The 288358-nt window shown below is 41.8% G+C and overlaps 3 protein-coding genes, 1 long non-coding RNA gene and 1 pseudogene across 9 annotated transcripts; all 5 read right to left on the bottom strand.

Annotated features, from left to right (window-relative positions):
- Positions 1-72488: 72488 nt before the first annotated feature.
- LOC130208981 (Krueppel-like factor 15) lies at positions 72489-85562 on the bottom strand. Its single transcript, XM_056438457.1, has 2 exons — positions 84138-85562; positions 72489-75132 (listed from the first exon to the last, which is right to left on the bottom strand). Exons 1-2 carry the CDS (start codon positions 85373-85375, stop codon positions 74964-74966), a joined length of 1407 nt encoding a protein of 468 aa, XP_056294432.1. The 5' UTR covers positions 85376-85562; the 3' UTR covers positions 72489-74963.
- Positions 85563-86250: 688 nt separating this feature from the next.
- On the bottom strand, positions 86251-90771 carry LOC130208982 (Krueppel-like factor 15; annotated as a pseudogene).
- Positions 90772-99856: 9085 nt separating this feature from the next.
- si:dkey-156n14.3 (zinc finger protein ZXDC) lies at positions 99857-113005 on the bottom strand. Of its 2 annotated transcripts, XM_056438452.1 has the most exons (10): positions 110926-113001; positions 110534-110686; positions 109519-109597; positions 109126-109256; positions 108781-108951; positions 106584-107368; positions 106019-106103; positions 105755-105930; positions 105476-105577; positions 99857-102457 (listed from the first exon to the last, which is right to left on the bottom strand). In XM_056438452.1, exons 1-10 carry the CDS (start codon positions 112931-112933, stop codon positions 102371-102373), a joined length of 3777 nt encoding a protein of 1258 aa, XP_056294427.1. In that variant the 5' UTR covers positions 112934-113001; the 3' UTR covers positions 99857-102370. The 2 variants fall into 2 exon arrangements, 1 of the variants encoding a protein (XP_056294427.1); XR_008834511.1 differs by lacking the exons at positions 99857-102457; positions 105476-105577 and having other exon boundaries at positions 105843-105930; positions 106584-106650; positions 106749-107368; positions 110926-113005.
- A 1188-nt stretch (positions 113006-114193) lies between these two features.
- LOC130208980 (copine-9-like) lies at positions 114194-268240 on the bottom strand. 4 transcript variants are annotated; one of them, XM_056438456.1, is made up of 22 exons: positions 268164-268240; positions 253000-253040; positions 236044-236090; positions 226343-226446; positions 197658-197697; positions 195271-195278; positions 194692-194701; positions 194325-194401; positions 153796-153859; positions 152138-152241; positions 151511-151615; positions 147464-147505; positions 144199-144274; positions 143886-143939; positions 143684-143745; positions 142101-142147; positions 140308-140489; positions 133924-134051; positions 126088-126190; positions 124605-124662; positions 119512-119585; positions 114194-116700 (listed from the first exon to the last, which is right to left on the bottom strand). In XM_056438456.1, exons 1-22 carry the CDS (start codon positions 268238-268240, stop codon positions 116470-116472), a joined length of 1734 nt encoding a protein of 577 aa, XP_056294431.1. In that variant the 3' UTR covers positions 114194-116469. The 4 variants fall into 4 exon arrangements, with proteins under 4 accessions (XP_056294431.1, XP_056294429.1, XP_056294428.1 ...); XM_056438454.1 differs by lacking the exons at positions 194692-194701; positions 195271-195278 and adding an exon at positions 195038-195040; XM_056438453.1 differs by lacking the exons at positions 194692-194701; positions 195271-195278 and having other exon boundaries at positions 194325-194416.
- A 6485-nt stretch (positions 268241-274725) lies between these two features.
- Positions 274726-284335, bottom strand: LOC130208432 (uncharacterized). Of its 2 annotated transcripts, none has more exons than XR_008834415.1 (5): positions 283046-284335; positions 281398-281437; positions 281186-281273; positions 279018-279112; positions 274726-276674 (listed from the first exon to the last, which is right to left on the bottom strand). It is a non-coding gene; the product is annotated as an uncharacterized LOC130208432 (long non-coding RNA). The 2 variants fall into 2 exon arrangements; XR_008834416.1 differs by having other exon boundaries at positions 281398-281418; positions 283046-284334.
- Between the last annotated feature and the right edge of the window lie 4023 nt (positions 284336-288358).

Raw genomic sequence — 288358 nt, 5'->3', positions numbered from 1 at the left:
GTGGAGATAGGTACTCAGTGCATCCTAAACCGTCCCCCGGCAGCTATAAGCCTATAGCAGCATATCAAGGGGCTGGACCAGGGCAAACCTGATTCAGCCCTAACTATAAGCTCTGTCAAAGAGGAAGGTCTTAAGTCTACTCTTAAACGAGGTGACTGTGTCTGCCTCCCGGACTGAAATTGGAAGCTGGTTCCATAAAAGAGGAGCTTGATAACTAAAGGCTCTGGCTCCCATTCTACTGTTTAAGACTCTAGGAACTACAAGTAGTCCCGCATTTAGTGAGCGTAGCTCTCTAGTGGGGCAATATGGTACTACAAGCTCCTTAAGATATGATGGTCAGAATCAGAATCAGAATCAGAAACACATTATTTGAAAAGAAAGTATTTATAAAAAAAACAAACAAACGAGCGAGGAACTTTTTGGCGAAGACAAGCAAATCCGCAAGATAGACAACCGCCGCCGGCGCCTAGCTCGGAAAGGCAGAAAGGAAAATGAGGATGAGAGATGGGAGAAGAGGGCGAAAAAAGAAAACCCCGAAAAGAAAAGCCCCCTAGTGGGAGCAGGGAGCAGGAGAAACAAAAACACCATTGCACACAGCACATACACACACATCATAGACATGACTTGGGGAGGGGAGGGAGTAATCAAAGACAATCAAAGGGGCGGGCAGCCCCGGCCATTGAAGGTAACCAGCAAACAGCCAGCACGGTGCCAGCCCCCCGGTCCCCCGCGGACGCTGGCCGTCCTGTCACCTCCCTCCTGTCACCTGGGGGGCAAAGCAGGGGGATGGGGGGGGTGAGTGCATTTCAGTTTGTTTTAGGTGTGTGAAATGGTCTGTGTATTGGTGCATCACCAATCAAGGCTTTGTAGGTTAAGAGAAGAATTTTAAAAGTGATTCTTGATTTTACTGGGAGCCAGTGCAGAGCAGCTAGTGCAGGAGTGATGTGATCTCTTTTCTTAGTTTTAGTGAGAACACGAGCTGCAGCATTCTGGATCAACTGTAGGGACCTAAGAGATTTATTAGAGCAGCCTGATAATAAGGAGTTGCAGTAATCCAGTCTCGAAGTAACGAACGTGAACCATTTTCTGCATCTTTTGAGACAAGATGTGCCTGATTTTTGAAATATTACGTCGATCGGTCGATCGCGGCGATCGCGCGGCGTAGTATGGTAGATCGCATGATGTAAAAAAAAATTGGCCCGCCCCCCTGCCACTTTCTCTTTAGCGCCACATTACAGCAGAAGCCCCCCGTCAACAATCCTTCTCGGCTCGCGCGACTCTCACTCACCCCGTCGATCGCCTTGAGTTGTTCACATAATAAGTAGCTCGCATGCTGAAAAAGTGTGAGCACCCCTGCGTAGATGAAAGAATGCAGTCCTTGAGATTTGCTTTACGTGGGAGTTAAAGGACAAGTCCCGATCAAAGATAACGCCAAGATTCTTTACAGTGGTGTTGGATGCCAGGGCAATGCCGTCTACAGAATCCACATCACCAGATAATTGATCTCTGAGGTGCTCAGGGCCGATTAAAATTACTTGTTTTGTCTGAGTTTAACATCAAGAAATTGCAGGTCATCCATGTTTTTATGTCTTTAAGACATGCTTGAATTTTACCGAGTTGGTTGCTCTCCTCTGGTTTTATCGATAAATATAGTTGAGTATCATCTGCATAACAATGAAAGTTTATGGAGTGTTTCCTGATAATATTGCCCAAAGGAAGCATGTATAAGGTAAATAAAATTGGTCCAAGCACAGAACCTTGTGGAACTCCGTGATTAACGTTAGTGGTTATCGAGGCGTCATCGTTTACAAATACAAACTGAGATCGATCTGATAAATAGGATTTAAACCAAATTAGTGCCGTGCCTGAAATGCCAATCGACTGCTCCAGTCTCTGTAACAGGATGTCATGGTCAATGGTGTCGAATGCAGCACTAAGGTCTAACAAGACCAGGACAGAGAGGAGTCCTTTATCTGCTGCCATTAAGAGGTCATTTGTAATTTTCACCAGTGCCGTCTCGGTGCTGTGGTGTTTTCTAAATCCTGATTGAAATTTCTCAAATAAACTATTATGATGTAGAAAGTCGCACAACTGATTTGCGACCACTTTCTCAAGGATCTTGGAGAGGAAGGGGAGGTTAGAGATCGGTCTGTAGTTAGCCAACACCTCTGGATCCAGAGTGGGCTTCTTCAGGAGAGGTTTAATAACAGCCACTTTGAAGGAGTGTGGTACGTGGCCTGTAACAGAGACACATTGATAATATCTAATAGAGAGCCGCCAATTAAAGGCAAAACGTCTTTAAGCAGCCTCGTCGGGATGGGGTCCAAGAGACAGGTAGGCGTGTTCAAGTAGAAACCGTTGAAGATAATTGGTCACGGTTGATGGGAGAAAAGCCCTCCAAATATACACCAGGGCATACAGCGGTTTCCAAGGCCATTCCACTTGAGGACAGATTGGCACAGGTTATGGGCAAGAGAATATTAATCTTGTCCCTAATAGTTAAAATCTTTTCATTAAAGAAGTTCATAAAGTCATTACCACTGAGGTTTATAGGAATGCTCGGCTCCACAGAGCTGTGACTCTCTGTCAGCCTGGCTACAGTGCTGAAGAGAAACCTGGGGTTGTTTTATTTTGTTCTATTATTGATGAGTAATAGGCTGCTCTGGCATTACGGAGGGCCTTCTTATATGTTTTAAGACTATCTCGCCAAACTAAGCGGGATTCTTGAGATTAGTTGAACGCCATATGCGTTCAAGCTTCGTGACGTTGCTTCAGTTTGCGGCGTCTGAGGGTTATACCAGGAGCAAACCTCCTCTTCCTCACTGTCTTCTTCTTCAGAGGGCTATCGAGTCCAGTGTCATTCTCAGAGAGCCTATGGCACTGTCAACAAGATGATCAATCTGGGACGGACTAAAGTTAGACCAGGAGTCCTCTGTTATATTGAGACGTGGTATCGAATCAAAAACAGAAGGAATCGCTTCTTTAAATTTAGCTACAGCACTGTCAGTTAGACATCTGGTGTAGAAACTTTTGACTAACGGAGTATACTCCGTAGTATAAATTCAAAAGTTATGAGGTTGTGGTCTGACAGAAGAGGATTCTGTGGGAAGACGTTCAAATGCTCAATGTCAACGCCATAAGTAAGAACAAGATCAAGCGTGTGGCCAAAGCTGTGAGTGGGTTTCTGTACTCTCTGACAGAAGCCAATCGAGTCCAACAAGGAGATGAATGCAGCACTAAGGCAATCATTATCAACATCCACATGGATATTAAAATCTCCAACAATAATAACTTTATCGGTTTTAAGAACCAAACTTGATATAAATTCTGAGAATTCAGATATAAACTCTGAATATGGACCTGGTGGCGGTACAGAATCACAAATCGAATTGGCTGTAGTGTTTTCCAGGTTGGATGTGAAAGACTAAGAACAAGGCTTTCAAATGAGGTGTAGTGTAATTTTGGTTGAGGATTAATTAATAGGCTCGATTCAAAGATGGCTGCTACTCCACCTCCTCGACCGGTGCCTCGAGGAATGTGAGTATTAATATGACTTGGAGGAGTCGATTCATTCAGGCAGACATATTCTTCATGGCTCAGCCAGGTTTCAGTTAGGCAACATAAATCAATGTGATTATCTGATATTAAATCATTTAGTAACACAGCTTTAGATGACAGAGATCGAATATTTAGGAGACCACATTTAATAGTCCTGTTTTGTTGCACTGCTGAAATAATGGTGTTAACTTGTATAAGGTTATTGTGTACGACTCCTCTTCTGCTTACTTTTGATTTATTTAATTGAAGTGGCCGTGGGACAGACACAGTCTCTACTCTAAAGTCATGGGTGGGTAACTGCTCGAATGGAAGAGCAGAGAAGGGTGTTAAACTACAACTCTGCTCCCGGTTCCTGATCTGAACCCTGGGTTGTCATAGATTAAGTCCGGTGATCAACTTGGTCATATTCGCAGAAATGAGACGCGCTCCGTCCAACGTGGGATGGATGCCGTCTCTCCTCATCAGATCAGGTTTTCCCCAGAAAGTCTTCCAGTTGTCTACGTAGCCCACATTATTCGCTGGGCACCACCTCGACAGCCATATCTTGTTTATTTTATATTTTGGGGTGGAAATGTTTTTTATTGAATGTAATCTGGTCATTTAAATAAGTTAAGAAGGGCGTGTGTTTTTATTGCCACCATTCTACTGTCTTTCCTTTTTTCATACACAAGGGGGCAGTACCCCACCATAAAATTCAGGCTCCAGTTTATGGATCACAGGTAGCACTGATACACACATATAATTATGGAAAATATACCATCAATTGTTTTCTACATTTTTATTTATTAATTTGATCCAGCAAAGAACAATTATAGTTTCTTTTGAGTCCTCTAACTTAAAAGAATAGCAATACTAAATTACTTTTAGTCCACCTTCATGTGGAATCATACAATTCCTTTAAATGTCTTCCACATTTCTGATTCTGATTTATTTCACGTGTGCCTCACATTAAGGATCTAACTACATATAAAGATGTCTACAGATATTCAGACGATCATGGAGGAAAAATAAGTAATATTTTTGGGTTTTAAGAACTTGACCAAATGTAAAACTTGAACTGTAAAAAAAATACGCCTTTCGCTCGGTTTCCCCTTCCATCTATTTCAATGTGTTTGCCGTTTGTTCAGCATGTTTGCTCTACAGTGTGCCCAGGAACTCCGCATATCCATCATGCAGACTATAATTATAGGTTGTGTGTGTGTGTGTGTCCATCCTGATTGGCTGAGAGCACTCATGTGGGGTCACTGATATGTATCCAGGCGTCTGAGTGTATTTTCACACAGAACTCAGGCTCCACAGCTGGAGATCCACTATATATAAATACACGGTGTGCTCCATTGGCTTTCCTGGAATAACCTAAAACACCTCACCCCCCCACCCCCTCCACCACCACCACCAAACCCAACCAACTCGCACTCACGCAGTGATGAATGTATTTACAATATTAAGTCAATAAACCTAAATATCAATTTCAGTTGAAATCAGCAAAAGTGGAATTTCTCTCTACAAATCAAATTGTTCTTCTTCTTCCACATCGGGTGAACGGAGCCTCGTCTGCTCGTTGATTGCAGCATTTGGACAACTCGATGGGAACGCAGCCCTTTATGGAGTTTACAGGCATGAGTAAAGGAGGACATTACTTTGGTACTCTACTGTCAAGTGTGTGTGTGTGTGTGTGTCAATGTGCTGGCATCCTGTGACTGTCTGCCTAAAGCCTGCATGGTCCATGTTCACCTTGGCACCAGGTTCTGGGATTCGCAGTGCCGGGTGTCACTTTTCAGCACCGCTAGGTATAACAATAATACACAGTTCGGTTATAGAAAAAAATCCCAGACAAATCTCAGAATGCTGCCAGACCAACGACTCACCTAATCCTGCAGTGCGTAATGGAGACAGGGTGGGTGGGGGGAGGGGGCAACAAGGAGCAAAGCTTGAAAATTCGACTTGAACTGAAATGAGAAAACATGTAGAGTTGGAGTTTAAAGGGGCACTTTACCAATTTGAGTCCACCATGAGGACATGATGCAGGTCACGACTACTCTAGTGCTGTTGGAACAATGGTTCTTTGTTACCTGGACGCATAGGACATGGATGAATGACTGAAGCTGCATTAAATCTTGATGTGTAGTAACTCACCCTTGTTTCAACCCTGTTTGGTCAAAATGTATTGTCATGTCATATGTTCACCGCTGTAAAATCATCTCCACTAAATGATCAAACTTAAAGGGATTGTTCAACTTTAAAAAAAATAAGTTTTCCATTTCTTGCCCAAAGTGCAGAGTCGGCTCCGACCTTTTGGCCTATAGGCCAGATCTTAGCCAGTGCTCTTACATCTCACTTCCACCAACAATCACTGCGTTCATAGACACATAAACTGTTTATAGCTATATGTCTTTGAGATTAATTGACGTAGGTCACTCTTAAATTTTTTTAAATACCAAAATGATGTTGTTGGCTATTCCCCAAATACCAACTCTCCCTAATGGATTTAATGTGGAACCATAACTCTATTAGTATGACGTTGTGGGCCACACAGAACAAAGGGCATATAGGCTACATATTAATTTTGTTGTGGGCATTTATTTTTTTACATTATGAATTAACGTCAATTCACATGTGAAACTTCAATAATATCACAAACATACCAATTTAATTACATGTTTTTTATCAAACCCAGCAGGACGTTTTGTTCTCTTAACAAAACATAAAAATGTGTTTGTGTTTTTTTTCTCCAACGTTAGTCACATTTTTTAAACTGCAGCCAAGAATCTTGAACAAACATCTTCACCTCAAAACGTAGTTTTTCCGCATTATCTTTAAACCCCGTGTCACAATACTGCAATTGTAATCTGCTACGACGAAGACCTTCAGTTTGACAAAGCGGTCTCCACATCACACCGATGTTGCACAACGCACATCTCTTCTTCTCTGTAATGACCTCATGCCGTTATGCTGTTAAACCACGAGTATGTCACAATAAATCACGATATGAAAACACAATTTACACTCACTCATTCATACATGTTGCCACCACCGATTACCGAGGTCGAGACATTTAAACGCATCGTACATGTGAGCCCCGCCAATTTTTTGGCAGCCTGGATTTCACATGATTGAGCAGGTGTTTCTTCACAGGGCCCCCGCTGTGTCAGAGAGAAAAGCCTTTCACAACTTCTTTGGGCCCATTACTCTTTTATACGCCATAAATCTCCTCTGTCAGACCACGCAGGTGGTTATGAACATGAGCTACACATGTGTTACATTCAGCCTTTCTTACCTGCATACTCACCTGTTGAATATCAGCAGCTGGAGAAACCACAGTCTTTTAGAGTACTGCATGGATCAGAAACACATTGCGTCGGCTGTGTGTTGGGGTGGGAAGGGTTAGGCGTGCCAGAAACAATTCAACTTACTGTTAGAGGACTGAGCCAAGGAAAACCATTAGTGCCTGAATCTGATGAGGAAAAATGTATCCGAGGGAACATCTCCCACATGCAGAACATCCTTAGAGATACTGTGAGTAGTGCAGGCAGAATTACACCAGACACAGCATTGTGTGACAGTCATTTGGCAGGACAAGAAACGGAATGTAAATCAATATCTGTTGTCATATTTCTTCGTAATGCGTGATAAAAGTTGCAGAAACTCAACATCTTGTGTGCATTGTGCACTTCAATACTTTATTAGAGCCATTCCTTCTGATTCAGTGCAGTTTAATTACATCTCCAACTCCCTGAGAGGCGGCGAGTCATTTATTCGTTTCCCTTTCAACGGTTCTTAACGTGTAAGTCTAAACGATACATCCGACCTGAGGCTAGCGCTCAGTTCTCGGTAAGATTAATACATATTTATGTTGTGAATATGCATATCGTTTTCATAGCTTTTGGAACTGTGTACAATTGGATCTCCTCACTTGAGCCAATCGGGCTTTTGTGTTCCACACAGCTCGATGACTATCTGAGGGGAGCAAGCGTGAGGAAATGAGCTTTTCTCCAGCATTCTGGTGGTTCTGTGAAATCAAACCATTGAAGCGTGTCCAATTTCGTTTGTTGAGGCTTTTCAAGGAAATGCAATAAAAGCCATAACAGGCTATCAATGTGGCAATGAAGTATTTATGGGTTGGTCGGACACTTTGAATAGAAACTTGGGGCAAAGGGAAGCAGTAGCATTAACGTTGACATTTTAACACTCTGAAACCAACTTACATCTTACAGAGGCCTGTGCTTACGCATTTATGTGCCAATGAATGTAGATATAAGATGTGTGTTTCGACAACTATGTGCTGAATTGTTTATGAATTAATGGATATTTAAATTTGTAATGTGGACTCTTTGAAGATTACAAGTATTTATGATCCAAATAAAAATTCCATTTCATTATCCAAACCGCTTATCCTTCTTTAGGGTCGCGGGGCGCTGGAGACGATCCCAGCTGACATTTGGCGAAGGCAGGGGACACCATGGACAGGTCACCAGTCCATCTCAGATCAAAATAACATACAAAAAGATTCCATACACAATACATTGATACATGGAGAATGAATGAACACCAGCAACAGACATCCTCCTCCAACGTATCCCCATGCAGCGGTGAGGATGATATCTTACAAAAAAAGCGTTCCAACGAAAGTCCAGCAAGTAATGCCAATTTCTGCAGGTTATATGCACGCAGTCTTTTCAAAATAAACATCTCACAGTAAACCACTAGATTCAGGCAACACAACTACTTAGTTAGGTTGAGGAAAAGATCCTCCTCTGTTGCTCCCCTGAAGGTTTCTTCCATTTCTTCCCTGTGAAAGTTTTTTCTTCTATTTTTTGGGAGTTTTTCCTGATCCGATGTGAGGTCCTGGGACAGGGATGTCGTATGTGTACAGATTGTAAAGCCCTCTGAGGCTAATTTGTAATTTGTGAAGTTTGGCTGGATAAAATAAACTAAATTGAATTGAATTGTGAAATACTTGCTTAAGTTAAGGCAGTAAAACTGCTTCGTTAGGTTTGTTAAACTGGCAAAAGTGGAATTGAAAACTCCCTGAATGGACATGCGCCATACACTCTAGTCCACGCGCGATCAATCGTTTGGATCTGAAATCCTTTCAGTCGTATTCATGTCTCCTCAGTGTATTCTCTCCTCCAGGGGGGAGGAGGCCTGCTCGAGACACAGCAGATGAGCGTTCTTGGCTTGCATGATAACCGCTGATGAAACCCGCGGCCTATGCACTGCTTAGGGACACGCATAAAAAAATTCCTTCCTCTGTGCATGTTGCAATAAAACTGTCTCCTGACTGAAAGCAAAGCTCCCTCTAAAGTGAACTGTCTCTGAGCCCCATCAACAGGGTTTGTGTCAGGCTGAAACGACGAGGGCTAAACGCGTTACACAAATGACTTGTTTCTATTGACGTGTGTTCACCACTGTGTGCAATCTAAGATTAGTCAATCATTATTTTGGGGTCTCTTTTAAGATTAACTAAATCATTTGTTGTGTAAAGTAATATACAATGTATTTACTATTTTCGTAAATGACCTTTTTTACAAATAATTGCTGCGTCTCTCAGGAGTGCACGCTGACAGCGTTACATCGTCTGCATAGTCAGAATCTTTCATTTTGAATCTCTTGATACGTAGCCGAGCTGCAACGGTGTGGCTGCAGCTGGCAACGCGTTGAAATGGGACTATGGCTCTTCAAAAAAGAACAGAATCATGCATTTTTAAGAAGAGATAATATATCAACAGGTTAACAGATTCTGTTCTTGAATTTATTAAATAAAAGCAGTCCTCAATGTTTTTGACTAAAACGTATTCTTGACCACATCATTTCATGATGCTATTTCAGCAGCCTTTAAGAATGATTATTACTTTGACAACAGCAGAACATATCCAATAATTCACATTCTAGATACAGCTGTTAAATTCCTTTAACACTTTGCATAGAATTCAGCAATTTAGTGCAACCCGATATTACATTTGGACCTGGTCATGTTATGTTAAGTCTCAAAATGATCAACTGTACCTCTGTTCCATTTATTCCTACCTCTGTATCTCCATATCACCGGACCAGTACATGATGTTCTGGTGTTTTATGCGAATTTAAATGCGGTGTCATCCATTAAGATATCATAAATGCCCGTCCTGTGTTGGTGTTGACACGCAGTTAGAAAACAGCTTAATAAACGATGTGCCACACGCCTGGTTGGAAGCTGTGCGTTTCCAGAGCCTTAAATAACACAGTTATGACCGTGGTCAGCTGTTGGATGATTTCAGTCCACATATCTGCGGACAGAGGCTTTGCTTAGATCAGTTTTTGGACTGGAAAACCGGTCCCAAAAAAAATGCACTGAATTGAGCCTCGCCGCTGTGATGTGCTTCCCGTTTGTTTGCTTGGCAGAGCCCATGGAACCGCGCTCACTCTCAGGGCTCCAGATTTGACCAGAGATGTTTCTCCAACTCACCTAGGGGCTTGTTTTCTGACCCGATCCTCAACCACACTCTTAGCACGTGTTTATTATCGCGATGGAATGTATCATGACTCTGTTTGCGCATCTAAAAATGGGCCTCAGACGACGGAGAATGTAGTTTGAAGCGGCAACATTCTGAAAGCTGTGGCCGAGCTGGGTGTTGGTTTGAGAAATGTTTCCAGCGCTGTATTGTAAATCAACACCAAAGCATTAGTTGGGATGAGTTGGCAGGGATTCAAACCCTCAACTGCTCGGCTAGCAGAGTCCAGCAGGCGCGGGTTCATTTAACATCTCCTCACATGAATATGAGCCCTTGGGACATGACGCCTTCCTCTGGAAGCACTTTGTCAGGACTTTGAGGAGGCAGAGGAAAAGAAGGACAACATTTGTTGTCAATTTAGCTCAGCGCCCAGATGAAAGCAGCCCGGCGGATTTATGGCACCTTAGCTCCGGCCGCCATGTGCTGGAGGTATGCTGCATCGTGTGGACGTGTATATACTGCACCGCCACGGTTTCCTATTTCACATATCTGAGCTGTGCATTGAGTCTGGCTTTGCTATGAGATACCTGTCCTCTAAGCAGACTGACCCACTTGACTCACCCGGTCTTACGTGTCATCTGGGGGACTCATTCTGTCCTGCTCTGTGTTTCAGTACAACGTCTTTGAATCCAACAAATTCTCTTTCCCAACTTTCCAAATACCGAGTGGGGCTGAGCTTCAAACTATGATGGCTATAGGTGCCAGTTTTCAACATGTTAGCGACGCCGTGTGTGTTTCTGCTCGTTACATGCTCGTTACAAGTGTCCTTTCAAAATAAAGGTTTGCGTTCAACAGAAACATACAGTGTCCGTTTGTTGAATGTAAACAATTCTAGGTTTTATTTGGTCAGGTGGTGGTTGGGGATATGTTATGTATGTTTGTTTGTTATGTAAAATAAGTAAGCTTGAAGGTAACTTACGTACTTACTTAATGCCACGTACCTAAGTTACATAAAAAGTAACAAAAGTAAGGTGACATTGACTTTGTTTCACATGACACTAACAGCGGCTTCCTGTGTGAAAGTCTGTGTTTTTTTGACCCAACCAAAAAAACGGTATACAAGTACAGGTCCATATGACACTTAGTCTGTCGATGGTTAAGTCTATTGTCACGCCGTTGTTCCGAGGAACCATTTTTACAAACTCTGAAAACTCAATTTTTTTTACATTAGACCAAAAGCGAAATTTTCCGACAGCCCGTTATCTTCAAAACAAAGCCCATTGTTTCCGCACTGTGCAGGGAACAGAACCACATGGGTAATTGTTATGCTCCCATGGTGAATGCATGACCAGCCCGACACCGCTTCTGGTTGGCCGACTCTGATATTAACCTAAACCTAACAAATCTCTCTCCTCATGCCTAAGCCATGCCAATCCCAACGTAGGCAACCAGTGAAATGAGGCACCGTGTTTAGTCATGTCTTTGCCAGTGGGAAAAAATGTGGGAAAACATAAATGTTCACATTAAATTGCCATGTATTCTTTGTTGTAGGGAGTGTGTATTTCTAGAGCAATGGGTGTTTGTTTTTGGGATAACGAGGCTGTCGGACAGATGGGCTATGTTTTTTATCTGTTGGGGTTTCAGTGCCTGTTAAGTCATCGATTGCTACATCTACCCCAAAGCATATCATTCCAGCACACATTGAAGATGAAACACGCAGGACGTGGCAGGAAGTGAGAACATTTGATGCAATGAAAGGATCATTTGCTAATCATAAAACTAAATGTTCTACCCTTTACTTCATTCATGTCCAAACTCTGGGGCTCTCAAAATAATCCCTAGTGATTTGAATTTTTGGAAATCTCTCTGGATTGCATAACCTGACTTTGCAGTCAATTGTGCAGACCGCACTTGTGTGTCTTAGCGCCACAGATCTGCTGTATCTGCTGCCTTGAGCCTATGTTTAAAGTGTTTGCTGCATTTAAAATAATGACTTGTACATTCTTGTTCCATTGGAGACTTTATGTGCATGTTTAAAATGGCCAGCACTCAGATGTCAGCGGACCTCAAGCTGAGACGGAGCCAGGGGCCCGTGTTGGTTTCAATCAAGCCTGTAATCACTCACAAAGCACCAGCGCCGAACAATGAAATCCAAAATTACTTTCTGGCCTGTAAGAAGTTCACCAGGATCCAAGATACTGCACTTCATCACTGACGTTTTGTCTTCCAAGTTCTTTCTTACTAAGGCTCATTCAAGATGCACACAAACACATCTGTGGTGTATCAACATGAGCCGTTACACATATGTTTGCACTTAAAGCCTCTGCACTTTCACTGCTCCTGGCTTCTGTGTCCTTCTGGTGGCCATTTTACCTGAATCCAGTCGCTGGCTTTACCTGTTTAAAGAGTGGACATCATATATTGACATTCACGTCATCATTTTATCTTGTATGGGTAAAAGAGATTATCTGATAAAAGTACTATACAGATTTTATAGCAACATCACTCACCAAAGAATACATCTTATAATTGTAATCCCATCTTTGATACCATCTATGGTTGGTTCTATTCTGTAATCACTCTATACATCTATCTTTAAATACTCTATTCTAGTTTTCATTCCAGTTCTGGTTTCAAGTTGCCTTCACATGCACACGGGACCCAAAACATCAGTATCATGCGCTTCATTTATTCATTCATCAGCTTCACTGTTTACTTTGCGAGCTCAAGAGCGAATGAAGAAAAATAAAGAAGCCGTGAATAAGAAGAATAAAACATTATTCTAAACCAGTCAACACAACCACACCTCCACACAAACCTGCGGGTAGGTGCCGGATTCTGAATAAAGCCCGCTTCAACCTGCTGTGGCTCCGTCTCTGTACCTGTCTATGTGAGGTCTGTGAGGCTCAAAGCGTTGGTGTTTGACCTGGTAAAAAGGTCAAACACCCTGCTTATTGGCTGGGGGTCACACCCCGTAGTGGGCTCCAAATGCTCTTTCCTGATGCCCAGAAGAGTCCCTCAGACAGCAAGAGAAAAACAAAAGAGAAAAATGAAAAATGTCAGATACGTGACAAAGTAAATGTTTAACTGTGGTTTCACAGGACACAAACACAAGTCTTTTGGGTGAAAGTCCAGTTTTATTAGTCCCACCTGTGGCATGGCCCTGTTGACGCTCTGACCACTCCTCCTCTCTGCCTCCATCTGCCTGATGGACCACAGAGGTTTGGATCGTGGTCCATGCCGACTACCAACTATTCATACACTCTGTCATACTCATTGAATGTGTTTTAACTCCAATGTGTCCTTCTGTACACATGGCATCTATAGCACCTGTCCATCTGGGAGAGGGATCCTCCTCTGTTGCTCTTCTGAAGGTTTCTTCCCTTTTTTCCATGTGAAAGGGTTGTTTCCTCTACTCCACTCTACACAGACTTTGTCGCTCTTTACACCACGTCACCCGTTTCCTCTCAGGAAACACATAATAATGTGATATTATTTGCACTGAATATTATTATTAAAATCACTGAACTCGGCAACGTTAAAAATGAATCATGTCCAGCAGTGAATTATCTGTGGAAGTTATATATACTGAAGGAATGAATGCAAATGGCTTCTTCGGAAGGGAAGAAACACAGAGTTCTTACTGTGACATGGTTAACATTTCTTTTAAATATTTTCATTCGTCAACTGACATGTTTGTGTAAACGAATGCTGACAAGTGCCTATATGTTTACCATCTATTACTAACTGGTTAGAGACTCATCTGGTCATGTCAATCCCAGAGTAAAACCCGCCTTTCACTCAGACATGACCTCACGCCGAAGCTTTCCACGGTGAAACATACAAACTATCCCATAGTACACGGTACAGAACACAGTCTGTGTTCTACCAGACAGACTCTGACAAGCCGGCCTGCCTCCCGCCCAATTTGACCACGGACCAACATAAGTCCACTTTAGTTGTAGTTTTTTAACGCGGCGATTCAGCGCGGTTGCGGGGCACGTTGGGCCGAGTGCTCCCCAGTTGCAGGGCTGACTGGATGAATAAAGGGTGAACAGGAGAGTGCTTCTCTGCTGGGACAGAGAGCCCAGTCTGGTGGAAGACAGCCTGGAAGGGTTTTGATATCAGCGGTAGCTGGGGACGATCCCACCGCTCTGGCGCAAATAAATAGTGGGTTGATCTTGGAGTTGCATAACAAGCCTCCATCTGTTTCCTGAAAAGGTATCTGTGCATTTAAACCAAATATGTGACTGTATGTTATGTGCTGGGCAAAGCCACAGGTCTATCTATATGTGTATTGTACATCTACTTTGAGAAAGATTTGACCAGTGTACATTATTGGGTGGAACACTTTACTTATCCCAAAATGACTTCCTGTGGCTGGATGTACAAACACATAGCCCCATCTTAGCCATCACACAAACTACAGAAATCAATGGAGATTTTTTGTTTGAAGCTCTGACAAAAGCCATGAAAGGATTAATTGAGTTTTTTATAAAAAATTGAATTTAAGGGTGAAGTGTCAAGAGCTCATTACATACATAGTGTATTTTCAAATTAAACTTCCAATGTAGGTTTTTAGCTTTATGTGGTTAGGCATAGTGTCTTTTTGAAAAATAAACTCAGAAAAATGTAAAATGTCCAGCTTCCGCTCGGTACATGTTGTCTCAAATAAACTTGAGACTTTTGGGTTTGAAGAACTTTGTTTGTTTTGAAAATATTTCGTACCTAAAGGTAAGTCGGTGCTGTTTCACACGGGAAACAAAAGGTGAAACGGTGAAAGTTTGACCTTCTCATCCACCCTGACTTCATAAACCTGAGTAGATTTCCTCCTCTCATAACTACATCAGTTGCTCTAATACAGACGCAGATGGGTTTGCATTGGAGTTGTGATCTTATACAATACATGAGGAGTAAACTGGACAAAACAAAGACATATTTTATACAAACCTAGTTTAAACAGGCCCGTCCAGTCCATCACTACTCAATAACCAGCCTGAGGGCAACTTGAGTGCAAAGATCATAAACAAGCCCACCAAGAGAGTAACCATTGCAGAGAAGTGTAGTTTGTCATTGTTGTACACAGAAAGGCTCAACACATAACTGTAGATCCACCACACTTGGTAGTTTGAGCTGATATTTACCGTGTTCTTCATAAAATAAAACAAGATAATCCTTTATTAGTTCCACAGTGGGGAGATTTACGGGATTATAGCAGCCTCACCCCGGTTCGTATGGATGTGAATGAGTGTTGGTGGTGGTCGGAGGATTGGCTGCCGTCAGTCTGCCCCAGGGCAGCTGTGGCTACTGATGTAGCTTACCACCACCGGGATGACTGTGTGTGTGACTACTGGACTCTATGTCGGCATGCCTTGAGAAGCGCTATATAAAATAAATGATTATTATTATTATTATTAAAGTGCAAGAGATAAAAGATTTTAAAAAGTATCATAAATAAGGAATACACAATTAATGAATAAAAGAGTAAAGAATCCACAGTTATTTTAAATATTATATATAAACAGACAGAATAACTTATTGCACAGTGTATTTATATATTGCACAGGTTTTAAGTGTTTTGCCGGGCTGGTTGTGTACCTCTCCTCCCACAGGGGTGAAGCAGCCGGTGGCTGAAGGAGTGTCCTGCATAGGGTGGGGGGTGTTGTCCACGAGGGATGACAGCTTTGCCATCATCCTACTGTCTCCCACCACTTCCACTGTATCCACAGCACACTGCTGAAAAAACAGTTTGGGAACCCCTATTCTATTACATACAGGAATCAAACAGACGGACTGCATCAGGGATCACTTGTTATTTAATGATATTTGCTCTTGTGTATTATTTCTAGAACATATTTGCTGCTACCTGCCCATTTGTACTATTGCATATTCTATATTTGTGTTTTCCGAATGAGATGTGTTATTTGAATCGGGCTGTATATATTCCCTAGTGCTGCGGTCCCCTTTACCTCTCTAGTAGCTCTGTCCCGTATGCTGCATGGGTCAATTCACCTGGACTGGGTAAAGCAGCAGTAGCAGAAGAGGAGGGCGGTTGCAGGTCTTGCTGGCTCGGATGTTGTATTGTCTTGTTTGGATGTTTTCTGTTCATAAATCTCAGTGATTTGACTGTTTTAATTGAGTCTTGACTTGCTTCTCTTAAGAGTGGCCAAACACTAATGTTCAAGAATTTGGACAATCAATTCAAAACTGATCTAATATAATGCTGTTAAAGTAGAAAACACACACAATAAAAACAAACATACATTTAATTCAACTTGGCTTTACATAAAATGTGATGTGCTCAGGCAGAAAACATTAGCACTTTGAACACATTAGATACAGTTGGAAGTAGAGATCATCTTGGGATGGAATAACACCAGCCTCAATGCCAAATCGGGCCAGTGGCGTGAAGTTGGGGGTTGTCTAACCCATCCTCCCAGACTTCTGGCCTGCCCACTGGGACCTCATCCATCTTTGAACCTGGCTTTGGTTCTTGATCTCAACGACACCCCTGTAAAGTTTCATGACTTGCACAGTTGTGATGCTTTTTGCTTTGACAAAATGTGTCCACAGACAGAAAGACGCAAAACCTCTTCTGTGGCTTCAGTAAATCTCTCCTGGACCACATTTTTGCCAGCGATCACACACACACACACACACACACACACACACACACACACACACACACACACACACACACACACACACACACACACACACACACACACACACACACACACACACACACACACACACACACACACACACACACACACACACACACACACACACACACACACACACACACACAGATTCCCATGGGGAAAGCAATACCAGCGTCACTGGTAAAATAGTACATTTAACAAAAAGTCATCCAGTGTGTTTTTCTGCTTTTTTCATCAACAATGTGCTGCAGTCATTAAATGACTGAACCTCCTGTCTGGAGTCCTTAAAGCCAAGTTGATGTAAGTAGCATTCAGCTTTCGTAGAAAACAACTCCAGGACTGGGAAATGTTATTATGCATGTCCGGTCCATGTAACCCATGCCGCAAAGCAGAACTCTTTCAACACAGTAAAGCACATTTCCTGCTCTATATCAAGCTGACATTTATGCTTTACCCGATCTTGCATTTCCTCCAACCAAAACTAACAACCTGATTTCAACAACCTTTAATCTGCAGCCTTGCAATTATCAAGGGGGCATGAAAGGGAGAACTAACCAGAATATATCATCAAGCCAACGGTCTGGCTCCTTGTTTTTAAGTTCTCTTGGCTTACTTCGGTCAGGACTCTGCAGTCGAAAGTGACCGGACTAATCCAGCGAGCTGATCTTTAAACTTGTATCTTTATCAATGTTTAAATCATTGTTTTTGTTTTTCTTCCTGCAGATTTGACCTGAGTCGGAATTTCCATCGCACACGATGGACTCTCAAAACAGGAGGGCGATCTCACAATAAATCACTTATTACTTCCCAAGTCCAGCCAACATTACATAAGAGAGAAGCGAGACCAATACTCTCTCTATGCGAGTGCATATTATGGCTTTCATTTTACAGTCAGCCTTTCATTTGAGGACGTCAGGAGTTTTTTTTGAAGAACAACGTTTTTCTGTTGCACTGAGTGAGGCTGACTCACTTCATCCATCATCATGGAAAACTGATACAAATACATGCGGCTTCATCCTTTGATCCATGTCCACTGCCAGCAAGGCAAATACCCACACCTCCTGTCATGGCACCCTGTTGTAGTTAAAGGTTGGGGTGCCAGATTAGTGACGGACAAGGTGAGGTATTCGTTTAATTCACACCTGAGAATGCCATGCATTTACTGCAATGTAGAACCTTCAACATTGTACTTCAATACTGCTCTTTTACTTTTAAGCTTAGTTTATATTTCACTATATCTTTAAATAGTGTACTGTAGGCTGCTGTCAGCAGTAAAACAGATCAAATGTTGTTTGAGTGTTATGGGGACATTTCAGTTAGTCAAGGCGAATTTCAAAGCTCCACAAAAAGACATTTAGAATGCAGTAGCGTATGTTATGTACTTCTCCAGCTGTTTTGAACATACTATTTTTATGATTGGGCATGAACCATAGACCATTAGTATTTGTAATGTCACCAATTAGTTTGTATTACTGCTGTTTTGAAGACTCAAGTTTGGGGATTTCTCAGGTGTCATTTTGGATTACGACCATGGCCATGTGGTTTTATTTCGTAACCAATCCTAACTTATTTTTCGTAAAGAATAAAAGCTGTTTAATTGCTGGTGAAAAAGCGTTACGGTTCTCGGTTTCTCCAGGCATTGTCTGGAGTTCAATAGGTAGGGTCCCGTCTCCTCATTGCAGGGGGGCGGGGTCTATTTCATTCTACAAATATACAGGAACACAGGCTGGCTGTGTCATTTATTCCTTCAAATTGTTTCTCACGCTCACTATTCATATTTGTGAATAAATGTTTTACAGTTTAAGATTTTAGAGACCCCCGTACATTTTTGCTAATGAGGCTTTTAGGGGCTCTGAAGTGGGACCTCCCTGCCCCCCTATTTCTCACACATGGGAACATTGACCTTCCCCTAACGCAAGATCATACAATGGAACCAAGAAAAACTCAGAGCCAAGTAAGAAAAATCTAATTGACCAGAATTTACCTGAAAGACTAAAACATAGAGCGGGCTTACAGGAAAACCCAACAATGCTACAACAATCTTGTATCTATACATATTTGAGTGGCTTTGAATGATGCAGGACATAAACTGTCAACTCAGCATACGCATGCAAGGCATGCATACATTTAGGCTGCAGAAACACAGTAGTTAATTTATTTATATCGCTCCCTAACTTAAGACCTCATATTTCAAACTTTGGACGTGAACACCCAGATGCAGCTCTGTGTTCGCTCTCGAAACACCCACATCTGCTCACACACACAAATTAATATATAATTTTCAAATATATATTCGCTCACTGAACTGTGAAACGTGTATCTGGTTACTGTGATAATTCCATGCTACCCTTTTAAAATATATATTTGTGGTGTGTGTTATTGTGAGTCACATTTAGACACTGGTGTGAAGTTGTTCCATCCCAGAAGAGGAAATCATAACAATGACGGGAATATAAAAAAACTATGCATAATCCATGTGGGATGTTTGTGTTATTCTCTCACGCTGCTTCTGTTTTATGACCTTGTAACCGCACGCGTGTCCATTTAATGTCTTGTGGGAGATGAAAAAAACCTCACAGGCCAATTTTTCTTATTCCACACTAAAAATACCAAGCTGAGCAAAAACCTTCCCTCAGTGTTTTCACTGCGGCTGGAATACAGAGGAACACAGCGGAGGTATTCATACAAATACTGTAAGGTTCTGTTCTGTGTGTACTCTGTGTCTTCTCTGTGGCTACTGTGTCTTCTCTGTGTCTCCTCTCTCCTCTGTCTCCTTGATTGTGTCATTCCCTGCACCTGCCCTCAGCCACTCTCGTCTCGTTAATGTCTCATGTCATACACCTGTTTCCATGTCGTACACCTGTTTACCCCCTATATATTGTGCCATTTTTTCCCTTGTCTGTTGCTGGATTGTTGTCTTTTTTCCATCTTCCCGTCTGTCGTATCTGACCCTGCCTGCCTGCCCTGAACCCCGATTCTCTGCCTGGCCCGTTTTTGATTTTTTTTTTTTTTTTTTGTGTAGAAATTTTTGACTCATTAAAGAGCATCTGTGTGTTAATCTACACTAAATCCTCAATTCCTCTGCGCATGAGCTCCTGCACCTCGCTACCTGTGGCGTTAGCCTTGACAAATACTGCAGACGCATGTAGCGTGCCATGTATTTGGGCAACTTGGTCTCCTCAAAAGGTATTTTCCCATACAACAAAACTGCATTATCAATAACCTGCTGAGGACATATATTTTCTACAGGATTAGGTTTGTCTGTGACTAAATCAAAGTAATCAAAATCCGCATATTAAGGTGGTCGAGGTGGATGGATGGATAAAACCTTTCATTTTGAACCTTCTATTAAACCAGATGAATAATAAGGGACATATTCTCATTAAAAATGGCGACCTGGCAAACGTCAAAGCCTCTTGAGGGAAGGGGTATAAGGGCTAAAAGAAACATATACAAACATTTTAAACGCACCCATTGCTGGCATACAGTTACAACAAGCTCTTGCATTCTCAGCAGGGGGCGACTCCTCTGGTTGTATAGAAATCTATGGGAAAATGACTACATCTCTCGTGATTTATTTCTTGAAATAAACATGAGTGTATGGTCTCAATCTCTAGTTTCAAGTCTTCTTCAATACAGCATGATGTTAATTTAATAAATTATGGTCTATTTATAATAAATAAGACCATATAGCAGAATATGCTCATCTGTCCAGTGTTTTTTTCTCGTGGTCTTTTGTGGTATACTCCCTGGTTTGTGTTTACGTGGAATACGGAATTGGGATATCGAATTACAGCATTTTCATTTTCATTAATATAGCTATGAACACTTTTGGACCTAAACATTATTGAGAATATAGTTTCAAAACAGCAAAAGCATTGATTATGCACATACCTGGATATCAAACGGATTTTTGTTTCAACCTGATTTAACGTATATCTTTGGTTTGCAAAAAAATTATAATGCCGAGCATTGCATACTGGCGACCGGGTTGATGAATGTGTCGAGATTGATTTATTTATACGCATAGAAAGACTGGACAAATCTGCAGAAACAACACACACTCACAAATAGAAATCACTCTCACAAATCAGTCACATTCCTGCGGCAAGACTTTGGAGGCCCTAAACCACACATTTCAGTCTTGTGTGGCATTTCCCACTCATTCCATTCGTCCGTGTAATTTGCTTCCAGTTAAAGCCGAAGCGCAACGAAGAGACCCGTCCACGCACACTCGCTTTCGCCGCTGCATTTCTCCCTCGCGTTGACCTGTAGCTTCCTCAGCGGAGCCAGGCACAAACATCATTAACATCATGGTCCCAAGTCCTGGAGTGCACTTTGAGGAAAAGAGAGCTCCTTTCTTCTCGGGGACTGATTAATCTTCAGGCACATTTAAAGACGCAGCGCCAGGCAACCTGGGAAAACGAAAGCTTTGCACTTTAGGATATACTGGTGTCCTAATGGGCCTCGCCAAGGAGGGAACATGGTGACGGCCCAGTGAGCGATGGCGATTTCATTACATCGAAAGAGGTTCTGTTTCCTCTCCCGTTTTAGACTAATAGATAGTTTGAGTGTCTGAGATTGTTTATGCAGATTTAAATACTCTCCATTATTCTATAATCGAAAATCAAAGAGTTGTGTGGCCTTCACAGTGGTATGTGCGATCTGAGTGCTGTCGAGGAGAGGAGTTGTTGACCTCTAAAATGTGGTGAGGATGAATGATCATATTTGGCTCGTGAGTTAGTTCCACAGACACAGTTATGGCATGAATCTTTGACTTCAATAAATAATGCTGACCTGAATTGCTTTACATTTTCTCGGAAGTGAGTGAAAACTCACATTTAATTACTGCACAAAATCATCATATTGCTTATTAGGTATTATCTTACATGTCTCAGAGATGATACCTTTAACCCAAATAATCTATCATGCACACTGCAGTTCACGGAATTCAGCGCCTATTTACATAAAACATCCAACTGGGACTTGTACACAAGCGGGTTCTATTCAGTACATGTCCCCATAAGAGTATTGTGTAAGGATATAAACAGCTGGGAAACAATACGCAGTATCTTAAATTACATTTTGCAGTTCTACAGGAATTATAAAAGTTTATTGAAAATGTATATGTATTTGTGTATATTGGCATAGTGTGCAGCATTAAAATCTGACAAAAAAATTGTGTTCTCTAGTTTATAATTTCTTCATTCGTAATTGTTTTTCTTGTGGCATCCTCATCATTTAATTTTGAATTTGTGGACTGCTGTTATGAAGCCTCAAGTTCAGTGCCGTCGCCATCTTGGATTACGGCCGTCGCCATCTTGTTTTTTGCATCAGATGAACCAGTTGCGAGTGAAGAGTGACATGGAGAAATTCAGTTTATTTGGAATAGCCCGATATCACAAATTACAAATTGGCCTCAAATGGCTTTACAATCTGTACACATATGGCATCCTTTTCCCAGGAGCTCACATCGGATCAGGAAAAAAACTCCCAAGAAATTGAAAAAAAACCTTTCACGGGGAAAAAGGGAAAACAACTTTAGGAGAGCAACAGAGGACTTCGGTTCATCTGTTGTGAGTGAGTATATGGCTCTGAGACCTTTCAATCACAAGGTAGATGCCCTAAAGCATATTTTGCTTGACTCTAAATGGACCATCATTTACGAAAAGAACATCACGCTGTATTGAAGAAGACTTTAAACTAGAGATTGAGACCATAAACTCATGTTTACAATCTTTATTGAGGTAATAAATCAAGTGAGAAGTAGTCATTTTCTCAAAGACTTCTATACAATCAGATTGCTTTTTGCAACCAGAGGACTCACCCCTGATGGCCATTAGAAAGACACTATATTCACTACTGAGAATATTTGTGGGCCAGAAATGAATTGTGTAGATTTTGAATATTGTTTAAATAGTTTGTGAATCAAATATCTCAAGATAGTTGTTGAGACAACATGACTCTTTTTACCATTGGTTTTAAACTCACTAAAACTAATAGTCTCTAATATATAGGGAGATCTGTGTTGGTGGACTTACGGTGTGTAATTATTACTTTTACATATAGGCTATGTATAGTTTATGTGCAAAGTTCAGACGTGCAGTTCCCTCAAGAACCTCTTTCAGTAAGAAAAGGCAGTGTGGCTGAAATACTTGGCAGCTATTGCTCGGTTTTCCAACTTACCACGTTAAGTCGGAAAACGTAATGTGGTTTGCTCCAGCCAGGTTAGTCTTTCTTAAGCTATCGTTAGCCATTACTATCCATTGTTAGCCATTACTATCCATTGTTAGCCATTACTATCAATTATTAACCATAGTTACTAGCCATTGTTAACTCGTTAGCCACTGTAAGTGCACTCTAGCAACATGTCCACCGATGGAACTTGGACGGCACGATATACTGTACTGACACAAATAAGACAGAAGTGTCGGAGAGGTTGCAGCGTGAGTTGTGACTAGGGGGACTATATATACCCCAAGGCCTCAGTACAGCAGCTCTCCACCTCTGACCCCGACAACGACCTCAATAACCCTCAGCCCTCTCGAGTAAGTGTTATAACCTTGTTCTGGTCTCAGGGCAGCAGCCTCCCTCCTCCCTCCAACGCTCTCCGTCAGCATGCACCTCTTTTACTGTGTGTTACATAACCTTGTTATTCCCACAACTCTGTGTCCTTGTTTTTGTGCTGCGCTCCACTGTGAATGTTCCCAATGACTACAGTGTTTTAATAACAACCGATGTGGATACAACGATATTTTCGCTCATAAATGCAGTGTGTGTACCTTCCTGTTCTGTCAATCCTTATGATGACAAACTGTTAAAAACGAAAACATTCAAGGAACGGGTCTACTGCAAACTCTAGTTTAGGCTTAGGAGTTGGGTTAAGATTATAAAAAGGTTCTATTTGTCTCTGGTTGACCAATGGCATTCAAAATCAAAGTTCATGAGGAATTTCCGAAAAGTCGACCATGCTCACTGGCCAGACTTCTGACTAAAGGTACGTTCACACCAAAAGTGACCGAATTCATGAAAAGTCAACGCAATTTTTCCGGGCGGGGCGTTTTGGGCGACGCAATGTGGGCGACACATTTACAGTGGCGCGTTTTCAGCGGCGCAATTTTCGCCCCTAGTTGAAATATTTCAACTTTGAGGCGGTAATCTCGCAACTCGGGCCAATCAGCTCTTGAGTTGCTCCGCGCGTCATCGCTGTCTCGCCGCTGTTGAACCAGAACAAGACGGACAATAATGTTATGAAAACAATAACACGCGTTAGATGTTCCGCTCTCGTACCAGACGTAACAGTAACTTCATCGGTGAAAGTCACCGAGCTGTGTGAGCCTACGGGTGATGTCATGAACCAAAACACAAGGGCGTTAGTGTGTGGGATGTCCACAACAAGTATAAAGCAGAACTAGTGGTTAGTTATTCCGTGGTGGATGAAGGAAATGATAACGGTCTTTACGGAGACGAGACACGGAGATAAGCCCCTCCCCTCGCGGAGCGTCGCAACGCTTATGGCGTGAACTCGGCAAATGGTCGAGCGAGTAAACGCACGCGTTTTTGGTGCTTTTGGTGTGAACGTACCTTAACAAAGAGTCCAATCATAATGTTCTGTTATGTGAGCTGTCTCTTTTGAATGTGAACGTTCGTTTGAATGACGTTGGCCAGTCCAATGTGATGAATCTGAAATTATTCAAGCTCCACGATCTCATCTCGACATTTTGTCAATCAACTCTCTCACCGAAAAAAATCCTCAACAAGACTACAAGTCCAGCCACTCTAGTAGCTCTGTGACGCTGCACTGTTTTGAGTTAAATACTAACGTCAGTATGCTAATATGCTAGCAATGCCAACATGCTTATTTTTTGCAGATATATCATGTTCACCATCTTAGTTCCATGATCGCATGTTTAACGTTAGCTAAATAGCACGAAACGCAACGTAGAGCCGAGGCTGATGAGAATTTGGAGACATTTCATGAAAAAATACTATTTGATATTCAGCTGGTAACTGACAAAATATAATGGCAGTACATCCAATAGTCACTGAAGGCTGAATAATTTATTGGGAACAGTAGTTTTATGCAAACTTTAATCAAACAAGAGTGAATATTGCATTTGTTAGAGACTATTTTCAGCGGTCGATTGATCCACATTTGGTGCTCTAGTGAGTATTTGGGGCAGCAGGGTATTTGGGATTGAGTGAAAAAATAAAACTACATAGTATTGAAGGATCATGTCACCCAGTTCAACAGTGTGGCTCATTAATGTGTGTTTAATATTATTTCGAGGGAATTGAACCCGGGCCCGTCTTACTGTGAGGTGGCAGTGCTAGCCTTAAAAAATATATATATATTCATGTCAAAAATCAACAGTATCAACAACTATCAATTGGCACTGCATGACTAAAGTTAAAAAAAAGTGAATTAAACAGGAATTTTTTTCTCTCCAAAAAATGACATTGGAAGAGCCTGTGTGCCATTGAGGGCTGGCAGTTATGTAAGGAATGTTTTTGAGTCGTAAATAAAAGAAAGCCCGTTGTTTACACTGACTCAGCCTGGGTGTTGTGTTTGACACTCTCAATGTTTCTGTCTGTCTCTCTTCCTCTAACCAAAGTGTAAAATCGCCCTGATTCTCTAAATCTATTCAAGTGAAAACTCCACTAAACTTTGAGCTTCCCTGGATTCACCCGCGGAGGACCTTGACTGTCCCAAACCGCAGGCTTAGTGTTGACGTACAGCTTCTAGCATATTGTGCATGTGGGCATGTGCTTTCTGCAGCATTTCTACAGATCCAGTCAGTGGACCGATGATCTGCCTTCACACTTTGTTTAGAGACAATATATTTATGGGATGTTAAGGAGCTCTGTGAACACCACAGCCATCCGCTGTTAAACCAGAACAAGACGGACAGGTATATTGTTATGAACACAATAACACTTTGATGTTCCGCTCCGTGCGCTGGGCGAAGTCTTTCAGGCGTAACAGTAACTTCATCGGTGAAAGTGACCAAGCTGAGTGAGCCTGCAACGGGCTGCAATGTAGAACACTCCTGACTCACCATCCAAATTAGAAACATTTCTCTTTTAATTAATTGCAAAGTCTGTTATTTTATGTGATGAAACTCTTTATAAAATACAGATTTAGTCTTTCATTAAAAATTAAACCCTGTCTGGCATTGATTGTTTTAAAAAGGTAAATTTAAGGATATAAGTCCTCACTAAGCGCATGCCATAATGTTCCCATGCCCTCATCACAGAGACTACAGACCGTAAAATCCTGAAATGTCAACAGTGTTGGCCTGTGCCCAGTGACAAGGTAGCCATGCTAGTGAAAAGTCAAAAGAGGTCAAGAGATGTTGATGCCGAGGAAGCAGGTAAACTCAGTGTGAGTCGGCTGATAACATGTATATTAAGAGCAAAATAAATGATTTTACCGGGCAGTGAGATTCATTCAGTGCGAAACGGTCCTTTTTCCGTAAGGGACATGTCAAGTAGTCCGTTACTGCCTCACTTCCAGCGGAGCAATGCACATGAATCCTTTTTCCTTTTTCACGCATATTTCTCAATAAAAATGCTCATTGTGTCATGGAGTATGATTACCCTAAAAGTGACACTTCTATGCTTCAAGGGGGAAAAAATAACCCTTGAGATGACCAAAACCCCAAACTCTGTTTATCTACGAATCTGTCTTTAATGTTACCCCCAATTCAACTATTTTGAGGATCTTACATTTAAAAAATCTCCATCACCTGCATATTGTATTGTAAAGGACAAGGACAGGCCTTTCTTTTTCCAATTTTCGGAAAAAAGTAGAGGATCTATCTCGTACCTTTTCACTCACGCGGATACGATTTTAGTTATCAGTGGTCATCCACCGGAAATATAAAGCCTCTCTGGCACGTTTTAATACTTTTTGGCTTCACTCAGCTTGTGCAGGAACTCTCTACGCCTTTGATTTGCTATCAAGCAGAATCGATGTTACTGCTGCGATGGTCTCCGCAGCCCCATCTGTGATGTTGGATTGCTTTCTCAGGAAATCCGAAGCAACACTAACTCGTCTCTGTGATGTTGGCGCCGATGTATTCACCGTTCGCCACAGTGGTCTGCAAACTGGTTCTGGCTCCTTTCACTGCAGCAACAGGACATGTGGGAAATTAAAGAAGTGACTTGAACACAGCTCTTTCTAGACTTCTGCACATCTAGTTGCATCTCTTACTGCTAAAACCAGACACTCAGAGGCAGTGGCGTGCCGTGGGCCTGGGGCCTGGGCCTTCAGTGAGGTCATACACAGTCCCACCTGAATTAATCCACCTCTTATTACCATCATTATGACGTCATGACTCTAGACACTATACAGTTAGACAGAGACGCAGTATAACCAGGCGTTGCATCACCTTGAAATTGACATTTTTATTCAGAGAATTGCAGGGGAAGAGTACAAAACAATACAGTTCAACTAATAGGCAAGAACATAGTGGAGTGCAACAAAGTTATAATAATATTCGTCTTCTATCCATTTCTGGTCCACAAACTTTAAACTTTAAGTCCAACTTTTTTTTACAGTGTGTTCACTAAACAGCGCATTGTCACCCAAAGCAGTTTCACCGTGATGATGAAGATTAAAGTTCCTGTTTACCCAAACACATGACACAATTAATGAGTCTTTTCAATATGTCCCTCTTGTTCTTCACCTTTTCATTGTGCAGCTCCGTTGCCCTGCCGCTTGTTCGTTGATCTGTAGATCCGCTCCGTGTCCCCAAACGTTTTCAAAAGCACCGATGCTTGTAAGTGCCGAGCCGTACTCTGGTGTCTCGTTGCTGCCTCGGTTAGACAACTCAAGTTTGCAAAGCCAGTGTGGCTCCAAACACCAAATCGATCACTTGCAAATAATAGGCATTCCCAGCAGTCCAGTGTGCAGAGCTTCTCGGAGCCTGAGCCATTGGTAGCGCTCGGAGTTGGAACTTTGAAAGTGGCGAACGAACCCCTTCCCCGCCGCCTGTGACGGGCTTTGTAGCGTCGGCGTCGGTCTTAAAGTTCGTCGTGAGAATGGCGTTATAATTATATCCTCGACCAAATCGATATCTTCTCCTCCTTCCGCCATTGTGGGTTGAAAAAACAGCTTAGTAGTACGCGAATTAATTCGTTTATCAAATTCAGTTTCCTAGTTCTGAGGTTTTGCATCTACCTGCCCATAGGACCCGCCTCTCAATATTGGTAATCCAATCAAAAGACGTGCACGCCCTCCGCCTGCTCGCTGCTCCTGTGCCGGTTCCGGGGCCTTCTAGAAGGCCTAGAGGAGCCAACTCTAAAGCTGATTGGTTGACACAACATTTTCATTCCCATTCACTTTAAGCTACCAGCGCCCGCAATGTTGATTCTGAAGGCAGATGTTAGCCCCCTGGCAACACACGATGGCTGAATATGATTGGATAAAAGATCTAACATAAAGACCAGCCCTCCAAATCTCAACCTGGGGCTGGAAGCAGTGCAACCAAGAGGAAAGCTATGAAATGAAGAGTATAACTCTTATTCTGGGAAATAATTTAATACATATTTGTGAGAACATTTATTTAAGAAAAAAATTATATTCTGATGATGTTTAGGCCAGCAGAGAAGGCCTTGCTGGCCCTGACGGCCCGCCACTGCTCAGAGGTCTACACCAGAGTTTAATGATGAAACACATGCTCCTCAGCAGGCCTTTGAAAGATTGGATGGTGTAAATCAAAACTGGGACTTAACTGCCTCTCATTGCACAAGTTTGTATTAAATTACAATTGTGCTCTGCCCTCTGCCAAAGCAGCATAATTATCTTGCTTTTACAAAGTAATAATGAACTCAATGCTAGATTTTTTTTCGCCAAACTTACCGCAAAAACAGTGAACTTTCAGCTGCTAATGCTTTACGGGATTTATTATCTAATTATTTTTTATTATTTGCAAAAGACTCAAGGAGATTAGATAAAACAAATGTGTTATTCTTCTCAAAGCTGTATTTGTAACATCTGCAGTAAAACACGATACCCTTAAAGTAATGTATCTGGCCATTGACAATTTAGAAGAAGAAAAAAACTAAAAGAGTAAAAGTCTGTTCCATGCTTGAGAATCCTTCCACTCTGTCGAGTATGGGACCAGGAGGACGGAGAACTTTTGAAGTTCAAAGTTTAAAAAATTCATCGCACATCCAGTACAGCCCATTACCATGAACATGATACTTCTATGTCATGGCTTATACTTTCTGTCCACATCAGATATACCCAGCAGCTGGAGAAGACTGCAGCCAACGATAACAAATGCCCTCACGCTGCTTTTGTGTGTCTGACTGTGTGGGTAAAGTGACCTGAGGGTGTGCTGCTGGAGAGTGCATGTATTTCCAAGTCAAACACTCTCCCATATTGTTCTGCTTTGTTGGGTGTTGCTCTCTGTCATACACACACAGACACACACAGAAACACACAGACACACACGTGCATCACACTTGAAACTCAGAGGACATAGTTCATGTCTGATTGAACAACAAACACATGTGAATGACACATATACACCAGTTTACAGGAACCATGTTACGACAGTGCATGTGAATGTGTCTGTTAATCTGCAAAACCTGTTTTCTTTGAGTAACTTAATCGCACGTTATCCACGTAAGGTTGTTTGAGGCTTATAAAGGCACAGAAATATATCATACAAGCCTTTGTAAGAGGATAAGTTGTTGTATGAGGATACGTTATTTAATGACATGACATATCACTTCATAAAATTCATAGGACGAATGTACAAACTGCTCTTTAAACAGCAAGTAGACATGGAGAAAAGAAGATATTCATTTGTATTTGGTTTCGATCCAACTGAAGAAAGAAAGTCCAATATTCTCTCTCTTTGTTTCTTATCTCGGTGTTGGTCACCAACAACTCTTGAGAGAAATATTTAGCCTCTTCTGAGGGTTCTATGTTCCCCAGCTTAATAACCTCTCACTATGACATTAATGAGACTCTGTCAAAGAGGTTCATGTGCTTTTATTCTTTATGTTTCAAATGTTCAATGTATGTTTACAGGGATCAGCGATGTTGCAACATGATTTCATCCCTACTCGTTGAAGACAGCCTTCTGCATTGTAACTTGATGAAGACATTTGTGTGATGAAGACACCTTCAGTCCGGGAGGCAGACACAGTCACCTCATTTAAGAGTAGACTTAAGACTTTACTCTTTGACAGTGCTTATAGTTAGGGCTGAATCAGGTTCACCTGGTCCAGTCCCTAGATATGCTGCTATAGGCTAATAGGCAGCTGGGGGATGTTTTAGGATGCACTGACCAGTGAGCACCTCTCTCCTCTTTTCTCTCTCCTTATGGATGAATTTTCAGCTCTCTACTGCACATTACTAACTCTGCTTCCTCCCCGGAGTCCTTTTGACTTCATGGACCCTATGAGACGATGGACCCTATGTAAAAACATTGCTCCTGTGGTGTGTGTTGCACTGTCCGCTACTTTCCGATATATGGTCAACCTGATTAAAGTAGCCGTAAGTAGCTGTAACTTGCGCCACAATAACTGACGTGTCTTTGAGTAGTTGTAGTGAGTCTTGAAGGAAACGATAACAGTGCCCTGTTTGACCACAGCTGGTAAGCATTAGAAAGTTCTAGTTGCAGACCTATTCTCTATGTCAGTGGTTCTCAACTTTTTTTCAGTGATGTACCCCCCTGTGAATATGGTTACAGCCAAGTAGCCCCTAACCAACGCAACACATTTTGGGTTAAACATTTTTTTTAATACACAGCGCTGGGTCATCACTGTCTTGTTTAGAATAGAATATATCAAATATATATATTTAATTGAATATTTATTAAATAACTATTTTTAAAGGATTTTTTAATGAATACTATTTTAAAAAATATATTTTGAAAAATGTCACGTACCCCCTGGAGTGCCTTCACCTACCCACAGGGGTACACGCCCCCATTTAAGAACCACTGCTCTATTTTATTACAGGCACACACACACACACACACACACACAAACACATACAATTATTTCTTTTGGTGTCTCCTGGAGAAAATCTTCCCGGTCTGAACAAGCAGATCTCTAACATCGACTGACAGCGGCTCACTGTGGGTTCAGCCATTGAATCAGAAAATGAGATAATCATGTTTTTATCAAATATAAAATTCAGCACAACACGCTACCAGTCTCAGCTGTGGAGATACTGGTACAGCCGTCTATTTATAAAGCATGTGTAGTTCTTTGTTTGTTTTTTACTTGTGGTTTTGTATGTATTTTATTATATTTTAATGTTGTACTATCTGGACCTTGAGTCTGTAATAAAAGTTTGATAGATTGATTTGTGTCATTTAAGGTATGCTTATGTATACAACGAGATTTCACATAATATTTGGTCGTGGAAATTTTGTTTAAAGTCATGGAAATGTCATGGAAATCCATTGGCCAACATGTGTATGAATCCTGCTTTGATCATTTGATCATTATAGCAAAGTGCGCCGGCAAGATGTAGAAAAGCTTGTTCATGTTTTGGTTTGAAGAAAACAGCCATCACAAAACTACAGAGCGTTCAGAATACTGCTGCAAGGGTTTTAACAAAAACTATGAGAGATTATAAAGCTCATGTTTTTGGCAACCTAGACTGGCTTCCTGTATCTTTATGGTTTGATTTGAAAGTCTCTTAGTTTAGGACAAAATGGGCACGCAATGTCATCACATACTTCCTATAAATTTTATGATCCTCCGCAGCTATTCTTTTAACTATTTCAAAGTTACCCACAAATACCTATGTGGAATTTTAGCTGATATTGCTAAAAAATATGGAACACTGACATTAAATATTTATAGGTTCAGTTTTAAACGACAACGGCATCTTTAGAGTAGCCTATTTGAAGCACCTGCATCTGTGCATGAAAGGTGCTATAAAAATAAAGTTAATTCATCCATTAAACATTAATGAGATAATAAACCATTTGTCTGATTCAGTTTTAGATTGGCACCACGGCTTGAAATAATCTGTGGCATAGCTTTTTTAATTGCTTTGCAAAAATCCGGATTTCGCTCAGTGTACTGTAAAGCCCAAGCTATTAGAGTTCTTATTGTTCATGTGAAAGCAGTAATAACACTTTGATATCTCACATTGTGTAAAGACCAGCATTGGCATTGTTTAAAAAAAAGCTGTCGAGTAAGGACCACCACCTCTGGACAGTGCATTATGTATTCGTGGCACAGAATGAGATAAACCAGTAACAATTGAGGAAAAAAATTCTTGATTATGTTTAAGAAAGAAACATCACATTCTCACGTGGCATACAGAAGTTATAATAATAACATTTACTCGTTTCACACGGGACACACACAGACCGTTGTCCAGGGTGAGAGTCCCATGTTTGACCCGCCCATCCACGCAGACCTCACCCCTATGCAGACTTTAAGTCCAATAAATTTCATGGATCTGTTTCTCAAACTGAACTTCCTGGATCATATTTCCTCATCCCAACTGCAGTTAAAAACAAAACGCTCCAACAATCACAGGGCTGTACCCGGTTACATGGAACTCATAAAGGCCCGTCATGCTCCACGGCGGCATGGAGAGTGGACGTACATGCGTCGCCGTTGGTATCACCGCGATATGCGAGATTCACATGGCAATACATATACAGCCCGTGCAGTCATACTTTTCTGGCTGCATTCAGAACATTTTGTGGACAAGGACTGAAACATAATTTGATTTTAAAGGCATGCTCTGGATTTATTTTATAAACAAACAAAGTGACTTTATGTTTACATCCAGCATTTCTAACTGAAACAGATTGTATCCTTGAGGCCTAACTAACATGTTGAATGCATTATTTTTCTCTTAAAACATTAGAAAGCAGATTTTCAGTAGGCTAACAAACTTATTTTCTTCTTCCCTACCTTAGTTGGCACATTGCCATGCAGCGTCACAACAGTGTGGCGTGTCACGTGCAAATCAATGTATGAAACGGTTCATGTAACATCTCAGGAAGAGTGATATTGTCATTTGTGAGTTGTTCTTACAAATGACGAGGCAGCGAGGTTTAGTAAGAGATTGTGGTTTTGGTTAAAATTACTAAAATATTGACAATACTTAAGTACGCATTCTGGTTTCACAAGATACATAAACAATGTTCTCCTGGGTGAAAGTCCAGACCCAAACAATCCAACCCAACCCCTTCAAAGTGAAGACTTTATCGCTCATTATACGATGCCACGTGTCCTGGCTCACAGTATGCATTACATACGATGAGTTTTCTCACGAAAACATTGCTCATTAGTACTACCACAAATCCAAAACGCCACAGGGTCCCTTTAAACTTGATAGTACCTCGCAAGTTGAAAGCCACTGTGTCAAGCTTTTATGTGAATAAAAAATGCCATACATTTTTTGTTCTGTGATGCACTGTAATGCATTACCCCTGAGGTTGCCCCAATGTCAGAAATTTGAAAAATCTACCCTTGTGTAACAGTTTAGTTCCACATCTTCCTTTTATTACCTTCGCATTGAAAATGCCGGAAAGGTTATGTTTTGATGACCGTGTATTTATTTATTTATTTATTTATTTGTATGAGTGTTATTCGCAAAACTCAAAAAGTATTGAACCGAATCGCATGAAATTTGGTGGGATGATTGTTTATTATCCGGGGACCAGTTGATTAGATTTTGGGATCGATCGGGTCAAAGGTCATGAACAGGTCAAAATCTTTCGCAGAACTCAAAAAGTATTGAATCGAATCGCATGAAATTTGGTGGGATGATTGTTTATTATCCGGGGACCAGTTGATTAGATTTTGGGATCGATCGGGTCAAAGGTCAAGGTCAAAGGTCATGAACAGGTCAACATTTTCTTGAATCGCATGAAATTTGGTGGGATGATTGGTTATTATCCGGGGACCATTTGATTAGATTTTGGGATCAATCGGGTCAAAGGTCAAGGTCAAGGTCATGGAAAGGTCACTTTTTTTACCATAGCACGATACATTTTTGTCCAATTGGCATGCAACTAATGCCAAAATGTTCATAATTCAATTCCCAATCTTGTGATATGCGAAGGTATGCGCTCTACCGAGTGCCCATTCTAGTTATTAGTTGTTTTCATCCTGTCTCTAACTATCATGTCATTCCAGATCCTGCTTCCCATCTCGTCAGTCCAACTCCCTTCACCTGCCTCTGATCACTCCCTCGTTAGTCCCTCATTACCTTCACCTGGTCTTCATGCCCATCTCACCTGTTGCCCATTCCCTCATTAGTCCCTCTCTACTTAGGTTCACTCACTTCCGCTTGTCCTTTGCCTGATTGTCTTGTGTTTTTGTGCCAAGTTCTCCAGTGTTATTCGAGTATATTCCTGACCTGCCTGTTCTGACCCTGCCTGCCTACCCTGACCTCTGATTATCTGCCCTTCCCCTTTTTGGACTTGTTTGCTTCTTGGACTGATCTCCTGGTTTTGACCCAGCATGTTTTCAACCAAAGAGTCATCTTTGTTACTCCTGTCTGAGTCGTGCTTTTGGGTCCACTCTAATAGCACTGTGACACCTTGCACTTCAAACTCAGCGGTTTAGGCTCAGAGTGGCCCTTCGTTGTTTAGTTTGAATAAAGATGAAATGTAATTATAAGTCTGAGATGTGTACACGATAACACATCAGTGTAAGGCAGCATTTACAGTGTGCTAACGGAGTTGGACTCAAATCTAATGTCTATGGATTTATGGGCATTCCTTCACGCACCGTGGAGAAGAAACCCCCGCTTGTTCCCCCCCAAGCCCCCATCCAACTACCAACCCCGCCAACACACACAGACACACACTCACTCTGCTTTGTTTTACGTAACCGGAGCCCCATTATCACACAGTTTGTTTTAAAGCCAGGGGGTCCAGCTTTCCAAGCAGCACCGTCACTAACTTACCCAAACATGTAACACACATATGGAGAGTGGGTAATGTGTGTGTTTGTTTGTGGGAGAAAGCTTTCCTGCTCATCTTCCAGAAAGAAAGACACATGATTATGTGTTTCTTTACTCATGAGTTCCAACACAGCACACACACACATGTTCTCTCTCTCTCTCTCCCCCTGTTGTATTTCAATGACATCGATTTGTTAAAGTCAAATGTCTTTGAGAGTATGAAGTGCAGAGAAGCAGCCCCCCCACACACACACACACACATGCATTCACCCAGCAGCCTCTATTTCAGTCTTTTATATGAGCTGCAAACATATTTTCAGGCCCAGGAATGTGAAAGTCACCCAGAATAAGAAGAGACGTATGGTAAAAATGTTTGTGTGAGTGTGTGTGTGGGGGTGTGGAAGCCCAACAACAGCTTATATCTAGAGCTAGCAATGTCACCCTGAATTGTGTGTATGTGTGCAATAAGTGAACTTTGTGATGGTGACTTTGATTCAGGGCTCCAGACTTACTTTTTATTCTCCATTTTATTTCTCATTTCAAATCAGTACAGCATGGTGTTGAACAATGAAACTGGCTCAGTAACTTTAACCATAACTGTGTCAAAAATCTCTTGTCGTCTCTCGCTCTCCACATCAGCCTCCTCTCTCTTCTCATAAAATCTTTTAAAAGGATGGCAAGTAAATAATCTTAATTTTTCTGGAAAACGGTGACCACTAATAAATAGTTTTGTAATATGCGACGCTGCTTTCTATACTTGCATCACATGTACGGCGTTTCATTTATCTTAAAACCCATGAAGAAATCCAGGCCCCTGCACGCATTTCTGCTCTGTGTGCAAAGGAGTGGTGCTCGCAACTGCTCACTCTCCAAGTTGACCTTTGAGACTTTAGAGGTGGGGATGGAGCAAACAGTAGCAGATGACTCCATTTTGGCGGAGGTACCAATGATAATGATTGTCCAACAAGTCAATTAATTTTGGATCGACCAAAATCACAAATTGCCCATGGAAGGCTTTACAATTTGTACAACATACGACATCTTGTGTCCCGGGACGGCCCTCAAAAGTACCACCTACAAGTTGTCTACATTTCTAACGTGAAAAGTAAAGTAAAAGTAAAAATATAGTCTCGTATGGTTCAAGTCAAACTCAAATAACAAAGTAAAATAAAGATTTGAATGCAAAAAGGTCCTATCTGCCTATTTCCTCATAAAAGCAGCAGGGTTTTCACCACAAATTGAATGAAAGCAACATTTTCAGCTGTAGTTTGTGACAGAGGGAGGCTGTGCAGTCTAGTTATATTTAATTTGTTTGTCTCGGATATGCAAAGGCCATTTCATCTTCAATTGTACATATCGTGTCATTTTCTCAAATCTGATTTCAAGACAGACATTCTTTTGTGTTGCATACAAATGGTATGGGGCCTCTAAAGTCCAGTCTGTGGCTATTATAAGTGGGTTGCGAGGGACCGTGGAGCTGACTTGAGTTTGAAATAAAGGCCTCCCCACTCGTCAGCCAAGAGCTGAGGGCCACTGCAGGGTAACTCAGTGGGCAACAGCCTCGGACAATGAATCCAGTCCCTATATAGATTTATTGCTACATTGGGGACATTTTCAACAATCTGCGTTTAAATTGGCAGGAGAGTTAGTTAGCTAACGTTAGCTCTTAGCAGCTGGTGGGCAGCACAGTCAACTTGTAAGTTTAGATAAGATGAACCTTTATTAGTCCCGCAGCGGGGGAATTTATAGGATTACAGTAGCATACAGAAAGTGAAAACAAGAGACATAGTAAATTAAATATGATATAAGTAATACACAATACAGGATAAGTAAAAAAGCTTGTATTGAGTTTCATTAGAATGTGTCCAAGCTCTGTTCAGTAAAAATGAGTAGTAGGCAACAACAAAAATTCTAACATTGTCATGATGTTTAAATGTAATCTGGTAAAAATAAATTGGCCCCGAAACCTGAGTTTTAACTTGCTCAGCGTGTGTATATATTTGTTGTTTGTTTCACGGTCGTATTTTCTCCAGTATGGATTACTTTATTATTGATATCCTGACATGTCCATGTTGTTTAGACTTTATCGGCATACTGATTGGTTTGCATTGTCTATTGTTGAGAAGTGTAATAATAATCTGCTGAAATCAGTAATTGAAAAAAAAGCAGGAAGCCTTTTGATTTGCATTAGACGTAATCCCCTGCTTTAAATGGAAAACAGATGGCTAAATTGTAAACAATTAAAATTACAAACATAGGGAATTCTTATCTCATTTTCAGACATAAGCTATTTACTTTTAGTCAGTGTAGACATATATTAGTTATAGAAGTAGCAAAAGAGGACGTAGAAAGACCGATGTTTGAATACAAACCCAATCGTGTCATGATCCGGAGTTCTGTGTCTTGTTGAATGTCTTATTTTGAAGTCCTTGTCTCATGTGTCAACTGTTTCCCTGCATTTCCTGTCCCTGTGATTGTCTGCTCTAGTCCTGATTGTTTCCTTCTGTGTGATTGCTTGCCCCGCTTTCATTTTGTCCACCTGTTCCTCGTTCCCCAGTGTCCAATCACCTCCACCTCCCTGTGTATTTAAACCCTGTTTGTCTCATTCCCCAGTGTGGCTCCCTACTGTTTGGTTTGTTGTCCTGTTTAGTCTTGTATTACCTGTAAGTTGAGAATTAAATATTTCTCTGGAAGAAGTTGTCGGCATTTGGGTCCTCGCTCTCGCTACGACACCCTGACAGACAGAATGAAGCCACCAGTCATGGACCCAGCCCTCACCGGATGGACCTTGATTCCCTCTACAAGGCTTTCGCTTGGCCGGAGGACAACGACGTTCTTCTCCAGAACATGTGGGAGTCCCTCCGGGCCCTTGAGCCAAAGACCATGAGGGTTCCTGTTGCTGCCTCCGTTCCGCAGTCCCCGGCGAATCCCGCTGCCGTCTCCATATCCCAGCCCGGCTACCCGTCCGTCTACCAGCCCGGCTTTCCGACCGTCTACCAGACCAAGCCCCTGCAGGCCGTCGGGCCATCTACCCTGGCAGCCCCTGGCAATTCCCGCGGCTGTCGCTTGGCCGGAGGAGTGACATTCTACTCGAGAACATGTGGGAGTCCCTCCGGGCCCTTGAGGGTTCCCGCTGTTGCCTCTGTGCTGCAGTCCATACCGGGTCTGGCTCCCCGTGCCCTGTCGGCACCAAGGCTGCTCCCGGCGTCCCGCCGCCGGCTCCTGCTCCCAGGGTCCTGTCACCAGCTCTAGTTCCTCGTGCCCCGTCCCGGACGGTTCCAGTTCCCCATCCTCCGTCTCTTTCCCGGCCGCCTCTAGTTCCCCGTGCTCTGTCCCCCCCCCCCCGCCTCTAGTTCCCCATGCTCTGTCTCCATCCCGGCCGTCTTTAGTTCCTTCTGTCCCATCGCCGTCTTGACCGATGTTAGCTCCCCTTTTCCCGCTTCCGTCTCCGTCCTTCCAACTCCCGGTGCCCTTTTACTGTCCTGCTCTAGTTTCCCTTGCCCCTTCACCGTCCCACCTGGCCCCAGCTCCCCGTCCCCCTTTGCCATCCCGGCCGACTCCAATTCCCTGTTTCTTGTCGCCTGAGCCCAGCACCCCGTTCCTGTCCTCTGGCCCCCGCCTCCCCCCGGAGCGCGTCCTTCTGCCTGATGGTCGTCCGCCGGCCAACCCCCCTGACTGACTCATCCAGACAAGTCTGGTGGGTCACCTGGAGGCTCCCGTTGAGGGAGGGATATTGTCATGGACTGGGCTCGTCCCACTAATTGACCAATGCAGCTGCAAGCCATTCTCCGCTCAAGGCTTGATATTCGCCAAGCCTGCACTCACTCCTTGTCAGTTTGCGACCCTGAACTAACGCTACCGCTCGAACAACCTGTTAACCTCTCTGGTCTACCTCAGCCTGCCGACCATTCCTCCAGCCTGCTTGCCAGATACCAGCCCCTGGTTATTTCATAATATAATAACCTTCAATCTTATCTAGCGCTTCTCTAAGTACCCGAAGTCGCGTTACAGAGTCCAGTAGTCATACACACAGTCATACCGGTGGTGGTAAGCTACATCAGTAGCCACAGCAGCCCTGGGGCAGACTGACAAAAGCGTGGCTGAAATTAATAAGGTGCTCGGGTGTCAAAGCACCAAATGTGAAATAAAAAGTCCCAACAATCGGCATTGTTTTTGCTAACCATGGCTTTTATCTAACCTTAACCAGGTGGTTCTAGCTTCCTAAACTTAACCTCACACAAGCAAGGTGGCAGTCCAGTGAATCATTGTGAAAACACAAACAACACAAATTCCGCAGTGGGTCACTGTTTTATAGTCCCTTAAATGTCTGTCTGTCCCTTTCATCGTGTTACTGGTGGATCAGCTGTCAGGCATCACCACACAGGAATCTCACCTTGGCCATTTTTTTTATGTTTCACTCTTCTCTTTGTACTTACATCTAAGCAAACCGCTTTGCATGTGATTCACATACTGGTAAATACAGCACATAGCCAACACACACAAGCAATGCAGACGAGCGACATCCTCAAACTGCCTCTGTGATGTTATAGCTGTGACACCTGGTTCCGTCATCAGAAGCTGCCATCTGGGACCTATCTTTAGCATGTTCTCTTGTCCTGCCTCACATTCGCCTTCATGGGGTTACACGCTGCTGTACAAGCTGGAGCACATAATGCATTTAGGGTGTCACTGGGCAACAAAAAGCTTAAAGTAAAAGAAAAGAATATATTAAACAATCTTCTAAGACCAGACAAGATTCAATTCAGTTTATTTCATATAGCTCATTATCACAAATTTGCCTCAGAGGGCTTTACAATCTGTACACATACAACATTCCTGTCCCAGGACCTCACATCGGATCAGGAAAAACTCCCAAGAAATAGAAAAAAACCATTCCCAGGGAAGGAACCTTCAGGAGAGCAACAGAAGAGGATCTCTCTCCCCGGATGGACACATGCAATAGATGTCATGTATGCAGAAGGAATCATTACAGACTAACAACACATTCAATGAATATGAAAGAGTGAATAGTTGGTAGTAGTCATGGACCACGATCCAGATCTCCATGATCCATCAAGCATCAGACAGATGGAGGTAGAGAGGAGGAGTGAGCGGAGCATCAGCAGGGCCATGGCATCAGACCCAGCCAGGTCTAATGGACCCTATCAGATGTGAAGTCACAAGGACTCGGGGGAGGAAGCAGAGTTAGTAATGTGCAATGGAGAGATGAAAATGCATCCATAAGTAGAGAGAGAAGAGGAGATAGGTGCTCAATGCATCCTAAAACATCCCCCAGTCTCTGTAATAGGATGTCATGGTCAATGGTGTCGAACACAGCACTAAGGTCTAACAAGACCATTACAGAGATGAGTCCTTTATCTGATGCTATAAAGAGGAAATTTGTAGTGTTCTCCAGTGCTGTCTCGGTGCTGTGGTGTTTTCTAAATCCTGACTGAAACTCCTCAAATAAACTATTTTGATCTAGAAAGTCACACAACTGATTTGCGACCACTTTCTCAAGGATCTTAGAGAAGAAGAAGAGGTTAGAGATCGGTCTGTAGTTAGCCAACACCTCTGGATCCGGAGTGGACTTTTTCAGGAGAGGTTTAATGACAGCTACTTTAAAGGAATGTGGTACATGGCCTGTTCGCAAAGACACATTGATAATATCTAATAGAGCTGCCAATTAAAGGCAGAACGTCTTTAAGCAGCCTCGTCGGGATGCGGTCTAAGAAACAGGTAGACAATTTAGAAGTAGAAACCGTTGAAGACAGTTGGTCAAGGTTAATGCGAGAAAAGCCATCCAAACATACATCAAGGCATACAGCGGTTTCCAAGGCCACTCCACTTAAAGACAGATTGGCGACAAGAGATTATTAATCTTGCCTCTAATAGTTAGAATATTTTCATTAAAGAAGTTCATAAAGTCATTACTACTAAGGTCAAGATGAATGAAGAATAGTTTGCAATCTCAACTTACCCGCAAAATGTTGCAACAGCTATCTATGTGGTTTTCTTGGTGCATTTGTAATGGTAACGTAAACTTCACTGCATAAAGTGGCTTCACTTATAGCTAAAGCTCAGTGCAGACCGAAATATACAAGCAGCCTTGTTTTCCAGGAAATCAACCACTTCCCCACCAGTTTGGGACATTGTTGGACGTCATTCATCATTACTAACTTTCTTCCCTTTTTTCCCCATGAAAGTTTTTTTTATTATTTATTGGGAGTTTTTCCTGATCTGATGTGATGTCCTGGCACAGGGATGTTGTATGTGTACAGATTGTAAAGCCCTCTGAGGCAAATTCGTGATTTGTGATATTGGGCTACACAAAATAAACTGAATTGAATTAACTGAGCGTGACCACAAGCGGAGCCTTGAGGCACGTCGCCACCTCACCACAAACACACCCCCCGCTGTGAACTGTTCCAGTAAAACACATCATTCTAACAAACCAAAGCCGCCAAACAACAGGAGTCCCGCACACTCATCCGTACACACTTTCTGATGCAGTGTAACTAGAGATCCCTTTTTGTTCGTCACGCAGTTTGACAGAAGAGAGGACACGTGAACGTGTTTAATTCATGGGATGAGAGTGTAAACAGATCTCATGGTACACATGTTTTTACTTACGTGAGAGATTCTTACTTCTTAAAAGGGGATAATGAGACCATGATACGCTTTCTTCGATTAATGTGGGCTCATGGGTCAATGAATTATGTCGAACGTTAATAAATCAGCGCTGAAGAGAGAGAGAAATCAGTCGATGTAGAAGAATGTGAAGTAAAAGATACTTGACATAATGGTTGAGCCCTGAGCTTAAAAACCTCCAATAACTATAAAACTAGAAATTGCATCAACATACATGGATTTCTGGGAAGACAGAAATAGCCCACATTCAAGGACTAGGCTAACTAAAACCCATAGCAATAGATAGAAAAATGAAATAACAAATGCTGGTGAAACAATGGGCATGTGTGGCCACACAGATTATAAACTCCTCTGAGATAGATGGAGGGGAACTTTGCTGAGCCCTGACTGAAACCTCTCTGTCAACACTTTCTGACCGGGATAACAGTTTTCGGCGTTGGAAAATGCACATGTGCATCACATAAATATGTGGTGTTTGGTTGGTGTATGTGTGAGCGAGTCTTTTACATATTAGAACTAGAATGGGCACTCGGTAGAGTGCATACCTTCGCATATCACAAGATTGGGCATTGAATTATGAACATTTTGGCATAAGTTGCCAATTGGATAAAAATTGACCGTGCTATGGTAAAAAAATGATTTTGACCTATCCATGACCTTGACCTTTGACCCGATTGATCCCAAAATCTAATCAAATGGTTCCCGGATAATAACCAATCATCCCACCAAATGTCATGTGATTCAAGAATATGTTGACCTTTTCATGACCTTGACCTTGACCTTTGACCCGATCGATCCCAAAATCTAATCAAATGGTCCCCGGATAATAATCAATCATCCCACCAAATTTCATGCGATTCGGTTTAAAACTTTTTTTGTTATGCGAATAACACGCATACAAATAAATAAATAAATGAATAAATAAATAAATACACGGCGATCAAAACATAACAACAAAGCACTGTCTATACATGTACATTTGTTCATTAAAAAATCGTCTTGAAGCTCTATCTGACATGTGGCGAACATTGTGAACATGGCCCGGATTTTCTATGAGAGCGTATGTGTCAGTGTCTGGTTTCCATTTCTCTGTTTTGACCAAACCAAGTATGACCAGGCGTGGATGGCGTGGGAACACCATAGCAGCAGGGTTGAAAGAAACTTTGCAGCCCTCGTGAAAAAAAACCAACAACAGGAGGCCACAGACCGGTTGATTGAATCTCCTTCAATGTTCTGTACGTTGTTAAGTTGTAATAGTTCATTTTGAGTTTGCACTTGTACATAGAGGAAGTCTTATGCTTTAAATTAATACATATTGAAAGATATTATAATAGGAAATATTAGGGAGAATACTATTCTGACTATTATGAATTTATTGTGGAGCATTAGGGAAAGACACTATTACTCTATTGACTGTATGTGATGTACCGTTTGTACGTATGTTGCATGCGAATGAATGTTAGTATTTCAGAAATGTCGAAGCCGGTTGAAGCCCGTGGTGTTATTTTAATAAAAGCAGCCTGATTTCCATCATCTGCTAAATGCCCAGCTTCTGAACCTTTATAATGTCCAAAGGGATTTAGCCACTGAGATATTCACATACTGACTCTAATGTCATGATAGAAGGACATTACACAGGCCACGGACAATGGCCATTTACGTACCGCATAGGAGACAACACATGAGAGCATCCTCCTGATGTCGGGAAATGCTACACAATTAGGCAGTCCTAGATTTCCACACCATTAGAGTCCCCACCAGTGAGTCCTTTGTTTTCCTTTATCAGGACATCTCATTATCTTTCATAATGTGGACATTTACCAAAGAAACAGGGTAAAGCTGCGTGACAGTGATTCACTTTGTTTTTCAAATTTAGTCGACTGAGCAACAACATTTTGAAGCCTGTATTATTAAGTACAGTACATATCAGATACTTTAAGACTTTCACTCAAGAAGTATTCTCATAGGTGAATTTCTAATTTTACTGGAGTCATTTTACAGTTAGGTATCTTCACTTAAACTTAAAAATTGCTTTTGGGTATACCACTGCTTATTTACTGGTCTAACGTGACCGTCCCCTTCATTTCCCCAGACAAAAAAGTGGACGTAACACTTGTATCTGCCGGTCTAACATGACCGTTTCTTATTTCCTGGTACAACGTGTCAGGGTTGGCGTCATGGGTAGCGAGGTGCAGGAGATCATGCACAGAGGAATTGACAAGACTCGGTGTGGATAACAAAAAAGGCTCTTTAATGAGGCAAAAGTTCCAAAAAAAGGCAAAAGGGGAAAGGCAGAGAATTGGGCGTCAGAGCAGGGTCGAAACAGGCAGGAACAGGAACACGCACTAGTAACACGAACAACAGGACTACGGCCAAAAGACAATCCAGCAAGAGACAATGGAAAGAATGAAACAATATATAGGGGGGGGGGGGGGGTGTACGACATGAGAACAGGTGTATGACATGACAGTAACGAGACGAGAGTGGCTGAGGGCAGGTGCAGTGAATGAAACAATCAAGGAGACAGAGGAGACACAGAACAGAGCCTTACATAATGTGACTTATTAATTTCCTTGTCTAACATAAGCTTTTCTTATTTCCTGGTCCATCGTGACCTTTTCTTAATTTGTGGTCCAACGTGACCATTTCTTAATTCCTGGTATAACATGACCTATTAATTTCCTGGCCTAATATAAGCTTTCCACGCTGATAGCATCGGTCAAACCCTCGCGTAGTTCACGGCACATCTAGCGCTTCTGTGTATGACACAGTGTGTCCATTGCACATTTGGAGAAACACTCTTTACCAACGCCTGCAAGCCCTTCCTTTTCCCTGCCATGGTGTACGCACCATCTGTGACGTAACCTATTAACACGTAACCGTAACGTAAATATTTACACATACTTTTGTAATATGTGAGGTTCTGTGCACTGCCCCTAGCGCCCCACGTGTAATACCCCAGCGCCCCACTTAAGGGTCGCGACACACAGTTTGAGAATCACTGGAATGTCTCTTCTTCACGGAGTCCGCGATGTTGCACCGCCATGTTTCAAATCTAACACTGGCTCCAGATAATCTTTTAAAATCAGCAGCCTTCATGGATCTTTTGTCCAAGCATTGTTCAGAACCGACACCACGTCATTGTATACACATTAGCAGATCAGCAGCTTCAGGTTTCCATTTGTGTCTACACAGGATCAGTTCATGCAATTCACAACCACTGTAGATGCACCCAAAAAACAGAGGAACTTTAGGAGTGAAAAAAAGCTTTGGGTCAGCAGATTTGAAGAATGTCGGACAACGTGTGAAAAACGGTGCTGATGTGCCTTCTCCGCGGATGGCGTAAGATTTAACCAAACAAAGCAGAGATGGGTGATCATTTCGTGTGGGTTTGGCTTGTAACGGGGCCATTTGAGAAATCAAGTTATTCTAGAAAGTTGACAATTCACACAAGTGAATACACTGCTGATCAAGATTTCTTTGTGCAAATAGTTTGCACGTCAATAAAGGTACGTTTACGTACAACGTGAATGTTAAGCGGCAGAATGTTTATTTGAATTTTTTTGCCTGAGCAAATTTAATTGTTTTGAGCTTTTGCATCAGAATTAAAGGCATCAACCAATCCCGTTGTGTGGAACCGACATAATCAAAATGTGAACTTTAGTGGAGAACAACAGGGAGGCTTGGTAGTCCGAACCGAGATGGCACACTGTATAACTACTTTAAACTTTTACAAAGGATGCACAGACCAGAGCCACTCCTTAGGTTATTACCTTTACCAATAAAAGCCTGATACACCATATAACTGCTTACCAGGGGAACTGCAATTCACACACAGCGTTTCACGAGAAGGAAATGCAACAGAGAAGCGTAAGCTATAAAACCATTTACTTCAGAGTTCCAGATGCTGCTCTGGGTTAATAGAATCCTGGTAGCTGGTGCTCTGCCGACACAAATATATTCAAACTCAAACCAAAATTGCAACGCTGCCAGTATGAATAGTATTGATGTGAAATATTTGCAGGTGAGTATCTCACGTTTATATTCTTTTTATGCCCCTGAGCGTACACAATCGTATGTTTAGGTGGAGCTAAGGGCCAACTGAATGAGGCACTAATGTTGCAACTTGAACTTTCATTCTTAAAACTGAGGTATAGTCTCTAATTTAAGACCAGGGGACGGGAATGTTAGGACAAGGAAGTAACCCTCAAGTATCAGTCACACAATAGTGAGAGTTTATCTTTTCCTCCAACGTAATGCCGGCCATCGCACAACCAGGTCAAGTGATGTCATTTTTCATGGAAAATGCCTTTCATCATGCACAGTATTATTGACAACCAAAATACATTATGTGTGCTCTTGTTCTTGATCCCCATCTGGTTCCGTCCCTTTAATTTACGAACACCGTCCTGCTTGGCAAAACCACAGAGTGCTTTTACGACTGTAAAATATTGCACCAGGAAAAAGAGAGGCCAGCTGTACGACAGCACTCGTGTCCCAAGAGGCCTGCGAGAAAGAACTGGAACGAAGGACAAAAGCATCAGCACAACGTGCCGGTCTGTTTTAGCAAGTATCGCTGCCAGCCTCCTCTCGAAGGGTAACACTGGGTCACACGTACTTACATCTGTCCTGGATGTCAACTCTCTCTTGTTTCACTTGTTTCACATTATCGTGGAAGAATGCTGTGACGGCATGCATATATCCACACTGATAACAAAAAATATGAAAAAGCATTTTCATGTGGTATTATGAACATAGAAAATGGAGCATTTTAATATTCTCCAAAATACATGTCATTTTTTCCTGTACTTTACCTCTAAAACATATTTTAACCCTGTAGTTATAGCTGGAATTGTTAGTGTGCATATTTAGAACATCAATCGGCACAATGCCGAATCAGAGACTCGTAGGAATATATGCTTTAAAAAAATAGTCTCCCAACGGTTTTGGGAGGTTTGCTATCCAGACTCCAGAGGGAGTCACTCAAAATCGGACTAATTTCTTCAAGCGATGTAACTTCAGTGAAAATCGGTTGAGTCTGAAGACTGCACGTTTGAAAAGAAAACAATCTAGGGGTATAGAGTTAGAAAGCTAGCAGACCTCTGTAGCCCACTGCTCGCCTCTGTTGCAGGCTACATTAGCTGCTACTAGCATAACACACCATCTGACATGCAATCAGTCAATTTGCATTCTGGGTAATGTACGCACCAGATTTTGACAAGGAAGAAGAATGTCTGGTTCGACTGCATTAGTTTTTTATTTTTAAACTGTCCATCATGAGTCAGACTTTATGATGTGAGTGCAATAGGTGGAGTAGTTTAAATAAAAATGCTGATATGGTACTTCCATAGTTCTATTCGTTTTAGTACTCACCACTTTGATAGAGAGTGCCCTCAACACTCCTGATGTGGTACATGCAGCCACACTGTATGGGAATGATTCAACTGTAAACACTGAGTATATTTAACCTTTTCAAGCCTCATCTATTTGATCAACAACTTGTAAAAACAGCTGCTGACAGAGTTCCTGAGAGCAGTTAACAATTTCAGAAGGAACATGCTGATTTTAGAGCGTTGTTGGGAACATCTAGGCATTGTGATGCCAGTCGGTTGGTCGATCCACAAATTTAGTCCTGACTAATATCTCAAAAAACTATCAGATGGATTTTCCTGGCATTTTTTAAAGATACTTATGGTCCCAGAGGATGAATCCTAATGAATTTGGTGATACTTTAACTTTTCCTGTAATGCCACTGCGACCTGACATGTTTCAACATCTATTGGATGGATTCTCCCCCATGACTCCACACATGAATGCCAGTAGAACCCATTTAACTTCTTCTTTCAAGCCACATCTCATTCACATTTCTGTAATCCTTTTGAGCTCATATCTTTCTGCCTGACATACATCAGAAGTACAAAGTAGGACCATCTCCGATGCAGCAGCCAACCTTGCTGACATAGCATATCTCTGCAGCCTGACATGCCATCACATACATAAAAACACGACACCTCCCTTGAGACCTCATTAAGGCACTCTAAGCTATTCACATAGCACAGAATTGGGCTCACGCTTTATAAACTGGACTACACCACTATCTCAGGCAGGCGGAGAAGAAAAACTGTCCCGAGAATAAAGGTCCATTGTCTGATTCCTGCATCCACTCACTGTGTCACTGTTCATCCTTCAAACGCTAACCCTGCCACAACAAGCCCCATGCCAAATGTTCCTGGTCCATTGGGCCTGGGAATTTGGCAGCCGGTTTAGACTCTCAAAAATAGAGCCCTCATGAGCACAGATGTGAACCAATAATTCACAGACAATGACGTTTCAGACAGTTTACGGTTTGCATTGGTTCAGCCTCATCTAAATATACAGCAGTAATCCTCCAGCATTCAGTAAGCTCACTGTCATCTATTACTATTTGGCACTGAATCCTATCATGGTCATATAATGCAACACTGTTAACTTATAACAATTAATTTTACGATTACATTTTCACTTGCGTCAATGTTTTGTGATATCGGCCAATCCAATTATATAGTAGAATCTGAGCCTCCAAAAGGGAAGGGGGGGGGGGGGGAGAACTCTGACGAAATCTCTTTCACGAAACCTTTTCATTTAGATCAGTGAAGAAGATATAAAGTCAATGTACTTCGGGTCAGTTTGCAAGCATGGAAACAACCAGAACTATTGTTTTGAGATTTGCTGAAATGACAAATGAGACAAGAATTAGCGAGTTAGTGCACTCCTCCGCCTTACTCCACCGCCACATAAGAGATGGCCCTTTAGTTATGGGCTAATTCTTGTCTCATTTATGGTCTGATAAGGAAGTAAAATGTATTTATCTCGCACTTTTTACAAACAGCAGTCACTGAAAACTAAAAATAACACAATGTGAACATACAAAGGGGTCAATACATTACAATATCTTTTTAACACAAAACACGTATTTAAAAAGGCACATAAAAACAGATTATATTTAGGCCATAGAGCATCGCTTTTACTCAATCGTCAGCGTAATTATGTATGTATTTAGTTGGTTTCTAAACGACATCACAAAATTAACAAACATCATGGTGCAGTTAGAGCATTACATGCCTCAAAAGCTCTGTCGCCAAGGGTCTTAATAATGCAAGTGTGTGACAGTACATTTGACAGGTTTGACCTGGGATTGCTGGTCTGGTAAATAAGGGTGAAGTAATTCAGCCACATGTGCATGACGCTGTGCTCTGGATGTGATCTCTGATAAACAGGAGATTCATCAAATTCAGTGGCGCATCAAGTTTTTTTCCAAGCTATTGTCGCTGTTTTTAGGCCAACCTTTTGCTTCCAAAAGTCTGAAAGTCTGGACCTCACGATTTAGAGGTTAAAGAAACTGGAGTGACATATAGTATGTGTTCTGATTTGTTGAGTGAGTACCTCGATGGCATCGGCTTGAAGGAAACTCATTGTTCTGAGGGCAGGGTGATAGAAGTATAGTGAATTGCCTCCTCTGATATAATGTGGATGCAAATCTTTACTTACGTCACTGATTAACAGGGTACCTTTTCATATCGACAGTCTTAGCGACATGGTTTCTGACTCCAAAAGGAGTGTAAGAAGCCCTCGTATTGCCCAGCTGGACTATCTTGAGTTTCCAGCTCTGATGAGCAACACACTAACTGGGTTAGAAGGAAAATAGGGCACTCCGTGAAATAAAACAAAAGATGCTGTGTTAGAATCACTTAAACACTTCATAAAGGAACAGTAGCAGTTCCCTGTCTGGCACTTCCTCTGTTTAATGAGGGACTCGCTGGGAGAGAGACGCAATTGTTCCTGAAGCACTAAATTATGTTTTCCATTTTGTCTCTTATTTCCATGTAGGCACAGGGAATACGATAGCACCTATAAAGTGTCAAACGGCGCTGCATTGAAATGATATCTCTCACTCGACGACAGCAAGTGAACACACCGTGATATCCTGTTCACAGATACAAGCAGTAATCAGATCGCAATGCTCCAAGCACCACCGACGCGTTTAAGTCCCTCAGTTCTGATCAGACTGGATTTAAGGTTGCTGTGGTCAAAGCTAAAGTACTTATGCAGTTGTAGTCCACATTTCTATATCAATACAATCGTTATCATATATTTTTTGTCGTAGTATTAGCGGGGGAGATCTGTGTGTGTGTCTGAGTGAGAGAGGGAGACACTGTAAGAGAGGACAGGCAGGAACCTTTGGCTCGAAGCTTCATACCCTCAAGACAAAACTGTTTCTTGGAGCACGTCTGAGGGACTAAAGAGAGCTACAAGGGAAACAGTCACACACACACACACACACACACACACTTGGCCTTTACTAAAAGTACACAGTGCTTCTCTCAAAGAGAAGCCCAACTACCGTCTATGGTCCAGCAGCCTTTTTTGTGGAAAAGTCATTTCATTAGGATTCATAAGAAAACGTGCACAGTAGTATTTTATTACACAGTTAACTAAGGCCATATGCAAGAAGCTTCCTAGTACAAAGAGTTGCTCAAAGTGAGACAATTCTTGGAAATATGGAGTTTACGAATTACCCATGAAGAGTTTCTCAAGCAGCAACCTTTGCAGCTGCGGTTCATCACATGTGTTGCATTAACCAAACTGCTTGCCTGAATGAGAAGAAGGAAGTTTATTTTGACATAAATATGCATGTAACAAGGAGAAATTGACACAAGTGTTTTTGACTTTAGTAGACAAATGCACAAAAGGAGACACAATCTTTTTTTCTCAGCAATATTTCATTCTTGGCTGAAACAAACAAGGGTCAACTCATCAATCACCATCGGAATGACCATTATCTAATCATGATTGATTGGCAGTACCACTGCTGCTGGGCTAAACTGAGTTTAATTAACAACCATGTTCTGGATCAGACAACCTGTCCACAGTGTTTGGACACAAAGCAGACGGCCTTCCTGCTGCGCCGCTGCCGGTGGTTTCTTCATTGCCCTGTTGACACTCGACAGCTTTTAAAGCCTGTAATGGAAAGGAGTGTTTATCACCACAGCTGAAACGAGGTTCCTGTTGATGGAATGTTATGCAATGTGTTTACTTAACGCTCATTCTGAGCGACTGCGATATTCATATACTGTATGCAAGTGTGCTGGATGGTATCCCTAGATAGAGCAGCTGCTGTTACGGCTGAGGGATACTGTACATACTTGAGAAAGCGTCGAGTTCGCAGAGAGTGTAAAGCTCCAGTGTCGAGCGCTGGTGAGCGTGTGACATCCACCTCTGGGACGTGAGGGGCTGTGTGCGTTGCAGTGTTGGTGCAAAGCAAATTCAATTTCATGCCCTGTTATTGCATGACAGGCTTTTATTCATTTTATCTCTGGCAATCAAACCTGTTGGGAACACAGGAAGTATGAGCTCTACTTCAGACTTCTGGTTGTGCTTTTAGAGTCGGCTTTCCAAGCGTGAATGAGCACTGCTATTGGATGTCAACACCTTCTTCTTTTGAAGCTGAATCGTGCGTTTGGATTGGAAGTTTAAAAAGAAATCATGTCTTTGTATAAAGAAACCGTTACTGTATATCAAACTCAAACTAAAGGAAGAAACATAATTTAGAAATGCTGCTCTGGGTGTAAACAGACTTACTGTGGAGACGGTGGGGACATTCAAGCTTATTCTTGGCGGTGACTGGATGAACCATCTGTCAATCAAATTCACGCCAAAGTCAACCAGGAGAAGAAAAGCCTCTGTTAACTCATATGCTATGTAATGTAATTACTGAATCCTCGTTCACAGGGACCGCTTAACGTGGTTGTAAATTAAACTCTGTTTAGTTCATAACGACGCTCACAATCATTTGTTTTGGAAACAATTCCGTTCAGTTCATTGTATCAAGAAAAACATGAGCATGTTCACAGCGCATTCACAACACTGGGAACACTGTTCCCAGTACAGTAAGCCAGGGAGCCTTAATTGTACCATGTTTACTATGTTTGACCTTGTGTAGAAGGAGTCAAATGGGCTCAGGCTTCAGCTAGGTATGAGCAGCAGGGAGGCCACACCACTGAGATCACTGAGCATGTGATTCGGGAAGAGGTGTGATAAAGACTGCTCATCAGTGATAGAAATGTATTTTATAGAGTTCTTATACTCTAAAGCTTGGTATGAAAGGGAACATTTCTATGGCGGGTGGACCATAGACGAGAGATATTCTCCATATTTCCAAGAATTGTCATTGTGACATCAGCCATTGGTTTTTGGACGGTGGTTTTTGAAGCCTTAATTTTGGCATTTTGGCTGTCGCCAAATTCATGTTTTGCATCCAGTGGACGATAATGACAATATTTGGAATGCGGTGGAGTGACAGAGACACTGTAGACCGCTCTGGTAGCTGTCAATCACAAGGTAGGGTCGCCCCTAAAGCATACCCTGCTTTATGGTCTATTTGACTCTAAAAAAGGACCATCATTTACCAAATCAACGTCATGCTGTATTGAATAAGACTTTAAATGCGAGATTGAGACCATAAACTCATGTTTACAATATTTACTTAGTTAATACATTAAGAGAGAGGTCGAATCATTTATAGACTTCTATCGAATTATGTTCTATCGTTGTTCTATTATTATTATTATTATTATTATGTTCTATTAATTCTGTCGTTTATGGTATTTCAGCATTGGCTTCCATTTTCAGACCCGGAGTTTGCTTCCTGGGGCGGACTAGTGCTCCAGGGACCCGCTACTCTGGCTATCCAGCTTTGATAACGATAGGTTTTAAGTTCTTTAAGCAACACCTTGACCACAGCCTTTTCATGGTCATATTTCAGCATTGGAGATTCAAATCTTTATAGGACTCACCAAGTGTTTACATGTGTTGGGTACTTTACCCTCGTTGGTGAGGCTCTCAGGTAATTCTAAATGTGATGGGCATAGAACATTGACAGGTCAGATACAAAGTTGTTGCAGAGAGCAGCTATCACCTCCTACGACTGATTGGCAGGCTGGTATCATCTCTGCTGTCGTCATCAGCCGTTTACCTGTATTTGTTTTGTCCTTGCTTATCGATAAACAGCCGGACGCTGGGTCCTGAGGGGACTCTCTGGCAAACCATCTTCCTGCACAAATATTGACCAGAGCCCACAGCAGCTATCGCCATCATACACAAGCAGGTCAGTGGCACGGGGTTCGGTGTGCAGAGACACGAGTGTGGCATCATGTGTAGAATATTGCAACATGTGTGTGTTTACAGACTGATAACCAGCAGTGGAAAGTAAGTGAGTACATTTTATTATTGTACTTGATGTGCACTTGTGACGTACATATAGTACGCACCTTTAGTATCTTCATTTTTTACAGCTTCACAGCTCTACTCCACTACACGTCAAAATCAAAATCCATTTTATTCATATAGACTGTAATGGCAAACTTGCTAATTTATCTCAGATGTCTAAGAATAACCTGTGGCCACAAGTTAGCCGTACCACTTTTCCTAAAACACAGAATTTCTATTCATTCCACAATGTATATAAAAACTGAATATTAATCTTAACACTACCGAACTTGAATTCCGCATTCGCCCCCGTTTTATTTCTATTGCTCCAGCCACTTCTAGAGGTCAGCGTCGTGTTCTTACATTTGTATCTGGGATCAACCACATGTGTTTTTATGCAAATAATGCCATTCTTTATGCATATGCACCATTTGTGCAGCAAGGTGTGTCAAATAGTCCATGTGAATTTGACTGCATGCAGAAATACATATAAGACATCTAGGAACTTTAGGTTCTAAATGAGAATAAATGTATGCTATTTAAAAGGCCAAAGGATTTTTGTTCATGGCTCCTACTCCATTTGTTGGGGCCCGAATTGACATTTGGCTGATTGAGAAGCTTTCATTCAAATTACACCCTTGAGCTCACAGATAAGTTGATAATTTGATTGGAGGCTGAGACCGTCTTTAGAAGACAGAATCACAATTGTTCAATTAACTATACTGTTAAGTTTAGATTATGGGGATATAACTTCAATTACACAGAAAACACTCGATACAGTTTACCATAGAACTCTAGGTTTTATTCCTGGGGATAGTTTTAGAACTCACACTGAACTATACCAACATGTGGGATGGTTTTCTCTCAGTGATAGAAGTTAAAGACAAGGATTCCTTTTGCTTCCAATGCATTACTGAGCAAGTTACTATTTTATGTAACTTCTCTTTTTTTTAAACTCAAATCCCTTCGTCATTAAAAACTCATAGGAGTTTTAATCCCCAGAAACTCCTCAAATCAAGAGTTTGGTCAAACTTTTTTCCACACCAAATTACAAGATGTTTTTAAATTAGACAGGTATGTGTTTATAGATGCTATTTTTGTTTGGGAATTTGCAGACATTTGTTATATATTCTTTTTTTTAGTGCTGTTTTTTAATATTCTACCTTCTTATATATTGTATATCCATCCTATTGTATATTGTACATCCTTCATAGTAATTGTTTCCCAACCTTTACATATCCAGGAGGCTGATAATCACTGGTGATGGCAAATCTATCGCGAGTCTTCATTTTTAGTTATGTTATGAAATATATGATTCAGTGCTTTGAGCCTCTGATGTAACCTTTATAACATCAAGTGAATGCTTCCATTAAATGTCAGATATATTAAATTAAGGAAAGTGACAGCAGACTCAATACATTTTTGAATAACATTTATACTACTCTTATACTCGATTATTCCGGTTAAAAGTTAATCACTAAATTCACCACTGTTGTTTTAGAATCCATTTTATCATTGCAGGCACATCATTAAAGGAAAATCGGCATATGTTTCTGCTTTCATTATTTTACAGCCTAAATAAATAAGATTTCTTTCTTCACAAAAAAACTGTGCCTCTTCCAAAAGGCTGGTTTCAGCTTGAGTGTAATGTCTTTCAGATACACATTTGTCACTGTGAGGAATCGTTACATCATCAAGATTTACTTTCTCATGGCGAAAAAAAAAACTATGTTCTATTTACTGTTGCATAACTTCTATTTACTGTTGCATAACTTTTGGCTGTGTGGTATGACTAGGGATGGGTATCTTTTGGGCTTTTTCCGATACCGGTGCTAAACCGGTACTTTTAAAACGATACCGGTGCCTAAACGGTGCCTGAACCGATACTTTTTTTTTAACGCATAATGAGGACATTAAAAACCTCTTTGGCCATATTCCCGGTTATCATGGAGCACTGACAAACAACGGATATCGGACTGTTAACATACACAATATATGTTCTCCATTATATGATATATATATATATATATATATATATGTGTGTATGTATTGTCATGTGCAGACCTTATCGGGTTAATCCTGTCACTGTTTTGATGGGTAAAGAGAACAACCAATTAGAGGTACTGAAGATGACATGTGACACATAAAGTTTTGCTTCTAATAGCGAGAGTTACACTGAAACAAAGTGATGCCCCACGGTCTTTATACCTCCGTAATTATATTTCCGGATCGCTGTACATCAACACATCTGCTAGCAGACTGTCACGCTCGTAGCTCGTAGCTAGCGCTAGCTACCGGCCCCGGCCTCTCGCACGCCTCCGCTCTCAAAGTTAAATATGGTAGGCTATCGTAACCTGCTGACAGGGCGGAGTCACCAGAGAAGTTCAAACAATAGTTTTTAAAATTTCAATCGGCTCAGGCACCTAAAGGAAGCACCGAAATGTGTGTTGCGTTTCGGTCCGGGTAGCACCGGTTGTATTGGAACCGGTGCCCACATTGGCACCGGTTTTCGGCACCCATCCCTAGGTATGACTTGAAGTGTTTCCAAATATTAGGTCTGCACTATACAAAAAAGAACAAGCTGCCCCAGAAGCGAACATTCCGCATATGGGAATCTTTATCATCATTTTAGACCTTGTTGTATTCTAAATGTAATTGAAGACATACACGATTGTGCTGTTTACTGAGGTCTGATGTGGGCGAGGGGTTCATCTAAAGCAGGGCCACTCCTATCACAAACATATGTGACTGTTTGGGAGTTACTTACACTCAAATTGTTGCTTTCAATAAAACTCTGTTGGCTGAAGACTTAAAGCCACAGTTGGTAACTTTAATAAAAAAATGTTCTGAAACATGGGAAAGATAATCTGTCGGAGAAAAAAAAGTTCCTCTGCCTCTTTTTAGTTCTCGAAGTAAAAAAAACAATCGGAACCGAAGAGGCTCTAAGGCAGCTCTCAATAACTGCTGACAAAGTGTGTGAACTCTGATCTAACGGCCAAACTACGCACTGCAGCTCAGGTCTAGGCCAGAGGCATCTGGCCTTTCCCTCCTTCTGTTTCATGGATTGTGGAGGTCTGGATCGTGGACCAAACCTACTAATTATTCATACATTTCTGTCATATTCATTAAATGTTTATGTAACTCTGTAACACTGTTCCTTTTGTACACATGGCATCTATTGCTTATGTCCATCCGGGGAGAAGGATCCTCCTCTGTTGCTCTCCTGAAGGTTTCTTCCCTTTTTTCTATTTCTTTAAGAGTTTTTCCTGATCCGATGTGAGGTCCTGGGACAGGGATGTCATATGTGTACAGATTGTAAAGCCCTCTGAGGGGAGTTTGTAATATGTGATTTTGGGTTATACAAAATAAACTGAATTGAATTGAATATATCAATCAAGATTATTTTACTTTTTCTCTTTTCAAATATCTTCAAAAACATTTTAATGTACTGTTTAGCTGTAAAAATGTTTCCCGTGCTTGGTTTTGACTCTACATGGCGGCCGGGTCACACACTTTTAGCATTTTACAGCCATTGCCGTTCTGGTTTTATGTAGAAAATAAGCCTCGCACGTGTACATTTTATGTATGCTTAAGTCACGTGACGTACAAATGAATGTACAAATAGTTGAAGTTGTACCGTGGTGCTGAAAGATTGTATGTGGAGGTCAATGCAATCCAGCCAACATCAAAAGATATCAAAAGTCTCTGACTCATGCAAACACACACACAAACACTTTCACCCTTGAGAAATCCCTCCACAGACAGCTGACACTGCAAGTCAATGCTTTTGCATGTTATGCAATTGTCCTCTTCCCTCTGAGCCTATTTGATGCTTCATTACATAAGTGATTCCAGAGAGCCGGTGAGTCTGACCTGCTCATCTTGGCAGCCCTCGAATGATCCAACATTTCACGGGCAGCCGGGCTCACACCTGGTGGTATATGTAGATAGATTTATCAAAGGTAGAAAAACAAGGAGAACGCATCGACAGTCTAAAATGTGTAATGCAAAGATTCAAACTAAGAATTGAAATGGACTTGAATGAGTGAGCTAATTCTCAATTTACAGTTGGTAAGCACAACCATATTCTATACTTTAGTAGAATCAATGAATTTCAGAAAAAAAGCAACATTTTGACATTACGTAAAGCAATGCTTTTATTTTCAGGGGAGAGAGTGACTGGGAGACTTAACCCCATATACACCACACACAATGACATGACAGGAGGTAGAGTTGATTCTAATGTAGAGAAGAATGATGGCAACTTTATGTATTTTGTGCATCTGTGAAATCCCTGTGACACTTTTTAATCCCACTTCAGTGAAAGCTCCTCAAACCAGACTAAGGCCCAAATCACACTGAAACGCGTTGCCAGAACACCATTGTTTTCCTACGGTATGGCACGAATGGTGTGCAGTGCACTCCTCTCCTGTGTCAGACGTGTTTGAAGTGTTTTAGACGCGCATACAAGTCAAATACTCAGCTTTTCAGTGACAAGACACAGAGTCGCACCGCTCGCCAATATCACACTTGGCCCTGGCAGCCAACCAAATCAAGCAAAAAGTGGGATTTACCACTTCCTTCCTGTTTTGATGCCAGTAGAGTTGGTAAGAACAGTGGGACAATTGTAGCGATCAACGTGATTGCGACACACGAGTCTTGACGCTGTACTAAGGCACAACGATGCTATGAACTAAATGCTAATATCAGCATGCTAGCATGCCAACAATAACAACACTAACATTTGCAAACTAACACTGAATACCAAACACAGCAGAGGCGGGTGGGATCGTCAGCAGTTTTTGCAGGTTAACATAATGGACACATTATTTGTTGACCTGATGAGGGGGCTAGATTAAAAGCCAGAGGATAAATTACATTTTAGGGGCACATAAATGTCTGGACCCAATTATTTACTCAGAAACACAAATGTCAACCCAAACCCATAGTGACACTAAAGGAAAAGACAAGGGATTACCAGATGCAAAGGGATTCTACTTCTGGAGACCATCAGCATGTCAGAGCAATTCATCGAGTAGATGTTTACTTATTTTAGTCTCAACCAAAGTGGTGACACGACAAACCGACAACGTCAAGACCATGGCTTGAAATGCAAATACCTTTTCCAGCTTAATGATAACTGAGCAGATTCCATCTGCTGAGAAAGACAGGCAGATGTGGTGGGAAGCTGCAGGAAAAAAAGCCCAAAAGAGGGGACCTAGCTCCTATTTTTCTTTTTTTGGACTAAAATGAACTATTTTCCCGATTTGCTGACAAAGTGCCCTGTGGGCCTGTAAATTATGCCTGTTGTCTCCCAGAAGCAACGCTTAGCGATTGAGTGACCTCAGATCATAGTTGGTCCCATGTCAAAACAAAGGAAGTCGAGTTGCTGGTTGTACAACATGCCTGATTTTGACACTGGAGACTGTTTAGATGTCGTTTCCCAACAAAAAGCAAATGTTGGTTTCTTTTAATCATGAATATGATTGTTTCCTGAGCTCGTTACCAAATGGCTTCTGTTACTAAATCTCAACTAATCTTAATCAGTACTCTGTATACATATTACATCCATACCACTTATGTCCATCATGGGAGAGGGATCCATCCTCTGTTGCTCTCCCTAAGCTTTCTTCCCTTTTTTAAAATTCCTGTTAAAGTTTTTTTCTGGGGGGGGGGGCGGGTTTTTAATGTACCGATGTGAGGTCTAGTGATAGAGGATGTTGTATGTGTAAACATTGTAAAGCCCTCTCAGGCAAATTTGTGATTTTGGGCTCTACAAAGTAAATGTAATTGAATTGAATAGTAATGGTCGAGGAGACAACACTCAACATATTTTGTCATTTCTCAGTTAATGAAGCTGCTGTTGGGATCAGTCAGTTCCCAATTAAGGGAATCGTTCTAACCACCAGGGATCTAATACTTTCAGATGTAGGAAGTTCTGGCTTAAATCGAGCTAAAACCCAAGAATTATAACTTTTAAATCACACTGGCCAGTTGAATTGATTCTAAAATATCTGAGGATTCTTTTTAACGACTACGTCACATATTTGTTGATGGTGATGGTGATATACAACTTCTTCCGTATATCTTTTACTCAGGCTGTACGTCGTCCATTTACTTGGTATTGTGAAACATACCCGGTCTATTTGTTGACATCGTTCTCTTTGCCTTAACTTTATACTACTTTTTCTCTCGCAAGACGACTCCTACGCAGATATGCAACCTCGACTCTTTGGCAATTGTCTGTCCACTGAGACGTCTGCAGCGTCTATTTTCTCTGCTATTCTCTGTGGTGCTCAGAGGCTGCCAGTGGGGGCCACATGCTCTCCTGCTGAAACCACACAGGATGGAAGATTTACAGTAAACTGCTGGAAATAGTTATACATATATAAATATTATATAAACTACCGTTCAAAAGTTTGGGATTCACTTAGAAATGTCCTTATTTTAAAAAAAGCACTGGTTTTTTTCAATGAAGATAACAATAAATTAATCAGAAATACACTCTATACATTGTTAATGTGTTAAATGACTATTCTAGGTGGAAACATCTGGTTTTTAATGAGATATCTACATAGGTGTAGAGAGGCCCATTTCGAGCAACCATCACTCCAGTGTTCTAATGGTACATTGTGTTTGTTAATCTTCTGAGGTTAGAAAACCCCTGTGGTGCAATTATGTTAGCACAGCAGAAAACAGTCATGCTGGTAGGAGAAGCTATAAACCTGGCCTTCCTTTGAGCTAGAAGTTCGAACGGTAGAGAAAAAACTAATTAATATTTCAAATAAAAATCATTATTTCTAACCTTGTCAATGTCTTGACTATTTTTTCTATTCATTTTGCAATTTATTTAATAAATAAAAGTGAGAGTTTTCATGGAAAACATGACATTTTCTAGGAGACCCCAAACTTTTGAACGGTAGTGTACTATTTATAGAATAGACTACTGGCATTGCAATGTGCATAGATGCCAGGAGATTTTTTTATATGGGGTACCTGATGGGCTAACACGCCAATGTTAGGTTATGTACTCTTTCTGCCAAGAGAAATTATTATAAGAAATTTGTGGAGAAGGGATACGCTGGCAAAAAATGCATACCTCATTATTTCCTTAACTATGTGTCCACATTTTGGCCCATTGAATGTGATTGAAACCTTTATTAAAACCAGTTTTAACATGATGCAGTTATTATATGTATAGGGATGTTATATTCTAATTATAGCAATAAACAAAATATCCTTTAATACAAAAACATTTGTGTGTGATTTCCTTTCTGAGGGACCAAATATGTCTTCGTAGAGTCATAATGGAACTGGTGAACTAGCCTCCAGTAAGTAAACTCGCCAAAGTGATGATCAAATAGTACCATAATGCAACTTGGGTGTCAAATAACAGGAAAAGCTACATGTGTGACAACCCTATTCTCACCTGTGAACTGACTCCTTAAGTTACGAAAGAGTTATTGACCCTAAACACCAAATATCACATGATGTTTCATCAGATCTCATTCTTACCAAACGTATTGCCTAACAGGGTTTTCAGACCAAAAGTGTTCAACACTGTTCAACATTGCGTTATTTCCAATGGCGAGAGCGACTGAGAGAGTGGCCTAGTTCAGCTGAACTTTGGACCATAATACGCTGATATTCACAATGTGCAAAGAAAGCGTGACGTTGGCGGTAGCATTGATTTTACTGTAGAGTAGTATGTAAAGGATCTTTGAAATCTCAGAGTTCTTTCACTGTCACCTGTAATCTGTAATCATTTTGCGATCTAAGTTTGAAAATGTCACTCCCAGATCTCAAGAGAACTATTTTTTAAAACATGACGCGTTCTCACTCCCAACATAGATGTCAAACACAGACGTTTGTATTGAATGTGTAATAATTACCTTCGCATTGAAAATGCGGAAGGTTATGTTTTGATCGCCGTGTATTTATTTATTTATTTGTATGCGTGTTATTCGCATAACAAAAAAAGTTTTAAACCTAATCGCATGAAATTTTGTGGGATGATTGGTTATTATCCGGGGACCATTTGATTAGATTTTGGGATCGATCGGGTCAAAGGTCAAGGTCAAGGTCATGAAAAGGTCAACATCTTCTTGAATCGCATGCAATTTGGTGGGATGATTGGTTATTATCCGGGGACCATTTGATTAGATTTTGGGATCGATCGGGTCAAAGGTCATGGTCAAGGTCATGAAAAGGTCAACATCTTCTTTTTACCATAGCGCGGTCAATTTATATCCAATTGGCATGCAAATAATGCCAAAATGTTCATAATTCAATGCCCAATCTTGTGATATGCGAAGGTATGCGCTCTACCAAGTGCCCATTCTAGTTCTGTTATGTTGTTCATTCTGTACACATGACATCTGTCCATCCTGAAAGAGTGATGATCCTCTGTTGCGCTTCTGAAGGTTTCTTCTGAGGTCCCGGGATAAAGGATGTCATCTATTTATAAAGCTCTCGGAGGCAAATTTGTAATTTGTGATTTTTGGCTTTACAAAATGTATTTTATTTAAATTAATTGCTCAGCGGATCTCAACGTCTGATACCAACGCCCCCGTTAGCGTCTGTATGAGTCTTTCACCCAGCAGACCAATTCAATTCAATTCAGTTTATTTGTATAGCCCAATTTCACAAATTACAAATTTGTCTCGGAGTGCTTTACAATCTGAACACATAGACATCCTTGCCCCAAAACCTCACATCGGAGCAGGAAAAACTCCCAAATAACCCTTCAGGGGGAAAAAAGGGAAGAAACCTTCAGGAGAGCAACAGAGGAGGATCCCTCTCCAGGATGGACAGGTGCAATAGATGTAATGTGTACAGAAGGACCACTGTTCCTTTTCTGGTTCCTGTGTGAAACCAATGTTGAATTTTTCTGACTAATGCATAGAGAGACAAAGAGACACATATTGCTATAGAGACACACAAAACAACCACATAAAGAGCTTGAACATCTATAATTATTTTATATCTATGTAGTGGAGGTTTTGCAGCCTCTTGCATTTCTGGTAATTGTATCATGTCGCACCAAGGGCCCATAATGAGACAATAGGACTTGGTGCTATGATAAAATGCCTCTGATTTAAAGCCTCTTTTGCTCACTCTAATGATAATAATGTATCAAAATGCAGTGTAATGCAGTCAATATTTTTCTTTGTGGATATTTTGATTGATGATCTTGTGAGTTTGACTGGGTGTGAATTTCTGTTATAGGTTATAAATGGTGTCCTACGTGTCGGTGCAAGCTTTGTGTCAGACTTGCCTCAGCGGTAATGAGAAGGAAGTCACACAGTTAGAATCACACACACAGCCACGTGGTCGAATGCGTAATGGCCCGCAGATGTGTTCTCAGCCCTTGTGCTCTCCGGAGAGGATATCCTGATGACCGGCGGGAGGAGCTGCCAAAGCCTTGCAGTAACACAACAAAATAAATAATGCAGAGACAAGATACAGAACATTATTCACAGATGATGTTTCATTTCTTTTTTAAGAGAGAGAGAATTTTTCCAGATAGAAAATGGGACATGTTTTCTGGTGGAGCCGACATACAGTACATGATGTCATGTCATGAGATGGAGTACAATCCAGAGGGGAACATCTGCACAGATTGAGGAACAAACTAAAAGGTTTATGGTAAAAGTCATTACCTTCGCATTGAAAATGCAGAAGGTAATGTTTTGATCGCCGTGTATTTATTTATTTATTTGTATGCTTGTTATTCGCATAAGTAAAAAAGTATTAGACCGAATCGCATGAAATTTGGTGGGATGATTGGTTATTATCCGGGGACCATTTGATTAGATCTTGGGATCGATCGGGTCAAAGGTCAAGGTCATGAAAAAGGTCAACATCTTCTTGAATCGCATGAAATTTGGTGGGATGATTGGTTATTATCCGGGGACCATTTGATTAGATTTTGGGATCGATCGGGTCAAAGGTCATGGTCAAGGTCATGAAAAGGTCAACATCTTCTTTTTACCATAGCGCGGTCAATTTATATCCAATTGGCATGCAAATAATGCCAACATTTTCATAATTCAATGCCCAATCTTGTGAAATGCGAAGGTATGCGCTCTACCGAGTGCCCATTCTAGTTTTTTATTAACTTGCCATGAGTCAAAATATCCATTCACCTTTAACTGTTCTTTAAATTATGTTTCATTTGCTAAATATTGCATAGTATTTGTATTTTAAAAGCCACGCGCCAGTGTTTCTGGTAGCAGGTAGCAACAAAGTCAGTTCACTTCTGTGCAAAATAATTAAATAAATAAATTATACTTTTGCTGGCAACTGAGTGTGTGTTGAGCTCCGACTCTGACTGATCTCAGAACTCACCAGAAACTTCATTTATTTCTGTTATTTCTCCCCATTTTCGCTCCTGTTGTCGCTGTCTCTTATGCATGCATATATTTAGCACCTTCGCCTCAGTACAAATTCAAGCATCTAATCACGCCTACTCACATCTTTCAATTAACTTTTTATGCAATTGTTAGAATAATGAACCGTGGTTCTGGGACATAAATTCATGGAATAACTCAACAATTTGGAAAATAGGCTGACTATAGAAAATAGGCTTCACTTGCTCTCCCAGAGTAAGATGAGGAAATAGATACCGCTCTCTGTGCCTGTGTGTTGAATGTGTAGCTGGAGCCAGAAAGCATCTAGCCTAGCATAAAGATTGAAAGCTGGAAAAACAGCTATCCTGGCCCCCAAAGGGAAAAACAAGAACATTAACAAGTTGTATCTCATTGATTTAAGCTCAATACAAACAACTATGTAAAAAGAAACTTGGTTAAAACGAAAAAACTGCCCACAACTATATTTACCTTCGCATTGAAAATGCGGAAGGTTATGTTTTGATCGCCGTGTATTTATTTGTATGCGTGTTATTCGCCTAACTCAAAAAGTATTAAACCGAATCGCATGAAATTTGGTGGGATGATTGGTTATTATCCGGGGACCATTTGATTAGATTTTGGGATCGATCGGGTCAAAGGTCAAAGGTCAAGGTCATGAAAAAGGTCAACATCTTCTTGAATCTCATGAAATTTGATGGGATGTTTGGTTATTATCCGGGGACCATTTGATTAGATTTTGGGATCAATTGGGTCAAAGGTCAAGGTCATGGAAAGGTCAAAATCTTCTTTTTACCATAGCACAGTCAATTTGTATCCAATTGGCATGCAACAAATGCCAAAATGTTCATAATGCAATGCCCAATCTTGTGATAAGCGAAGGTATGCACTCTACCGAGTGCCCATTCTAGTTTATTTATTTATTTGTATGCGTGTTATTCGCATAACAAAAAAAGTTTTAAACCGAATCGCATGGAATTTGGTGGGATGATTGGTTATTATCCGGGGACCATTTGATTAGATTTTGGGATTGATCGGGTCAAAGGTCAAGGTCATGAAAAGGTCAACATCTTCTTGAATCACATGACATTTGGTGGGATGATTGGTGATTATCCGTGGACCATTTGATTAGATTTTGGGATCAATTGGGTCAAAGGTCAAGGTCAAGGTCATGAAAAGGTAAAAATCTTCTTTTTACCATAGCACGGCCAATTTTTATCCAATTGGCATGCAACTAATGCCAAAATGTTCATAATTCAATGCCCAATCTTGTGATATGCGAAGGTATGCGCTCTACCAAGTGCCCATTCTAGTTTCTTTATGTTTTGCTGGAGATGTTTTGCATTTCTAGCGATGCATGGTTTGGGTCCCAAGTAGAAATGTTTTATATTTTTATTTTTTTTAAACAGCATGTCTGCTACGCTAAGCTAACCATGCATTTTTAAAGGAAAAACCCTCGTTCCCTACAATTCACAATCCTTGTCTGGTTTCCCCCGTATTGCTGATTCATACCACTCAACCCAATGATTCACTGCAGAGTCCTTTTGCAGCTGGCATTGGTAAACCTTCTATTCTACAGCCCTTATGATTCAACATAAATAATAACCAGAATGTGTGCAGTGTTTCCATAAAGCTTGTTTATTTGCATTTGCTCCACAATCCTGGAATCCGCTCCCCGACTGAACTAATAACAGTAACGCAGCTGCAGCTTTCATAAACTGTGGATGCCTCGTGCGCGAGTGCATAAGGTGATGCGTTCAAAGCAAATGAGAAGGGAGGAGTGTGAGCAGCCCATTGTCTAACTGCTTCCCCTGCTCCAGGAAAACGTGGTTTCCTGGTGGAGGACTGCTGTGTCTGTGTAGGCGGAGGTGCCTCGGATCGCCCGGCAATCATATGGATATGCATGCGAGCGGAACACGTGGGCACACACGTGGGCACACACATGTTCCCACGGCCAGTGGAGTGCAGACCACTAATCAACCCTTTCCGTAACTATCACTGTGTCTATAGATTACAGAGCTTCTGTCAACCGCAGCTCTGTAATCTCCAAAACCAATTAATCAGCCCACAGCGCTCAATCCGGGCCCACTGATCTAAATTCAGACATAAAGCGCCTTCCGCCGAGCGTTCAGCGTGCAACCTTGAGGCTGTGTGAACACCATAAAGCCAGCGGGAACACTGATAAGATATTACATGTTTACGTACAGTGTGCTGTGCATGGCACTCGGGGTAATAGAACTCAGTGATGATACGGCACACTGACGGCAAATGCGTTCTCTGCACTCGGGCTAAACTAGTGTGTTGTGTGCAAAAGATTTCTCCTCAAAATATATCCAGACCACTCAGGGGCGATTTCACAAAGAATGGTATTGTGGCCATAGATAGGTCCACGCTTTAAGCAGCGGAGGACAGTTTGCCCGTTTCTTTGCATCTGTAATTACCTTCGCATTGAAAATGCGGAAGGTAATGTTTTGATCGCCGTGTATTTATTTATTTATTTGTATGCGTGTTACTCACATAACTCAAAAAGTATTAAACCGAATCGCATGAAATTTGGTGGGATGATTGGTTATTATCCGGGGACCATTTGATTAGATTTTGGGATCGATCGGGTCAAAGGTCAAGGTCATGAAAAGGTCAACATCTTCTTTTAGCACGGTCAATTTTTATCCAATTGGCATGCAACTAATGCCAACATGTTCATAATTTAATGCCCAATCTTGTGATATGCGAAGGTATGCGCTCTACTGAGTGCCCATTCTAGTTATCTATGTGGCAAAGTGTGAATGCACTCGAGGCCAATGCGTCGGTTGTGAGGGGTAAGAGTCAGTCTGAGCCGTTCCTTTCAAACCTCCTGGAAGCAGAGAGAAGGAAGGGGCACATGTCAGCCCAGGATTTGGCAAAGGGGTAAAATAAATGAGCTTCTTCGTTTACATAATAAGCTCATTTATCCAGAGATAAGCTGAAAAACCTTATTTTTGTTGATATGATGCTATAGGCTTATAGGCTGCTGGGGGAAGTTTTAGGATACAGTGAGCACCTGTATCCTCTTTTCTCTCTCCTATGGATGCATTTTCATCTCTTCATTGCACATTATTAACTCTGCTTTCTCTCTGGAGTCCTTGTGACCTCACGTCTCATAGGGTCCATTGGACCTGGCTGGGTCTGAGGCCATGGCAGCTGATGCCCCGCCCACTCCTTCTCTACCTCCATCTGCCTGATGGATCACGGAGGTCGGGATCGTGACTCATTGAATGTGTTGTTCGTCTGTAATGATTCCTTCTGTACACATGACATATATTGCATCTGTCCATCTGGGGAGAGGGATCCTCCTCTGTTGCTCTCCTGAAGGTTTCTACCCTTTTTTCACAGTGAAGGTTTTTGTCTATCTCTGGGGAGTTTTTCCTGATCCGATGTGAGGTCCTGGGACAGGGATGTCGTAGATGTACAGACTGTAAAGCCCTCTGAGGCAAATGTGTGATATTGGGCTATAGAAAATACACTGAATTGAAAAACTGAATTGAAAATTGAATTATCCATCTTTATTTTATTTATTTCAGAACAGCTGTCATTGCATTCTGTCAAAATAAATTAGTTTGAGCGGACACCCCTGAGAAATGCTCTTGGGTTACCACATGCAGGCTCTCTGAAGACATTAAACATTTCACTGTAACTGATCTTTATTCATTGAACCATTTATGCAAATGTTCTTTGGCATAAAAGGACAAAAGAGACACTATTGGCTTGCAGCATAGTTAAAGGTGCATTTCACCCTTTGTGGGTGCTTTGAAAACGACAGCTTTTTCCTTTCTTATTTGCGCAAGTTAAAGCGTAGCAATCCTTTTGTGAATTTTGTGAGCCTTTTTCTTCAAAAGTAAACGATAAATTGTGTCTTCATTGGTAATGTTTGCTCTCTAAGCTGCGTGTCTTGAGGAATAAGTTGTTTGTTAGTTTTTTGTCTTGATAAAAATCCCCCCAAAAAATCGAATGAACACCGGCCTTGTCCTTTTTATGCGTGACCCATTATGGAGATCAGTAGGAGCAGCATTGTGTTCATGAACACAGGCATATGATTGAATTAAATTCACATCAGTTTATTTTGTATGGCCCATAATCACACATTGACACCTCATATATTATTTGTCTTATATTGCGACACCTTGCAATAAATGAGAGCTTACTGTGCCTGTTTTATGGAAGTGTTTAGCTTTCATTCGCACTGGGTACTGGGGCAGCTGCACTGTCCATGTAAGGAAACCAAAGCAAGCTAAAACAAACAAGTTAAACACACTTCAATCATAGCAATGTGGACAATGTGTATTGTCAGTGGAAAGAAACAACAACTCTTTGAGTGCCCTTAAGTTGTGTGGTGGCTCGTGAGACGGAACCAGGTGCGGCCTGCGCAGTTTTGTCTGAGAGCTGTTGTCAAAATAAATGCTGCCGCTGTGGGACGGATCATATCGGATGAATTAGCTGTCACTTCCCCCACCTCCACAACCTGTTTCCCCGAAGTAATGCAAGTACGCACATCATTACCGATGATGTACATTACCAGGCCTCTGAACCAGACCCCATCATCGCCTTCATCAATTGCAACACGTGAGCAGCCTCCTTATGGAAGGGGAGTCAGCAACTTTAGAGGCAGAGGTCTGGTCCCTGTGTTTGTGTGTGTGTGTGTGTGTGTGTGTGTGTGTGTGTGTGTGTGTGTGTGTGTGTGTGTGTGTGTGTGTGTGTGTGAGTGTGTCTGACACATTCTCACTTTCAAAATGTAAAAAATAAACTTCCTCTCGGCATCTATGAAGACATTCTTTCATTTAGTGAACACAAAGTCCGATTTAGGAGAAAATCTGCGGACTTTCACCTAGGAGACCACTGTTTGTGTCCCGTGTGAAAACCAAGTCAACATTGACATATTTTATCTATACTTTTATTTAAAATCTTTTTTATTGATTTTGCAAACACAGGAATGAAGAATAATACGACCTCCAAGAAGTTTGGGTATACATAACTTAACATTCAGTTTTTTAGAGTTTGTACGACTGTGACAAACTGCTACTGTATACAAAGATTTAACATACAGTGAACAAACAACCACGATAACAGCAACTTTATCTATATTTTTGTTCCGTGACTTACGTACTAAACATGAGACACCTTTTTCATGCACTGGTGATGATTTTAATGATACTGGGCATTTTTGCTACCATTACATGCTTACTTTCAGATTACTACTTTGTCGGTTTGTGTCTGTAGATTTCTCACAGATTCACCAAAAGTTACCATTAGATAATGCCTCCTTTGCATATTCAAACAGAAAACTTTAGAAAACTAAAAATAATACAACATAATTGTCTTAATGTAAGTAGTAATCAACTGGAGAGGTTTCTTGTTGATATCTGTGTTTAGTTTTTTGACCCATTTCATCCGTTGTGTCTTCAAAATGTCACTTTACAAAACATCTCTTCAAAGGCTGTTCTCTCAACAAAAAAACAAAATCTCAGAATTATCCAAAAAACTCCACTCCAGCAGCTCTTACATCCAACAAATGTTACACTTTCATTCCTCTCTATATTCTGAAGGTTTTTTACGGAGGGGTTTGTTCAGATATTTAAATAATTTTATGGCTGTCGACAGTTTTTTGCAATTTATGGAGTGGCACAAAGAAATATCCAACATTCTCTCCTCTCTCAAACCTTTGCTTTATGCAATGTTCAGATTTCCTTCCATCCATTTCACCATTACAGCCTATCCTATTCAGGGTGGTGGTGGTGGTGGTGGGGGCTGGAGCCGAGCCCAGCTGACATTAGAAAAAACATAGGGTGCACAGGTTGCAAGGAATGTTCAGCTAACTCCTCACAGAAACTGAGTTTACCAACACGATACCCCTGGTATAAATTCATACAAACAGTACATTAAACATTCATAAATGCAAGCTTTTCAACTTTTTTGTTCAAATCTATAATTGATACAAAGACCGATGAGTGTCTGCCTTTTTTCTGTAGACTTCAACCAAGCCCTTTAGAAATTGATAATTTACGACGCTACATCTGTTCAACAGATGCCGTTTTACATTTGAGCTTTCCAGATCAAGATTCTACATAAAAACATATGGAGAGCTTATAAAATACAATGGATTCTTAAGCTTATTCTCTTCCAAACTTTTTGGCCTGTGATGTCATTTAAAACCACTGTGCAGTCGGAGCCCAGCTTTCCTCTCCCATTAATCACTTTGCAACCCCTCTCATCTTGTGACCCTTTGGAGGGGTCCGACCCTTTAGTTGGAAACCACTGGACTACACGACCTGACTGTCTATAAAGTAGTTCAAACTAGCTCCACACACAGCAGCTACAACAGTAAAAGGCTGTTTACACATTGATGCTTTAGCAAATGATAATTTAATGATGGGATGTATAATGATGTATCCGTCTCAGGGTACACACTGACTTGCATAAGGAGTACTTTTACTTATGCTACAAATATATATATTGCCATGATGTATATATATATATATGTGTTATATATATATATATATATATTTCTTTTTTTTTTTTTTGGATATTGTATATATTGTATTCATATTATTCTTTTTTTTTCTTTACTGCTGCTGGGTGTTTTTTTACATAAGAATTTTTTTCGAACAATATATACTATAAAAGGGGATGTGACAATAAAAACTTGAAACTTGAATATGATGAACAGATATGTACTTTTACTTACTGTACGTACTTGTTGCACGCATGGCATGCGGGTCTGTTGTTGTCTCTCTCTCCCCCCCTCTCTCGACCTGCTCTCTTCTCTGGGAGTGAAGTACCTGAGGGGAATGAATCATCAGGTAGAAGAGGGCGGAGGAGCACACACACACACACACACACACAGACTGGTCGTGTTTGCTTCTCCAAGGAACTTTCTTTTCCCCCCAATACATTTTTATGAGTTTTGACTACTTTTTAAGCTTTAGGGGATGAGCTGGGTGCGACGGCCCACTACGTGTCTGGCATCTTTTGTTCTTTTTGGATGTATCTTTAAACTTAGGTGACTGTTGTATACATACATGTATTGACACATGTTTTACCATATGAAGACATGCTAATACTAATTTGGAGATCTGTTTTGTCCATATGGACATTGCACCACTGTACTCTTTTAAATGTATTCCCTGAAGTTGCGCAAAGTGATTTCATTTTCTGCAACACTACTTGAGTCACGCACGGTTGTCTTTAACAAATTTCTCCCTGGGGATGAATAAAGTATATATCAATCTCAATCGCCCGTACTAAAAGACGCCTGAGAGATCACCGAGCCGAGCATTGATATTCCATCAGAATTAGGAATTGCAGTTACCCAATGGCTAGCCTCAGTGAATCTCACAATGCTAATTAATCCACATGCGCACAAAGGGCAAAGAACAGATTCAACTTTTTGGATCCATTTACTGGATGCTAAGAATTATCCTGGTCTCAATGATAATGTCGACTTCACACGTATTCTGAAATCATTTCTCTTTTTATCTGTATGTGCTTCTTTGATCTTTCAGCCTATTTCAAAACCAATGTGTGGCAGCTGTCGCTAATTTGGCCTCGGCTGCTGGTGATTTGCAATCAGTCAGCAGCCGAGGCCACGCGCATAAAAGCTCTCAGTGGAGAGTGGAGCGGGAGGGTGAGCAGAGGCGCAGGTTTTGCGGTCTGTTTGGGTGTGTGCGCTGCTGAATAAAAGATGTCTCTCGACCAAACCTCATGGTTCCGGGCTGATCCTTGGTGCTGGGGGGGGAAACCCACGGGTAACGGACGCGGTCTTGTTACACAATGTTTGGATATCTCCCATTCATACGCATACTATATGATCTTATTTTATATATATCATGTTACGTTGTGTTAATATCCAACTTCATCTCATGGTAAGGCATAAATAGTACGACATTTTAAAAACATTCCCCACGCGTGAACGCATTTAAAGCTTTTTGTCATGTTAGGTTGAGGCCACAAGACCACTTAGTTAAGACTGGGCCACACATGGTTGTGACCAAAATAAGTGTGTAAACTAGAACGGGCACTCGGTAGAGCGCATACCTTCGCATATCACAAGATTGGGCATTGAATTATGAAAATGTTGGCATTAGTTGCATGCCAATTGGATAAAAAAAGAAGATTTTGACCTTTTCATGACCTTGACCTTTGACCCGATCGATCCCAAAATCTAATCAAATGGTCGCCGGATAATAACCAATCATCCCACCAAATTTCATGCGATTCGGTTTAATACTTTTTTAGTTATGTGAGGAACACGCATACAAATAAATAAATAAATACACGGCGATCAAAACATAACCTTCCGCATTTTCAATGCGAAGGCAACTATGTCTAACGTAAACAATGTATGGAAAACACATCACTAACGTCACTTCAAATGAACACTTTGGGACATGAACACCGGTCTCCTAGTTGAACATCCTGTAATTGTTTGACCCATCTGCCTCTCATTCCACCCACCATGAGTAGTCTTCCTCACTTTTTATACGGCGTCACTAGCTCCGAGTGTGGCATATTTCGGTGTATTCGCTTACATTGCAGTCAGTACAGACTACATGATGGAAAAGGACAATGGCAAAAAAGGTATTTTTACTGTTCGCTAAATGACTTTTAAATTGTTCTGTCATTCAAGTGATTCAATTGAGAGTAATTTTCCAGACAGTTAAAAGATTTGACGAAGACCTAGTGGTCGAAACATGTTTGCTTTTAAAAAATTGATTTAGACACTACAATAAAGGACTTTTAATAGTTCTGCAATTTAATATTTCATGCCTAAATTGCAAACGTTTTTGATCTCTGAGTAAACACTGCATCTAGCCATCTGTCGCTCTCTGAAATAGTTTATTTAGTATTGACGTTTATTTGCAAGTTTTGTTAGGTGCGGGTAGCAGCAGAGTCGGCTTCTGGTTATTATATTCTGGACTTTTTTTAGAGCCTCCAAACCATTTAATAAAATGTCACGTCCAAACATCAGCACATTGCATGCAATATCAACTGGCAAAGCATTTAAAGCTCTGCATGAGTGAAACAAGTGTCCTCTGTAAGCTGCTGGGGGGCGTTTTAGGATACACTGAGCACCTGTATCCTCTTCTCTCTCTACTTATGGATGAATTTCCATCTCTCCATTGCACATTATTAACTCTGCTTTCTCTCCGGAGTCCTTCTGACTTCACATCTCATAGGGTCCATTGCACAAAGAATCCAAAGAATCCATGCACAGACAAACAAACACCAAAGGCCCTCTCATATAATGTGGACCTGTACAATACATACATTTTAACGTGATGGATCGTGGTCCATGCCTACTACCAACTATTCATACACTCTGTCATACTCATTGAATGTGTTGTAACTCCGTAATGATTCCTTCTGTACACATGACATCTATTGCACCTGTTCATCCTGGAGAAGGATCCTCCTCTGTTGCTCTCCTGAAGGTTTCTTACCTTTTTCCCCATGAAGTGTTTTTTGGGAGTTTTTCCTGATCCGATGTGAGGTTTTGGTACAGGGATGTCTATATGTACAGATTGCAAAGCACTCTGAGGTGAATTTGTAATTTCTGAGAATGGGCTATACAAAATAAACTGAATTGAATTGAAAAATGGTATGTCTTTCTCAGAATACAAGGACCTGAAGAGCAGTTTGTATTTTATTATCAAAAGTTACACAGAGGGTTTTTAAAAAGCCAACATTTCTTTTTACCTTGTGTTCTATCTGACCAACAAAAAAAACAAAAAAATACACAATACAAAATATTTCTCAGGCCGTTATTTAGTGTCTGATACTGTGGGGCTACGACCCTGGTGACATTTTACTTTGAATTTCCTCTTGGTTGTATTGTGTTGTCATTTAAACGAGGCGTTACTGTTTTGCCTCTTAAGCAAATAGAGGCTGATGAACTTCTTTTTGGATGAAATGTCGATGGATGTAGGATTCACCCTCAGAACCTCGATTTGCAAAAAATCTACCCACTCAATTTCAATGTACAACTTACTAAAGACAACATAGACATGTTTGTTTCTTTTCAGTTTTATTTGTAAATGCATCTTTGATAGAACAAAGAAAAAAATATATAATATATTCATATGTACTGAAACGTTAAGTCATGTACACATTTAGGGATTACACTAGAAATCTTCACAACCACTGATTTGTTGTAAGATATGGTATCAGAGTCGATCCGTGTTTCCTGGATGCCACAATGTACACTCCTGCATATTTACATACATTCATAGGATGCGATAAAACACCTGTGTTTACACAAGCATTAAAAATTCAAAAATTGAATGAAAGGAATGATGCGCATTGTGTGTCCATTGATGTCACATCAAAGTAACGTAAAATGGCCGGCTGAGGTCAAAGGCTGTCGGGGTGTCTCAGTAACCAATAAAGCAGAGTTGAGGCAGATTTTGTGTCAAGTCGTCAGCAAAATAACAGTCGAAATGATAACAGCAGACTGAGACGTTCAGCTCTGTGGCTTTGCACCGACTGTCACTTCAACACCCCGTTAAAATATGGATCACTGAAACGCCTGGTTTCTTTATGGTCCTGCTCTCCAGTCAGAACTCTGTGTTACAGTAAGGCCAGAGAAGCGATACGAATAGAAGACCAGCAAGTAGACACACACGACTTCATAAAACAACGAAACGAAGATCAAAAGGCCGAGTCAACAATCATCGTGCGCTTTAGGTGGATTTCCCATCTGGATTTTGTGTTGTGTTGCTGTGCCATTCTCTTCCTCGTGTCACAGCAGGTTTACAAAGTCAGCGGAAACGTTGTATGTTCAAACCCATTTGCGTTTCAGGAAATAAATAAGAGCACCTGTTTTTATAATAATTGTCACGCTGCGTTGCCAAAGTTGGTATTTTTACTTTTAAACTTTTAAAGTTGGTGTCTTTATGTAGGATCGGATACTTGCATGTGTCATTTTCTTCCATAAATCCAGCTCGAATGGAGCAGCTAGCTTTTTGAGGTTTTTTTTTGTCACTCATTAGAACGACTGCTGAGCCGCTGAGGTCACATTGCTAGCTAGCTATGCTGTTCCCCTCAGCAAACATTTGGATTTAAAACATCAGAGCTAAATTTGATAAACCGGTACGCTGCATAGTTATAGCAGCAAAGTCGGGGCCTGTAGTGCTTTAAAGCTCATAGAGTTCACCTGGGAGTTTCTAAGCCAACCAGAGGAGCGGTTGTGGATATGAAATGTGCCCAGCAAGCGCCGGCGATCCTTCCACACAGCCGTCTCTAAAGTTAAATCTCCCGGACAGACTGCTGTTAAGAATTGTTTCAATATTTTTAGTTCATTATGAAACTGTGAGGAACGGATTCAGACAAGATCACATCTTTCAGCTCTGCTCTTTTCAGGAACGAGGCTGGGTGGAGCTATGAGGTTTTGCCGACAGTTTGAGGATCCGATTGAGTCAAAAGATGTATTCATTAGCCCGTATTAACACTTTTCATTGGTCAAATATTTCCAATGACCAATAGAATTGATAAATATGGATATAGGAGGTTTCCGCCCGACAACGCCGAACCCAGGAAGACTACGGCGAGATTTCACAGATCTCTCCCTGTGCGTCAAAGGGTAACTGTACTGTCAATGAAAAACTATACTGGTAGTAGCTCATGAGAATCCCAGTGAACTTCCTCTGACTTCCTAAACATTGCATAAGACGAGGAATGTCCAAGACGTTGGCATCTTTCAGGAAGATAAAAGGCAGTTGTTTTGATCCAGGTCGCGCGGACTGTGACCAAAGATATCTCATAATTTAGACTGGATGAAAATAAACGTATCTTATCTTCTACCGAGGCATGCGATGAGCACCGAACAGACGTAAAGGAGTACGACATACCAAGGCACCATCAGCAACAACAACAACCTTCCGCTGATCACAGATTGGAGGATAACTGTGTCGGTTGACTTTTAAAACAATAAATTAGGACAATCGCGGACTGCTGAGACAAAAGCCGAGGCATGCTGCCACTCACATCATCAAACTGACAAGAGCGCAAATGAAAAGAAGAAAATGTGTGTTTCCACTTGCACCGTGCTCCAGCGGCCTAAGTCCGCATGAAATTGATCCCAGCGGTCCCAGAGATCCCAGCGTCAGTTTGCTGTGCGAACTGTCCGGCTGTTGCGTGGGAAACGGTGTACTTTGATGTGCTTCGACAGGTGGTCGCTGCGGGCGAACCTCTTCTCACAAACCGGACACTGGTAGGGTTTGACACCTGAGTGGGAGCGCCGGTGGCGAGACAGCTCGTCTGACCGGGAAAACCTGAGAGAAGAAGAGGAAGCAATGTTTTAATGTTCCACAAATGGGCAAAGTCAGAGGTGAACTGGTGTCACATGATGTGGACTCGAGGCACAAATCTGATGACCTCAGACTTAACTTGACAAAAATATGAATCAATAAAGACATGCAACTTGACTTTGACTTCAGCAAAAAATGACTTCGCCTAAAGCTAGTTTAGGCAATGTATTTTCGAAGAAGTTGTATTTGTTGAAATTGACTCTACATCCCGAAAGCAACCAATAAATCCAATACTCTGACCAAATAAATCAATAAAAAATCTGGTCTCTGTTGCTATTGCAGGAAGCTTATGGGGGAGTGGCCGTCGAGGTTGGATACTTTCAAAATGTTGCTGACTCTCGCTGGTTTCTCCAAATCTGCCCACCACAGCGTTGACGTTTGACTTTATATCTTTCCCAAACCCAAAGACTTTTTTTTCCGTCTCTCCTGACAACGGATATATTATATTGTAAGTTAATTTGACAGCGGCCAATCACGTAGTACAAGCGAGAGGGAAACCAGCATACCATCAAAATCTGACATCAAAACATCCAATTGAATTGACAAAGATCCCTTGAAATGTAATTAAGTGTAGCTCATCAACATTCATGACCATTCAATTGATCTGTCAAAATGGCAAAATGAAACTTGACGAGTAGACCCTCTCTCAGAGCAGACAAGGTCCTACTCTAGCAGTTTGAAAAGATGCTCACACTGAAAACCAGTTGCATAACACATCCAGAATCTGTCCAATGGATCCAAAAAAAACATTTACTTTCAGAGCAAACATCCCTTTGTGTTATAAGAACATTCAACAGTGCCAAACTTGAGTAAGTGCCACTAGCAGGTGATGCAATCAAAGACATAAACCTTGATTTTTCCCAGCGCCCTAGAGCTGTTATCTTCTATTTAGCTCTAGCAACTCTCTGTTTTTCCCAACATGGACACAACCCAGAGCCCCAAAGAGCAATTATCTGTCATGAGGATGAATGCTCGACATGTTGGTGCTACAACTCATTTGCCTGTAACTCATTTGGACCAGCAGATGAGACAGACGCTACTTGGCAAAGACGGCTACGAGGGCTTCTTCCCAGCAACCTAGTTCTCTGAAAATGGTTGTTCCCTGCCAGGCTCTGCACCAGATGTTGCTCTGGGATGCATCTTGTCAGGCGTAAACCTGACAAGATGATGAATATGTAATCAGGCCGCAACGCATTACCTTGTTTCTTTACTGCAGCTCCTTAGAAAGAAAAAAAGAAGAAAAAAAACTGTTGTAATGTAGATGCATCAAAAACCCAGGAAGGAACGTAATGTTTCTGCACTAAGACATGACTAATGACAACAAGCTGCTAAAGAGTAGGCAGTGACTTTGGGAAATGAGTCCGTTATTTTAGAGAGGTACATCTTCCAACCAGGGGATCACTGGTCCAATGTGATCCCATGGGAACCAACACATATATATGTGTTGGTTCCCATGGGATCACATTGTATGTATATATGTATGTATGTATGTATGTCTGTATGTATGCATGCATGCATGCACAGGGTATGTATATATATATACTGTATATATATATATGTACGTATGTATGCACACGGTATGTAGATATGTATGTATGTATATACATCTGTATGTATGTATGTGCACGTTATGTATGTATGTGTATGTATATATGTATTAGATTAGATATTCCTTTATTAGTCCCACAGTGGGGAAATTTCATGAATATATATATAGTATAAATGTATGTATGCATGCACACGGTATGTATATATATATATATATGTATATATATATATATATATATATATGTATGTATGCGCACAATATATTTAATTCCAGCATCATCCCCGCATGTGGGATGACATTTCACACAAAAGAGGCTCACGGCTTCAAACGGATGTTTCATATAATTCATGTCTGCCAGTGAACGGTGTGCATGCAAATCTGTTTGTAAGTTGTTTGTATAGATGGTCTCAATGTGTAAACAGAAATGCCAAATCACTGCCAATTCTGTAGTCTGACATTAGGCTGACATTATTGTACGATCACATATGTCACTCTTCATCACGTGACTGGGACAGGCCCGGTGAAAATCCACTCCTGTGGCAGTCTAGTTTCAACATCTGGTTTTGATCTGTTGCTAAGCGAAACAACAACGTATCAGAGAAGCATAACACATTCATGATGATTCTATCTGCTTCCAGTCCCACTTTGAAGCAGCTTTCTTTCTTTCATGGAATTGCATTTCATTTCATGTCAGCTAGAGCTGCGTTTAGTGAAACGGTTCAAGAACAGATATTTTTTTTTTTTTAAACCTCCAGGATGGCTAAACTGCAGAGGGATTAGAATACAACTCAATGTTGGATTGGATCTGTAGAGGCAGGCAAGGAAAAGCAGTCCATCCTGTGCAGACGTCTTCTTCTGCCCTTGAAAGAGAGGGGAGCACTGCATCCATTAAGCTCCGCTCTGGGTGTGTGGGCATATTACTCCCAGGAGTCCCTGCTTCAATCCTTCAACAGTCAGCCTGAAAGAGTTGAGAAACGCTGCCTGGGCTCCCCGACACCATGCTCTCTAGGAAGCAAACACAGGAACCCCAGCAACCGTTGTGCTGGACGGTTATAGCGTCTAAATGAATATAGAATTGCTCAATGATAACGCTGATATGCTTAAACATTGTCGGCCGTTATATAAAACGTAAAGATCAGAGCATCTTTCTTTGGGTGCAACGACTTTGATACTAACACAAGCTTCACAAGTCTGTGTGCTTAAAAACTCGCTTTAGGCCTCCCAGCCAAGTCACTCCCCAAATTATACTCATGAACCTTCATATAGAATAATGAATGTAAGCAATGAATACGGCTATCGTTAGTAGTCATAGCTGACAAGGTATAGCGGCTTGTGGAATATTCCGGTGCACTCACCATGAGTGAAGGGGCCTGAATGAAATGATTAGTGTGATGGTCACAGATAGCAGATTTATGTTCTCCTTTTTTCTTATTATAGAGCATTTTTTATTAATTTGTTGTGAGAATGTAACGAGAACTTCAACAAACCTAAAAAAAAATATGTTTTGAAAAACTACAAACTCTCGATGTAAAATCACTAAATGAAAGAAGAGTGAATAAGTTGCTGATCATTAAATGATTCCGTCAAAAGAGATCTGACTGTATCTGCCTGCAGAGCTGGGATCATGCCAGCTCCTCAGTACTAAAGTATGAGTAAAAAGTCTAAAAGTTACGACATAGTAATAACATCTCAAAATCAATTTCAAAAGTGTATTTATTTACTGAACTTAAATCATTAAAAGAACCTCACGGGAAGTAAGTGTCGACTTGCTGGGAATGAATAGTGTTTTAATTGATTCAGGAAATAAGTTGATCCGTAGCACACTTTTTAAATAACATACTTTTAAATATGTTGGGCTTGGGGGAAGATATCAAGTAATTGTTCTTAAGTCCAAGTGAAGTCCAGCTGCAAGTCTTTTTGACTCGAGTCCACGTCATGTGACTCTACTTCCCATCTTTTCTATCTGTTATGCTCAAGGCGGATAACCACCTGAGCTCAGGGCCCACAGCCCACAGGGGCCTCACGAGCACCAGTTACACTGGTTGTTATTTGTTTCCCCGTTTTTAAAATCTATGACTTAGGCCTTAATTATAGTAGTTTGTATTGCACAATTGTTGCACCAAATACCTCTGCATATAACAGGGTAGCACATGAGACATGAGGATGGTTGTGGTGTCTATACTTTCACAATACTAAATAAATTTTAAAAAGTGAAATTTGACATTTGGGTGAAATTGGTCTCCCTGGACAGTGTACATTTTGAATGTACAGTACCGTGCTCACTGGATCTTTCCATCCAGCCGTTCCCTCCCCGTCCCTCCCAGTCCATGTGAGGGAACCTTGACCGATCCCTCTCTGCCCTTTCATGCAGCGCGGCAGCCTGGACGTTCCTAGCCCACAGTCATGGTAACTATTCAACACTTTGTCTTTGTCCGCTCCACTTCCTCACTGCTGCTCCCTTCAAGTGATTGTGTGCAAAACTGAAACATGCCTTTTTCCCCCCCCTTCTATCAGCCTCTCTCAGCCCCCCCCCCCCCCCCCCACACACACACACACACACATATGCCACTACGAGCAGCGCCTTCTTCTTTTGTCTTAATAAACAAACAAATCTCAGTTACTTTCAGTTCCTTTTCTATTTGCTTGCTAATTTCACTACTTTTTTTCTCCTTTGGTTCCCCATTCCCCCTCATTTACCCCATCACATACAGTGGATTAGACACATGCACACGCACATGCATGCCCGCACACACACACACACAGGTTCCCACACACACACTTCACCAAACTACATCCTGCCTTGTGTGGACGGACAAGAGCCCTTTGTTAGTTGGAACACACAGCCTGGATTACTACCGCACAGAAATCTGCGGCTCCCCTCATTTGGACGCGCACAGCATTACAAGTACAGTACATGAGTGGTAGCGGGTTGCCAGGTTGGTGCTACAGTCAAATGGACCAACACAAAGCCTTTAAAGGGATATTATTGATCACTCAGGACATGCATGCAAACCGGGGAGCTATCAAAGAGTGGATGTATAAAAGAGAAGGCTCCTCCAAGACTAATCTCTGCAAGCTGTGACAGCTAGAAGCCAAATGACACAACAGCAATCTGGCTTTGGTTGGTTTTGACTAGTGTGTTCATGCAGGTAAATGTAAGCATTCCATATGGATAGACCACATGAAAAACACACACGCCATGTCAGTACATGTCACTGAGTGGTCTTAGTTCTGAGTGTTTGTGTGTGAGTGTGGTCTGTGCCAGGTTTCATATTTCTCCTTATTCATGAAGTAATGGTTTATATACAGGCTAACTCAACACGCCTCTGCAATCAAGGAAAATTAATTAAATAATAAGCTGCTGATTCTGGAAGTATCATCCCTACAGGCAACTCCCTATTCAGTTTCCTTTACTGTTCTGTGCATTGGTTAATAGCAAACAACCATGAGCCGAGAAAAGTTTTAAACTGTACGATTTCTAACACAATTTTCTATCTGTTTTGCTGATGATTCAAAAAGGAAAACTTCGACGCAGATGTTTTACTTTGAAAGAATGCAGCAATGACATGTGGTTAATGCTGTTAGGTGATTAGTTAGGCAACAAAACTACTTGGATAATGTTTGAATAAATATCATCGGTTGTGTTAAGATCCGAATGTAACATCGCAACGTAAAAATATAACAAAGTTTTGAACAACGGCGCGGACATACCTTAACTGAACAACTTCACGGAAACATGTAATGGGAGCGTTAACTCCACGTCTACGTCTCTTTGGTGACAGCCCGGTGTTTTAGACCCAACCACACACCTACCCACCCATAGGTATTAGTCCCACAGTGGGGAAATTTCATGAATATATATATAGTATAAATGTATGTATGCATGCACACGGTATGTATATATATATATATAGTATATATATATATATATATATTGTATGTATGCGCACAATATATTTAATTCCAGCATCATCCCCGCATGTGGGATGACATTTCACACAAAAGAGGCTCACGGCTTCAAACGGATGTTTCATATAATTCATGTCTGCCAGTGAACGGTGTGCATGCAAATCTGTTTGTAAGTTGTTTGTATAGATGGTCTCAATGTGTAAACAGAAATGCCAAATCACTGCCAATTCTGTAGTCTGACATTAGGCTGACATTATTGTACGATCACATATGTCACTCTTCATCACGTGACTGGGACAGGCCCGGTGAAAATCCACTCCTGTGGCAGTCTAGTTTCAACATCTGGTTTTGATCTGTTGCTAAGCGAAACAACAACGTATCAGAGAAGCATAACACATTCATGATGATTCTATCTGCTTCCAGTCCCACTTTGAAGCAGCTTTCTTTCTTTCATGGAATTGCATTTCATTTCATGTCAGCTAGAGCTGCGTTTAGTGAAACGGTTCAAGAACAGATATTTTTTTTTTTTAAACCTCCAGGATGGCTAAACTGCAGAGGGATTAGAATACAACTCAATGTTGGATTGGATCTGTAGAGGCAGGCAAGGAAAAGCAGTCCATCCTGTGCAGACGTCTTCTTCTGCCCTTGAAAGAGAGGGGAGCACTGCATCCATTAAGCTCCGCTCTGGGTGTGTGGGCATATTACTCCCCAGGGAGTCCCTGCTTCAATCCTTCAACAGTCAGCCTGAAAGAGTTGAGAAACGCTGCCTGGGCTCCCCGACACCATGCTCTCTAGGAAGCAAACACAGGAACCCCAGCAACCGTTGTGCTGGACGGTTATAGCGTCTAAATGAATATAGAATTGCTCAATGATAACGCTGATATGCTTAAACATTGTCGGCCGTTATATAAAACGTAAAGATCAGAGCATCTTTCTTTGGGTGCAACGACTTTGATACTAACACAAGCTTCACAAGTCTGTGTGCTTAAAAACTCGCTTTAGGCCTCCCAGCCAAGTCACTCCCCCAAATTATACTCATGAACCTTCATATAGAATAATGAATGTAAGCAATGAATACGGCTATCGTTAGTAGTCATAGCTGACAAGGTATAGCGGCTTGTGGAATATTCCGGTGCACTCACCATGAGTGAAGGGGCCTGAATGAAATGATTAGTGTGATGGTCACAGATAGCAGATTTATGTTCTCCTTTTTTCTTATTATAGAGCATTTTTTTTATTAATTTGTTGTGAGAATGTAACGAGAACTTCAACAAACCTAAAAAAAAATATGTTTTGAAAAAACTACAAACTCTCGATGTAAAATCACTAAATGAAAGAAGAGTGAATAAGTTGCTGATCATTAAATGATTCCGTCAAAAGAGATCTGACTGTATCTGCCTGCAGAGCTGGGATCATGCCAGCTCCTCAGTACTAAAGTATGAGTAAAAAGTCTAAAAGTTACGACATAGTAATAACATCTCAAAATCAATTTCAAAAGTGTATTTATTTACTGAACTTAAATCATTAAAAGAACCTCACGGGAAGTAAGTGTCGACTTGCTGGGAATGAATAGTGTTTTAATTGATTCAGGAAATAAGTTGATCCGTAGCACACTTTTTAAATAACATACTTTTTAAATATGTTGGGCTTGGGGGAAGATATCAAGTAATTGTTCTTAAGTCCAAGTGAAGTCCAGCTGCAAGTCTTTTTTGACTCGAGTCCACGTCATGTGACTCTACTTCCCATCTTTTCTATCTGTTATGCTCAAGGGCGGATAACCACCTGAGCTCAGGGCCCACGGCCCACAGGGGCCTCACGAGCACCAGTTACACTGGTTGTTATTTGTTTCCCCCGTTTTTTAAAATCTATGACTTAGGCCTTAATTATAGTAGTTTGTATTGCACAATTGTTGCACCAAATACCTCTGCATATAACAGGGTAGCACATGAGACATGAGGATGGTTGTGGTGTCTATACTTTCACAATACTAAATAAATTTTAAAAAAGTGAAATTTGACATTTGGGTGAAATTGGTCTCCCTGGACAGTGTACATTTTGAATGTACAGTACCGTGCTCACTGGATCTTTCCATCCAGCCGTTCCCTCCCCGTCCCTCCCAGTCCATGTGAGGGAACCTTGACCGATCCCTCTCTGCCCTTTCATGCAGCGCGGCAGCCTGGACGTTCCTAGCCCACAGTCATGGTAACTATTCAACACTTTGTCTTTGTCCGCTCCACTTCCTCACTGCTGCTCCCTTCAAGTGATTGTGTGCAAAACTGAAACATGCCTTTTTCCCCCTTCTATCAGCCTCTCTCAGCCCCCCCCCCCCCCCCACACACACACACACACACATATGCCACTACGAGCAGCGCCTTCTTCTTTTGTCTTAAAAAACAAACAAATCTCAGTTACTTTCAGTTCCTTTTCTATTTGCTTGCTAATTTCACTACTTTTTTTCTCCTTTGGTTCCCCATTCCCCCTCATTTACCCCATCACATACAGTGGATTAGACACATGCACACGCACATGCATGCCCGCACACACACACACACAGGTTCCCACACACACACTTCACCAAACTACATCCTGCCTTGTGTGGACGGACAAGAGCCCTTTGTTAGTTGGAACACACAGCCTGGATTACTACCGCACAGAAATCTGCGGCTCCCCTCATTTGGACGCGCACAGCATTACAAGTACAGTACATGAGTGGTAGCGGGTTGCCAGGTTGGTGCTACAGTCAAATGGACCAACACAAAGCCTTTAAAGGGATATTATTGATCACTCAGGACATGCATGCAAACCGGGGAGCTATCAAAGAGTGGATGTATAAAAGAGAAGGCTCCTCCAAGACTAATCTCTGCAAGCTGTGACAGCTAGAAGCCAAATGACACAACAGCAATCTGGCTTTGGTTGGTTTTGACTAGTGTGTTCATGCAGGTAAATGTAAGCATTCCATATGGATAGACCACATGAAAAACACACACGCCATGTCAGTACATGTCACTGAGTGGTCTTAGTTCTGAGTGTTTGTGTGTGAGTGTGGTCTGTGCCAGGTTTCATATTTCTCCTTATTCATGAAGTAATGGTTTATATACAGGCTAACTCAACACGCCTCTGCAATCAAGGAAAATTAATTAAATAATAAGCTGCTGATTCTGGAAGTATCATCCCTACAGGCAACTCCCTATTCAGTTTCCTTTACTGTTCTGTGCATTGGTTAATAGCAAACAACGGTGGGGGCGGATTTGGATATCAAGGCGCATGCTGTTGTTGCCCGCTCCTCTGAATAAACAAACCTTTTAAACAGGTTTTATAAAACCAGTCATAAATATGAGTCGAATCTTGTAAGATAACATAAACATAGAAAGCAGCAAGGTTCAAGTATGGCCATTTTTCAAGGGGAAGAGACCATCCCATCTGTGAGGTGAATGTTTGACGTCGTCACCCAGAGGCTTTTATATTCAAACGTAACAACAAATACATTCATTCAGTCAACACTCGTACCCACCTCCATCCACAGCCTTGCCAGTTGCAGGCGAAAGGCTTTTCCCCCGTGTGCCTCCTCAGGTGGGCCTTTAGATGGCTGCTCTTGGTGTACATCTTGGTGCAGCCAGGGAAAGTGCATTTGTGCATTTTGATAAGATCCGCCACCGGGTTCTTCTGGAACTTTTGACCTCCAACGAGTATGCCTGAGCCCTGGCCGGCTGAGCCGTCCCCGAGCGGCTTGGCCGCAATGGGGACGGGAGCAATGCGTACAAACTTGGATGAGACGTTAAGGCTGGTGCAGGGCACGATGTGGGGCACCAGGGCAAAGGTCTGACCTTGGATGTTGACCAGTAGCTGTGCAATTTTGATGTCGGCGGCTGGGGCAGGCGGCGGGGGCTGGACCACTGGGGTAATCGGCGCTACCGTGGGCTCCTGCTTGATCTGAAGGGGCTGAATCTGAAGGACAACCGGCATCCCGCTACCGTTTTTGCCACCATCTGATGATGACGATGTGTTGACTGAAGCATTCCTGTCCCCTGTGCTGGATTCATATGTGGGGTTAACTGCTTTAGTTGTGGTCTCACTGGAGGCCGCAGTGGCCAGGCCAGTAGTGCTGGCGGTGGGGACAGTTTGGTCTGAATACTTGGCCTCCGGCTTAGGCTCAGGGGAGGCTTCCCTGCACCACTCCAAGCCAACTTCTAGACCAAGAGCCTCCTCCATTCCCACTCCCAATCCTGAACAACCCTCTCGGATTTCCTGCTTCATCGTTACCACCTCCATATTCTCCTCCAGGAATTCTTCGATCTCTTCCAGTGTGGGCTGGAAACACCCTTCAAGTTGTTCCTCTGTGTCCACATTGGCCCAGGATAGGAAGTCAAAATGTTCCTCCTTCACAGGCTGGCGTTTGGGGGGCTCGTCTCTCCGTGAGTCCCAGAAGAAAGTGGATAATGGTAGAGGTGCAACAGACCCTGCGAGCACACTGTTGGCACCCCCTAAAGAGGCTTGGGACAGCAGGTGATCCAGGATGCTGTCCTGGCTCTCAGCACTAGAGTTGCTGCCATAGCTGGAGCTGAGCACCTGGGAGTCGGGGCTGGAACAGGAACGAGGGCTGGACGACTCGCTCCGGTCGTCCTCCGAAAATGGCGAAGGCATCACCTGGTATGAGCTCAGGTGCGTCACCATGTCAGACAGCCGGTAGGCCAGCGAGGAGCCACTGTAAGGAAGAAAAGTCCCCTCGCTAACTGGGAAGTTGTCCACCATTCCTGGGCCCTTCCAAGCGGCCGTCTCTTGTTGGAATCTGTGGTTCGGGTGATTTGTAATTCCTTCTGCTGCTGGGAAAGTTAGGCCATACAAACCCAGGTCACACCTGGTGTTTCTCTCTCAGGGGGGAAATAAAAGGTGTCACAGAAACACTCTTACAATCCAAGGTCTCCAGCCGGGAAACAGTGTGTCTAAAGAGAAACAAACAGAGACAGAGAGAAGAGATTCAAGACTTAATCCCATGGGTGCATATAGTGCTCAAATTTAAAAAAGCACAGTGCCTGACTTTAAACTGAGAGCATGAGGTGAGGAAATATGTACTGAAAAATGTGTCCTTTGATACATCTGTCAGTCCATATGACATGCTAGTTACAGTCTGTGTATGAAAATCCTAAAATGTAACTATTGATTTAAGAGCAGCCACACTATCAGCAAAGTGGAAAAATACCTTTATGACATAACAGAAATGATACGGTCACGTTTTGTCATCTGCTGTTGGCCTACTACACGTATTTATGAATGACATATATAATAACAATGTTATTGTTCAATAACCACATCGTATTTTATATTGGCCCATTTAAGTATGAGGCTATAAAGATCAGTAGGCTACAGTGGCTTTTCCACGTGGGTTTAAGAACAGTAAGAGTACATTGTGTATTTGTAATAATATGTCGGTCATTCTCAGCCCCCTCCCACCTCTATGCTCCCACCCTATGCAGGGGCCCCTCGCATGGTCTGAGTGACCGAGAGTAAACTCGACCAGAGGGGGAGAAAAAAACAAAAACTGTCTTTATTATTATCAGAAAACACCGCACGGGGCAGCTGGGAGCGGTTTCATATTTCTCCTTATTCATGAAGTAATGGTTTATATACAGGCTAACTCAACACGCCTCTGCAATCAAGGAAAATTAATTAAATAATAAGCTGCTGATTCTGGAAGTATCATCCCTACAGGCAACTCCCTATTCAGTTTCCTTTACTGTTCTGTGCATTGGTTAATAGCAAACAACCATGAGCCGAGAAAAGTTTTAAACTGTACGATTTCTAACACAATTTTCTATCTGTTTTGCTGATGATTCAAAAAGGAAAACTTCGACGCAGATGTTTTACTTTGAAAGAATGCAGCAATGACATGTGGTTAATGCTGTTAGGTGATTAGTTAGGCAACAAAACTACTTGGATAATGTTTGAATAAATATCATCGGTTGTGTTAAGATCCGAATGTAACATCGCAACGTAAAAATATAACAAAGTTTTGAACAACGGCGCGGACATACCTTAACTGAACAACTTCACGGAAACATGTAATGGGAGCGTTAACTCCACGTCTACGTCTCTTTGGTGACAGCCCGGTGTTTTAGACCCAACCACCACACCTACCCACCCATAGGTGGTAGTTGCAACAAGACTCTGAAGAAAACAAAAGTGAAACGGTTGTCTTTGTAACAGCGGCACCAGCGGAGGGGAGTCTCACTGGATGACCTGATGTCCTCAGGAAATAAGCCAACTCTGGCAACTCTGGGCTCAAGTCACACTCCGTCACACACACACACACACACACACACACTTTGAGACTGATGATATAAATAGGCCCTTAATTTAATGAGCAAAGAAATTGCCTTACTGATGGAGATATATAAGTTCGTTCTTCGCCTTTCTCCATTACACACAGCAGGTTCCAAATTAGATCTGGCTGCTTCAAACTGAGCATACACAAATACACAAACACCCACACACACATACTCGCACTGCCCCAGCAACCGCACAGCTGTCGAGCCTCAACAGGAGGTGGCCATGTTGTGCCCATGTGACTGCAGCCCACATGCTCCGTCCCAGATTTAGTTTGCCTCGTCAAAGAAAAGACACCAGGCTATTTTCGCACAGATCTCTCACTGCCTGACAAGAAGTGTGATTGTGCAACCGCCGCATCTCATCATTCCAATTAACACTTGGTAGGCTGCATGACAGCAATTAGGATCTATTCAGCTCCAGGGCTCGGAGAAAAGAAGAAAAAAAACCTTGCTCTGCTTGTCTATTACAGATCCTTGAATCACTGAGAGCGTCCTGTATCAAGGCTGCAGCATGTGGCTTGATAATCAACCCTATTCCAAATAATGACATTCATCTTGTTCTCTCATTTTTAGTAGCTTGAAGCTTTGGTAGGGTGGGGGGGGGCGGGATTTGGATATCAAGGCGCATGCTGTTGTTGCCCGCTCCTCTGAATAAACAAACCTTTTAAACAGGTTTTATAAAACCAGTCATAAATATGAGTCGAATCTTGTAAGATAACATAAACATAGAAAGCAGCAAGGTTCAAGTATGGCCATTTTTCAAGGGGAAGAGACCATCCCATCTGTGAGGTGAATGTTTGACGTCGTCACCCAGAGGCTTTTATATTCAAACGTAACAACAAATACATTCATTCAGTCAACACTCGTACCCACCTCCATCCACAGCCTTGCCAGTTGCAGGCGAAAGGCTTTTCCCCCGTGTGCCTCCTCAGGTGGGCCTTTAGATGGCTGCTCTTGGTGTACATCTTGGTGCAGCCAGGGAAAGTGCATTTGTGCATTTTGATAAGATCCGCCACCGGGTTCTTCTGGAACTTTTGACCTCCAACGAGTATGCCTGAGCCCTGGCCGGCTGAGCCGTCCCCGAGCGGCTTGGCCGCAATGGGGACGGGAGCAATGCGTACAAACTTGGATGAGACGTTAAGGCTGGTGCAGGGCACGATGTGGGGCACCAGGGCAAAGGTCTGACCTTGGATGTTGACCAGTAGCTGTGCAATTTTGATGTCGGCGGCTGGGGCAGGCGGCGGGGGCTGGACCACTGGGGTAATCGGCGCTACCGTGGGCTCCTGCTTGATCTGAAGGGGCTGAATCTGAAGGACAACCGGCATCCCGCTACTGTTTTGCCACCATCTGATGATGACGATGTGTTGACTGAAGCATTCCTGTCCCCTGTGCTGGATTCATATGTGGGGTTAACTGCTTTAGTTGTGGTCTCACTGAGGCCGCAGTGGCCAGGCCAGTAGTGCTGGCGGTGGGGACAGTTTGGTCTGAATACTTGGCCTCCGGCTTAGGCTCAGGGAGGCTTCCTGCACCACTCCAAGCCAACTTCTAGACCAAGAGCCTCCTCCATTCCCACTCCCAATCCTGAACAACCCTCTCGGATTTCCTGCTTCATCGTTACCACCTCCATATTCTCCTCCAGGAATTCTTGATCTCTTCCAGTGTGGGCTGGAAACACCCTCCAAGTTGTTCCTCTGTGTCCACATTGGCCCAGGATAGGAAGTCAAAATGTTCCTCCTTCACAGGCTGGCGTTTGGGGGGCTCGTCTCTCCGTGAGTCCCAGAAGAAAGTGGATAATGGTAGAGGTGCAACAGACCCTGCGAGCACACTGTTGGCACCCCCTAAAGAGGCTTGGGACAGCAGGTGATCCAGGATGCTGTCCTGGCTCTCAGCACTAGAGTTGCTGCCATAGCTGGAGCTGAGCACCTGGGAGTCGGGGCTGGAACAGGAACGAGGGCTGGACGACTCGCTCCGGTCGTCCTCCGAAAATGGCGAAGGCATCACCTGGTATGAGCTCAGGTGCGTCACCATGTCAGACAGCCGGTAGGCCAGCGAGGAGCCACTGTAAGGAAGAAAAGTCCCCTCGCTAACTGGGAAGTTGTCCACCATTCCTGGGCCCTTCCAAGCGGCCGTCTCTTGTTGGAATCTGTGGTTCGGGTGATTTGTAATTCCTTCTGCTGCTGGGAAAGTTAGGCCATACAAACCCAGGTCACACCTGGTGTTTCTCTCTCAGGGGAAATAAAAGGTGTCACAGAAACACTCTTACAATCCAAGGTCTCCAGCCGGGAAACAGTGTGTCTAAAGAGAAACAAACAGAGACAGAGAGAAGAGATTCAAGACTTAATCCCATGGGTGCATATAGTGCTCACATTTAAAAAAGCACAGTGCCTGACTTTAAACTGAGAGCATGAGGTGAGGAAATATGTACTGAAAAATGTGTCCTTTGATACATCTGTCAGTCCATATGACATGCTAGTTACAGTCTGTGTATGAAAATCCTAAAATGTAACTATTGATTTAAGAGCAGCCACACTATCAGCAAAGTGGAAAAATACCTTTATGACATAACAGAAATGATACGGTCACGTTTTGTCATCTGCTGTTGGCCTACTACACGTATTTATGAATGACATATATAATAACAATGTTATTGTTCAATAACCACATCGTATTTTATATTGGCCCATTTAAGTATGAGGCTATAAAGATCAGTAGGCTACAGTGGCTTTTCCACGTGGGTTTAAGAACAGTAAGAGTACATTGTGTATTTGTAATAATATGTCGGTCATTCTCAGCCCCCTCCCACCTCTATGCTCCCACCCTATGCAGGGGCCCCTCGCATGGTCTGAGTGACCGAGAGTAAACTCGACCAGAGGGGGAGAAAAAAACAAAAACTGTCTTTATTATTATCAGAAAACACCGCACGGGGCAGCTGGGAGCAGTGCGCGTAAATCACCTGCTCTGCTTGTTTACGGGTCAATTAAAGGGCGGCAAATCAGTCACTGCGCTGCCTCTGAAGACCGGGAGATGTTTTTGTTTATATATATATAGTCAGTCATTAGATTCATCATTACAACGTGCACCCTCGGCGCGTTATTGTCGCCTCCTGCGGGGCACATTTGGATTCATTTCACATGTGTTCCTCGAGAGGAAAACAACTGCTTTCTACAGCCGGGGCCTCGCGACTGTAACTACAACTGAACAATATATATATATTTTAAGAATATCAAAAATTGTAATCTTAACCATTAACACCGGACAGACAGGCGGCATGGGTCGCAGAACTTAAGAGAAAACCACACGCGCATCGGCGAGCAGGAAAAACAAAACTATTTTTTATTTTTTACGAATTTAAAGTGCGTTCTGCTGTTAATTAAACTGCCGCAATAATAAGTGCATCGACATTTGACCCTGTTTTCTGACCCGTCCTCTCGCGCCGTGCATAACGCATGAGTAGGCGCGCGTCTCCGCGGCTCAACGTAAACATGTTTTCGTCCAGCCCGCTGCAGCATATGGCACCGAGCGGATACACGCGCACGCTGCACACACTGTTTCATAACAAATAATACATTTTTTTAAAAACACTCATACCTCGTTCAATCAAAAGCAATATAATCCAAAAGCAAAAGGAGCGCGGGGAGTAATATGTGTGTATCCGTTGTATCCGACGCGGCAGTGTGTTGCCCTTGAGACTCGCCATGCAGCGGCGTTGCGACTGGACTGAGCGCTGACTGAGTTCTACTATATGACCGTCACATGACTGCCAGAGTGCGTTCTGGGGTTAGTCTACTGTAGTGAGAAATAAGAGGCTGCTGCTGAAGGCTCGTCTCCGCTCTGCAGCCCCATTGGTCGGTTGTGGTGGGATGGAGGCGGGCCCTGTGGCCCGTCACTCAGAGGTTCTGCTCGGTGGAACAACATGTGGGACGCCCCCCCCCCCCCGCGACCGAAGGCGCGCCTCCACGACAAACAACGATCACGTGGGGACGTGCGTTAAGTTGGTCAGATGGACACAGGGATACATGCTTTCATGCAAATCCACAGTTGTTTTTGTTGTTGTTTTTAAGTAGATTTTACAAGACAAAAACAGTGTATAACAGATTGCTTTATGTTTAAAATAAGATGTATTGCTTTCAATGATCCGACTGATTTTAGTTGTTTATGGGATTTTGTCCAGGGTCAGTTATGTTTAAGTTGTATTTATTTGCACAGGTTCAAATCAAAGACATATAAGTATATTTCCAACATAATAAAAAATGTGGTTAGACAGCACGTGCTGAACATCTTGAAAAATATAAAGTTCTGATTTGTATCTGACACTGAAAACAAAAATAAAACCGTGCACCATACTTTCTCCATCGAGTGTTACAGGAAGGAGTCCTAAATCCAATGGACATCTAAGAAGGAAGGGCCAAACATCACAGTTATAGAGCATCTTTGTTACCAATAAAGCCAACCTTTAGGAGGAGCCAACTCTCTAAATAATACTTCTTGATATTTTCATGCATTGAAGCTAATACAATATGCTTTTTCTAAATATGGACCTTTTCTAGCGATAATTAAAATTATAATGATGTCACGATGACATAATGACCCTAACTTGCCTGAAACCTGCAAGTGAGTCGTATTTTTGCACTTTGAATTCCCCTTAATTTCAGTCCAGCAGCTATGAACGATATTACTGGATGACATCATCGGAGAGCGTGCGTCAACCAAGCTTGACATTCATCCTAAAACAAAAAAAACAAACAAGAATCTGTTATCGGAACGATGAACTGTTAACAACCCAACAATTCTCGTGTTTGTTCCAAAAGAGAGAAGAAGACTTTGTCTTTCAGTGAACAGCATTTGGTGAATGAACTGCAGTAGCGTTGTGTTCATGGTGTTGTTTTTATTATATAGTTGATATCGTTCCTTCTGATGTGAATACTGTTGGAATGGCTCATGCTCTTGAGTGTGCCGTGCTTTAGTGCCGTAGTTGTGTTGGTTTGTGTTATTGTAATCAGTTGAAAGCTGGTCAGTGCTTTACTCATTACCCCTCGTCATTGAACTCGTTGTTATTGTTTTAAATGGTTTTACTACTTTTTAAACAGTGTATTATTTTACTTTAATGGTTTTGTAATCAGTGTTTAAATAGTATGTTCTTCTTACATTTAAAATGCTGTACTTTGCACTTTGCATTGTGTGTTTTTATTCTGTACTGTTTGTTATTGTGTTGTTTTTTCATGTTTGTGTTTGTAAGGTCTGTCAGGGCAGCTGCTGAAGCTGAAGCTACAGCTACACCTGTACAGTGCACATTTATGTTTTAACTGTACATGGTCCCTTTTAAATAAAGATAATAATAATACATTATTATTATTATTATTATTATTATTATGAATAAATGTGGTTATTGTGAATTTGTTCTTGTCATTGTGTTAACTACGTTGATGTGGACTACATGCATTGTCTATTAATGACCACAGCATCCCCTCATGCGCCTAAGTGTATTTATAGTGTGTGTGTGTGTGTGTGTTGCGCTTCATGTATCATTTTATTTCACAAGTGTTGCAGTGTTATGTGAATATGAGGTGTTTACACAAAACAAATAATAACTTACAGCTGTGGCATCATGATGAGTTATTAGGTTGTTCAGCTGTCGTAAGACGGCACGGAAGGCCCAGGTAGAAAATGCACGGCCCGCCACCAATCAATATACAGTCCAACGGTCGGGAACTTGAAAAACGAGATCCAACATGATATTCCAGTAGCTGCTTCAGAGGTGTTAGTAAGTGGATTGTGTTGCCCGTGACGAGCCATGCTCGCTGGACAGTCTAAACCAAGCTATGCCGCTGACATCTCCAGTTTCACGTCTGCTGTTGCCGTTTGCCAACATGGGCTTTGACTAACTTGCTCTGAGAGATCAGAAGTTTATCTTTAGTTTCTTTCCCAGACCGTAAAACCACAAACAGCTCAAGTAGTCAAAGCTTAAAACAAACTTAAAACAAGAAGATTGGCTTGCAGTCTTTCTCTCAGTCAACTTCCACATACACTCTCATACAACGCTTCCTACGATATCTTAGTTATTTCTCATTTTTTGTGCGTTCTCTTATGCAATTCCCGGCAAGAAGAGTGATTTGTGCACCTTCGCATGCCCCTGCAGTGCAGAACCTGTTGTACTTGGTTCAGTTTTGGAAAAGATTGTGATTTAGGTTATGTAAAAAAAGTGACAAAAGTACAGTAAAATAAGTCTTCTTTTCAAAGATTTTACACGAGACACAAATGGTGGTCTCCTGGGTTAAAGTCCTGTGTTTGTCAACCCATCCCTTCTGACCTCCTCCCTAAGTGGAGCCTTTATATCACTTCACCTTACTCTCCTCGTGGTGGCTCTGCACGTCCACGTTGGTCATAAGAAGTGCAGCGAATCATATTTTATAGGTGTAAGTATATATGATATATATACAGCCTGCGCTATAATGCCAAAACACCGGTTCTGTTCTATTAATCAAGCCACTGTCTTTCAAAGCTGTGTTTATTACGGTTCTACATCGCTGAGTGAGACTTTTAAAAGACTATACTTCACCTCCAGCAGGCGGGGTTTGCCCAGTTGTCGGGTTGTAGATGTTTAAATGTCCTTCTTTTTTTCGCCATAAGTTATAACAATATATTTTAATACTTTAAAACAGAATTCCGTGACATCTGGCAAAAACTCATGCAACATCATCAAACGCCCTAGAGTTTTGTCAACTGCTGTTTCAGGAGTCACAAATGAACTCTGGTGTAAATCCCTGATCCCACCCTGCTGCTACTGTGCCAGCATGATTACAACACAACATCAGCTTACTTGCTAAGCCGCCGGCCGGCCTATCGGAGGCGTTTCAGAGGTAAATGTGGGTCACTAGGGGTCAACGGCACTCGGAGACCATCAGTAACTGGCCCCACAGCACCAGGCAACACTTCCTTGCAAAGAGGAACTCTCAGGAACAATGTGGGCGAAGCAGGCGATCTGGACAGGAAGTCATTCCAAAGAAACAAATGAAGTTGCTCTTCAACGTGCCGTTTTGTTTGAGTAGTTACGCCAAGATTCAGAGTGACAACATGATCAGAGTTCGGTATTCTGGGAATGGCAGCTGTAATCAGGTTTGGCTGTGAGGTGGCAGACTTTTGTTCTACCTCACATTTCCACATTTTAACGCCTGGAGGAAGTGGCTGAAAATAGACTCTGGAGGCAGCGTTGTGTTCTGGATGCTTCTCTCTCGGTGATGGCTGTGTTAGTGATTACACAGAAAGTCAGTATGTTCTGATGGGCCTTTGTTCTGGAGTTCCTGTCGGGAAAGGGAGAACGCTGACGGATGATCAGGTTGAATAAACAAGGTACCAAGTACACATGTAAGGAAAGTGCTGAAAGCATTACGTAAAATGTACACCACGCCCAGTACAGAACATATGTTCTTCTTCACATACAAGTCTTTGGTTAACAACGATGCCACTGTGATCAAGTATTACATGCAAAATGCGTGATCAGCTTGTTGAACACCATACAGTTAGTTCAAACTCGACCCACCACCAATTTTTTTCAAAGCGTACATTTTTATTTTAACCGAGGCGACATATTAATCTGTAAACATGACACTGACATATTATAGTCTGAGTAAATTTAAAATTGCAAGTTCAAAGTAGCTGGGCTCTGTAGTTTTTAACTAACCATCACTCAAACAGCGATAAACATTTATTTGGCATTTGCGGCTCTGGTGAGTATTTGTGGCAGCAGGACGAATTATTTTGGATTGAGTCGGAGTAAACACCAGCGAGTGTTCATGGAACTTAAATGAAATGAAGCCTTCAGTCCCAACAGGAGCCATGTGCCCATTAATGTTTATTTTCTTCAGAAAAGCTGTCCGGAAACGACCAAATCTGATCAAAAACCATAAATATGTTTAAGCTCCTTGGGAACGCCTTCGCCGAATAAGTTCAAAGTAAACATCGAACTCATATGAGCTGTTTTCCGCTGTCAGATATTTTCAGGTGCATTGATTTGTCTTTGTGAAATATGATCAATACTAGCTGACATGAAAGAGAAAATAAAAGTCCTCAAGAACTCTTTTCATTTTTCCATTGAACATGAGTGAGACACAGTCGGATGACCAAGACAACGTCTTCTAGTTTTGCTGTTTGTGTTACTACAGCTAGCGAAGCCTTTAGTCCCAACTTCTGACCAAACCAGGATCCGCGTTGCCTGGTTTATTGGCTGCACACCTGTTGAAGGAAACGTGGCTAATTCCCATTATGTTTGTGTAACATTGAAAAATGCCACTGAACATTTGCTGAACAATTGAACGGAAATGAACTTGGATAACAACGTAGCTCTCTGTCACAGAGGAAGAGGTTGCATTCATGTCATACTCATTGAATGTGTTATTACTCTGTAATGATTCCTTCTGTCCATCCGGGGAGAGGGATCCTCCCCTGTTGCTCTCCTGAAGGTTTCTTCCCTTTTTTCCCTGTGAAAGTTTTTTTTCTATTTCTTTAGGAGTTTTTCCTGATCCAATGTGAGGTCCTGGGACAGGGATGTCGTATGTGTACAGATTGTAAAGGCCACAGAGGCAAATTCGTAATTTGTGATTTTGGGCTATACAAAATAAACTGAATTGAAATGAATATATCAATCAAGATTATGTAACTGCATTGCCTATTTCTCTTCTCAAATGTCTTCAAAAACATTTCCATGTACTGTTTAGCTGTAAAATATTTTCCGTGCTTAGTTTGGGCTCTACTGTTTTCAACATGGCGGCCGGGTCACAAACTTTAGCATTTTACAGCCATTGCCGTTATGGTTTTATGCAGAAAATAAGCCTCGCACGTGGACATTTCATGTATGTTTAAGACACGTGATCAGGCGTGTTAGTGGATCCATATACTAGTGGTTTTCATCTTTTCATGGGATATTCTGACAAAAAGAAAAATATAGATTATCCCCAGACATTATTGCTCCAAAAGAAAGGATTTTAAACGTGTTTATTCTGCAGTTTATCTCTCTTTTGATTCTTCTCCCCGTGTACCGTTACCTCCTGTCCTCCCCTCTGACCCCACAGTGTCTCCAATGGAGGATAAAGTAAAAGGCTTAACCCAGGCTCTCGACGGGGGCCCATAACGAACTCATTAGGCCGACCGTGTTGTGCGACAGGCACGTCTGATCCCACTTGCCCTCTTAATCCAGGCATCAAACAGCTGGAGCCAAAAGCCAAAAGCCAATGAGACGGTCCAGACAGGGTGGAGCTGGTCCACAGATTACAGACTCAGTCTGGAGGGACGGGAGCACCGCTGAATCACAGATGAGTCGCGTGCCTTTGCCCTACTTCTTCCTCTCTCTCTCTGCCCCCCCTCAGGGATGTGTACAGGCGCTAATTTCTAATTTTCAGATGGCGGATGTTGAAATCTGGTTGCTCTTTCCCTCCAGAGAAGTCTGATAGGAGGCCACATTACTGATAGTTAGATGATTCATTCACACCAGATGCATTTTTTCTGCCTTTGTATTTCAAGTGTGAATCACATTCAAGCCACGAGAGAAACATTTAGATCCCTGACTGCATGCGACTTTCACTTTTTAAGACATTCATTTACATATTTTCTTTCAATTAGGGCACAACTTCTCAGCACATTTCTCTTATCTTTGTCATATTGTGTTTATTCATACTTTTTTTGTCTGACGAACTCAAGACGCCCTTCAGACACTTGTCACGTATCGAATATGTTCACTTTAAGAGACTTCATTAATTTCAGAGTGAACGCCAAAAGTCAGTTGAGAGGAGAAGCCGGAGAGAGAGAGAGAGAGAGAGAGATTCGTGAAGAGTTTTCTTGATTGAACTTCCGCTAAGCTTCATTTGATTATACTGTGGAAGCTATTCACCACTGTTCATTAGAGACAAGTAGATATTCCTACAATCACTGTTTTTTAAGGCAGAGACGATTGGTTCAATTCAGGCATCTAATGTCCAGCACTGGCGACTCCTCTGGTTGTTTAGAAGTCTTCTTCTCTCTTTATATATTACCTCAGTTAAACATTGTAAACATGAGTTTATGTTCTCAATCTCTAGTTTCAAGACTTCTTCACTACAACATGATGTTCATTTAGTACGTGATGGTCCATTTAGAGTCAAATAGACCATCAAGGAGGGTATGCTTTAGGGCGGGTCTCCTGCTACCACGGCTTCATCCAATCTGGGAGTTATCCGCGTTTTGTTCTTACAACTTTAAGCCATTTAACCTTTTTTGGTTGCCTAAAAATGTGTTATTCAGCATTCAGTTGTCTGATGTCATCATATAACAAACCATATACAAATGTGATTGTATACTATGCCCTTAACAATTTGAGAAATTATGAAAAGGAAATAATTACATTTAAGGCGCCCTGATAACTATAAACCATGCATTCTAAATGTGAAGGTAACACATGTATGGATTATCACAAGGCAGCAGTAAGCAACCACCTGGGAGACAGTGGGTCAGCAGCTTCTGAGGTGTTCGCCTAAGAAACAGCAGAATGAGGTGGAAATATAAATATGATAACAGCAACAACTCTGCACAGACACATTACTTTGATGAATCTATAGTAGGAACTGTGTTGCATTAAACAATGCAACGATTAAGTGACAAGTTGATTCTTGCTGTGTACACACACACATATATATATATATGAATATTAAGCTTCCTGTAGTCACCATTGTCGGTAACATATCCAGGTTTATTTATTTTATTTATTAATATTCTTCGTTACCCTGCTATGTGTTTGCGTCATGGAACACTGTAAATATGAATATATATCACAGGCTTTTATTTTGACTTTCATTTTAAGCACTTCCGTTCGATCGTTTTTGGTTTCAGACAGAAACGGAATACACAAGTGTTTTTCCGTTTTTGGTTTCAAACGGTAAACGAAGAAACCACCTTATTTCCGTATTCCGTATTTTGAATGAAACGAAAAAACAGACGAACAAAACCTACACGGACCGACGAGGTCACCATGGAAACATTGTCACATGACATGTATGTTCTCTGGTTCTGTGACGTCGCACCGAACCAGAGTCTATATATAGAAGTGACTTCCAGCAGGAATTTGTTCTGTGAATCGACAGAAACCGCCACCACGACGTGTGGTAAGAGAGGTAATGGGGTGTGGGGCTCTGTGAGATTCACAGAAAGGGTGGGTGGGAAGGCGATTCTCGAATCGCCAAGGTCCAAAAGATAAAAGAGAAACAAAAATGGAATTAATTTCTGACATAAAGACATTAAAGAAATTAAAAACGTGTTCAAGTGCGTTGTCTTTTTGAATGCATTTTTATTCCTTTTTATTCCTTTTTAATCGTGGATGTATTCAAAAATGTATTTGCAGAAGTATTACAGTAATCATCCCCAATAGTGTGGTCTTTGTTTGTTAAAAATTGCAAATTTAGCGTTCTGACACAATTACATTATTTTGTTCCTCTTTTTTCTGCTTTCACTTTTGAACCGGAAGTCTTGGAAACAATAAATATGTCATTCTTGGACCAGATGAATCGACCCATATAAGCCACACACATAGGTCGTTTTAATTCTATTTTTAATTGTTTGTCATTCGTGTTGTTTTGTTGCTGCTCTTCCTACAGAGTGGGAGCAATCGTCCCCACATTTGGTCCAGAACATCCTGGACTTTTTGATTTGAGATGCTTCATTCAGTTTTGCTTTAGCTGTCCCTCTGAGTTTTTTTCTCAAATGCTGGGCTCAAGGATTACAGCATATTTACTTAGTGCTTTTGCGACCACATTAGATATGATGTCTGAGTAACCATGTTGTTTAGCCATGAGGTAGCGCTGCAGCATCTATACATTTATGAATCTGACTGAGAGGGATGCTACTGTCACGACACTATTAGAGTGGACCCAAAAGCACAACTCAGACAGGAGTAACAAAGATGACTGTCTTTCGTTGGAAACAGGCTGGGTCAAAACCGGGGGATCAGTCGAAGAAGCAAACAAGTCCAAAAAGGGGCAGGGCAGAGAATCAGAGGTCAGGGCAGGCAGGCAGGGTCAGAACAGACAGGTCAGGAATATACTCTAATAACGCTGGAGAACTTGGCACGAAAACACAAGACAATCTGGCAGAGGACACGTTGAAGTGAGTGAACCTAAATAGTGAGGGACTAATGAGGGGATGGGCTGCAGGTGAGATGGGCATGAAGACCAGGTGAAGGTAATGAGGGACTAACGAGGTGATCAGAGGCAGGTGAGGGGAGTTGGATTGACGAGATGGTGTGACAGGATGAAAACAACTATTACAAAAAGGAAGGCGTGGAGCTAAACTGTTACAGCTACAGCCAACTATGCATTACATTTGAACAATGTGACGGTGATGACTAATAATTAGCAATATCCTGGTCACGGTGGGAGTCAGCACGCACTAAGCTGCACGGTGCTGTCATAGATAGTTGCTCCAGAGATGGAAAAGTATTATTTTGTCATTGTACATTTCCAGGTTGTCTTTGTGTGCTTATTGTTGCAAATGTTGGATTGTTGTACATGTATTAACTAATGTATTAACATGTTTGAATTTGTTTTCAGCCCGCTGATGCATTTTGTTTTCGTATTTTTTTTTCAAGAATGCTGTTCAAATATTGTGTGTATAGGGCATTCCACACAGAACACATTTAGACATGTCACAGGAGGATAAGCGTTATATTTAGTGTGTGTCAGATGTCCAGTGAGCCAGCAGGCACAAATGCTGTGGAAAAAAACATAAATGGAACTGAGCCATATTGGATATGACTAATGTCACCTGTGTCTGTAAATCAGCATTATATGCAGATTGCCCGCGGGAATTACCCACAATTCATAGCAGTGTGACGTTATACAGAGGGTCACCAATGGAAGCGTGGAGAAGTAAACAAAGCAGACGGCACATGGTCATTCTGGCAAATGGAAACAAAGATTATATCTCAGATTTATTCATCAAACATTCATTATTGAAGCTGTTTTGACAAAAACAAATATATATATTTTTTAATGACCTCATCTCGTGAAAAAAGATCCTGGAAGATTTTCAAATCAAGGAGTAAAAAGTATTAAATACCCACAATTGTACATATCTTTTTAAGTTGTCATGGTAACACGGTATGTCCCTGACAGTCTCTCACACTCAACCATTCACCAGGTGACGTCAGTAAATCTCTGACTTGGTCGCCATCTACTGGTGAGCTCATGGTACTGTTAAAAGAGCTGCTTGCCCTGGCTTTGGGTGAACTGGCCCTTTAAAACAGGGCGCTGTTGTTCCTCAAACACAAACCAGACCATAATATTCAGGGCTTTTGGGAAGTGTGGCGGTGCTTGAATCATTGGGCAGCAGATCGGTGCTACCATGACAACAACAATGGTACTCTGTTAAAACAAGACTTAAGTTATACACCCTGTTTTTCATTTTATTTCTAGATACCAATTAATGTTATCGCAAGAACATTTTCTTGTAATAAACCATTTCATCTTATCTTTATGAGACCCAACGTCTTATTAAAAAGAGTTTTGTCATTATTATTACATGAGTTGGTGTATTATTGACATAAAACGTGCATATGTTGTGAGAACGGGAGAATCTCAGAACAGGGTTTTCCAAAATGTTTTTCTAGGGATCCATAAAAGTGAATTTATGCAAAAATGTGCATTCCATTTCTAGATTACAGTAGAAAAGGTAAACTAGTCATTGAGATAGATTTACTAAGTTTCCTGTATGTTAATGAAAACATATTCACATTAAATACTTTTTACATGCGACCAAAAAATAAGCATTTTCGTCAGTCAACACAACCTGTTGTTTCATTTGCCCTCATTTAATAAAACAGATCAGCTAGACTTTGTGATTGGATTCAATATTATATTTAGACTGAAATATGAACACGAGGCTCAAAGGGAAAAAAATGGAGCACATTTATTTGGGAAAAGCTGTTCTGGGGGGAATCATGCAACACAAGGCTGTCATCAAGGCTTCAGCTAAGGGTCCAAATACTTGTGTAAACATGAAAGCTGCATTTTTAATACATTTGCAAACATTTTAAAAACCCTGTTTTGCCAATTTGGAGATTTAAGTATGGCGTGAGGGGGGGGGAAATTAATTATACGGGGTCCGACTACTTCCTGGATGCATTGTTGATGTGGACAGGTGGCAATGCAACCATCCAGGGCATTCAATAAAACGTAAACCATATCCATACAGTCTCGCATACTTGGGCTGCGATCCCTCAAAGTTCTAATTTGAACATCCGTTTCTTGCCATTACAACACTTGCTTTAACAAGATACACGAGTTTTGTGATGTGGCAAGATAAAGTGATATGTTGTTCCAACAAATATTTATTGTGGAAACTGAATCATCCGGTATCTTAAATGGAATAAAACCGTAAGAGAATCTCACGGATCAAATTAACCGTCTGCCATGGTGGCAGCAACACGTTGCCGTAGAGACGCCACAAGTCTCTGGTCTCATTGGCTCCATTAAAATGGTCAAATGCCTTCCAGTGTTTACCTTCTCCTCTGAGGTACCGTTACCGGCAATAATTCAGCAAATCTTTTAACGCCTCATGTTGGATTGAGCTAAACTTTATATCTTAGATCCTCTAAAACATGTTTGGTATAAAAAAAAAAAAAATCCCCCTCCGTACGGCTGATTATATTCACGTGCTTTCCTTCATGCATCCTATGAATCCTCGAACATTTTCTGCCCGGACAAAATGAATCCATGGTTGTCATTTCATAAAACTAAAAAGGAATGAAGGCCTCCACACGACAGCGCTCCGATTGTGCTTTGATTCTTTAATTCATCTCTGTGTTTGGCTCTGCCATTATGTAAACCCACAGCTAAATAATAAATAACAGATACAATAACAAGAAGGTAGTAACTCATGACAATGCATACAAACACATGATCAAGCATGGTTTTCGTTTTTAACATGGGCTGCTTCCATCGAAACAAGAAAAAGAAAAAAATAGGACAAAAAGTAAGAAATCAAAAGTAGCCACAAAATAAAGCGGATGCCCCGCCAGTGGAGGAATGCAAGGCTGTAAGGCAACTGGAGCGTAGACAGCGCACTGTGTGTGTGTGTGTGGCAACGTGGAATAGAAACCGTTGCTATCAGAACCCCGAGCAGAGCGCCCTCAGGTTCCATTTTGGTACAAAGTGGACTTCAGAAGCAAACAAATCCTTGTCTCCTTTCGTCAAGGTGCGTTAACTGTGGACTCTTATCCACCCCCTTCGCGATATGAATATGTCCCAAAAGCCTTTCAAAGTCTTGGGGAGAAAAAAAGAAAAAAAAGATGAAGCGACCGTTTAATGGGAGTCGACCCTTCTCGGAGTACGTTTGTTGGTGGAAACTGTGGACGGCGACGAGGTCGACCGTTGCAGCGGACCTCTGACCTGCAGCGCCGTGATCGTCACTCCAGGTCCTGGAGGTTGATTGTGCTTCCCGTGAACTGGGAGTTGTCGGAGCCGTTGTCGTCCTCCGCCATCACCGAAGGTTCCTTTTGAATAAACAGGTCAAACGTGTCAGTTCTCGTATCCGGACGAGGGGTTGCAAAGGGACGGAAACATTTCCACGAGTGTTTTGGCACATTTCCAAAACAACCATCCATACCATAATAACACGACTAAAGGAGCAACAGAAGTCGGACAGCGGTACCAGTGTTGCACTCTGCAGCTCATCTTACTGTAGTTTCACTAAATATGCAGTCTTTTATTAATGCTCAGTGAGTGTAAATACACACACATATATATATATGCATATGTACAGTGGGTATGGAAAGTATTCAGACCACTTTAAAATATTCACTGTTTCATTGCAGCCATTTGCTAAAATCAAAAAAGTTCATTTTATTTTAAATCTGGACAGACAAAAACAGAAATGTCGAAATTTTTGCACATTTATTAAAGAAAAACTGAAATATAACAGTCATAAGTATTCACACACACATGTATGTATGTGTAATATATATATACACATATATACATACATACATATACATAGACACAGACACAGATACACACACTTGTATGGAGAAACTAGTCGCAAGCATTGCTCTGGTGTGATTTTGGCCGATTCTCCCACAGTCTTCAAATCTTGAAGCTTCTGTGAGAACTCTGATCTTTTGTTCTTTTCATAGCTTTTCTATTGGATTCACCCGTATTGTATTAAACACACTGAAGGCATTCGTTACAGAAGGATTTATAAACTTCTGAATGTTCCAGTGAGCACTGTCGAGGCCATATATCCTGGAAGTGGAAAGAACATCATTTCACCATAAACCGGCCATGGCCAGGTGCTCCTCGCAAGATTGAGTGAAAACAACCATCAGAAGAGTTGTCCAAGAGCCAAGGTGCATGCTCACCATCAAGACTCCACGACTGAAGAACAAGTACAATGAATGGTTTTAAAGTTTAGTGCACAACATTTAAACAAGCTTGTGAAATATTGGGAGAATATAGTCCGGTCAGCTGAGCACAATGAAACTCGTTGAATGCCATAATAATACACACCATGCTTGGAGGTCAAATGGGACTGCTCATCACCACAAACACACCAGACCAACAGTGGAGTCTGGGGGTGGGAACATCGTGGGGTGGGGCTGTTTTTCAGCATAACGCTGTGGCAAACTTCATAGAATTGAAGGAAGGTGAAATGGAAAAATGGATCGATAAATTCTCGTGATAAAATCTGCTGCCATCTACCAGGATGATGAAGATGAAACGAGGGTGGACATCTCAGCAAGACAATGATCGCAAACACAGAGCCGAGGAAACTCAATTGGTTTCAGAGAAAGCGAATAAAGCCAATCACCTGACTGGAATCCATGAGAACATCTATGGAATGAATTAAAGATTAGAGTTCCCACGGAAGCTTCAAGATTTGGCTGTTTGCGCGGAAGAATCACATGTGAGCAACGAGCGACTAGTTTCTCCATACAGGAGGCGCCTTGAAGTCAGAAAGTCTTAATGTTACAAGCATTACATTAATTTCACTCAGTTTGTTCAATACTTTTTCGCTGTGTCATTCCATTATATTAAACAAAACTTAATTTCTGAACTTATTTGTTCTGTTTTTTTTGTATGTATGGATCACTTGGGTTGTTACCAACATCTGGTGAATATTTCAAGAGCACCATTAGAAATATATTTACTGAGAGAAATTGTGACACGTTCAATACTTATTTTACCCGGTGTGTGTGTGTATATATATATATATTGAAGTAGCCAACAACTGTATTAACATCTGTATGTATTCAACAACTGACTGTCAAATCAAAGAAAAAAAGGGTTTAATTGAATAATATCTCAACAATATTTATTATTACAGATTTCAAATGAAACGAGGAATTATAAATAATCTAATAATAAATAAATGTTCCCTCCTTTCAAACTGGAATTAAAAATATAAACATTACAGAAGTACTTCATTTGAGAAAAATGTTCTTAACTGAATTGTCCTGCAGCTTTAAATTCAGTAATGTCAATCAAAAGAGCCACGGTATTAAAGTCCTCTCATCTTCTAAATAGAGAAAATGTGTGACGGAACTTTATCTGTAAACCTCTTTTTTCAGCTCTATTCTCCTCAGATTTGTGCTTTGTCCCGTAGTGGCGCTTCACATCGCTGCTTTAACCCTTGTGTTGCCTTCGGGTCAATTTGACCCGATTCAATGTTTCACCCTCCTGTCGCCTTCGGGTCAATATGACCCGATTCAATGTTTAATCCTCCTGTTACCTTTATATTTACTAACATATTTTACCCTTGAGGTCAATATGACCCCAGCTATTAAAATCTCCAGAAAACAAGTAAGTGTCAGGTACTTTATGTTTGTTTGTTGACTCCCGAAAGAACACCGACATTAAACATTGAATCGGGTCAAAATGACCCGAAGGCAACACAAGGGTTAATAACTGCTGCCACAATGTTGGCAAAACAAGCTAGCAAGCCCGTCAACTTAAAACCAACTAAAAGCCAATTTAACATGATTCAACCGTTTAGAACAAGCGGTGAGGAAAACCACCTTTTAATAAGTCCTCCGGCCTGAACGAGCTCGTTACCATGTGACAGACCTTGGGGGTGCGTTTACACAACATGACCAAAATAATCTCATCCATAAAGAGAAGCTCCGATAGATGTTGAACACATTGTCAAGGACATTTGACTTTCTCCATTTCCATGTGTTTTCAATGACTAGAAAATTAAACTATTTGAGGTTTTCTCTGAAGCACGGGAACCCAGGCGGTGCCAACACGAGCCGTGAAGTCAAACACAGCTTGGAAAGGTGTTCTGTTCAAAGGAAATGTCACCAATAACTAAATATGGGCTGTCGAGTGCAGGGGTTTGCATGTGTTCTTTAACAGGAAGGACTCAAAACATTTTAGATTCTCCTTTTTTTAAATATCTACATTTATCACCATCATTGTGTTCTTTTATTTCCATTTGTGGATGTATTCAAATAAAGATTTCACTGTATCACTTGATGGAGTTCTGTTTAAAAAGATAATTAAACTCTTCCCACCTGTAAAATGTTGACAGGCAGGTCGGCAGTGAGCTGAGAGTGGGAGCTGGAGGGTTGAGAGCTCAGCTGGAAGGCCAGGTCTCCATCACTGGCAGGGTCATCCTGCATGGACACACACACATCCATCAGCATGTCTTACCACAGCAGCTATGCTTTATTTTCTCAACACGGCTCTATGAAGTATTTGAATCAGGTTTAGTCGTGTGGTAATGTCATCAGAAACACACATGCACTGTAGTTGGGGGAGAAATTGTATTCTGAGATGTCTGGGGATCTCACCTGCAGCAGCTGAATCTGGACATACTGGGCCCCGGTGACGGGGTCACGCAGGGTCAGGCCCCCATTGGTTGCTGCTGCCGCTCCTTCACCATAACGAACACCAGAGGGAGCCATGGGTGTGGGAGACGACGCTGCCTTCACTCCTTTAGTTTTCCTCTGACTCGACCCTGAAACCCCTGGATTCAGCAGAAAGACGTCACTCGCTGTAGTTCAGTCCCTTTGGTCTCCTCTCCGTCTCGTCTTGGAGCATTAAATGCGTCTCACCAGAGGAGGCTGGAGGACCTCGTTGCTTCTTCTTTTTGGCCAGCTGGATGGCTCTGTAGTCAGTCCTAGCTGAGCCTCCACTCTCCTGAAGTACAAAACAGGACTGCATGAGTGACCACATACGCCATGTAGGCTTTTTATGGTTAATACCTACTAGTCAAGCAGAGTTACATCATAGAATACAACAAACACATAGCTCGTTGAAAGACTACTCCATTGAGTTAGCATTGTACTCCTAGAAAATGAGATTTAACGTTTTTGTCCGTCTTATTGCGTCCTTTAACATCAGACCGACGATGGATGGCTTTTAAAAAAAAGGTACAAATCTGTTTACTTTTGTGTCCCTCGTCAAAACCTGGAAAGCATAAGATGTGCGTTATGCTAGTAGTAGCTAATGTAGTCTGCAGCAAGGTGCGGTCACTTCTTTTTAACCAACAGTGACATCACACAGCTGCCTCTGGAGAAACGCATGGCTTCAGAGAACTTCACATCTGCAGTAGTCCGCCCCAAGTCCTGGAAAGCAGGTATAAAACCCTTTAAACCGCACGGCAGCATGAAAACTCACCAGGAAGCTGGTTGGTGACATGGCAGTGAGCTCCTGTTCTTTCTGTGGGCTGAAGCTGCTGCTGTGACTGGGGAAAACAAACTGGGTGAGGCCTTTCTCTCCCTCCTGAGGTCCCAGCGCCTCCACGCAGCCCAGCAGCGGCCCCGCTCCCTCCTGGCCACCCACCTCCACCACCTCCGAGGGCGAGGCCAGCGGCTCTGCGACAGGGGCCGCCGCAAGGGAGGCAGCGGGCTCCACACTCAGGGCACTGGAGGAGCTGAGTGGGTGCTGCAGAGCGGGGTCCACAGAGGCACCGGCGCCCTGCACGGTGAGAGCCGGGAGGGTCCCCAGGGCCTCCGGGGTGACCGTCTGCACATCGTCCAGATTGAGAGTGCCCTGTGGGGGCAGGACGTCGCCCACTGATCCTTCCAAACCGTGATGGGGGCCCATATCAGCACTGGCTGCCAGGATAAGAGGGTCCGCGGCTTTGGCCAACGTGGTACTAGTGCCGATCCCCATAGTGGTGCTGACCGAGGAGGGGTCAATGGTGAGGATGCCTGAGCTGACCAGGGAAAGGTCCATGGTAAAAGTGCCGTTACAGTCACTCTCAGCGACGGGAATCCCCACTCCGATGCCAGCAGAGGGTGCACCCCCACCCGGCACGGCGGAGAAAAGAGAGCTGAGGTCCAGGTTGGTCAGCTGGTCGCCCCCGGCAACTCCGGGCCCGGCCACTGTTGTTGGGGTGGAGCTGATGAGCTCGCTGCTGGGGGTCAGGGTGGGCGTGGTCTCCATCTGGCTGAGAACATCTGGGATGGAGAGAGGGGAAAGTCTGGAAATGTTATGGTACTAATGGACTAAATCCATCATGTTTCATACAATCGTATACCAACAAACCAAATCCTTATTTTAGTAAAACATAACAATCACAAATAACTGCTTCTAGTTTGCTGAATGTTCATGGGTTTCATAATTAGCTCCAATTTTGAAAATGTTCATTAATCCCAAGACAAACTATTTTCAAGAATAGTGAAGTGTACCTTTGGGGCTGAGACAGTAAAGTTAACATAGTATAGTGGTATTGTCTAATTTATCATCTATGTGCCATGAGAATGGACGTGTGTGTGTGTGTGTGTGTGTGTGTGTCCGTGAATGAGTGAATGTGCTCCTCTGTGCACAGCTAATCTCCCACCTGAATAATATTCTGAGAATTCAGTTGTTGCTGTGGTCTCAAGGACCTCTCGTGGTTGCGGTCACTGAAACGCCTTCCGTTCCGTTTCATACTGCCGTTGACGGCCTGCTGTCTCACTAACGTAGTCATTTCTTTGTCAGAGAAAAACGGGACAGTAAACAAGTCTGAGACCTTTTTTCAAATTTTCTATAGGTATTACGATAATATTGTAAATTCTTTTGATCATGATTGCCATGGAAACCTGACATTCCATAACATTATTCAAATTGTACAGAGACATAAGTAGGGATGGGTACCGTTTGGGTTTTTTCCAATGCCGATGCCTAAACCGATACTTGAAAAAAAGAGAAGCAGCGCAAAACGACGATTGAAAACGACGACATTAAAAACCTTTTCGGCCGTATTCCCTGTAAAAGCCGTTCTCATGGCTGCACTGACAAACATTGAATATCAGACTGTCACACTAGTAGCCCACGCGAGCTACGAGCTAGCTTGAATATAGTTATGCCTAATTTATTGTTTGTTGGCCTACTTTTTTTAAATCGGAGTTAAGGGACCGGTCTCCCCATCGCAGGTGCCAGGGAGCTCCCAGCCTGCCGAGCTGATGTGGTCGGCACGGCTTCACGCAGACAGTCAAACACGGTGCATGTCTCCGCTTTCAAATGGATGGCATGCGTTGCCAGATGCTTTATCAAACCTGACCCGTTTCCTCCACTCCACGCAATTGTTGTTGCATTTGCTGCATGTCACATTGTTAAACATTTTTTTGAGAAATACAGCTAAAATGTTTGACTGTTTACTTTTCTAGCCAGCTACTGTAGCTATATAAATGATAGGCTATCGTTTTTCAATTTCAAATCGGCTCCTCATGCACCGAAAGGAAGCACCGTAATGTGTGTTGCGGTTCGGTCTTGAAAACCGGTGTTCAGTCCCTAACCCTGGACATAAGTGGGCCGCCTATGAGCTGCACCACTCTGATGAAGGAGGAGGCATCAGTAGTGTTCATGCATTGCTGTGCTGGTCACTCACCAGGACTGAGGTGGTGGTGTTTGAGCATGTGGCTCTTAAGGCTGCTGCGGGAAGAGAAGTGCTTGGAGCAGTTGGCCATCGGACAGCGAGTCCTCAGGGTGCTGGCGTCCTGCTTATGCTTCTTGGAGTGGATGTACAGGCTGCTGCGTGCTGAGAACTTGGCATTACAGCCTGAAGAACATGAAAGAAACAAAAGTCAGAAATTATAAACTCTTCAGATGATGTGAAATGACTCGGTGAAAATAACTTTTTATTTTACTAGTGACAAAAAAACTCATTTGAATAATGACTTTCTCCCAGCAAAAGCGCCTTCTCCTATACTATATTTGTGGTACCTGTACATACCTTCCGCATGGCACTGGAAGGGCTTGGTACCCAGGTGGATGATACTGTGACCCTTCAGGTGCTCTGCCCGGGTGAAGGATTTCCCACAACCCTCCTCTGTACAGACAAAACGTCGGTCATCTTCGTGTTTCCTGATAAACACAGAGGAATATAGGTCAGTACTGGTGGACAGAGAATACATTAAGAAAATGGAAGGAAAGAATTGTCCATTTTGATTCAACTACATCAAAACTGATATAACAATAAGTAAGACGGCAGGGGGAACCAAAACTTCCCGTACAATGAAAACATACTGGTTCTCAACAACACTCACTTTTCCCAAAATAAAGCAGGACTGCAATGGTGAACTAAAGTTTAGTCAAACAAAATCAGTATCGTTGTATAAGCACTTACCGTTTATGTCGGAGCAACTTCGACATGCTGGTGAAGGACCAGCCACAGCCCTCCGAGTCACAGACAAACGGTCTCTCACCTGGAAACGGGACATTCGATTTTAATTTACCTACAACCAGTACGACCAAGATCAACGACTTGTGACTGGCTAACTTTGGGCTACGTTTACAGCTCGCGTCCACACTACTCCAGGGCTTTAATCCCCCAAAAAGGGTGGCATTTGAAAACACTACTGACGCTAGGTCAGTTTGAAAACTCCAGGGTTACCTCGTTGCGTAGACGGACAGAAACGTAGACCGTTGAGAAAATGATGACGGCGACCCCTGCATTCGCTACTCGATTGGGTCTTAGCAGTAACGTCCTGCCCTGACTGGCGGCGTGACTACGTGGCTTTGATTACTGATCGACTCGAGTGTTTAATTAAACATGGATAACTGAATACAGGCGTTGTCTATACTAAGCAGCTGTTGTACAGTTAAATTCAGAATTTTAAAAAGCCAACGTGCGGAGGAAGCAGCCGTTATTAGAGCGATTAGTGAGATGCGTGTCCAGCGGCGACGTACACAAAACTGAGGACTCGCCTTTTCTTACCAATGCTTTTTTTTCTTTCTGCACAACTTTTGTGAAGTACACAAAGAAACAGTCAAAGAACAAAATCATGAATGTTCTCCAGCACGACAGAATTCTGCCACCAGCGGTGGAAACGAGTGAGAGATGCGTTTTGACCAAATGCATTAGTATGCATTAGTATGGAAAACGGAGGGAGATCGTTTGTTTTGAAACCTTGCTTATTGAACAGAAACGTATTAGTGCCGATTGTGACAATATATTGTTTTGTAAAAATGCAAACAGCTGCTTACATCTGAACTAAGTGAATAGAGGGCAACACATAAGTAGCATCATGTGATTGGGGGATGACTTATTCTTTAAAAAAACCAGCCTCAACCATCCACACTCTGGACAGCGTTCCCTTAAATGCAACAACATCGAGTACTCTCATCTTGCATCGGCTCACCGGTGTGACTTCTCATGTGGATTTTGAGACGACAGGCCTTGTCGTACGTCTTGTCGCAGCCCGGGAAGCTGCAAGTGAAGTGGCCCGTTTCTCGGAAGTGAGTGCGATTGTGGGAGAACAGGGCACTGAAGGTGATGAAGGTTTTTTCACAGCCTGCACATGACAAGAGGGAAACGTGAAGGACGACAAGAGTAGATCGTCTTTGGGATAAAATACCAGATTTATAGAGAAGATAAACATGGTGGGGTGGGTACAGATTACTAGCATAATGTTCCACATGTGTGACTCCACTTACTTTGTGTAGAGGTCATCTGCTTCATAAGGGGGAGTGTTAATATGATAAAACACAAGCAAAGTATTGAGATACAAATCCAACATTCAGCTTGTGTTACCTGGGAATTCACACTTGTGCGGCCTCTGCGGCTCGAAGTGGACCCTCTGGTGATTGGTGAGTCGCGTCGCACTGCGAAACCTCTCGCTGCAGACCTCGCAAACGAAGGCGTTGTCCAGCTCGTGGACTTTAAAGTGAGCCTTGAGGTTATAGACCGTGGTGAACCGCCGCCCGCAGCCCTTGAACGGACAGGTGTGCGGCCGCTGCTTATCGTGGGACTGAAGATGCCGCTTCAGCTTGTAAGAGGTGGCAAACGCCCAGCCGCAGCCCTCGACGGTGCATTTGTAGAGGCGTGGGTCCTCGGCATGGTGCAGGAAGTGGACTTTGAGTTTCTGACGCGTGTTAAATACGCTGAAGCAGCCTGGTTCTGGGCACCCAAAAGAAGCCACGGCCTCCTTCTTGGACCGTATGAGCGGCACAGACTGGAAGTCCCGCCTGTCACAGTCTGCCGCAATAGTTTTGGGCGCCGGGGTAACCAGATCGGCCTCTGTCACAGCGTACAGCGTCCCTGGCTCCTGCTTCACTAAGGGACAGGAGTCCAGAGATGTCCCAAGCTCTGATAACGAGCAGTCATCCACCAGAGCCAGCTCGGAGTCACTCACAGACAAACCAGGCCTGGGCTCTTCCTGCTGGCTGGAGCTGGACACTGCCAGGGTGCTGATCTTCCCGATGGATTTAGTGCCACTGTCATAGTTGAGAAGAACAATGTCCTCATGGTCTTTCATGCCTAGGTGCTCCTTTAAGCTGACCATGTCGTCCTCTTTGTGCACATATCCCTCTGGTGGGGCAGCGAGAGTCAGTATCCCGTTTTCTATCGTCACTATGATGCTTTGGTTGTTTATTGTGATGGTACCGGAAAAGGTTTCACTCGCGGGCGGACTTGTGGAGACCGTGACCGGGTTTGCGTTGCCCTGCAGCCCCGCTGGCTCTGGAATAAAGTCCGAGGTGTCCATGGCTTCCGCGACACCAGAGCTTCCTGAAATCAAGGCTCCGCTCTCGTCAACACGGGAGTGCGACGAGAGCTCCCTGACCAGTTTACTTTCATTGTTTTCGGTGCAAATCTGGCCACATATCTTATCACCATATTTGTTTGTCAAAACAACATCCTCGACGGTGTGGTGATATCGAGTCTGTTTCGCGTTACCCACGGTGGCGTGGTCGTTTATCAAATTGAAAACATGGTCGGCTTTTTTCAGGGCCTGGGCATCAAGACAGTTTAAGTTGTCGTTAGATTCATACAGAATAACGTCACTGCTGTTTCCACCCTCCATGGAGCCATAGGGATTTGCATTAGAGCACGCTGGTCTTTTACCTTTCATTCGATCGCAACCCTCCGGGGACACGTCCGGCCGCTGTTTACTCGCTTCGCCGTTGCCATCCTCTTGCACGACATTAAAAACAACATACAATTCCTGGGTGGTTTTCTCAGTCCGATTCGCCGTGCTGAAGCTCCCCGGCAGAGTAGCGCTGTGGCTGGCGAGTGCCGGCTGCTTGTCCTCACGCTGTTGCCGTAAAACTGGAAACGGTAACGTTAACTGCCTCTGTGGCATCGGTTCCTCTTCCCCTTCAAACAGAGGCAGCGCCATTTGCATTACAGTATCCCCGCATTCTACCCCATATTTCCAGGCAGTCTTCACAAACTCCCGCGAACCGAGCAGCGCGTCGAGCTCATTGTCTTTCTCTGTGCTCACGTTATGAAGTCCGACATTCGGTCCGTTGATCGGTAAATGTGTTTTATCGCTCGGTTGTGGTTTGCTGATAGGCGAACAAGCCGCTCCGCTGCCATTTTCCGCCAGTAGGTGAAACGGTGAAGTCCTCGGCCTGGTGTTGTTGTTGTTGTTGTCACTGTGTGGCTCCGTCTGCCCCAGTAGATCATTCGCTTCATTTTCGTTGGAAATAAAATAAGGTATCGGGCCTGTCGCTGATTGAAGATGAGACAAAGTGGTCCCGTGGAGGGCGCCATGTTGAATGTGAATGTTTTGGGCACCAGAAAGCCCCTGCATTTCCATCTTGGTATCCCTGTAGCAGCGACACGGAAAGGGCCCGCCCTAGTCGAAGGAGGCGTTCCAGAAGCCACTACACGGTTTACAGCAGGCCGGATGCTGCCTTTCCGGCCAGCATGGAAATTATGCTGTCAAGGGTGGAGGTAAAAGTCCTCGGCGATTTATATAACGTGTATACCATTTAGTTAACTCCCAAAGACTTGTTGTCGGCCACCATTTTAATTAATCCCCAAAGACTTGTATTTTTAAAAAAAAGGATTTCCGCCAAACAGCCTTTAATGGTAGCTTTTTCTAAGTTTGATATGCCTAAATTGACGAACACACTAACCAAATCCCAAAAAGCACGTCTGCATTTCAGTTGACCATTTCAGTATATGCTAGCTGTAAGGAAGGAAACTCATTAGGCTCCAACATTTTATAAGAGGCTAGTTAATTTAAAAAAAGATCAGTATGCAAGGTCTATTAAACCTTGGGCTAGGATCTACGAGGAGTACCTGAAGGCAGCGTTAGTATCAGAGTTAAGGGAAACTGGAGTGGATTTTGCAGCAGTGGATCCGAGTTAGATTTAGATTTGTTATTACCAATGAGTAACACATGTAAATATACTTGTATGAACCATTCTCCTAATAATGCTTTAACTTTAAATGTTAAGCCAAATGATTTAATAATGTATGAAATAAACCTTCCAAATAATAGTTAGTGTTTTATTTTTCAACTGTTTTTCCACTGAGGGGCAGTGTTGTAATATGAATCATAAAAATTAAAATTCTCAGAAAAAACACCAGCTTTATTACCAATGTAAACCAATATTTAAAGAGCATGGCACCCTTAGGGTGCACACCACTTTTAAGATCCACATTTTGCTATTACAATTGGACTTCTGATTGTAATGGGATGATAATAAAAGTATGTCGTAGACTAGGATACTACATGCCATAGCAATTATGTTAAATACATTCAACATGATTTCTTCACCACACTCAGGGATATAATATTAAACAATGTAACAACTTTCAATAACATGTGGGCTAATAGCTAAAAAACCGAGCACGGAGAAACTCTGATAACACACAGGAGAGCGACTTTATTCTCTGCTCAGGTAGACCCCACTATATCTTTGTATAGATAAAGGTTTTTTGCTACTATATTAAAGCTCTAAATTTAGAATTTAGCACATTTAAGCTGTACAAATGCTCTACCCTTAAAACATGTTGTTCTGTCCCTAACATTACCCAACAATAACTGTAAAAAATCACAAACTATGGATGAGCTTTAAGCATCATCATTATTTTGGTTTCTAAGCAAAAGCTATAAAACACTTGACAAAACTAGAACTCAATTTTGACCGACACAAATGAAGACAATGAGATATTTAGAGAATCAAGAGAGGAACAAAAAGGAAGGAAGGAAGACTCACAAAATATTCTGTACATCACTTTCGATGTATTTACATTTCACCCGTGTAGGCTGCTTGGATCACACCGGGCGGGGGAAGAGGTGAGCGGTATGCCGTCAGTGAGTGTCATCAACTAATACTGTACACTGTATAGAAAGCTCCACATGCTTCATACAAAAGTATTCGATACATTTTTGTGACTGCGTGTTGGCATACTTCTTGATAACAACACACGCATGCATAAATGTTTCAAACACAGTATGATACAAATCTATCCTACTGTTGGTGTGGCTCCCATATGGTTGGGATCATCACATTGGTCCCTCCAAGTACACTGCACGCAATAAGAGTAGAAATAGAAATAACGCTCCTTCACAGAACTGTCAACACAAGTAGGAATGTTGTTGGAAGTCCTTTTCCAGATATGACTAAATATATAGTAAGTGTTTTTTTGTCTTTTTCTGAATGAGTACAATCAATGGCAGCATATCAGCCAAACAAGCATGCAAAACATCACATATTTCCTGTTTTGTCATATAAAAATAGAGTCCTCCCTCGTAACACACTTGTAGGATTATGACAGGAATAAGGCCACATATCCATTTCCTTTCGGATACAATACGACACATGCTTGATAATCCAGCTGTTATTGTTATAATTGGTGTTTCAGACCTTCCTGGACTGTTTGAACCCATTTGTTCACTGAGTGCCAAATGTCGGATGACAACAAGTTTGGACGTGACTGCACGATATGTGTGGATGTGAGAAAAGGAATCATGCATGCAGAAAGCAAAGGCAAAACCCAATTTTTTGATCACAAAACAAAAGATTTCTGAAAATAAAGTCAAATTGTAAATCTGTGTGGTTATACAACAGCTGGTGAGTTCAGACTGAGGCAAAATGATGCATACATTTTTCCAAAGTAGTTGGTCTGAGCAACTTTGACAGAGAACTACATGCCAAACCTCACTCTCTTTTGTCACTCTTTTTGTTGCCGCCTTGTCTCTGGTGAGAAATGAAAAGAAGACCCCTGACACTTTCACACATTCTCCGCTACAAACAAAGTATTCTGGGCCGTGAAATGCGCGCTGACCGAGTCTGCTCATTTTAAACAGATACGTGCTCCAGACAGCTCATGAATGATTCATCCCAAATGACAGCCCCAGCTGAGAGTTACAATTTAGAGGGCAGGGGGCCGGGGGCAAATTCATATTTAGTTTTGTGAGCAGGGCTGAAAAACCCACTCGATATTGTTAAATTGTATAGTGGCTTGGAGGAAGTGGAGGTGCTGGGAGTGGGGGGTATTTCAGCCTGTTCTCTATCCCGAGCCAATTTCATGCTCGTATACATATTTCCTGTTTACAGGGGGGCCTTGCAAGAGCCTTCCTTCTTGTCCAAGTGGGATTAGTTTCGACTCGCCAAGGCTCAGTCTCGGAATATCGACCTTGATATGTAGAGCACCCTCCACCCCCTTCTACATCAAAACATATTTGAATTTTACCTTTAGCAATTTCATGAAGCAATAAAAAAGCAAACCATTGGCTCGCAGATGGCACAACCAGGACCTCATTAAATTCCTGCCTCTCTATTCTCGGATCCACCGCATTTCCTGTCAAGCCTTCAAAATGCCATGAGGATAAAACTAGGAACGGCCACCGGCTCCAGCGCGGTCTTTCTTTACAACTTGTAGATATCAATGGGTCGGCTGATATCACTGTGAGAAGAGAAACTGGAGTGAGGTGGACGGAGCTGTGGACTCGCCCTCTGCGGGGGAAGTTGTGCTGGCAGATAAGTCCTTGGGTGGCTTTATTGATGACTGAGGAAAACGTACGACACTAGATTTGATTGAAATGCAGTTTCTAATTGAGTTGTGTGTTACAGGTGTGTGATAGGTGCAGAAATGTTTTTTCTACATTTCCAGTTCAGGTGTTGTTGGAGCGATCCATCCCCACCACCTCTTCTGGGAGGTGTGCCCTTCAATCTACTGCGGAAACGATGTTCAGAAGCCTGACTCGTTACCTGACCCTGAAAACCATGAAACAAACACACACACACGCACATCCACACACACATGCACACACACGCACACACACATCCCTTTGCTCAGATCTCGGACCACTGTTCTGCTGCTCTCGCTGCCCTCATCTCAGGCGTGCATGTTGCGTTCCTTGGGGCCAGGTTTGGTGGACGTGGTTGTGGTGGTGGACATTGAGGGGGAGTCTGAGCTTGCAGGCAGAGGGGGCCGGGGTTCGATCCCCCGGCTCTTCATGAAGGAGAGCAGCTGGTCGGGGATCTCAGCCAGGACATCTTTAGCGAGGCGAGCCATGCTCAGGACCTGGTTCCCCGACCGGTCGATGTAGTCCCGGAAAGGAACAAACTGGATGGGAGTCGGAAAAACAGATACCACAATAAGTGTTTTGCTTTGTGCTTGTTGTTGTGCAGTTACACACTCTGTTTGGTGTGGCATCTGAATACTATGAGTAACTTTCATTTTGTGTTCATTTTGGCAATCTATGTGGATAAAAGTGGTAGTCCCTTTAGAAAACAACAACAACATAATTCAGCTTTTAGGTTCCTTACAGATCATGAAATAAAACAGATTATACAATTCGCCATTATTTATTACAAAAACAAATAGTTCTGCTTCCTTTCGTTCGTCCAACAAAAACAATATGCCAAGAACTGGATCGTTTCAGAATTCATAAAAACTCCTCAAGCTGTCGAGGCAGTCTTTTTCCAATTAAGAACCCTAATAAAGGCTTTTGGTTATCGTTTGGATGCTGCAGTGTCACTGAGACAGATCTATGTGCTACAGGTTGTAATTAAACAAAATAAACTCCATGCAGATGTTTTCTGGTCACAAGGATGAACACCAGGAGTCTCATTTCTAAGTGTTGAGTACGTACAAAACCACTTCCCATGCAAAAATGTGTGATCTATAACACCAACAGACGGGAAAACGTGCAAACCTTTATGGAAACTCTGGCCTACAAACATCTTGGAAACAGATGGTGTGTCAGATTGTAATTCAATGTGAGAGGCATCATTACAGGTTGAATGGTATAATACTTTGTATTTATACACTACCGTTCAAAAGTTTGGGGTCACTAAGAAATGTCTTTATTTTTCAAAGAAAAGCACTGTTTTTTCAATAAAGATAACATTAATCAAAAATACACACTATACATTGTTAATGTGGTAAATGACTATTCTAGGTGGAAACGTCTGGTTTCTAATGAAATATCTCCATAGGTGTATAGAGGCCCATTTCCATCAACTATCACTCCAGTGTTCTAATGGTACATTGTGTTTGCTAATCGCCTTAGAAGACTAATATCTGATTAGAAAACCCGTGCAATTATGTTAGCACAGCTGAAAACAGTTATGCTGGTGATATAAGCTTTACAACTGGCCTTCCTTTGAGCTTGAAGTTTGAAGAACAAAATTAATACTTCAAATATTGATCATTATTTCTAACCTTGTCAATGTCTTGACTATATTTTCTATTCAATTTTCAATTCATTTGATAAATAAAAGTGAGTTTTCATGGAAGACACACAATTGTCTGGATGACCCCAAACTTTTGAACGGTAGTGTATATTCTTTTCATTAGAAACAGTCAAACCAGCAGTGTTATATGTGCTTGTGTGAGCCACAACTATGAGCAATGTCAATTCTAAAAGATATAAACGAACGAAAACCTAAAATCTGATTTTGCTTCATATTTAATCAGCGCTGTCTGCTCTCCTCAACCCAGAGGAGAGGCCGAACCCGACACTCAAGTTCATTTGTGGAGCAGCCGATGAAATTCTCATCAGCTGTAAAATTACTTCAACTAGCAAGTAAAAAACTACACAACAGAGCAACCATCTTCTAATACTGTGCATATATCACCAGTTATTTAGTTTTCATGAAGTAAATGGTAAATGGTCTGCACTTGTATAGAACTTGGCTCGTCTTTCGACCACTCAAAGCGCTTTAACACGACATGTCGTCATTCACCCCTGCACACCCATTCACACCCATGCATACACTGATGGCACAGCCTTTGTGGGCAATTTGGGGTCAAGTGTCTTTCCCAGTGACACACTGACATGGATTAGTGGAGCCGGGGATCGAACCACCGTGTCTGTGAGTAAAATCGCTGCAGTAAACACAATTGTATTGATCTATTTATGGTTTATTCCACAGGGACAGATAGAGAATACTGCACACAGACAAACTGTAAACAGCTCTCCGATGTGAGTATCAGAGCTCACTGGAGCAGAGGAGTTACCATGGTGACTGTCACACACCTACTCCAGTCACTTTACCTTCATCTTCATTACCTGCACATATGGATTGTGTAAATTGGCATCGAGTGGAAATAAAGCCAGCGACAGCTCTGGCACGATCACAGCATATCCTCATTATCAGTACGAATCATTGTGCCGAATAAATGTTGTTCAACTATCAAATTCCCTTTTTATTTTAAGGATAACTCCAATTGTCACCATCATTTTTACATTACATTACATGTCATTTGGCTGACGCTTTTATCCAAAGCGACTTACAGTAGTTACATTCATTCACTGTAGACACAGCTACAGGGAGCAACTCAGGGTTAAGTGTCTTGCTCAAGGACACATCGACTAGGGCGGGGATTGAACCTCCAACCCCCTGATGGAAAGACGGACCTGCTACCCACTCACCCATAGTCGCCCCAATTTTGAAAGGTAACGCTCTGATTCTTGAATACATAACTGTGGATAGGACTGTGAGGACTAAGGACTGTGAGACCTTTAAGGACTATGAGGACTAAGGACTAAGGACTAAGGACTGTGTAAATGGAAGAAATGGGAGTGAACAAGTGTTCCTCCTCTCGGTCGTCTCCGTGATTTACCTTAAAGACCCACGGATCAGCAGATCATCCCCATGCATCAACATTCATGAGATGCTTTGCATTGATGAGCATTTATGGGTGAATATGGGCGTGTAGAGGGCAGGACATGAGGCTGAACCAGCTGCACATATTTACAGGTTGATTCGGGATTCAAAAAAGGAAATATCTCACTGGAACGCGAAATATGCAAGCTTTTAGAAATCCAAGTATTATCTGCCGTACGTGCATTTCCTCCTCCGACACACTGTTTCATAAATGAGACCTCAGAACTGTGGCAGGGCAACGTGTACGTGGAATGCGCTTTACCTGGACGATGTCTCTCTCAGCAAAGCGTCCCCTGGAGGACACCCTGACCTCATCGCCGTCCAGCTCCTCCATAGCTGCAGATTACAAACACATCATTTAAACTGTTTAGGGAGGGTTTGAATCAGGAAAGTCGTTACCTATCAAAGTGACACATATACAAATATAGTTCGGAAGCATTTAAAGAAATTCAGAAAGATTTAGTTGGATCATTTATATTGTACGATCAATTTGAATAATTTCTCGTTTTATTTTATTCGTCCTATTCAGGGGATGTGAACTGTGTCTCTGGCACGCATCCAGTGCTCAGGTCATACTTACTGTATGTGAGTCCACAGCTATGGTGGTTCCTTATGACATTCTTTCTTTTTATTCACACAAAATCAGAGTCATTAGCAGAATTCATTACAAAAGCAACAGCACCAACAACTTGTGCTCACTTCCAGTGTAAATAAAGCAAATCACGTCTCACAGGACAAACGTCACACAAACTTTATTCATGGTTATGTTTATTCCTCTCGTTCCAATCCTCTAAATCCCCCACTGCTTTTAGATCACACTGATAACATAGACATCTATTTGCTGTATGCTAGCACATGACTGTCTTATCCAGGGGAAGGCGCCACAGAAGCAAATCCAATTGAAACAGTCGGCATGAAAAGAGTTTCTCCTCATAGATACGGTGCAAGCCGGTGTCTATGATGTCGGGAACCGAGACCAGAGGGGGTGCAGACCCAGCTTCTGGCGAGCCACGCAGCCGTCCTCGGGGACTAAATAAGAGCTCAGACTAAAGACAGGTTAGCGGCCGCTCCGTAACACATCTGTTCCCTGCTGCTCTCCAAGTGGAGAAAGGAAACAATCACTTATTCTGTAATCCATCCTCATTAGTGCTTATACAGTCCACACGGACAATGGGAAGGTAAAGTCCCTAACTGGAGAAAAAAAACAACAGAGGAATGCATCAGTTTATTTATAGTTTCCTATCAACAAAGCAAATCAGATGAGCAAAGTGACAAACAATCCCTGGCATCTTCTCAAGAGGGACCCTCATCACATCTCAATTTCAAGGGGAAAAGCGAAAAGAAAGAATGATGAGGGAGGATGCTGACGAGAGACTGGTGAGGCTCCACATGGCACATGGAGATGGCCAGATGGTGGTCGGAAGCAGTTGGGAAAAAAGGGATGAGGAGTAGGAGGAGGAGGAGTCATTAGATGTGCTATTATCAGAGAGGGAATAAGGAACAAGCAGACAGAGGTACAAAAGGTATGTGAGAGGACAGAAGAGATGCAATATAAATAAATTCAGAAGATGTTCAAAGTAAAAATGGTTCTAAATGAGGGTAAATCTGGGTTATATGTATGTGGATACATCTGGCATGTATCTGTGGAGACACTGAGGCCAATAGAGACCCTTCTGCTGCCCTCAATACTATATGACACGCGTGTGTCCGCATTTAGACTCACAGTTCAACACACACACACACACATATACACATGTGTTCAGCACATGGTTTGGAGATGATATGGGGCGACAAGGAGATTCTAAATGATGATCGTTTTGATCAAACTAATTCCGTCTCTAAGAAGAAATATCGCCTCGACCAACCAGTCATGTTGCATCACTTCATCATTTTATCCTATTCAGCCTTTTTTCTATGGAATTGTCAGATGTATAGCATTTACATTTTTGAGTTATGGTGTTTTATGAGATCACAGTGACATTTGACCATCACATTCTAACCAGTTCATCCTGGTGTCCAATGGGACCTTTGTGCCAGATGTAATACATTTTGCTTCAACATGTTGTTGAAATATTGCTTTCCCAAGAATATGCCGGTTGTAAGGTCACGGTGACCATCACCCTCGATCACCAAAATAGAGTCCAGGTGAGCGGTTGAAGAAATACCCGCCAGGTGTTTCTGAGACATTGCATTCACAAGGATGACCAACAAAAAATGATTATGATATTACATATTTGCAAATGGGTTACCATCAAAAATAAATCTTAACCAAGCAGGTATAATGTTAGTTGAGCCTGTTAGCATGATAACATTTGCAAATCAGCTGATGGGAGTGTTATGTCAGTTATGGAGGAAGTATTGGACACATTTTTTTCTTTCTTGATGATGGCGCGATGATAAAAAGCCATGACCAATCACCATATCACCAACCCCATGGACCAGACTGTTGTCGACTGTAAATCATGGGTTGGAAGCTGTTATATAAGGTCACATAAATGTGATCTGGAGCCATCCACTTCCTCTTGAGGACGTTACAAAATGTACCTGTATGTTCTCATGCTAGTGTAGCGTAAAATATCAAACCGCCTTTAAAAGGAACCAGAATAAAGGAAAAGATTTCTGGCGGGGGACCCCCAGTCCCCCGTTAGACTGATCTGCCCACATCTTTAATAATACCCCGCCCCATGTCTTAAATGTCCGGGCTGTCAGTCAGATGTGCTCCTTGCTGTGTGTTGATGTCTATTTCATACTTTTCAGTTTTCAAAGGAATACGTCCTTGATGTTGAATATTCCTCAACGATTCAAATTTCCCAAAGGGATCGACAAAGGTGAATCTAATCTTCTGTCATCTTCAAACGTTGTGAATGAAAGACACCTTTTCCAAATGTATCCTAAAATATGTGTTAAATATATTTTTAGCACTGTGGGAAGAAAAGCAGATGAGCTTGAAAATGGGAGTTGGAGGTTTCTGCAACATTTTGATTTCAAAAGGCTGATCCCCACACGGCGCCCCCAGACTCCGCTCTGACTGTGTGTGTGTGTGTGTGTGTGTGTGCGTGTGGGGGGGGGGGTTAGTCAGCTGTGGAAGTTTGCTCAACCAGGGAACAGACATGGGCAAAAAAACAAACATCACTTGATTTATCCTTTTTTTTGCGAGCATCACAGAGCGGACATCGGGCACACATCAGAAAAACCTTCATGTTGAGCGACAAGAGTCTGCAAACTTCTTTTTTTTGCTGCCACTGACAGAAGGCGAATAAAAGGGGTTATCAAAGACAAAGCATCAAACACAGCAGCTCTGCCCTCGGGACTTTCACCTGCCCATGTCTGGACTGAAGCCTCTCTCTCTCTCTCTCTCTCTCACACTGCATTGACCTCTGACCACAAACTTAGCCCTGCACACTGAATAATAGGTCTCTTCCCATGTTACCTGTCTCCATCTGGAGATTTAATTCAAATCATTTTGCCAATTACCTTTTGACAGAGACACCTGTGCATTTCAATAAAGTGAGTCTTTTTTTTAAATTCAGATGTTTTTTTTTATACAGCAGACTGAACTTAACATTAAGAACTGGTCTTATTAACTGCAGATAAAGTCCTGTTCACACAAGGATGTGAATATAATGTCTCTTTTGATTGTCATCACTTCACATCTGAAGGAACTGAATTTAGAGCTGTAGAACAATTCAATGAGTAACATTTAAAAAAAGCTTTCTATTTATTTATCCAGCCCTCATTTAACTTGAGAATATGTATTTATTATTAGATTATGTATAATTTATAATTCACCCAGTTCAATATCAAATCTGACAATATGTATTGTTATTTTTGTATTTATTTTTTATTTGACAGTCAGTTGGTGACTGCATACAGACGTTAATACAACTGTTGGTTACTTCAATATGTATGAAATTCGACTCATTCACAAGAAAAGCTCTTACTCCATTCACAAAATAAGTCCACACATAATATTACCTCCAGATCCATGACACGTGCCAATGTTGCTCTCACCATCGATCATGGAATTTGGCCATCATCTTGTTTATAAACCAGTGAGCGAAAATAAACCTTATTTGGACTGCAGAGGAATGATGTCGAGTTTAACGGCTCTGCTAGCGACCTGTAAATCACTGTAAGCCCCACCCTAACGCTAAAGCATACTCTGCTCTATGGTCCATTTCTCTCGACCACTTGTTTGTGGAACAAGGTGGTCTCTGGCCGCCAACAACCAGGTGGTCGAGAGAGTAGATCATATCGAATTCCACGTGACGACAAAGCTCACCAGAGACTATTCCTTTTCAAGACGTTTGAGATGATCTGGATTGTCAAAGGTTGTTACTGAGCAGTAATAGAAAGTGTGCTCACCTTCTCACTAACTGCATGGTATGGCTATTCTACAGGCAGTGATGAAAAAGAAAAAAGCTGATGATAATTATCTGTGTATGACAGAGAGGTTTGAACATGTTTTAAAAGAACTCCTCACACGCTTATGGCACGATTCAGTGTTCTCCCTTTGTGTCAAAGACTGAGCAGTATTAGTTTATATGGCCAAAAACCTATTGAATCTTGAATCTTAATGGTCTATCTAAGGAGACCCATTTTATAAAAGAACTAGAATCGGCCCTCGGTAGAGCGCATTCCTTCGCATATCACAAGATTGGGCATTGAATTATGAACATGTTGGCATTAGTTGCATGCCAATTGGCTAAAAATTGACTGTGCTATGGTAAAAAGAAGATTTTGACCTTTTCATGACCTTGACCTTTGACCCGATCGATCCCAAAATCTAATCAAATGGTCCCCGGATAATAACAACTCATCCCACCAAATTTCATGCAATTCGGTTTATTACTTTTTGAGTTATGCGAGTAACTCGCATACAAATAAATAAATACACGGCGATCAAAACATTACCTTCCGCATTTTCAATGCGAAGGTCATTAGTAGTGCATGTATACAGTACGACCCTGGGGTCACACGGATCTCCCCTGTGTGTTTTTTTCTTTTTTTGCAGTACTGCAGCTGACATGTTCTATTCGTCCGTGGCTTATCACAGTCTCCTGGATGACTGACGATACCACAGGCATGTAATGGGTGGTGGGCGAGGGGGATGAATTGATGATTTACACGTCTGTGTAGTGGAAGCTTTGAGAGGTTGACATTGACATGTGCACGTGTGTCTGAATTATTTCCACAACGCAGCAACATGAGTGGCAAAACCAAGAAATGTCTCCTTGATTGTTTTTGGCTCATGTGATGACATCTGTAATGTATTCTATCTTTCGTTCTAAAATGTATTCGCCACACACACACACACACACACACACACACACACACACACACACACACACTTACCATCAAACTCAGCAGGGCCCACTCCTACTATGATGATAGACATGGGTAGGGAGGCTGCCTGTGGAGACAGCGCAGGAGGGGTGTGAGCCATGTAATGTTCCCCCACAAAATAAATACACACTGTGCATATCATGCTCGAATGTCCAATATATACACGCGCTGGAGTAGACTTTGCTGCAATGAGAATAAAATATGTTTGGACCATTTTTCATGTCTTGCCACAAAGAGTCTGTTGTTCTGCTTCGGTTGTCCGTTCATCAACAAAATGAACGTGTTTTTTTTACTGACATTGTGACGTATGCAGGAAATATGAGGAATAAAGTTTGAGTGGGCATGGCTGGGCTCAAATGTCAATCTCTGCAACAACAGAGTTTCTTATTGCTCCAGTTCTCTTGCTCACAATGCACAATGTGCAAATCATGAGATGTTATACTTTTTTACTTTAGTGCTGTTTTGTAATGGAATGATCGGAGATTAAATTAACGTAGAACTCTCATTGGAGTGGTTTCCATACCGATAGCAGTATCTATTTTAAGTTAGGATTAACCTCCCGTTTTCATCGCATGCCTCCACGGTTAACGGATAATAAAAAAAACTGGGGAACAGTGTTGATGAAGTCATGTAAAACGAACTTCAATTTTCAGCTTTAGGGCCATATTAATTGAATTGAATTGAATTCAGTTTATTTTATATAGCCCAACATCACAAATTACAAATGTTGCTTAAAAGGGCTTTATAATCTGTACACATAGGAAATCCCTAACCCAGGACCTCACATCGGATCAGGAAAAACTCCCATTTAGAAAAAAAACTTTCGGGGGGAAATAAGGGAAGAAAGCTTCAGGAGAGCAACAGAGGAGGATCCTTCTCCAGGATGGACAGATGCAATAGATGTCATGTGTACAGAAGGAATCATTACAGTTACAACACATTCAATGAGTATGACAGAGTGTATGAATAGTTGGTAGTAGGTAAGGACCAAGATCCAGACCTCCACAATCCATCAGGCAGATAATATCTCTTTTCACTTGTGCCTTAGGACATTAGTGCCTCTTTATATAGAGAGCTGAGATTGTTCTGCCATTTTGGATGTAGAACACATGGGTATGTGTCATATGCAAGTGCTTTTAAAAGGTGAATTTAAGAAATTGGGTCAAATTGAGAAAAAGACCCCAGTCCCTACAGGGTTAACCAGCAATCTATATCGAAAAAATCACTTCAGAAACTGTCACTCAACTGCAGTAAAATCCAAGCCTCAAATATCCAGTTGTTTGCTCCCGACTGAACAAACATCTCCTCTAAAACCATTCTATTTAAACCTTACTTTTGTAACATACGATACGATTCTTCATAACACAGGTAAATAATGTACGAATGGTCCTTATCGGTGTTATTTGCTCATTTAAATTCATGCTGAACTCATGCATGAGGTGTCCCCACATACAGCTGCCTGAGCTTTGTGTGCAGCGTTGTGTCCACTCACATCGACCACGGCCTCTTTGGTCTGAGCCATGTCCGAGATGACGCCATCTGTGATCATCAGCAGCACGAAGTACTGGGAGCCGTCAGTCACCTCCGCAGCACACCTACAATCAGAACAAATACGCACAAAGAAGTTAGGGGAACTGATCTATGTGCGTACAGAAAGTACACATTTGTTTCGTTTGATGCATTCCTCTGCTTAACTTTGAGCTTCCTCACGCTGAGTTTCTTATGCCCACTTCAGCACAGAGTCAGCACGCACACACACAAGACCAATTTCATGATCCCCCTGACGGTGATCATTAAACCTACATTGGGAGTTTATTTAAAAAGGACACTGATACCTGCTATAGATAGATAGATAGATATGTACTTTATTAATCCCCAAGGGGAAATTTGTCGTAACAGTAGCAGCACCAATAAACCAAACACACAAGAATAAAAAATAAAATATAAAAAACAGGGATGAAAGATAAAGATGTATACAAGAAGTATACAAAGTAAAATATAAAATAAAATATATATGTATCTATACAACATATATGCATACACAATACACAATACTAATGACAAATTAAATTAAATATAAAAATATTAAATATAGACAGTGTGCATAGATAAGAGCGCCCCAGTCGACGCGTAGGTCCACTGAGTAATGACCCTGCGAGGTCTATGCGTCAGCGGCCACCGTCTCAGGCTGCGTTTGGTCCCCCGGTGCTTATGTCAATCTAAATACAATGTTCCAAGAAATGTGCAATCACGTTTCAAAGGAACTTTTCTTCTCGCTCGAATCATTCTCAGGGAATTTGTACCCTGCAAAGGTTCAACAGACGGTGTTACCTGCTGATTCTCTGATTACAGAAGTGGGCTCCATACCATTCCTCTGAGCTGTTGAATGGACTGTACTTCTTGCTCTGTAGGTAATTGTACAACCATCAGAACCTCAGGTGGCTTCCTGCAGGTCGTTCAGTATGTGTATTGACATGTTAAACTAATGCACACCGCCAGCACAGGCGTCTCATGATTTTGTCCACATAAAACGGCATTCATCTGTGGTAGTCTGGCTCTCCACTGGTGTGTGTGTGTGTGTGTGTGTGTGTGTGTGTGTGTGTGTGTGTAATGTGGGGATCCCAGCAGGGAGAAGGAAGACCTGCTGTCTGACTCACTCAGTGCGTTTACATGATGGTATAATTCGAATCTTGCTTTAGTCGGACTATGCTATCTTTTGGGGGATCTGCTATTATCCCAATATACATGGCAGTGAGTAATTCGAATCATTGGCCGAAAGCATGTCATATCCGATACCATAGGCGGCGCTGTTTTCATTACAACTCGTGGTGATACAGCCATTTCCGCTTGACCTCTTCACCACTATCAACAACCAACAACAACAACATCAACATTTCGAGAAAGATGGCGAACAGAGAGCAAGGTTAAGCATATATTCTGTCCAGAAATGTGTGGTGGCTCTTGTGTTCTCCATAGCGTTGTTTGTTTTTTTTCTGCCGGCCAGGCTCCCGGCAGTGACAATTTATCGTCTCTTTCGACTTCCGGGTCACGACATGGGAGGGATGGAGGAGGGCGGCGGGATCTCAAGCATGCGCAAAAGACGCAAAGTCCAGTTCCTAATCCAATTCACCGTTACATGCCGCGATAGTCGAATTATCAACCGGATCGGATCGAGTTATCCAGGGGTGTTAATCGGATGGTAGTCGGACCGCACATAGTCGAACAAAGGTGTTTACATGAAACGGATAATTCGATTTCAGTCCGACTAAGCCAGTTATTTGAATGCATGTAAACACGGTCACTGTTTGATTGGCTCACACTCTCAGTCTGGCCCGAGGCAGAGAGCAGGCAAAATATCTCTCCCTCTCCCTCCATGTCTGTCCTTATGCCTGTCTCCGTCCCTCATGTTTTCTCTCTTTTCCACCCTCTATCTCTCTGTCTCTGTAGAACAGAACTGGGGAAGTGCGTCAGCAGGTGAAATAGAAACACATCTCCAATCCTCCCTGTCCCCGCTGGTGTCCTTTAGGAGCCATCGGCTTATTTGGTTGTGCCTTCTTTCTCTTCATGTGAGTGGTTCCTCTGTTATAAATGCCTCAGGCACAGGAATATTTGACAGCTCTACTGGAAAGAAAGACCCTCCAAAACAACAAACTAAGGAGGATCGTTGATCCCTGCTATTGTTAGGCTCCCTAAACTCATGAATAAGTCCCTCGGACAAGGATGTCATATGTGTACAGATTGTAAAGCCTGAGGGAAATTCATAATTTGTGATATTGGGCTATATAAAATAAACATAATTAAAAATGTACTTGAATTGAATAAATGTACCGATAAAGCCGGTACCAGAACTGATATAATGGACTGATGGAAGCATGTGTTAAAAGCATTTATTTGACAGTGTTAATGCTGAGATTTTCGCAAACAATTCTTAAAGGTCGTACAATATTCAGTCGTAATTATTGCACAGTGCGGGTTTCAGATTGTCTAAAATGCTGCAGCGGCTCAACACCCACGTACTGGAGTCCGTGTACACATTGAATTGAAGTTAAGTCATGATGATGTCATCATGTTTCGGAGTTCTAACCTTCGACTGTGATTATGCTTCTTCTTTTTTTTTCCAGTTCAACAGCTAAATATAGATTCATGTTATTTATCTAATTTCATCACAAAGCTATTATGTCACATATTGACCGATTCCAGTGTGGTGTTGGTCAAACTATAGAATGATTTATTGCTTGTGTTTAGTGAATAAGAAGATAAGGAATCAAAATAAATCACATCACAAATTACAATAGGGGTGTGAAAAAATGTCCAGTTACAATTTGAAAATAATGATGTTTGAAGACACGCTTGTCTATTTCTGTCTTACTTATTGTGTTCATGTTTCGAGTTAAAACATAAATAGTATTTTTAGAAACCGTCACAGATAAACGGTCCAGCTTTTCTGCCCACAAAGACACACTGTGGCGTTAAGCAACACACAAGCGCACAGAGACACAAAGTTGGACCAAAGAAGCAGTAAAAACAACCCAATATGTGTAAACACACACTTGCTGTTGGAGAGGAGCAGCGTACTTTTTTTTGGCTGTGAAAATATGATCCTTGTTCCAATAAGTTAATGTAAATAGCAAGAGTTGTTGCGGGTAGCCATGTATATTTATGTATGGATATCACCATGCATCTTCTTCTTCATCCTCCTCTTTCCTTGTCTTTCGCGCTACTCTAAACAGTGAGTCAGAGTAAGCGAAGTGTGAGGATAGACGGAGTCGTCAAAATGAAAATAAAAAAGGAGCATTTGATGATCAGAAAGCAAAAACTATCTGGAGACTTGAAAAAAAAACAAGGATCAAGTGCGAGTACACTGAGCCAGGAAGTAAAGCTACACTCCATGTTAGTATGTAACCGCAATCACACGGGACGTAATATGTTATGGATTCATGTTGAACTAAAAATACAATAACAGGTAATAACCAGCCAAAATCCACAAACAAATGTAACACCGGCTGTACTCCAATATAGTTGTATTGGTTACATTTAATTTGTGTTCTCAAAGGATGACGACGTGCTGCACGGCTCGGTAGGAAGGTTTGATTACTTATTCACACCTATTGATGTTATTGTAAGCACAGTCCTTAAATAAAATAAAGTGTGATGCATAAGGTTTGGATGCTTTGTGGGGAAACTTGTGAAGTGTAAAACAAAATGACAAAAAGTAAAAAAATCGAAATAAATAATTACCTGATTATGTCCGACGGACGTGCGTCGTTAGGCCTATTTTAGGGGGGCTTTAACAATCCAATAGCCTATCATCCTACTTAACAATATAATCCCCGGCACTAGGACCTTGGAGAGGCTGTTGCACTGGCTTTCTCACTCTGCTTTGTCACTCTTCAACGACAGCCAGGGTTATAGAGCGTATTCACGTGACGTCAGAATCTCAATCGCGCCATCTTGGGGTCCCACTTATTAAATGTCAGAAGAAGTTGACCTGGCTATCGTGTCCGCTGTTTGATTATGCGAGAGCCCAGCAACCTCATGTCCTTCTGCATGACCAAAGAAAGATTTCAGCGGTTGGAATTGAATATTCGCAACGCTTTTTTACCTGATTTTACTCGCTCAACACTTTGTGGTTAATTCGCTAGTTACCCCTAGTTACCAGCACATAGCCCGGTCACATTCCTGTAAAACAGTTTTCATTTCCGCTATCGACCATGGGACATTAACAACTGTTTCTGCGTTATACTTGTTGTGGAAATACCACAAATGTCAGATCATCAAGCGCCCCGTGTCTGGGTTCATATATGATCTGTAGTCGCACAGCTCCGCCTCCAGGACGAGTGTCTGGATGAAGCCGCTTCCAGCTCCTTCAGGACCAGCAGTGACTGTTTGGCTGGCCGTGCTGAGTGCTGTTCCCATGGAGCCAGTGTTTTATTTTACCTTGAAATGAATCACAGAGTAAAGGCAGACATCGCTCGACGGAGTTGCCATTTTCATGGCTTCCTCCCAAGTTTCCATCCACAGTTCCTTTTGCGCAAGTGAAACATTGATTTTCGCTCGGCGGAAAAAGCAAAAAGAGATTATTGACGAGTGTGTCAATGGAAACGTGCCCACAACCCGATGTGTCAACAGAAACACATGAGAACGGTCCTACCGCTCATACGCCGAGTGAAGCCGAAGTAGATGCATGACAAGTTGAAGTAATAGCCTGTCTTGTTGAGCTGATAAACCCATATTCTGAATCATTAGTCCCACATCCAACAATGAGGCACAGCACCATAATCACAAGGCACACCGCTTTGAACTGAAATCGTGTCTCCTTCAGGATATAATGGTCATTTCTAAGGGAAGAGCGGCATACAAACAAGCAAAACAATGCCGTGGTGGGACCCCAACATGACCGCCAGAGTTTGTTGTGGTCACGTGAGTGAATACGCTCTATAGGAGTTTAGCTCAAAGTAAATGATGCACAAAGTGAACTTGTAAGTCCAGGTAGTTACAGAATGTGACTATATATATAATGTAATATATCGGTAGTTGTTAACGATTGCTACCTGCTTACATTTAGGTTTACTTGAGGCAAATGAAAGGGAATAACAGTTAGAAACTGTCTCCAGTGAGCGAGAGTGTGAACGAGCGAATTCGAAATACGAGAAATAACTTTTTTTGTTATCATATACTTAATGCAAGCAAAACTACAGAGCAAAATCACAATTGAAAATAACGGACATCTGGGGTTACAATTTTTTTTTAATGCGCGTGCAAATATACCCAAGCTTGCAACTCCCCTTGGGGCTTAGCCCCCCCCATTTCTTTGATTCCTACAAACACCCCTGCTGTGCATATCATTACCGTTTCTGTTGAAGTATTTCATTATGTAACTGAATAGTTTTACTTGAATAGATCAGATACAAAACATGGTAAATGGATTTTTGCTTTTCAAGTCCTTCGACCACTCAAAGCGCTACATGTCATCAATCACAGCCGTTTATACACTGATGAGAGGGGCTACCATGCAAGGGGCCATGTGCCCATCAGGACTCACAGCTAAGGAAACCATTTGAGGCTTAGTGTCTTGCTCAAGGTCACATCGGTATGGACTAGCATAGCCAGCGATTAAATGGTTGGTACCCTGATTGAAGGACAAACCACTCCACTCCTGAGCCACAGTCGCCCCACAGAGTTCAATGACAATGATTTTTACATGATTATAAATTGTCGCCTTTCCAAAACAAAAAACTTTTAAAGCAGTTCAAATTTAAGATTCAGAGTTACTGCAATGTGCAATTCGAGAAAGAGTCAAAGCCCCCAGCAGTAAAAAACACCAGGGCTCTGTGTAGGTGATGCAAAGGAGTTGGCATATTGTACAGAGCAGGGTATCATTAACCTTTACGGTGACACTGATATGCTCTATAGGGAGCCCTCCTGGGTGCCTCTGTGTCCGAAACCCTGCTCCAACAAAAACACTGGAATTAAATACAGCTTTCTGCTGGAAGCAACACTATTCAGCGCTGGCTGAGATGTACTTGTATGAGCAGGAGCTCTGTATTAACAGGTTCCTAATTATAAGAAATACTTATAATTCCTATAGACTCCACAGGGAACTTTTAACTCTGTAATAGGCGTCTAACACAAGTCTATCGGCATCTGGTAATTTTTCCAAAGTCATCTGTACACAATGAACCATTTATAAAATAACTTTTTTGTTTTTGTTTAGCTGCCCACAAAATATACCAAATAACATTTCAAATATAATATTTCAACCATATACCGAAATGATTGGTATTTAAACCCCACGTTCAAAGAAATCCAAAACTGAGGCACAATGCTGTTTCTAGCATGGGTGTACAACATAGCATTTGAAAATATCTTTTATTTGAGGTTGTGTATTATAATGTGGAGAACTAGAATGTAATAAGAGTGTTGCATAGACTAGATCACTAGATGGTTTGGTTAGTTTTATAAACCATTACCATTTTAAGAATCCAAATACAATCAAAGTGATTATAATATAATAAAAGTTATTTACTAGAGCACAGACTTAAATAGACATCATCATTTCTCTGTGTCACCAAATTGATGCTTCTAACTTTAAAAAGTACAACCCAAACGCTAATTGTGTTAAGTATTGAGTGAAAGGTCAGAGAATAGACTTTGCACCCCTGAGGCTACTTACACCAGAGGGCCTGTAAAAAAAAAAGCCCTTGCTAGTTGTGGCTTTTCATTAAAGCGTGGGAAGTTTGAGCTGACTGTGATGGACTCTCTAAGCCACTTATTATGAGCTTCATGGTTGTGCGGGAACCTAAAGAGTAAATAGTCCTCTGAGAGGGAAGGTGGGTGTGTAAAGAACATTGGGAGTAAATGAAAAGATAGGACAGTTTAAATTGAATGTAAATATATAATTTGGAAGGACTGGATACATCAAATATATACGCAGCGATTTCTTCACAAAAATAGGGATTATTGACTGACAGTGCCTGCGAGTTGCTCGGCGAGTCTATTTCGTCCTGCCACCGAGTCACCTCTCTCTATTTGTGTTCATGATATGCAAACATAAACAGCTGCCTTCCCATGATGCCACAGGGTAAGTGACACATGCATCCACATACTTATGGAAATGTGCAGATTTGATGTATGAGTGACATTATGTATGAGCGTGAGTGCAGGTGTGTGAGTGTATGTGAGTGCCTGTGTGTGTTTATGAGATAATGTGACATATATTACAAACAAAAGATGTATCTCTTTCAGTGTGTAGCCACCGAGACACAGGACACAAACGCCAACAACGTTGCAAAGAAACTTTAGTCTTCTTCTTAAATCAAGGAATCAAACAACACAACAGGTCTACAACAACACGTGATCACCAGTAATCTAAACAGTACAAACCAACACTGGGGAATGAGACAAACAGGTTTTAAATACACAGAGAAGCTGCAGGTGATTAGACACAGGTGGAAACGATCAGGGACAGGGCAGACAATCACAGGAAGTGCAGGGAAACAGAGGACACCAGAGACAGGGACTTCAAAATAAAACCGGAAACAAGACACAAAAACGTGTTAACGCGACACGTAGAGACAGAAATGACATGCTGTCGTGTAGATGCGATCAATAACAGACGGCTGTTTAGTTTGTTTAATAAAAGAACAAAGACGTGCTCTTTATGAAAAGGGACCTTAAATTACTTCTGCTGTAATCTGGCGCTATAGAGAAAATTACAGGGTGGCGGGCGGAGACTTCAGGGGGGCGGGCCGCCACCCTGACAGAATGGTGGGGGAAACACTGGCGTGTGTGTGTGTGTGTGTGTGTATCGGGTCAGTTAATCTCTCACCGAGCCACCTGGTTGATGACGGGAGCGAAGTTGGTCGGGCCGTACAGCTGAACAGTTCTCAGGCTCTGGAAGTAAGCCTCCAGCACCCCCTCGATGCCCACACAGTTTGGGTTTTCTGTGTTAAAGTTCTGCAAGAAAAGAAAAGTCAGTCGTAAAAGAAGAAAAAAGTACATCTAACCTATTGAAAGGAAACCAATACGGATTCCTTTCAATAGGTTATCAATAGTATCTCTCAATACAGCATGACCCAGCCTAGTATCTCATATATTTTATGGTATTTGCTGAGGCCAAACCACAGCTCCACTGGCATGTGCCTGTCACATCTCTCTAGTACGAGGTAGGGTCCTCGACACCTTGCCCTAGAACAACCTGAATCATTTGTGGCATGGAGTCAACAAGGTGCTGAAAGCATTCCTGAGAGATTGTGGTCGATGTCAACATGATGCAGTTGCTGCCGATTTATCGGCTGCATATTAAAGGAAAGACATGCCCTCGTTCCAGAGCCGAGGTCAACTCAGCTCTGCACACCTGGGTGTTCCTGAGGTGGACGAAGGTGGATTGTCCAGACGGACCGGAGATGGTCCGTGTAGATACCGCCAACGTCAAATGGATATAATAACCACTATAGCAGCTCTGTAAATGTCCACAGGGCGTCATGTCTGGGTTTAATAACATCATCCGCAGAGCTCCATTCACTGTATCTAGCAAACCACACATTGGCAAGCTGACGACAGCTGTGTCAAACCGAAATGAAGAGATTAATCTGCGATTTAACTCCAATAAACGGATCAAATGGATGTCGTAATAACTGCACCATTAAGAGGATTAGTATACAAGTCTGAATTCACGCTTTGTGAAGCCCGTCCTCAAGATGCCAAGCAGACCACTTTTTAAATGGTTGTTTTCTCAATGGAGTTTGGATTGATATTGCTATGCTATGCTAACATTGTAGCCCGTACATCAACACTCAAAATAGCGCCATCTCAGCATAATTCACAGCGACGTTACTGTTTGTAGCACAGACAGTTGGTGTTTTTTACATTCACGAGTCTTTGCCCGGCCTCTGTATAAATGTGAGGTACTATCGTAGAGTTATCGGTGACCACAGACACAGGGCTCTCAAGTTACTTGAGAGCCCTGACAGACAATAAGACTTGAGTTGAAATATATAAAGTAAAATCCGAAAAACTGACGTATTTGCCATTTCACTTCTAATGGCGCATATTCTCGCCTTTAACTTTGCGCCACGCAAAAAAGTTTGTATCTGGTCTGAATGCACCACTAGCCATCCGCCAATTCAGACAAATCTGATGGTAACAGATAATGACAGCTTATCATATCAGAATAAATGTGTTGGATAGGGCTGGCGGACCTGTAACTGAACCTTGTGATTGTGTCTCCATACTCTTATGCATTGAGTTGCTGCCAATTGTTTTGAAAACTAGATATCTTCGCTGTTCAGGTTGACCTAATTTTGTGGACAATCAGAGTTTATACCTATAGAAAAAGGACCAATTCACAGACTAGCTTACAACTGTCACATGCTATGAGAGAATAATATACAGGATAGATGTTGATGTTGTTCAAAAAGCACCTGTGCTTTGAATTCTCACAAGTTACATGAGGATTTTCACTTGTGACTCCTCTGTGTCTGATACAAGTTTCACTCGTCTGCTTCGTTCTGCTGGAAGTCAGCTCTTAAGACTATACACAAGAGTGTGTCGAACCACTGAGAAGCTCTCTGATCCTCTTCTGCAGTGAAAAACAAGCTCCAAAAAGGGAGGAATTGACACATCACCTTCTCTTCTTTTATACAAATCCCGCATTAGTGTCTCCCTGCGTTTCGAACAATACACCACAGATCCATCCGTTCACCCACACAAAACTGTTTCAATCCAGAATGAGGTCAACGATGCTTTGAAAAGCTGCAGGTTTATCTGTAAACACGCTTCACTCTGTCCTTCTGAAGAATAAAGAAACCTCCATGATCACATAGACGCTTTCTTACTTTCATGGAGACAAACAAGAAGTTTCTGTTTTATAAATGTCATGTGATAAACCTGGGGGCCACAGAAAGGGCACATAACCCCATCACTCAAAGGAATTTCAAAAATAACGGAGCAGGTACCAAAGTACTTCTTTTTCTCTTTGTGTTAGGAGCTGTCGCACCACCGTTCACAAAGAGTGTCGGAATCCTAATTCGCCGCATTTTATTATTTTCCACTGCGTCGGCACTTCAGACGCCGCTTGAAAGGAATTATTGCACAGCGGGAAACGGAGGCAGCTTATGTGTTTGTTTACCACAGTGGAGGTCCCTGTGGGATTTCTTTGCTTTGTATTACTGATATTCAGATTGCAGAGAAACATTTCTGTGCTGAATGAAGTGAATACAGCGCGCCTCCATCCACAGGGCATGAAGATGATTCACCGCTGCATGTCACCTGATTTCAACCACATTCTATTATTTGCATCGTTTTTTAAACACCGTCAGTCCGACTTTCTCTGGCAGCGAGCCCAATGTGCCAGCGGTTGAAGGCCAATCATCTTCTCTTTTTCAAAAAGAGGGTTCACTCGTTGTGGCTTTCTGTTTTTAATCAATCAATCAATCAAACTTTTATTACAGACTCAAGGTCCAGATAGTACAACACATTCAAATAGAATAAAATACATACAAAACCACAAGTAAAAACAAAAAACTGTTATCTCCCCAACAAAATCCTTTTCTAATTATTATCAAATAGAATAAAATACATACAAAACCACAAGTAAAAACTAAAAACTGTTATCTACCCTCCAAAATCCTTTTCTAATTTTTTAATTTTTTATATTATGGACTTTATTAAAGTATCAAAAGACACAGCCCTAGCAGAGAAAATGTAACTCTAATATAACACATATTGGAACTACTGTCCTTGTGAGGGAGAGCCATTTAACGTTCTTTATTAGGAGTTAATATATAAAGTGCTGCTTCACCTTCTTACTTTATGGCTATAAACAGTATACTTCTGCACATGTTGTGTTCTGTTTTCTGAGGATCCGTCCTACGCCAAGGTACCGTAAGTTTACATTTGATGAACTCTAGACGCGCCGGTTTCCGAACAACAGATTGCTCATTAGAGTTGCCTTAGCATGACTCGCCGCCGAGATTTGTCACGCCGGGGTGAACTCTAATTTGGAAAGCTGATTGAGCGGCCGCTCATGTGGAAAGCAGCAAAGTCATGAGTGATGAATCTAGACGAGCCAAATGCCGATATTCTCGCCCACCACTAAGTTCTGACTGGGTGGGAGCCAGGAAGATCATGGGATTTGACAAACCTGATTGAAAACGACAGTTTCAGGTCAGAGAAGGGAAGAAAAAATCCTCCGGCCCACTAATGAAAGACCTGAGGCGTGTCATTGAGATATTTACATCCATGTGAGAGGATCTGAACATAATATCGTTTTCTTAAAGAGACTAATCTCATCATGCAGTCCTTTTTTTAATATCAATCTCTCACCCTCTTTTCTCCTCGCTTCCTCTGAAGTTACTGTCCAGGGAGACAGTCGATTGAAATCTAAGAAGAAAGGCTTTTACAAACCGTGGGAGTGGGATTTCTTTGTGTGATTGCGTCAATATATACAGTATATATATATGTTACTGTGTGTTTCCTGAGCTTTCAAGCGCGAGAATAAAGGCATTAACCGATCACGTTAAGCAATACGGACATATTCAAAACGACCTGACAGCAAACTTCATCACTTCCTTTAATCTTGACAGAGGCAGCGCAGACCAGATCCACTCCTTTTGTTCATACCTTTCACAGTAAAAGTTTTGCACATTTCTGTTTACCAGAGGGAACTATAGCTAAAAGGAAACGCACAGTAGCTCACAGTAGCGTAGGCTGAACAACCTATGCTTTGTCTAAATATGGCTTTGATTGTATAGAAACAAAGAAGAAATAGTTGAAGGGCCCTTTAGACAATACAACCATGCCTTAAATACGTTGTTTAATGAAAAGATTTTAAAAATAGGATTTAGTTTGAGTGGTTGAAGTGAGTTACTTTTACTTGGCCCAGAACACCTCAGACATCAATTATCTGGTGATGTGGTTCCTGGAGATGGCATTGCCCTGGCATCCAACACTATACTGTAAAGAATCTCAGCGCTATCTTTGATCGGGACTCTATGAAGCAAATCTTAAGGACTGCATTTTTTCATGCATTGGCTCCCTGTAAAATCAAGAATCACTTTTTAAACTCTCCTCACCTACAAAGCCTTAATTGGTGATGCTCCATCATATCTTAAGGAGCTTGTAGTACCATATTGCCCCACTAGAGAGCTGCTTTTAGGGCTGCAACTCACAATTATTTTAATAATCGATTAATCTGTTGATTAATTTTTCAACTAATTGATGAATCGGATTTTTTTTTTTAAACATACATTTTCAACACGTTATTCAAAAACAAAACTGACAACGATTGAGTTTACTCGCCCGACTATGTGTGGTTTAATTGCGTCATTCACTTCGATGAGGAGGCGTGGCTTATCACTGTTAATTTGCTTCTTGGTTCATTTCCGCCATCCATCACGGAAGAATGAACCACTACGTTATACTTGTTGTGGATATCCCACAAACGTCAGAACATCTAACGCCCTCGTGTTTGGGTTCATGACATCACCCGTACGCTCAAACAGACTACGTCTGAATAACTGCCGCTTCCAGCGCTACTAGAGCAGCAGCAGCCAGTTAGATTCACCAACGGCGGAGCGTCTCGACGCTGATTGGCTTTGCATCTCAGCATCCTGGTCTTTGGCCTCTACCTCCGCTCTGCACTCAACTCAACTTTTTTATTCTCAATTATCTCCGCGATTTCTTGAGTGGTGTAATAATCGTGCGACACAATCAATCGCTAAGGAAATTCGTTGCCAACTATTTTATCGATGTAATCGATTCGTTGTTGCAGCTCGAGCTACTTTACTTTAACATGACTTGTTATCACTCACCCAGTCACACCCATTCATACACTGATGGGAGAGGTTAACATTCAAGGGGCCACCTGCCCATCAGGATTCTTACCAATATTCATACACCGCAGAACTGCTTCGGGAGCAATTCAGGGTTAAGTATCTTGCCCAAGGACACATCGACATGGTCTAGTGAAGCTGGATATCGAACCACTGATCCTCTGATTGAAGAACAACTCTGCTCTACCACTGAGCTACAGTCGCCCACAAGTAATTTGATTAAGCAAACATATTTAGAAGTATGCGCTGGAAAAAAACTATAATTTGCCCTAAGGTTTGAGGCTCCCAGGGTAGTTGACCACTTTGCATGATTAGTAATCAAGCCTCGGGGTATAACATGTATTTAAGAGAAACCAGATTTATCTTGACTACCCTGTTGAATGTTAATTTTACATTTGGGAAAATGACCTGGCTCTTCAGCTGCTAATTGATTGCAGCGAACTGAATTCACTCTTTTTACCATCTAGCTAGAGATAACCGTGTCCGTCGACTTGTCAGATATTTCTCATAAAAGAGACTGAGTAGAGCTGAGGGTTCATAACACCTAACAGAAGGTAGCCCTAGCCTAAAGCATACCCTCCTTTATGGTCTATATGACTGTTTTGATGCCTCAAGTTTGGCATCTTGGCTTTTTGCAACCAGTGATTGGAAGTGACCATATTTAGACTGGGAATGAGTGATGTAAAAACACTGTATGTGGTTCCGGTAGTGGTAGTGACCTGTCACTCATACTACGCCCACCCTGAAGTATACTCTGCTTTAAGGTCTATATGACTCTTAGTGGACCATCATTTACGAAATGAACATCATGCTGTATTAAAGAAGAGGACAGGTGGACGTTTGTGTCAGAATTTAAAGAAATTGCTCCAAGTGGTCTTGAGATATTGCGTCACAAAAATTGTAGAGACACATGACAACCGGAAAAAACCAATGCCTCCAGCCACGGCTCTGCCATTGTGGAGGCATACAAAAAACACTCAAGTGCAGCCCGCAAATAGTTCTCCAAAAGTCAATGTCCAACATTAAGAGGTCTGACACATGGTGTTTCTGTTGCACACGGGAAACCGTTTGCTTCTTATTTTCTGTTTGGCTCCCGAGAGTGTTTTGTTTGGCCAAAGTCAGCCTTGAAGAAAGTCCAAAAGCGAAAATCTAACAGATGGACACATTGTACATCCTGGCAGTGATTTAATCAGAGCTGATACAAAGCAGACATAAGTTAAACCTTTAAAAAATAAAAAAAAGTTCAAGTCGGCAACATTATTTCTCTGCTGTTGGAGAAACGTGTGAACAGGAGTGTATTCAGTCCAAAAGCAGAAGTACATTCTCACTGAGTTTCACATGTTTTGCACTAAAACAGAAAGAACAAAAGTGTCTCCTACCAGTGGGAAGGCGTGTGAGATCTTGCCGTCCGGGGGAAGCTTAGCTCCGAACCCATATGCCGGGAAGTGTTTGTCGCTGTCGTAGTCCTGTATGATCTCTCCCACAGCCTTCAGAGCCATGGCGTACGCATTCATCTGGTACGGACTCATGTAGTGCAGCGATGTGGGCTGGGACGGGTTGCCTGGAGAGAGAAGCCCCACGTGAATGCGACCGTGGTTAATTCATAGCAGCCATGTTCACTGAAGTTAATGCATGGCACATGAATACAATAAGTCTATAGCGATAAATACTGGCAGAATATACATGCAGCCGCGACACAGGAAGTCTTAAGTGGCTGAGAATATGATAAAAGTGTCTCTCGTGTTTAATTTTAATTTAATTTTTTTAATTTTATATACTTTATTAATCCCCAAGGGGAAATTAGTTCTCTGCATTTAACCCATCCTTAGTTATTAAGGAGCAGTGGGCTGCAGTGATGCGCCCGGGAAGCAGCTGGGGTTCAATGCCTTGCTCAAGGACACTTCGACTTGCAACTAATGGGGAGAGCGGGGATCGAACCCACAACCTTGCGGTTGCAGGACGACCCTCTACCCCACTGAGCTACAGCTGCCCCCAATGACTTGAGAACTGGGGAAAACAGGTTTTGGTTGGATCATCTTTCTAAATTCCGTAACTTGTTTCTCCATTTGTTTTCACAGAACACTTTTGATAGTTGTTTTTGTGTCATTTTTGGCAACTCATTTTGGCCACGAGAGACTGACATACACCACTAGCACATGTTCTGGGCATGTTTGTGGAAAGAGAACTGGATACAACATTGGAGGCGGAGCATTGTTCATTCCTATGGAAGTTTCAGAGTGAAGCAATTATGCATTTTAATCTACTAATAAGAACCCAGGGGAGTGGTGCACTTTAGCCTCTTGTGGCCAAAATTTGTTTACAACAACAAGCACTTAAAAAGACAATGGAAAATCAACCAGTTTCAGAAATTAAAAAGTCAGGAACTTTGAAATCACTTGTCCTTCATTCACAATCACAGGAGAGAATTTATTTTTACAGTTTTAATTTTTTATATTAACTACTTTTTTTCAACCAGTTTCAGAAATGAAAAAGTAAGGAACTTTTAAATCACCCGTCTTTCATTCACAATCACAGGAGAGAATTTATTTTTACGGATTGAATTTTTTACAATAACTACTTTTATTCCACTTTTATATTAACTACTTTTATAGCATACACTGTAGGTCATATTGTACTTGCTAAAAAAACATTAAACTACAGCTTAATGGTCAAATATATGGTCCTCAAGTAGTTATTAATCTAGCTTGAATAAAGAGCTGAGTTATTCTGCTGATGTTGGCCCAATTCTCATTTTGCTAAACTACTTGATTTGAATTAAGTTTTATAGTAACAACATTACGGTGACTCGCTGGAAACTAGTGTTGTACAGAAATAATGACGCCTTGTCATGGAAGTCATATTTTAACTGTTCAATTTTCTATTAACAGCTGGACGAGAGCTTTTAGCTAAATCGGCCACAATAAATGGAATGTGCATCTTTCCTCTGGGCTTCCTTTTGAACGACACTACTGACATTACACCGAGGTGCAGCATCACAAACAGTTAGACTTTGATTTTGCTGCATATTTAAGCAAAGCTTTTAAATCTGTACAGTGAAAATCACCTGTACAAAGAGGACATAGGCTGACTTAATAACTGTGACAAACACTGTGGGTAAGACAACAGAATGGTGGACATTTCCTCCATGCCCAGAGATGTGACGCGGTCCTACCGTTAGATGCTGTGAAGTCGATGGCCACGGTGAAATTGAGTTGTGTCCTGGTGGGAGATCGAGCACATCCGTGTCATTCAAAACAGAGATGCTCGGAATGTGACAGCATCTCCAGATGGGAGCACATTTACAGATGTCCAGATTGAGAAACTCATCACCTGCTGTCCCTTATAAACAACAAGGCAGGGGATCTACACTATGTTCTCCGAAAATACAGTCTGCTACAGTGCTGTCACATTCAAGTGATGATTTTGTGTTGATGTTCAACGCCTTTACATTTCCACGCTAAAGACTTTGTCAGTGTTTCTCTAAGTGTTTTAATTACAACATATATCTTGGGTGTAATCACAATACACTTTGGGGGTTACAGGTACGAACGCATTCACCCAGAATGCACTGATGTTCCGAATCTATTGAGCAAATATGTCAAATGTAGGCCATTCTAGGGGGAAAAAAGACTGGATACTGGTCAATACTGCGAAGCAAAGGTCATAGGTCAACCTCTGCCCTTATTTTTGTGATATTTAAAAGCTGAACAATGACACTGGGGTGAGCGGAGGGCTGCTCTCTGCTAATGGAAGTGAACAGCTGACACAAGTGTCCAGCCATCTCTCAAACCCTCGCGACAAAACAAGCATCGGGTCAAGGAACTGTAACGTTAGGTTTTTCTTTGGAAAAGCCGTATAACTACAACTTTACACTGTATCTGTACATGCATTATAAACAAATTGGCAGGCATATTTGAGATTTGTGTTCATACCTTGCAAAATATAGAACATGTCTACTTCCTGATTTCAACTTCCAGATCAACATGCAGAGACTTAGATCACAGGGGACATTGTGTCTTCGGTTTTCAATGGATTATGACAGTAATATAGTGCTTCAGTTTCATTTGACTACAATCTAACTTAATGTGGCATAAGTTCAAGTCAATGCACCACTTCAGTCATTTCTATTTCCCAACAGAAGGTCTAAATGCTTTTTCAAACCCTTCTCCACATTTCCAAAAATAACATTCTTCTGTGAGGATAATTACTACTTTATTTGACGGCCTAACTGTAGACACATTTTAATTTACTGGAATCAACCTATTACATTTATTAATTGGCGTTTTTAATTGAAGAATGCAAACCCCCTCTCAGGTTGCTGAACTCCCAAAGAAGAAAAAAAATATTCTCAATATACATCAAATACATCTTTTCAACAAACTGTGTGCATCTATAGTCTCATTAGAGACCGAACAAAGCTCATAAGCTAACACGTTTGATCACAGGTCGTTAGCATGCTTGTAATTTGTATTTTTGGTTTTTAATAATGGAAGAAAAATGGTGATATAATATAATGGGGAACGAAATGCCAGCACATTTGAGAGAAGATAGAGACGAGCTCTGAGAGTTATTGTGACTGACTAGAGCTAGCCCAGTCGGTTGGCGTGTGATCTCAGCTAACCCAACTAACGCTCTAAGTAGTCACAAAGACACTGAAACCACAGACAGTGGTCTGGTGCGACCGGGCCTTAAAACAAGCAGAAACTCCCATAGATTCACCAAATGGCGACGCTGATGAAGAGGCGGAGCTCTTACCCTCCTCTGATGAAGTCGACAAACGTGCATTCTGACTCCACTTTGAAAGACAGCAGAGTCACCTTGGAGATGCGGAAAATGGGAAGAGAGGTAGAGGACAATGGGCAGAGATTGATCACAAGGAGGACTGATAGCAAACATCATCTGTTTACTGCTCTGACACGTGACAGCCGCTGATGAAACGCACTCCGGCACCTCTTACCGTCCCTGAATTGACGTATTTCTTCTTCTTGCCTTTCTTTTTAGGATTTAAAACCTTGACCGCAAAACGGGGAAACGAGAAATGAGTTTCTGTCTGAGCAGAAATGTGTCGTTATTCAGTGCATGTCTGAGTTTCTGTGGGTGGATGTTGATAATATATTGTCCTCAGATATGGGGCTGTAATTTCTAACACAATAAATTAATATTACATAACACTGTGAAGGGAACTATTGATGTTGTAGCGAGTTCCCAAAACAATGTTGCATTTCTGATTCTGTTTTAATCAAGTACGACTGGCTGTTCTTGCATTTCACCTCGTAGACATTGAACTGGCTTTGGCCTCTGGACAGTTCTCTGTAGCTGGTGGTGAACTCTCCGATAAAGTCATGACTGGGAGGAGGATGGATTTAGAGAGAAACAGAGAGAAAAGAGGGAGGAAAATAGTTATAGTACATCAGCACCATGATTCCCATTCCCCTGTTTGCTTAAACAAAGAAACATTACAGATACAAACACATTGTTATATGAAGTCATTTGTATGTCTCCACTTTTCATCCGTCTACTAAAATTCCTGATCTATTTTTCCATCAACTGTTTTGGTCTCCACCAATTTCTGAGGGGAATATCTGGCTCTTACGTTGCTGAATGCTCCTCAATGTTCACCAGCTGGTCTGTCTGTCATGTGGATGTCTGTGACTAGTTTCGGTTTAAAATCAATCTAAAACAGCAGTGTGAGTTGAGACCAGCTTCTCCAAAGAGACTTTCTTCATCCAGTTGAGGCATTATTTAAATGTTTGACAATGTATAGTCAACATCCCAAATATGCAACACCAAGGAAGACAATTGTGACATATTTCACTTTAGAATAAAACACAATGCATTTTCATTAATTAGCCAGTAGCCTGGGTGTGCGTCCGGCGATCAACTCATTGATTTCCTCTCCAGAAGTGTCTTTGTTTGCGTACGTATAAACGAGGAAATATCCGTATGTCCCCAAAAATGTTGGTCTGCCAGTTCACAATTTAGTTCAGCCTCTTTCCCCGCCCTCTAGAAGCCCATATTCAACAACAAATTGCCAACGCAAAGTACCTCGTCAGAGAGGATGTAAAGTGAGCCTGCTGATCAAGGATTATTCTTTGGTAAATCATGGCAATACCCAAAACCAGGACTAATTAATTTCTTCCTGACACAGAGGTGGAGGTGCTAGTGGGCGAAGTGATCCCTAAACACTCGTTCCCTCCTAATTCTTCCTTTTATGTCCACCCAACAGTGCCAGTGCATCCATCACGCAGCATTATGTGACACTCCAATATATAAAGCCGACTAACTGCTTTCAAAATGATTAGCCTGGGATATCATTTGAAAATGAAAGTTTACTTATCTATTTACATTTAGATATTTTATCTATTTTTTTATTTTTTATATATACAGTATATATATATATATATATATATATATATAAACATCTAAATACATATACATGCATCTAAATATCTCTATATATATATCAAATTATATATATATATATATAAATATAAATAGCATATATTGTAAGTACTAGTTGACTGCTATTTCAAGGGTTATCTATTAACCTAACAACATATAGAGATATAATGAGTGAATTTGCATGTAATTCCATTCCAGTTTGATCTGTTCCAGAAGGGAAAATTCAGCCATTAAATCTCCTCTTGAAAGGATCGCTCATAAACTTTCATCTGAACATGAAAACAAATCCCCTCCAGCATCATCAGGTAAATATCAACTCCCTGCATGCCCTCAGATCCTCTCTGCATCCAAATATATCCCCACCTGAAGCTGCCTGCGTAATGCTGATATTTAGAGGGGGACTCATCAAGGAGCAAACAACAAGCAATCATCTCCCAGTGGGGGAGGGAAGGAGGTTGAAACATAAGAAGGTGGGTACCGACGCAATGAGTTTAGGTAAAGAAAGTGACACAGAAGAAAGGGAAGGCCGTTTGTTTTCTGTATTTTGTTCTCCTTTAACAGTGTCACTTGTCCCCATTGCATTAAATATAATGTGTATGTTACTGTAAAATACCAGATTTTAAAGGACTACATAGTTTATAATGAGATGTTCCCGCCTCAGGGATTATACTGTAGGTTCATTGTTACTATTCAGTAAATTATAACATTATATGCTTAAAAATCATGTCCCGTTTTCTATACATGTTAAATGTGCTGACCTCAATAATGAAAGTAATGTGCAAGCAGTCAAACTCAATACTTATACTGTTGAGAATTTGGTGAAGTAATGTTTTCACTTTTTAAATATGAATATGTAATTAGTAATTCATTATAGTTTCTAAGAAACCGGTGTCAGAGTGTGTTGTGTTCAGAGAGGGTAGCTTAGTGTTTACTAAAAGATTTAAACGACATGGTTGATCTTTTTGTTGACCAGAGATAATAAGAAGAAACAGAAAGCTAGATGTCATGGAAAAGGTTTTATTTCTCCGTAAGTTTATTGCCATAATTTTGTCAGACCCTTATCATAACTATCTGTAAGCCAAAGTGATTACATTACAGCCCATTTAGTGGTTAACGACTGCAGCCATCTTCTTTAATGATGGACCCATTTCACAAAGTGTTGTCCCCATTAGTTACGTAGACACAAAAACATGGGAAAATGCGGTCCAGGGGGAAAAATATTTACCCTCAGATCTTTTAGCATTGCAAACTGCTCTTCACACATATCAGTGAAAATAGCTCCTCTTGTGAACCACTTTTCCCAGATGTATCAATCAATTTCACGTTTCATATTGGAGTTTTTCACAAGCTCAAACATGAGCTACAGAATGCTAGACCATTAATGGACATATTTGTTTGCAAAAGCAGATAAAAGTAGTGTTAGTGTTATGTAAAAGTTAGATGCCACATTAGTTGGATGCCCTTCAGATTGTCTATATGAAGCAGTATATTTATTGGAATTGTTGTGTTCACTGGGTCCAGACACTTGGTTTAATCCTCTCTGATAAACTGCACATTCCCTGTGAGAATTATTTCAAAGGAGTTTATTTTGACACGCTTATATAAAGTTAACGGCTGAAATCGCTAATACAAAAGCCAGAAGACAGACAAAGAGAATTATCTGTCAAATCCTTTAAGAACAGCAGCAAACAGAGTTATGAGCTGATGACTTGCGTCAGACTGAAAGACTTTGCTGGAACAAAGCAAGACAAATATTGACTTTTACTTCCCTCGTGTCTTTCAGTGAGGGATTTGGAAATCTGGGACAGGGGATTTATGAAAAAGAAAATAACACTAGAATTTCAAAGAACCAAAATGTATGGAGAGCAGCAACAAAAGGCCAGAAAGCCTGAAAAACCACACGCGAGGGTCCCTGTGAGCTCCGGCAGGACCACAGATCCAGTGAGAAAGAGATGCTGTGTCGGTGTTCATTAACCCCAACGCCCTGTCCTTTCACCTGCTGGTTGTGCTCACATTTATTACACCCTCACCACCACCCCTACGCTCAGTGGGACATTTGAGGGATCCAATCTTGAGCTGAAAATGACGAAAGGAAAGGGGGGAAACAATAGAATAGAGAGCGTGAGAACTCACCTCCCGTCTCGGTCCCAGTCGTACACGTCCACCTTGACCGTCCTGGAGGGAGTTGAGGTGAGACGGAGAGATATAAGAATATAAGAGGAGGAAGAGTGTGAGGGTGTGAAAGAGAGAGAGGAACGTCAGAGAGACGGAGGAGAGGGATCAACAGAGATTTAGTAAAGTGAAGGACATTAACCCTCCCATGGCCTTTGTATCAAAGGAAGTTTCCCTTTTAAACTAAAGTAAAAAACGAGTGTGAAAAAATTCACTTCATACGATACAATGTCTGATGTTATAAATGTTATAAAGGTGGAATTTCAAAGAATATATGTGTGGTACTGAGGCTTATATGCATACATGTTCCATATAACCCTGAGTGGATAATACTTGGCATACTCTTTGTCATAGTGGGTCAAAAGCATAATGAAATATTTGAAGACTGTTAATAATGAATCCTCTCTCTCGCTCATCATCAAAATAATAATAATGATAATACTTCACATTTATATAGCTCTTTTCTAGACACTCAACGACACTTTACATAAGGCATAGACAAACAGAACCAAACTAAATAAAAAGACAAGGAGCAAACTAAAAAACAGAACATTTCGGGTAAAAAAAGAAAAGAAAAAAAACGAGAAGAGCTGCGGAATGAGTCATGTAGTGAAGGGCAGGGTGCAGGGGCTGGCAGGTGAAGAGATGGGTTTGGAGGGCTTGCTTGAATGATGATAGGGTGGGAGCCTGGCCGATGTGGATAGGGAGGGGGGGGGGGGGGGTGCACCAGGAAAGGGCAGTGCCAGTTATGCCACGGGAGAACTGGAGACGTGAGAGGAGGATGGAGTGGTTGATAGTGTCGATGGGCGGCACTGAGGTCAAGGAGGATGAGGATGATGAGGAAATCGGAATCAGCAGCGAGAAGTATATCATTTGTGATTTTCAGTAGGGTGTCTGTGTGCTGTGTTTTGAACAGAAGCCGAATTGGAAGGGTTCGTAGAGATTATGGAGATTGGGACTTGACCGTGGACAGGAAGGGGAGGTTGGAGATGGGCTTGTACATGTATGAATATCCAGGGGGTGTGGTTTGGTTTGATGAAAAGTAGTCCCGTTGGTTTTGCCATGTTTCGGTTAAACAGAGAAAGTCCAGATTATTGTCAGTTATGAATTTGTTGAGTAAGAGGCCTTTGTTGTTTAGGGATCGGGTGTTAAACAAAGCAAATTTGAGATGTGGATGAATTTGGACAGGCTGGGGTGCTTTGGTAAGGGGGCGGAGGCAGGCAACAGGAGTTGCGGCGATGCGCTCGGCTGACCAGCGGGAGGGGATGAAATGAGTGGAGCGATCAGGCCAGGAGTAAATAAACTTTCTGCGGAGTAGACGGAGGAGTCCAAGTGCCTTTGATGACTGAGATGAACGGAGGACCAGAGAAGTTGTTGAGTTTGAGGGGTTGTGAGGTGGAGTATTGCAGAACCATGCCAGCCGGGGAGGATGTGATGATGAGCCTGAGGTCTTGTTAGAGTTGGAGAAGTTGCAGGCACGTCAGAATAATCCACAGGTGATCGGAGTTGAGTGGAAAATAGTATCTATGACTATCGCCTGGGTTTTATCACTAAATGTGGTGGTCATTAAGGTTGAACAGGATCATGTTTGATAGTTAGTTCCGGGTTACTTTTAGTGTATTTTGATCAAATTATTGTTTTTGCAATGTCAGATGTCATTTCAATAAATTCAAACAATTTAAGGAATAATTGGTTAGTTCTGGAACAAATAAAATATGTGTGTTTGATTGTAGGTAATGGTTTAGGGCCGGTGTAGATCAAGCAGCAACGTCCGGTTCTGTAAAGTGAGGCCAATATTGAAGTGCCTTAAACGTGCATTATTTCTAATGGCCAGCAGGGGGCGACTCCTTTGTTTGCAAAAAGTTCAATTGTATAGAAGTTTATGAGAAAATAACTTCTCACTTGATCTTTTCCCTCGTTAAACATTGTAAACGTGAGTTTATGGTCTCAATCTTCAGTTTCAAGTGTTCTTCAATAGAGCATGCTGTTCATTTAGTAAAGGATGGTCCATTTAGAATCAAATAAAGCCATAAAGCAGAGTATGCTTTAGCGTGGCCTTACTATGATTGAAAGATCACTACCACTACAGGAACCACATACAGTGTTTTTACGTCACTCATTCCCAGTCTAAATATGATCACTTTCAATCACTGGTTGCAAAAAGCCAAGATGCCGAACTTGAGGCTTCAAAACATCAGTCCAAAAACCAATGGGTGACTTCACGGCGACTACGTCCACTTCTTACATACAGTCTGTGGTGTAAATACAAAAGTATTTGTGAGATTGCTGCTGCATTGTCTCCATGATGGTCTCAATAACACCAGCACTGGCCTCAGACTGAGCATGGCCGACTGCTGGCATTATTCTGTCCAGCATGGGGTCCAACCTCATCTTCACATAGTCAGCACGTTCTGCTTTTACATGTTTTTAATTTGGCTTTACTTTACTTTAGTCATGCCAAAGAAAAAGAAGAGTTAGTATTTCCAGTAGCAGTTTAAATAATTGGAAACTCACAGTCGTCTAGCTAATGAGCTCAAATGACAAATCGGACAAACAAATTGTAAACTCTCCCGAGAGCAAAAGTTTAGCAAACAGAGCATTTCTAGGAATTAAGAATGTGGTTAAAAACTTTTAAATAAATGAGGATTCATCATGGAGAAATGTTCTAACATTTGTAGAGAGCATTAACTTATCATAGCAATAGTCTACTCTCAGCCAGTCCAGAACATCAAGTCCATCCATATACATCCATGTGTAGTTTCTTAGTACTGGGTGTCATTTGTTTTTTAGTTGTATATATTCGTATATAAATGCATGTTTTATATAAGATTCATTATACACACTTCATGTAGGTTCAAGGTCAGACCAGCATCAATAAAGAAGAAGGTATTGCCTGCACACTTACTCAATGCCACATGATCTTCCATGTTCATGGTTAATCTGTGTTCATTCTGACCTGATAGAGATCCAAGTCAAATAAAAACTGAGTCACAAACAAATAACGGCCGGTCACAAATACAGGCCAGGGGAATCCATGCTGTGGTTTGGTGTTGAAAACTTGTGATATTTGGAGATTTCTGCAAAAAAAGTGCATTTGTCTGGCAATTGGATTGTGACCACTTATTGTTAACATAGCCACACAACCTGTGAATGCCCTCTAGTTTGTGGGTGTGGTTATCGTAGAGTCTATGAGAGGTATTGTATACAGTGACCTGAAGTTTCACAAAATGGTCTCACTCAGTGAAATAGCTACTATGTGGACACAAATTATCACACATGAATACAACTGGGCTCATTGAAGCGTCTCAGCTTTCCTGTCAAACCAACCGTATGTAATTCCAAGACTCTTTAGGGACCACAATATGAAGAAATATTACATTTTTAGAAAAGGCAAAAAAACATTTATAATGCATGCTTGGTTTTAGCCCCTAAATTCTCATGAAGTGGGCATGTCTTAAAAGGGGGGGACTTATCTGTACCATAAAATCCATTTTCCTTGACAGATGTTGAAGTGAGTGGTCAAGGGATTCCGTCAGAAATTGCCACACCTCCCCAAAAATGTAACTTTGTAGCTTTATTCATCCTGACATAGCAGTCAGGATGGATTCATCAGGTTGTCTAGTTTCATACAATACTTATAGCTACAGCCTCTAAAAGACAGTTATGTCCGCCGGGATCAGAGGTTTAAGTTTTTAGAATGGCTCTTAACCTTATCATAATTGTCTATACCTGATGTAATTATCCATTTTTAATACTGGATATTTTTGTTTCTCCCTTTTCTGGACATCATCATGCTTATCATAGTTTCTCCAGGTCACATTTACAGACACAATTCTTCCTGAATGCACAATGAATCACAATTTATTCCAAGAGGTCGTGTTTTAAACTGCTTTCAACCAACAGGATGAGCACATGGTAATGACCTGCCAGCAGATAACACAAAAATCCCTGAAGGGGCCAGGTGGATCATATCAACATTAACCTCTGACCTCTGTGCTGTCACCTCACCTGTCATAGTCTCCATTACAGAGAGCTCGAACGGGAATGGTGAACGGCTGCCAAACGGGGTTCAGATTGTTCTTGATCACATCAGTCTTGTGGCAGATGGTGAACCTGGAAACACAAAGAGACGGCTCAACTTTTGAAATTTCTGTTGGAAAAACACATATTGGTGGGAACTAGGATAGACAGGAAAACTGTCATAAGGGTCTTTTCACAATGTGCGAAGAATATATCCGTATAGATATATACAATACTTTTTGCTCCCAGGGTAAATATTCAAAGGTAGCTCATTCCGACACTAACGGTCTCTTGAAATGCATTTCAGCACGGGAAAGCAGAGACAGAACCGGCTCACAGAGGGTTTGGATTCTGAGCTGCATGTCTGAAATATTGAAGGATCCAGTAAATAGAGATTAGAATTGTCAGTGTCAAGAAAATCTATCAGCCCCTTCTTCCATCCGAGGGGCAAGACGTTTTGAAACTCCTCATATGACTGAATCCAACAGATACATCTGCTGGCAGGAATTCAGCCACTTTTACCAACAGGAAGTTTAGCGACAGAGGAGCAGGACACTCGCCAGAACCAAGGCACAAATGGATAGACTGTACAACAACTTCTGGAAACACACTTACGTCCCATCCTCGTTGCTCCGGTAGAAGACGAGGAAAGGGTCGGACTTGCCGAAGAAATCCTTTTTGTCCAGCTTGTTGGCACAGAGCTGCATGGTGGCTATGTCCTGGAGGACAACAACAAATTATTGTTGACAACGTTTACTCATTATTTCTCTTTACTTCACACAGTAGGTATAGCTACTATGGCAAAATCCAGAATGTATTAGTATAAAGTGGACTTAATTAACCTTCATTTATTTAATGAGGTTAAAAGCAAGATATGGGATTCAGAGAATTAATATAACAGCTAATAAATATTCCCTACAATAAGATATCGTGGGGTAATGTTGACCTATGCAGAGTGAAGTGACTCTCCCACTGTGTGTGTTGTAATCAGATTTTCTCTGTGGTTTATTTACATATGCATGCTTTTAGTGAATGTCATTCAGAGGCCCCACATTACGTTGTTATCACAATATTTAAGTCACATTACGATCTTGTTGCAATTTTTTACATTTTGTAAAATGGTAAGTATAGTGCAATTAATGAGCTTTTTTCCACAGGAAAGTACCTCTTGTAATGCAATTAAAGCCAATGAGAAAAATTGCGCTCTTGGAAATAAATTATCACTTTATTAATTTATAAAATGATGGTCCATTTAGAGTCAAATAAACTATTAAGCAAGGTATATTTTAGGGGTGGGCTACCTTATGATTGACAGGTTGCTACCACAGCGCATTTGGCTGTGATTTTAGCCTTACAACTTTAACCCTTTCACAGTGTGTTTTCACTTCATAAAAGTAAAAGGTAATTGTAACATTTTGGTTGCATACAAATATCCACCCTCTCCTGTCACAGAACTGTCATAAAAAATATGAAATACTTGAGGCTTCAAAACCGTCGTCAACAAGTAATTCTATTGTCTCAAACTAAATTGATCAGCTGGCAGCCCTGTTTAAAAACCCTGCTGAAGATGATCAGGCTCCCTGACTGAACTGACACATAAATAAAACTAACCAGGGACAACCACAGGCATGCGTACAGGAAATCCAACAGGCCTCATGAACCATAACTAATAAATGTAAACTTTGCATTAATTCGCCTTCGAGGACTCTGCGGTATACCATCATTGCTGCTATATAGCCCGCAGTGCGAGTTTCAGCTTCCTCACATTCAAATGCATGATATAACTTAATTATGTGTATACATTACAGCAAACTACTTCCTCTGTATTCAATTCATTAGCAGCATGCATGTTATTGCATGGAGAAGTGAGGACTCTAATATCATAGAAGCATGTGTGTGTGTGTGCGTGTATGTGTATCACTCTTTGATTGTAGTGTCTTATAATTCACCCACCGTGGCAAGAGAAGTAAACTATAGACTTGGTTAAATAATTCATAAGCGGCTCTCGTGATCACTTTGAAGGAAAACTACCAATCCACTTTTTCGCCACGTGATGCCGATGACACCATTATTGTGTCTGTGCGGTCATTTAAATTCCCTCAGCAAAGTTAAAAAGGGAAACACAGAAGCTTGACTGTCATGAATACTGCTTAACTTTCTGACCCCTGTGTCGGACTGCTTATATCACAGTGTGTGTGTGTGTGCGTGTGCATGTGCGTGTGTGTGTGTGTGTGTGCCTAATCACAGTGTCCTGAGTTTGATCAGGTACAAACCCGGCAGTTACTGAGCTCCTCAGCGGAGAAGAGGATGGTTCCACACTTCTTCCCAGGAATCCCACTGAGAGAGAGAGATAAAGAGAGAGAGGAAGAGAGAACGAGAGAGGGAGAGGGAGAGAGAGAGAGGAAAAATGTTTGATGCTGTTATTATATGCTGCAGGAATTGGTCAAACAATTTGTTGACCTAAATACATATGTTGACACCGCTACTGGTATTAAGAAATGAATATGAATAGAATAATAGTTAAAAACTAATAATGAATATCACAATTAGTATCACTAATAACTAGTATCACACATTTTGTATTTTGTTGTATTTAACTTTTTCTATTTCAGTTGAATTGTTTACATAACGTATTCACTTGAGTTGATATTGTGTTCCACTTTGAAATGGTGTCAGTATTATTTCTTCACACTATTTACTATTTGTATTCTCTTGTATTTTGCTATTCTGCTGTTGAAACTATGGCACAAGGGTTTTTTTCTGGATTAATAAAGTTCTATTTTATCTCATGATTAACAGTAAGTTGCTCCCAACTTACATGTTACATCTTGTACATGAAGTACAGCCGTTACTGACAACTATATGAGCAAAGATATTTGTTTGTTCACCACAGAAACAAGAATAAAATGACAAACCAGTCAAAAGTCACCTTGGGAAACCCAAAACACAACAAAATGTATTAAAAAATGACAAAATGCAGATTGCAAAAGGCAGATGATTAGACAAATAAGGTAACGACTGTTCCTATTGGAAGTTACTTCAGCTGTTTGACCTTTCGTCAAAGGCAAAAGATGTAGTGGGAACAATCTGCAAAGCTTTGGAAAGTTTACTAGTTTGCATCATGTCTGTGACTTCCTCTTTCTTAGTGTCAACTGGACGACACACAGACACACACACACACACACACAGTGTATATGGGGGAGACCCAAGCTGCACATCACTCAATCAGACCTAAACCCTCCATCTACAGTCGGTCACAGTACACCCTGGTGATTGATGTCAGCAGCGGTGACAGAAATGCTGACCCCGGATCAGATCCTCCCCGAACACAATTATCAGATACAGGAGGAGAAAAAAAATCAGACTTCTGCTCAGGAGTCATGCCACCAATCTTCTGTCTGATCACGGCTCAGTGGCCAGCCCCCGTGTTTCTCTCAGGGGAGATGTGGCTTCTCATTAGGTGATACAATTATGGGACAATCTCGATAATTGTATAAAGATTGGATCTGGAAGAGAAAAAGGAGGCCTGAAGTCATTTTTCAAAAGGGAGGGAATCCCGATACAGCAAGTGTAGTGTAGATGTTTTGTTGCTGCGCTGCTTCATGCTCCTCATAAACCCACTCCAGATAAACAGACACTAGTTGTGCAACGGATCATAAAACTCACGAATCAGATCACAGATCAGCACAAAAGAAAAAAGGGAGCAAATATATTATATATATACAGTATATATATACATATATATATATATACAGGACTGTCTCAGAAAATTAGAATATTGTGATAAAGTTCTTTATTTTCTGTAATGCAATTAAAAAAACAAAAATGTCATGCATTCTGGATTCATTACAAATCAACTGAAATATTGCAAGCCTTTTATTCTTTTAATATTGCTGATTATGGCTTACAGCTTAAGAAAACTCAAATATCCTATCTCTAAATATTAGAATATCATGAAAAAGTATACTAGTAGGGTATTAAACAAATCACTTTAATCGTCTAATTAACTCGAAACACCTGGAAACACATTTTCAAATGTTTGATTTTGTTTTGCTGTTATAAATCTTTTTTTTTACTTGGTCTGAGGAAATATTCAAATTTTATGAGATAGGATTTACAGGTGCAGTGAATGCTCAATGCTCAGCAAAGAAGGAAAGGGCAACAAGTACACACAACTATAAATAAAAAAAACACACATTACACAGTGTGTGGAGGCAGTTGTGTGGTCTATGTGGGGTCCTGGTGAGGTCGAGTTCACAATCGAAACTCCGTCTCAGTCTCTTCTCTTGCAAGCGCGTGACCGGAGGCGCCTGCCTGACCGCAGCTTGGGTGGAGGATCCTTCTGATCCCTCTGGATCTCTCTCTCTGCACCCTGGTACAAGTGTGCCTGCAGGGGGGGGGGGGTCAATCAATAGTGCGCAGCCGAACGCACTACTCTCTGCAGAGCCTTCCTGTCCTGAGCGGAGCAGTTGCCAAACCAGGTCAGGACCAGAAAGACCTGAAGGACTGGCTCTCCTCTGGAAGGAATTAAATTTCTGGAGCTTTAAATTTCCTCAGCTGCCTGAGGTAGAGGCCTTCTGTGACCTGAGTGTCTTTGTGTTTGCTGTCCATGTCAGATCCTCAGGTATTGTGACCTATACCTCTTTATACACCCTCTCCACAGTAGTCCCGTTAAAGTCTCCTCAGTGGGTGTCTGTTCCTCTGTTGTTGTTCCTTCCTACAGAGTCTCAGTTCAGCTCCTTGAGGTGACATTCCTGATGTCAGAGCACCACCAGAACCACACAGATCACCTCTCCCTCTCCACCTAGGCCTTCGGGATCGGGTCCCCACCACCCACCCACCACACCATCAACTTGATGATTGATGGTTTGTTTGAACCCACACACACAGTCATGTGTACAGTACAGTAGGGGGGCTGAGGACGCAAACCCTGGGGGATCCTGTGTTCAGGGTGAGGAGGGGAGGGTGTGTCTGCCACCCTGACCACCTGTGGCCTGGCGGTCAAGTCCAGGGATCAAGCACACAGGGGGGTTCAGTCCCAGCTCAATCAGCTTGCCGGCCAGTTCATAGCCCCCCCTCTGGCTGTCCAGATGAGAGAGTTTTCTTAAGCTGTAAGCCATAATCAGCAATATTAAAAGAATAAAAGGCTTGCAATATTTCAGTTGATTTGTAATGAATCCAGAATGCATGACATTTTTGTTTTTTTAATTGCATTACAGAAAATAAAGAACTTTATCACAATATTCTAATTTTCTGAGACAGTCCTGTATGTGTGTATAACTAAATATCACTTTTAGATCCCTGATCACATATTTCTTTACGCCAATACTAATTGTTGATCATTGATGATTCCTATTAATAAATACAGATCGTTGTTTCATTACAGCAGCTTGTCAACAAGGACCCAGAATATTTATTTCTTGTTGCCACTGCTTTGAAGTCTGTATACCATCAACAATTAGAAATATTATCCTTTCATGTTGTTGTGAAAACATCTCCTTCAACCTTCTAAGTTTCTCATTAAAACAACATTTTACGAGATCAAATGTGAACCATGTCATCATCATGATAATGTTACAAGTAACCATTGCACATTAATATTTTTCTCTGAACGGAGCCTGAACGCATCATTATGTTACTAAAATTCTCTGCCTAAACGATCACCAAATTTGGAGCATATGTTCACATCGCATTCTATAATTTACCCTGTCATCTTCATTCTATTGAAACACCAGGGTGTGCTGCAGTTATTCTCCTAATCTCTGCATTTCTAGAGCTTAATGTGTGAGGGAATGACAGGCTGAGAGAAAAAAAGAAGAAAAAAACCTGCGGAAGTTAAACTTTTTAAGTCAAGTCAAACTCAGAAAAAACTTTATCATCCACTTGATAACTCTCCGTGGCTGCGAGCCACACTCCACCCTGCAACACGACAGGGGAAATTCGTTCCAGCTACTTGATGCCGTTCCGCTGTGAGCAATCGGGCCCGATGCGGCGCTGTGATTAAAACAGCCGGCTGAGGTTCAAAGATGTTGACCGTAAACGTCTGTGACACAAGGCACAAACACACACCGCGAGCACATGCTGCATTATCTATTGGGGGAAATGCTAATGCACACCCGTAACATATTCTCTCCGAGCGGCTGCTTCCTGTGACCTTGAACCTGGAGTTTCGGCTCGGTCCATCTACCGTCCATTCCTCAGCCTTGGTTGTGGACACAGTCGTGTGTGAAGACAAGTGAAGCTCCTCTCCTAAAACAACTTCACGTGAAAACAGGAATTCATTCCTGCACTCTTAATTTCCTCTCAGTTTGTGTCTCTTTTTAATCAATCTCTACTCACTCTAAGGATGCTAACAGTGATGTATGAGCATCTGCAGGCTGCAATCTCTCTCATAATTACTTTTGAATCGGGAGACCTGCAGTCTGTGCACACACACACACACACACACACACACAAACACTGTCACGGCGGGACCTATTCCCATTCCTGCCACCACTTTACTACTAAAAGCTCCGTGGTGGTGGAGCTGCAGCCTCTTGAGTGGATCAGACGCACAGCAGGATGAAAGAAATCGATACGGCAGAGATGAAGAAAATAACTTAATGAAGATGGAAGTCACCAAAGAAAATGTTTGCGGATGTGTCAAGTCCTTCGGCAGAGTATTTTCCACACGTTTCTTGTCCCTCCTCTTCCACTACCCACACACGTTATACAAGCTCACGCACACACACACACACACACAGACGCACACGCACAGTTACACAACTAGGAACAGTCAAAAAGATGTTGTAACAATTTAGTAGAGCTGGACCAAATCAATTCTTTAATTGAATAACAGCAATAAGATTTTGTTAATTAATCGGTTAAAATCGGCTGTTTCCCAACTTGGCTGAAGAAGTTTTAGCGGACGTCAAGTGTCACATTTTTTTGTCCACTCAAATCCATTATTGTCGGTGTGGACACGTATCAAGAGGGCGAGTGAACGCCGTCGTGGCGTGCAAGCACTCCCAAGTGCCTTTTCTCGGCACACAAGTCATGCGGTGAGGAAAATCTTTCCCAGATATAGCAGATACTGTCATTTTCTCTTCAGCAGTAAATATTAGTCTATGGTAAATATATGGAGAAGAAGTTAACAATTTTAGTGGTGACTAGCAGAGCTTTACAATATATTCCACAGACTATTTAACTTCCTTCCAACTTTCTGCCCAAAAGTCACAACATCGGGTTGAAGGATCAGCCACACTGGCACAGACCAGCACAGTCGTCAACAGTCGAGCCCTTACGCTGCGTTCACACGACGAGTAACAAAAGCAACAACACGGCTACATTGACGCCATGGAAGTGTTGCTCCAGCACTCGTTGATGTAGTTATGTCATTAAATAGCACTGAGGTGAAACCAAAGCATGTGATTTGTTTATGCTTCACCGCGTCATTGGAGCGCTAAATAAATGTCAAAAAAACGCTCTACTTAATCTCTATCAACAGATTTTGATACGATGATTTTTTCAATTTTTTAATTTGAAATGCTATTTGGACTGTAAAACAATGAGCAGTGCATGGACAAGCAAGTCTTGGCTAAGATAGCCGCTGTCTTCCCTGGAACAACAGAAATATAGCCCCTTTCTTCCAGAGGCTTAGTCAGACCAATTTAGAGATTGGCTCAACCTTGATTTGTAGCTCGTCGTTCCCGCTACAGACTTCATTTTTTCCCCTTTGTGTCACTGGCATTCATTAAAATTAAGAATGAGCTGTGAATGTAACAATCAGGCACTGAAAAGTGGAGTTAAAGCTGAAGTGCCAAACTAATGTCCATCAGGGGACGACTGCTCTGGTTGTATATAAGAAAATGACTCAATTTACAATGAGTTTATGGTCTCAATATCTATTTTCAAGTCTTCTTCAATACAGCATGATGTTCCTTGAGTAAATGATGGTCCATTTAGAGTCAAATAGACCATAAAGCAGGATATGCTTTCGGGTGGGCTTTACCATAACGCCGAACACAAGGCGTCAAAACGACAGTTCACAAATTACAGGGTGACCACAACGACTACATCTACTTCTTATAATGCTTTGTATGGTTAGAAGGAAGGTTACAATGTTGTAACACAAGTACAGGCGGGACTCTGTTGCTTCTACGCGGGTGTCTGAAGATAATGTAAAATGGCAGACATCGTGCTGCCTTATATACTGTAGGTTCACACGTATTCAGGTAGGTCCTAATTGGACGGATTACATTTTTCAGGAGGGGAGTATTACCCATATAGTCCAAATGAAGACTTTGTCGATGGTCGAAATGCCAAACGCGATGTATCAAAACCAGTCTACAAACCAATGGGTGACGTCATGAAGACTACGTCCACTTCTTATGAAACTAAAGAGGCTTCCTCTAATACTTGGGAGGGAACTTCTGTGGGAGATCTGAATTGTGAAAGAAGGAGCCTTTCTCTCTTTAGTTACCTGTATCCCACCATACTGATCTGAAACAACACAAGTGAGTCTAGGGCGTAGACTGTGAAAGTGAAGGGCATCGCGTGCGTGCAGTGTTCTGTCTCTCTGGTGCAGCATTAATCTTTCCCCCATCTTTCCCTTCAGTTAATCTCTCAATCCCTGACTGTCACTGATGCAGTATTGTCCTTTGATAACTCTATTTTACAAGAAAGAAAGAATAAGAAAAAAGAAAGAAAGAATTTTAATGTTTCCCGAACAAAGGACTTGTATTATTATGAAAACGCTATGGTAAAGATCTGACAAGACCTTGAGGATGTACGTTTGTCCTTCTCGCGAGTCGGAAATACGTTGTCCGTCCGCTGCTTGCATTAGGAAGGGTGAGTTTTTTCCCTCCATTTTAAAGCTCTTCATTCACAATACTCCGCCAACAAATGATTTCGTGAACGAAGCTCTCAAATACAGTTTGTCGTGCTTTCTGTTTACTTCTCTCTGGTATTTCTGTTGTTCCAGAAATATGCTGTTATCTCCTTTATAGTATCTCCCACTGATATTATTAGAAAAAGGCTAAATGGCACGCCCGGTGCGAAAGCATGACAGGCTTAGCAACAGTGACAAGGGGGGGGAGGAGTGTCTTTGTACACTTGTACTAGAACAAATGGCAAAACATCCCGAATCTAACACAGTTTTGTGCTCACATCACTCCACTACTGTCAAAACTCCATCAACAGAGAGAGCAGACAGTGGTAGAAACATTCTAAAGAGTTATGTAACGCTGAGTTTCTCAAGATTATATTATATAACCTCTCTGTGGCCATGTACCAGTGGAAAGTACATACCATGATGAACCAGGGCTCTCGCTGCCCAGTGAACGTGGGCAGCGAGCCATTGGTCTCCTGGGGCTGGATGCTGTATGAGATATATTCATGCATTTGGAAGGGAACTAACCTAAGAACTCATGAAACAGGAGTTCCACTGAGAAAAAAAGAATTCTCGGTATCAGCCCAATTCAATCCCAACAGCTCCAGTTTCATTGTGTTTCAGTTGGCCATATTCCCCTCCGACGGCTGTCCCTCCCCTTGTCAAAACAGCCCTCAACCCTTGGTGACTAGCGTCAATCTCCAGGAAGAATGTAACGCCCTGTTCCACAAGTGGAGCATGCCTCATCGAATTCCTCCAGGCCGTCCCATTGTTTCGGACTGTAGCAACGAAACATAGTACACAGCGGAATATTTGGACTTCTTCCGAAACATTCAGACTAACACTTTAAAAAAAAAATTTAGAGACCTGCAAACACACTGGTATTATCGGACAAGAACATCAACAAAAGATATATATACAGTGTATATATATATATATATATATATATATATGTTTAATGACATTGTTTTCATAAACTGTGGGGTACAGAATTGTTTACTGAGCTGAATAACAAGAGTTTGGTAAACAGTAAACAAACCTCCAGGTTAGGAAAATGTATTTTGAAGAGAAAACAAGTGATCAAAGTGTTCCTGGTTCAACTTTGGGTCACTGTTCTTAACGACATTTGGGGTGTACCCACTTTCCTACAAAACATGGATTATCTGGTAAAAGAGTTTTAGTTTTTTGTATGATCGTCTTGACTGCTCGTTCCTGCCACGTTGAACCTATTTTTGGAGACGGCGCTTCCATATGTTACTTGATTACAGTGTAATCATTGGTGATAGAAGAAACGTTTAGGGCATTTAAGGCATTTCTTGGCGGCACCTATGATGATAAGGTGTAATTACTGGTGCGCTCTTTGATATAATTTCCCAGAGATCCCAAAAGTGCATGGAAATCCGATGAATGTTGCCACAGACACCAAGGTTCTTAATACTACAAATGCAAGGGCTTTTATCAGTGAGCCATAGGCTCAATCCCCATTGTGTTCCCTCATTCAGCGATAGAACAGTCATTTTAAATGAAAATGAAGTTATTCCAGGTAAAAAAACACAAAGATTTATCACCAGCGACTCAAAGGAGCGCAATTATATGTTGAAAAACAACCTGGGAAATACCATACCCATACCGTATATATATTTGTAAATCATATTATGAATACAGAAAGCGGAATAGTCTTTGAATTAAGGTTTTTTTCAAAGGGGGAGCTTTCATCTCTCAGCAAAGGATGTATAAAGCCGAGAAAGGCAGAAATCTCCATCAGATGTCCTTCAACACGGATCATTACCAATGGCCTTCTACTCCTCATGATCAAAGATGAAATAGGACCTCAAATGCTATCAATAAAATATTTTAGCCGATTGCTCAGCCACTTGAGAGTTTCATCTAATTGAATGTAGTTTTATTTTTTATTCCTGATAGAGAGACAGTTGTCGTGAAGATAACTTCGACGTTCACGCCATTAGCACAGTTGGGCTCTGCTTCCTCCCTTTGGGGACACATCTTTTACATTGAAGTAATCACATTACTGGTGTACACATTTGAAATGGACTTTGGACTATATAAGATAATATATTCTCGGCTCTATTATTAATCACATGCAAATCAAATGCATCATGAGAGTCTGAGATTCCTGTTTTGTGTCTTAACTTCCTGTTTTTTGCCTTAACTTCAACCGCGTTATTCTCTGTGAGATTTAATACAAAAATGATTTTTTTTTAAAGAAAACCAGGTCATGCCAGCACCATCACAAGATACAATTTGATGAGCAACATGTACAAGCATCTTTAATAGTCGAATGAGGTCCAAGTGACGTGGAAACGCAGAGCTTATAGACTCAAAAAAGGTTAATTATCCAAAGGATCCACAGCTCCAGATCGTCTTTACATAAGGTTCTTCATCACATAATCGTCAACAAACAAGACAAAACACCGGCACTCATAAATGAAGGTTTTTTCAGATGAAGACTCTATCTGTGAGTGCCAGTGTTTTGTTTCTTTGATCCTCGCCACTACCCTGCACCAGATACACTGTTCAGGATTTGGAACGATTTGGTGTGCTGCTATTATTATATCTGCTTCTGCACCATCATCATCATCATCATTATCATCTTTATCATCATCACAATCATCATCAAGTAAGACTAGTTTTTTAGGTCATCATAACTCCTTTCTTAAAGTGTAATTCTAGTGATGTGTATTTCGTGCAGGGGGGGCTAATACCATCTAAAATTCAATGAAAGTCTTTGTTGGGTATAAATCCATCTACATATGTACTATAAACACCACTGCATATATTTTTTGTATTCATATTCAGTGTGACACCATGCACCAATTCACAGTTCCCACACAATCTAAAATCCATACGCTGTTAGTTTGGGTACCGTTATTATTGTAGTTATTGCACTATGATCTGGCAAGAGGTGATCTGTTATAGAGCCTCATAGCCGTCGGCAGGAATGTTCTCCTGTATCTGTCCTTGTGGCAGCGGAGCGTGAGGAGACGTCTGGAGAAAGTACTCCTCTGTCCCTGTAGTAGGTGGTGGAGAATAACACACACAGGATCCAAAAAAGCGTCTCCTCTAACAAGCGAGCATTTTTTTTTAATTTAGCATTTACCCCTCCACAACAAATGGGATAACTCTCACCTGCTGTTCAATGTTAATAATCTAAGGTGCGTAATACCTGGCCACGTGCTCTTGAGAGATAGGCTGCATTTCACCTCTACTACCGGGTCCTCATAATTGAAAGAGTAATTGGTTCTAAAAAGAAAGTTTACTTTGAGCTAACAGCAGAGCTAAAATGCTGCAGGAACAATACGAGCTGGTCAAACTCACGCTGCTATTCAGTTATCCTTACGTGGGGCGTCAGCCTTTAGTTTGGCACTAACAGAGGTTTATGGTCTGTTGTTAAGATAGTTAGTTTAATGGATGAAATACAAAGTGGCACAACCTCTACATCTCACTTTCTACATTTACTCCAACACACCACTTTCTGTATTGGCACTAAACTTTGAAAACAGTACCGTGATAACTTCCAATATGAATGTAATTCCTAGGAAACTGTGAAATTACCAAACAATTATGAATTACTGTACTGAGTAAGTAGAGGACATTAGTGGGTAGCCTACTAACTAAGGGGTAGGGATTAAGATCCCAGGAACCAAAACAAGGTTCCTTGAAATGCAGGTGAAGTTTCTGAGTCACTTAAAAAGTATTGGAGTTGAACAGGGCCATGCGTATCCTTAAGCAAAGACATTAAAAGTAATTAATAACAATTTGGACAGCTTAATAGAATTTTATGATGTATTATGTGCCAGTTCTGTTTTGACAGCCTTCAGAAACCAAGGCTTTATTTGTTATAATTAGTTTGGTTTGGGGTAAGTTTGAATTCAAACACATTGCCAACCCATCAGTCAGCTTTCTCTCTCCTGATGAATCATCTGGACAAGTTGAGGAGTGAAATATTTTTGCCTGAAAACTACAGTATGATCAAAACAAATCACCCAAAAGTCTAATTGTTGAATCGTTGAACACATTTTCCTCACATCATGTGCTATAGCTGCTTACAGTGTAATTCCCACCTTTGGCGCCACTCATACAGAGAAAATGGAGCCTCCTTCTCTCAGTCATTAGGCTGCAGTATTGGCCTCCAGCAGTTTGCCCCATATAGGCCAGTCCTCAATCAACAGAGAGAGAGATGTCCTCTGTGGTCAGAGCAACAGCTCTGGGAGCAGTGCCACATCAGTGACTCTGGCTTCACTGTGTGGGAATTGTTGCCATTGCGACTTGTGATTGGTAATAATCAGAATAACTGTATTCATGAGAAGTCCCCCGAGTGACGAAGTTTCAGTGAGTGAGGGACACACATAGAGCAGGTGTTACCTACATTATGGACATACCTGTTGTATAACATCACGTTAGTAATGAAGCAAGCCTACATCTGACAGTCCAATTTCTCCTGGATTTTAGGAAAAAGTATTTTTGGAAGTTATTGTTAGAGCTTTTTTGGTCTGTTGTCATTGGCGTGAAATGTGTGTGTACATATGTGTATATGTATACATAGACATATATAAACACACACACAACATTTTTAATTGCATCTTTCTACTATTGTTGTCTACAATGTTATAGTTGATCCCCAGAAGTGAACCACAGAATGATTAGTTAGTTTTTAGTTAGTTATCCAACTGGTCGCCGATTGCTGATAATACAACTTTGTCAGGAACAAATTGTGTTGCAATCGGCATTAGAACGAGTAACATTGGCAGCAGGAGTGTAAAATAATCTAACATGCTAAACTGGTCTGGCTCTGACCAACAGGTACTCAGGTAGATGTGCACACATAGCTGCATGCCTATTTATGTGTACACATGTTTTTGCCAACTATGGACAATGGAGGGAGCTCATTGTGGCCTAATGTCCCACAGGTGACAAAAAAGATTTGGTAAGAAAGAACATGCTGTTTATTTTTCTTCTGTGCTTCCATGTTTTCACTCTTGAGGCAGTCATTCAGAGAGAAACCACAGCGTCAGGTTAGTCGCCTCAATGGCAAACTGATTGGTGCTGGAGCTTTTTTCTTTGAACGTCAGGATTTCCCTCAAAGTTTCTGCGCTTCAGTTTTCTTCAAACCGATGTGAAACAATACATACATTTAAATGGTGATGCTACAGGAAGAAGAGGACTTTTGTGTTTCTAAGCAGCACCCTGCAGGACAAAGTTCAGCCAGAAGAAGACTATTCTGCCCGGCAACACCGATCCTCTGGTGCTCGGCTCTCTGTCATGGAGACGTAAACATAAAGGAGGAGATGTGTGTGTGTACATAAATATAGATGCAGCTGTGTGTGTACAGCAATCACGTGTGTGTGTGTCCATTTCTGACAACGTGTGAGGTTGTCCCTCAAAGTATCTCTCCCCTTTGGGATTTCCGCATGGACAGCTTGATGTTCATTTTGATTCCAAGGCAGGGAATAGGAGAAGTGAAGGGGACCGGGTGAACACACACACACACACACACTATCCATTTCTATCATGTCACCCACTGATGGGATGACAGGGTGACGGGACGACTGACAGCATGAGCAGCTTGTTCAATTACACAGCTCTCTGATGAAAAGCTTTCACGTTCTCCAGAGAGAGCACAGGATGGAGGGATGGAGAGATGGGAAGTGGTCTGCGTTTTGGGAATAGGCGGAGGGGATGTGAGTCAGGGACCGGGGTGACGATAAGTGGGAAGCACAGAGAGTTAATTGAAATAGGAAAGAGTTAAGAAATGTGTTCCGTAGAAATAAATTGCGATTGGGGAAACACGAAAGTATCATGCTGCCTGAAACAAATGACTTTGAACTGTAAATTGTTCACTTCTGTCTATAGTTTTGGACATGTGAGAGGAAGTCATATTCCTCTCAGCTTTGCAGCCCTTTCAAAGCAGTGAAGGCCATTAAGAAAAGTCTCTCGAGTGTCGCTGAGTTACATTTTCCAGAGGTTGAAACTGCATTAGTGCAGTTCTTACAGAAGTAACTACACTTGGTTGTTCAATTCAATTCAGTTTATTTGTATAGCCCAATTTCACAAATTACAAATTTGTCTCGGAGTGCTTTACAATCTGTACACATAGACATCCCTGCCCCAAAACCTCACATCGGACCAGGAAAAACTCCCAAATAACCCTTCAGGGGGAAAAAAAGGGAAGAAACCTTCAGGAGAGCAACAGAGGAGGATCCCTCTCCAGGATGGACAGGTGCAATAGATGTAATGTGTACAGAAGGACAGATTTAGAGTTGAAATACATTCAATGAATGTGACAGAGTGTATGAATAGTTCATAGTAGGCATATTCCACGCTGGAGACCTCCACGATCCATCAGGCAGATGGCGGTAGAGAGGAGGAGTGGGCGGAGTCTCAACAGATAACATTAATCAAAAATACACACGATACATTGTTAATGTGGTAAATGACTATTCTAGGTGGAAATGTCTGGTTTCTAATGAAATATCTCCATAGGTGTATAGAGGCCCATTTCCATCAACTATCACTCCAGTGTTCTAATGGTACATTGTGTTTGCTAATCGCCTTAGCAGACTAATATCTGATTAGAAAACCCTTGTGCAATTATGTTAGCACAGCTGAAAACAGTTATGCTGGTGATATAAGCTATACAACTGGCCTTCCTTTGAGCTTGAAGTTTGAAGAACAAAATTAATATTTCAAATATTAATCATTATTTCTAACCTTGTCAATATCTTGACTATATTTTCTATTCAATTTTCAATTAATTTGATAAATAAAAGTGAGTTTTCATGGAAGACACAAAATTGTCTGGATGACCCCAAACTTTTGAACGGTAGTGTACATTGACAGAACAAAAACAAGAAAAACTGATCTTGAGTAACTGCCGCACACAGGGTCACCCCTACCACCCCTGTGAGCCCCCACTGTCTGAATTGCACTGTTGTGTGTGTGTGTGTGTAAAAAACAACAGTGAATCAAAAAAAAGAAAGTAAGCCAGTGAATTGAAACAAGAAAGAAAGAAAGAGAAAATGGATTAAAGTAGGTTAAAGCATACTTCCCGTCTTCTTCCCTCCCCCCCAATTAAAGCGTGCACATCACACAGACATCTGTGACTCCCTGTCTCTTTGGTGCCATTGCTCTCCTTGATAGTCATTAGGTAATGAGAAGAGTCTATTCAGAGTGAAAATGGAGCCTCGCAATTGAGCCTCGCTCTCGAGCAGTGTTGACTTTTTAAAAACGACAAACCATCTCGACCCAATTCACAAAAGGTCTAATCTATATATCATAAGATGAGCAAATGTGTGAGTGTCAATGAATGTTCCTTATTGCCATTTGCACATCACATTTAATTATCTTGAAAGGGTAAACGATCCATTTTCAAGAGATATACATCCGATGAATCACAACGTGTTATGCACGTGATATTGAAAACATGTACACATCGTAAATATTTTTAAGAACAAATACATGCAGTATTTACAAATAGTACAGACTATCTCATTATTTTCTTTTCCTCTCACCAGTAAAACAAACAAATGTGACTCTATTTGTTTTTCTTAGCAACCAGCTGGATCTGCGCGTGGAGTTACCCTCAGACCAAATGCGTAAGTTCGTTCCGATCGCCGGTTATACAGATGGATGCTTTTGGACTTCCACCCCATGCATGTGGGACAGAAAGGAAAAGCTATATCCGCTTTACCTAGTTCATACTTTTATATGTTAAGTTGCACACACTGCCCCCATCGGACGCACAGAACAGCTGGTCTTGCGCTAGGTGCGTTCATCTGGCTCCACCCACTGTTCCTGGCAAGTCCAGTAGAGGGTGGAGCCTGTGTGAGTTACGACCAAGAGGCAAACGCCGGTTCTGAAAAGTGAAGCCAATGCGTCAATGTATCAGCCCTTCATTCCTTCTGATGGCCATCAGGGAGCGACTCCTCTGGTTGTATAGAAGTCGATGAGTAAATTAATAATGTAATGTAATAAGAATGTAATCTACTTCTCTCTTGATTTATTCCCTCAGTTTACATTGTAAACATGAGTTTATGTTTTCAGTCTCTAGTTTCAAGTCTTCTTCAATACAGCATGAAGTTAATTTCATAAATGTATGTTTCATTTAGAGGAAAATAAACCATAAACAGGGTATGTTTTAGGGTGGGGATACCTTGTGATTGGCATGTCGTTAACAGAGCCGTATACGGCGTCTCTACGTCACTCCTCCGCATTCTGATTATGGTCACTTATGTTCACTCTTTGCAAAAAAACAAGATGGCGACCGCCAAAACACCGAGCTAGAGGCTTCAAAACAACAATTACCCAACCAATGGGTGACGTCTCAACAACTTTCTCCCATTCTTCTATGCAGTCTATGGTTAGAAGGAATGTTACAATGTTTTAACACAAGTCCATGTTGCTTCTATGGCAGCTTCTGAAGATATATATATATATATATATATATATATATATTGTGGGTTCACTGATGGCTACTCTTATGCTCATGTTCAGGAGGAGAGTATTACACATATGGTTGAAATGAAGGCTCCGATTGTAACTTTATTTTTAATTTTTTTGAAAACATAATTTAAGAGGCAGTGGGACTTCAAGAGGGAAGAAAACTTGTTTGGAAAATCTTCCAAAGAAGATGTGGGTAAGAGAGAGACAGAACAGCAGATGAGAATAGCTAAAGATGTGCGCCCTTCTCCAGCTTCCCCCCGGAGACAGCCATTGAGGATAAAACATGGTCGATTGGCCTTTTTTTGCATCGAAAAGGAAGACAATTCATTATGCATATTTGTGTTTCTTGTTCACACTCACGCCCATGCAAATTGTGATGAGAAATTTCACACAGCAGGAGAGGAGAGCTGTTAGGGGGGCATTGTGGGTAATTCTCTTTATTTCTCATTGAGGAGTTTTGGAGCATAGAGCAACAGAAATGTGACCAGGAGACAGAAAGGAATTTGCTGTAGTTTTTCTTTCTGGAACTTTTTCAGTTTCGTGCTGGTTTGGCCTACATTCAAACACCGAGCGTTCTTTGGGAAAAAAACATCGGAAAAATGATATATAAAAAGACACCAGGTCAGCGTCAGACTTTTAAACCATTCCAAAAACTCACTGACGTCTGTGTCCCCTGCAATTACAGTAAAAACAGATACTGGCAGTCCCCCTAGAAAATGATGGCTTCGCCACAGACTTGTTTGGCACAATGGCCTGCTTTGCTTTTTGCAATTAAAAGAAGATGATGTATATGTTGTGAATACTGTATTGGTTTATGTAGATATAAATGTGTACGGATGGGTGTATGTAAACTGTATAAAGACTGTGTAGATGTATAAATGAAAGGAAACTGAGAGCCATACAAGGGGAGGGGTGGGATGGGGAAAAATGTGTGTAATATTTTTTTTTTGTCTTGTTTTGTTTTCTCTTTGTTTTCATCTTATGATTTTTTTTAAACCCATCATCCTTGTGTGGTGTTTCTACAAGGTTATACCTCTGTGTATTTTCTTTTTGTAAAATAATAGTTTCAGTATAACAATCTGTAAATGCTGGCTATTTCACTACAAATATCCTGTAAAATCATTTTTGTTAATAAAAATAAATCTTTAAAAAAAGAAAAAAGAAGATGATTTGAAATAATCTCAACAGATACATAATACATTTTGAGGTGTATCAGCTAGTGGCACATGCTGCAATCTATGGGAGTGCAGCATTCACGCTATTGTCTTTTACAATATGCATGGTGTCTCAGAGAGAGAACATGACATGACATCTATTGGCGGCTGGCTGAGTGGACAGTGAGGTACGTGAACGCTGGCTCTCCACTGACGGGACAAACAAACAAACGGAAATATTTAACGAACAACTTGGTTAAACTTCTCCAACGCCATGCCACCTAAACGGAACATTTCGGATGATATCGAAGAATTAAAAAAGTCGATCGATATCCTCACGGAAGGAGTTTCTGCTGTCCAAAAGCAGCAGGGAACAATCATGGGGCTGGTGGAGGAGGTGAAAGCCCTCAGGGTTGAAAACGCAGTGAAGCACAGAAAGATTGTGCTGCTGGAAAACCTGGTGGCCGATCTGGAACAATACTCCAGGATTAATGACATCATTATCTCCGGACTAAATATCAAACCCCGATCCTATGCCCACGCAGCATCCCGCGAAAAAGGAGAAGAACTCACCGAACAAGAAGCCACTTCTGTGGAGGGACAGGTGTCCGCTTTTTTCCAGTCACACGGAATCAAGATGGATATCAATAACATAGAGGCATGCCATCCCCTTCCTCGCAGACTGAAAACCGACAAACCAGCCGTGTTCATACGGTTGGTTAACAGAAAGCACAAGATTGAGTTGCTCAAACAAGGCCGCCAGCTGAAAGGAACCAATGTCTATATGAACGAAAACTTGATAAAAAAGAATGCCGACATCGCTCGAAAAGCCCGTCTACTGCGTTACCAGAAGAAAATTCAATCTACGTGGACTGCAAACTGCAAAGTCTTCATCAAACTAAACGGTTCTCCAGAACAGGCAAAAGTTCTCGTCATCAGAAGCTTGGAGGAGCTGGATGAGTTTCAGTAACACCTTTCCAGTTTCAGTGACACCTGGTAGGATAAAGTATTTTTTCTTTTTTGTAATGGATACAGAATTTTTCCTTTTTGAAACGAACAAAACCTTCTATTTCCTTTGGATTATCAAACTGGTCCTGGTCCTGCTAATTTGTTCTACATGGAATAGTTATGATTATATGTGTCTATATCTTATGGTTTTTCAGAGCTTCTTTGGTCAAGATGCAGGATATGGACTCAGATATGGACTCAGATATTGACCCAGAAATACATTTTTTTAATAATTTGACTAGTAATTGTCAGTACTACACTGATGACCAGTTTAATAATAAATTTGATCTAAGACATGGAATATCGATCATACACTTCAATAGCAGAAGTTTATATGCCAATTTTGAAAATATAAAAGATTATCTAGGTCAATTCACCTCACCCTTTAGTGTGATAGCCATCTCTGAAACCTGGCTTAGTCTGGAGAAAGGTGTGGATTCTGAACTGGAAGGGTATGATTTAAATTTCAGAAATCGAGACAACAAAAAGGGAGGGGGGACAGCTTTGTATGTTGATCAAAGACTTAAATATAAGATTATTAACTGCATGACTGCTGCTATTGAGGATGTGTGTGAATGTATTTCTATAGAGATTTTCATGAGGAAAAAGAAAAATCTTATTGTTAGTTGTGTTTACAGAGCCCCCAGCTCCAGTATAGAGAAGTTCAAGGAGGTGATGGAAGGTATGTTTACAAACACTGAGCAGAAAGTCACTTTCATTTGTGGGGATTACAATATTGATTTATTAAATCCAAATAAACTATTATCGATTGATGAATATACTGCGACAATGTACAGTATGAGCTTATACCCTATCATTATTAAGCCCAGTAGAATAACAGCTCAATCAGCAACAATTATAGATAATATATTTACTAATAACATGGAAGATAATTTAATTAGTGGGTTACTTATTAATGATATAAGTGACCACCTACCAGTGTTTGTTATCTACGATTGTGAATATAAAAGGATGAAGGATGAAGGTATAACAAGACTGAGTAGAGTAAGAACAGAAGTTACCCTTGATGCTTTTAGAAGGGAATTGCTGGGACAAGACTGGAGAACTGTTTATGAAGCAGTGGATGTAGACTCTGCTTATGACTCTTTCTTGGATATTTTTTTATCAATATATGATAGAAGCTGTCCAATGCGACAAAGCAATCAGAAAATCAATAGCTCTGATAAACCATGGATCACAAAGGGCTTGTTGAATGCCTGTAAAAAAAAAACACCTTGTACAAAAAATTTATAAAAGATAGAACTAGAGAAAAAGAAATGAAATATAAAAGATATAAAAATAAATTAACTGATATTATTAGAAAATGTAAGAAGGATTACTACAATTTAATGTTAGAAAAGAATAAAAATAATATCAGGGGCACATGGAACATACTAAACTCAGTCATTAGGGAAAGAAAAAAATATCGCGAGCTTTTCTAATTATTTTATAGATAATTATAGGACAATCACTGACAAGAAGGAGGTGGTGGAGAGCTTCAACAACTTCTTTGTGAATGTGGGGCCCAAACTGACAAATGAAATAAACCCTCCACAAGGAGGAGGTGCTGAAATATTCTATGGAGAACGAAATCCAGATACTATCTATTTGAGAGGTACAGATAAAAATGAAATTATGAACGTTGTTCAGAAGTTTAAGAACAAAACATCTCTGGATTGGAATGGTATTGACATGACTTTAATAAAACAAGTAATTGACACTATAGTAGACCCTCTAACTTTCATCTGTAATCTATCGTTTGACTTGGGATGCTTTCCCAGCAATATGAAAACTGCTAAAGTGATCCCAGTACACAAAGCTGGAGAAAAACACCTATTTACTAATTACAGGCCAGTTTCACTGCTCTCCCAGTTCTCTAAAATTCTCGAAAAGCTCTTTGTTGTACGGTTGGACAGCTTCATTGACAAATATGAGTTGCTTATGGACAGACAATATGGTTTTAGAACGAATAGATCAACTGCAATGGCTTTAATGGATTTAGTCGAAGAATTAACAAGTAACAGTGATAACAAAAAATATTCAGTCGGTGTTTTTGTCGATTTAAAGAAAGCGTTTGACACAATTGATCATGGTATTTTAATACATAAACTGGAAAGGTATGGGATTAGAGGGGTAGGGCTAAATTGGTTAAAAAGTTACATTGAAAACAGAAAACAGTTTGTTCAGATGGGTGTAGCTAGGTCTCCTCTTAGATATCATATGTGGTGTTCCGCAGGGGTCAATTCTTGGACCGAAATTATTTATACTGTACATCAATGACATCTGCAATGTTTCTAAAATATTGAATTATGTTATTTTTGCTGATGACACTAATGTATTCTGTGCTGGGGAGAACCTTCAGCAGCTGTTGGAGGTTGTCACGGCAGAATTGAGTAAGCTAAAGTTGTGGTTCGATGTCAATAAATTATCAGTAAACATAAAAAAACAAAATTTATGGTTTTTGGCAATAAAAATATACATCCGAATACTCCGGTAGAATTAATGTTGGATAGTGTTATGCTGGAAAGAGTTTTCGAGAATATGTTTTTAGGTGTGATAATCGACCACAACTTTAGCTGGAAACAACATGTCAAGTATGTAAGGTCCAAATTAGCACGAACTGTAGGGATATTATGCAAAACACGGCACATACTGAACTATAAATCATTGCAGACATTATATTACACTCTCATTCTACCATACATGACCTATTGTGTTGAAGTGTGGGGGAACACCTACAAAAGCACCCTACAGCCATTATGCATCATGCAATAGAGAGCAATTAGAATCGTAAATAATGTAGGATATCTTGAGCACACCAATTCACTGTTCTTAAAATCACATACACTGAAACTTAGGGATATAGTAGAGTTCAAAACAGCACAAATTCTGTTCAAAGCTAAACATAATTCACTTCCTGGAAATATTCAAAAGATTTTTAGAGATAGAGAAGGAGAGTATGAACTAAGAGGGAGATGGAATTTCAAACAGCCGATTGTTCATTCAACTCTAAAAAACATGTGTACATCTGTCTGTCGGGTGAAACAGTGGAATAGTTTAACTGATGACATCAAGGAAAGTAAGAATCTGGTGATATTCAAAAAAAAATTTAAAGACATGACTCTGGACAAGTACAGACGTATCAGCATTGATGACGCTTCATAAGTAACGGATAATGGGGACAAGCTTTTTTGTTTTTGTTTTGTTGATTGTTTTATGTATATGTAGGTATGTGTGTGTATATATGTTTATATGGGTGTGTGAATTTGTATGCATGTGTATATGTTTATGTATATATATATATATATATATATATATATATATAGGTATATGTAATGGTTCTTTAAAATAAGTATTTTCATGAAAGCATAGGTTAGGGCACTTATAAGCTTGATAGCTTCAGCCTTGACCCTTTCGGTCGGCCACTTTCTTCTTTTGTTGAAATTTTGATTTTTGTATAGTATTGCTGATCGAAATAAACTAAACTAAACTAAACTAAACCTCAGATCCAAAGTGAGCAGTCTGGACAGAGCTCTGGTTGATACAGCATCCATATCTAGGTTAGCCCCAAAGCCCAGCGAGAAGCTATTGGGTTGCCTTTAATAATCAATAGTGTTGAGGAGGAGCTGTGAATTACTAAGTAACACGTTGATTGGTAAGTGGTGCAATCCCTGATATGCTTATTACTACCCTCATTACACTCAAGGAACTTTCTAATGGCGATGGCTGCGAGCACCAAGACTGAGTAGGAGGAAAGAGGAGCGAGGAGGTGCAATTAATGTCCTGATGTGGGCAGCTGCTGTCAGTTGAGAGAATTTGAGCTTCCTGCATATTTACCTCGGCTATTTTAGGATAGAGTTAATTTAGAGGCAAGAACACGGCATTGATTTGGGATTGTGATATCACATTGTCGGTGCGCTCACCGATTAATAAATAATAGATGGACTGTATAGTGTAGTGTGTGTGCTAACTGGAGGGTTATGAGTTGCTGGCCGGGAGCTGTGAGCTGAATGTGAGGAAACAAGAACTATATCTCTGGAGACACTCTGACCTCCTTTTGCTGCTCCTGTGAAGTATGGGGGGGGATGTGGTGGAAAGGGGGAGGGGGGGTTGGTGATGAAAAGAGTGACAGAGGGAGACACAGAACAGGGTTTCCCACTGCTATCCCAGTATGGAGGCTTATTGGATCCTATTCTGACAGCTGTCATATACTGTCTATGAAGTGGTTTAAAGCACAGCAGCAGTCAAAGCTGGATCATTTGATTGATCTCCAGAAGATCTGCTTTAGGCATTAATGAACTTCTAAAAAATTAATGATGATAAATTAAAACAAAAAAGCAATGTTTTCATTCCTACAAAATTCTAAATAATTAAGTATTTGTAGAAATGTCAATGGCTATTTTGATGATAACTCATGTTTCACGTGTCTAAGAAAGCAAAAAGAGAAGGTTCGGCTGTGGCAGACATCATAAAATATAACCTCTGTGTGGCACTCCATCAAATAGCTGCAGTGTTTCAGAATTGGATTGATTTGTCCTGGAGTGGACATGGACAAAGTGATATGCTGCTTCGCTGTGACCTACAAAGAGTGGGCTCACACTTTTATTGTTATTGATTTTAAATGACTGTTAGCTGTCAGCAACATGTTTGCTAAAATGTCCATATTTCTGATCATCGGGTTTGAGTATGATGTAAAGTTGATGTCTAGCAACACCTCCGTTGCTGATGAGGTGTTTTAATCCCAGCCTGGCATTCAGTCCTGTCAGTGTGCTTCTTCTCTGTCTTCACGTTACAGTGACTGCACTGGCTGTCATGTCAGCTGTACTACATCCAGTATGGCTGAGACTCTTTGTGGCACACCGGATGGATGATTTTGTGCCCTGTGAAATGAATAAAAGGCTCTTCATACAAAATGTGTCGGTAGCTGACACATTTCTTTGTTACTAGCAAACAGACACATACTTTGTTACGTCTCAGACACCCAAGTGAAACTGCTCAACAGTAACTGATCATCGGAAGAGGTGACATGATCGCTGTTCTGCTTGGAGATGAAGAGCTGACGAGGAAACTGACGAGCAGTTCTTTGAGTTTGGGTTTGACACCTTGTGCACTCATATCTAACTGCATCGTGGCATGTTCACGTCCAAGCTGCAGGTTATGCCATAAGTGCAGCATGTATGTGCGCCCAAAATGCAAGGGTGTAATTTGAGAAGTGAGGAGGCTCATCCTGCATCTCAAGAGCATTTCATGCCTGATCTGATTCCCTAGAAATTCAAGTTATTTGTTGCCAGAACAACTCCCAGAGAACTCCTTATAAAAACATCTTAACAGAGACCATGAAAACAAAATGTCAAATGAACAACTTGAATGTGTTCCTGAATCCTTTTATATTGAATGCCAAAATTAAAGAACCAATTCCAGTAGAAGCCACAGCAGATCTCGGATTCATAAACTCTTCATACACCAGGCAGTCAACTCTCTCCCCACTCTCCCACTCCTCCGCTTTTAAACTTTTAGACTTTTATGACTCATACGTCACCTTTGTAAAATAATGGTCTCAGTCCTTTTTACAGGTTTTTTAGAAATACAAAAAACTTATATTGATAGTCTAATATATTGTGATATATTAGACTACAGGGGTAGAATCACATGATGTGTTCAACTGAGGATGTAGGCGATTTTACCAGAGGGGGCCAGTATCACGAGGAGATGATTTAGGCACAAAAAAAACATTGTTGTCAAAAAATTATTTATCCCATTATTTTAGGAGAGTGACGATATGTCAAATTAGACTTTTATTATTAGAATTTATAAAAGATATGTTGTCTAAATGTTCTTTGTTGTTGTTAACTGTTTGAACTTTATTTCTTTATCACTATTATTATTACTCACTTTATGTTGAACAAGAGACAAACATACTTTCGATCTTCTGTATGTTCCACAAATGGAACACTGACAATAAAGATGACTTTGACCCTTATGATTGTGCGTCTGCATTTGTAGCTTGAACAAACTCCCCATCAAACACAACTCTCACTGATGTGCAGAGGAGCATTTCACAAACCGGACTCCGGGCGTTGTGCAAGAGAGACCGATTCCATACCTCATGATGACGATGCATCATAAGGAACTGGAAGTTAAGATGGGAACATATTTCTCTGATAAAATATCTCTTGTGAAACCAACAGAAGTATTCCCGGAACAAAGAGCAGCCACTGCCAGAAAGAGAGGACAGATTGTGCTGATCTCAGAGACATTTCAGTAGATTTCTATGACTGACATTATCAACTTTCTTTTTTGCAGTGATCAAATTCGCGGTTGGTCCACCATCTACTTCCCTGCTTCTGTACACTAGGTATCCAAATTACTTTATTTCGACAAAGTAGATAGAGACGATAATCCCTTCGGTTATGAAAAAAATACACATAATGAGAGCTGTGTATTATTATTTGAGGTCTCCTTAATTATATGGATGGAGAGACTTAACAAAAATATCACGGCCATTGTTACAAGACATTAAATATCTCAAAGTCAAAGGTCAAACCCATTTGGGTTGTGTAGCTAACTGCTTCTTGGCACTGACAACCGGGTGGTACCTTGTGGTTACGGGACGGCCACTGAGCTACAGCCGACCCATGTCAGCTGCATTAGAAAACGTTGCCCTTTAAGCTGCCAAATTGAATACATGAGGACAAACTAGCAATATAGCAATAGACTATTAAGCTTTCATTCTTGCTACATGAATACAAAGAATAAGCCATTTGTGAATCTGTGATTCTGAATCGTAGAACAAATGAAAATGTTATCAGACAGTCAGCTAAATGTGGCGTCTCCTCTTCCTACTGCTCATGTTGGGCTACCTATTAGGCCCATATTGGCAACTATGCAGAATAATACTTCCACCTGTAGTCACAAACTCAGGGCTCTCAAGTTTTGAAGACAGGCAAGAGTGACATTTCCATCAGCACCCCCCCTCCCCCGCAGAACGAAATTTTCAGATATCAGTCAGTCGCTCGCAAAACCAGGATGCTTTATTTTCATTGGTTGCTGGATGAAATCTTACCCAGATACAACAGATACGGGGGTTTTTCTGATTGGCTATTGTGTAGCCCTTTTTTTTTTTTTTATTGGTTGATAAGTGGCTCCTCACAGCAGAACTCCAGGGGAGCGCTTGATTCCTCCACGGTGAGGGCAGCGCGGCCAGCTCATGTTTGCGCGCTGCGGCACATAGCCGAGAGTTTTTTTCAGCGTGAGAAATACGATGTGTGGCGGGAGTGCGTGACTTAAGACCGAAATGCGTGAGTCTCACACTCAATGCGTGACACTTGAGAGCCCTGCAAACTGACTGTGTAACACCCTGTTAGTTCGGTGTATGTGCCTTCCCTGTGTCCCCTGATTGTTCATTCCCTTCTGCTGCCCTCAGCCATTCCTCTGCCTCCCGTGTGTTTCTTGATTGTTCATCCCCTACACCTGTGTGTACCCTGCTTTCCCTTGTCCCCTGCCTGATTATCTTTGTAATTCCCTTGTGTTTGAATCGCCTTTAAGCCTGAGTCCTCAAGTGTTCGTTTCTTCAGTACCCGTTCCCCCCCGTTAATCTGCAGAGTAAAAAGATTTTTTTTTTTTACCTCACCTCGACTCTGCTCCTGAGCTTTTGCCCCACCACACCTCGGTCGTGACAGTCCCCCGGGCATGACAAGGTGTGTATTTAAAGCCATTGGTAACAGACAACTATGACATGTTTCAAACACTTTTCCTAAACAGGCCACTTATCCCCAAACACCATTCCATGATTCACTATGGTAAAATGATAGTACAGTTTGGGCAGCTTGTCAAGTTTTGGCGCATGAGTTCTGAAAGTAAATACAAACCTTTGAAAAGTCAAGCTCATATTGTCTGTGACTTCAAAAACATATCTGAAACTAAAAGGTACAGCCGGAGACTTGGGTCACGTGAGAAACAAATGAAGCTCTCGCGTAAGTTCAGTCAGGGAGACTGTATTCTCGTACGCTTCAGTCATCATGCATGTTCACTCATAATGCTCGGTCATTGCTCGGGACTGTCAATCATGATATCAGCATGTTCAGATCAGCTGGTCTCCTCTATCCTACATTGTTAGCCTATTATCTTGCTGCTCTCTCTCTCTCTCTTTCTCTCTTTCTCTCTACCTCCCCATCTCTGCCCAGTCTTTGCAGATTTATCAGCTTCATCAACTCCGGGCAAACATCCTTTCTTTACAAATCTCCCTGTAGAGTCTAAGCACCAAGACTTTATCATCTGTTCGTAATGCATAATTCTCTTTTCTTTATCTGATTCGTCTCTCCTGATTGAAATATCAATCGCAAATGTTGTTCCTGTCGAAAGTGAAAAAGCTCCATGAAAAGTTTAATTCCAAGAATACAAGAGTTGAAAGTCTGTTTGTTGGAATAGTTGACATCCTTTCAGAATATGAGAAGAAAGAGATATTAATGTGTGTTGAGAATTTATATTAGTTTAATGTTTTAATGATCATTACTCATCATTATGTGGTGGACCAAAAGAAAGATAAAATAAGCAAGATAAATGACCTTTCAGGTGACCACTAACTCCATTGTTATGTTTCAAGGGAGACAGAGTTTACTTAATTACAAAAATAAGTCCTTCTTAAATGCATCTTTCAGGATGTGGAGGGTATAATGCTGACAGAATGTAAGAAATAGTTGTTTTATTCAAACATTAGAACGAATTGTATGGCTTGAATTGTAAATCATACTTTACTGACGCTGATAAAAGGCTCATGTCGTGCTGGGTTGGAAACACAATTTGGCTACACGTCATGCAGAAGCTAAGGCATTTTCAGGGTTGAGTTCTGGCAGGTAGGCCCAGACAGAGGCTGGACTCCGCACTGCAAAAAAGCTCACTAATTCTAGATAAATGTGTGGTTTGATATGTTCGTATTTGGAAACATAGTTATGAGACTATTGCTGAAAAGCTACTTTGTAAAAATCGTACTGACTTTTGGAAGGCAAAAGACCATGACCTTGTGCACTACAGAGGGGGTTTCGTGGAGGAAATGTGACTCTACATATTTTAATGTGTTAAAGGTTGTGGCGTATTACGAGCGGACACACAGGTAGCGTTAGTTGCTTTATTCGGCCATGATGCATCTCTGGTTCGTACTGCGCACGATGGGCTACAGTTACTCTACATTCAACCGTATCACTAAATGTGATCAATATACCACAAAGGTGATCCCTACAAACTGGGTAATGTTAACAGTGACACATTGGGATTCACAACCAATGAAGTCTATTAAGAAATAACTCTGCCATGGGGTTCTAAACAAATCACCGCAGAGCACCTAAAGGGTGGAAGTCCAAAAGGTTGCAGCTCTTCTTGTCATTTGGCTTTCTGGTTTTAAGACTCATGGACTGTTGCCAAACTCTGTTGTGCTTCAAGGACAACGGTTGGGTTGGGATCCTGATTAATTCTAGACCAATTTCACTAAACGGCGTGATATCTAACGTCTTGGAGATGATTGTATTTGATCGTTTGTGTTCATATTTTGGTACCATTAGAAAACTAGTTTGGCTTCGAGGTTAAGGATTTATGTATTCATGCCTTGAAAGAAGTAGCTGAAACGTAGAAAAGGCAAAACTCATCTTTTATTGATGGATCTCAGGCTTTTTACACAGTAAATCACCAAAAGTTGTTTCTGATATTGAGACTGACAGTGTGATAAGAATCCTAGCATATTGGCATGGCAACCAAATATGCAAGTAAATGGGGCAATTGATTGTCTGCATTGCAATGGTAATGAAGTACTTTCACCAGCTATCCTAAATATGTACATGAATGATTTATCTGACCGGCTGTAAAATTGTCCGTTAGATTGGCACCCTGATTAACCATTGATTCACCATTTTAAGTATTGCAGAATAAATAGACACTTGCAGTTCTATTAGTTCATTCAGAATTGAGTAAGTGGAAAAACACTTTCTTTCACACCCCCTTTGCTTTCAGTGATGTTACAGTCAGTCCAGAATCAAACATTTTTAGGTAAATCGGGTAATTTGCAGCTAAGCTCTGTATATCTGTAGTCTTAGTAAATAGAATATAAAAGTACATATTTTTATTTTTCTATAAATACATTGCAGCAGGTTGAATAAATATATATCACCGTGAGCTGTATTACACAGACCGTCCTCCCTGACAAACAGTCATGTAGGTTGTCTTCTTGCGACACGTACTGTATTTACGTGCTTTGTTGGGTGGTGACCTCTAGTGGCCTTAGTAATTATGAGAGTAGCAAACAACGTAAAACGTTCAGGCTGTCTACGATGCCTCCGGTTACATAAAAACATGAAAGTCTCTCTAGAGCCAGTGTTCAGTGTGTCCATTCTGGGCTAGCGTAGAACATTAAGGTGCTACATTGCAGACCACATAGAGGACTTGGGCTGTTGGGCTCATTCTAAGCTAAGGAAAACACAATACTTTCTTCTGGTGATTGTACACAAATTAAAACGTCATTATGAAAAGTATATTATATTTCTACAAATAGATATCCAGAAAAGTGACAAATACGTACGCAGCGTGACATTCACAGGGCTTTCTCCCAGGATACAGATGTTCAGGTGAAACCAAACGTCAGTTATCTTCCTAACCTTAACTGTACATATGATCTAATCCTCAACCTCAGCAAGTCATATTGTTTCAATTCACGAGGTTAACCTCATGAATTAAAAAGTGCGTGTGTAGCTGGTTCTATTGAGCAGTCATACATGTTGTTTCAGGAGTCTTTAGAGTAGTTTAGATATGAGGACGCACATGACTTGAGGAGACCCACCGTTTTTGATGAGTTGGATTTGTTGCCGCTCTGAGAACAGAACTGGGAACAAGCACTGCAAACGCAACACTGGAAAGAGGGAACTACCTGTCCTAACATCTCTTTTTTACATTTTCACAGAATCATAATGGCCACCTGTCTGGAATCACAAGCTATTTCTAGTCAGCATATGGTCTTAGTCACAGACACCAAATGATGTGCTGCCCCTTACACCAGGCCTCAGCAAGCAATATATCGGAGATCAAAAACAAAGAGAAGACATAAAGCTGCGCACCGCGTCTGTGTAATCAGAGAAAACAGCTCACATTCAAATTGCTTTCCACTTAGCACAACCCTGTATCACAAAAATTACGTTCCCCCAGACCTAAAATGCAATTTGCAGTTACGTTTGACTGAAACGTATTTCTCTCCAGATTACGTTTGACTGAAACGTATTTCTCTCCAGATTACGTTTGTATTTGACGTATTATAATTACAAATACGTCTCTGATCAACGTATCTTTGCCGTTTGTTATCTCTCTTTTCTACAATGCTGTTATGAATTGTAAAAAACATCCTCTAGTCTTATTTATTATTATGTTATATGTTGTTTCGCCTGCGTATTATGACAGCAATAAGCGTTGCAACGGATCATATGAATTGGCGTGAAGACTTACTGCTGTTGACTCCTTTATTTTCTTTCTTTAGGTGACAATACATTAATTAAAACTCGTAAACTATCACCACCTTAACAGAGTTAGTCCCATACGGGTCAAATCAACTATTAAACTTGTTATAAAATGCGCATCTGTCCGTAATCTATACCATAAAGTTCGCATTTTAACCTAAAAAAAGTGTGCTTCCTTTTAACCTTTCAAAATAAAAGTCCGATTTGTCTGTTAACCCTTGTGTTGCCTTAGGGTCATTGTGACCCGAATCAATATTACACCCTCCCCCCGCCTTTGGGTCATTTTGACCCGATTCAATGTTTCACCCTCCTGTTACCTTTATATTTACTAACATATTTTACCCTTTGGGTTCAATTTGACGCCAGCAATTAAAACCTCCAGAAAATTATTAGAATTAATATTGTTTTCCTAGTTTAAGTGTGAGGCACTTTATGTTTGTTTGTTGACTACCGAAAGAACACCGACATTAAACATTGAATGGGGTCAAATTAATCCTAAAGCGGGGGGAGGGTGTAATATCGATTCGGGTCAAAATGACCCTAAGGCAACACAAGGGTTAAGCGGAAGTAGTATACAACGTCTATATTTATTCAAACAATACAATATAAAAGGCATACATCAAAATCAATAAGGAAAATGCTAAACAGTCAAACAACTCAAAACAATAAACCCTTCATTGGGTTATTTACAGGTGTGTTTACTTCTCATCAAACAAAAAGAGCAGGTACCCGGAAAAATCTGGGAAATAATTTGGGAATTGTTAATGAAACATGATTTACCCTTCAACTTCCACTGATATGCATGCAAACTAGTACATCGTTTCACACACACACACACACACACACACACTGACAGAAACACATAGACACTCACATACGTACACACACACAGGCAGAGACACACACATACTCCAACTGGAGGTGGATTCGTAACAGCACTGTGGCAGCCTGGCAAACATGCCAAGAGGCCAGAGGCCACAATACAGCGTGACAGGAGGGGATAACTGAATGTGGAGGTTTGATGATGGTCTTTAACAGATAAGTCTGCTGATATTTCATATTTTCACATGAAAAGTCCTAAACCCACGGTGATGTGTGCCTGACATAGAGCTCTATTGTTGTCAGAAAACTATTAAAAACACATCAGTTAGGAACATGGTTACACTGGGTGACATGATCCTTCATCACCATGAACACACACACTGTTGTTTATTTCGCCCCGATTCCACATGCTGTGAAAAACACTCACTACATTCCCAAATGCGGATTAATCCACAGCTAAAAATAGTCCCCAATAAATGCACTATTTACCTCCAGAAAGAGTAGGAACTTAGAACACATTTGATAGGATTAACACATTGCCGTTTTTTATCTTTCCTTGGAATGTGTTGACAACAATAGAAATATAGAATAACACCAGAGATATCCTTTAACGAGCGATCAGAAATGCGTGGTTCAGTGGTAATGCGTGGATCAGTTATAATCAAAGTAAAAATCAACATGTGGAAATACACACGGCTAAAGTCCCAATAGGAGAGGATGAACATTAAGGAGGAATAAAATATTCACGGTACTTCTCTGTAATTTAACTCAACATTCAGGTCGGCATTAAGATATATATAAATTATGGTCTGTAATGGACGTGGACATATCCCAGGACAAATCCATAAGCAAAGAATCCCAGTACTTAAAAAAAAGCACTGCTATAATCCATTTGCTTGTATTTCATTTGCATCTCATCAGGCTACCTGCCATCAGAGCAAGTCAGTGTAATGTTAATGAAACTAGCATGGCATGTGCAAGAATGCTTCTGTTGCATATTTCAAATGTTTTACGTTTTATTTTTGCCTCTAGCTTCAACAGTGACCCCGTTCACCTTGGCAAAGAAGGCACATTTTAAAAAAGACCAAGTGGAGGAATTTCACAGGTCTATGACCAAATATGTGGTCCCGGGATACTTGTTCGGGTAAAAAATGAAGTCATGTGAAAACAATATTTGTGTAAGATCTGTTCCATTAATACAATCCGTCAAAAAGACGAATACATATCCTCAAATTGAATTCATTTAGTCAAATTAATGCATTTCTTTTGAAGCATGTTTGTCTAAACACTACTTTTAGGTATTTTTTTTGTCTAGCGTGCACACGCACTTTCTAAAAAGGGAGAGCAGACTCTTTCTGCTGAGGAGACTGAGGTCCTTTGGAGTGCAGGGAGCACTGCTGAAGACCTTCTTGGACTCTGTGGTGGCATCAGCCATCTCTTATGGAGTGGTCTTCTGGAGCAGCAGCAGCATGGCAGCGGCTGACAGGAAGAGGCTGAACAAGCTGCTAAAGAAGGCCAGCAGCGTGCTGGGGTGTCCTCTGGATACTGTGGAGGTGGTGGGGGACGGGAGGATGATGGCAAAGCTCTCGTCTCTGATGAACCACGCCTCCCACCCCATGCATGACACTCTCAGCTCTGCACAGCTCCTTCAGCCACCGGCTGATTCCTCCCCGGTGTCTGAGGGAGAGGTAGCACAAGTCCTTCCTTCCTGCTGCTGTCAGGCTGCACAACACACTGCAGTAGATCGCTGGCGATCCTGGCAAACTCGGCACTTTACTTTATTTTCCCCCTGTATATTTAGTATTAGTATTTAGTTTTTAGTATTGTGTTTTGTGTTTTATATTTATTTTCATTGGTGCTCTGATGTGCACCACTGCTGTGATTTTTGAAATGTGCCCACTGTGGGACAAATAAAGGATATCATATCATATCATATATATCATACTAGAGAAGCTGTTGGAGGATGAGGACCGAGAGCTTCTTCAGGCAACGGCCACTAAAGCAGAGCCCTCTCCATCGCTGAACAGGTCCAGAAAGAGATTGAAATCTACAAAAGTCTACCTTCAATCACATCAGATATATATCCCATACAGCACTGCTTTAATCCATTTGCTTTTATTGCATTTGCATCTAATCAGGACGTAACTTGTAGGACGACCCCGGGGAAGACCCAGAACACAGGGATGTACCTTATCTTGTCTGTGAAAGCCTGAGGGATCCTCCAGCAGGAGCGGACAATTGAGCTGCTCTGCTGCACTGTGACCCGGATAGGGGAAGATAAATGGATTGTTTTTTTACTTGGTGAACTTTACCTATTGTATATGCCTCGTGAATGACAATAGGAAGAAATTCATCCAAGCTGAAGACACAAGGATGCAGCAATGTTACAAAGGAACATTCAGCCTCAGTGCCACCCAGTCAGTCAGTCAGTGAGTGAGTGAGCCTAAATAAAATATGCTGATCACCTGCAGGGTAAATGCCACTATAAATAGCCCAAGCTGGCAAAAAGACTCCCCACGAAAAAAAACCTTAAGAAGCCCTTGAGATCTCTGCCGTCGCCGAAGCCAGACGGAGCAGAAGCCCGCTGGTGGAAATGGATCCGTTCTCTTTGCCAGCGTCTCCTCACAGCACGGGTGTGAAGGGAGGCGGTGGGTGGCACGCTATGGCTTCTCCAGCTAATTATCTATTTGGACAAAGATCAAACACCCCACTGCAATTATGCTCAGTGCCGATGCAAGTCTGAGCATTGGATGTGCCAAAAACGTCTGCGAGGAGGAAGGTCGGGAGGAAAATATGCATGAACAGAAGCACTGACGAGGTGTAAACTAAAATACAAATGTTCTCGAGAGATTCCAAGGCACACACTGTCTGGACGAGTCGTGCCCAGATTACAAGGTATACATATCAGTTATCTAAATGCAATCACCTTCCGTGAGCGAAAGACTAAGCTACATATTTCAATTGAATGTGAGTTTAATTCATCTAACTACTGCCACACTGCTTTCATCATTCACAGTTTTTACTGAATGAAATGTTATTAAATTCGATGATTCATAGACTGACATTGTAAGAGACAACTTTTTTAAGTTAAAGTAAACTTGGAATCGATGTTTACGGTGTTTTGTCACATATGGCGGCACGGTTCTGCCGATGCGGAAGTGTCTTACACATGCATTCTCTCTACTGACCATGAGGGGGCGACACTTCTGGTTGTATAGACGTCTATGAGAGAATTACTCTACTTCTCTCTTGAATAATTATCTCAGTTAACATTGTAAATGCCCTGGATGGACTGGCGACCTGTCCAGGGTGTCCCCCGACTTCGCCCTGTCAGCTGGGATCGGCTCCAGCGCCCCGCGACCCTAATGAGGATAAGCGGTATGGATAATGGAATGGAACATTGTAAACAAGAGTCTATGATCTCAATAATCTAGTTTCAAGTCTTCTTCAATACAGAATGATGTTCATTTAGTAAATGATGGTCATTTAGAGTCAAATAGACCATGACGCAGGATATGCTTTAAGGCGGGCATACTGTGATTGACAGGTCACTAGCGCTACCAGAGCCGTATACGGCAGCTCTACGTCACTCCTCAATACTAAATATGGTAACGTCTGTTCATTGGCTGCAAAAAGCCAAGATGTCGACGGATAAATAGTCGAACTCAAGGCATCAAATCGGGAGTCCACAAACCAACAGGGCCTGCTATGCCAAATGTGTACAGGCCGGAAAGTCTGTAGTTAATACTAATACAATTTGGCAAGGTGGGCTACTCTAGATACCAATCAATATCTCTGACAAGTCCCTCCCTAAACTCGTAGATATAGGGCCCTCTGCTGAAATTAAAATTTTAGTCAGGAGATCTAGGACCATCAACAAGATTAATTATTATGAATGTTTCACAAACCATGCAGGTTTAACATCTGTACAAGAATAAAACATCCTTTTTTATGTGCATGACGTCATGGAAGTGAAAACTCTCTGTACAATGTGCAACGTATGGAACAGCTGCAAACCAGGAGAGCAATGTTTGCTGTGTATTTGGGTAAATTGGTCATTTACACATATGAACGCCATCTTCAAGTCTTATCATAGTAAAAGCAGTGCTTAGTAAAGTGGTCAGAGGCTGTTCATCTGGTGATTGGAGCACTGGTTGGAAATGGGCGGGGCTTAGGATCTGTCGGTTCAGGGTCTTATATGGTTTCAAAACTCGTTGGGTGTCCTCCTCTCGCCTCCACAGTTTGCATCCACTTTTCTCTTTTGCTTCCTGTGGTTTATTATTTCTGTACAAAAACATCATTCAAAATTAAATTAAGTCCTAAATAGTGCACACCACAGTCGGGTGTCTGAGGGACACAATTTATTGTGCTGTATTGCACTCTGTGTGTCATAAGAAATTTAAGTGATGGAGAGCTATTTCAGCTCAGATTTGTTACAGAGAGCAGAGAGTAAGAAATTTGAGTTTAGTCCAAATTGATAAATCCAAGGCATTCTCCTAATTGCAGAGAGAGCACCGTTTAATTAAGATGATTAAAGCCAGCGGTCAGTGATGACATTTAGAAAATGCTCAGGGGGTGGGAGCTGTGAATGAGGGAGCCGCAACATATTTCATATGCATCTGAATCTTATCAGGGCTAAGAGGTGATCCCCATCTGGAACGTAATTACAGGAACTTAGTGTGCAGCGAGTCTCCACGTTGCCGCTTTGCACGTCTCTGAGGCCGACAGCGGAGGGAGCAAAGACAGAACAGCTAATAAAGAAAATACCAGTCGGAAACTAACATCCCAGACATTTTGAATCGGACTATTGCAGTGATTTCAGTGATGTCAGTGTAATAACTTTCTGAAAGGTTCTGGCATGGTTTCATTTTTAACCACAATCTATATGAAATGGCCAGAAGGATACATTGAGAGGTTCAGCATCTGTCTAAACCAAAAGATGAGAATGCAAATGAGAAACAAAACACTATTGAGAATAACAGGCTTTGGTAGAGGGTTAGACGGGGGGAGGGGAGGGGGAGGGGATTGTCAATTGGGTGGTGGTGATGGGGTATGCTGTCACCTTCCTCCTCCACTGATTAAACTCAGAACCCAACATGGTCGTACGTCTCAATAAAGTACCTCGACAGCTTGTTCCTGCTGTAAATTGATGTTTGCTGGATATAATTTATATTGGGAACGTGATTCTATCCTGTGCACTGGAGGAGATTTAATCACGCATCTATGAAATAAATAGATGGGCCGGGGGATGGCAAGTTATGGTGGCACGGTGACCTATTGATGGGCCAAGAGTTATTGAAACAGATCGAGGAATAACATGTCCACAGGAAAGTATTTTACATTTTTATTACAACTACCAAAGCAAATATAGACTACGGGAGTGTGCTGCTCGTGACTCTTCTCTATGCTCTGATTTACTTTCAATGGGATGTTCATTGAATCGCTTTTCAAGGCATTGTGGGATAGCTGGAATCAGGGGGGGGGGGGGGGATTGATTCCTCGAGCAATTTCTCTTTTGAACAGTTATGACTTTGCCTTAAAGCTTCACTGGGATTTCACCCCAAAACTGTTTACATTTATGTCTGGACAAAAATGTCATGACTTAATCATGTTTTTGTCCGAGCGGATGTTTATGGCAAATTTGACAAAATACCCTTTAGGCGTTGCTGATAATTTCCCACCAAATTCTAATCAGTTTATCCTCGAGCCCAGGTGGATGTTTGTGTCAAATTGGAAGAAATTGCCTTGAGGCGCTCCTGAGAGATTGCAAATTAATCAAAAATCGCCATATGGCATAAAAAGTGGTCGTCTGTAAACAGACTTCACCGTCACCCTGAAACCATTTCCCACACAATCTTCTCCGAAGGGGACTCAATTCAAAGCCCATCTTCCCATGACCCTGTCAGGTTGTTGCTCTTCTACATTTGTAAAGCACTCCGAGACAAATTTGTAATTTGTGAAATTGGGCTATACAAATAAACTGAATTGAATTGAAATTCTACAGCTCTGGCTGAGGATTCACCACACACTCCCCCACACTGAGTCTCCCACACATGAGCTCAAGTCCAACCTCCTCAGAATATAGAATAGAGTCACAAGGATGCACAGAAAAACAGTCACATCCAAACACAAACTTCCTGCTCTGTCGAAACTCATACAACATAGGTAAAACAACGTGCTTTGATATTACTTTTAGATTCAATTGGAAGCTTTCTGTCAAAAAGGTAATCGTGACGTTGGAGTCAGATGAGCTGATGTTAAACATGCGGTGGGCCAAAAACAGCAGTGCCATGGAGCAAAAGTGGCAAATTAATGCAAGGTTTCTGTTAACAGGCAGGAACAAAAGGGATGGATCAAAGAACTGAGTTCACGCCAGTTTGCTGTATCAGTGGCACGCAGGATGGGGAAAACATCAAGCACCCATCTACATATGGCATCTGAATATTTAATTAGACGGACTGCCGATAGAAATAGAGGCCAAGCGTGTGCCAGCTGATATGTGGGCTGCTCATTAATAGTTATTTTGTCAAGCTTCGGATGTCTGTACTGTGTGAAGTGTTTGGTTTTGCTGAGATCGATGGAGATTGATGGCAGAACCATGTCAGAAAATGCATTTGAAGAGCGAAGTGGAATCAATTGAAGTGGGCTGTGTGTCAAAAGATATCGGTGGAGCCTGACCCCACAGCTGAGGAGGGCAGAGAGCAAAAAATCAATCAATTATGGCTCAGGGGGACTAAAAAGACCTCCCGTCGCCCTCCCCTTCCACTATTCACTCCTTCACATCTGAGGACAGATGACACAAACCACGAGGAAAGGGTTGGATCTCTTCTTTGTCATATTCGGACCAATTTGACGTGTGAGGGGAAGGTGGAGAGCAGCGAAGCCTCAGTTGTGGGCAACGTCATTAAAAAGAGAGGAGGAAACAAAATAATTTTACAGAAAAAAAAGACTTGTCGTATGCATGTTGATCGCAGGCAAGAAGCGAAATTCTCAGGCAATACTTTATAGATGTTATTGAGAGGCTACAGTCAAAGAAGAATTGTATGCAAAGCACTGAAATAACTGAAGGACCAGCAACCTGAGTATTTTATATATATATATAAATATATATATAATAGTATCAAAGTGCCCTCCTTCTGTGTTCAGACACCTGCTTTGCTGGCGGACCCGATGACGCTGGTTGCTATGGGTACCATTCAATCATTGCAGGTCGAGGCTCTCTGAGACGTCTCTTGATGTTTTCTATTTTTTTTCTTTGGAATCTGAAATGAAGCTTCATCTGTGCATGATTCACAATAATATAGAAAACAACCCAGCTGGAAATTGCTTTTACACATACCACTTCAGTACACTTTAAAAACCTCAATCCACATCCCTCGAGGTATTACACAGGTTTGATTAGTTTTTCATTTCACATGAAAATGTAAAAACATTTTTTTAATTGTGACAATTTAAATAAAAACTCTTGCAACTGAAGCTATCCTGAGTTGTCGGTGTCTTCAGTAGGAGCTATGGGAAGTCTGATAAACGTCTTCATGGAGGAATGAATTCACTACAAATTTGAATTTTTTTGTCCGAAATTGGAGTTCGTAAACCCAAGGCACATAGATTGTGGTCTGACTGGAAATCCAAAAAGTCCTGCTCACTGCATCTTCAATACGCCTATTTCCAGTGAGTGTCATCCAAGTGTCAAGCGCCACAGCCTCGGGACTTTGTGCAGAACCCCACTGTGGAGGACATCGCCAAAGCGCGCAGGAGGCGGTTCAATTGAGGTCAGCAGGTGGGTAATTGATGTTATGGACCCACATTTCATCCTGCGAGCGCTTCAGCTGCCTAAACAGAAGAGTGAGAATCGTGACTCGGTGCTCGAGGTGGGTTTCCCTTCGTAATCCACGTAAGCCACGCACTAAATGCCACGGGGCTCTCTTCCTCCCCCCGCCCAGCGTCTGAAAATAGATCCTCGCCGTGCGCCTAATGCCATCTTGAAGCACAGGAGAACAGATACGGCTCACCCCCAGCAGAGCGGAGCGCAGTGAACACTCGATGCTCTCGGTTGCCTCGGAAACTCGTCTAGCATTAAATGAGGATCAATGTACCCGTATAACTTCATTCAGGCATTCAGACGTCGAGTTGACATTGATGTGCTCCGTTGTTGAAAGCTTGTGTAAATATGATTCAAAGTCAAGGTCGTCATCCGCGCAGATGCAGGTCTGTGGAATCAGGACGTGAATATCTTATTATGATCCATAATCTTTCAGTCAGATGAGAAGGTCAACGTAATTCCTTCTCTGTCAAAAATAAAAGCTCTTTAGAGTTTTCTTCATGCAACGTGATATTGTTTAAATCTGACAACCCGAGGATGGGACATTAGAGAGCAGCCGTTGCTGGGCCCAAAAAAAGAATCCAATGGTAAAATGGCTGTACCCGGATCAGAACATTGTCGTGGACTTAGTGCTCGCTGTGCCCTCTCTTCTAGTGGGGAGCGATAGAAGCCACGAATCATAAATTCAGAACCCTGTCTTGTTCATCATGCTTTGTGAGTGTGACCTGTCTTTGCAGCGTCATCAACATTCATATTTAAAAAACCAAGATCTTCATACATCCATCCTCTTAAAAGTAAAAGGGGAGTACAATACAGTATGCCTTCCAATTGTAAAAAAAAAGTAGTTAGTTCACATTCAAATGTGCATTAAGCTAATTATGTTGCAACTGATATGGAGTTTCACTTGTGGTGATTTTATTCCCATACAAACCAGCATAAATTCCCACTCTTAGGTCTGCCTACAGGTTTTCTCTGCTGGCGGTAAGTCATCCTCTTGCTATGGCAACAACAATGACAGAGGAACACCTTCTCCAACTTCTACTCACACACAGGAACTACCTCCACAAACATCACACTGCTTACTATAACACTGTAGCCTAAAAAAAGAGATTAACATCAGCATTCACATTGAAATATTTTTTTCTTTATTTTCATATTTGGTGTTAAGGTGATCCAAAAGTAACGGAAAGTAAAAAAGTTGCTTCAGTATTGTCATACTTGGATGAGGTAACTGACTATAGTTTTTAACAGGTAATTAGTTACTGATTCAGAATACACTTCAACGTTACCCTGCCACACCTGGTGTCTCATAATGACACAGATGGGTTTTACATTGGATTTAGTTGATAGCCTGCTAAGTCTCAAACACTCAGGAGGGCCTCGGTGTGTCGGTATCAGATGCTGAGGACCACTGTCCAAGCGGCGATATTTTAGGAATTGAGATTAAAACGTGTTTGTTTGATGTTTGATGATATTTTTTGTGATCCAGTTTATGAGTGCTTGGAGTAAATATTCATTTTGGGACTTTTAGGAGGGGTATTATCAGCCATTAAGGATATAAAGTGACATTGTCTCAACAACTATTGGATTGCCATTGCCAGGTTTTTTATTGACACTCATAGTCCCCAGAGGATGAATCCTCATGACTTTAATTTTGAGTAATATATATTGGCAACTATATATATTGGCAACGATATATAGACAACTATATATGGGCAACAATATAATGGCAACTATATATTGGCAACTATACTGTGTATTAGCAAATTTATTTATACATACAAACGGATGCAGATGTTATTTGTACATCTGTTACATCTATTTATAATCTAAAATTCAATACAATCATATATTCGATTATTGATGACCTCTTACAGTCGGTATATGACTGAATGAAAGAAAATAGAAAAATGTTACACTGATGTGCAGATTTGCAAATCAATAATAAACTTTGCGGAAACACTGGGAAGTGAAACATAATATTTGAGCGGTGTAGAGTTACAACAGCAATCACAATCAACTCCTTTGAATTTGAATGAAATTGAACAAATCTTTGGCACGCCGCACCGACAGAAGACTTGTAGTGAATGTACAGTACCGGGTTGGGTCATCGGTACCACTTTCAAATCTTCCAATCATGGGGTCGCGGCTGAAAGAGCTTTGGCATGATGGAAGTTTTTTGCAAGCAATATACCTAAAGTTCAGTGAAAAGAGTGGGCTTTTAAAAAATATATATTTAATATATATATATATAATAGCAATTTCTCCTATTCAAGCGAGGGCTCAAGTCTTTGTGCATTTAAGGCTATTGTTTTATATTATAATATCACAATTCCAATCATATACATAACTAGGGCTGTACCAAATAATGTTGACATTCACATTATTATTAATAACTTACAGACATTGCATGTACTAGGCCACCCTCTCTTCCCCTCTCTCTATCACTCTCTCTCACATGGAAAGGGATGATTATTTCTCCCATAATGTATTGAAAAAACGCCTCAATCCCTATTTGCTGCCATTTAGCCTTTAGAAATTACCTTTAATTTCCACATTTTGTGTGACTACAAACATTCATAGCTTCGAAAAACCGCAATCAAAGCTTCAAACCAGAAATAATGACATTATATACTGTGGTACCACAACATGTAAAAGTGATTTATGTGTGTTACGCTGTTTTGCTGTGGCCTTTCATGTATGATCCCATGAATGTTCTGTTCAGCAAATGTGTTTTTTGATTTGAATTTGTAGTGGCAATGAATAAATATTGAGCAGAATGAGCTCAACTGTAAACAGTGTGATCACACAGCGATGTGTTCCAGAAGACTGCCTTCTCCATCACATTGCTGCTTCTAACAGCTGTCATTGTTGAAAACAAGTCCTTGCATTTGTAAATTGTTCAGTTTGACCCTTGAACACAATCCGTTTCACAACTTGGATCCTGAAATATGTATTTGATACCAAACATTGAGAATGTCAATAACAATTATGTGATTATTAGTGAATCTAACAATAGCCACACATGTTATTTTCTGTATTTTGTGAATGATTGAATTATGTGTTTGAATGTTTTTTGTAAAGTTTGATTTCCAGCGCAATCTTTTCATAGAACCCTGGAAGCTTTTCTGATATGCTTCTCCGATATCTGGTCACGTTGTGTGAATGCTGCACTTACGAGAGAGTCCTTTCCAGCCTGCTACCAGTGGAGCCGATGATCTCCCCCAGCGTACAGAACATCTGACCCAAGAAATCCTTCACAGAGAGGGGCACATAGTTAATACTGCACAATACAGTCCAGCTCGAGGCAATGGGTCACTTGGGGGCATGTTGGCAAAGCCACAGGATATGGTTATAAGCCAGAACTCTGGTAAATCAAAATTAAACAATAATCAGATTTAACACAAAGTTGATCTCCAGGAGAAAATGTCTGACTGTTAGCATGTCAGGGAACATGCTTTCATGCTTCTTGTGTGTGTTATTAGGGGGGGGGGGGAGGGGGGGGGCTTGTCAAGATCAGGCTTTCAGGATCTGAAACATCAAACATGTAATTTTCTGGGATTGTATAGGTGCAAAGTATATCTTGTACCCACCATTTTTTCCACCTAAAGCTACCACTGAATCCAAGCTACCACATCAGTCCATTATTACCACTATACTGGAAAGCATTGAACGATTGTGGAACAGTGCTACTCCCTTCGTTTTTATAAAATATTTCTTAAGGGAAATATATTGACTCCTGCATCATGTTTTTGTTTTTTACGTATCACGAATATGTGCATAAGGGTAAGGTGAAGATTGTTGTGGTTGGTGAGTCAGTGCAGGACTTTTGTCCAGATAACATGTGTCACGATATCTAGCAGATAACATGGAGTCGTGATGTCAAAATACCTTCTGCTCATCCAGGGTAGGCAGTAAGAAAAGGCAGACACAAGTTAGAGGAAAAGCTGAAAAGACACAATGAAAACATCTCAAGTTGATATAGAAAATAATTCGAAAACAAATCTCCTGACAAATGGAGGAGGGGGGGTGGGAGAGACGGAGTACATTAATGCTTAATTAATTAAGTTTGCAGCCCTCATCTCTCCCCCACACACAACACATATCCCCCTGGTGAGCTGCACAAAGGCTTCTCCCACTCTGCCCCCCTTATCTGTGACGACTGACAAAGGTGAGAAGACGGCTGGAGAGACTCCACCAAGAGAAAGCTGCAGGACCTGATAGCATCAGCCCCAGGGTCCTGAAGACCTGCGCTAGCCAGCTGTCGGATGTCCCGCAGCACCTCTCCAACCCGAGCCTGAGACAGGAGGAGGTCCCTGTTCCAAAGAAGTCAACTTCATCTGACCTCAAGGACTTCCGACCAGTTGCCCTCACATCCCATGTGCTGGGGAGGCTGGTCTTGGCTCACCTTCGACCGCAGGTGAAATCAAATTATCCTGGTGTGGAAGGCCGGATCCATCATTGGCTGCAAACAGGACTATCCTGAACAGGTGGTGGAGAGGAGGACACTGAAGAAAGTATTGTCCATATTGGATAACCCGGAACACCCTCTCCACCACCGACTGCAGGGACAGCGGAGCACGTTCTCGCACCACTGTCACTTTATACTTTAGATACACTGTATAGACTTTCATTTTGATTTTAACATTTTCATTTCCTTTATTATTTAAATTCATAAATGTAATATGCCCTGATATTTAATTTAATTGAATTGTATGTTTGCTGCTGCTTCACGAAATTTCCCCCTGGGGATGAATAAAGTAATATCAAATCTCTAATATAATGCTAATTTTAGCTGGAATCAGGCACTGGATAATTTCCTTTAGAGCTTCTACATAGTAGGTACTCTGGCAACGTTTGTGTTTTCTCTTGTAATTTAAAAAAATATATATATCCCTCCATTTTCAGCTGCTTATCCGGGGTCGGGTCACAGTGGCGGAGGTGCTGACTCTCATCCCAGCCGCTTCACACTCGGCTGCGAATGCGAACACAGCTCCTACTGCAGGTGTACAGAGACCGGATAGCCCGTTGCAACGAGTCCGCCACTGCATACTGCCGCAGCACCCCCCAAAAACAACTCAGAGGGACCCAGTTGAAAGCCTTCTCCAAGTCCACAAAGCACATGGCACATGTAGACTGGTTGGGCAAAGTCCCTGGACCCCTTCAGTAGTCTTGCGAGGATAAAGAGCTGGTCCACGGTTCCACAGCCAAGACAGAATCCGCACTGCTTGTCTTGAATCTGAGGTTTGACAAACAGTCAGAGCCTCCTTTCCAGCACCCTAGAATAAGCTTTCCCCGGGAGACTCAGTAGTGTGCTCAAACTAAACCACGGGGTCCTTGTGGGTCCTTGTGGGTCCTTGCGGTGACGGGACGACCACTCCCCCCGATGATCTACAGCCAAACCCCCACCGTCTCCCAGGAGAACTTTGGAGTCGGCAGACGGTGCCCTTTCCAGGACCCCTCCCACCGACTCCAAGAAGGCCGGATCCTCCGAACTGCTGCATAAGCACAAACAGTCAGAGCCTTCAGCAACCATCTCATTCTCCGGGGAAAACTCCAACCCAGACGCGCTCAGCCGGAGGCTTGTGAGGATCCCAACTCCCGCACGGCGCCTCTCCCCCTGGGCAACTCCAGAGAAGGACAAAGTCCAACCCTTCTCCAGGAGCTTGGTTCCAGAGCCAGTGCTGTGCATGGAGGCGAGCCCAACTATATCTGGATGGTACCGCTCCACCTCCAGCACCAGTTCTGGCTCTTTTCCCCCCAGCAAGGTGACGTTCCACATCCCTATGTCTATGCTGTCTATGCTGCCGACGGTCGGCTCGCCCAGGCCCCCTGCCCGGCCTGCCGCCCGGTCTAGATAGCCCTCGACCCTGATACTTGTCCCTGTGGGTGGTGAGTCCACAGGGTGGCTGCTCCATGTTATTTCTTCGGGCTGAGACCAACCGGGCCCTATAGCGAAGGCCCGGCCACTGCAGGGTCGCCAGAGAGCTCCCCTTATGGGTCTGGCTGTTCATTTCAATTCTTCTTCAACTTCATAAAACTCTTTTTTCAGATGAATAAAAAGATAACCAAGTACATAAATAAACAATTAGTTAAATAAAATGGTTAACTAATACAACATATGGAGTGTAAAAACACACACATCCTAAACCAATCCCTGCCCTGGACATCCATGGACACGCCCACCTCATTATTATAGGCATTAGGAAAACTCGAAATCTCGTGAGGAAAATAAGAGATATTTGGTTAAGAAAAGAACAGATAAATGATTCACAATAAGCCCAACATATTGGAGTTAAACATTTTAAATAAATAACAGTAAAATAATGAGTGAAAATAATTACTTTTTACCAAACGCATTGCATTGGACATGATTCAGCTCACAGTATTATTTATGTTTGACCTATTTGACTATATTTATATTTTCTATCTTTATAACACTGTTTTGGGCGTCCGTTAGTTTCCATATTATCAGAGAAGATATTATTAGAATTTCTCAAAGGCTGCTTACATGTTTTGAAAGGTTGGAGCTCCTCGTATCCACATTGTACCTGCAAGTAAGCCAAAAAAACAGGCAACTTTAGACATTTTAACTTAAGACAACAGACATTTGATAGAACAAATAGAGTACAGACATAAAGAAAGAAAAGAAAAACCTCTCCTGTATTTTCTGTTTGACAAGCAACACTGATATGATGAACAGCTCTCCTTGGAATACAAAGGTAAAAATCTTGTTTGACACTTAAATAATTAGATATGATGTGCATATGAGGGATAAATCAAGGGTGATTAATACAAAATGTATGGATCTGGAGCACCGTTGCTAAATAATGAACTCTTGGATCCAGATTGAATCCACTTCCTCTCAATCGGACGTGTTGCTTTTCTCTCTTTCCTTAGTCAAAGTCAAAGTCAAAGTCAGTTTTATTTGTCAATTTTCCATATGTGCAAACATACAGAAGATCGAAATTGCGTTTCTCTTCTGTCCAACATAAAGTGAATTGGGCTATTGTCTCCCGGAGGACTTCCTCTTAAGTCCCGTCATCTTTTAAACAGGATTCTTTTCAAGTTTGACAAAGGCAATCCACTCCTGTGTCGAATACCATTCCACACGCATCGTGCACCCTTCAGCTCCTCATCTCTCTGGATCTCTGGTCTGTCGTCACATCGTTCTCTTAGTCTACATGGAGGGTGACACCGAGTTCTGCTGATATCTTTTCACCTATTTTCAGATCTTTCTCCACTTTCGTTTCGGAGACGCATATTTAACCTGACAGTAATTAAAATCCTCTCTCGAGCAGGAGCTCCGAGGCTGCTTAAAATAGAGGCAGTATAGAGCGTATTCACGTGACGTCAGAATCTCAATCGCGCCATCTTGGGGTCCCACTTATTAAATGTCAGAAGAAGTTGACCTGGCTATCGTGTCCGCTGTTTGATTATGCGAGAGCCCAGCAGCCTCATGTCCTTCTGCATTACCAAAGAAAGATTTGAGCGGTTGGAATTGAATATTTGCAACGCTTTTTCACCTGATTTTACTCGCTCAACACTTTGTGGTTAATTCGCTAGTTACCCCTAGTTACCAGCACATAGCCCGGTCACATTCCTGTAAAACAGTTTTCATTTCCGCTATCGACCATGGGACATTAACAACTATTTCTGCATTATACTTGTTGTGGAAATACCACAAATGTCGGATCATCAAGCGCCCCGTGTCTGGGTTCATATGATCCGTAGTCGCACAGCTCCGCCTCCAGGACGAGTGTCTGATGAAGCCGCTTCCAGCTCCTTCAGGACCAGCAGTGACTGTTTGGCTGGCCGTGCTGAGTGCTGTTCCCATGGAGCCAGTGTTTTATTTTACCTTGAAATGAATCACAGAGTAAAGGCAGACATCGCCCGACGGAGTTGCCATGTTCATGGCTTCCTCCCAAGTTTCCATCCACAGTTCCTTTTGCGCAAGTGAAAGACATTGATTTTCGCTCGGCGAAAAAAGCAAAAAGAGATTATTGACGAGAGTGTGTCAATGGAAACGTGCCCACAACCCGATGTGTCAACAGAAACACATGAGAACGGTCCTAACGCTCATACGCCGAGTGAAGCTGAAGTAGATGCATGACAAGTTGAAGTAATAGCCTGTCTTGTTGAGCTGATAAACCCATATTCTGAATCATTAGTCCCACATCCAACAATGAGGCACAGTACCATAATCACAAGGCACACTGCTTTGAACTGAAATTGTGTCTCCTTCAGGATATAATGGTCATTTCTAAGGGAAGAGCGGCATACAAACAAGCAAAACAATGCCATGGTGGGACCCCAACATGGCCGCCAGAGTTTGTTGTGGTCACGTGAGTGAATACGCTCTATATATAAAGAGTGTGTAGAAGGAGTTCTTTGGAAGAACAGCACAGAGTACTGTACTGAGCTGCGTGGACTTCACCATGAAGATGCTCTGTACATCTCAGGGGCACTCGGTTCTCAAGAGCGCAGGCGGGCTTGAAGAAGAGGAGTGACAAAGCTCTATGTTTTAGTATTTGTGTTGAAGCCCTGTGGACCGACTGCTCCCGTTAACCAAGGGGTGAGAGAAAAGCCAATATAATAAAATAGTACAGTCAGACTTACAACAGCAGAGTCTTCACTCAGTGCGTTTACATGATGGTATAATTCAAATCTTGCTTTAGTCGGACTATGCTATCTTTTGGGTCATCATGCTATTATCCCAATATACATGGCAGTGAGTAATTCGAATCATTGGCCGAAAGCATGTCATATCCGATACCATAGGTGGCGCTGTTTTTATTACAACTCGTGTTGATACAGCCATTTCCGCTTGACCTCTTCACCACTACCAACAACAACCAACAACAACAACATCAACATTTGGAGAAAGATGGCGAACAGAGAGCAAGGCGAAGCTACATCCCGCTACTCTTCTTGCATGATGTTAATAGGAGTACAGCGAATGCAAATGGCGCTATTGGCGTTGTTTGTTTGTTTTCTGCCGGCCAGGCTCCCGGCAGTGACAACTTATCGTCTCTTTCGACTTCCGGGTCACGACATGGGAGGGAGGAGGGCGGCGGGATCTCAAGCATGCGCAAAGACGCAAAGTCCAGTTCCTAATCCAATTCACCGTTACATGCCGCGATAGTCGAATTATCAACCGGATCGGATCGAGTTATCCAGGGGTGTTAATCGGATCGTAGTCGGACCGCACATAGTCGAACAAAGGTGTTTACATGAAACGGATAATTCGATTTCAGTCCGACTAAGCCAGTTATTCGAATGCATGTAAACACGGTCAATGTCTAGTTGGCACCAAACGTCCACACTGGGGCTTTTGTTCATATTCTACAGCAGGGGTCAGGAACCTTTTTGACTGGGAGAGCCATAAAAGCCAAATATTTCTAAATATATTTCATTGAGAGCCATACAGTATTTTTAACATATAATAAATTAAATATGTCTTGCTTTGCTTTTAATGCGACTTCTGGTGCTGCATGATGCTACGGGGGTGTGTGTGTGTGGGGGGGGGGGGGTGCAGGTGACTTTTTATTTGCTCCGCCCCGATGCGCGCACACACGCCGGCATCGGATCTCTGCGGCGCGCGAGACGGCGAGCGGAGAAGTGTTAACGCGACACGTAGAGACAGAATGACATGCTGCTAGTTAGATACGATCAATAACAGACGTTTAGTATAATAAAAGAACAAAGATGTCTTTAAGAAAGGGACCTTAAATTACTTCTGCTGTAATCTTGCGTGAGAGAGAGTGGCGGGCGGAGGTTCCCGACCCCTGCTCTACAGCAACGTTTGCACTTCAAAGTGAAATGATAGTTTGTAAGAAGAGGGAATGTTGTTCAAATAAAACCACCACAATTAGAAGTCAAAACAATACAACACGTGGAATGCAGGAAATAAAGAACGGAAAAGACGTCCATGATTCCAGCATTCATGCATGATTACAGGACAATTACCTCCAACACTCGGCTGAGCGTCTACCATTTGGGCCTAAAATTAAATTACTATCTTGTTGATTAATAGACTGAGTGGAACTAGATTGATAATTTTCTGATACATGGTTAGAGAGTGAGGCCCATTGACTTAGTGATCCCCCGACTTTTATTCAATTGCCACTATGAGGTTGACATTTGAAATAGCGTCCCGCTGCAGAGCTCCAGGCTCAAGCACTTCCGCCGCTGGGACCCAGAATGGAAAATCTGCTTTATATCATACTTTCTTGTTAAAAATGTATGTTAAATTGCTATGGATTTTCTATGTGCAGTATATTGCTTTATTGTGCTTATAATAAATGCATTTGAGTTGCTTTCCGAGCGTATATACAATACATTGTATCTTGTCCATGCCACTCGACCTCCAACAATAACACCATGGTAGACAATATAACTTAAATATTCCACTATAACTGGAACTTAAAAAGTTAGAAAACAGAGCAACACATTATTTGTCCTAACCTTATGAGTTTGCTTCAGTTAGCTATTGTGAGCTTGCAATGCTAATATAGTTAACGTTCATGTTATCACAACAGAAAGAAATAGAAAAAGCTGAACGATATCATTTCAGATAACATTAACCTTTGCTAACAAACTCCAAGTTATTCTCAAAATCTAGGTTTGTTAGTTATTTGGTTCGTACATTACCTAATTTAGAAGTAACGGGTCAATCAAAAATATTGAGGTTGTGTTTTACTTAGTGTTATTGGTGGAGGTTGTGTGGCTTATTTATACGAATAAACACATACTGCCGTATGATTGTCTCTGGTGTACAAGATTTTAGACATCATTTGCTTCTTCAAGCTCGGGACCAGAGAGAGCCTGACGAAGGAGGTGATCCTGAGCCTGGAGCTCTCCAGCTAGACCATTCTGGTTTTGACAGAAATATTTGTACAGCTATTGGATGGTTTTCATGAATTATGCATGTCCCCCATGACGGTTTTACATTACATTTAGCATTAACTTCAGGTTAAGTGACCAAAATACTTGACCTACACATCCGCCAAAACCAATGACATACACATCAGCCTCAGGTGATGAAACTATAAATAGCATGGTGCTCAAAACAATGAGCTCAAAGCACCGCTGTGTCTTAGTACTGTTAGTTCTGCTATATATATTTGTAGTTGTAGGTTAATAGGTGAAAACGGTTGCTTTACGCTCCAGTTTGTCTAACCTTCTGGTTCTGTTGGAGCTGCTACCGTGAACTAGTTGTGAAGAAGAACTTGATGTGTCGCTTGTCATGGTGCTTTGAAGTATAATTTCCCATTTAGTTCAAATTTACCGGAATACCTCCCCTCCCAGGACTTCACAAATGTCCTTTTCCTTGGTTCATGTCCATCTGGTTCTTTGTCAACTGAATCAATGTGCACATGTGGTTGTGATGTTGACGGGTGAATGAACGAACTTCAGACAATTTGGAACAGGTTCTCGATTCCCATCCCTACAATGCAGATGCAACATAAGGATGCCAATGGCAACCCTACTGTAGAGACTTATCTTTGTGTTAAGTTTCTGTGCATGAAAACCAACTTGAAAATAAGACTTTCCATCTCAAGGGCATTCTCCACAAATCAATATTTTTAGAATAAAAATGTTTTGTCTGGTTTTGTGACACCCCTGTGGTTCTTTTCACCAAGTGGGAGGTATTGTTCAGATTGTAAATTCTTGATATCGCCGACTTGGAGTATAAAACTACAGTTATTATTGCTCTCTAAAGACAAAGCATTGGTCTGTATTGTGGAAGTCCTGTGCTTTGTACTCAACACCACCATTCATCCCGACCTCTTAACTATGACTTTCCTGCAGTAAAAAATAAGTGTCCTGGGTCGGTATAAATATTATCGACCATAATACAGGTAGCAAATATTCCTCCCAAAAGTATTTGTGTGGTTTCTAAGATGACAATGTTCCTCCACCACACTCCTCAGCCCTCGGTCTCGTACCTCTGTGACAGACAGGTCAGGGTTCTGCATGGTCAGAAAAGAAACCAGCGCAACGTTGAAGCGTGACGGGACTGACAACTGTGTGACGAACTGCCCAACTCACCCTGCATCAAGAATAGGTGGGAGAGTTTTTCGGAAAACAAATCCTGCACAAACTTTTACTTGCTTTGCCAATTGAGAGGGCATAAAATGATGAGTTATTTTGGAGAAAGCGCCCACTAAAATCACTTAGATCGCCTGCTGCTTTCCTTGGTTCAGCGTCGGGTTGTAAGAGTAGACTAAAAGCCGGGGACTAATGGAAACACTGGAATTTAGAGGGAATGTATAAGAGCCACCAGCTACATATACCACCAAACCGTGGCTCAAAAGCTCCCAAATGCAGTGCTCTCTGCATGCCATTTAAAACAGTCACTCCACACACACACTTTCATGATATCTCTACCCTCTGTGTTTAACCACTAGTCTTCAACCCCCCCCCCCCCTCCACCTACCTACCCACCACTCCCCACACTTGCTTTGTAAAAATCTCCTTCTCCGGCGTATGCCGAGCTTGGGTGGGATCAAATGAAATTACCACACAGTACGATAAGCCCGGGAGTGATGGCCAAATGAGATTTGAGTGCAGAGGAGCAATAGAGTTGTAGGAATATCTAATGACCTTGATTTACATTGCGGGCGTCAGTGGAGCTGGAGGGCTTCTCAGCACAAATGAAGGTGAACAATGATAACGGTTTATGTTTTGATAAAGTGTTAATCACCTTCATATTTTGCCATTTCCCTCGCTTCCTTTGGTTTTTTGTGTGTGTGTATTTCTTTGTGTAACATGGTATAATTCAGATTTCACAATGTAAAGTTCCATGAATCTTTTGTGAATGGAAATGTACACATTTGAGCTGCACCCAATCAGAATCTGCGTAGTGGATTCAGGATGTAGCATCCTTTGTACCAGAGATTCCTAAGATTCTGGTTTATAAGAAGAGGAAAACATGTATTTCCTCCTCTTCAGGCCAACACATTCACTCAGACTTGTAAAACTCAGCACTGAGAGCTTTACAGATGTGCAGTGAAGTTATTCAAGCTGATCCATATGCATGGTGATTACTGTTATTGAAGTCACGGCCCATTGAAACCAACACTGGGGTGAGAGTTTACATTTTTTTACATCAGTCATTTCCCACCATGTGTGGAGGCAGATCACTTCAAATACAGACTGAACCAATTGAAAGTTTATTTGGTAATTAGTTTCTTAAAATTGACATTATAAAACATTAACATTTTATTCAACACTTTACTCGTGTGAGTTTACTCGCCCGACTATTTGTGTTTAATTTGCTTCATTCAAAAGGGGGCGTGGCTTATCTCCGTGGCTTGTCTCCATAAAAACCGTAGGCTCACACAGCTCGATGAATTTTAAAATCTACGTCTGAATGGCTGCCGCTTCCAGTGCTACTAGAGTAGCAGAAGCCAGTTTGATTCACCAACAACGGGCAGAGCATCTCAACGCTGATTGGCTTTCGCAACCCAGCGGCAGGGGAATTTTTCAATTTGTGCGAAAAATCGCTTTATTCGCATCCATTCGCATCTGTGCATTGACTTTGCATGGAACGCTTTTGGTGCGAACGCAGCATAACACAGTTTTTCTCAAACTGTGGGGCGAGCAACTCTAGTGGGGCACAGTGGTATTCCAGGTGGGCGCAGGGGGAAATAGATAATTTTTTTAATTTAAAGACCTTTATTGAGAACTGCATATATTATACAAATTCAGACATAAAACTAACTAACTTTGTTTGCACAAAAAGCGCTTTATTCTAACTTTACTATTTGTGATTACTCGTGTCATCCGCTTCATTCGTGCTAGACATGCTAGACGGAGGAGGAGTGGCTTATCTCCATGGAATAAGTTATAATTTTCCACCATCCACCATAGAAACATTTCTATTTCTGCTTTGTACATCTTGTAGAAATCCCACAAACGTCGGACCATCAGCCGCCCTTGTGTCTGGGCTTATTGTATAATATTTTCCGTAGAAAGCACTGACTCCTCTAGGAAATGCATCTGGACGACTACTGCTTCCAGTGCTACTAGAGTAGCAGTAGCCAGTTTGATTTAACAACAGCTAATTTCTTTGTGTAACCCACATGGTAGGATTCAGATTTCATAATGTAAAGTTACATAAGTCTTTTGTGAATTGAAATCCACAAATTTGAGCTGCACCCAATCAGAATCTGCATTGTGTGTGTGTATGACTTATCCATTTTACTCGACCCAGAACAACTCAGAGATCAATTATCTGGTGATGTGGTTTCTGTAGACGGCATTGCCCTGGCATCCAACACCACTGTAAAGAATCTCGGCGTTATCTTTGATCGGGACTTGTCCTTTAACTCCCACGTGAAGCAAATCTCAAGGACTGTATTTTTTTCTACGTAACATTTCAGGCACATCGTGTCTCAATCACGTATTTGATATTTCTACACTAGATTACTGCAACTCCTTATTATCAGTTTCTTAGGTCCCTCCAGTTGATCCAGAATTCTGCAACTTGTGTACTCACTAAAACTAAGAAAAGAGATCACATCACTCCTGCATTAGCTGCTCCCACTGCCTTCCAGTAAAATCAAGAATCCCATTTAAAATATTTCTCCTCACCTACAAAGCCTTGATTGGTGATGCTCCATCATATCTTAAAGAGCTTGTAATACCATATTGCCCCACTAGAGAGCTGCGCTCACTAAATGTGGTTCCTAGGTCCTAAAAAGTAGGATGGGAGCCAGAGCCTTCAGTTATCAAGCTCCTCTTTTATGGAACCAGCTTCCACCTTCAGTCCAGGAGGCAGACACAGTCACTTCATTTAAGAGTAGACTTAAGACTTTCCTCTCCGATAACACTTATAGTTAGGGCTCAATCAGGTCTGCCCCCTTCTCTGTGCCTCATTGGTCTGGCCTCTTTCGCAATGCCTCATGCTTGGTGGGCCGGCCTCCTGCCTCTGTGGCAAAAAATAACAGTTAAGTACTGTACATATACAACGATGATTTTTTATTACGTTTTGAAGCCTTACACATTGAAGAACGATCAGCTTATTATTAAACACTGGTGGATCGGTACTTTGTATCGGCCGATACCCAAAGATCAGGTTTTACATCAAGACTTAACACATTGTGCTCCCAAAGTCAGAAATATAGCATCATAAAAGTGCTCCCAAATACATAGTGCTTCATTCAAGACTATTCAAAAACTAAATATTTGCTTTTCAGTTGTTACTCTACATTGTGATCAATAAACATGAATTTGACCATTGAGTCATTAAAAATGAATTCTGCTTTAAGATGTCCATGTTTAAAAATGTAACTGATAACATACCTCTACATTGGGGCCAGTCAGTGACTTGTATGAATACTAATAAAGCATTACATTAATTTGGAATTGACGGAGTGTTAATATCCATGTTAATATGCATGAATATCATTAAAAAAAATATTCTGCCACCAGACATCACTTTCACATTATTTGCAGCAATATTCTGAAAAAGAAACTTGTATGTGTTTTAACCTTGACCCTATTTACCATGAAAATAATGTTCGGAGACGATGGACAGCATGCAAAAAATAAAAGTACTTAATTTGTTTCACTTTATGAATTCCTGCCCTCCATTTCTCGCTTTCAAGACTTTGGATTCATCTCACAAGCTGTGTTTCAAAATGTGAGGGTGGGCAGGATGTGATTCACACATTCAGTTTCCATCCTAAATGAGGCCGATTTTATTCACAGTCCGGGTGTGCAAACGCCAGACAGCGGCGCACATATAAAAACCTAATTACACACCACTGCACGCTGCATTAAGTTAAGGTCTGATCCAGTGCTTAAGGGGATATAAACAAGATGTAGAACGGCCGTAATTACATTTTTCTACAATAAGCAATGATTGCAACACCTGTGCTCTCAATGTGATGGCATTTAAGCCATCATGGCTAGGTTTTTATTTCCTTAAGTATTTGTTTGACTCTATGGCGGACTGGTCTGCTGGGTCTTTGATGAGTGCACGCTGTTACGATGCGGCTTCCTTTCTCCATTATGTTGCACTCTGAAACAGTTTTGACCGTCATGATACTTTTGAATCAAACAAAAAACACAAATATCATCTGCTGTCCTCCTGGTCCCTTCCTCTTTGGGATCCTTGGGATTCTACTACTTTATTGAAGACCGTTGAACCTGTAACAATCTAATCATTTCCAAGTATTGTATGTGTAACAAAGCCTGATATATTGTCTTCCTCTGTGCCATAGAGCTCTATTGTTGTTCAAAAACATAATAAAAACACATCCATGAGCCACACTGTTGCACTGGGTGGCATCATGTTCCTTTATTACTATGAACACAAACACACACACACATTTCCTCCAGTTGCTAAAAACTACAGTGACCAGCGGTTCGAGATAAAGTCTTTTTGTAAAAATCTGTCATCTGTTGTTAAAGACATATGTATTGAATGTAATAGATAATGTATAACTATTCAAACTAAATATTTGTGACAATACTTCATATGATGTATTGCTTTTCAAGATCAGTGCAGTCTATCTCTCATCATTACAGGAAAGGGAAGACACCTCAGGGAGAGCAACAGAGGAGGATCCCTCTATCAGGATTGACAGAAATACAATAGATGTCATGTGTACAGAATGAACAACATAACAGAGTTATAACACATTCAATGCATACAACAGAAATATGTATTCATCTCCCATTCCTTAATACATCACTTTGCTCTACATCTATCCATCTATTGTGGTTCCGTGGGCTGAGAATAACCTGTTTGTGGAGGTGGGAGTTTAATAATTGATTCCCTCTACTGGGATGCTCCCTTTTATTGGAATCCCCTCTCATGACCCCATATCAGCGAGACCACAGCACTCTCATGGTGCAGTTCATATCTGGGCCACACTGGAAACATACCAAACATCCATTTATTCCTGTTTCCAAGACACTGCTTTCACCATTCTTGTGTTGTTGAGTCACCAAGAACGGATATCGGGGAGACAATTTAGCGACCAACAAAAAGGATATTTTATTATTATATTACCAACAAAGAACATGTTATAAGGTCATGAGATTATTCTCAGTCATTACTATGAATGTTGATAATCAATAAATGATCAGTTGAATAAAATATTTATTGGAAACACGCACACAACAGTTGTGCCACTTTTATCCCTTTATCCAAAGTGCTGGGGAGCCTGCCTTTACGAAGCAACTAAAACCTACAAGCCGTGACGACAGTGGTGATCAATTCTGTTCTTTTAGCAGTACACTTCACTGACTAAACTAAACAATGACAAATGGATTTCCAGCCGTGAAAATCCCTCATGGTTGCTTTATGCTCGATTTGTTTGTGATGCTCAATTTAAGCTAGTAAAATAGTCCTTGGGACGGACTGGAATGAGTCGGGTAACCGGTAGCCGTGCAATAAAATGATTATCATGATTTGCTTGTTCCCCCATTACGCCACGTGCAACGCACGCTGCAACATTACAAAAATCGAACTATTTTTCCTTTCGGAGGGCAGTCTTTGCACCCTGAAAAATAGGCGTGGCTTTTGCTTTTTAGTGCGCATGGCATGTGAACGGCCCCAATATTACATTACATGTCATTTAGCTGACGCTTTTATCCAAAGCGACTTACAATCATACACCGTAGACACAGCTACAGGGAGCACTTCAGGGTTAAGCATCTTGCTCAAGGACACATCGACTAGCGCTAGCAGAGGGGCATCGAACTGCTGATCTCACAACTTGACTAAATGCAAGAAGAGAAAAAACATTTTAAATATACATGACAAAGAATACAGATAACATTTAGAATTGTTGATGGTTTACAGACATCAGAGCAGCTAAAATTATATCTGGGATGGTGGCCAGCTGCTGTCATCAAACAACAAAGGGATCTGTATTTGCCAATATGGATAACGAAAGATCAACAATTAGTATCGGCGACAGGATGAGGGATCTGTAAGTTATATTTGCTTTACTTTTTCTTTCATGCTCATATGATTTGTTGTCACGACGGGATTAGGGTGGACCCAAATGCACGACTCAGGAGACAGATAATTCAAATAAAGATTCTTTACGTCAAGATCGGAACAGACAGAATAATCAAACTATGGAACGCGCGAGGGATTGGTCGGAAAAAACACAGGACAATCTGGCAGAGGACAAGTGGAAGTGAGGGAGCTAAATAGTGAGGGACTAATGAGGGGATGGGCTGCAGGTGAGATGGGCATGAAGACCAGGTGAAGGTAATGAGGGACTAACGAGGGAGTGATCAGAGGCAGGTGAGGGGAGTTGGTTTGACGAGATGGGAAGCAGGATCTGGAATGACATGATGAAAACAACCAATACAAAAAGGAAGGTGTGGAGCTAAACCGTTACATTTGTGATTCGTGACTCTGATGCCTGATACGATCCGAACAGTTTGGTGGACACATTCTTTCGTACGTATTGATCAGGCTGATCTTACTATCAGAAGCACACGCTCCGATCCATACATGGCATATGCATGTCATGCAAAGACTGTCGTCCATTTCCTGAGCAGCAGCCCAGATAAAATGTATCTTCACTAATGTGGAAACAACATATTTACTGTAAATTCATTTTGCAGCTCAGTGGAGATACAGTCCACCTGGACTCTAGGACCACAGGCACCCAGGGCTTCACATCTGGATTACATTTCAAATTATTTTTCAGGGCCCCGCTCAAATCATTCGGGGTGAAGCCTGGACAGAATGATCAGACAACACAGATGCCCGTATCCATGGTAACTCACTCCTGCGTGCGCATGGCGAGAACGGAGAGGGATGGAGAGACGCTGCCATCGGAGAAGAGTTGACTCTGAGCCGCGAGTAAAAGGGTCTGAAAAGTCGCCTTGTCCAGCAAATCCATGTCTCTTCATTGCACATTACTAATTCTACTTCCCCGGAGTCTTTTTGCCTCCTCGCCTCTCAGGTTTCCATGGATCGTGGCTGTGTCTGGAACCGGTCCTGATATATTGTCTTTGCCTCTGTGCCATAGAGCTCTCCTGTCCTGCATAATAAAACACATCCATGAGCCACACTGTTGCCCTGGGTGGCCTCATCTCTCCTTCTGTTTACATGAACACAAACACACGGTCCACCCACACACATTTCCTCCAGTTGTAACTCTGTAAACTACAGTGACCAGCGGTTCGAGATAAAGTCTTTTTGTAAAAATCTGTCATCTGTTGTTAAAGACATATGTATTGAATGCAATACCTTGGTGTCTGATTTTCCCAGCTGCTCCTGAACGCATCATCTCACTCTTCCGGTAAGCTTTGGTTGCCAGCTCAACAGCGAGCATGACTTCTTCTTCTCTCCCTCCCGCTCCCTCTTGCTCAGTGTGTCTCATGTATAATTATCCCCCTGCCTCCCTTAATGATAACGATACATGCAACAAGTGTAGTTTATTTGCTAGGTTGGAGGCAGGTCTAAGTGGGTTAGATGCACGGCTCCGCGCTATCGAAGCTCAGACAGCTATGCTAGTTAGCCCGCCCTCTCCCGTAGTCGGCGCGGAGCTACAGTCAGCTGTTAGCTGTTCCCCGGTGGTAACCGTGCAGCCGGATGGTTGGGTAACTGTTCGCAGGAGTCGTAAGTCTACACAGAAGCCCGCTGTGCACCAACCACTTCACGTTTCGAACCAGTTTTCCCTGCTCAGCGACACACCCGCTGAGGAACACACCCTGGTTATCGGGAGCTCTATAGTCAGGAACGTGAAAATAGCGAAGCCACGGACCAGAGTCGTGTGCCTCCCGGGGCCAGAGCGGGCGACGTGGAGTCTTGTTTGAAGCTGCTGGCTAAGGATAAGCGGAGATACAGTCAGATTGTAATACACGCCGGTGGTAATGACGCACGAGCCCAACGATCGGAACTCACTAAAATTAATGTGGAATCGGTGTGTGCTTATGCCAAGACGTTGTCGGACACCGTAATTTTCTCTGGCCCTCTCCCAAATTTGCAGACAGACGAATTGTATAGCCGAATGTCGTCTTTCAACCGCTGGCTGTCGAGGTGGTGCCCAGCGAATAATGTGGGCTACGAGACAACTGGAAGACTTTCTGGGGAAAACCTGATCTGATGAGGAGAGCGGCATTCATCCCACGTTGGACGGAGCGCGTCTCATTTCTGCGAATATGACCAAGTTGATCACCGGACTTAATCTATGACAACCCAGGGTTCAGATCAGGAACCGGGAGCAGAGTTGTAGTTTAACACCCTTCTCTGCTCTTCCATTCGAGCAGTTACCCACCCTTGACTTTAGAGTAGAGACTGTGTCTGTCCCACGGCCACTTCAATTAAATAAATCAAAAGTAAGCAGAAGAGGAGTCGTACACAATAACCTTATACAAGTTAACACAATTATTTCAGCAGTGCAACAAAATAGGTCTATTAAATGTGGTCTCCTAAATATTCGATCTCTGTCATCTAAAGCTGTGTTACTGAATGATTTAATATCAGATAATCACATTGATTTATGTTGCCTAACTGAAACCTGGCTGAGCCATGAAGAATATGTCTGCCTGAATGAATCGACTCCTCCAAGTCATATTAATACTCACATTCCTCGAGGCACCGGTCGAGGAGGTGGAGTAGCAGCCATCTTTGAATCGAGCCTATTAATTAATCCTCAACCAAAATTACACTACACCTCATTTGAAAGCCTTGTTCTTAGTCTTTCACATCCAACCTGGAAAACACTACAGCCAATTCGATTTGTGATTCTGTACCGGCCACCAATTCAATTCAATTCAGTTTATTTGTATAGCCCAATTTCACAAATTACAAATTTGTCTCGGAGTGCTTTACAATCTGTACACATAGACATCCCTGCCCCAAAACCTCACATCGGACCAGGAAAAACTCCCAAATAACCCTTCAGGGAAAAAAGGAAGAAACCTGGAGGAGAGCAACAGAGGAGATCCCTCTCCTAGGATGGACAGATGCAATAGATGTAATGTGTACAGAAGGACAGATTTAGAGTTAAAATACATTCAATGAATATGACAGAGTGTATGAATAGTTCATAGTAGGCATATTCACGATGGAGACCTCCACGATCCATCAGGCAGATGGCGGTGGGAGGAGGAGGGCGGAGTCTCAACAGGACAGTGGCGTAGTCATGAGCAGGAATTCCACGACCCAGACGATCCATCAGGCAGATAGGATCTATGCCGTCTCATAGGGTCCGATGACCCCATGAGACGTAAAGTCAAAAGGACTTCCTGGAGAAAGCAGAGTTAGTAACGTGTGATTGAGAGATGAAAATTCATCCTAAGGAGAGAAAAAGAGGAAATAGGTACTCAGTGCATCCTAAAACGTCCCCGGCAGCTATAAGCCTATAGCAGCATATCAAGGGCTGGACCAGGGCAAACCTGAATCAGCCCTAACTATAAGCTCTGTCAAAGAGGAAGGTCTTAAGTCTACTCTTAAACGAGGTGACTGTGTCTGCCTCCCGGACTGAAATTGGAAGCTGGTTCCATAAAAGAGGAGCTTGATAACTAAAGGCTCTGGCTCCCATTCTACTTTTTAAGACTCTAGGAACTACAAGTAGTCCCGCATTTAGTGAGCGTAGCTCTCTAGTGGGGCAATATGGTACGACAAGCTCCTTAAGATATGATGGAGCATCACCAATCAAGGCTTTGTAGGTTAAGAGTTTATATCTGAATTCTCAGAATTTATATCAAGTTTGGTTCTTAAAACCGATAAAGTTATTATTGTTGGAGATTTTAATATCCATGTGGATGTTGATAATGATTGCCTTAGTGCTGCATTCATCTCCTTGTTGGACTCGATTGGCTTCTGTCAGCGAGTACAGAAACCCGCTCACAGCTTTGGCCACACGCTTGATCTTGTTCTTACTTATGGCGTTGACATTGAGCATTTGAACATCTTCCCACAGAATCCTCTTCTGTCAGACCACAACCTCATAACTTTTGAATTTATACTACCGGAGTGTACTCCGTTAGTCAAAAGTTTCTACACCAGATGTCTAACTGACAGTGCTGTAGCTAAATTTAAAGAAGCGATTCCTTCTGTATTTGATTCGATACCACGTCTCAATATAACAGAGGACTCCTGGTCTAACTTTAGTCCGTCCCAGATTGATCATCTTGTTGACAGTGCCACAGGCTCTCTGAGAATGACACTGGACTCGATAGCCCTCTGAAGAAGAAGACAGTGAGGAAGAGGAGGTTTGCTCCTGGTATAACCCTCAGACCCGCAAACTGAAGCAAGCGTCACGAAAGCTTGAACGCATATGGCGTTCAACTAATCTCGAAGAATCGCTTAGTTTGGCGAGATAGTCTTAAAACATATAAGAAGGCCTCCGTAATGCCAGAGCAGCCTATTACTCATCAGTAATAGAAAAAAATAAAAACAACCCCAGGTTTCTCTTCAGCACTGTAGCCAGGCTGACAGAGAGTCACAGCTCTGTGGAGCCGAGCATTCCTATAAACCTCAGTGGTAATGACTTCATGAACTTCTTTAATGAAAAGATTTTAACTATTAGGGACAAGATTAATATTCTCTTGCCCATAACCAGTGCCAATCTGTCCTCAAGTGGAATGGCCTTGGAAACCGCTGTATGCCCTGGTGTATATTTGGAGCTTTTCTCCCATCAACCGTGACCAATTATCTTCAACGGTTTCTACTTCGAACACGTCTACCTGTCTCTTGGACCCCATCCCGACGAGGCTGCTTAAAGACGTTTTGCCTTTAATTGGCGCGTCTCTATTAGATATTATCAATGTGTCTCTGCTAACAGGCCACGTTCCACACTCCTTCAAGGTGGCTGTTATTAAACCTCTCCTGAAGAAGCCCACTCTGGATCCAGAGGTGTTGGCTAACTACAGACCGATCTCTAACCTCCCTTCCTCTCCAAGATCCTTGAGAAAGTGGTCGCAAATCAGTTGTGCGACTTTCTACATCATAATAGTTTATTTGAGAAATTTCAATCAGGATTTAGAAAACACCACAGCACCGAGGCGGCACTGGTGAAAATTACAAATGACCTCTTAATGGCAGCAGATAAAGGACTCCTCTCTGTCCTGGTCTTGTTAGACCTTAGTGCTGCATTCGACACCATTGACCATGACATCCTGTTACAGAGACTGGAGCAGTCGATTGGCATTTCAGGCACGGCACTAATTTGGTTTAAATCCTATTTATCAGATCGATCTCAGTTTGTATTTGTAAACGATGACGCCTCGATAACCACCAACGTTAATCACGGAGTTCCACAAGGTTCTGTGCTTGGACCAATTTTATTTACCTTATACATGCTTCCTTTGGGCAATATTATCAGGAAACACTCCATAAACTTTCATTGTTATGCAGATGATACTCAACTATATTTATCGATAAAACCAGAGGAGAGCAACCAACTCGGTAAAATTCAAGCATGTCTTAAAGACATATAAACATGGATGACCTGCAACTTCTTGATGTTAAACTCAGACAAAACCGAAGTAATTTTAATCGGCCCTGAGCACCTCAGAGATCAATTATCTGGTGATGTGGATTCTGTAGACGGCATTGCCCTGGCATCCAATACCACTGTAAAGAATCTTGGCGTTATCTTTGATCGGGACTTGTCCTTTAACTCCCACGTAAAGCAAATCTCAAGGACTGCATTCTTTCATCTACGGAATATTTCAAAAATCAGGCACATCTCGTCTCAAAAAGATGCAGAAAAATTGGTTCACGCGTTCGTTACTTCGAGACTGGATTACTGCAACTCCTTATTATCAGGCTGCTCTAATAAATCTCTTAAGTCCCTCCAGTTGATCCAGAATGCTGCAGCTCGTGTTCTCACTAAAACTAAGAAAAGAGATCACATCACTCCTGCACTAGCTGCTCTGCACTGGCTCCCAGTAAAATCAAGAATCACTTTTAAAATTCTTCTCTTAACCTACAAAGCCTTGATTGGTGATGCTCCATCATATCTTAAGGAGCTTGTAGTACCATATTGCCCCACTAGAGAGCTACGCTCACTAAATGCGGGACTACTTGTAGTTCCTAGAGTCTTAAAAAGTAGAATGGGAGCCAGAGCCTTTGGTTATCAAGCTCCTCTTTTATGGAACCAGCTTCCAATTTCAGTCCGGGAGGCAGACACAGTCACCTCGTTTAAGAGTAGACTTAAGACCTTCCTCTTTGACAGAGCTTATAGTTAGGGCTGAATCAGGTTTGCCCTGGTCCAGCCCCTTGATATGCTGCTATAGGCTTATAGCTGCCGGGGACGTTTAGGATGCACTGAGTACCTATCTCCTCTTTTGTCTCTCCTTAAGGATGAATTTTCATCTCTCAATCACACGTTACTAACTCTGCTTTCTACCCGGAAGTCCTTTTGACTTTACGTCTCATGGGGTCATCGGACCCTATGAGACGGCATAGATCCTATCTGCCTGATGGATCGTCTGGGTCGTGGAATTCCTGCTCATGACTACGCCACTGTACTGTTGAGACTCCGCCCACTCCTCCTCCCCACCGCCATCTGCCTGATGGATCGTGGAGGTCTCCATCGTGGAATATGCCTACTATGAACTATTCATACACTCTGTCATATTCATTGAATGTATTTAACTCTAAATCTGTCCATCTGTACACATTACATCTATTGCATCTGTCCATCCGAGGAGAGGGATCCACCTCTGTTGCTCTCCTCCAGGTTTCTTCCCTTTTTTCCCCTGAAGGGTTATTTGGGAGTTTTTCCTGGTCCGATGTGAGGTTTTGGGGCAGGGATGTCTATGTGTACAGATTGTAAAGCACTCCGAGACAAATTTGTAATTTGTGAAATTGGGCTATACAAATAAACTGAATTGAATTGAATTGAATAGATAATGTATAACTATTCAAATTAAATATTTGTGACAATACTTCTTATGATGTATTGCTTTTCAAGATCAGTGCAGTCTATCTCTCATCATTACAGGAAAGGGAAGACACCTCAGGGAGAGCAACAGAGGAGGATCCCTCTATCAGGATTGACAGAATGAACAACATAACAGAGTTATAACACATTCAATGCATACAACAGAAATATGTATTCATCTCCCATTCCTTAATACATCACTTTGCTCTACATCTATCCATCTATTGTGGTTCCGTGGGCTGAGAATAACCTGTTTGTGGAGGTGGGAGTTTAATAATTGATTCCCTCTACTGGGATGCTCCCTTTTATTGGAATCCCCTCTCATGACCCCATATCAGCGAGACCACAGCACTCTCATGGTGCAGTTCATATCTGGGCCACGCTGGAAACATACCAAACATCCATTTATTCCTGTTTCCAAGACACTGCTTTCACCATTCTTGTGTTGTTGAGTCACCAACAACGGATATCGGGGCGACAATTTAGCGACCAACAAAAAGGATATTTTATTATTATATTACCAACAAAGAACATGTTATAAGGTCATGAGATTATTCTCTCAGTCATTACTATGAATGTTGATAATCAATAAATGATCAGTTGAATAAAATATTTATTGGAAACATGCACACAACAGTTGTGCCACTTTTATCCCTTTATCCAAAGTGCTGGGGAGCCTGCCTTTACGAAGCAACTAAAACCTACAAGCCGTGACGACAGTGGTGATCAATTCTGTTCTTGTAGCAGTACACTTCACTGACTAAACTAAACAATGACAAATGGATTTCCAGCCGTGAAAATCCCTCATGGTTGCTTTATGCTCGATTTGTTTGTGATGCTCAATTTAAGCTAGTAAAATAGTCCTTGGGACGGACTGGAATGAGTCGGGTAACCGGTAGCCGTGCAATAAAATGATTATCATGATTTGCTTGTTCCCCATTACGCCACGTGCAACGACGCTGCAACATTACAAAAATCGAACTATTTTTCCTTTCGGAGGCAGTCTTTGCACCCTGAAAATAGGCGTGGCTTTTGCTTTTAGAGCGCATGGCATGTGATCGGCCCCAATATTACATTACATGTCATTTAGCTGAGGCTTGTATCGAAAGCGATTTACAATCATTCACCGCAGACACAGCTACAGGAGCACTTCAGGGTTAAGCATCTTGCTCAAGGACACATCGACTAAGCGCTAGCAGAGGGCATCGAACTGCTGATCTCACAACTTGACTAAATGCAAGAAGAGAAAAAACATTTTAAATATACATGACAAAGAATACAGATAACATTTAGAATTGTTGATGGTTTACAGACTTCAGAGCAGCTAAAATTATATCTGGGATGGTGGCCAGCTGCTTTAATCAAACATCAAAGGGATCTGAATGTGCCAATATGGATAACGAAAGATCAACAATTAGTATCGGCGACAGGATGAGGGATCTGTAAGTTATATTTGCTTTACTTTTTCTTTCATGCTCATATGATTTGTTGTCACGACGGGATTAGGGTGGACCCAAATGCACGACTCAGGAGACAGATAATAATAAAGATTCTTTACGTCAAGATCGGAACAGACAGAATAATCAAACTATGGAACGCTCGAGGACTTGGTCGGAAAAAACACAAGACAATCTGGCAGAGGACAAGTGGAAGTGAGGGAGCTAAATAGTGAGGGACTAATGAGGGGATGGGCTGCAGGTGAGAAGGGCGTGAGGACCAGGTGAAGGTAATGAGGGACTAACGAGGGAGTGATCAGAGGCAGGTGAGGGGAGTTGGACTGACGAGATGGGAAGCAGGATCTAGAATGATATGATAGTTAGTGACAGGATGAAAACAACTAATACAAAAAGGAAGGTGTGGCGCTAAACCGTTACATTTGTGATTCGTGACCGATGCCTGATACGATCCGAACAGTTTGGTGGACACATTCTTTCGTATGGTGATTGGCTGATCAGGCTGATCTTACTATCAGATCCATCTGGCAGCATATGCATGCATGTCATGCAAAGACTGTCATCCATTTCCTGAGCAGCAGCCCAGATAAAATGTATCTTCACTAATGTGGAAACAACATATTTACTGTAAATTCATTTTGCAGCTCAGTGGAGATACAGTCCACCTGGACTCTAGGACCACAGGTACCCAGGGCTTCACATCTGGATTACATTTCAAATTATTTTTCAGGGCCCCGCTCAAATCATTCGGAGTGAAGCCTGGGCAGAATGATCAGACAACACAGATGCCCGTATCCATGGTAACTCACTCCTGCGTGCGCGTGGCGAGAACGGAGAGGGATGGAGAGACGCTGCCATCGGAGAAGAGTTGACTGAGCCGCGAGTAAAAGGGTCTGAAAAGTCGCCATGTCCAGCAAATCCATGTCTCTTCATTGCACATTACTAATTCTACTTCCCCGGAGTCTTTTTGCCTCCTCGCCTCTCAGGTTTCCATGGATCGTGGCTGTGTCTGGAACCGGTCCTTCCTTCTGGACTTTGCCCCTTGGCCCTGCCTCATGGGCCCGGCCTCCTGTCCTGCATCCTGCCATGGCCCTGCTGATGCCCTCCTCCCTCTCTCCTTCTGTTTACATGGATCGTAGTTACCTGGATCGTGGTCCATGACTACTACTCACCATGTTGTAACTCTGTAAACGCCTATTTAGTCTGTCCACCCGGGGAGAGCGATCCTCGGTGGCTCTCCTGAAGGTTTCTTCCCTTTTTTCCACATGGAGGTTTTTTGGGGAGTTTTTCCTGAGGTCCTGGGACAGAGATGTTGTATGTGTACAGATTGTAAAGCACTCTGAGGCAAATTTCTAATTTGTAATTCTGGGCTAGATGAAAAAAGGTGAATTGAATAAAATGAAATTGTCCTTGGGTATGGAGGCTCATCCACGGTGGGCGTGGGTCACCCAGTGGTCCACCAATGCCCGTCCATGCTGCCGGAAACGTTAACAACTAACGTTTAGTATCAGGGTAACGATGATTAGCACACTCGTCAAGCTGGTAGATATATATATATATATATTAGGGCTGTCAATCGATTAAAAAAAATTAACTAATTAATCGCACATGTTGAAATTGCGATTAATTAATCGCGATTAAAAGTTAAAAGTTAAAAGTTCATTCTTTTTAAAGACAAAACTTCACACAGAGCTGTGTTTTCAAAGAGGCTCCTACATATACAGTGCCAGCGAGGTATTTAATATCGTGGATGATAAATTGTTTCTTCAGTGAAACATCAGATTAGTAAAACAAAAAGAAGTATATTGAGACCCCATTGGTCCTGTCATCTTTAACATTGAACACAGCAGAACCAGTGGCCTTGGTAACTGACTGACATTCACATATGTCACGTTAACCCTCTGGAGGCTGGGCTCATTTTATACATTTTACAAAAAAAATTAAATTCACCGTTTAACCCTTGTGTTGCCTTCGGGTCATTTTGACCCGAATCAATATTACACCCTCCTGCCGCCTTCGGGTTAATTTGACCTCATTCAATGTTTAATGTCTGTGTTCTTTCGGTAGTCAACAAACAAACATAAAGTGCCTCACACTTAAACTTGGAAAACAATATTAATTCTAATAATTTTCTGGAGGTTTTAAATGCTGGCGTCAAATTGAACCCAAAGGGTAAAATATGTTAGTAAATATAAAGGTAACAGGAGGGTGAAACATTGAATCGGGTCAAAATGACCCAAAGGCGGGGGGGAGGGTTAAATATTTAATCGGGTCATAATGACCCGAAGGCAACACAAGGGTTAAAAGTGTTTCCCTTCTTTTTAAAGACAAAACTTCACACAGAGCTGTGTTTTCAAAGAGGCTCCTACATATAAAGTGCCAGCGAGGTATTTAATATCGTGGATGATAAATTGTTTCTTCAGTGAAACATCAGATTAGTAAAAAAAAAGAAGTATATTGAGACCCCATTGGTCCCGTCATCTTTAACATTGAACAGCAGCAGAACCAGTGGCCTTGATAACTGACTGACATTCAAATATGTCCTGTTCACCCTCTGGAGGCTGGGGGCATTTTATACATTTTACAACAAAAAAAAAATTCACCGTTTAAAGTCTTTTGCATGTGACACACCCCCACGTGTTATACATCAAACATTCCAGAACAATCTCAGCTCTGAAATGAGCCTCATTGTCCTCGCGCCGTGTTCTCTGGTTCTCTGACTGACAGGCTGCTAATGAGCCTTACCTGTGAGGTGGGAGGTCCTTTGTGATTTACTGAGTGTTCATTGGTTTTTTCCCCCCCGAAATGTTGACAGACAAACGGATTGACCAATCACGTTGAAGGTTTCGTGTGTCGCGTTCTTTCCGCGCCGCGTCACCCGACACGTCGCCCTCCGTTCCTCTGTGTATCAGAGGGGGAGACGGGAGGAAGGAGGAGCAGGAGGAAACCCGACTGATTCATCCACGAGTTTAAACTGTTTTCTGCTCCTTATTTTCGCGGAGAAATTATTGTTTTAAAAACGGAAACAGTGTCAAACCGTACTGCCGCGGTTAAAAAAAAAAAAAAAACTTGCGTTAATTGCGTTAAAATATTTTAGTGCGTTAACGCGGCCAAATTAATCGCATAGATTAACGCGTTAACGCTGACAGCCCTAATATATATATAACCAACAAGGTGTCTCTGTATCTATCACCAAAACCCCTTCGATCTGTCACATCACCCCTGTTCTACAACAACTCCACTGGCTTCCCATCAAACACCGCATTGACTTTAAGATCCTGCTCCATGCATTCAAGGCCATCCACAACCTCGCCCCTCCATACCTGTCTCACCTCCTCCAAATCAACATCCCCACCCGGTCCCTCAGGTCTGCCTCCTCCATCAACCTGACTGTCCCCCCAGCTCGTTTGTCCACCATGGGGTCACGAGCCTTCAGCCGCTCTGCCCCGCCTCGCCTATGGAACTCTCTCCCCTGACATCAGAAACATTGACTCTATCACTTTATTCAAAACTCACCTCAAAACTCACCTTTTCAGGCAGGCCTATGGCTGACCTGTTCCCCTCTTGGTTGCTCTGCTGCAGACTGTTCTGCTTTTTAACTGTTTTGCTTTTTAACTGTTCTGCTTTTTAATTGTGTCCATTTTTAAATATGTTGTACGGCGACCTTGAGTGCCTTGAAAGGCGCCTTATAAAATTAATGTATTATTATTATTATATGTAGAAGGATGGTTTCATGGATCTCTTTACCTCCGCCCTCACATTATCGTTTTCGATAAATATGATGCCGAATTGTAAACTTAGTTGCTGTATTGTTGATCGTGTGGAATATTATGTTTGGATCATTTAGAGATAGGAGCAACTCAATGTTACTCACCTGTAAACTATTAACTTGTGTTGTTTTTGTTTATGAACTGAGCAGGTTGCCTTCATCGCTTCTCGGCTTTACACCACCTGTATCTCTCCACCTGTATTTGCTGCTGTAAAGCTAACGTGTAACATATGCACATCCTAAAAGAGACACTGAATAATTCATCAGACTAAATTTTGTGAATGTAAGATTGGGCGCATTTTAGGCGGTACCTCTCACTGATGCAGTGCCTTGGGCTTTGTTTAAGTGTAAATTCGTATCTACTTTGTAAAAATAATTTTTTAAATAATTTAGCTGAAGGCCAAGAAGCAACAAGAACCACGTTAAGTGACATTTGTATTCTGATTTATTTACTTACGATGTATCTGTTCTGCTCCATATGCGCGTAAATTCGTTGAAAAAGCTTTTATCAAGGGAAAATATGTTTGGGATTTTATAAGCTTGAAATGATTAATTGAGAATCCATTCTCAAGATTTGGTACAAATCGTTCCAGACAACTTTCAAACCCGGTCAGCACTTTGTGGAACTCTATTCGTAAGTCAGTGGAAATATTCATTACTTAAATCAATGTTTTCTCCAAAATGTGCATAAGCAATAATAAAAAGTAAAGGTTAGCACCAGTAAACAATTGATTTAAAGGATGGAATCTATACCTCCTCACTGAAGTGAAAACCCAGAATATAAAGTCAGAGTTCTGCACCACAACAGTAACAAAAGATTTGCCTCCGTGTTCAGGAAGCACATTTAATAACTTCCAAAACCAATTATGCACAACCCTTTAGAGAGTGTGTATGTGTGTGTTGCCATTGTGTATGTACTACTTAATAATTCAGCATTAATGATTTACTTTGTCAGAAGATTAAGACGGATCCCAGAGGAGGAAGCTTCAAGCTCGACCCTCAATGCTGTGAAAAGCTTCCACTTAAGTATTGACTAGATTGACTCTTACGCAGGCAGTTAAGAACAATTGATTTTCAGATTTAATTTCAAGCTCATTATTTTTCTCCTAATTCAATTTGAATGTCTCTGGGAATACTGCAGCCTTATTTGAAATGACTATTTACAGTCTTGTCACGCTACAAGTTAACTTTGTCTCACTGCAGCAAACAATCTACGATAGTAACAGATAAAGTAAAAGTAAAGGCATTTACGCTCAAGGCGTGGCCTTACGAAGGGGCGTTCAAATTTAATTAACTGTGAAGAAGCAAGAAGACAACGAACCTAACAAGCAAAATGCAATAAACCGACACTGACTTATATCTCATATTCATGAACTACTGTTGTCTTTGAACAAGCCCTGTACAAATTGAGTATAACATGTATTATAGAGAAACAATGGTTGAATATTCTCTAACCAATTTAATTTAGCTGCAAAATATCTACTTCAATATAGATTTTTTTATATCTACATCTACGAAAGCATCTAAAAACTAACTGGCCTCCTTCGTATAATCTCGAGACATGTAAATAGTCTTTTCACAAGTGAGCAAGTTGTGACATTTACGTCTGAAAAGCTCTGATCGCGCACACCAAGTTACAAAAATACAGATGTTGCATCATTTCCTGCCTGCAGGCCTCGCGCCGTCTTCACTTGCGGCGAGTATGAACTAAGCTTTGGTCTCCAGCCCTGAACCCTTCGTTAGCTACTGTAGAAGAACGAGATCCATCACCTTTTCAGCATCTTGGGATTGACTTGTTAACAAAGTACCGGTTTCTCGTGACATCTCAGATTTCTAATATCACTCGGACACCCTAAAGGCCGACACCGGCAAGTGAGGCTCGGTAACATAGGAACTACATACAGAACCATTGGTTAATAACTACTATATCTAGCGCGTTAATACATTTGTATATCAAAGTTCACCGAAGTTAAAATTGACAGGAAAACATTGTGCAGATTTAACAGGCGTCTGTCCATTAAAATGTACCAGGCAATCTCAATGTATTCCATGAAACAATGAGGCTGGCATTATTATATTATTATTATTATCATTATTAATATTATTATTAATATTATTATATTCTATTTATTTTCCTTATTGCCAACAAATCCAATAAAAAGGCCAAAACCAACAATGTGTGGGTGGGTCCAGTCACCACTCAATACTCTCTGTCTTCCCTAAACTGCTTGGATTTAAACAAAATAATGACATAAAAGTCAATATACGGTTTCATGGGGAGATATCCTCAGGGTAATACAGGCTTTTTTTTATGGTTCACTGAATGAGTAATATATCTGATGAAAATGAGATCATGGCTTTATTGAACTCAGCGCTGCTCTCCTTCACTGCAGGATACACGAGAGTGGAAAGTAAATTGTGTGAAAGAATGAAAAAAAAGTTGGCAAATACATGGATTTTAAGAACCAGCCCTCTGTCCCTGTCCCTCTTTTTACCGGCAAAGAACAGTAGTGTATAAACCGTCAGGGAGCGGCTTCTCATTTTTAGCTGGTACCGACCGTCACTTTCGTCCGTTATGACGATGGGAACGTGTCGGCTGTTGCTGGTTAATGCTAACTTCCATGATTACCTTGATAGCAGGTACGATTTAATGAGTTTGTTGTCTGGTGTCTAAAGTCAGCCAAAGGTTTACTTCACGTTGTTACACCGGTGTGCAATTGACTGTCGGATCTCTAGCTGATCACATCAGGTCAATTTCAGTCTAATTCTCCAAGTGCAATGTTCATTTACAGGATATCAAATCAATAAGTCAGACCAAACAAACTTCATGGAGTTGAATTTCTTAATATTAGGATTTTTTCCCCCAAGTACATTATAATTGGACATATGGTTTTTATCACATTTATCATAGAAGACATACATTCCTTAAATGTAAAAAAAGTCAACAAGTCACTATTTGATTTAGTTATCCTCGAGTCTGTAATGCAGTGGGACACACATGATCAGTATTACAGGGGTGAGGGAGGCCAATTTAAATTTGTAAAAGACTATTATTGCTGCTGCTAAACAAAAATCCCCCAATAGCATTAAACTTGACTTTATCTTGACTTTAAGCAGTCAGAGTGGGGGATTAGCTCGGATTATAGCGCAAATATCCCCAGATATTGCATTTCAAATGGTTAATGGAAACGCAACTGCTGGCATTGGCTCCTAATGTTCTTGACAACTGTTTTGAAGGAAGGAAATAACAGAAGCAACAGGCAAACCAGCTTTGTGTATTTTAACATTTTAGAAGTGCATAGGATTCATGCCCACGTGAAGAGTGGTTAAAAACATCACTGATACATATTTAGGAAAGTAACTGACAAATATATAGGATAGTAAACGGTATAGGGAAGTAACTGGTTAATATTCAGAGAAGTAACTGAATATTATTTAGAAAAATAAATAATAAAGTATACAAATAGTTAGATAACAGAATCTGGTGTGGTGTTTGGTCACCTTGTAATTTTTTTTTATTTTTTTAATGAGTTTGGTTGTACTTAAAAAAAGATTGTTGATATATATATATATATATGTGCTATATTGGCCATCTTCGAATTTAATCTTTTACAAGAAAGAGTCAGAAAACCAAAGTAGTTATTGATTTTTAAATTTTGTTTACATTGCTGCTTATTAACCGGTAATAACATCGCCATCTACACTGGAAACAAATGTAAATGTGTCGATAACTAATCGACATTTGAAGTTCTTACATATCAAAGCTTCTCTTGTTATTGGCTGAGCATCTGGATTGACCCGATCAATGCCGTGGCCAAGTGTTGTTGACAGTTATTGACCATAGAGAGGTGCTCGGAGAGGTGAGGCGCAGCTCTGATCAATCGGAGGGAAGTGATAGGCTCTTTGGCCTCTTCCAGTACCGACCCCATACTGGGTCTCTCCTCTGAAGCCCATGTTGGGACTTCGATCCCCTCCAGGGAAGAATAGAGGAGGCAAAAGTTTGAGTTTCCCCCTCCTGTCTGCCTCCTGTTAGTGACTTCACATTAAAAGTTACTCATGTAGAAACGACAGAGAATCAATGCAGCTATTCAGACGGCAGAGCTCATTGTGCTCGATTGCAGACAAAGAAAGTAAATTTCCCTTTTAATTCACTTCATAATACTTTTTAGAATTTTAGGCTTCGAACCAAACAAAACCACTTTGAAATGAATGGAGCTCTGACAGATGACATTTCTATATTAAAGGTGGAGACCAAAGCTTTAGGACGGACTGTATTTGTACAGCGCTTCTCCCGTCTTCTGACTACTCAAAGCGCTTCAGCACTACCTGTCATCATTCAGCCATATTCATACACCGATGGCAGAGTTACACCTGCCCTCCAAAACTCTAAGTAACATTCATACACTGTAGGCACAGCTACTGGAGCAATTTGGGGTGAAATGTTAACATGGACTAACTGAGCCGGGAATCGAACCACCTATCCTCCCCCAGAAAAGCTACCTAGTACTAAAATAAATGTCCATGCGAGAAAATCTGCAATAAGTAAATAGCTGAAATCTATCTCTTTAATGTAAACCTGAAACGTTTAAATGGAGCAGTTTTTATGATTTTTAGGATATGGTTTTACAATATTGACTGTAGTTTATGGTTCTCCAATATGACATTACATTACATGTCATTTAGCTGACGCTTTTATCCAAAGCGACTTACAATCATGTTACATTCATACACTGTAGACACAGCTACAGGGAGCAACTTGGGGTTAAGTGTCTTGCTCAAGGACACATCGACTAGGGCGAAATCGAACCTCCAACCCCCTGATTCAAAGACGGACCTGCTAACCACTGACCCAGTCGCCAACCAATACAAACCCAAAGAGATAAAGACATTCACAACAGCGTTTGATACTCGTTTACTATCTAACAATTTGAAGATCGCCATCCAGTCAAACAGCTTGTTATGGTAATCAGCCCTTTGACTGGAGGCTTCCAGACCTAGTGGGTATGAGTCAACAGGCCCAAAATAATAAGCCAGATAAGGCTTGATTGAAGTCATTCCCTGGTATAACAAAGGCGGTGTTCCCACTTACACATCATAGCGAAGGTTCTGCTTCTCCTCAAAGAAGAAATCAAGGACAAACTTCCTCACGAAGTCGGGGTTCAGCGTGTTATCGATCACTTCTGTCCGACCGAACTGGTGGAAAGAGAAGAGAGAAGAGAGGAGGAGAAAGTCAACATCATATCGATCAATCTGTACATTAAGTGAGAGGGGACATTAAACACAGCAGGTGGGTAACTCCCACTGGTTTGGTGCTTCTTCTGTAGCTTTTTAAGTTCTCAAAAGACAGACAAACAGAACATGTCTGAGAGAATGTGACTGAAAAGAAGTCTAAACATGATTAAGTTTTTTGCTCAAACTTACTTGGATAGAAATGACCAAGTCACATTAATCTTCTTTTCTTTTTTTTACTCTAAATGTCAATGACTTGGTTTTCTCTGGTTTTGAAAGCTCGATACATTTTATGAAATGCAGGGTGAGCAGTAACCTGTAACACTGTGATGAATACATGAACCACCCTCACATCGTGGACTCTCCTGGTGATCGCTGTGCAATTACACACTCATACTGTGGTAATAAATCAAGAGATAAGTAGTCATTTTCCCTATTGACTTCTATACAACCAGAGGAGGCCCACCTGCTTGTCAGGAGAGAGAATGCAATATTTAAGACAACACTATTTTACACTATGATGGTTAAACTGTGTATTTAAGCCACGGTTCACGTGACTTCCTGGTCATTTATTTATCCTAAATGCTCCTACGCTGCTGATTTAAGGCACCTTTTTGGCAGATATAAGACTTCAGGTGAGCGATGTGACTCTCAAGACAATCCCATCAAGCTCTCTGGTAGGTGACAGTGATGAGCTATCGATTTGACAGGTTCCTATAACCCCCCCATAGCCTCCTCTGGTCCTGCCCCCCTCTGTCATCTTCTCCATCATCAGGTTTTAGTCTCTAAGGGTTCCCTTCGATCAGAGGTCCTAACGTCAGCGGCTACTGAAGCCGTCAGAGGTATGAGTTTAGATTGTACCAGTACAGTTATTAGAAATATGTTTTCCCAGGAATATAAAATAAATATTAAGAGAATTGTGTGAATTATGAGCTGTTGTCACAAGCTCGAAGCATCTTATAATACATATCTGAAACAACTGACAAGATTAGTTTGAATCCATAAAAATAAAAATGTTCTTTGTCATTTGACATTGTGTGCCTTTAGAATAATAAAAACGCAGTAAGAATGACGAACGAAATAAAAGGACAACATTTAGATGGTTTACAGACTTCAGAGTGGGTGAAATTATTTTTAGGACGGTGACAAAAAAGAAGAAAAGTCTGGATCCTTGTAGACCAGTTGCTATAATAAAACAACAAAGGGCTCACTATCTGTTAATATGGATTATCTGTGATCGGCTATTACCGGTAATATCGGCGGCAAAAAAGATGTGAACGGAGATCTCTAAAAGTTGTATTTGCTCCGACTGATCGGATCTGTGATCCATGATTCATAATGGTCTGAGTGAACGAGGCAAGGCAGCTGTGAATTATACAGATTCAAATGATCACATCTGTGTTTGCAATCCATCCCACAGTGTGTGGTCATTACCTGATCGGCTTTACGGAATGCTAGCCAATCAGCAGAGACTATCAGGCATGACGGTGATGCTGGAGGCTCTGAAACAGACCGTGCCTTTTCTTTCTACTGCCGATGTTTTATGTTTTTACTAACCCTGTCTTATGTTCCCTGTCTGGGTTATGTGTGTGGTTATTGGGTTTAGGCAACAAAGGCACTTTTATGAAAGTTAGGATTAGGATAAAATTAATCTTCAATTAAATGTTATCAACGCAAACGAGTCGACTCATTCAGACTTCTTCTGCATTAGACCATGACCCAAGTTCTTCGCATTTCCAAACTTGCCAGGTCCTTTTTTTCAAAACATTGTATAATTATGTTGATAAAAGCCATAATTCAACCAACATTAAGTTTTTAGTTTCAAAATCTGTTTACCTTTTGCTTAGTAGTTGTGTATGAACAGAATCATTTCTAAGAGACATGGTTGTTTTTTACAAAACAAATGATCAATTAAGTCTGTCATTTGTGAGGGTTGACTCATGGGAGTTCTAGATGTGTGCGGTCCATAGATCTTGTCTTACATGAAATATTAAATATTCATTTGGCAGAGGTCGTTACTGTCGCTTTCAAAAGGTTACAACATGGGAAATACTCGTTTCTCCTTCAGCGTGAGGGACAGATAAATCCCATTTGTAAGCGTATTGCTCGAGGAGCATTTTAAAGTCAACTATTATCCAGGTAAATATCTCCAATATCATAAAGCTATCCATCGAACGTAAAGTGGAAAGAGGAGCACACAGCCATATACCACACTGCACAGACCCAGAGAAACAGCATCCTCCCTGTACAGTGGAGCGGTTCTGGATCGAGGCGGAGCGGGCGGTTTCAGTCGTGAGAAACTCAAAGACTTCCTGCCACTGCTGACAGCTGCCAAGACGGCCATGCAGCGGTCACACCTGCAGCACGACAGAGCCCTTTGTTTCCCATTCCCTTGGTAACTGTAACTCACAATGGGGGGGGTGGGATGGGGGGGACCACTTGGCTCACTGTTGCATCACACTGCAAGCTTATTCTGCCTGCTGCCAGTAAATAAATAAAAAGCAGCAATACCTGCAAAGAGTTTTTTTGTTTTTTAAAGGGTTCTAAAAAGCTGTCACTATTTTTGTTTTTGTTTCTTTGAGACAAAGAGAAAACAATCCGAGAACGGGGAAATCACAAGGGACAAAAAATGAAATCCACAAGCAAAAAATGCATGATATTGGTGTGAGGCAATAAAAGCATTTCTGTTTTATCAAGGAGAAAATGGTGAACCTGTAAGGGTTATAGGTACTGGAACCCAAAAGCACGACAAACACCGGAATGCAGGAGGAGGCAGTTTACTGTGTGTTTCAGGCAGGGTCAAAACCAGGTAGTCAGTCCAACAGGGCAACAAATCCAAAAAGGGGCAGGCAAAATCTTGAGTCGGATAAACAGGCAAACAGGGTCGTAACAGGCAGATCAGGAAGAAACTCTAATAACGCTGGAAGGTTTGGCGGTGACACACAAGACAATCTGGCAGAGGACAAGTGGAAGTGAGGGAGCTAAATAGTGAGGGACTAATGAGGGGATGGGCTGCAGGTGAGAAGGGCGTGAGGACCAGGTGAAGGGAATGAGGGACTAATGAGGGGATGGGCTGCAGGTGAGAAGGGCGTGAGGACCAGGTGCAGGGAATGAGGGACAATCAGGTGAGGCTGACAGGATCTGGAATGACCGGAGAGTTAATGAAACATGTAAGCAGGATGAATTTAACTAGGAAGGTGGGGAATTCGTGACGGAACCAATTTCAACTGGTGCAAGGAAGAATGCATATAGTACATACTCCTGTATATACAGCACCTACCTACATGTGTGTGTGTGTATGGTGGGGGGGGGGGAGGGGTGCTGTTGGAAAATGCATGAAGATTGTGTTAATTTTGGTGTAAGAATAACATCACCGTGTCCTGCGCTATTTCTTTTGGCCTCTTTTGAAACATAGAAACATATTAAGATGCATCATCCATGCCAGCTCGCTGGTAAAACAACTCATTGTCATGATCCCAGTGTCGTCGTTGGAGTTTGTCTCCTGTATTGGTTTGACAGTCCTCTCCTCTTGTCTCGTTTTGTTTTACTTCCTGCCTTAGGGATTGAATGCTGAGCTTTTTGGAACCAGAATTTGTTATTAAAGCTCATCTTGATTTAAATGCATCCCGTCTGTCTGGCGTCGGGCGTCTGGGTCCTATCTGAACTTCGCCTTGACAACCACTTAAATATCTACTTAAAGTGCTTCCTCGGAGTTCACAAACACGAAGCAAACAAAACTTCTCCTGTGCTCTGAAAGTTCAAGCAGAAGGCAGCTGTAGTACATTGTTATTAAATGGAAAAACACTGTTATTTTCTTACTATTTGTTTCATATTCATTCGAGGAAGGTTAAAGTCTCCTCATCGGCAGAGTGTTTTCATCTGTTGCTATTTTTCCTGCAACTTTGTGACAATGCATCCCTGAATGGATCAAGGCCAATATTGATGTTATTGATAACACCTGTGTTTACCCTGCATTGACATGTCAGAATGGCTACTGTGAGGAGGACCTATTAGTAACAACAAGTACATCTCAGCTTGGTTTGCTTATAGACTTTAGCTGCAGCTAGCCAGCAACGTGACCACAAACTGTGTGTATGTGTGTGTGTGTGTGTGCTCCACAAAGTAGACAACGTTGAGGGTTGTGGTTATAGAACTGGGGTTTTAATATGGTAGCCCTAGTTCTAACTCAGACAGGGGCCCGCCCTCTACTAGGCTCTATGGGTACGGTGGGTCAAGCCCAGACTGGATATCAGAAGTTGCCGTGGTCATTGTGACGTCACTGTGTGTGGACCGATGTTTAGAGGCCTCAAGTTTGCCGATTTTACCGTCTCTATCTTTGATTTTTTTGCAACCGATGAAGGAACGTGACATTATTAATCGCAGTAGCCCCCGCCCTAACGCATACCCTGCTTTATGGTTTCTTTGACTCTAACCATGATTTACTAAATTAACATCACGTCTCTCAAAACAAACCCACGAACACCCACACGTGTTACGAGACTCTAGCGAGACAAGATTTCACTACACAAACAAGAAGTGTATCTCAGTAAAGCAATATCAAAGCTTCTTCAATTCTTAAAATAGTTCAACCGTGACCTATATAACGACAGTTATGGCCAAATCCGTTAATCCCGACAGCCCTAATTGAAATATTAACAGTTTAAATATACAAAATATATATATAGAAAAGATTGAAATTTGCTTTTTGTGTATCGATACAATATTGCGAAGCAATAAATCGCTATACCATGCTGTATCGATTTTTTCCCCTCACCCCTCGTACTAATCCTTGTGTGTGTCTTTTAACACATTTGTCACATTTGTATTTCTCAGATGACTTTTTCCCTTTTTTGTGTGCGTATCGCCGCGGGCTCGCTCACTTGATTTAAATTGCCCCTTGAGGGCTGAATAAAGTATGTTGAATCAAATATGAATGTAAGTACCTGGATCACACGATGAGCAACGAACACCACACTGCTGCAATGTAATGAACAAAAAGTAATGAGTGCTGGTGGACGTTTCCCTCTTGTCCTCGAACGCTGCAGAGTTGCATCACGTTCAATCAAAAGCATGACGCAACAATGTAGAGGACCCTTTCTTGCTGTGGCTGATGAGTAAAGCGGGGGGGTTGCGGCGCACGACAGTCAATTAAATGCTGGATGTGTGTGTGTGTGTGTGTGTGTGCACGCCTCCCAGCAACACGGTAGCGCCATGGCAACGGGGGCAGCCTTCCTCTCCATTTGAGCCTGCAGCATCTGTAATGAAGTGTCTCCAAAGTCAAGGGGATAGTAGACGGACAGAATGAGGACAGAGAGACGGACAAGGAGGAGAGGGAGTTTTAGTTTGTCCCAACGAGTCAGGCATCCAGAAACGAACTTAACACTCCTGGTAGGACTCCTCATCGTCACTGTACCATGTTGCAATCTGCAATTGTATAATGAGGACGAACCAACTGTCTAATACAAACTGCAATGATGTGAAACTACAATCAGAGAAAGATCGGTAGCTTCCATCGCTCTATTTTATTTCCTGATAATCAGTGGATATGCACAAAACACAAACCACCTCTACAGGGTAAAAATATTAAAAGGCTACAAAGTGTATTATCTCTTAACATGAAGAGATGGCCAGTGAACATCAACACAGCAAAAAGATACTGACTGATCCTGATTTTTTAGAGGGAGAAAAGTTTTAAATGGCCTAAGTTTTGGACAAATTATTTCTAAAATGAAAAAAGAAGTGCTATATTCAGTTTTTGGGATAACAAGCCCAACGCTAACAAAAACGAGAGGTAAAGAAGACGATTTGTTTCATGAAATGGAATATGTGTTGTCACACACACACACTGAGACAAGAAGTATCTTTTAATTAGCTGTTTTAGACAGCTTTTCCTTTTGTTTGGTCTTAGTCTTGGTTTTTTGGCAGAGAAGTACTTTAAAAAAAATTCGATCCGCGTTAGTGTGAGAATTAGATTTCTGCTAATTGCATCAAAAAGTGCCTCGAGCCAAATCTGGCCATGTGTTCATGCGGCCCACGCGCGACAAGCTGTCAACAATATGCGTGACACGGGGAGGACGGCGGCTTCCTTTTCCCTCGTTGGCGAGCAGCGATACGCTAACGTCCGCGGAGACGGTAAGAGGAGGAAGTGGGCCGCTGAATGGCACCTGGAACCTTCTGGAAGATCTCCAACTGCGGCTGCACGCCAAACTGGCAAACCCAGGCCCGAAGACGACTGTGCTCTTCAATCAGCTCGGATTTCTAAAAATAAAAAGGCACTGGAAAATACATAGGCTACACTACTGTAATCGACAGCTAAACGCCCCGGAAATTCGACTGCAAGAGGAGAAAAGAGATCTGGCCCGCTGCTGAGATGGGAAGGTGGCGAGGGGAAAAAAAGTTGTGGATGCTCTCAGATAAACGTTGATCTTTTCACAGGAGTGAGAGGCGTTTTATGATATTTTCCAACTGCGATGTCTCTGCTTGACAGTTTATCCTGCACAGTTTCTAAATCTGTGAAAGGATTACTGCTCTATCGCTCCAAGCAACCTCAAATCTTTCCCAGTGACTCGCTCTGTAGTTATCAAAAAGAAGATGTCCTGTCTCTACGGGCACAACAGAAACTTCTTTCAGTCAATCAGTCAACCTGAAAATAGTTAACCCCGAGAACCAGTCCAAAAGAGTGATAAGGAGTAAAACCTGGAACTGGAACTAAAAGATCAGCACAAATTAGGTATAATGAAGGATGATTAATGGGTTCTTATAGTTTATCATGTGTTATAGAATTGTATTCAATATCATCTTGAGCAGAGATAAGCACTCAGAGGAAATCAGGTTCTCTAAATCATCACTTGTTCATCTTGAAACAGAAAATAAACTTTGGTCATATTTGACAAAAATGTCATGTTGTTTCAAAAGCAGCACTTTTCTTTTAATATATATTTTTTACATTTTAGGAAAGCTAAACAGAAAGATTAACAGTCGAAAAACTCAACAGTCACGATCATTTTCGGTGATGACTATGGAAGTGTGATTTCTGTCTGAACTTGTTGTCTTTTTAGTCATATTAACTGGAGCAGTGATGGCAAACGACAGAGTACACTCATCAACATCGGAAAAGGAAGCGTGGGGCATTATATTTCATTTGTGGAGACAATAGGCGCCACGGGGCGATCACCTAGTTGGACCTGTCGGGCCGAGATGGAAGCTAAGTGAACCCGGCGAAGACAGACGACTACGCCACTACCCCGCCTGCTCCTGGCTGACGTGCTGTCGCGGGAAAATTCCGGCTAACACAGCAACGGGTTACTTATGATGTAAAGAAGACGCATGTGTTTCACATATGTTATGGGGCTGTTTTTTTGGTAGATTTTTGGACTGCTCTGCTGCATCTCTACCTGCTCCGCGTCTCACTTTCACACTTTGCCGGTCAGATGATCATATACACCTGCAAACTGATCCATAGTTTTCCATGGGCACATTGACCGCCGCTTTACAGTGTGTGTGTGTGTGTGTGTGTGTGTGTGTGTGTGTGTGTATGCCGCTCTGCTGAAAGCCTCCTCCCCCTGTGAGACTGATTGAGGCTCACTGAGATCTGTGTATGTGTTTGGTTCCCCGCTGAGGTGACACTGATTTTCTCCGATAGCACAAATGACTGCAAGACATGAGGCCGAGGCAGAGAGGACAGGTTTTCTTTATGCTCGTACAGCCTTAGTGGTGTTGGCCGACCTCTCGAAGCGTTTCGCATGCTTTTTCCAATTTATGAATTCCTATCTCCGGCTTCGGAGGCTTCACAGAGGGGCTTAGATTTTATTACATTCTGTTTGCTATAAAACTCTGATCAGCAGGACCGTCACAGGATATTACGCTTCACGCCTGCTTAAAGACACTTTTAGTTGTGGCCTTAGTGGAGGAAAGCATGGGCCATTCTATTTTTAGCTCTAATGGGCTGAGAATGACTAAATGATTTTTTCTGTTGAAAAGATAACTCAGACTTTTGTTAACTTTGAGGCACTGCTGGACTTTCAATGTCATTCAAAAATACTTATTAAGACATAGATGGTCCTCACTTTAGATGAGGTCACACAAAATACTGAACTAACGACTTGTAAGTACCTGATTTAATGATGAATTGCAGTATTAAGCCTGTCTATAAAGCACATGTTAATCATCTATATGTCCTTAATAATGGGTGTATATATATATATATATATATATATATATTACTTAATTTACAAATGGGGAATACATCATTTATAAAGTATGTAAACCCACTCATGAAAAGCATGAATCAAGAATAAAACATTTATAACTGTGGTTATGAATTGCATCCTAATGAGTGATAGTGTTGGAAAAATGCTTTTTAAATGATAAATTAAGTGTTTACTCATCCTTAACTAATGCTAAATAGCGTGAATTTGTTATAAAGTGTGACCTAGAATTCTTCAACTTCAGATTCTAACCATCACCAGGGTGGAGTTTGTCTTCATAGACATCTGGTAAATGCAGCATTCTGCTAGTTAAAACAATATTTAACAGCAGCTGATTGTAGACTGTAAGCTTGAAATTATTTAAATTGAAGATCTGACTGAATAACGAAGTGTCTTTAAACTATAAGATCTGCAGTATAATCGTACATTTTGCACCAGGCAGGTAGAAGAAATGAAATGAAATGTAATGTAAATCTGTCAGGAACCTGGAGTTTGTGTGTCTTGTGTTCTGTTTTATTTTGAAGTCCCCGTCTCTGGTGTCCCTGCACTTCCTGTCCCTGTGATTGTCTGCCCTGTCCCTGATTGTTTCCACCTGTGTCTAATCACTTGCACCTTCCCCGTCTATTTAAACCCTGTTTGTCTCATTCCTCAGTGTTGGTTCGTTTAGATCCCTGGTGATCACGCGGTGGAGACCTGTTATTTTGTATGATTTCTCTAGTTAAGAAGATTGAAGTTTCTCTGCAACGTTGTCGGCCTTTGGGTCGTGTCTCTCGGTGGCTACACATGAGACAAAATCAAAGTGATAAAAGAACCAGGCCGGTAGAGTCACTCAGAATTGTAAGCCGCCCTCCACATGTTTAAACTTGGTGGTATTATCAAAAATGTTCTCGGACATAACCGATTTCTGACCTGCCAGTATTGCCCATTCCGATTGTCTTTCTAGTAACGACAATTGACCGCTAACATCGTTAGTCAAAGCCAATTCGGACCAGAACATTGTGCGCTTTTAAAAGAATGGACCACTGACGTACGAAGAAAGAAAAAGCATTGCTATCGTTTACAGGTCTTAGAAAGAAACTTCTCAGATTCAACTATTAGTGAACTCTAATACTTTAGTAACATAACGTTTCTAGTAAAGGCTATCAAAGTATTTCTCTCATTTCCAGAAGGCTGTCAGGACCCTTTTTCTTTTTGTCAGTTGCCAGCTGATCTTTACTCAAAGCACACACTTTGTAATCAGCCCAGTTATCCCTGTAATCTTTATACACTGACAAATGAATCCACGAATTCTGCATTTGAAAGCAATACTAAATGTTTCATATGCACTGCAGGATTTAAGAGACATCCCACTCACCTCTCTCCACTCCTTGGTCCCCAGGCCTTGCAAGTACAACACCACCACTGAGAAGATAAAGCAAAGAATCGGTTTAGCGACACACTTTTTAAATCTCAAGGCACCGTGAAGGCAGGTAATCACAGCTGCAGCACAGCTACTGAATTCTGGTTGGAAGAATTTAAATTTAAAGCAAAGTTGGTCTGTTGTGTCCTTATAGCTCCCCATAATGCATTGTGTTCAGCAGCCTGCAGTGCAGTCAACATTCCACAGATTTATCGCGTGACTGTTGGTCTCAGCTCAAGTCAATCATGAGAGGAGATCAGAATGTTATGTACTTTACAGAATCTGTCAGTAATTATTAGTTTTTTAAATGAGACATTTATTATAAAAGGTTTTTGATGTAATATCACAATCTTAAACAATACAAATGTATAACCACATAAGTCACCTCTCCTCTTTACTTCCTCCTCCTTTCCTCTTCGATCAACTCCTTCACCTCCCCACGCCACTCCTCTCTGCTTCACTTCCCCTCTTCTACCCATTAATTTCTTCTTCTCTCTCCTCTTTTCCTCTTACCTCCTTCTCTCCTCTCCCCTTTTCTGTCTTCCGAACTCCACTCTATTCCCCATTCCTCCCTTCCCTTCCCCTCCCTTCCCCATGGTAATGGCAATCCGCATAGAAAGGCGCATCATGTTTCTGCTCCTCGCGATGACCCCACCACCGCTGAATCCCGTACATACAAAAGAAATAAAAAGCAATGGAGGAAAGAGGGGAAAACAGGGTCACGCTGAAATAATAAATAGCGAAATGGAGAGGAGGCCAAGAGTTTAGGGACGGTTGACTAACTGATTCCATTTGGTAGAATGACAGAAAGTGAAGCAGAGAGTGAGGCTGAGAGTGTGTGTGTGTGTTAAGTGTTGTTTAGTGTATGGTGTGAACAAGCAGCCATTATGACCATATATCTATATATATTTATTTTATTATATATATATATTTATACACATACATACATATATATATACATATGTCTTTATATATATATATCTATGTATGTGTATATACATACATATATACACATACATACATATATACACATACATAGATATGTATACATACATATCCACATTTATATACAAATATGTATATACATATATACTAGGGCTGTGAAACGATTACAAATTTTAATCGGGTTAATCACAGGTTTTTGTGGATTAATCATGATTAATCACATATTACCGATATTCTCGGTATATTTTGTGAGAACATAGAGATTTATGACAAAAGACGGATATATACATTTATACATTCTTCTATACAATGGTGCTGCAACTCAGCAGTTATTTAGCAGTTTTCTTCCATATGGAACATTAATACATCTTCATCCTAAACAGAATGTTTAACCCTCCTGTTGCCTTTGGGGTCAATTTGACCCCATTCAATGTTTAATGTCGGTGTTCTTTGGGGTCAATTTGACCCCAGGCTGTTTTTCACTGTCAAACATATCAGAAATATCAACTTTTTTATTTATTTAAAGGGCTATTTAGGTAGTCAACAAACAAACATAAAGTACCTCACACTTAAACTTGGGAAACAATATTAATTCTAATAATTTTCTGGAGGTTTTAATTGATGGGGTCAAATTGACCCCGAGGGTAAAATATGTTAGTAAATGTAAAGGTAACAGGGTTAGGGTTAAACAGAGCATTTTTCTCTTGTTTGTCAACCATTAACTCCACCATGATACAATCTAAAGGTGGACAGATTGACAAGTGACTTTTCTTTTGCTCGGTCCCGATGCGCGCGCACGGAGCTTTGTGGCGCGCCAGACGGAGATCGATAAGTGTTAACGCAAGCGTAGAGACAGAGATGACATGCTGCTGTGGAGATGCGATCAGCAACAGGCGTTTAGTTTAATAAAAGAACAAAGACGTGCTATAGAGAACATGTCAGGGGCGGGCCAATCTTTTAATGTCATGCGATCTACCGACACTACGCCGCGATCGACTGGCAGGTCGCGATCGACGTGTTGAGACCCTGATCTACAGGAAGTAAAAGTCGTAACAAGGTTTCCGTAGGTGAACCTGCGGAAGGATCATTACCGATGAACAGACCGTCTGCATGAGAGCGGACAGAGTTCAGATTGAAGTGGTGGATTGGAAGCTCATTTTGCAAGTGACTTTTTTTTCGTCCCAACGACCAACAAGACGGATTGGAAGCTCATTCTGCGCATGCGTTAAATGCATTTAAAAAAAATAACTAGTTAAACCTGTAATTGGATTAACTGAGTTAACGCGTTATTTTTCACAGCACTAATATATACATATACAGATGTATATACATACATATACATAATTTATATATATATCTACATTTCTACATATTTTTCACTTGACGGTGACCAGCCCTCCTAATCATTTACGGTGTGTGTGATGCATGTTGTCAGTGAACGTTACATGTCGCCACGAGGGTCTCATCAGAAGTGACTTCAGCCCCTTCCTGATAGTTACGGCTGCTCAGACACACTTGTCCATATCTTCACCAAGGAAAAGTAATGCCGTGCTATTCATGGCTATCCTACAAAACCGTTGACTTTCACCCTGGAGACAAATATCCAAGTTGCCTCTGACCTAAAGTAGTTTATTTAGAAAAGACTGTCTGCATGAAACGAGAGGAAATTGACACAAAAACTGAGACGTAACTTTTCGTAAGATATTCGTATGATATTATTATTGAACACGACAATACACTCATCGGGTGAGACGTACAACTGATTCGTTGTGCTAACCTCAGCATATGTTCATAACAGCGTTAAAGCAGACTAAATGCTGCTATATGGGGGAATCACTGGAGGGACTCCTTTCCCATTGCTAGTAGACGAGGATGAGTTTTTGTTTCTCCTGTGTCAAGTTCAACGCCACGATAACGCCATAACACAGGGTTCGTAAAAAGCAGGAAGCAGCATGCAGGCTGGTGAAAGAAGGTGGTCACTATTTTGTTGTTTTTTAATCTCTTTCACATGGTCTCTCCTTCAAACTAGTTGCTGATTAATTTTGACTGAGGGCTGCTTGACAAAGGGTGAAAATGTGTGTGCGATCAGTGATGTATTGACATTCCATTCTCCAAAACGCTTATCCTATTTAGGGTCGCAGGGTTGCTGGAGCCACTCCACTTTGAGTGAAGGCGGGGTTCACACTGGACAGGTCACCAATTTATCACAGGGCACACAGGTTGTCGACAGACAACCACTCACACTCTGGAGACCTATGGGCAATTAACCTAAGCTGCATGTCTTTGGACTGTGGGAGGAAGCCGGAGAACCCGGAGGGAACCCACGGTGCCACGGGGAGAACGTGCAATTTCCACACATAAGTACTGCCCGGGATCGGGTATCGAACCCGGAGCCCTCTTGCTGTGAGCTGACACCACCGTGCAGCCCAACATCACATTATTTTTGACCAAATGCCTGAATATTGTGATGATATTGCAGGGATGCTGTTCACGAAATGTGAACAGAAGATTTTTTTTAAATAAATAATCATCAGTTGTGTGAATATGATGTCAAAGTGTGTCAAGGCTAATAGTAGCTCAGCTAGAACGGCCTAGTAAGTTCAGAACATTGCCTTTAAGACCAGGAGAAGACAACACTTATGTCACAGTACAATATCCAGAATCTGAGACGATATCTAGTCTCATATCACAATATTGATATAATATGGATATATTCACCAGCCCTACTGGATGAATGCCCATTGTATCCCTTACCACTGACGACAAGAGCCAGGTGTCAGTGGGTTTTTTTGCATTTACATTTTTATTTTATGTCTAAGCAATATTCCAGCCAGTTATGTCCTCCTGTGAACAAATAGGTATGTTTGGTTACTTGGGGTGGATAATTGTACTTGTAAATATGCAAATGAGATGACAGGATACCCTAGACATGCCTTTTCTATTCTGCTTCTCTTTTTCGTTACATGCAGTTACTTTTAAACTGTCCATTTAAAGTCAGAACGGTCAGTTAATTTGGCTTGACAAGGAGAAGGCCACAGGTGCCTGCAGTGAAAGAGATAAATGTAATTTTATTTTAAGACCGTAAAAAAAATAATCTTACAGCATGTATTTTATTATGGAAACTGGGAAACACGGAGGAGCTTTCTGAAAAGAGTCTACATTTCTGTACTAAACTTCAAAGAAGCAATGAATGGTGGTTTGGGGTCTATTTTTTTTGTGAAAGCAAATATTTGTGAGATGGATCATCAATCTGAGGAGAACCCCGTCACACTGGGCTTTGCCTGGTCAGTGCTGCCCACCCAAAGGATGTGAGCAGATTCAATTCAATTCAGTTTATTTGTATAGCCCAATTTCACAAATTACAAATTTGTCTCGGAGTGCTTTACAATCTGTACACATAGACATCCCAAACCTCACATCGGACCGGAAAAACTCCCAAATAACCCTTCAGGAAAAAAGGAAGAAACCTGGAGGAGAGCAACAGAGGAGGATCCTCCAGGATGGACAGATGCAATAGATGTAATGTGTAAAGGACAGAAGGACAGATTAGTTAAAATACATTCAATGAATAGTAATAGTTCATAGTAGGCATATTCCACGATGGAGACCTCCACGATCCATCAGGCAGAGGCGCGTGGGAGGAGGAGGTGGGCGGAGTCTCAACAGGACAGTGGCAGGAATTCACGACCCAGACCTCAATGATCCATCAGGCAGATGGGATCTATGTATGTCTCATAGGGTCCGATGACCCCATGAGACGTGAAGTCAAAAGGACTCCGGGAGAAAGCAGAGTTAGTAAGTGATTGAGAGATGAAAATTCATCCTGGAGAGAGAAAGAGGAGATAGGTACTCAGTGCATCCTAACGTGGCGTCCCCGGCAGCTATATATAGCAGTAACCAGGTGAACCTGATTCAGCCCTAACTATAACTCTGTCAAGAGGAAAGTCTTAAGTCTACTCTTACGAGGTGACTGTGTCTGCCTCCCGGACTGAAATTGGAAGCTGGTTCCATAAAAGAGGAGCTTGATAACTAAAGGCTCTGGCTCCCATTCTACTTTTTAAGACTACAAGGAACTACAAGTAGTCGCATTTAGTGAGCGTAGCTCTAGTGTGGCAATAATTTCCTAGCTCCTTAAGATATGATGGTGCATCACCAATCAAGGCTTTGTACATTAAGAGAAGAATTTCAAAAGTGATTCTTGATTTTACTGGGAGCCAGTGCAGAGCAGCTAGTGCAGGAGTGATGTGATCTCTTTTTTTTTAGTGAGAACACGAGCTGCAGCATTCTGGATCAACTGGAGGGACCTAAGAGACTTATTAGAGCAGCCTGATAATAAGGAGTTGCAGTAATCCAGTCTCGAAGTAACGAACGCGTGAACCAATTTTTCTGCATCTTTTTGAGACAAGATGATATCTGGCATCAAAAGCCTAATCTCACGGGCATTTACCACCGAGATGAAGGGCATGAAGATGAAGCCGACTGCACTCTGCAGACTGTAAACACAAGTCGTCCCACACTCGGAGGAGGAACAGTCCAATGAGAAGCGTTCCGCAGAGAAAGTTGTTGCGCGGCCTACTTGGAAAGGAACACTGCCCATGAGTCTCGTCCTCCTTCAATTATCAAACCTCAAACTCAATTTATCGGTTTATTAGAATCCTGGACTATATTTAATAAGAACCCGGCACAGTGCTGAGCTCATAATAAATTGCAGCTGATATATGAAGTGGGGGAACATTTGTTTGTAACCTCTTTTGAAATAAATAACAAGTATATGGACTTCCAATGAAAGGCTGCCATTGAAACTCTCAGAGAGAAAGCAATAAAATCACTTCACTGCCATTATTCAGTCATCATGTGAGCCGCTTCCGGTTTGGGAGGGGTTGTTATTTTGACCTAACCGTGATGTCATCTTGTGATTTTTATCTCCTGGAAGCCCTTTCTGACCAAAATTCTGTGAAACTTCAACGAAACTGCGGAGAGGAGAGGTTGTCAGAAGAGTTTAATATGGATATATACGTAAAGTCTACATTTTATTTCCAACATTGGTAACACTCATGGCAACTAGTAAAGATGTGGGATATATTGATTCCATTGTTTGACATTTTTTGTTAAATAAATTATCAAACAAATTAGCGTTTCTTTTCCTATAATTTGTGGTATTTTAACTATTTTATACAGCAGAAAAGACATATCTCAGTTATCCCTTCCTCTAGCCTTGGTTGTGCTGTTTCCAGAGATATACTGTATATATTTCAGTGAAAATAAAGGCCACAGAGAGCACACCATAAAAAAAGCAGAAACTCCTTGTGGTTCATAGGGTAAATAACAAAACATTACACAGAAAACAAAATGTCAATTAAGTCCCTCAGTCAACCTGCATAGAATCAATACAGAATGGGACCATTTATTGCCTCTGAAGCGAGTCAGGTGCCCACAGGCGTGGGTCTACCTGGTGAGTGCTGCGTGACATTATCAGTACGTATCGACCCCGTCCTGTTGTGTGGGCGTCTGGGTCAGACGGAGGGGTCTAACCAGGCACATCAAAGAGCCGAGGAGGCATCGTGGCCACAGCGAGTGACTTTCCTCTGCCCCCCACACCCTGCAGGTGGGGGGGGAGGAAGGGTTTGAAGTTCAGGACCCCTCTGACACGATCATTACCCTCCATAATAGTCACCCACCTCTACCCAGAACAGGAAGAAAGGCGAATCTATGGGGATGCGTCAGATATAATAAATAAAGAAAAGGATGCCAGTGTTAGGATCTGGAGTTTGTGTCTCGTTTTGTGTCTTGTTTTGAAGTCCTTGTGTCATCTGTCTCCCTGTGATTGTCTGCCCTGTTCCTGATTGTTTCCTTCTGTGTGATTGCTGGTCCCGCCCTCATTGTGTCCACCTGTGTCTCGTTCCCCGTTGTCCAATCCTCTCACCTTGCCTGTGTATTTAAACCCTGTTTGTCTCATTCCCGGTGTGGCTTCGTACTGTTTGGTCCGCGTTTTGTCGTTCTTGTCTGGTCTGTGGAATTTGTGGAATTAAATATTAGTTTGTGCAGTAATGTCGGCATTTGGGTCCTCTCTCGCTGCGACAACCGCAAAATCACATGACAGCCAGTTAACTGTCTGCGTGTGTGTGTGCGTGTGCGTGTGTCTGCCTAACCGTCCATACCTTATTGCGTTCTGTCCAAAATCTGCAGCCACGTTTTTTTCCTGAATTTTTCAAAATCTTCATAGCTGAATAATAACATAGTTATACAAAATCCCCAACATGGTCGCCTACTGATGGTGCCCTTTAACACCTTTTAAATGACATGTAAGAATGATGTTAATCACAAATCAGGCAGCAGATAAATCTAATAACTGTCTGAAATGTTTTGAATTTAATGACTGGAATTAAGTTCAGGAATGACAAATTAGCACATTAGAAGATATCTTTAATCCTGACTGATGGCTGCCGTAGAAAGTTTCCCTTCTTCCTGCCTGTCACTGCTTTCAATCCCATAAAACTCTATGAAACGATTGTGATCGATGTTCAGTTTAGCACAGTTGACGTGTGGCCTCACATGAAGCAACATTTTGCACAATCAGAATATTTACTTGAGCTTTATGGCTTCGTAGGAGTTTTATCATAAGTACTGATTGTTGAACGAGATTAGGAAGCATAATAATTGGGCTTCTATCACAATGATGTACACATGAGTTTGTTTGTTGTGGGTCTGTGAGATTAATGTACTGAGGACATACAAAAACACCAGACTTCTGTGGGCCCTGATGAGGCGGTGCATCAAACACATCTCTTTGCCCTAGAATAGATGTTTATCTCGTCTAGAGGTGCCATGTCATCTGCTCAGCTACTGAGGATCTCTTCCTGACCCCAAACACTCACACAGTTAACTAAATCAGGCATGTTTAGACAGACAGCGCAGATAGAAACGTGTTCTCTCTCTTCTTTTCCATCTGGTTTCAAACCAAAGAATCGGCATATTGAGCAGACATCTTTCGTGCTGGAGTTTCCGCACATGTGGCTACCGAAAGCGTCATGGAGAAACCAAGAGGAGAGAAAGAGAGGCCGAATATAGAGCGAGATTTATAAGAGTTACATTCGGCTGCACACATTAAATTGACTTGAATTAACATGCATGGCTAAATAGCAGGAACAAGTACAATTTCATCGATCCAGCATGCTTTCTGTATTAAGTACAATATAGGGATGTTATAAATGTTACCCATTAACTGACAAAACTCACTTTGACCCATTTTAAACAGTTAGATAAAATATCTTCTTTTTTCTTTTTCTTTTTTTCACATGGCAAAACACCGGTCTTAAACAATGTTGTCGCTAGCTTCAGGGCTAACCCCCATCACTTAAATCAGCAGGTACCCAGCAAGACACAGGAACTCGACCTGGGCATTTATTGACCACCAATAAACTGTAGACACAACGTATACTGTTAACGTCATACTCATCAAGTCTACCGGACAGACAAACAGCGTATCAATCAAAAAATGTACACCAACATTGTGGCTGCCAACTCTCTTGTGTAAACACTGCAGTCGTCGGCTAATGGTGGATTTAACACGTTTCGTGCATCCGTTTATTGTTGCAGCTGGGCGGCTTGTTAGCCCTTCTACCGTAGAAACCCTGCATGCGGATTAGCGGTTGATTGGTTAACAGTGGTTAGTCATTTATCAGAAAAAAATTATCATAATTTGCACAGTAGATATGACTTATATATGGGGCCAAAACATGACTGAATACCATATAACAGTTTGAACTTCGATTTGGGTTCATGTGTGAAATGTGGCATGGTGGCTCTGCTGCTGCTGACCATTAACACGACATGGTGGCTCTCCTACTGCTTAACCTACCATTAACACTACAGACACCTGCTGCTTCTTTCTTCCCTTCCTAAACTAAAAGTAGATTTTTGACATTAAATTTCCCTCGTATGTTTTTCCCTCAGCTTATCAGACTGTCACACAACATCTTATAACACAGCGCTCCTTTACCTGAGGGAGACTTCACACAAAAAGCGCTGCGAATCTTTGCAGCGCTTTATGCACATGAGTTTACCCGCTCAATCATTTGCCGTTTTCACACCAAAAGCGTTGCAGATTAATCGATTATCAAAATAATCGTTAGTTGCAGCCCTAGACTTTACTCTGTGAAAAGTTATACATTCCTTCATCCACCACTGAAGAACTAACCACTAGTTCTGCTTTATACTTGTTGTGGACATCCCACAAACGTCGGAACATCTAACTCCGTGTTTGGGTTCATAACATGTATATGTATATATATATATATATATATCCAAAATGCGGCGCCCGGCAAAAATTCGCACCAAACGCAACCACGCGCGTGCGTCTGTACATTGACTTTGCATGGGATCTCGTCACGCGAGATTTCGCAATGCTTTTGGTGTGAACGCATCATTAAAGCCACAGTGTGCCTGCTTCACACCCAATTTGTTTTGACTTTGATTTTTTGTTGTGTCAAGCACAACGCTGCACCAGCTCAAACGGGTTGTAGTGTGCGAATCATGTTCAAAGAGAACGTCTTTTCTTTTGGTGAGCGTGCTTTGACACAAAGATCTGAGGCTCCTTCATCTGCGCTACAGAGAACCAGTCGCTGTGGAATACATGACCCGACAGCACTTACACATGCACACACTCGGGGTAAAACATCTGAACAACAACACAGGCATGCCCACTGATGAGCATGCACACGCACACACGCGCACACACACACATCTCAGGCAAATAGGGCACCACAAACATCAAAAGGTAAGTAACAACAGTCAGGTGAGAGCTGTTATTGACGTTGCGTTCAATGTTCAAGTCAACCAATACAAACATCATACAATCTCATATCTCTGAATTATTAATTAATTACTTATTTTTATTTATTTCTTTTTACTTTATTAATTACACTAGTGTAGGAGCGCGGGAATGAACAATATGGACGAAGTTACTTTCTTTGGCTGCACACCTCTGTGGCCGTTTATTTCCTCACACAAAACATTTCACCCGTGACACTGACACCTTGTGACCTTTAACCCCTCGACGCCACCCCGTTGCCCTGGTTACTCTCCCAGCTCTTAACCCTCCTGTTATGTTGCGGGTCAAATAGACCCGTTTCAAAGTTTGAAAATCTAGGAAAAATACTTCTAAGTACTTTTTCTGTATAAAACTTATTCTGCTTACCTTATTTAGTGTAATCAACATTTTAAAAAATACAAAAAAAATATCATGTATTTGCAACCCCCCCCTGCAGGTTTATATAACAGAGATGATGTTCCCGGGTCAATTTGACCCGGCTTGAAAGTGAAGGCTAAAAGTCACCAAAAGAGTCACGTTTAGACTATTTCTTTCTTTGTAAATGTAGGGCAGTCTTTCTTACTCCCTCCCACCAAGTTTCAACACACATACTCACTCACACACACTAACACACGCGCGCACAGACACCAACACACACACAAACACACACTCGCACAGACAAACACACATATCAGCACACACACACCCCGTTCAAAACCCCATATATAAAGTTGTACACATTTCAAACTTCAAACAAAAGAATCAGGTGGTTGTTATGGAAACCATCTCTATCCTGCTGTGTGCCCATCACCCTACATGAGAAGCACACATTACAGAACAAATAATGTTTATCATCTTCTAACTTTCCCCCTAAATACACCTTTATTGGACATGGGACACTAATGTGAGGGTTTCTTTCATGTCTCAACTAATAAATATGTAGTATAGTACTTCTAATATACTGTCTGTCTGACTGGGAGAGACACACACCCTGTCTCATCCCAATCTCAGACCCACACACACACACTTTCTAATGACCACACCTGTGCGAGAAATACAGATACTATTTTGACGGGAACCTTTATTTTTCCCTGCGGGAAAACTCCACCCACACGTATCAGGGGAGGGGCCAAACATACAAAATGGTTGCTGAGAAGTCCTACAACATTAATTCAATTCAATTCAGTTTATTTGTATAGCCCAATTTCACAAATTACAAATTTGTCTCGGAGTGCTTTACAATCTGTACACATAGACATCCCTGCCCCAAAACCTCACATCGGACCAGGAAAAACTCCCAAATAACCCTTCAGGGGGAAAAAAAGGGAAGAAACCTGGAGGAGAGCAACAGAGGAGGATCCCTCTCCTAGGATGGACAGATGCAATAGATGTAATGTGTACAGAAGGACAGATTTAGAGTTAAAATACATTCAATGAATATGACAGAGTGTATGAATAGTTCATAGTAGGCATATTCCACGATGGAGACCTCCACGATCCATCAGGCAGATGGCGGTGGGGAGGAGGAGTGGCGGAGTCTCAACAGGACAGTGGCGTAGTCATGAGCAGGAATTCCACGACCCAGACGATCCATCAGGCAGATAGGATCTATGCCGTCTCATAGGGTCCGATGACCCCATGAGACGTAAAGTCAAAAGGACTTCCGGGAGAAAGCAGAGTTAGTAACGTGTGATTGAGAGATGAAAATTCATCCTTAAGGGAGAAAAAGAGGAGATAGGTACTCAGTGCATCCTAAACGTCCCCGCAGCTATAAGCCTATAGCAGCATATCAAGGGGCTGGACCAGGGCAAACCTGATTCAGCCTAACTATAAGCTCTGTCAAAGAGGAAGGTCTTAAGTCTACTCTTAAACGAGGTGACTGTGTCTGCCTCCCGGACTGAAATTGGAAGCTGGTTCCATAAAGAGGAGCTTGATAACTAAAGGCTCTGGCTCCCATTCTACTTTTTAAGACTCTAGGAACTACAAGTAGTCCCGCATTTAGTGAGCGTAGCTCTCTAGTGGGGCAATATGGTGCGACAAGCTCCTTAAGATATGATGGAGCATCACCAATCAAGGCTTTGTAGGTTAAGAGAAGAATTTTAAAAGTGATTCTTGATTTTACTGGGAGCCAGTGCAGAGCAGCTAGTGCAGGAGTGATGTGATCTCTTTTCTTAGTTTTAGTGAGAACACGAGCTGCAGCATTCTGGATCAACTGAGGGACCTAAGAGATTTATTAGAGCAGCCTGCTTATAAGGAGTTGCAGTAATCCAGTCTCGAAGTAACGAACGCGTGAACCAAATTTTCTGCATCCTTTTGAGACAAGATGTGCCTGATTTTTGAAATATTACGTAGATGAAAGAATGCAGTCCTTGAGATTTGCTTTACGTGGGAGTTAAAGGACAAGTCCCGATCAAAGATAACGCCAAGATTCTTTACAGTGGTGTTGGATGCCAGGGCAATGCCGTCTACAGAATCCACATCACCAGATAATTGATCTCTGAGGTGCTCAGGGCGATTAAAATTACTTGGTTTTGTCTGAGTTTAACATCAAGAAGTTGCAGGTCATCCATGTTTTATGTCTTTAAGACATGCTTGAATTTTACAGAGTTGGTTGCTCTCCTCTGGTTTTATCGATAAATATAGTTGAGTGTCATCTGCATAACAATGAAAGTTTATGGAGTGTTTCATGATAATATTGCCCAAAGGAAGCATGTATAAGGTAAATAAAATTGGTCCAAGCACAGAACCTTGTGGAACTCCGTGATTAACGTTGGTGGTTATCGAGGCGTCATCGTTTACAAATACAAACTGAGATCGATCTGATAAATAGGATTTAAACCAAATTAGTGCCGTGCCTGAAATGCCAATCGACTGCTCCAGTCTCTGTAACAGGATGTCATGGTCAATGGTGTCGAATGCAGCACTAAGGTCTAACAAGACCAGGACAGAGAGGAGTCCTTTATCTGCTGCCATTAAGAGGTCATTTGTAATTTTCACCAGTGCCGTCTCGGTGCTGTGGTGTTTTCTAAATCCTGATTGAAATTTCTCAAATAAACTATTATGATGTAGAAAGTCGCACAACTGATTTGCGACCACTTTCTCAAGGATCTTGGAGAGGAAGGGGAGGTTAGAGATCGGTCTGTAGTTAGCCAATACCTCTGGATCCAGAGTGGGCTTCTTCAGGAGAGGTTTAATAACAGCCACCTTGAAGGAGTGTGGTACGTGGCCTGTTAGCAGAGACACATTGATAATATCTAATAGAGAGCCGCCAATTAAAGGCAAAACGTCTTTAAGCAGCCTCGTCGGGATGGGGTCCAAGAGACAGGTAGACGTGTTCGAAGTAGAAACCGTTGAAAATAATAACATTACACTCTGCAGATACATACGACTGCACCAAGAGGATGACTGTGTGCTGGCCTTTGGTCATCTTTTATCATATAATTTATGCATCTTAACACTAAAAATAAACATAACTAATGTTTACTTTCAATACAAATCCTTTATGACTCATTTGGCTTGATTTTAGTGGGCGGGTCATTATGACCGTGAACAGCACAGGTGTCTCATCTCTATTTATCTACATCACCCCATGAAAAAAAAAAACTTACAAAATGCTAATAAAATTTAGGAGAAAATACATGTTATGGTAGACTAATGCAATTTAGATTTAGATTTTTTCAATGTACCTAAAAAATAGTTTGAACATGTATTTTTCATTAAAACGAGTGAGTGCTCCTGATTGAACTCTGATCTATGGAGGGGTAAATAACTCAATTCCACTAAAAACTGATTTAATTGTTAGTAATGTTGTTGGTGATGAGGTACAAACTAGAGTTTTTAGAATTTTTTGGTTTCTGACCACTGTTGGATGATTCAACATTAACCGGGTCAAATTGACCCGGGAACATCACGGCTGTATGTAAGAAACGAACATAACAGGAGGGTTAAAGGGACCCAGTCACGTATCCTGCACACCACCCTACTAGTCTTGTGAATTATGTGCTCCCAACGGAGTCCCCTACACTAGTAGATTAGCAGAGGATGTTCTTCCTGAGGCAGCTGAGGAAATTCAACCTGCCAGGGAAGATGATGGTACAGTTCTACACGGCCATCGTTGAGTCCATCATCTGCTCCTCCATCACCGTCTGGCACCCTGCAGCCACAGCCAAAGACAAGCGCAGGCTGCAGAGCATCATCCGCTCGGCCGAGAGGGTTATCGGTTGCAATCTGCCTTCCCTCCTGTTCACTTCCAGGTCACTGAAGCGGGCCAGAAAGATTGTCGACCCCTCCCACCCTGGACACTCCTGTTCGAGTCCCTCCCTCGGGAGGAGGCTGCGTCCATCATGACCACGACCTCCCGCCACACCAATAGCTTTTTCGGCGTCGGGCTCATCAATGGACCCGGGACTGACTGACTGTCACCCCCAGGACTACCACCTCTTCTTCCTTCCTCCTCCTCCTTCTTCCTCCTTCTTCCTCCTCCTCCTCCTCTTCCTCCCTCCTCTTCCTCTCCTTGCGTTGATTGTTGTTTGTCATGTCCAAATGTTGCACCTTCCACCAAAAAAAAATCCTCGTTTGTTTGTGAAAACATTCATTCTTTGGCAATAAACCTGTTTCTGATTCTGATTCTGATATGTTTTTTTCTGTTTTTATCTTCTGTCTACACACACACACCAATTTCAAACCATCAATATACAACAACTCACATGGCCTTGTTGTCTTTTTTTGTTAACTTGCCTGAATTCCCTGTTCTTTGTTTTGCTCTGTTATCCTTTTGCCTTGAAAATTAATTATGTATCAAAGGAAGATTCTTGTATGTCCAAACCTGCGTCTCATCATCATAATTGGGTCTCTTGCCATCTCTGCTGCAGATTCTGAGAGCTTGGTTTTGACTATTGCAATAAATAAAGAATTGCAGGGCTTTATAAATGGTGACAAAGAGAGAGAAAGGGAACGCCTCTCTGTGCAATTCCACAGTGAATGAAAAGAAGAATATGGCTCTGTATATCATGTGGCTGGGAGGAAGCAGACAATACAGTTGTCTTCTCTTCACTTCCTGTCCTTGTGATTGCCTGCCCCGGTCCCTAATTGAATCCTCTTGTGTCCAATCGCCTGCACCTTCCCAGTTTATTTAAACCCTGTTTGTCTCCTGCTCCATTGTTGGTTCGTCGGTTTCGTTTCCCGTAATATGAAAATTAAAATTAAATGACGCTGAAACACACTGTTTGTCAGCATTTGGGTCCCATTCCTTGTTACTCCTTTTGACCGCCATCCACCTTGACGACGGTCAGGATACATATTGTTGCTGTTGGACTCGGAGGACGTGTTGCTTGCAGATAGTCACATTGTGTCAAATCCAGAATTTTACAAAATTCACCACCATGCCAAACCTCATTTCAACCATCAAAACTCTAAATGTTATCCATTTATTTTTTTCATAGTCATCTATACCGGTTACAATAAAAAAAACACCAAATAGAATAGATTAGTAAAAAGAAGGATTGTATTCTTATTATGGTAATTGCCATTATTAGTTTAAAAAAACTAGAGTATTATAAGCTGTATAGAGCTGGTGTTAGGAAGTTAAATGGGTCATACCCTTTATAACATGTTTAAAAAGGGGCACCAGCGTTTGTTTAGTTTGAGGGAACCTGTCATATTTCCACATTGACAAAACCATGATGACCTTATTTTATCAAGCTTTTATTGTATCAATGTTACCTTTTTCTTTGGTGTTATGGTTTGGAAGCCTGTCTTGAAAGAAGATTGTAAATTCTTTACATCAGATTATGAAATGGTCTAGCAGGCTGATTGGTGAGTCCCAGCTGAGCCCAGAGTCCCTGAACAACAGACAGTTACAACGCATAGCCGGCTCCATCTTAAAGGACGACTCCCACCCTTTGCACAGGGAATGTCAGCTTCTTCCCTAGACGGAGGTATTTACACCACGATGCAGAACAAAGCGGCTGTGTGTCCTCTTATTATCATGTCTGTCTTGTTTTTTTTGTGTTTGTTGTAATGTTTGTCGAGATGTCTGCCTCACTTTCCACTACGAACCAAGTCTACCTACGGGTACAAATAAAGTAACCTGAACCTGTTTTTATTGGTGTGAAGACATCTCATCAAACAGCTGGATTTATTCACATTCACCCAAAACATGTTTTACAAGATAACATTACTAACACAACATGATATTGTTACCATTTCCATTGCCTAATACTCCATTTCTACTAACACTTCCAATGTTACTAACCTTCTTCCTTTTCAACAATGGCCTCACGGATCTGTTGTTCACAACGTAACATTGTCAGGGATCGGTGAACCAACAGCAATAATATTGATGTCCTGATCATCGTCGGTTGATATTCAGTAAAAATATGCAATCGACAGTGAAACTTTAATCCAACTGTATATTTAGACCGTGGTTCACGTGACTCCCTAACTGTAAGGGAGGAATCCTTTACAACGGTCCTTTACACCACCACTTGTTATGCAGTGGATTGAAAGACGATAAGGATGGTGGTGACAACCATGATGAGGATGATGAAATGAAGAAGCGTGTGAATGCTGTCTACCCAGACAACTAAACTGCTCAATCTCACTAATCAAGCAGCAATCCTCATTGACAGCCTTTTGTTGTCATCCTTTATCTATTGTCAATTGTTCACTCCCTGTTCTCTCTGGTCACGTCTTACAAATAGCTCCAAGTGTATCACCAATCACAGTCACTCTGTTGTCCACCACTCACTGCTGTATCACATCCTAGGTCGATGTGTGTGTGGGCCAGCAATCACCAACAACGTGTGTCAATCACCCTCCGATGGTTAGCTGCCCTAATTGGAAACAAACTTGATTGAAAGTCTGCCGGTTGCCCCCTGGGACACATCTTTTCATTCACTGGGCTGCTGTATTGTGTCTGTAAATACTCCGGGAGTCACCCGCCCTCTCAGGGCCTCACTGATACTTGCCGTGAAACCGATAAGATGCGTGACGCAGTGATTTAATAATCGCTGCGTGAAATTGAACACGTTCAGCTGAGCAATGTGTTGTATAAATTGGCATTAGGGATGTTAAATCACTTACGATGCTGGCATTACAAACGAGAAAGCTGAATTTGATTAAATAAATAATGAATGAGAAAATGGCCGCAGCCATACCTGGATCGGACTTGGAGAAGGTGTCCATGTCCAACAGGTTTCTGCAACGAAAGGAAAAGGGTCGTTAGAGATTATTTTGCATTCAGTCAGCAGTTCCAGGGTCATTCAATTATGTTCTGCACTTCAGTGGAGGCCCATGTCAGAGTGTGGCTTAATGACTATACTCTTCAGCTGAACAGAACATACAGCTTGGAGGTTCTTTACCGAGGTCAACATGGTGTTCATGTTGCATGTGAAAAGCCGGCAGTGGTATCTGATATCAAATATCTCGTGTGTAACAATTGATTTTAATCTTATATGAGAGAAACACATTAAGATGTTAAACTGTAGTGTAGTTTGACGTCCACCACTCACTACTAACTACTAAGGCAGCAACAACAGACTTATCCTGTCCATCACTCCTACGATGAATGAAGGTGATTGAAACCATGGTTACTGTGTAAGAATTTATTTTTTTACTGAGCTGGGTTCATTTTATAAAATCCAAACCCAAAATCACGCCAGCGGGATTGAGAAGCATGTTTTATTAAACAAATCAACAAAACTATACGCCGTTTATCAGAGCCAGAACCTGTAACCGAATAGTCACATTTCATCTTTTTGTCTACGAACACTTTATGCGTGAAAAACGCTTCCTTCAGAAAAAGCAACCAAATGGAAGCTTAAAAAAACACTTCATTATACATGTATTATTTAAAATATTCAAATAAACCGATTGTTCGAAGCAGATTGTGTAAAAAAACATAAATGTATGCGCTTCTCAACCAAATGGACTTGTTCTTGTATCGCGCTTTTCTGCTCTTTTCTGGTCTTCCAACCACTTAAAGCTCTTTTACACGACATGTCATTCACCCAGACACACACACTCTTGCACCAATAGCACAACCCTCTGGAGCAATTTGGGGTTAAGTGCACCAAGAAAACATCAGCATGGACTAGCGGACATGGGGACAACCCCCTCTACCACTCAGCCACAGTCACCCCACGGTGGGACTCCTTAACTGAGGAGCCATGATTGACTGCAGCTTGTGAAAATGTGAATGTTTATTATAGATTATAAATGTACCTCGATTGTACAACAAGATTTTTTTAAGTTTAAAAAAGTTTAACTTAAGTTTTTGTTGGGTGGTTGGTGTCATACAAACCCAGACATTCACATAGGAGTCAAAGACCAGCATCATAAGTCGAGGGGGCCACTGACTAAAGCCTCTGTGTTGCAAGAGCTGGGAGTGAAAACATGTTGCTCATTCGCTGGTGAATAAGATTAAAGTTGTGCGATAACAAACACAAAGAAGCGTCACAATGCGGAAGACATCAAATCATTGCCGGAATTACATCCCTAATTCCCCCGAGTAACTTGACGCTTTAGTAAGAATTGACTGTGATGATAAACCAGGTGTTTTATAAAGATCTGAGGAGCCGTAACTGACAGACGGATTGAATCTTTCTCCTCCGGGGGGTTCGGAGCTGTCGAGGTGACGCGGAGCCGGAGTGTCTGCGGGGGAGCGGCGCAGTGTGCATCCTCTCACATGTTCGTGGCGACGTACAGTGTGTTCGTGATCATATCCGTGCGCTGGCCTCAGCACGGTAGCCCCCTGCTGTTTATATTTTCCCCATTTGTACTGTCCCTACCCGTCAGTCATCATTCATCATCATAACTGGCTCAATTTGCTTGATTTGCAGTCTTATAATAGACTTATAAGTGACTCTAAGCTGACTTACAGTAAATATATGTTTCTTCTATTCTGGGTATACAGTGTTTCTCTGCCTGTTTACTGAATGTCAGTTCATTCACGTCTTTCAGTTATGAATGTGTTACACTCCATACTGTGTATGCATCATATACTGGAGCTGTTTATTGTTGCCGTTATTAACAGCCTTACAGATGTGAGCATGTCTTGCTGTGTGCCTGCTGCCTGGAACATACAGTATATCTGCAGGGCACCGGAGACATTTCCTGAGGGCCACGCTGCCAAGTCTGGTTTCTTTTTTCAATGCTCGATTACACCGTCCCTTTTTGCATGTTGCTGTGTCGCTTTTAATTATTCGCATCTTATGTGACACGAGGTAAGAGTTTTAACATTAGCAGCACCGTGAATTCATAAGAATACAATCCATACAATAATGAGGCTTTCAATGAAGTTTCAGATTTTGTGGGTTCATTTTTTAATGATTTCGCACTAAGTTGACATGCACTATTGTTCTGTATTATTGTATATTCAGGGATTTATTTGAGGTAACATTTTGGGCAGGGCCTCCACTTTGATGAGGCGACGACTCCCAAACTCCAAAAACAAGAAGCAATGAGCCACCAGAGAGAGCATGATAATTAGTTTAGCTTATGATGAGGTAGATAGATAGATAGATAGATATATACTTTATTAATCCCCAAGGGGAAATTTGTCGAGTCAGTAGCAGCAACACACAAGAATAAAAAAACCAAAACACAAAATATAAGAAGGGTTAGGGTGATCTGGCAAGAGGTGAACTGTTGTAGAGCCTCATAGCCGTCGGCAGGAATGTTCTCCTGTATCTCTCCTTGTGGCAGCGGAGCGTGAGGAGACGTCTGGAGAAAGTACTCCTCTGTCCCTGTAGGAGGTGGTGGAGAGGGTGGTCCGGGTTGTCCAATATGGACACCAGTTTCTTCAACGTCCTCCTCTCCACCACCTGTTCCAGGTGCTCCAGCTGGCAGCCGATGATGGAGCCAGCCTTCCTAACCAGTTTGTTAAGACGGCTGGTGTCACCGGCTCCGATGCTGCTCCCCCAGCAGACAATGGCAAAGTGCAGCACACTGGCCACAACCGACTGGTAGAACAACTCCAACATCTTGCTGCACACGTTGAAGGATCAAGCTTTCTCAGGAAAAGAGTCGACTCATCCCTTCTTGTACACAGCGTTGATGTTGGCCTTCCAGTTCAGTCGGCTGTCGATGGAGACGCCCAGGTACTTGTACTCCTCCACCATGTCCACGTCCACTCCCAGGACACTCAGAGGTGTAGGAGCTGTCGCCTTCCTCCTGAAGTCCACCACCATCTCTCTGGTCTTGGCCACGTTCAGCCGCAGGTGGTTCTCATCGCCCACTTTACAAAGTCACTCACCACTGCCCTGTACTCCTCCTCCCGTCCATCCCTAATACACCCGACCACTGCAGAATCATCAGAGTACTTCTGCAGATGGCATGACTCCGTGTTGTACTGGAAGTCACTGGTGTACAGGGTGAAGAGGAAGGAGACAGAACAGTTCCCTGTGGGCTCCAACATCACTGCCCACCGTTCCAGGCAGCACACGCCCCATTCTGCCAAACTGGGGTCTGCCTGTGAGGAAGTCAGTGCTCCAGGAGATGGTGGACGGCCCACACCGGCCACCCGCAGCTTCTCACTCAGCAGCAGCGGCTGGATGGTGTTAAATGCACTGGAGAAGTCAAAGAAAGTGACTCTCACAGAGACATCGGTTCCATCCAGGTGCGACTGAGCTCGTTGCAGCAGGTAGATGATGGCGCGTCCACTCCCACATGAGGCTGGTAAGCAAATTGCAGAGGGTCCAACGATGATTTCACCTGCGGCCGGAGGTGGGCCAAGACCAGCCTCTCCAGCACCTTCATCACATGGGAGGTGAGGGCGACGGGTCGGTAGTCGGTGAGGCCAGATGGTGCTGACTGGTTTGGGACAGGGACCAGGCACGGCGTCTTCCACAGCACGGGACTTCCCCAGCCTCAGGCTGAGGTTGAAGAGGCGCTGCAGGACACCAGACAGCTGGGTGGCGCAGGTCTTTAGGACCCTGGGGCTGATGCCATCAGGACCTTCAGCTCTGCGCTGGTGTAGTTTCTCCAGCTGTCTTCTCACCTGGTCAGTCGTCACAGAGAGAGGGAGAGGGGGGAGGGTAGAGGAGCCCATTGTTATTGAGGGCTCGGTGGATGTGCAGCTCAGCAGGGGGGACAGAGGGGGAGGAGGTGTTTGGGAGGTGTGATGTGTGGAGGAGGTAACTGTCTTTCTTCTGAAAAACTATTTTTTTTAAATATTTTGGGTGCTGCACTTTTGCTCCAAGGGCAGACAATCTGCATTAGAGCGTAACCTCTGAAAGACACAACTCTTACATTACAAGCAAAAGGTTTTTGCTTGTAATGTGGTCTTCGGTTTGAGACCTTCAGGACATGATATGGGGGGGAAGTTGGGTATCCAATCAGAGCCCTCCCATGCTGTGATTGACATTCTCCCACTGAGAAGTCCTGGCTCCCTGTGCTCGCTGACCTACCCGACATTTCCCTCGAAAAGCACTTCTGAAGTCACTTTTTAGTATCACAGCCCGCCATCCACCCATCACAGCCACAAAGCAGCTCTCAGGTGCCTTTATGGCAGCACAATGGAGAACACTACAACATGCTGACACTCTCATCACACACATGCTTTAATTACATCCTTGTAATCGTATGAAAAAAAATTACATGGATTCCTCCATCTTTATTGAAGAATCCAGAATCTATACACATATATACAGGACTGTCTCAGAAAATTAGAATATTGTGATAAAGTTCTTTATTTTCTGTAATGCAATTTAAAAAACAAAAATGTCATGCATTCTGGATTCATTACAAATCAACTGAAATATTGCAAGCCTTTTATTCTTTTAATATTGCTGATTATGGCTTACAGCTTAAGAAAACTCAAATATCCTATCTCTAAATATTAGAATATCATGAAAAAGTATACTAGTAGGGTATTAAACAAATCACTTGAATCGTCTAATTAACTCGAAACACCTGGAAACACATTTTCAAATGTTTGATTTTGTTTTGCTGTTATAAATCTTCCTGAGTACTTGGTCTGAGGAAATATTCAAATTTTATGAGATAGGATTTTAGAGTTTCAGCAATAATAAAATAATAAAAGGCTTGCAATATTTCATAAAAGAAAATAATAAAATAATGCATGTTTTTTTTGTTTTTTTGCATTTTAAAAAAAAAGCTTTTTTCACAATATTCTAATTTTCTGAGACAGTCCTGTATATAGATATATATAAATATGTATAATATACGGCACACAGCTAAAAAATATATATACAGGACTGTCTCAGAAAATTAGAATATTGTGATGAAGTTCTTTATTTTCTGTAATGCAATTCAAAAAACAAAAATGTCATGCATTCTGGATTCATTACAAATCAACTGAAATATTGCAAGCCTTTTATTCTTTTAATATTGCTGATTATGGCTTACAGTTTAAGAAAACTCAAATATCCTATCTCTAAATATTAGAATATCATGAAAAAGTATACTAGTAGGGTATTAAACAAATCACTTGAATTGTCTAATTAACTCGAAACACCTGCAAGGGTTTCCTGAGCCTTGACAAACACTCAGCTGTTATAAATCTTTTTTTTTACTTGGTCTGAGGAAATATTAAAATTTTATGAGATAGGATTTTAGAGTTTTCTTAAGCTGTAAGCCATAATCATCAATATTAAAAGAATAAAAGGCTTGCAATATTTCAGTTGATTTGTAATGAATCCAGAATGCATGACATTTTTGTTTTTTTAATTGCATTACAGAAAATAAAGAACTTTATCACAATATTCTAATTTTCTGAGAGTCCTGTATATAGATATATATAAATATGTATAATATACGGCACACAGCTAAAAAATATATATATATATGACACACAGCTATAAAAAATAAAAACACACACAGTACAGCGTGAGTCTCACGTCATGGCTGAGAGAAGACAAAGATCCAAAGTAAGACTACATTTGACACCAGTAGATGCTGAGAACTCTGGTTGTCTCAAACTCAATAAAAGAGGAAACAGCAGCAGTTTATCACAACATGTGGCCAACCAGTATTACATCGATGTGTTTGTAGAGCAGCAGGTAACGTTAGTGATGTCAGACGCAGTGTGATCACAAGATAAGGGCTAATCAAAGATAACCATTTCGATAATTTTTCAGCTGAGAATGTATTTGAATGATTTTTTAACTTTTCTAGAAATACTTTGTTTTCATATATAAAAAGCAATGTCGATTTATTTTTGTTGTACTTTTTTTTGTCTTAAATAATTAAAAAAGAACCAGTTAGGTTAGAGTATCAATAGGAGCACTATAGTATGGATAAAATCCTCACAATACTCATCCCGAGTAACTATATGGTTACCATCACTGGCTGAAGATTCAATGCAAGGACCATGGAAGATAATAAAATTCTGAAAATGTTCCCACGGTACGAGTGTGTCTATCTCCTCGGTCACAAACGGCTTACTGGCAGGAACTCGCAAATATGTTGGGCTGGTTAAATGTCCCACAGATCGAGAACAGGTTGCTATCAAAGCTTGGTCTGGTACTCAGTTTTTTTTCTTCTTATTTTGTTCCTCTGCTGTGCATTTTTTAAGTGAGTCATTCAATTTGGGCAAACTGCATTTCCTCTGCTCAAATTGAAATATCTTCAGCTCAGGCTCTTATTGCACCACCTACAGCAAATCAGTGTATTTTATGACTGCACTTACATTTTTCCATCAACTTAGTATGCAGCTACTGCACCACTACAGATCACTTTGCCGTATCTGAACGCGCCTTCATGTGTGCCCTCTAGTGCAGCCCCTCCTCAGGGCTAACTGAGTATCTCGAGATGTCGACCTCTTTTACAGCAGACATTACGACTTGTGGCAGGAAAAGCACAGGTATAATTAAATGTTCATAAATGTCAGGGTCAAAAGTCGCACCTTTAGTTAAATGGGAACTGAATTTGGTTGAATTACTATTATTAATTAGAGTGAAGCCTTAAAACCTGCATCCTCTCTAGTGTCCAGCAGGGGGCGACTCCTTTGATGACTCTACTTCTCTCTTGATTTATTCCCTTCGTAAATATTGTAAAGATGGGGTTTTGGTCTCAATCTCCAGTTTAAAGTATTTGTGTAATATAGCATGATGTTCATTTTGTAAATTATGATTCATTTAGAGTAAAATAGCCCATAAAGCAAAGTATGCTTTAGGGCGGGGCTACTGTGATCGACAGGTTGCTGTCGCTAAAAGAGACGTAAACGGCATCCACCGTATTCCAAATGTGGTAACTTCGGTTCATCTGGCACCCAAAGGTCAAGATGGTGACGGCCGTATTCCAAAATCGCCAAACTCAAAGGTTCATAGCGGCAATCCAGAACCCATAGTGTGATGTCACGATAACTACATCTAATTCTTATATTCAGTCTGTGATATTAGCTTGTTTACCTCCTGCTACATTGAATGCTAATAAAAACCAGACTTTAGTAAAGATGGTCTGCTTTGTTTTAAAACATCCATTTTAGTCAATTCCAGACATTAAGGAGCGATTTTCATACTTGATTGTAAGACAGAAGCATAAAAGCACTATTTCCATCCACGCTATCGGACTGCCTAACCCACATAGACACCAACACAGCGTCTGTTTAAAGCTGTTTACACACACAGATACCATATGTACAGTGCAGACAAACCGGAATCTTCTTTCTTTCTTTTTTTTTTACAAACATGCTCTGTAAGATGAAGCCTCCATGTCGTCATTAACGGATGATCAAATCAGATATTGGGAGTTCGGTCAATACTAATCTGTTTTACGGTCTGCCAGCTTTGGACGCAGCAACGAGCCGGTTGAAAGTAAAGAAAACTGCATTGTCACATCACCCGTTTTATTTAAAGAGCTCCGATGGGGGCTGATCTGCATAAGAGCCGTCTTTAAAACTGCCTGAAGCCAAATACAATAAAGGCTTTTTGCAACTGTAAATCAACACATCCGCATGTTCCTGACACACCACTGACACCCCTATGGCAGGAGTCTGGTTACCCTCCACTAGAACACAATTAGATCTTTACATTTACATTCCATCCAAGTATTTTTCGTTCAGCATCCCTAACCCGATGTGGTTTTTCAATCTTGTCTCCTAGAAATTACATTTACATACAACTAATTTGCATCAGCAAATATGCTCTGAAGTCTACCAGGACCAACAGATGGTGACATCCGGATCACATCAGCGTCACAAGGAAATGTTGGCATGAAACTGAATGCCTCCGTCAAAATGTTCACCAACAACATATTTAATTTGTTTCCCGCTTGTGGTGTGTTTATGTTGAGGCCGAGGCTGAGAATCTCGCAGCGTCGATGCGTTGGCAGTTTGTAGCTTCCTGTCAGCGGCTTACATTAAGTTGAGTTGAGTCAACAGGAATATTTAGTAAACTGTTTGCACTACTTTCCTTTTTTACTGCTGTAGCACCACAACAGTCTACATTAGACCGAAGATAATATAACTAACTTTGGACTGGCATGATGGGGTGTTTGGGTTTGGTTTCCTGAGGTAGCTACCACGAAGATGTTCATGTTTTTGGTAAATCTTAGGACACCCTACAACTGTCACGCTAAGCAGTAGATCTCTTCAAGTTGTCGATGCTCTATTTTACATAACTGACCTCAGACAAGCGTTTGGAATTAAAAAGCGTTACAAATTACTGGATTTAAAAAAAAGTAATAAACCCGTTCAGTTTGAAGAATCCACAAATAAAATAGTTCAGACTCCTTTAAAAGAACAAAGAATATCTCATGAAATAATATCAAACAAAATGACTTCTATAAAATGTAACTAATTACGTAATTGCTTGAAAAAAAGGAAAAATGGATAACTCGCTGTTCTTTTCACTATTTCCCTGAACTCAGCACAACTAACCTGACTTCACAACACTGGACCCAAACGCACACACTCATCTCAGGTGCACACACCAAAATAAAGAAGCTCAGGCTTTGAGTCCAAGCTCACGTATCCACTAGTTTTCATTATCATTCACACCATCATAATAATGTGGAAGATGCTATAATCACACAAGACAGGGAGCTTTGAGGTGTTTGCACTAACAGTACTTCATTCTATTTTTGTTCTCCTTCTTTTTATGCCAGTTTTTGGTAGAAAAAACTTGGATAGTAAATAGGAGAAAACCATATTAAAAAGGATAGTCAGAAATGAATCAAGGCAGATAGGCCTTAGGCCACAAAATCGTTGCCATGAGAAAGAAACTATCGCTCTCTCCAGGAAATACACGACACCGTTGTTCTTGGGTTACTGATAGATGTTTTGGATTCACGCGCACTTCAGTCAACCACCTTCACCATACACCTTAACTCAACCACCTTCACCATCCAGCTTCACCATCCAGCTTCACCATACACCTTCAGTCAACCACCGTCACCATACACCTTAACTCAACCACCTTCACCATCCAGCTTCACCATCCAGCTTCACCATACACCTTCAGTCAACCACCGTCACCATACACCTTAACTCAACCACCTTCACAATCCACCTTCACCATCCAGCTTCACCATCCACCATCACCATACATTTTAACTCAACCACCTTCACCATCACCATACATTTTAACTCAACCACCTTCACCATACACCTTCAGTCAACCACCTTCACAATCCACCTTCACCATCCACCTACACCATACACCTTCAGTCAACCACCTTCACAATCCACCTTCACCATACACCTTCAGTCAACCACCGTCACCATCCACCTTCAAAGTCAGTTTTATTTGTCAATTTGTCATATGTGCAAACATACAGAAGATTGAAATTACGTTTCTCTTCTGTCCAACATAAAGTGAATTTAATTGTGCAACATAAAGTGAATTGTGCAACATATAGACAACATAAAGTGCATAGACAACATAAAGTGCAAAAATAGTAAAAGAACATGTAAACATACAGACAACATAAACCATTCACCATACACCTTCAGTCAACCACCTTCACAATCCACCTTCACCATCCACCTACACCATACACCTTCAGTCAACCACCTTCACAATCCACCTTCACCATACACCTTCAGTCAACCACCGTCACCATCCACCTTCAAAGTCAGTTTTATTTGTCAATTTGTCATATGTGCAAACATACAGAAGATTGAAATTACGTTTCTCTTCTGTCCAACATAAAGTGAATTTAATTGTGCAACATAAAGTGAATTGTGCAACATATAGACAACATAAAGTGCATAGACAACATAAAGTGCAAAAATAGTAAAAGAACATGTAAACATACAGACAACATAAACCATTCACCATACACCTTCAGTCAACCACCTTCACAATCCACCGTCACCATCCACCTTCACAAATACACCGTCAAACTGTACAAATACATTTAACAAAGGTCGGTGTTCACATTACCTAAAAACAGTTTGGACAGAAATATGCGCGACGAAAACATGAACATAAAACATAAAGAACGTACCTCACTGGCTGCACACAACCAAGAGGGAATGGGTCCACTTAGAAATACTTATCTTGCACTTACATTCTTTCAAATTACTAACACACGTGTCCTTTTTTTGAGATGGTCGCAACCAAATGCGTCCCAACGCAACATAAAATGCACAAATAGTTCCCATCAAATGCAAATATAAACAAAACCAATATTCAACAAAACAAGTTGTACAAATAATAATATGCAACTAAACTTAGTATAGATGACATAAATAATATGTATGGCAGTTAAAGAAACCAAGAGAGAGATTTTATATGTTTCACCCTAAGTGAGTCAAACTCTTTAACTTAAATATATATATATATATATATATATATATATATATATATATTAGGGCTGTCAGCGTTAACGCGTTAATCTATGCGATTAATTTGGCCGCGATTAACGCACTAAAATATTTTAACTCAATTAACGCAACTTTGTTTACTTCCGGTGTACGTTGAAGTTTTTGCACTCCTCTGAGTGTCAAGCCGCGGCAGTCCGCCTCCTTCCTCCCGTCTGCTCCTCGATATTCACAGAGAAGCAGAGGGCGACCTGTCGGTGCCGCGGGGCGGAAGGTGCAGGTGACTTCTTTTTTTTTCTCCGCCCCGATGCGCGCGCAGACACGCCGGCATGGAGCTCTGCGGCGCGCGAGACGGAGAGCCGACAAGCGTGACCGACACGTCGAGACAGAATGACATGCTGCTGTAGAGACGACCAACAACAGACGTTTAGTTTAATAAAAGAACAAAGACGTGCTCTTTAAGAAAATAACCTTACATTACTTCTGCTGTAATCTGGCGCGATAGAGAACATTACAGGGGGGCGGGGCCTCACCCTGATAGAATGGTGGGGGAAACACTGGGATGTGTCATATGCAAAAGACTTTAAAAGGTGAATTTAATTTTTTTTGTAAAATCCAGAAAATGAGCCCAGACTCCAGAGGGTTAACGTGACATATGTCAGTTTACCAAGGCCACTGGTTCTGCTGTTGTTCAGTGTTAAAGATGACAGGACCAATGGGGTCTCAAATACATTTTTTTTTTACTAATCTGGATGTTTCACTGAAGAAACAATTTATCATACACGATATTAAATACCTCACTGGCACTTTATAGGTAGGAGCCTCTTTGAAAACACAGCTCTGTGTGAAGTTTTGTCTTTAAAAAAGAATACAATTAAACAAGTGTCTAAAATACACGCTGTCTGAAGTGATTACTCGTTCATTTAGAAGATTTATTCTTTAGAAGAAAAAAAAACTTTTAATCGCGATTAATGATTTTCAAAATGTGCGATTAATTAGTTCATTTTTTAGAATCGATTGACAGCCCTAATATATATACATCTACATTAAATAGCGTAACATACAAAACACAGAAGATCTGAGCATCAGCTGCCTGTCTTACATTAACATCTCTTAATATCTTCATCTTGTGCAGGGACATGAATCTTTCCGTCTCTCCCCGTATTCTCATTTCCCTTCTCCACTCGTCTCTTATCCATTTGAACAGTAACCTTCTTGTCGAGTATCTGAACCCAAATGGGGAAAGCAATCCACCTCATTACCACCTGGAGCGTCTTTGGGCGACAATGGGACGTCTGGGCTGTTTGAGGATGAAACCCTTAATGGAAAAAACTGAGACGGAAGAGAATAGATCGACTAGGACATCGAGTGCGTGGAGACGATTTATTTTTTCCTGCAGGCAAATCCTCTTCAAACTACAAAACAAGCTGACTGATTTGGAAATCAAAAAAAGTGAGTCTAAGCAGCAGAGTCACAGCGCAGGAGAGCCTTTTCAGAAAGAGTCATTCACTTTCAGATAACTTCTCCTGACAATACACCGGCGCTCATGCAATAAGGCAGTGTGGCCACATGAAAGACGTTGCATCCAAATGTCAATATTCTGCCAAAACACATCAGCCCAGACAGAGGATGCTGAGAGTTGGGAGGATGGAGACTACGGAGACAGCGGTTGTTCAGATGAGACAGAATAACATCAGTTCCAAAACAATTCAATTCAAGGCCGGAGGTGTTTGGTTCATGTTCAACCGGCTTAGCTGGTGATGCATGTCATCTTGATTCATTATCAAAGCCATTAGAGTACTCCATGTTTACTTACTCATGATATTTGATTAGCTCACTGTCAGTTATGAGGGCGTGTGATGCCTGATAATGTTCCTGACTTGTTTGATATAGCACCGGCTGAACGTCCCCCTTTTTGTGTTTACTTTTAATTTATTTATCTTTAGGTGTCAAGGGGATACTGAGTTTTTATAGGACCAAAAGATTTTTATTTATTTACATCATCTATTTGTTGTTAAGATTGACCTCACCCTCTGGGGAGGACTTAAATAATTCACAAAATAAAATATTGGGTAAAGAAACTACCACAACCTCATCCCGGTTCTTTTGTGAAAGAACATGATATATATCTCAAACATAGAAGTCTTTATCACTCGATTAAAAAAATAATGCAAATCAAGCACTTCATTCAAAGTTAATGAAATATAAATACTTGAATGTAAACTGTCATGTCCCCCTTCAGAGAATCATCCTGACGCGTCTTCCTGTCCTGATGCTGCAGGGCATTGTGTTGCCTTCAGACTGAAGCATGACCTCTGACCAGCATTAACGTCTCTCTAGTCCAGGTCCTGCTCATCAAACACTTCCAGACCAGGCGGCAACCCCGCTGAGTGAAATCAATTTCGGAAGCGTCCTAAAATGTGCATTCTCTCTACTGACCAGCAGGGGGCGACTCTTCAAATTGTATTGATGTCTATGAGAAAATGACAAGAGGCTAGTCGGAGCTCACAATGCTTTTGGGTTTTAATTTCTTTACTGCATTTCCAATCCCATCTGACCGCATCGCTTTTACCCAGACAGCAACATGTGAAGCCGAGTGAAGCTGATGCGGAAGTATCTTAAAACCTGTATTCTCTCTCCTGACCATCAGGGGGCGACTCCTCTGATTGTGAGACTGTGAGAAAATGACTCTACTTCTCTCTTGATTTATTATCTCAGTAAACATTGTAAACATGAGTTTATGGTCTCAATCTCTAGTTTCGAGTCTTCTTCAATACAGCGTGATGGTCATTTAGTAAATGATGGAACATTTAGAGTAAAATAAACCATAAAGCAGAGTATGCTTTAGAGCGGGCTCACTGTGATTGGCGGGTCGTTGCCACTAACAGAGCTGCATACAGCATCTCTACGTCGCTGCATTGCAAATATGGTAACATTCATTTGTTGTGAAAAAACAACAACACGGTGACGGCTGTAATAAACGAGTATTGTGTTAAGTTTGCTGCTTTGTGTTCCAAAATAAAAATGTTATTTGTTATTGATGTCAGTAATGTGTCCATTCAGAACATGGTGGTTTATGTCGGTAATTGTCATTTTGTTGCGAGTTTAGTTTTAAATCATTTAGAAATTAGATGTAACATTTATTGCTCCTATAGCTTTACTTTCCTTCAGAAGTTAGTTTGTATGCGTGTTATAGATGACTCAGTTGAACTCTCTGGTCTGAACCAGTGAAAAGTTTAAAAACACGCTCTAAAACACCTCAAACAAGGAATTTAATACGGCTGATATTCAACAGATAAAAAACAAAGACAATCTTTATCCACCAAAAATTCTTGTTTATAGCCTGTATCCCATGAGAAAGGGGGGAACACTAGCTTTAATACTTTGTTTAATTTCAATCAACTAAAGGTTTTTAGAAGTACTCATACACTGTTTCATATTAGAGATGTAACAGGGAATGTGTCGGGAAGGGACAGTCAGAGTCTCAGGTGAGTTTGTTGAGATTTGATTGGTTATGAAAGAAAGAGCCCTCTCTTTGGTGAGACTTAACACATTTAGCTGTCAATTATGCAGTATATATTGTAACTTAAGTCTTCTTTCATTTACATTTAATTCCTTACTCTGCTTTTGTTGGCACTTTTGGTGTCCCCCTCATGCTCATCCTGCTCTTTGAAACCCCATGAAAGCTTTTCATTTAAGTAACATTCAATATAAACTATTACAGCATCTTTCTTAAAATATATTACATTTGAGAAGTCTTTAATAAGGAGTTATAACAGGTATGTGTGTTAAACATCAGCCTCTGGAGTTTGCATGAGGTGATGAGCCACCGCCTCACACCAGGATGGAGGACTCCATCCCAGCAAGCATATTCATTTTCCTCTTTTACTGCTTTTAGTTCCTCTGCTGCATTTCTCATTGATATTTTTTGACTTTGACACACAAACGTTCACCATGTGTAAGAAAAAATATATATATTATAAAACATGATAATTTAAAATGAAACTATCGTTGGTACTTCTGATCCCGGACAGCTGTACCGTTCCTATGTGCTGTAATGTGCTTCTCAAACGAGTTATAGTATAAAACATGACTCCTCTCCCTCTTCAGGCCTTATTATAATAACCTTGTTCAAAGCACTCTGCCTCCCTCTCGGTGTCTTTTCTTCATTGTCAGTTGTAACATCTAATATCCACGCACTCATGTGATCTCAGAGTTGCGCTCTCCACCGCACTCAGAATAAATCCTGGCACTGTTGGTTACTGCAACAACCCCCCCCCCCCTCCCACGCACTTCTCTACACCCACAGCGCATGCAAATTCTTCCTTTACAACAACAAAAAAGAAAGAAGAAGAAAAACGAAAGAGTTGCTCCATGAACGTTAAATACACACAAGTGCAAGAAAAAGTCTTGAGATTCAAGAAAATGTGCGCACAAGACTATCATCATTCACCTTAAAAATAAAATGATAAATCACGACGACCGAACTGAAAGCAATATCAAGCATCCAAAAAGGTGTCAATATGTGAACGTAAAATGATGAATGATTGACAGGTGCGTGTTGGGGGGTGGAGACGTGTTTGCGGCGCTTACCTGCAGGAAACGGTGATTTCAATCTTTGTCGCAGGTACGGTGGAGTTGAGTGGGTCGAAATCCCCTATTGTCGCCATGGCTGAGGGTTTGCTTTTTTTGTGCTTTTTTCCAAATCACTTCTTCTAAACCGCGGAAGTTCTCACAGCGCGAGTTTGTCCCTGTGGCCGGAACGTGTTTGTTCCATCCAGCCGAAAGAAGGACGAGGAGACGGAGAGCGCGCCGACCGGCTCCGGGCTCTGGAGTAGTTGTTGCCTCCGCTGACGGTCGCTGGAGCGCAGTTGAGGGTTAGAAGGCATACCTGAGGATGAGGCTTTCATTCATTCGAGAGAGAGAGAGAGAGAGAGAGAGGATGGGGGGCGGGGGGGGGGCGGAGGAGCCAGAAGCCCCTCGTTTCTCTCCATCCATCGCCAGGTGGAGGCAGAGATCTCCACAATTGTAACTTGGGTCCGAGATTGGAGGGTGATTAGTGCCGCTGGAGGTTTTTTTTTTTTTTTAAAGGGACCTCACAAATATTTATAATTTGTTTATTTCCAGTCCAGTCTCCTGAAAATGCTGAACGCCGTCATGTCTTCCTTCATACCGGTACGGTGGGTTTCCAGGAGGGAGGACAGCTGCCGCATCGTGACGGGCTCCCCCACGCTCTCGGGGGCTGAGTGGGTTTCCTCACCTGGGGATGGGCTTACAGCCATTTTAGCTAGCGCTAGCTTTCCAGCTTGCGAAGGAGTAGCATGAGTTGCTTGGCTTTGCGAGCTATGTTGTTGTTTGTGTTTCGGTGGCATTTTTTCCTCTGGTTGTCTTTTAGCAGGTTTGGAAACTTGTCGTATGGTAAAACGTGTGACACAAAGGTCTTAGAGGTTAAATACAAAAAGTAGTCGGGAGCTTCTCCGCACGCGTCTGCTCGCTACATACTCAAACCGGAAGTCTAATATTATTATATTATTATTAACTTTAATCCCGCCGTTCATGTTCTTGAAACCTTTTTATTTAACGTTTCGACTTCCACGAACACATGAAGAATAAATGTTACTCGGCTGCTTCGACAACCGAATCGTCGTGAATGTTTTCTGGAGTTTTGAGTTGTATTAAACTTGTTCAACGTGACGGTAATGTGATTATTTACACTTTAAAACATTCATAAATCTTCGTTGAGCTCCTTGTGACGGGATGGACTGGTAATGTGAATATTTACATTAAATTACAATAAGAAAACATCTTTTCATGCCCAGGAAGTCAAAACATTCAGAAGAAATTTACAAAAAAATGTTGAGACATATGAAGTTATTCTAGTGTTATGAAAAGTAATTCGTGTCAAAAAATGTCACGTAAAAAGCATTAAAAGGACTGATGAAGAGGAGGCTGGTGATGAAGAGGAGAATCCCACTACCCAAGACAACCAGAGAATTGTCGGCCATATCGCGATCGTCTTCTGGTGAGAAGTGATGCATTGTGGAAATCATCTGCAGGGTTCGTCTGTCCAGGTGAACTGTGATCTGATTGGCTGTCAGACCTGAAGACACAAACTCAGACCAGCAGCTGTTGATGACGTCGCTCAGCAACATTCACACGTTTAAGTCCGTGAAAATGTAGATTGTATTTCATTTAAAAATCAGAGTCAGTTTGTCTTAAGAAATTAGAATTTTTTATTTCTTAAAAGGTCAAAAATATGCTGAATATTTACCTTTTTCCTTTGATATCGGGAAATTAAAATAAAATATATTTAAAGTCGTCGTATGAAATGTGAAAATATACAGAAAGAAATAGCATGAAAAAAGTATTAATATGTATTAAAAATGTTTTAAAAAGGCAATTTAAGGCAGAAAATATGACCAAAAAATAAATTATAGTACAGAAAATGAATAAATTGTTTATGTCGATGTGAATCATAGTACTGGTACTAGTAGTAGTACTAGTACCAGGAGAAAAACACACACACACGCACACAGGCACACACACATAAACACACACACACACATACATATATATACACACACACACATACACACGTACACACTTACACACACATGTACAGGACATTCACACACACACAGGCACACGTATGTTGCTCATCGGTCGCTCTGCTACCCCCTGCAGGGCGGAGTCAGTGGTGCGCCATCGGCGTGCTGGTCGTCGTGATAATCGTGGTCCTCGTCCTCTTCTTTGCTCTCTGACCTTTGACCTTTGACCTCTGGATAAACGCTCACCAGGCGCCTCGCTGTGAGGACGGCCGTGTCTCCTCCTCCTCCTTTCCTTCTTCCTTTCCACTGAGGAGAAGCACAACCTTCCTTCTCTTTGAATGATTCTAGTGGGGAAACAAACAACAACAACAACAATAACAACAACAACGATGAGGAGGATCTCCTGGCTGAGTGGGGGGGGATTTCAGTGTTTCCTTAAATATATTTTAATATATCGTGGACGTGTGCAGTATGTTTATGTGCCTACATATAGATGGGGGGGGGGGGGACCACCAGGGGGACCACCAGGAGAACCATAGATGCCGGTTCCCCCCCCCCAATAGATTACGGACAGATGCGCATTTTATAAAAAGTTTAATAGTTGGTTGGACCCGTATGAGGCTCTGTTACGGTGGTGATGAGGTGGTGATAGTTTACGAGTTTTAATTAATGTATTGTCACCTAAAGAAAGAAAATAAAGAAGAGTCACCAGCAGTTCACGCCAATTCATATGATCCGTTACAACGCCTATTGCTGTCTGTGGCAGCGGGGGGGTGTTTAGGCTCGGCTGCAGAGTGGGTGGAGCGGGGGTGTGGTTCAGGGAACGGTGTCTGATTGTCATCAGCTGGACTGATTGGTAATCAGTCCAGCTGATGACGATCTGTGTTTGCGTATCTGAGTCTGTCTCCATAAAGGAGCTGGACAGAAGGAAGATCGGGAGCCATGAGCAGAGACACAGTCGGCGGTCAGAGCGCTCAAATAAAGCTTGTTACCAAAATTCCCTCTGGTTGCGCATTCCTTGGTGCTTAGGGGGGGAAACCTACAGGTGACGGCCACAATCCTGTCACACTGTCATAATACGCAGGTGAAACAACATATAAAATAATAATAAATAAGACTAGAGGACGGTTTTTCTAATTCATAACAGCATTGTAGAAAAGAGACATCAAACGGCAAAGATACGTTGATTGGAGACGTATTTATAATTGTAATACGTCAAATACAAAGGTAATCTGGAGAGAAATATGTTTGTCAAACGTAACTGCAAATTGCATTTTAGGTCTGGGGGAATGTAATTTTTGTGATACAGGGTTGCTGTTCACGCTGCCTTCAGGTGCGTTCATTTGGAACAACTTTAGCATGGTTTTTCTGAAGCATGCTGAACCTTTTGTGCCGCCCAGTCGCATTCACACTGACCCGAAGACATTCCAAGTGATGACAGAGTCTTCGAACTTCGACCCAACTAAGAACCTCATCAGAATCAGAAAGTTTTATTGCCAGGAATGTTTACACAAATGAGGAATTTTTTTTGGCGGAAGGTGCAACATTTAGACATGACAAACAATCAACGCAACAGTGAACTTAAGTATAAGATAAGATAAAGATAAAGTGCTCGGACAACAAATAATGTTGAAGTGTTTAGGTGTGTGTTTCAAGTGATGTGTGTTTAAGTTAAAAGTGCATGTTAAAGTGACGTGTGTGGAGGAGGCCTCCAGTTAAAGTGCATGTTAAAGTGACATGTGTGTGGAGGAGGCCTCCAGTTAAAGTGCATGTTAAAGTGACGTGTGTGGAGAAGGCCTCCAGGAGGGAAGAAGAAGGAGGGGGGAGGAAGAAGAAGGAGGAGGAGGAGAAGGAAGAGGAAGGAGGGGGAAGAAGGAGGAGAGAGGAAGGAGGAAGAAGAGGAGGTAGTCCTGGGGGTGACAGAGTCAGTCAGTGGGGGACCCGGGCTCCATTGATGAGCCCAACTGCCGACGGGAAAAAGCTTTTGGTGTGGCGGGAGGTCTTTGTCCTGATGGACCGCAGCCTCCTCCCAGAGGGGAGGGACTCGAACAGGGAGTGACCAGGATGGGAGGGGTCAGTGACAATCTTTCTGGCCCGCTTCAGTGATCTGGAAGTGAACAGGACCTGGAGGGAAGGAAGATTGCAGCCAATAACCCTCTGGGCCGAGCGGATGATGCTCTGCAGCCTGCACTTGTCTTTGGCTGTGGCTGCCGGGTGCCAGACGGTGATGGAGGAGCAGATGATGGACTCAACGATGGCCGTGTAGAATTGTACCATCATTTTCGCTGGCAGGTTGAATTTTCTCAGCTGCCTCAGGAAGAACATCCTCTGCTGGGCCTTCTTGGTGATGGAGCCGATGTTCAGCTCCCATTCTTCTCATCTGACTCAACTGAGAACCTCATCCATTGACACAGAATATAATCCACTCTCATAAATAGAAGAGTAGAGCCGCTCTGAGACGGTGTCGGAAGTGTATCGACCAGAAAGACACAAGGCCAGAGTAAGGTCAAGCAGCGCTGCACTGATACACTGCACTCTCTCCACTCAGCACCCATTAAAAATACATTGGTATATGAGGGCTCAGTGCCATGTGAAATGTCCCGACCTGGCCGAGAGGTCACGAGAGGTCAGGGAATTTTGTAAGAACTTAGCGATAAACAGCTTCCGTAAAAGCAAGCAAGGAAATGACCTAAGAAACATGACAGGTTAAAAAGAGTCAGGAAGGACCGCGTCCTGGCAGTAATACTACGACGACGACTACTACTACTACTACCACTACTAATAATAACAATCATAATAATAATTAAAGCTGCAAGCAGCGATGAACGGGTCCTCTTCCTGCTTCGCACGTCGGGGGTGCTGGCCGGACGCCTGCCCCCTCGGCGAGCGCGCGCGCACGCGTCGGGCGTTTGACCCCGTAAATCACGCGTCACTGATTTTACTTTGCTAGTCGCAGGCGCTTTGACTCTGACTGAAAAAAGGCTTGTTGCTCTCCTCAGGCCTTGTATTCTACGAAGCATGGGAAGATTGGAGCAGGTTTGAGCGAGTCCAGGGTAGGGGCGCTGTGAAAATTTGAACATATACATGCATCATGTGTATCCATGTGAAGTCTAGACCTTGTCATGTAAATTACATGTGAATGTGATTCAACGCTCCACAGGAAGCATCATCGAGGTCTTAGGTCTATTCTGGTATATTTTGAGAGCGATCTGAATAATCTAGGAGCAGTGTATAAAAGTAAAAACATGTAACTTCCTAGTGCCACTAGTTGGCGCTAAGTCCAGAAAAAAATTAGCATATGGATGTCTTCAGGGTCATTATGTCATGATGTATGAAATATGGAGCAGATTCCATTATGTATGGCTGAGTTACAACAACGTCAATTTTCATGGCGAATGGCGTTTCTTTCAGAAAAAAATTAGCATATGGAAAAATTAGCATATGGATGTCTTCAGGGTCATTATGTCATGATGTATGAGAAATATGGAGCAGATTCCATTATGTATGGCTGAGTTACAACAACGTCAATTTTCATGGCGAATGGCGTTTCTTTCCAGAAAAAAATTAGCATATGGAAAAATTAGCATATGGATGTCTTCAGGGTCATTATGTCATGATGTATGAGAAATATGGAGCAGATTCCATTATGTATGGCTGAGTTACAACAACGTCAATTTTCATGGCGAATGGCGTTTCCAGAAAAAAATTAGCATATGGAAAAATTAGCATATGGATGTCTTCAGGGTCATTATGTCATGATGTATGAGAAATATGGAGCAGATTCCATTATGTATGGCTGAGTTACAACAACGTCAATTTTCATGGCGACGTTTCTTTGCCGGTCCGCAAACGCACAAAGTTTAATATTATTGAAATCTTTTAAGGCCATTTCAAGACAAAGGTCTCAAGACCATATAGGCCAAGTTTGGAATGTATCGGGTTTAAGCTCTAGGAGTAGTTAACCCCTAAAATCATGAAAAAGGCATATTTTGAGGGATTGATTATAGCGCCCCCTAATGTTCAAACGTTATGAAAAAATTAAGGTAGGTTAAAGGTGTCCTTGTGGACATAGGCTACCAATTTGGTGAGGATAGTCCAAGTGATTTGGAAGTTAGGTGTCTTTACAAATAAGGCCACACCCCTTGGATGTTCATTGGTCCATATCTTCTCTACGCAATGACATATTAACTATCTTTCAAAGATTTATTATGGCATTGAACCGATAATGAACCACAGCAAGTTTTGTATGATTTGGATGAAGCGTTTCGGAGGAGTTAAACAAAAGGTGTTTTTAACAAAATTCAAAATGGCGGAAAATCTAAGTAGGCGGAGCTTAGGGGTCTGAGAGGCTTTTTTGTAGAGCTGCTCAATTCTGACCTCTGGACCAAATCTCAAGTCAATCGGTCATCGGGGGAAGAAAACTATTGCTACTGAAAAAGAAAGTTTGTAGGGGGCGCTATAGAGCCATTTCTTTATGTACTAATACGAAAACTCAATAATATGAAAATTTTCACCAGTCTGCTTCTGCATGTGGAATTTCACTCTGCTGGGGCGTACGATGTGCAGGGGACACGCTTGAAGAACGACAAAGCGTAATAATAATAATAATCGTTACAATAACAATAGGTTCCTCTACGACGAAGTCGACGAGGACCCTAATAACTTTATTTATATAGCACCTTTAAAAACAGAGTTTACAAAGTGCTCTACAGAGAATCAATGCAAAACAAATAGAATGGTAAGATACACATAGAAAATAGAAAAAACAGACAAACTAAATTAGGGGAACCAAAGAACTGCATAAAAGGACGACATCACTTAAAATCTGTTCTATAACAATGGGTTTAAGAAGTGATTTAAAAGAAGTTACTTTAATGATGCCAAGTATTTCTCTTCTGCTTTTCCAGAGGGGCCCTTCACACTACAGTGCTCCACACAAGAGATTAAACTCTGATCCCCCGTGCTTCTTTTCTCTAAACACGCACAATAGTGGGCAGATAGACCGACCATATGACCAGGAATTAATATAGAATAAAGAAAAGGACAAGGATTAAGTCACTCAGAAATGATTTGGTCACTTTTTGGACTTTGGATATTTTTTTAATAAGAGACCAGAAAAGCATTTTAGTACTTTTCCCTGAGTTCTCTTCATATATATATATATATAGCAACAAACAACTATTGTGACTGTACAGACATAGTGCAGTAAAGTCTAAATCCCTCTGTGTGATGTCATCAGATCTTCCCTCTGCACCTTTCACACATCAATCTGGGGAATTAGATTCTGCTCAGCTAACCGAGCGTGCTAATGGTGCCTTCAACACAGCGCCCGCGTGTGTATTTGTGTTTTGCGCTGATATGCTCGGACCCCTGCGTTTGTGTGTATTTTATCAGGTGGATACGGATGTTAAATAAACAGTGTTAGAATTATTAGTTCTCATGTCTTCCTATATTTGTACTCTTTGTTGGCAGTTTCTAATGACCTCTCAAGAAAGGTATTGAGTTAATATCTTTTGATCAGATATTTCCTAAAACGATACCGAACCCGATTTGTCACCATGAAGTCGTGAGCCGTCGATCCACACTGGCGAGTTCCATTTGTCTTTCTGAGGTAGTCGGATTTCTTACAGAATCCCAGTCTTAGGCAGTGATGAGCCTTAAAATCATTGTTTTAGTTAAGCTTAACCAAGTGTTTCGCAAAAGCATCAGCCCAATAATTTAATGTTCTACATTAATCACCTGATGAGAAGAATCGTGTTTTCATAAACATAAAAAAGCAACAGAAATGCTCCCAGTCTCGAATATCACCTTATATCGTATATCATATGACCTTAAATTTAAGTGATGTAAAATTACAAAAAAAAGTGTGAAATTAGAGGATGAGAATATGACATTAATATCAAAGTGAATTCATCTGTCAGTTTCTCCATCCTGGCTAATTTATGAGCATCAGTTCTGACTGAAGCTGTCCTGGTGGTATATTTGATCATCTGCGTCATCCATTTGCTTGTCATTTATGTTGACAAACTTAAATAAAGCAGTTGTGAAGCAGAAAAGACATATTAATGAATCCTACAGGAAGCATCACTTCTCATCATTTAAGGTTTAATGTCAGTATCTTCTGCCTGACGCAGCAGCTAAATCAAACAAAATCTCTCTGCAACCGACTCCCACCCAGGAACATGAATCATAACGAGCAGCAAAAATGTAGAACGGCATGAAGCTTTTCTATCTGCAAGGGTTACAGGTACTGGAACTCACAAGCACGACTCAGAATCAGATGGACAAGCAAAATACTTTCTCCAGTTTCAGGGAGTCAAAACCGGGAGGTCAGTCAAAACAGGCAAACAAATCCAAGGTCAAATCCAGGGTCAAATCCAGGGTCGGCGGGACAGGGTTAGCACAGGTAGATCAGAACACACAAGACAATCCAGCAAAGGACAAATGCAAATGAGGAGACCTAAGTAGTGAGAGACTAATGAGGAAACGGGCTGCAGGTGAGATGGGCGTGAGGACCAGGTGAAGGGAATGAGGGATAATCAGGTGTGACCAGGATCTGAAATGATGAGAGTTAATTGACCAGGCAGACAGGGGGAAAACAACTGATATGAAGGGGAATTGGTGACACTATAGAGCGTATTCACTCACGTGACCACAACAACCTTTGGCGGCCATGTTGGGGTCCATGCACGGCATTGTTTTGCTTTTTTTTATGCCGCTCTTCTTTAGAAATGACCATTATATCCTGAAGGAGACGCAATTTCAGTTCAAAGCGGCGTGCCTTGTGATTATGGTACTGTGCCTCACTGTTGGATGTGGGACTAATGATTCAGAATATGGGTTTATCAGCTCAACAAGACAGGCTATTACTTCAACTTGTCATGCATCTAATCCGGCTTCACTCGGCGTCTGAGCGTTAGGACTGTTCTCATGTGTTTCTGTTGACACATCGGGTTGTGGGCACGTTTCCATTGACACACTCGTCAATAATCTCTTTTTGCTTTTTCGCCGAGCGAAAATCAATGTTTCACTTGCGCAAAAGGAACTGTGGATGGAAACTTGGGAGGAAGCCATGTACATGGTAACTCCGTCGAGCGATGTCTGCCTTTACTCTGTGATTCATTTCAAGGTAAAATAAAACACTGATTCCATGGGAACAGCACTCAGCACGGCCAGCCAAACAGTCACTGCTGGTCCTGAAGGAGCTGGAAGCGGCTTCATCCAGACACTCGTCCTGGAGGCGGAGCTGTGCGACTACGGATCATATATGAACCCAGACACGGGGCGCTCGATGATCCGACATTTGTGGTATTTCCACAACAAGTATAACGCAGAAATAGTTGTTAATGTCCCATGGTCGATAGCGGAAATGAAAACTGTTTTACAGGAATGTGACCGGGCTATGTGCTGGTAACTAGGGGTAACTAGCGAATTAACCACAAAGTGTTGAGCGAGTAAAATCAGGTAAAAAAGCGTTGCGAATATTCAATTCCAAACGCTGAAATCTGTCTTTGGTAATGCAGAAGGACATGAGGTTGCTGGGCTCGTGATAATCAAACAGCGGACACGATAGCCAGGTCAACTTCTTCTGACATTTAATAAGTGGACCCCAAGATGGCGCGATTGAGATTCTGACGTCACGTGAATACGCTCTCTTGCATGGTTCATAAGACTTTGGGATGCATGTATTATTACAATGTAGCATGTCTTAAAGACACTTTAAACTTTAACGTGTGTTCAGCATCGTCAGCACCACAGACAGACCTTTTAAATACTGCTTTGAGAAAGATGTTCAGAAATTTAAGAGCAATCTTAGAAAATATCCGACATTTATAAGATTGATGATTAACGAGAAATGAAGTCGTGGCGTGAGCATTAAACATGTAGTTACAACATTAATAAAAACATTTCTGTAAATGTGCCAGTTAGCCAAGAGGCTGTTTTTGATATATTGTCCCAATAGGTAGATGTCATAAAACAAAAACATAAAATTACACATACAATGTTTGTACAATATTTACGCTTTCCAATGGGTACACAAACCATTAATGAGAATAGTGAGTACTCTTAGACATTGCCAAATACAAACAAGACATGCAACAAGAAGACTCAAATTCAAAACGGACAAAGTAAATAAAATAAAGGGAGAACTATGTTAAAATGTACAGAATAAAAACATCCAAGTCAGAGACACAGAACATAAAAGCATGCAGAGTAAATACAATATATGACAGCAGACACAGCCAAACAACAACAGAAGACATACATGCAGGTAGAGTGAAAGGTCGACCAGCAAAGGCAAGACATACAGATACCTGACAACAGACAGATTGGAGGAATGTACAATAACATGGCCTCTGTTTATTCAAATGTCAAAGTTTAAAAGCAAGTATTTCGTCCCTCAATTAAATAAAGTATTGTAATAAATTATCATGATCTATACATTGATCAAAAATAATACTGATCATAGTTGTGTCCCTATACCTCACACAAACCCCCATTTAGATGACAGATATATACTTTATTAATCCCCAAGGGGAAATTAGTTCTCTGCATTTAACCCATCCTTAGTTATTAAGGAGCAGTGGGCTGCAGTGATGCGCCCGGGAAGCAACTGGGGGTTCAGTGCCTTGCTCAAGGACACTTCGACTTGCAACTAATGGGGAGAGCGGGGATCGACCCGACAACCTTGGGGTTGCAGGACGACCCTCTTACCCCACTGAGCTACAGCCGCCCCTAATTTAAATAATCCATACTGTCCCTTTAAGGTTGACCTTCATACATCTGTCCACCACACAGCCTTAACATGCCTTCTACCTCCATTTAAATGATACTGCGTCTGTCTGTCTGTCTGTGTATGTATGTGTATGTATGTGTGTGTGTGTGTGTGTGGACTCACTGCTGGTCATGTGGGACACCTTCTCCAGCTTCTTGAGGACTGAGTCCATGCGGGACGACGTCTGGTCCATCTCGTCCCCGAAGTCGCCCAACATGCTGAAGAAGAGGACGTGTACTTTATATACTTTATATACTCTATATATATTATATACTTGATGTATATGTATTTGATACTTTATGAGTTTTATATATATATATATATATATACATGTACTTTATACGCCTCGATAACCACCAACATTAATCACGGAATTCCACAAGGTTCTGTGCTTGGACCAATTTTATTTACCTTATACATGCTTCCTTTGGGCAATATTATCAGGAAACACTCCATAAACTTTCATTGTTATGCAGATGATACTCAACTATATCTATCGATAAAACCAGAGGAGAGCAACCAACTCTGTAAAATTCAAGCATGTCTTAAAGACATAAAAACATGGATGACCTGCAACTTCTTGATGTTAAACTCAGACAAAACCGAAGTAATTTTAATCGGCCCTGAGCACTTCAGAGATCAATTATCTGGTGATGTGGTTTCTGTAGACGGCATTGCCCTGGCATCCAACACCACTGTAAAGAATCTTGGCGTTATCTTTGATCGGGACTTGTCCTTTAACTCCCACGTAAAGCAAATCTCAAGGACTGCATTCTTTCATCTACGTAATATTTCAAAAATCAGGCACATCTTGTCTCAAAAAGATGCAGAAAAATTGGTTCACGCGTTCGTTACTTCGAGACTGGATTACTGCAACTCCTTATTATCAAGCTGCTCTAATAAATCTCTTAGGCCCCTCCAGTTGATCCAGAATGCTGCAGCTCGTATTCTCACTAAAACTAAGAAAAGAGATCACATCACTCCTGCACTAGCTGCTCTGCACTGGCTCCCCGTAAAATCTAGAATCACTTTTAAAATTCTTCTCTTAACCTACAAAGCCTTGATTGGTGATGCTCCATCATATCTTAAGGAGCTTGTAGTACCATATTGCCCCACTAGAGAGCTGCGCTCACTAAATGCGAGACTACTTGTAGTTCCTAGAGTCTTAAAAAGTAGAATGGGAGCCAGAGCCTTTAGTTATCAAGCTCCTCTTTTATGGAACCAGCTTCCAATTTCAGTCCGGGAGGCAGACACAGTCACCTCGTTTAAGAGTAGACTTAAGACTTTCCTCTTCGACAGAGCTTATAGTTAGGGCTGAATCAGGTTCACCTTGGCCAGCCCCTTGATATGCTGCTATAGGCTTATAGCTGCATGGGGGACGTTTTAGGATGCACTGAGTACCTATCTCCTCTTTTTTTTCTCTCCTTAGGGATGAATTTTCATCTCTCCATCACACATTCCTAACTCTGCTTTCTCCCCGGAGTCCTTGTGACTTCACGTCTCATGGGGTCATCGGACCCTATGAGACGACATAGATCCTATCTGCCTGATGGATCATCGAGGTCTGGGTCGTGGAATTCCTGCTACCGACTACACCACTGCCCTGTTGAGACTCCGCCCACTCCTCCTCTCTACCGCCATCTGCCTGATGGATCGTGGAGGTCTCCATCGTGGAATATGCCTACTATGAACTATTCATACACTCTGTCATATTCATTGAATGTATTTTAACTCTAAATCTATCCTTCTGTACACATTACATCTATTGCACCTGTCCATCCTGGAGAGGGATCCTCCTCTGTTGCTCTCCTGAAGGTTTCTTCCTTTTTTTCCCCCCTGAATGGTTATTTGGGAGTTTTGCCTGGTCCGATGTGAGGTTTTGGGGCAGGGATGTCTATGTGTACAGATTGTAAAGCACTCCGAGACAAATTTGTAATTTGTGAAATTGGGCTATACAAATAAACTGAATTGAATTGAATATATATATATATATTATGTACTTTATAAATATTATGTACTTTGACTTTTACTGAAGCACATTTGTGATGAAGACGTTGAGAGGAGATCTGAAGCCCCTCCACCTGTTTGGTGGTTTAACGTGAATGAAAGGAGGCGGGGCCTATGTGATGATGTCATCGGTCCCGGTGATTCATAAAAGGAGATCACAGAGAGCGAGCTGCTCGCCGACGGCTGGCAGGAAGAGACGCGGCGGAGGGGGGCGCCTGAATGCAACGTCTAATTATGCACTGTGTGTGTGTGTGTGTGTGTGCGTGCGTGTGTGCCGTAGTTACCTGTTGTTGCGCCTGGATGTATCGGGAGTTGGCCGACACCAGGTGAGCCTCCAGACCTGTCCTGAGCTGAGGGACAAGTCGACAGAGCCTGGACACACACACACACACAATATTATGATATAACATTACCTTGTCCTGAAGGCATGCAGTTTATTTTTCCGTTACTCTGAACGTGTGTGTGCATCTCTGTGTGTGTGTAAACATCAACCAACCTCTCTATTCTTCTTCTCTGCCTGAGCCACAGCAGAAGGGCTGGACAGCTCACACAACACACACACACACACACACACACACACACACACACACACACACACACACACACACACACACACACACACACACACACACACACACACACACACACACACACACACACACACACACACACACACACACACACACACACACACACATCGTTACAGATGATGAAGGCCTGAACCAATCAGGAGTTCGGTAAAGTCAGAAAGATATTCACAGATTTGGACTTTGAAGATTGTTTCCATAAATTCTGACAAAATATTTATAATTATTTTAAAACACATTTCTCCAAAGTAAGAGGTGTAGTCCACTCATGGATCCCATTGAGAGTTATTTAATGATTTCACTCTACACTTGATAGTGAAGCTATTGAAGATGTTTTCCATAAAATCTGAAAAAATATTAATAATAATTATTCAAAATCTTTTTTCTCCAAAGTAAGAGGTGTAGTCCACTCATGTGGAGCCCATTGATGTAGGAAATGAATGGGTTCACTCTACACTTGATAACAGTGAAGCTATTGAAGATTTTTTCCATAGAATATTAAATAAAATTCATAATAATTATTTAAGATGAGTTTTTTTCAAAATAACAGCTGTAGTACAACACAGGGTGGCCATTTGACGTATGGTATACGTTATGTCAGCCTACACAATCTTTCAGGGGAGATGTTGAATATTTTTGGAATACGTTTTTTCTGGATTGCTTTTTGCAGACGGTCCCTGGGCTTAGGTCTCACAGCGGATCGCACATTGAGACCAACGTTATTCATCGATCTCGGAGACCGTCTTTTTTTGGTTGTGAAGGTTGTAGCTTGTTGTCGACATCACTACGGTCACAGAGAGGTGTTGTTTGTGTTTTAACTCCGTTTTGTGAGAGCGCTATTGAGCCGGGAAGTCCGAATCTGTTTATATCTTTCTAACTTTACTGAACTCCAGGCGCGGGGCCGAGGCAGGTAGATGGTGAATAGACTTGCTTTTATATATATGTATACGTATTCCAACCACTCGAAGCACGTCAACATGTACACACACACATTCACACCGATGACAAGATGCTGTTATGCAAGACTTCACGAGAAGTGAACTGAAGCTTGAAGGCATCATTCGTTTTATTAATTGTTTTATTGATTGTTTTATTTGGGACCTCGTGACGAGTTCGTCGTAGAGGGCTTTATCATATCCTAAAGTTGTTACATTTAGAGTGGCAGGACTGGCAAATCAGGACTGATTTGCCAGTCTTAAACCGGACAACCGCGGAGCACATCGACAACAACACAACAGTCTCATTTCCCAATAACAATTGTTTGTCATTGCTGGGAATAGGACACTGTATCCGGGGAGAGGGTTCAGGCTTTGAATGCGTTCCCGGTGTTACGGTTTAAGAAGCGACCGTGTTAACTGGCGACTTTGAACCGAACGCGTCTGTTGTTGTCGCAGTTAGACGGGTGTTGAACATAGGAAGAGAACACGGAGCTATACCGCCGGACACACATGCCGCCGTCAAACGGGAAACACCTCACTTAACGGGTGCACCGCGGGCTGTTGTGACGCGAGTGAGCTAACGGCTATACACGTAACACCGGGCTTACGGTAAACTTACGTGACCAAAATGCCTGTTTACCGACATCGTACCCAGCCGACACAGCGGGGTTTTCTCCGGTATCCACTCTGGTTCAGCTGGCGGAAAGCTCCCGGTCCCCTGCTCGATAGCTAAAGTTGTACAACATTAGCAGCTAACAATGTAAAACTGTAGCTTACGGTGAATGTGTTGGTAGACTGAGGCATGAGATCTCGCGAGAACCAATGAATGAGACTTCACTCACATGGCGGAGCCAGATCAAAGCGCATTCCATTGACGTCATAGAGTCCCTTGTCATGAAGGTGACCTTGATCTTTTTTTCTATATATCGGAGTAGGTATAGCCAGTAGCCATAGAGGTGCAGTTTTTTCTTGTACAAGTGGACGTATAAGATAAGATTAATTTCAGAGACCATTGATCAAGATTTATTCCAACAATGCTTAAGCGTTTGAAAAACATGTTTGGTTTTGCCGAAAGCAAAGAGGAAAACCAGGCACCCGATCCAAAGGGAATCAAGCTGGAAACTTCAGAATCCGGCGTGCAGCCAGCAAAAAGAAAAAGATCCAATCCAGAAATCAATGTGGAATATTCAGAATCAAGCATGCAGCCAGGAAAAAGAAAAAGATTGAATCCAGAATCCAGCGTGCACACAGCAACAGTAACATGGTTGAATCCACGAGAAATCAGCCCAAGCCCACACATCGTTGTCCGATCGAAAGAGGCATTAAACAACTGCCGTGGTAATATCTGCACAACACATGTGACGCAGTCGCTGAAAGTCATAGAGGCAAAGAGACTATTGCGTAGGCAAACAATTAAACGCAAGGCCCTGGAGAATGAAATAAAGTCTCAGAAAAATAAGATGGTCCAGTTGGGTAAAGAGGTACTGGCACTTAGAGAGATAAGTAAGCAGCATGTGAGAGAAAGATGTGAACAAAATCTGGAATGGACTTCGAATCAACATACAATAGCAGAGTTGGAGGAACAGAATCGGGTTCTTAGAAAGGACAATATACAGGTCTCTGAGACTCTCAAAAAGACAAATGTGGAACTCCAGAGAAAAAAGGCTGTGGAGGCAGAATACAAGTCTCAGGGAGAGAAGATGGCCCAAGAGCTGAAACAGACACAACAGGCCGCTTCTCTGCATAAGGTTCACAATAAAGCTATTGTAGTCAATTTGGAGAAACAAATCATGGTTCTTACAGCAACAAATGACACGCTGCAAGAGGATATAGATGAACTAGACACGTATCTGGTAGAGAAGATACACAATGCTGTATCACCATATCAAATGAGGGTGATCAGGTTGGAGAGAAATATCCTTTTCCTGAACGCCGACCTTAGCGCCGCCCTTGCAGCCGCCCCTGCAGCCGCCCCTGCATTCGCCCCTGCAGCCGCCCCTGCATTCGCCCCTGCAGATGATATTGAAATGGTTGACGCTGCATTCGCCCCTGCAGCCGCCCCTGCAGCCGCCCCTGCATTCGCCCCTGCAGCCACCGCCTATCCAAATGATATTGAAATGGCTGACGCTGCAGCCGGCCCTGCAATCGCCCCTGTGTACGCCTCTGCAGCCGCCCTTGCAGCCGCCCATGCATTCGCCGCCATTCCAAATTAAATTGAAATGGTTGACGCTGCAGCCGCCCCTGCAGCCGTCCCTGCAGCCGCCCCTGCATTCGCCCTTGCAGCCACCCCTGCATTCGCCGCTGCACCCCCCCGCCCCCCGCCAACCTTAACGCCGCCCCTGCAGCCACCGCCTTTCCCGGTGATCTGACTCCCTGTCCCGTCTCCGTCCCGGACGGCGCCGCTTCCTGGTGATCCGACTCCGTCCCGGCCGACTCCGGTTCCCCCTGTCCCGTCTCAGTCCCGGCCGACTCCTTGTCCTGGCCGACTCCCTGTCCCGTCTCCGTCCCGGACGGCGCCGCTTCCTGGTGATCCGACTCCGTCCCGGCCGACTCCGGTTCCCCTGTCCCGCCTCAGTCCCGGCCGACTCCGGTTCCCCCTGTCCCGTCTCAGTCCCGGCCGACTCCGGTTCCCCCTGTCCCGTCTCAGTCCCGGCCGACTCCGGTTCCCCCTGTCCCGTCTCAGTCCCGGCCGACTCCGGTTCCCCCTGTCCCGTCTCCGTCCCGGACGGTGCCGCTTCCTGGTGATCCGACTCCGTCCCGGCCGACTCCGGTTCCCCCGTCCCGTCTCAGTCCCGGCCGACTCCCTGTCCCATCTCCGTCCCGGACGGCGCCGCTTCCTGGTGATCCGACTCCGTCCCGGCCGACTCCGGTTCCCCCCGTCCCGTCTCAGTCCCGGCCGACTCCCTGTCCCGTCTCCGTCCCGGACGGTGCCGCTTCCTGCTGATCCGACTCCGTCCCGGCCGACTCCGGTTCCCCCTGTCCCGTCTCAGTCCCGGCCGACTCCGGTTCCCCCTGTCCCGTCTCCGTCCCGGACGGTGCCGCTTCCTGGTGATCCGACTCCGTCCCGGCCGACTCCGGTTCCCCCTGTCCCATCTCAGTCCCGGCCGACTCCGGTTCCCCCTGTCCCGTCTCAGTCCCGGCCGACTCCGGTTCCCCCTGTCCCGTCTCCGTCCCGGACGGTGCCGCTTCCTGGTGATCCGACTCAGTCCCGGCCGACTCCGGTTCCCCCTGTCCCGTCTCAGTCCCGGCCGACTCCCTGTCCCGGTGTTCTGTCTCCGTCCTGGCCGACTCCATTTCCCCCTGTCCCTTCTCCAGGGGGGGGGGGGGGGGGTGAAGGTGGAGGTGTGGACAGAGGTAGGTGTAGACAGATGGAGGTATGGACAGGTTGAGGTGGGGAAAGGTGGAGGTGTGGACAGGTGGAGTTGAGGACAGGTGGAGGTGGAGACAGGTGGAGGTGTGGACAGGTGGAGACAGGTGGAGGCGGGGACAGGTTGAGATGGAGAACAGTGGAGGTGTGGATAGGTGGAGTTGAGGACAGGTGGAGGTGGAGGCGTGGACAGGTGGAGGTGGGGACAGAACCTCAGCACACACAGTGTTTGTTGGTATAATGCCTACTGATTTCAACAGAAGACACACACACACACATATATAAAAACCTGGTCACTTTATCTCAGGAGAGGAAGAGGCGTTCAATCTGTGAAGGAAAAAGAAGATTACTTACATGACAGCTCCAGTAGCTCCATGGAGGAAGTGAATTAAATCAGCATTAATTGCTTAAAATGTTTTTATAACAGTTGACTTCCCATCTATTAAACCCAGTCGTCAACCTGAAAAGTGAAGCCATTGCTCCAGGGGGCGACTCCTCTGCTCTTTACGGGAAGAACATCTTTGTTGTTGGACAGTTTCTTCACAAATCAAAATTAGTATTGCAAAATGCTAGCTAGCTAGTACTAGTGTTAGCTGGGAATTAAGCGTTTGCTGTGCTAACAGTACCTGGGCCCACTCATCGCCTGCTCCGACATGAGCTCCACCCCCTTTACAAAATATGTTCACTTCTGCCACCAAAAGCAAAATGGGCACGGCCATTATGCCAAATTTGTGACTTGAAACTTGTAGTCCACCAACCAACGGCTAACCGTGACCGTGAAGCCCTCAACTTCTAAAACCCCTCGGTCCTTGGTCCTGACATTTAAACTATTCTTGCAACAACACTATTCGTAGTAGTAATGTTTGTTCCTTCTCACTCTATATTATTTCCATCCATTTATCAAGTTGTGATCTAGTCCCGTTTCCCAACAACATTTCTAAATCTGCCCATCTTAAACTCCACCGATGTTTTTGCTTTGTAAATAAATAATGATCAGATCTTTTTTTTGGACAGCCCCACCAGCATTAGAGCACCCCTTTGTTCAGCTACATCTTTTTCCAACGGTCGATTCCCTGAATGGCCTCATGTCTGAATGCTTCTTTATAAATAACATGTCCTTGCAAATCTGCACTGTTTCAATGAGTTGCTGTTTAATGATGGATAGTGAGTGTAGTGATTTAGGAATTGAGCGTCTCATAGATGTTGTGGCCACATATAGTTCTGAGTAATTCAAGAAATCTGATTGTTGAGCTCCGGGGTTTTTTTTCTACACATACGACCCGTGAGGCTCCCTCCTTTATTGGAGCGTATCACCTCAACGCCAAACCTCACGGCCCTTCCCAGGAGACGACCCTGCAATTCTGGGATAGCACTTATTATGGTCCTTTTGTAGTTCGACTGAGTTGAGGAAATGTTACTTCCTGTATTCTTGTCGTTCTTAGTTTATACTCTTGGTTGAAATGCACTTATTGTAAGTCGCTTTGGATAAAAGCGTCTGCTAAATGACATGTAATGTAATTCAGGCTCCGATTCGCTCCGTATATTACACTGACCCCACTGTCAATACTCACGCGTAAAAGTGGGAGTGACACACGACGGAGGCCATGGAGGAGGAACTACAACTGACCACTCGCTGTCCATGCATCACAACATACCCAACACAGGAAGCACATTCAATGTTTTGCCGTAGTAAAAGTGGAACGCTCAGCTGCTCAATGTGCATGCTGACGTCTGATGTTACGCACATCTGCTAACTGAGCTGGCAACAACAATCCATCTTAATTTCACACTATGGGCCTTCTGTCATCTGTTTTCAGACACATTCAACCACCCAGGGATGTAACCCATCTGTCACACTGGTTCTTGCTGAGGGAAGCCATTCAAGTGAAGTGTTCAAGCGGCATTGGATTGTTGTCTTTTGTCCGTGTTCCTGTCTTTCGTGTTGCTGGTGTCTCTTCTGACCTGCCTGCCCTCCGATCCTCTGTCTGCCCCTTTTTTTACATGCCACAATATTGTGAGAACATTTTAAAGAATGCACCATTGGTTTTCAAGTACTTTCATTCTATCAGTATGATTTTAGTCATGTCAGTTTTATTCCACCTATATAGCCTAAGATTAGCATCAAAGGGCTTCATAGAGAAAACATATTGCACTCTGATCATATCCTGATACCCAATCAGTTCAGATTAGGATGAACTAGATTTTTTAAAAAGTAAACAAATGCGTTATGGGTTTCGTCATTTTAAGTGGCTTTTAATGACACCAATATATGTTCAGGTTTTTTTGGTTTCACTTTTGTCCAGTCAAAAGAAGTGGAGACACCTTTATATAGAGTCTATGATTTAAATTCTCTGCTCATTTTGCCTATATTCCTAAGTAAAAGTGCACTGCTATTTAAGATAACTTCATCAAGGATGAACAAATCAAGCCTTAAACTGCTTTCAATGTACCAAATTACACACATGGATAACATGTAAGAGCGTGGAAGTCTGAGCTGGTTAAGGCACATCTAAAGAACAGGACCCAGATCTGCTAAGAAAACAAACCTCCATCAGGACCTTTGGA

Source organism: Pseudoliparis swirei, chromosome 18, assembly GCF_029220125.1.
Source record: "Pseudoliparis swirei isolate HS2019 ecotype Mariana Trench chromosome 18, NWPU_hadal_v1, whole genome shotgun sequence".
In the NCBI taxonomy this organism is placed as follows: domain Eukaryota; kingdom Metazoa; phylum Chordata; class Actinopteri; order Perciformes; family Liparidae; genus Pseudoliparis; species Pseudoliparis swirei.
This window is presented reverse-complemented; position numbering and strand designations above follow the sequence as displayed.

Excerpts from the sequence above, each read along its gene's own strand:
- LOC130208981 (XM_056438457.1), bottom strand. The coding sequence starts at position 85,375 with ATGGTGGACAACTTCCCAGTTAGCGAGGGGACTTTTCTTCCTTACAGT. Across the intron at positions 75,133-84,137 it reads TGGCAAGGCTGTGGATGGAG|GTTTTCCCGGTCAGACGAGC; the intron begins GTGGGTACGAGT and ends TTCTTCTCTCAG.
- si:dkey-156n14.3 (XM_056438452.1), bottom strand. The coding sequence starts at position 112,933 with ATGGAAATGCAGGGGCTTTCTGGTGCCCAAAACATTCACATTCAACAT. Across the intron at positions 109,598-110,533 it reads CCACATGAGAAGTCACACCG|GTGAGAGACCGTTTGTCTGT; the intron begins GTGAGCCGATGC and ends TCCCGTTTCCAG. Across the intron at positions 102,458-105,475 it reads TGCCTGTCAACATTTTACAG|GAACCTTCGGTGATGGCGGA; the intron begins GTGGGAAGAGTT and ends TTTATTCAAAAG.
- LOC130208980 (XM_056438456.1), bottom strand. The coding sequence starts at position 268,240 with ATGGCGACAATAGGGGATTTCGACCCACTCAACTCCACCGTACCTGCG. Across the intron at positions 144,275-147,463 it reads GACTGGGACCGAGACGGGAG|TCATGACTTTATCGGAGAGT; the intron begins GTGAGTTCTCAC and ends TCCTCCTCCCAG. Across the intron at positions 119,586-124,604 it reads GGGCCCTGCTGAGTTTGATG|CTATGGAGGAGCTGGACGGC; the intron begins GTAAGTGTGTGT and ends TGTAATCTGCAG.